Consider the following 288,358-nt stretch of genomic DNA (forward strand, 5'->3'; position numbering starts at 1 on the left):
CCCCTTTTTTCTTGTGCCACTCATAATAATGTCAATTATCATGATTTTTTTTTCATTTTTTGTTATTTATTAATGTTCCAGCTTGTATAATTGTACAGTGACTTTACAGCCTCCCAGAGGAACATCCAGCCGATGATTAACAAACTGTTTTATGCTGAAAAATATTGTATGAGAAAGGTTGTGTTCTTGAAAGAAAACAATACATAATAATCTACTCAACGTAAAAGGCATAACGAGCACTGCTGAACTATGACAATACTTAAGAGTGTAGAACTAGCCAAGTGACAAACTTCTACGTGTTTCCTAGTTGCCTTCCTTCTGTCTGTTTGCATTATCTGCCCAAGGCAAACATGGAATCCTGTTCCAGCCAACAGCTTAGTGACAGCTCACAAATCAAACCTTTTATCAGACAAGGGTAGGACAGTTAATGGTATGAATGACTCTGCCAGGTCTTAGAGTGTCAGAAATCTTACACTCTGTCAAGTGCACCTCTTGCTCTAGGTAAACACAAGCAAATGTTATTTATTGTTTTACATCACATACAATCTTTGGAGTGCAAATAGCTTATCCTTCTGTCCAAAGTGAACTTTAATCATACCATTTTACTGCCATGTTACAGTTTGTAATGACACAGGCATCTTACCATGTTATATCAAAGGGACAGAAAAGACTTTGGGGCACATTTATCAAACTCTGTATGGAGCTTGATGCCCAGTTTTTCTGGCGAGCCGTCAGGCTCGCCAGATACACAAGTTATGAGGCAACGATCTAAAGACAGCTGCTCCATAACCTGTCCGCCTGCTCTGAGGTGGCGGACAGACATCGCCGGAAATCAAGCCGATCCAATACGATCGGGTTGATTGACACCCCCTGCTAGCCTCTGCGAATCTGCAGGGGGCGATATTGCATCAGCTGTTCACAAGAACTGCTGGTGCAATGATAAATACCGACAGCGTATGCTGTCAACATTTATCGATGTGCAGCGGACATGATCCGCAATATCGGATCATGTCTGCTCGCACTTTCTTAACTACGCCTCTTTGAGAGTTTCATATGAAATGTTTAATCACGTGTACTAAAACAACTTTGCAATATACTTTTATTTTTTATTTTGCCCCCTTTTCCTGTGATTTATGTCTGAAGACTAAATGTTTCCAATTTTGAGAACTGGAAGAGCATATGTTTAGCTTCACAAATCTAACTCTGTCACATATATGTCCCTAATTGGTTACAGCAGAGATTATCTGATAAAAAGCTGCAAAGCAATGAAGATTTTATAAATGCAATGACCATGGTTAGCCTTGTCTACTCTTGTCTACTCCAGCAAAGTCATGATTGGTGCCACTAAATAAGGCAAGTAGTGGGGAAGTATGACTGTGAAAAACAGTAGTAGCAAACAAGGTTATAATGCAAGTCTGCAGAGAAATCCTTCAATCACAAGATAGTTACTGTCCCTTTAAAGGTGTATAATAACATATACCGCCCTATTCTGTTAAAGAAATGTAATTTATTTTACACATTTCTACTGGCCCTTTGTGTTAACTCTGTGTCACAAAAAACGTTCAAATGGCCATTCTAATGAAAATATTGCATGCTGAAATTTGTTAGAGCATGTAATTTTAACCCTAGCCACTCTGCTTCTCTATATGCATAGCCCCACAAATGGGTTTAACACCAAGTTTGTTTTGGGAGTTGCAGAGAACTGCAAGTACAGAGAGGACACTGCAAGTGAGCCAATCAGTAACCGACGTTGAACAGGTGTAGCAAGTGAATAACGCGGATGACTGGGTCACTGACAGTTTCTGTTCTGGACCACCTGTGCTCTGTGACTCACAAGTGGTACTTAAATTATATGTTTAATTCCTTTACAGGGGTTAAACACAGAGGGTTCGTTTCCACGGAGTTGGTCAAAATGGAGCCCTAAGCTACCAAAGTTGTTGACAGCTAAAAGTAGTTTATGGCTCCAAAATAGTACCAAGTGTCCATATAAATATTTGCAGTCAGTCTTTTCGTCTATGAGGGATATTTATCAAGCCGTCGACTGCAAATACGCTGGTATTCCGCAGCGTAATTGTGGCAAACTTGATTCGACCCATTTATCAACGCCTACAGACCGGCAAAAGTTGAAATTTGTAACATACGATCCGCCAGTCTCAATCCGACACAGATTAATGCTTACATCATTACAGATTTCCGATTACAAATTCGGCACTATCTGACAACTTTTGCTAGTTAACAAATTTCTAACAGGTACGCTTGCCGCTATTCAGGCCCAGCGTACCTGGTTTTCCGCAGCTTATGTTCGATGCTGCCAGATATCCCATTGATTTCTATGGTAGAAAACCAGTTACGTTTACACCTAACACCCTAACATAAGCCCCGAGTCTAAACACCCCTAATCTGCTGTCCCGACATCGCCGTCACCTAAATAAATGTATTAACCCCTATCCCTCTGCTCCTGCAGCCCACCGCAACTAAATTAATGTATTAACCCCTATCCCGCAGCCCACCGCAACTCTAATAAAGTTATTAACCTACCACACCTACCACCACTCCCGGACCCCGCCGCAACTAAATAAATGTATTTACCCCTAAATCCCTGGCCTCCCACATCACTACCACTAACTAAACCTATTAACCACTAAACCACAGCACTCCCAAATCACCATAAACTAAATTAAGCTATTAACCCCTAAACCTAACAACCCGCTAACTTTACATTAAATATTAACTTATCCCTATCTTATAATAAATTAAAACTTACCTTTAGAATTAAAATAAACTATATTAAACTATTAATTAACCTACCCTAACTATTATATTAAAATTACATTAAACTACATTAAACTATTAATTAACCTACCCAAACTATTATACCAAAATTGCATTAAACTATATTAAACTACTAATTAACCTACCCTAACTATTATCCTACAATTACACTAAACTAGCAATTAAATTAACTATATTACATATTTAAAAACTTAACCCTACTCAAGTTATTTAAATCTACTATAAATAATTACTAAGTTACAAAAAAATAACAACTAAGTTAGAAAAAATAAAAAACACTAAGTTACACAAAATAAAAAAAACAGTAAAACCCACCACCCACACAACCAAACGCCCCAAATAAAAACCTATCTAAAAAACCTAAGCTCCCCATTGCCCTGGAAAGGGCATTTGTATGGGCATTGCCCTTAAAAGTGCATTTAGCTCTTTTTCTGCCCAAAGTCCCTAATCTAAATTTAAAACCCATCCAATAAACTCTAAAAAAACTAACACTAACCCCCGAAGATCCACTTACAGTTTTCGAAGACCGGACATCCATCCTCATCCAAGTGGCAGAAGTCCTTAGCAAAGCCGGCAGAAGTCTTCATCCAGATGGCATCTTCTATCTTCATCCATCCGGCGCATCCTCTTCTTCCGACGTCTCTTGAAGAATGAAGTTTCCTTTAAATGACGTCATCCAAGATGGTGTCTCTTACATTCCGATTAGCTGATTGGAATAGCCAATAGATTGCAAGCTCAATCCTATTGGCTGATTGCAACAGCCAATAGGACTTTTTACCCTTTAATTCCAATTGGCTGATAGAATTCTATTAGCCAATCAGAATGTAAGGGACGCCATCTTGGATGAAGTAATTTAAAGGGAAACTTCATTCTGAAACAGACGTCGGAAGAAGAGGATGCTCTGCGCCGGATGTCTTGAAGATGGAGCCACTCCACACCAGATAGATGAAGATAGAAGATGCCGTCTGGATGAAGACTTCTGCCGGCTTCGAGGACGACTTTGGCCCGCTTGGATGAAGACTTCTGCCGGCTTCACTGAGGACTTCTGCCGCTTGGATGAGGATGGATGTCCGGTCTTCGAAAACTGTAAGTGGATCTTTGGGGGTTAGTGTTAGGTTTTTTAAGGGTTTAGTGGGTGGGTTTTAATTTAGGTTAGGGACTTTGGGCTGAAAAAGAGCACTTTTAAGGGCAATGTCCATACAAATGCCCTTTTCAGGACAATGGGGATCTTAGGTTTTTTTAGTTAGGTTTTTATTTGGGGGATTTGGTTGTGTGGGTGGTGGGTTTTACTGTTGGGGGGGGTGTTTGTATTTTATTTCACAGGTAAAAGGCCCTTTAAAGGGCCATTGGTAGTTTATTGTAGGCTAGGGTTTTTTTTTTATTTTGGGGGAGCTTTTTTTATTTTGATAGGGCTATTAGATTAGGTGTAATTAGTTTAAATATTTGATCATTTATATTTATTTTGTGTAACAGTGTTTTATATTTTGTGTAATTTAGTGGTTTTTATTTTTTGTAACTTAGTAATTTTTAATAGTAGATTTAAATATTTTGAGTTGGGTTAGGTTTTTAAATATGTAATATAGTTAATTTAAATGTTAGTTGAATGTAATTTTTGTATAATAGTTAGGGTAGGTTAATTAATAGTTTAATATAGTGTAATGTAATTTTAGTATAATAGAGTAGGTTAATTAGTAGTTTAATATAGTTTATTTTAATTCTAAAGGTACGTTTAAATTTATTATAAGATAGGGATGAGTTAATATTTAATGTAAAGATAGCGGGTTGTTAGGTTTAGGGGTTAATAGCTTAATTTAGTTTATGGTGATGTGGGGGGCTGGCGGTTTAAGGGTTAATAGGTTTAGTAAGTGGTAGTGATGTGGGAGGCCAGGGGTTTAGGGGTTAATACATTTATTTAGTTGCGGAGGGGTCCGGGAGGGGGGGGATAGGGGTTAATAACTTTTTTAGAGTTTAGGTGGGCTCCGGGAGCGGAGGGATATGGGGTTAATAACTTTATTTAGTTGAGGTGGGCTCCTGGAGCAGCGGGATTGGGGTTAATAAATTTATTTAGTTGTAGTGGGCTCCAGGAGCAGCGGGATGGGGGTTAATAACTATATTTAGTTGCGGTGGGGGCCGGGAGCGGCGGGGTAGGGGGTTAAACATTTTAGTATAGTGGCAGTGTTTAGTGACAGGGTATAAATAAAGTTGCTAGAAAGCCGAATAGCAGCGAGATTGATGACTGTTAGCTAACAACACTCCGCTGCTCATCGCCCCGTACTTGGTACGCAGCTTTTTGACAGCTTTTTTTTATAAATATGGAGAGCATATTCAGGTCCGCGGCCGCGATGTTAGGTGATGTTAGGCAAGCGTATCTGTACTGTTGAATGCAGCATAGTTGACGGCTTGATAATTCGACCTCTTTGTGTAAGTTAATGTTGTGCAGGCTCATATACCCACTGAGGTTTGATATGTTTCTCTTGTGGTTGTTATCTACAATCTCTGTCACACACCTCTGATGGTAATTGATAGGGTGTTTCATTGGGAGACCAAGGTTTATTTGTTTAGGATAGTGACGTGTGGCTTTAGGGGATGCTCCGTATTTGGGAGCAGATTGTGGGACGATGTTCATGTTTTTAGGATTTGATTATTTTGAGGATTTAGTGATTTGGGTTTTGTCTGACAGCTATCAGCTGTTATTAGACGAGTTGGCTTTTTGTTTGTGGGTGGTGACAGGTACAGACGGTGCCTCCACCCTTTTTAGATCTAGGGGCCACTTGATTGGTTTAGCAATAGGTGTGAGAGGTAGTTTTGGGTCATTTTTGCTGCAGGTGATATTGGGCTTCTTTAGTTATGGGCCCCAGTAAACGGAGGCTTGATTGTTGATCGCCACACCCAGACAGCACTGTGATTGGTCTGGAGCCATTATGGCCACTATTATTGTTTGTACGGTTTTATCTTTTGTCTCATACAGTTTTGATGGTGCCGATCACTCGATTAAATGTTTAGATATATGACATATCTTTATGGGAATTATGTTTAAACTGTGTATGGTTATGAATAATATATTTATTCAAATATTGAATCACTATATTAACACTTCTCTTGTTAAACATCCAATAAGGTGTCACCTGTGGGGGGGGGGGGGGGTGTTATATGGATGGTCAGGATTGGCTGTTTTCTAGGTTTGGTTCCTGGGGCATTTAAAAGGCTCATTTTGTACACTTTTTGTTTGTCAGAGGAAGGGACTGGGTATAGTCCCAAAACGTCACAAGAAATTAAAAAAAAATTGTTGTCACAGACATCTTCAGACCAGTGAGTGCTTATTACAATGAACTTTGCATTTATTTATAGCACCCTGGCAGGTATCCACAGATAGTGGGAGTGCATACACACCTTTGCTTTATATATATATATATATATATATATATATATATATATATATATATATATATATATATATATATATGTGTGTGTGTGTATATACTGTATATATAAATATATACAGTATATATATGTTTGTGTGTTTGTATATATGTATTTATATATGAGTATTTATGTGTATAGAATACGTAAAAAAGTACACATATAAACACACACACACACATATATATATATATATATATATATATATATATATATATATATATACATACATACATAAATAAATATATTCAACAAAAGATGTCCTGGCACACAGTATGCATAAAAAGTCCAAAATATAGGGGGCGGAGCCAACAGCCGAAGCAGCTGGACGTGTTTATACAGGGTTCCTGCTGCTTGACCGAATAACCCATCCTTATAAGCAAGTTAAGGGCACTTTACAATTGGATATCTCTTCATTGAGCTCTAGAGCACAGGGCAAATGTTATAGATCACTGAGACAAAGTATTAGATATAATAGCGGCACAAAGATTTTGTGGCCTGATCTAAAAGCTACATGGAGTAAGCCGCCATCTTAAGATAACGCGCCATAGCTATTGTCAGAGAATCTTTTATTGCACATCATCTCAACCCTAAGTTCTGTTATGGAAAGACAAATAATATATTTCCTGCAGAGCTTATTGCTCTCTTTAGATGCTCACCACTAATCTTCCGAAGCCCTCCATACTTGTGATCCTGGATAGGGGGGTTGACCTCCCGGCGGGCAATGATGGACTGGTCAGGGTTTTGTGGGCTGGAATTCAGTCACTAGCAACACTAAGAGTCAGCGGAAGACTCCAGCACAACATTGGTAGCTGCATAGCTCAGATTGATCCTACAAATATGTGACAACCTCAGTAAATTAACACCACCCATTTTGTGGCAGTATGTCCATAAACTTTCTCAACCTTCCCTGCCACCTACACTTGGGTCTGTACAGCTATTCAGAAGGGGTGTGGGTTAAGCCTAGGGAAGCTGATAACAATGTGACTCCTGTACATGGCCTGTACTGTCTCTTGGGTCTGCCTGCTTGTTTTACAGCTCCGTTTGTTGTGGTAGCTGTTCACTGAATCAAAGGACATTTACAGTTCACCCCTAGTTATGTGAACTTTCTGTCAGACTTTAAGATAGTTCTATGCTACTGCACACTTTATGCTTTTCAACCCGGAGATGGGAAGTTTGAGATACACATGTTCAGGAAATGTGCTAGTTTACTTAATATTAGCCTAGTTAAGAGCAGAGACATTGGTTGATTAGTCTGCAGTTATTATAGAATTGTCTATGTGAAAGTAACACTAACATAGAGTTCTAGATATTAATGCCAATTTCGCCTGTTTTGTATTCGTCCACAGAAATGCGTTATTGCTTGCTCACTATTGTCTATGCATATTGTATATTTTGTATAACATAGAGGCACCTGAGACACTTAGGCCACGTATAGCTGGCTCATTAGGGGATATCCCATTGCCTTCTCTGCGTCCGCCAGAAAAGATTAAATATCTTATGCTTCCATAACTGTTTATATGACCATGTTATGCCTCTGATGCTCGTATAATTCTTTTAGCACTGCGGGTATATGTAGGGTGTCTGTCTTTATTAAGCAGTCCTTAAGTGTTAGCTAGCCATAAGCCTCATATTTTTATTTGAAATACCCTTACATAGCTACCTATGTAGCTTTGCTGCTCGGGGGTCTCATCTCTCTCTAAATGGTAGGCATGAAACTTAATTTTATTTTATTATTTTATCAGGTCCTACATAAGTGAGGTCTCTTCTCTCTCTCCCTCAGCCGGCGGGGGAGTCGGGGAATTGCAAGCGACAGTATAGGGGCTCTCTTGCCACTTTTTCTGGTACATATACTGACATTCAACTCCATTAATGCCAGCTATAAAAATAACTAGACAATCAGATACTACTAGTTTATTGCTTACTCTGAGGACAATAAGGCTATAACCATTATTAACCTACACCCTCACAGCTACCTAATAAGTATTAGGATTAGACTTCATATTTTCTTTAACTTACCCTACATTAACAGATAGGCATTAGCTGATCAATATGGAGGCGGAGAATCTGGGTGACCCATAGATTATAATTTGTTACCTCATCCTTAAGTATTCTACTTTTTTATCTAGCAAGCTTTATTACTGTGTTATGAGCATCTGATACTGGAAATACCCCAGTCTATTCTCTAAATTGATATTCATGTTCAGATAGGTGCCCTCATATGTGTGACTACCAGGAGAAATTTAAGCTTACTTTGAGAGATACTTCACCTATTATTTATATTTAAAAAAAAAAAAAAGTACAAAATATTTTATTGAAGGTCCACAAATCCCACGATAAAATCACAAATGCATCAGAAGTTAAAACCACTGCTTCAGCGAATTACCACCCCATTTCCTTGCTAAATACTGATATTTAAATTTACGCGAAAGTACTAGCCCAAAGATTAAATAAAATTCTCCCCCATATTATACATTCGGACCAAGTAGGCTTTATCCAGGGACGAGAAGCTAAGGATAATACGGTGAGAGCTCTACATTTAATACATCATGTTAACAAGAACAATATACCCTCCCTGTTATTATTAACCGATGCCGAAAAGGTTTTTGATCGTATTGCTTGTGACTTCCTGAAAGCCACTCTATCACACATAGGCCTTGGCCCGCAGATCACATCTCGGATCTTCTCTCTCTATTCTCAACCCAGTGCATGCATTCTGATAAATGGCTCCCTCTCCAAACCCTTTACTATAACAAACGGAACGCGCCAGGGATGCCCCCTGTCGCCTCTTCTGTTTACTTGTATAATAGAAACATTAGCCACAAGCATTAGGAACAACCCACAGATTCACGGTATTGATATCGGTACTCAACATTATAAAGTCTCTCTTTTCGCGGACGGCATGCTTTTCCCTATCACAAAACCTGAGGAGTCAATTCCACAGTTAGCTAGGGAGTTTGAGATATTTCACACACTCTCTAACTTTTCCATCAATAAATCTAAATCAGAAATTTTAAATATAAATATGAGTAAAACTGAAATACAAATTATCAAAAAAATTACATCGTTCTCATGGTGTTCCTCTACACTTAAATACCTGGGTATCAAACTTGCCTCAACGTTTGACGATATTTACAATGAACTACAGTCCACTTAAACACACAATTATTAGTGACCTCTCTTCATGGAGATCTAAACAGATATCCTGGTTGGGACGCATAGAGGTTATTAAAATGAACATCTTCCCAAGAATACTATATTATCTTCAAACATTACCTATCCCACTTCCAAAAAACTACATACCCTCCATACAAAAAGCATTTAATGAATACATTTGGAACAAAAGACCACCGAGAATAAATCAACATATAATGCAATCCCCTAGGTCACAAGGAGGAATGGGAGTCCCAAATTTAGAATTATACAGGCAGGCTATATTTTTGCAAAGAGTTGTAGACTGGAACATTCATTTTCAACACAAACGCTGGGTCCCACTAGAACACTTAATACATCAAAAACCTCACCTTGGCAGATTATGTTGGTATAAATCTAGTGATCTTCAATCTAAAACAGATGGTAGCCCAGTAACGAGGGAGACCTTTCAGGTCTGGAGGAAGACGATTAATACATCATTATTTATCTCCTCTATCCCATCTCCATTGACCTCCCTTTTGGAAAATGGAGAATTCACATTACAGCCCTCCACAACCTCATTAGAAACAGAAAATCTCAATAGAGACTTTACAATACGTAACATGATTATAAATGAATCAATACGTACACAGACTGACCTGATTAAAGAGGGATATGAGTGTTTCTCAAACTGGTTCACATATAGGCGGGCTAGAAACTACATACTTAAACACAAAGAACATAACAACATGACAAGACCATTGACAAACTTTGAATCTTTATGTGTACAAGAGCCGCCACTCAGGCATACACTATCCACAATATATAAACTGTTAATTCAGAAACCTCCAGGATATATACCCCCTTACTTGGAAAAATGGGAAGCAAATCTTGGAGTTCTCATACCTTCTCAGACAAGCACTCTAATGCTCCAAGCCACTATGAGATCTTCTATCTCCTCTTCCATCCTGGAACTTAATTTCAAAGTGCTACATAGGTGGTATTTTACCCTCCGGAAATTACATAGACTATTTCGTTCCCAACCGAATAAATGCTGGAGATGTGGACACGTGAATAGTAATGATGCACACATGTGGTGGTGGTGTAATGATATCCAAAACTTTTGGAGGCAAGTAATTAATGAAATAGAATCTATATTGGAAACTATATTCCCTTTAGACCCCTTGATATGGCTTCTAAATAAACCCCCACACATTAAATATAAACCCTATCAACGTCTATTTACGATTATGACCAATGGAGCAAAACAATTAATAGCTAAAAACACAACAGAGCTCCTCCATTGGGTATGTGGGTAGGGAAAGTAACTGATTTGATAGAATTAGAAGAATATTATTATCTCAAAAATGGGAAAATGGAGATTTATGCAGAGATATCCCACACCTGGGATGCATACGTACAAACCAAAAAAGGAAAGCACTCAAAAATACAAATTCAGGAAAGATAGTTGTACTGTCTCAGGGACTGCGGACGGGGTGAGACACACCTTCACCTTCTCCTCTTTTCTTTTTCCCTTTTTCATTTTCTTTTCCTCTTTCCCTTTTCTCTCCTCTTCTCTCTCCCTTTTTAACCTAAACGCTTAGGTTTTGATTCATTCTTTTAATAAAACAAGTTTATTTCATGTGATGTACTGTTAGATTATAAAATTTAACAACTGTTGGAAATGTGATTTAGAGGAGCTGCATCTCCTAATTTATGTATCCTTTCGTTTAATTTTCAATAAAGTTGTTTGGAAAAAAAAAAACACTGCTTCAGACAGACACAGGTAGTGAAGACAGCTGGGCTATAGTGCAGCAGACATATTTTTTTGCCCTCAGGCACTTGCTCACAGGTGTCCCAGCTTTCTCTCCCTAAATAGGTGTATTCTTAAAGGTGTACACACACTCTTATTATGTCCTCATCATTACCAATATACATTATAGTATCCAATTCTACATGATCAATTAATAATAGTAGCAAATAGTATTTATATATAGATACCCAAAAGAATGACAATAATAAATATGGGCAAGTAGTAACTTAAACATTATATCTTACATAAGCATCTAAATATTTATATAAATTCAATTAATATAATTAGTATAATCTATAATGTACTATATTGCTATACTAGGGGCTAAACAAACAAATCAATGTCTCTTCTAAAGTTCAAGCCATGTGGAATAGTAGTGTTTAAGGTGAAGATCCAAAATGTTTCTCTTATACCTAGTTTGGCCTCTCTATCTCCACCTCTTTTCCACAACGCTACATGATCTATTGCTTGAACCATTAATAAATTGGAGTTATGGAGCTCCCAAAAATGTCTTGCTAGGGGGGTGTCAGACAATATCCTCTATAGACCTGATATGGGCTTATATTTTAGGGGTCTCTTAGTTTTTCCCACTTATTGCTTAGGGCACTCCCTGCAAGTCAATAGGTATATTACATGCGTGGTATTACAATTGATACAAAAATTAATTTTATGAGTTTTTTATGTATGTGAGGAAACACAACTATCTCCTCCTGTAACGTAATTACATGTCTTACAAATGTTCCTCCTACATTTGAAAAAACCTTTTCTTTTTTTCAACCAACAACTTTTTAATGTACATCCTGAGCAATCAGAAGGGGAAAAAAAGTTCCCTATTGTTTTGCCTTTTATGGATATGAATTCGCATCCATTCTGTACAATCTTTTTTAATACGGGGTCAGTATAGAGAATAGGAATACATTCTTTTACAATATTACATATCTCTCCGTATTCTAGGCTATATGTAGTTATAAATTTAGGATTCTGTTTATCACCTATTAAATCTGTTTATTCCTGTTTATTCCGATATTTTAATAAATCCTCTCTGGGTAGAGTATCTACTTCCTTACATGCTTTCTCCAAAATACTAGGGTCATAATCTCTTTCTTTGAAGCGGGTTGTGATTACATCTGCCTGTTTGTTGTATGTTTCTATAGTAGTACAGTTTCATTTTACCCTTATATATTGGCCCTTTGGGATGCCACGTATGGTGTGCCTAGGATGACATGATTTGTATTCAAGTATGGTATTACCCGATGTAGGTTTTCTGTACAAATCAGTTTCAATATTTCCATTTTCATTACCAGTTATCATTATATCCAAAAAACAAATTGTCTTTTTATTTTGTTCACCTATCAATTTGATACCACTATTATTGTGGTTTAAATAGTTACAAAACATGGCCACTTCTTGTTCTTCACTGTCAATGATGAAAATAAAGTCATCTATGAATCTTGCATAAAAGATTATTTTCCTTCGAAGGGGGTTCCCATCCCCAAGGACGTGGAACCGCTCCCACCATCCCATAAAGATATTGGTGTAACAGGGGGCAAACTTTGCCCCCATAGCAGTTCCACACCCCTGGAGATAGAAACTCCTCTCGAAAATGAAAAAATTGTGCGTGAGCAGGTATTCAATTGATGTGAGTATAACATTTTTTGTTGTAGCATCATAATTGCTATAATGTTCAAGAAAGTATTCAATGGCCTGTAATCCCTTTTTGTGACAAATAGCTGTATATAGTGATGCCACATCTACCACCAGGAATCGATAAGTCGATTTCCATTTGATTTGATGCAATTTTAGTAGTAGAGATGTAGTATCCTGGATAAAGCTAGGTAGTCCTTTAACTAAAGGTTGGAGAAAACTATCGATTAAGTCTGAGAGGGGCTCATTAAGAAAATGTATCCCTGCTATTATGGGGCACCCAGGTGGATTTTGTATATCTTTATGGATCTTGGGAAAATAGTGAAACACAGGTGTGACAGGGTTCTCTGGGATCAACATTTCCTCTATCGTCTGATTAATTACATTGTTATATCTGGCAGTCTTCACTATATCTATCAAGATCTTTTTATAGTATATAGTGGAATTTTCCTTTAATTTCATATACACATCTTTGTCCTCTAGCTGCCTAAAGGCTTCTGTAATGTAAGATTCTCTGTTCAGGACTATTACATTACCCGCTTTGTCTGATGCCCTCACTACAATTCTGTTGTCACTTGATATTTTATTCAGAGCCTCCTTTTCTTTAAGGGACAGGTTATATTTCTGTCTTTTACCTTTTTTATCCAAGTCCCTTAGTTTTTCTTCAATTACCTTTTGAAAGGTTTCTACTGAGTGTGTTCTTCAATGTATGGGGTAAAAATTGCTCTTTTACCTGAACGCAGTTAAATCAATATTCTTCTCTGTCACAGGTTCATATAGATCCCCTGTGTTTTCACTTAATAGACCTTCCAAATCAGTTATGGTACATTGTTCAGAGGAAAAGAGAAAAGAAGGTTGAGATAGAGAGGCCAAACTACTGTAGGTATAAGAGAAACATTTTGGATCTTCACCTTAAACACTACTATTCCACATGGCTTGAACTTTAGAAGAGCCATTGATTTGTGTGTTTAGCCCCTAGTATAGCAATATAGTACATTATAGATTATACTAATTATATTAATTGGGTTTATATAAATATTTAGATGCTTATGTAAGATATAATGTTTAAGTTACTACTTGCCCATATGTATTATTATCATTCTTCTGGGTATCTATATATAAATACTATTCGCTACTATTATTAATTGATCATGTAGAATTGGATACTATAATGTATATTGGTAATGATGAGGACATAATAAGAGTGTGTTTTTACTGTAAATATTTTACATTCCAATGTTGTTCACTTAGAATAAAATGTTCTTTGGATTTTTAAATATTTTTTTCTATATATTTGTGTATTTATACTGTATGTATGTATATATATATATATATATATATATATATATATATGTATACTGTGTATATATATATATATTCATATAGATATATTGGTATAGATATATATATATTTAAAAAAATAATATATATATATATATATATATATAAATAAATAATATAAAAAAATAAATAAAAATAAAAATTATTTTGTTGAGATCCATAGAATTTCTTCTCACTCATAATTTTCTTTTAATGTTTCAGAATGATTGCTATCTCCAGAGACGTGGGACAGCTATGGGGGCTAAATTTTCCCCCTCCTATGCCAACCTTTTTATGGATTGGTGGAAGCTGTCCTACGTCTATGGGGATGGCAACCCATTTAGAAAACAATATAGCTCAGTTTCATTGTTATATAGATGATTTGTTTTTCATTTCTGATGGAGATGAGGAAGAAATGAAGAATTTTTGTGAATACCTAAATCAAAATAAATGTGGTATTAAATTCACAAGTGAACACAATTCTGAAGAAGTGAACTTTTTGGATCTTACAATCTCAAGCAATGAAACTGAACACAGTATGGATAAGAGGATGTTTAGAAAACCTACTGCTGGCAACACCATTTTACAATATAACTCTTGCCATCCCAGACATGTTGTAAAGGATATACCTAAAGGAGAACTAATACGTATCAAAATAAATTGTACTACTGAGATTGAGTACCAGAGACAAGCTAAAGAAGCCATAGCAAGATTTATAGAGAGAGGGTACACTGAACAAGTCCTCAATACAGCCAAAAACATGTGGACAACATACGCAGGGAGGACCTTCTTACCTTTAAACGGACACTCAAGTTAAAATTAAACTTCATGATTCAGATAGACCATGCAATTTAAACAACTTTCCAATTTACTTCCATTAACAAAATGTGCACAGTCTTTTTATATTTACACTATTTGAGTCACCAGCTCCTACTGAGCATGTGCAAGAATTCACAGCATATACGTATATACATTTGTGATTGGCTGATGGCTGTCACATGATACAGGAGGAGTGGAAATAGACATAACTTTGCAAATTTATTTAAAAAAAACTACTCATTTGAAGTTCAGACTAAGTGCTATTGCATTGTCTTCTTATCATGCATTTGTTGATTATGTAAATCTACTGTATTGACTGGTCCTTTAAGAGTGACCGTAGAAAGAACAATACAAAACAAAAAAACAAACCTACGTTTATTACAGCGTTTATCTTAGAATTCAACAAAATTTGTGATATTGTTAAAGAATCTTTGCCCATTCTTTTTACTGACCCCATTCTCAAACGGATTATAGAAGAAGGTTGCAAATACATACCAAGGAAAGGGAAAACCTTAGGAAACTATCTGTTTCCCTCAGACCTTAAGCCACAGGTCAACAAATGTTGGTTGCAAAAAATGAAGGGTTTCTTTAAATGCAGAAGACCCTTCTGCAAAATGTGTGGTTTTGTTTCTGAGGGCAACAAATTCAAATCTTCTATCACACAAAATGAACATAACATTAATTTTTTAATCAACTGTGCTACTACTCATGTAGTATATTGTTAACATGTAAGTTATGCAATAAACAATATACCGGTAAAACTATAAGGCCTCTAAAAGCGAGGTTTCTTGAACATTTACATTCTATTAAAGATGAGGACTCTGACACCCCTGTAGCCAGGCACTTCAAAAAACTGCATAATTCTGACACCTCTGCTCTCTCCTTACAAGGCTTAGATGTTGTGCCCCATTGAAGAAGGGGAGGGAATAGAGAAATCATCCTAAGTAAAGGGGAAATTTTCTGGATGTTCACTCTACAATCCAGTTTTCCCTTAGGTCTCAATATAAGGCATGACCTTGACTTATTCACCTGATGAGACTGTGCAGGATACAACTGTAATAATCCTATAGATATCATGTTTAGAGTAGATATGTAAATATTATTACTTAACAGATAATCAATGAAAGACAAAGGGATCTTAATTTTTCTCTGTTTCTATGATTGATATTTAAGATGTATTTTTTTGCATTATAATCTTTTAGCATGTCCTTTTGGAATAGAGTGAAGCTTATTATCTAGCTATGGTGTGGTGATTTGTTTCTTTACCTTTAAATGGTACTATCTTATAAATCTCTGCCTCTATGAGATGGGTCTTCCCTTGTATAGTCTAATGAAATAGGATATTAAGGAAAAGTAAAATGTTAACTTATTCTTATACATGTGCTCTTCTAGATGGTTAAACCTCAGTATTGAAGTATCAGGTGTAGAAAGTTAAACTGATATGTGGTATACCGCTTTAAATTTTGGCTTTAAAAAGGTGTATGAACAGGTGCACAGGTAAGCAGTGACCAAGTGCGCAAGCGCACAAAACGCATCTGCATTGTGCGCCTGTTCATCTACCTGATACTTTTAATCTTTTCAGTACTGACCTTTTAATGTTTCTATCCTTTTTCGTATTAAAGATTGGACTTTTATCTTACTCCTATGCTGTTCAGTGCGCTTCTTTGTTTGGATTAGTATGTCTCTATTTGCGTGTGAAGCAGACATGTTTGCTATCTGCACTGGCATTGGATCTACAGGGAGGAAGCTCCTGCCCACTTTCCATTGTGCTCTATGCCGTACGCCTAAGAGACCGGAGGATACAAGGAAGAAGAGACCACTGGATATAGTATCCCACAAAAAGTGAGTACACCCCTCACATTTTTGTAAATATTTTATTATATCTTTTCATGTGACAACACTGAAGAAATGACACTTTGCTACAATGTAAAGTAATGAGTTTACAGCCTGTATAACAGTGTAAATTTGCTGTCCCCTCAAAACTCAACACACCGCCAATAATGTCTAAACTGTTGGCAACACAAGTGAGTACACCCCTAAGTGGAAATGTGCAAATTGGACCCAAAGTGTAAATATTTTGTGTGTCCACCATTATTTTACAGCACTGCCTTAACCCTCTTGGGCATGGAGTTCACCAGAGCTTCACAGGTTGCCACTGGAGTCCTCTTCCACTCCTCCATGACGACTAGGGATGGGCGAATGTTTCTAAAAATTTGAAATTTAAAACAAATTTCAAATGTTTATATAACATTCTAACATTCTATTTTCTAATTTTTGTTTTCGAATTTTTCCATAAAAATCAAAAATATTTGTTTGAATAATTGAATGTTTAGCTATGTATTCATTCAATTTTGAAATGTAATATTCAAATTTGAATGTGACATTCAAATTCGAAATAGTATTTCTAGTCTACAACTGTGTTTAAAAATTTAATATTCGAATTTGAATGCTGCATTCGAATTTGAAATAGTATTTCTAGTCTAATACTGTGTTTTTTAAATATTATATTCGAATGTCACATTCAAATTCGAAATAGTATTTCTAGTCTAATACTGTGTTTTTTAAATATTATATTCGAATGTGACATTCGAATTCGAAATAGTATTTCTAGTTTCCAACTGTGTTTAAAAATTTAATATTCGAATTTGAATGCTGCATTCGAATTTGAAATAGTATTTCTAGTCTAATACTGTGTTTTTTAAATATTATATTCGAATGTCACATTCAAATTCGAAATAGTATTTCTAGTCTAATACTGTGTTTTTTAAATATTATATTCGAATGTGACATTCGAATTCGAAATAGTATTTCTAGTTTCCAACTGTGTTTAATAAATGTGATATTCGAATCGAATGTGATATTCGATTTGAATGTGATATTCAATTTGAATGTGACATTCAAATTCGAAATAGTATTTCTAGTCTAATACTGTGTTTTATAAATGTAATATTCGAATTCGAAAGTGACATTCAAATTTGAATATGACATTCGAATTTGAATGTGACATTCGAATTCGAATGTGACATTCGAAAACTGTAAATAACATTTTAAAAATCGAATTTTTAACACTATTCGTTCTTATCAACATTCTATTATGTAAATCGAATTTCTACAAAAACATTCGTTCTAACATTCAAATTTGAATATAAACACATTTGCTCATCCCTAATGACGACATCACGGAGCTGGTGAATATTAGAGACCTTGCGCAATCCCACATTCACCAATGAACTGTAGCTCCCCAGTGCCGGCAGCACTATTGTAGGCCCAAACCATGACACTCCCACCACCATGCTTGACTGTAGGCAAGACACACTTGTCACCTGGTTGCCGCAACACACGCTTGACACCATCTGAACCAAATAAGTTTATCTTGGTCTCATCGGACCACAGGACATGGTTCCAGTAATCCATGTCCTTAGCCTGCTTGTCTTCAGCAAGCTGTTTGAAGGCTTTCTTGTGCATCATCTTTAGAAGAGGCTTCCTTCTGGGATGACAGCCATGCAGACCAATTTGATGCAGTGTGTGGCATATGGTCTGAGCACTGACAGGATGACCCCTCACCCCTTCAACCTCTGCAGCAATGCATATATTTCCCAAAGACAACCTCTGGATATGACGCTGAGCATGTGCACTCAACTTTTTTGGTTGACCATGGCGGGAACCTGTCCTTATGAGGGGAACCTGTCCTGTGAAACCGCTGTATGGTCTTGCCCACTGTGCTTCAGCTCAGTTTCAGGGTCTTGACAATCTTCTTATAGCCTAGGCCATCTTTATGTAGAGCAACAACTCTTTTTTTCAGATCCTCAGAGAGTTCTTTGCTATGAAGTGCCATGTTGAACTTCCAGTGACCAGTGTGAAAGAGTGTGAGAGTGATAACACCAAATTTAACACACCTGCTCCCCATTCACATCTGAAGTATTGTAACACTAACGAGTCATATGACACTGGGGAGGAAAAATAGCTAATTGGGCCAAATTTGGACATTTCCACTTAGGGGTGTACTCACTTTTGTTCCCAACAGTTTAGACATTAATGGCTGTGTTTTGATTTATTGTGAGGGGACAGCAAATTTACACTGTTATACTGGCTGTACACTCACTACTTTACTTTGTAGCAAAGTGTCATTTCTTCAGTGTTGTCACATGAAAAGATATAATAAAATATTTACAAAAATGTGAGGGGTGTACTCACTTTTGTGAGATACTATATATATAAATAAAAAGAAAATGGTCTTCTCTGTGAAGAGCATTGGAATGTAAAATATTTATAACTACCTTCTGGTTTAGCGATGTTGGTCTAATGCGGTGTCAGGATAGCATGAGATGAGTGTTGGTTTTTTTTCTTCAACGTGCTCCATTGAAGTCTAAGAGGAGAAGAAGTTAACACGGTTGCTATATCCAAAGTCCTGAAGTTAGTGCACATCGGGTTTCACTCACACGTGAGTGAAACCTTCAACTTGTAATACATAAGCTAATCCCCCCATATGAAAAGTTTACTTTGAGCGGTGTTTGTGGGCAAAAAATTTAGCGCACCACTTGCAATCTGGCCCATACTGTCCATCTTTTATACTATTACCAAAACATTTTTGAACATATTTAAAGTTGTTTAGCACCTTGCATTTCAAAGATAAATCATGAAGCTTAAAAATTAGACCAAATGCATATACACTTGTAAATCCCCTCTTTACAAGGCCCGATGCACTAGTTTTTGTCTCAAATCAAATACTGAGATCACTGAGAGAATTTTAAAATTATATGCAAAAGCAATTTCCAAAACAAATCCATTTAAGAAGTATCAATTAACCTTTCTTTTGAAACTTTAACAAGCTAAAGACCTTTTTTGAATGTGTGGGACCTTCCACATACAGTATCTGTATTTATAATTTGGAAGCACAGATAAATTAAGCTATATTGGCTTAGATACACAGTTGTATATATACCTCCTCTATTTGTGCACTAATTATGCAAAAAATAGGGTCAGATCTCATGTGAGCTATATACTTGCCAACCCTTTTCCTATCAATGGCAGCTCTCAAAGTCTTGTCAGCAAATAAGCTGTCAACAGCAAAACAGTGACAACCTGAAATTAAGAGCTATTCATTTCTATGAGATTCAAAAAAAACAATAAAGTGGCCGCATCTCTATCCTGCTGATATTATGTCTAGCTGTCAAAAAGCTGTCACTATCCAGAATTTAAATGCAGCTTCTGAAACTATGGGAACAGCCTCTACTCCCAGGTGTTAATCTTGAAATGATGAACATCAGTAAAGTCACTTTTTATTCTATACGTAAAGCTATAATGCCTTAAGTATTTATTAATGTTCTATTAATAAACTAAGAGCTAGATTACAAGTGGAGTGCCAAATTATCACGCTCCCAGAAAAGAACAAATTTATAAATAATTAATCAGCCATTACAAGTGGCTGGTTATTGCTACCACGAGCTAACGGTAGCAATTAGCGCTTATAAAATTAACCAGAAATCAGATTAGTGTAGTGTATTTTATTAAAAAAATAAAGGCGACAGCATCTTTATTTTTTTATTAAATAACTCCCATAGGTAGTATACTGGGACTTATTAACACATAAATATGTATATTAGCATATACATACAGTATATATATATATATATACGGACGGCTGGCTTCCATTCCGTGCGATGTATTCCTCTCCCTATACAGTGGGTACGCAAATAGTATATTATGTAACATTTTATTCTTTTGCTACAACTTCTTGTGGTATGCTGGTGCGCTATTAGTATTAGAAATGGATGTAATAAGTGATGCCTCTGCTTTTGAATAATACCCCGATCAAGCGCTGTGCCGATTAGAATTAGGACTGGTAGCGTGTTTTGATATTATGAGGGGTCTATGTATTAGGGCATGCACTTATTTATTCTTCTATCACTTGATGGCTATATGTATCATGGTAATCACATTATAAGGAGGGTGTTTATATTAATATTAATTTTATCCATGATCTGCTTGACTCTTGCAGGGGCCCATACAGGCTCCGGTTTTATCATTTGTTGTATGGTATTGTGGCTTACATACTATCATTCTAGAGGCTAGTTCAGTATATGTCTATGACATTAGGACATTATGTGTTTCAATCTGAACATGTTAAATTACTCATTGATGTTTAAACAAAATTGTAACTAATTAGTTATTATGTATGTTGACATTTGTTACAAGTTGGTTGCCTTGGCAACAGTGTTTGGCGTTTTTTTGCACTGGGGGAGGGGTTTATGTTTGTATAAATGTTTGGTTCACTTGTATGTTGTTGGTCTGATGAAGGGGAGCATTCCCCGAAACGTTACCGAATAAATTGATTATTTTCTGTTAAGACCAGAGAGTGCTGTTTTCTATTGTCATATACCTATCATACTCTAGCACCCTGGCACCTGGAGAACTGTTCGTTGGAGTGCACCTGCCTCATGCTGTTTATATATATATATATATATATATATATATATATATATATATATATATATATATATATATATATACAGGGAGTGCAGAATTATTAGGCAAGTTGTATTTTTGAGGATTAGTTTTATTATTGAACAACAACCATGTTCTCAATGAACCCCAAAAACTCATTAATATCAAAGCTGAATATTTTTGGAAGTAGTTTTTAGTTTGTTTTTAGTTTTAGCTATTTTAGGGGGATATCTGTGTGTGCAGGTGACTATTACTGTGCATAATTATTAGGCAACTTAACAAAAAACAAATATATACCCATTTCAATTATTTATTTTTACCAGTGAAACCAATATAACATCTCAACATTCACAAATATACATTTCTGACATTCAAAAACAAAACAAAAACAAATCAGTGACCAATATAGCCACCTTTCTTTGCAAGGACACTCAAAAGCCTGCCATCCATGGATTCTGTCAGTGTTTTGATCTGTTCACCATCAACATTGCGTGCAGCAGCAACCACAGCCTCCCAGACACTGTTCAGAGAGGTGTACTGGTTTCCCTCCTTGTAAATCTCACATTTGATGATGGACCACAGGTTCTCAATAGGGTTCAGATCAGGTGAACAAGGAGGCCATGTCATTAGATTTTCTTCTTTTATACCCTTTCTTGCTAGCCACGCTGTGGAGTACTTGGACGCATGTGATGGAGCATTGTCCTGCATGAAAATCATGTTTTTCTTGAAGGATGCAGACTTCTTCCTGTTCCACTACTTGAAGAAGGTGTCTTCCAGAAACTGGCAGTAGGACTGGGAGTTGAGCTTGACTCCATCCTCAACCCGAAAAGGCCCCACAAGTTCATCTTTGATGATACCAGCCCAAACCAGTACTCCACCTCCACCTTGCTGGCGTCTGAGTCGGACTGGAGCTCTCTGCCCTTTACCAATCCAGCCACGGGCCCATCCATCTGGCCCATCAAGACTCACTCTCATTTTATCAGTCCATAAAACCTTAGAAAAATCAGTCTTGAGATATTTCTTGGCCCAGTCTTGACGTTTCAGCTTGTGTGTCTTGTTCAGTGGTGGTCGTCTTTCAGCCTTTCTTACCTTGGCCATGTCTCTGAGTATTGCACACCTTGTGCTTTTGGGCACTCCAGTGATGTTGCAGCTCTGAAATATGGCCAAACTGGTGGCAAGTGGCATCTTGGCAGCTGCACGCTTGACTTTTCTCAGTTCATGGGCAGTTATTTTGCGCCTTGGTTTTTCCACACGCTTCTTGCGACCCTGTTGACTATTTTGAATGAAACGCTTGATTGTTCGATGATCATGCTTCAGAAGCTTTGCAATTTTAAGAGTGCTGCATCCCTCTGCAAGATATCTCACTATTTTTGACTTTTCTGAGCCTGTCAAGTCCTTCTTTTGACCCATTTTGCAAAAGGAAAGGAAGTTGCCTAATAATTATGCACACCTGATATAGGGTGTTGATGTCATTAGACCACACCCCTTCTCATTACAGAGATGCACATCACCTAATATTCTTAATTGGTAGTAGGCTTTCGAGCCTATACAGCTTGGAGTAAGACAACATGCATAAAGAGGATGATGTGGTCAAAATACTAATTTGCCTAATAATTCTGCACTCCCTGTATGCTGACATCACTTTGTTCCTTACTCCCTTCGCTGTGCTTTGGTTCTGATGCCGTCTCTAATCTATGTAAAGTTATGTAAAGTGTATCAATGCATTTGTATGGGTTTGTATATTTTAGTGACTCCCAGCCATACTCGATCTTAAAAATAGCATTTTTCCCCTGGTTAGTTTTGCATGTTATTGGAGGAACTTCTATAGATTAAAGGAAACCATACTACTCGTTCTTAACATTAACATACTTTTAAATTTTGTAATATATACTTGTTATATTTTTAATGTAGCCATATTGCTATTCATATCAGTAGCGCAGGACTCTGTGATTTTACTGCTCTAATATATTATTGAAAAGTGTAGAAATCAATGGAAAGTCACAATTATTAAATTATTTTTTTGCACTGTAATAGTTCACAAGTAAAGAAAGAGGGTATAACAATTTGGAAAGTCACTATAATGCAGCCACTACTAAAAATAATCTATAAACTTTATTAAACTCCCTAAATGGTATCAGCTAGTTAGCATTACATATACACAACAGTGGAGGAACATAGGCTTCAAACCATCATACTGTGTATAAATATTTTATAAAGTGCATATTAAAGTGTGAAACACATCATATGACTAATTGGATGTGATCTAAATGTTTGGCTATGTTTTTAACAGTGTATAAATAATTTTTTATGTTTTAACTCCCCCCCCCTCCCCTTTTAGACGATATTTCACTCTGTGACTATGAGCATGAGATTTGTAAATGGTATGATGGTTTGAAGCTCATATTCCTCAAATATTGTGTATATTGTGCATCCAGAAACAGTGGTTTCTAAAGTGGATTGTTAAAGGAAAGATCTGGAGGGAAGAGACAAACATTCTGTTACCTGTTTTCCAATATGGATGTGTGCATTACCTATGCATTTGGTTTGTTGGACATCCTTAGCACCACAGACCAGGGGCCTAATGATCAAAAATTCTTCATCTTGGAGAGAAATTATTGTGCTGGGTACATATGAGCTAAACTGAATGCTCTATGAAAAAAAAATCCTGAAAGTCCCTCAGAAATAAAGCTTCTTCCCAGAAAAAGTAACAAAGATTTGTGGGATAGAGATACACCCAGGGGAGAGATAAGTTAACAGGGGAGCAACTGGCACCGATATAAAGTCTCAATCTGCAGTAAATGTGGATTTAAAGGAAAGGTTTTCACTACAGTTTAACTTGCATTTGCTTCTAGTTTAGCACAGTTAAATAAGTGTATTGTGAAGTCTAAGCAAACTTCATACAGCTGGCAAGATAAAGCAGTGAGAACTGAATATGTTGAATGCATGGATAATATCATAAGAAATGTGAGAAACATTATGCCCAGGGAAGTCTCCAGTCCCTTCCACTTTCTGAAACTGTCATACTTACTTCGCATAAAACAAATACAAAATGCAAAACATACACAGAAATATATAGAGCATATTGTTAATTTGTTAAAGTTACACAGAAACTTTCAAAACTTAATTAGAATTTTTAAAATCACAAGCCAAAATACACTGTTGTATATAGAATCTAAATGCATTAAAATACAAAACAGACACTGTAAAGCTAAAATGTAATAATACTTAAAGGGACACTGAACCCAAATTTTTTCTTTCGTGATTCAGATAGAGCATGAAATTTTACTCATTGCGGCCTATTTATTAATGTGCGAGTGGGCATGATCCGATATTGCCGATCATGTCCGCCGCACATCGATAAATGTTAACAGCATACGCTGTTGGCATTTATCACTGCACCAGCAGTTCTTGTGAACTGCTGGTACAACGCCGCCCCCTGCAGATTAGCGACCAATCGGCTGCCAACAGGGGGTGTCAATTAACCCGATCGTATTGGAGCGGGTTGATTTTCGGCGTTGTCTGTCCGCCGCCTAAGAGCAGGTGGACAGGTTATAGAGTAGCAGTCTTTAGACCGCTGCTTCATAACTTGTGTTTCTGGCGAGCTTGAAGGCTCTCCAGAAACACGGGGCATCAAGATCCATACGGAGCTTGATAAATATGCCCACTATTATCAAATTTTCTTAATTCTCTTGGTATCTTTATTTGAAATGCAAGAATGTAAGTTTAGATGCCGGCCCATTTTTAGTGAGCAACCTGGGTTGTCCTTGCTGATTGGTGGATGAATTCATCCACCAATAAAAAAGTGCTGTCCAGGGTACTTAACCAAAAAGCTTTAGATGCCTTCTTTTTCAAATAAAGATAGCAAGAGAACCAAGAAAAATTGATAATAGGAGTACATTAGAAAGTTCCTTAAAATTGCATGCTCTATCAGAATCACTAAAGGAAATATTTGGGTTCATTGTCCCTTTAAAGGACAAAATTTGAAGTCTAAAGTACATTAAAATAGAAAACACTGTGGGGCCCCATCTATTAAACAGAAAACTTTAGTTTTCTTTTTTCTACCCAGGGAGACTGGAGTAAAGCTTGCAGACTTCAGAAGGTAGGCTTTGAATTATTCTAAATTGTGAGCGACTGCATGATGCAAAACAATTATAATTTTGCTAACAAAATGATAGTTTTAAATGTTCTATTTAAAAAAAGTAATTTACTTTTAGGTCTTAATGACGTTCAATATAATTATTTATTTCTCAAGGTAAAAACTGTATGTTCCCATTTAAACAGTTTAGATAATCTAAAAAAAAAACATGCTAAAAAATGTATTTTTAAAGTTTATGATAAAAGATTTGATTTTTTTTAATCACTTAGCATAGATTGTAAAAATAAAAAATCTTTGATAGTGTGTACTTCTATTTTAGTGGTATAAAGATACCATCATAATAAATCAGACTTTAAAGAAATCAACCGTTTACTAATTGTTTACATGTTAACGGATACATAAAAGCCCCTTGCAATGTTGATGTGATCACAGTCACTGATTCTATAAAAAACTATTCTATGCTTAAAATGTGCCAGCCCTGTTTTGCTAATCACAATGCAAATTCTCAGTACTTAAAGGGATATTAAACTGATTTTTTTTTCTTTCATGATTCAGATGGAGCAAGTAATTTCACTCCTATTAACAATTTTTCTTCATTCTCTTCATATCTTTAATGTGGGTTGATTTACCCCTGAGAGCACTTTTGAAATGATTAATGAGAGCCACAAAAAGTTTTAAAATAATTTTGCTCATGTATAAAACACATTACCTCACCATGTTGTATGACATTTAGAAGCAACTTGCCCAAACATATACAAACACTCCATGCTCAATCAATCAAAATTAAATACAATAATAATGAGCTTTTTTACACTAATAAACCAAATCTATAACCCAACAAACAATAATAATGAGCTTATTTACACTAATAAACCAAATCTATAACCCAACAAACACCTTTGCCCATCATACTGATAATGCTCCTGTTCAGATCCCTTAGAGAGACATACAGTACACAGATATTTCTATGGTTTTGGAGCTCAAGTTAATACCTATAAGCTTCACTGTACACTATTAAAATGTATCAATTAAGCAGGGCCTTCTGCCTGTGATTAGGGATGGGCGAATGTGTAAATTTCTGAATTTGAATTTTAGAACGAATGTTATTACGAAAATTTGAATTACAAATCCGAATGTTGATACAAACGAATATTCTTAAAAATTCTATATTTGAATGCTATTTACAGTTTTCGAATGTCACTTTCGAATTTGAATGTTTATAATTAGACTGAATGTCCACATTCGAAATTTCGAATTTAACATACTATTTAACAAATACTATTCAGAAGTTCAATAGTTCATGTGGTAGGGAATCTAGTACATTGATACATAATAGATACAAATATATAAATTTTAATGTTTCTATTTTGATCGAATATTGCATAATTCGAATATTACATTACATTAAAGAAAGCATTATAGAAATACTATTACAAATATATAAATTCAAATTTTTCGAATTCGAATATTGCATTATTTGAATATTACATTTAAAGAAAGCATTAGAAATACTATTACAAATATATAAATTCGAATTTTTCAAAAACAAATATTTTCGAATGTAATCGTAAAATTCAAAACCAAACATTCAAAATTTGAATGATAGAATGTTATGTAAACATTCAAAATTCGATTTGAATAAACGAATGTGTTAAAATTTGTTTCATTTTTCGAATGTTGCGAAACATTCGCCCATCCCTACCTGTGATGTAATTGCTAGACTCTCCAAATTTTAATTTTGGTTGCCCTTAATCCTACACAAAGACAATAGCAATGGAGCACCAAATAATAATTTATACAACATTTTGGAGGGTTTTTATTAGTTTTGTTTGGTTACATTTCATTCCAATCTACTGGGTTTAGTGTGCAACAACTTTTTAGTCAGCTGAGGATTTTTTTAACTTCCTTTTTCTTGGTGGCTTTTCAATCCATTAGAAGTATTACAGTTGGAATTAGACTGTTCAAACTGCTAAAATATGAAAACCCCAAGAAAGCCAATTGAAACCACTTCCTTAAAGCTCTTCAAATAGACTCCAGTGAGTAAAATGGATTATTAGGAACATATTAAAGGGATATGAAACCCCTGAAAATGTATCTTGTGATTCAGACAGAGCATACAATTTAAAAAAAAAGTTTCCGACTTACTTCCATTATCAAATTAGCTTTGTTCCCGTGTTATTCTTTATTGAAGATATACCTAGGTAGGTGTCTAGAACACTTAATGGCAGGAAACAGTGGTGTCATCTAGTTCTCTTGCAGATGGATAACATTCTTGCAAAACTGCTGCTATATAGTGCTCCAGACGTGCATGCTCCTGAGCTTATTCGATTGGTCATTTCAAATGAACATCTGATTGGCTTATTTTTGGTCTTCTAATATCTTATTGGTTGTTTTTATTTTTTTATATGTTTTACCTTTCAATTAGCGACGAAATGTATTCATACTATTTTATTGATAACATTTAGCACTTTTAGATCTGGATGTCAAGTCATCGCTAAATGAAATTAACACTTTTATGTAAAGCAATGTATTATTTTATGTGAAACAATAGAATTTTATGTAAAATTATTAAATCTTTTAGCGGGTGTAAATCTGTCACAGATGGTGTGAGATTGATTGTATTTGAACTGTTTCTAAACAGATGCAAGTATGATCTCTTTGTATCACCTATTTGATTTTAAAGCTCTTGAAAAAGACAGTTTAACCCGTTGAAACGCGTTAAGAAAGAATACATTTCTTTTTTACTCTGTACACCGAGTTGTATTCGAGTTTTAATAAAAGAAGCCGAACTTCAGATGCTAATTTGTGAGTATGTATTTTCAAAATACCTGGATGTACTACTCTATTGTGAAATCTTCCTATAGAAAGCTACAAACCATTCATTTGGTTCGATATCCTCTGTGAATCAGCGCCTCCTTTGTACACATATATCAACAACGGCTTTGGGAGAAACTGTTGGACGGCAGCGATTCTTTGAACTAGAGGGGAGTACTTTTGTACCAATTTTATCTTTTATATCATTCTAAATTTTGATCATGTATATTTGATTTTGTTATTTTGCCTTTTACTATTTGTATCTACCATATTGTACCACATAAACTCGTTAGAGTTTGTGTACTTTGTTTCTTGATATCATGAGCTTATGTCCCCGCTTTTCAACAAAATATAAAAAGAACAAAGAAAAAATGATAAAGGAAGTAAATTAGAAAGTTGTTTAAAATTGCATGCTCTATTTGAATCATGAAAGAAAATTTTGGGGTTTCATATCCCTTTAAACTGGGGGAAAATGTGCAGTGAAATGTGCCTTTAATCTTAAAACACCACAAGCCACAAAACCTTTCAGCTTAATTTTCCGTACAGTGTCCCTCTAATTCTACAAAAGATAACAAAAGGCAATATTTTAAGGCTACCCTTGCATGAACACAGGTGGTAAAACTGATTGCACATTGTGATTTAACCATTTATTTATGCATGCATAGATATTAGTAAAGGTTTGAGTCAGGGAAAGGACAAAACGTCAACATATCACTTTGTTTTATTGAGAAATTCATTGTTAGCCATTTTAAATCATACACTCTGTCTTGATGCTTTTTCCATATGTTCCATAAATCTGGCTCCATTTTTATTTTCCTAGAAATAGTTAAAGGTTCATGTTAAAAAAAATAGTTTACTTTATTTCTTTTTTCTTTTGCATATTCTGTTTAATTGAGGAAAATTATGATGAGCTTAGTAAGTTGCCAAAACAAATGCAATATTTATTTTTACTTCACTCACCCTAAGGTCATTTAATATTGTAATGCTTTAATTATTTAATATGCTACACTGTTTTTTGTAGGAACTCATATTGCTACTTACCTGGAAGAGACTCTTTTATCACTTGGTTATTTCTCTGCAAGAAATATGAAATAATGAACACATGGAAAATTTTATTTGTGTTTAGTCATTTACGCTAATTCTTGATCTGTACATTACTGTAAGTATGACATCACAGTTCAAAAGGTACAAGGATAATTGTTAGAGCTCCATACTTAGTAATCCGTAATGACTTATGTGACTAATTTAATTGAGCACCTATTTTATTAAGCTCTCTGACAAAAAGGTGACGATAATACTCTTGGAATTTCATCTTCTAATTTTTTGCTATGAAAACCTTTCTTTCTGAATTTATTTCACATACATTAAAGTTTAAAATAATTGGATGATATTAACAATGATCCCTATAATCTAACAAGATTTACGAACAATAAATGTCTATGTAAAGTTCATATTTTTAACACGAAGTGGCTGCACCTAAATGAGCATAATTCCTATACAGTGATATCAGTAAATGATAACTCTAAAAATACAGACTTTAAAGGGACTGTCTACACCTAAGCCATCCTTAAGTCTCACCTTAGATTAAAGGGACATTATACACTCATTTTTTCTTTGCATAAATGTTTTGTAGATGATCTATTTATATAGCCCATAAAGTTTTTTTTTTTAATGTAAAGTTTTGCTTATTTTCTGATGTTCAGACTCCTAACCAAGCCCCAAAGTTTTATGAGAATACCGTCAGCTACCTTCTCCAGCTTGCTCCTGTTTGTGTAAAGGGTCTTTTCATATGCAAAAGGAGGGGGAGAGAGGGAGTGTTTTATTTCCCACTTGCAGTGGGCTTTCCAGCTACCTTTTCAATAGAGCTAAACTGAGAGCTTCTAAGTAAGTTTTTAAACAGTTTTATACTGGATTTTTATATCAGTATCTGTGCATATTATTCTTTCTAGTAGTGTCTATTACATGCAGTTATATGAAAATTGGTGTATACTGTCCCTTTAAGCTGGAAATATCTCCCTGCACCCTTTCTAAATCATGCAGCAGGAATAGTAAAAAAGTTATTTTAAAATTAATATTGTTTCTGGCCAGAAATGGCTGCCAAGTTCCGCCCACTGATGACATCATGATCTGGGCTGTGTATGGCAAAAATGTTTATGACAATTATAGTTGGATACTTTTTTATTATACTATACACTACCGGTTAATATGTTTTAGAACACCTCAATTATTTCAACTTTTTGTAAAATTTATGTAGTTCATGATAAAATAAAGTGACTGAAGTTAAAGGAGCAAGCTTAGGCTACTAAATATGGAAAAATAATGTACACTTCATAGTTATAAGCAAAGGCCTTTTTCAGGAAAAAAAGCAATGGGTTAACAACTTATATTTTTAGAATGTAAGCTCATGAGTCCCCATGTCCTTTTGATCATCTTATATAAAGATGGTTTACAATTTACAGTAAGTCAGGTTCCTCTACCCTTTATAATTTAAGTAAATATCTTCTGATTATTGTACTCTGCATTTGTATACAGGGGAGGAACCACCATTGGTGCAGTAGGTGCACTTGTACCTGGGCCCGAGTGCAGGAGGGGCCGTAGCAGCCAGACTATACATGCACACGTGCAGAATGTGTACAATCTTAATGCAGGGGAGCCTTTAATTAATGCAGGTTGTCTATCCTCAAAATTATTATACAAAGAAGCATATACATATTGCTGTTGCTTACTACTGGGTACCTTTTGGGGACCACATAAAAAATTAGCACCAGGGCCCTCTGTTGAGTAGATCCGCTACTGATTGTATGATTTAATGTAATAGCCCTGTGTAATATGCTTTAAAGCTAAGCAATAATAATAATACTGCATCTTACTGCAAGATAATGATCCAAAACATACCACAAGGCTATGTCAGAACCACCTTAAAATAACAAAATGGTAGACTTCAAAACACAGAACAGCACAGTCAGTAGACTAAGGGGCCAATTCATCAAGCCCTAAAAATAGATTGAAGCAGCTGTTTCTGCGTGAGCTGATCGCATACAATCAGGTTGGTTGACACCCCCTGCTAGCTGCCGAATGGTCGTGAATCTGCAGGGGGCGGCATTGTACAAGCAGTTCACCAGAACTGTTTGTGCAATTATAAATGCTGACAGCGTATGCTGTCAATGTACAGCAGACATGATCGCTACAACGGATCATGTCCGGCCACACTTTCAGAAATCGCCCCCTTAAACTCCATTGAATTGGTTTGTGAGGAATTGGATAGAAAGGTGAAAGAAAAGCAACCTACAAGTGCAACACATTTATGGGAACTTGCAACAGTCTCAGAAAAAAAACTTTCAGAGCAATATTTTATTTCCTTATGGAAAGAATGCTGCAAGTGTGTTTGACTTTTTTATCTGCAAAAGGTGGATATTTTGATTAGTCAACAATTTTGAATAAATTAAAGTTACATGAAACCCAAAATTATTCTTTTGTGATTCCGACAGAATATAAATTCTCATAAAAGTTTTCATTTCACTTTTGCTATCAAATTTGATGCATTCTCATGGTATTCTTTGTTGAAGCAATACCTAGGTAGGTAGAATGCACATGTCCGAAGAATTAGATGACAGGAAAATGTGCAGCCATCTGGTGCTCTTGCAAATGTATAACATTCTTGCAAAACTGTTCCTGAGCTTACATCCCTGATTTTCAACAAAGGATACCAAGAGAATGAAGCTAATGTGATAATAGAAGTAAATTGGAAAGTTGTTTAAAATTGCATGCTCTATCTGATTCATAAAAGAAAAAACTGTGTTTTATTTCCCTTTAAGCATAGCAATTCCATGATTTGTTTTGCTTCTCAAGTTGATTATTTGCTCTTTGTTTTAATGTCAAAGAACACAGAGCCATTAACCTGCATACATGTCAATAAAACTGGGAAAATAGAGGTGTTCTAGAACTTTTGACTAGTAGTGTATTTTTCAAAAATAAGCAAAAAGTGTGTGCTCATGTGCAGTGTGAAACATATTTCTACCCCTCAGAGGGAACATAGGTTTAGAATAATTCTAGTAAAATGTAATTACTTAAAAGAACCTCATTCTTACCTCATTCCTCTCCATCTAAAAGACGTTTGTAGGTAGCAATCTCAGCTTCCAGTCTAGATTTCAGGTCAAAGAGAATTTCATATTCATAAACTTGATGACTTATGCCACTTCGCTCTTGCTGAAGGAAACCCTCTAGTGCACTTATACGTTCCTGAATTTCAGCCAGCTGTATACTATACTGTGTGCTTATGGTTTCAATAGTGGCGGAAACAGATTTCCCCTGGCAACAAAATGAAATATCTGTTAGGCAATTAGTGGTACAAACTTTGGAGAGATAAAATACTTTGGCCTAGATTACAAGTATTGCTCCAAAATATTAGTGCTATTGAGCGCTAACACTGCTCAAATTAAATTAAATTAATAGTGTTCCTATGTTTGATTTCACATATTGGGGCATATTTAACAATGTGTGAGCGGACATTATACGAAGTAGCGTATCATGTCCGCTGCACATCGCTGCCCATCGATAAATGCCGACAGCATACGCTGTCGGAATTTATCATTTCACCAGCAGTTCTTGTGAACCGCTGGTGCAATGCCGCCCCCCTGCAGATTTGCAGCCAATCGCTAGCAGGGGGTGTCAATCAACCTGATCGAATTCGATTGAGTTGATTTCTGTGCACCGTATCAGAGCAGGCGGACAAGTTATGGAGCAGCGGCCTTTAGAAGGCTCACCGGAAACAAAGGGCCTCAAGCTCCATACGGAGCTTGATAAATATGCCCCTAAAAGTTGAAAAATAAAAAATTGCCCTTGAGTAAAACTCACTTTTCTCTTGGGTGTGCTACAAAACTTTCTTCTGGCCTTCACTCACACGCTAACCCGAAGGTACATTATAACAAGTGTGCTAAATCCGAAGGTGCATTAAGAAATAGTTTGAATAGCATTGTTCATTACTTACAGTATATTTTAATATATATATAAAATAACATTTTCTTCTAAGTAATGAACAATAGTATTTGAAGTATTTACATTTTTAAAAATAGCATTCACACAAAGATGTGTATATATATATATATATATATATATATATATATATATATTTGTACGTGTTTGTATATATATGTGTATATATATGTATGTATGTATGTGTGCACAAAAATACATATATACATACAAATACACGTGTTTTGTATACATTTATTAGAGCCCTAACAATTTACTGAAGTTTTCAAGTTGTACTACCTTTTTTAGCACTTTTCTGTGTTGCACACAAACTCTAGAAGTACATTTATAACTTGAATAATGAGTGATGTTTAGAGTGTTAGTGATATCCTTTGAAAGTATAGGGCTCACAAAGGAATGTTGTTTGCACTAAACATTCTCTGCTAATTCTGTTTTACCATGGATTTATAATCTAATGATACTAGATTGCACTCTAATCTTAACGTGGTCCTGCAATATTGATAGAACAACTTGCACTCTCAGTAGCAATCCACTTATAATCTGGGCCTTTATCTTTAACCCCTTAAGCCAAATGAATGTAGGTTCTACGTCACACAGTACTTTGCTCAGCATTTCGAGTTGATGAAGTACCTACGTTCAACACTTTGGCACATGCTGCAGTCCCCGCTGTCAGCTTTGAGAGTGGAGGTGTCAGGAAGGTGGTAGGTGTCAGTGGGAAGGCAATCACTGCATGACAATACATTTTACCCTTAACAGCTGAGCTAACTGATAAACCCCTTCACTGCTGGGAATTTCCGAGGTGTGGAGCACAGCTGCAATTAGCAGCTTTCTAATTACCAAAAATCAATGGCAAAGCCATGCATGTCTGCCCTTTCTGAGCAAAATGGATCCTAGAGAAATTTTTACAACCATTTGTCGTATGACTGCAGTAGTTCTGTGTAAATAATTTTAGTTTGAAACCCAAAGTTTGTGAAAAAGTTAACTTTTTTTTTTTTATATGATGGCATTTGATTGTCCAATGGTGGTATGAAATATACCAAAATGGGCTCAGATTAATACATTCAGTTCTCTATTTTAAAAATATATTTGGTCTTAGCTGAATCAGAGGATATCAATGAAAGCATTTTGAGATATTTGTACAGCTTTTTTGGAATGTGATAATCTTTTTATATTTGTTTTCACTTTTTGTGGTAAATTTTTTTCATCCACTGAAAGCTCTTTTAATGACCTCCCCCCCATAAAAAATATAATTTTCATAGGTAAATAATATATATATGCAGTGATAGCAAAAAAGGTTTTCTCTGAAATTCATGGCAGCAAAAGGGTAAATGGAAAATCTACCCTTGTAGTTAGAAAAAACTATAGAAAAATAGAAACTGATTCTAATTTTTGCTTTCAATGTCAAAGTTTCCCTTGTATTTAAACATCATGATTTGATTTCCTGCTTAGATTAGATTATGTAGTAAAAAATGACTTCAGCAGATCACTTCATCATTTTGTGCCCAGTGATGTGTCACTAGCATCTCTGCTCAACAATTATTGCAATTGTTCTCAGTTACAATTCTTTTTATCCATGACCAAATCCCCAGACATTTCTTCTTGGGGGGCATTTTCAGGGGGCCCACCAATGATTGGTGCTGGGGTCTTGGAAGTAGGGTGAGACTGGTTGTGAAGTGGGTGGGCCAGGCATGCCATGAGCAGCAGTGAGCATGTTTCAGCAGGGGTCAGCTGGAGTTGCCTCAGTACCTGGGCAGAGTTGTGGTGAGAAGCAGTTGTTGGGTGGGCACTCAGAGGGCAGCCATTATGCTAGGGGGTCCTTATAATTTCTTTCATTGTTTAGAATTGTACTGTATATTATATATTGAATGTGTTTACCATACTAATCTCAGTCTGTAACTGTATCTCCAACTCTTGTGCTTTACGTTTCAAATCTTTTTCTTTTCTCTTGCATTGTTCTAGTTCAGTAGTATCTGTACTAATTTTTAAATTCCACTCTTCAACCTGAAATTTAAAGAAAAAGAAAAACATATCATTTGTAACATAAAAGGCACTGAAGACATGAAGGATGAGTAAACGCATGATGCAGATAGGTGTGTGCCTATTGTGCTTCAATTTACAACATAAGAAGCTTGAAATGTTCCACTACTAACTAAAATATGCAGCCACACAATAGCAAAGATCCATAGTTATGTTGTTTATGTTACATTTCTATCTCACATAATTAAAGAGGAATTCTAATGAAAAAATTACATTCTCTAAATCCTTAGAGCAGGTATTTTTTATATTACTGCTCCTACATAACTTTGGGCTAGATTACAAAGGTAGTGCAATCAATAGCACAGGGTGTGCTATTTCGTGTGTGACCTTGTGCAAAGAATAATGCATAATCTGGCACTACAAGTGGATGTTTAAATATTTTAACTAAAGCCTCTTAATGCAGCTGAAATTTATATAGTGCACCTTATACTGCTAATGGATAGCGCTATAAACATGCTGGTTATGCTTGTATTACAAGTGGTGAGTTATACAATAGCTCTGTAAAATGTAGCACTTTTTAAGGCTTGAAGTAAATCATTATTATTAGTAGGAAAGCACTGAACTACTTGAAGAACCCTACTACTTGTGCACCATTGGCTTAGCGTGCCTTCTGCTTAGCGCACAACCAGATAAGTGCAAGTGATATCCGATATGACATTTGTTGCGCACCCCATAGAAGTCTGTTGTGTGCGCATCTGTGCTATACGACTTGCAGATGTTATTGCACCCTAGACTATTGCTTGAGCGATAAAAAATAACGTAATAATGTATCTTGTGTATTACAATTAAATAACACCTATTTTATTCCTTTGCTAGGTTACTTGGCTCTCTGTAGAGCTTTAAAGTGAGCTGAGAATTTACAAATGCCAATCTGATTGTCAGAAACAAATCTATGTACAGTACCAATTGTGCTCAACATCACTTGAAAAAGAGGGATCCATTTTATAAATGTTATTTTACATGTTATGGTACATTTGCAAAATATAGCTTTCACAAACTAAAAATAATGGGGTCGATCCGATAAAAATTGTCGCCCGCAAAAGTCGGCAATGCCAATATTTGCGCGGGTTTGGTATCTTATATACGGCGTAACCTAGAAGTTACGCGCGTATATTTCTGCCATCGCCCGTAGTTTTTTGGGCCATAGGCAGGTATACCAAACCCGCGCAGTTTGGTATCCAATATACAGCGTAAGGACTTACGTGGCGAAAATGGAGAAATCTTACTCCATTTTCACCTCGCCACAAAAAGCAGCCGTAAGAAGCCTTACGCTGACTATTGGAGCCCCGTAACTCCCTAAACTGGCTGCTAAATAAACCTAACACCTAACGCATGCGCAATGTCTATCTCCCTGTCAACCGCAATCTGCTAAATAAAACCTAACACCTAACGCATGCGCAATGTCTATCTCCCTGTCATCTGCGATCCCCCACCGCAATCGCTAATAAAGTATTTAACCCCTAAACCGCCGCCATCTACATAAACTAACCCCCTACTGTGAGCCCCTAAAACCGCCACCATCTAACTGATCTATCCCCTAATGTGAACCCCTAAAACCGCCACCATCTAACTGATCTATCCCCTAATGTGAACCCCTTACACCGCCGCCATCTATATTAAAATTATTAACCCCTAATTTAATCTACCTACCCCGCCGCCAGCTATATTATCTATATTAACCCTAAGTATATTATAGTTAATATAGTTATTACATTATATATATTAACTATATTAACCCTAATTATATTAGGGTTAATATAGTTAATATAGTTACTATAGTATTTATATAAACTATATTAACTCTATCTAACCCTAACACCCCTAACTAAATCTAATTCATATAAACTAAAATATTCCTATTTAAATCTAAATACTTACCTATAAAATAAACTCTTAGATAGCTACAATGTAATTAATAATTACATTGTAGCTATGTTAGGGTTTATATTTATTTTACAGGTAAATTGTTAATTATTTTTACTAGGTATAATAGTTATTAAATAGTTATTAACTATTTAATAGCTACCTAGTTAAAATAATTACCCAATTACCTGTAAAATAAATCCTAACCTAAGTTACAAATACACCTACACTATCAATAAATTAAATAAACTACAAATATCTATCTAAAAATACAATTAAATAAACTAAACTAAATTACAAAAAAAAAAACACTAAATTACAAAAAATAAAAAAAAGATTACAAGATTTTTAAGCTAATTACACCTATTCTAAGCCCCCTAATAAAATAATAAAGCCCCCCAAAATAAAAAAATTCCCTACCCTATTCTAAATTAAAAAAAGTTCAAAGCTCTTTTACCTTACCAGCCCTTAAAAGGGCCTTTTGTGGGGGCATGCCCCAAAGAAAACTGCTCTTTAGCCTGAAAAAAAAAAACACAATACCACCCCCCAACATTACAACCCACCACCCACATACCCCTAATCTAACCCAAACCCCCCTTAAATAAACCTAACACTACCCCCCTGAAGATCTCCCTACCTTTTATTCACCCAGCCGGGCCGAACTCCTCATCCGATCCGGGCGATGTCTTCCAGCAAGCGGCAGTGAAGTCTTCTTCCATCCGCGGGATGTCTTCAAGCAAGCGGCAGAGAGTCTTCTTCCATCGGCGATGTCTTCAAGCAAATCGGCATCTTCAATCTTCATTCTTTGCTCCTCCACCGCGGAGCATCCATCCGGCACGACGACTTCCCGACGAATGAGGTTCCTTTAAATGACGTCATCCAAGATGGCGTCCGTCGAATTTCGATTGGCTGATAGGATTCTATCAGCCAATCGGAATTAAGGTAGAAAAATCTGATTGGCTGATTGAATCAGCCAATCAGATTCAAGTTCAATCCGATTGGCTGAGGAGGAGCGAAGATTGAAGGTGCCGATTTGCTTGAAGACATCCCGCGGATGGAAGAAGACTTCACTGCCGCTTGCTGGAAGACATCGCCCGGATCGGATGAGGAGTTCGGCCCGGCTGGGTGAATACAAGGTAGGGAGATCTTCAGGGGGGTAGTGTTAGGTTTATTTAAGGGGGGTTTGGGTTAGATTAGGGGTATGTGGGTGGTGGGTTGTAATGTTGGGGGGTGGTATTGTGTTTTTTTTTTCAGGCAAAAGAGCAGTTTTCTTTGGGGCATGCCCCCACAAAAGGCCCTTTTAAGGGCTGGTAAGGTAAAAGAGCTTTGAACTTTTTTTAATTTAGAATAGGGTAGGGAATTTTTTTATTTTGGGGGGCTTTATTATTTTATTAGGGGGCTTAGAATAGGTGTAATTAGCTTAAAAATCTTGTAATCTTTTTTTTATTTTTTGTAATTTAGTGTTTGTTTTTTTTGTAATTTAGTTTAGTTTATTTAATTGTATTTTTAGATAGATATTTGTAGTTTATTTAATTTATTGATAGTGTAGGTGTATTTGTAACTTAGGTTAGGATTTATTTTACAGGTAATTGGGTAATTATTTTAACTAGGTAGCTATTAAATAGTTAATAACTATTTAATAGCTATTATACCTAGTTAAAATAATTAACAATTTACCTGTAAAATAAATATAAACCCTAACATAGCTATAATGTAATTATTAATTATATTGTAGCTATCTTAGGGTTTATTTTATAGGTAAGTATTTAGATTTAAATAGGAATATTTTAATTAATAATATTAATATTAGATTTATTTTAATAAGAGTTTAGTTAGGGATGTTAGAGTTAGATAGGGTTGTTATACTTAACCCCTTAAGGACCAGAGCACTTTTCCATTTTCTGTCCATTTGGGACCAAGGCTATTTTTACATTTCTGCAGTGTTTGTGTTTAGCTGTAATTTTCCGCTTACTCATTTACTGTACCCACACATATTATATACCGTTTTTCTCGCCATTAAATGGACTTTCTAAAGATACCATTATTTTCATCATATCTTATAATTTACTATAAAAAAAATTATAAAATATGAGGAAAAAATGGAAAAAAACACACTTTTTCTAACTTTGAACCCCAAAATCTGTTACACATCTACAACCACCAAAAAACACCCATGCTAAATAGTTTCTAAATTTTGTCCTGAGTTTAGAAATACCCAATGTTTACATGTTCTTTGTTTTTTTTGCAAGTTATAGGGAAATAAATACAAGTAGCACTTTGCTATTTCCAAACCACTTTTTTTCAAAATTAGCGCTAGTTACATTGGGACACTGATATCTTTCAGGAATACCTGAATATCCCTTGACATGTATATATTTTTTTTTAGAAGACATCCCAAAGTATTGATCTAGGCCCATTTTAGTATATTTCATGCAACCATTTCACTACCAAATGCGATCAAATAAAAAAAATTGTTCACTTTTTCACAAATTGTTTCACAAACTTTAGGTTTCTCACTGAAATTATTTACAAACAACTTGTGCAATTATGGCATAAATGGTTGTAAATGCTTTTCTGGGATCCCCTTTGTTCAGAAATAGCAGACATTTATGGCTTTGGCATTGCTTAGAAGGCCGCTAAATTCCACTGCGCACCACACGTGTATTATGCCCAGCATTGAAGGGGTTAATTAGGGAGCTTGTAGGGAGCTTGTAGGGTTAATTTTAGCTTTAGTATAATGTAGTAGACAACCCAAAGTATTGATCTAGGTCCATTTTGGTATATTTCATGCCACCATTTCACCGCCAAATGCGAACAAATAAAAAAAAGCGTTACATTTTTCACAATTTTAGGTTTCTCACTGAAATTATTTACAAACAGCTTGTGCAATTATGGCATACATTGTTGTAAAAGCTTCTCTGGGATCCCCTTTGTTCAGAAATAGCAGACATATATGGCTTTGGCTTTGCTTTTTGGTAATTAGAAGGCAGCTAAATGCCATTGCGCACCACACGTGTATAATGCCCAGCATTGAAGGGGTTAATTAGGGAGCTTGTAGGGAGCTTGTAGGGTTAATTTTAGCTTTAGTGTAGGTATCAACCTCCCACATGACACATCACACCCCCTGATCCCTCCCAAACAGCTCTCTTCCCTCCCCCACCCCACAATTGTCCCCGCCATCTTAAGTACTGGCAGTAAGTCTGCCAGTACTAAAATAAGAGTTTTTTGGGGATTTAAAAAAAAAAAACCAATAATAATTCTGCTCTGTAGGATCCCCCCTTAGCCCCCAACCTCCCTGATCCCCCCCAAACAGCTCTCTAACCCCCCTCTCTGCCTTATTATGCGCCATATTGGGTACTGGCAGCTGTCTGCCAGTACCCAGTTTGAAATCAAATGTTTTTTTATCAATTTTTTTTATTTTATTATTTAGCTACCCCCCCTCAATTATGTAGCTGCCCCCCCTCAACCCCCAACCTCCCACCCTCCCAGATCGTTAAAATGTTTTATGATGCCACCCTCTCTCCCACCAAGTACCCCTGTTGTTCCATAGTGTAGGTTTCCCACCCCCCGCGCGCGCGCACCCGCTCCCGTGCACGCGCGCACACATGCTCACGTGCACGCGCGCGCACCCGCGCACGCGCGCGCACTCGATCCCGCCCCCCTTCCCACCAATGGCCGCCCACCCGCCTCCCTGGATCAGCTCCCACCCACCAACGAACATGGCCATTGATGGCCGATGCAGAGAGGGCCACAGGGTGGCTCTCTCTGCATCGGACGGCTAAAAAATGTTATAGCAGGATGCCTCAATATCGAGGCATCACTGCTATAACATGAAAGCAGTTGGAAGTGATCAGGATCGCTTCCACTGCTTTCAAAGACCAACAACGTACGGGGTACGTCCTTGGTCATTAACTGCATTTTTTTGCAGGACGTACCCCATACGTCGTTGGTCGTTAAGGGGTTAATATATATATATATATATATATATATCTATATATATATATATATATATATATATATATATATATATATATATATATATATATTATAATAACGATATTAACTATATTAACCCTAATATAATTAGGGTTAATATAGTTAATATATATAATATAATAATTATATTAACTATATTAACCCTAATATAATTAGGGTTAATATAGTTAATATAGCTGGCGGCGGTGTAGGGGGATTAGATTAGGGGTTAATAATTTTAAAATAGATAGCGGCGGGGTAGGGGCTCACTTTAGGGGGATATAGATTTAATATAGCTGGCGGGCGGTTTAGGGGTTAATAACTTTATTAGGTAGCGGCGGTTTATGGGGTTAATACATTGTTATTGTTAGGATAGTGAGGGGGTATAGCGGATAGAGGGTTAGACGTGTCAGGCTATGTTAGGGAGGCGTGTTAGACAGTGCGGGTGATTTAGACTTTAGTCAGGTTTTGTAGGCGCCGGCAGTTTCTAACGTGCCGCAAGTCACTGGCGACGCCAGAAATTTGTACTTGCGCAGATTTCTGGACATCGCTGGTTTATCCGATTTACAGCACGTTAGCATCTGACGGCGCCGTATATGGGATAGCTCGAGTTGCGAGCTGAAACTGCGGGCGACCCGGGTTCTCTCGCTTGCGCCGCAAACTACGATCTATATCGGATCGCGCCCAATACTTGCAACATACCAAAATGTTAGATTTTCAAAATTGCATTTAAAGGGACATACTACTCATATGCTAATCACTTGAAACTGATGCCGTATAACTGTAAAAAGCTGACAGGAAAATATCACCTGAGCATCTCTATGTTAAAAAGGAAGATATTTTACCTCACAATACCCTCAGCTCACCAGAGTAAGTTCTGTGTAAAAAGTTATACTTTAGCTGCTGTCCAGCTGCAGGTAAAAAATAAAAAATAAACAATGAAGAAATTAACTGCAGCTAATCAGCATCAGCAGTGCTGAGGTCATCAACTATTTTACTGTGATTTTAAAGGGACACTGTACCCAAATTTTTTCTTTTGTAATTCAGCAACTTGATAATTTACTCCTATTATCAATTTTCTTCGTTCTCTTGCTATCATTATTTGAAAAAGAAGGCATCTAGCTTTTTTTTGGTTTCAGTACTCTGGACAGCACTTTTTTATTGTTGGTTGAATTTATCCACCAATCAGCAAGGACAACCCAGGTTGTTCACCAAAAATGGGCCGGCATCTAAACTTACATTCTTGCATTTCAAATAAAGATACCAAGAGAATGAAGAAAATTTGATAATAGGAGTAAATTAGAAAGTTGCTTAAAATTTCATGCTCAATGTGAATCACGAAAGAAATTTTTTGGGTACAGTGTCCCTTTAAGAGATTTCACTTAAAGGGACACTCAATCAAAATTAAACTGTCACTATTCAGATAGAGCATGTAATTTAAAACAACTTTCCAATTTACTTCCGTTAACAAAATGTGCAGTCTTTTTATATTTAAACTTTTTGAGTCACCAGCTCCCATTGAGCATGTGCAAGAATGAATGTGTATGCATTTGTGAATGGCTGATGGCTGTCACATGGTACGTGTAGCATTTGTGACTGGCTGATCACTGTCACATGGTACAGGGGAAGTGGAAAAAGAAATAACTTTTAAAATTGTAAGAAAAAAAATCTACTATTCATTTTAAGTTCAGACTAAGTGATATTGCATTGTCTTGTTATATTGCATTTGTTGATTATGCAAATATACTGTGTTGACTGGTCCTTTAACTCTCATGAGATTTCATAGTAAACTTAATAGGGAAATAACATGAGTGTGCATGAAGCTCACTCCCTTGCTTGTCCCGGGACAGACATACTGATTTGCTGATTAAAGTCATTGGGTGCAATGGGATTTGAATACTTAGGACATTTTGAGGTAAAATATCTTTCTTTTTTACATAGAGATGTTCAGGTGATATTTTCTAGTCAGCTTTTTACAGCTATGCTGCATCACTTTCAAGTGTTTTAACATTTGGGTATCATGGCCCTTTAATGAAGAAATATCCAACATTTTTAGCAGTTTTTAAGCTCTGTATAAAACATTGATACAAATATTGAGCTAGATTAAATGCCTTCTAGTTGGAAGCCCTTATATAAACCCTTACCTTTTTGTCAAATATATATTTTGCCTCTAAGCGTTGTTTCTCCGCCAGCTGCTGATACTGCTGTCTCATGTCCTCCATTATTTTACCAAGATCCACCGATGGAGTGGCATTTACTTGCACATCAATTGCACCTGCTGTTTGTTTATGAAGCTCATCCATTTCCTAACAGAAAAAACATTAATTACATTTTTCACAAAGTTTCAAGTTTATCAAATGTTATCTCTTTTCAGAAAGTTAATTACATTGGGCCAGATTACAAGTGGAGCGCTAAAAATCACTTGCGAGAAAGATATATATTAGTGATACACTTTGTAATACCAGCGCACGATAATAGGCACTGTTATTACAAGTTAAATGCAATGTGAACACAAGCTCACATTCACATTGCTGGGAAGCATTGCGCTCACAAGGGCGCGCTTCTATAGGCTCCTATGGGAGCTTCGTTCTGATGCCGTCACAAACGGCATCAGAACTTCGCGCCACGAAGGAGGTAAGTAGCGCAGCAATGGGCAGCAGTTCCCATAGTCTGCAATGTAAAGGCACTTTTCAGTGCTGTTTTTTTTTCTAACACCCCACTCCCACTAACTTTAGACCCCAAAAGTTGCCTAGTGCAGTTGTTTTTAAATTTGAGGGCATTTGGGGAACTTTTAGAAAATGAACCAGAGAGTGATAATTGCTACCGTGAGCTTGCGGTAGCAATAACCAGCCACTTGTAATGGCTGGTTAATTATTGCGCTCCCACAGACAGGCAAATGTGCCCATTTTCAGAAGCGCAATAATTTAGCGCTCCACTTGTAATCTAGCCAATTGAGTTTTAGGTTTGTATGAGTTTTACATCTTTTAATCATCCTACATTTAATTGTACATACTTTGCTGAGATATGGACAGTGAAACACTAACAAAAGTAAAAAAAATAAAAATTAAATTTGTTTGGATATTCACATTAGATAGAAAAACTGTTATTTCTAATATGTAATTTGTTAACCATGTATAAAATCCTATTTTTTAAATGCTAAATTCTTTCATAGGATTTCATTTACTATCTGACAAATGGCCAAAGCTCTCATTCAGGGAACATGTCTGTCCGTCTTTGTAGTGAGTGGGCAACATACACTGTTTGTCTGCTTTTCACAGTTATTATTATAGGAGGATTTACTTTGCAGTACCGCCCCTAATTCTCATGCGACCTGCAATCATCCTGAACAAACAATTTTATCTCTGCCACCTTGTATGACTACTGCTGCACCACAATGGCTCCAAGGCAACCTCTACTTCTTAGTAAATGGAGTCATACTCAGCTTACATGATAGGTAGGAGCTGCTTTGAAGCCCTTGCAGGGCAGGCTCGCTTATGCAAGCCTGCTTAACACAAGTAAGGAAGCGGTGGAGTTAAAACATCCCAGGTTCGTCTGTTCAGTGATTGACAGACCTCTTCTCACGTTAGTTGAGCAAGAGCAGGAGCGGCCCTGCACATGTATTTTTCTTGTGCAATGTTCAATTAGCACAGCAGACTTAGAGACTTAAAGCTTCCACTGCCTGCTCACCACGATCAGATATATTCCCTAATTGGGAACCTTGTCAATCTGTGCTTTAGTAAATGGGTACATTATCTCTAAATTATAACAATAATTGGTTTATGTTAAGTAGTGGGTCATCACAACTATATAAAATAACCCAGATGGGCACAAATTAATGTGTTCATACATTAAGGACATTTTACAATATATGTTATTCTAATGAAATGGGAGCAGGACATGCAGTAGAAAAGGTCATATTACACAGGGGAAAAAAGTTCAACATTTTGTATTGCATTACAACGTGCTACATGTTGATAATGTTAATCTAAGGGGACTATTTATGAAAGGCCTGGCGGAAATGATCCGACATTGCGGATCATCTCCGACAGACCTCGCTGAATGCGGAGAGCAATACACTCTCCACATTCAGCATTGCATCAGCAGCTTTTGTTAACTGCTGGTGCAACACCGTCCCCTGCAGATTCGCGGCCAATCGGCTGCTAGCAGGGGGGTGTCAATAAACCCGATCTTATTCGATTGGGTTGAATTGCGGCAATATCTGTCCGCCTCCTCAGAGCAGGCAGACAGGTTATGGAGACCGCTGCTTCATAACTGGTGTTTCTGGCAAGTCTGAAGGCTCGCCAGAAACACGGGCCCTCAAGCTCCATACAGAGCTTAATAAATGGGTCTCTAAAAATTAGATCAATTGTAAATTTTCTTTCTTTATAAGTTGTTTTAGACTGTAAAGCTGCAGTATACCAATTCTATAATGTTCATGATCTGACAACCTCATGACAAATACTACTATTATTGGATATTAGTGATTTCTGACTGCAATTAAAAATCTGTGGTCCAGTTTGATTTAGTTTAATAAGGCCTAGATTTGGAGTTTGGCGGTAGCCGTGAAAACCAGCGTTAGAGGCTCCTAACGCTGGTTTTAGGCTACCGCCGGTATTTGGAGTCATTCAAAAAAGGGTCTAACGCTCACTTTTCAGCCGCGACTTTTCCATACCGCAGATCCCCTTACATCAATTGCTTATCCTATCTTTTCAATGGGATCTTTCTAACTCTGGTATTTAGAGTCGTGGCTGAAGTGAGCGTTAGAATTCTAACGACAAAACTCCAGCCGCAGAAAAAAGTCAGTAGTTAAGAGCTTTTTGGGCTAACGCCGGTTTATAAAGCTCTTAACTACTGTGCTCTAAAGTACACTAACACCCATGAACTACCTATGTACCCCTAAACCAAGGCCCCCCCACATCGCCGACACTCGATTAATTTTTTTTAACCCCTAATCTGCCGACCGCCACCTACGTTATCCTTATGTACCCCTAATCTGCTGCCCCTAACATCGCCGACCCCTATATTATATTTATTAACCCCTAACCTGCCCCCCACAACGTCGCCGCCACCTACCTACAATAATTAACCCCTAATCTGCCGACCGCAAAGAGCCGCCACCTACATTATATATGTACCCCTAATCTGCTGCCCCTAACACCGCCGACCCCTATATTATATTTATTAACCCCTAATCTGCCCTCCCTAACATCGCCGACACCTAACTTCAATTATTAACCCCTAATCTGCCGACCGAATCTCGCCGCTATTCTAATAAATGTATTAACCCCTAAAGCTAAGTCTAACCCTAATACTAACACCCCCCTAAGTTAAATATAATTTAAATCTAACAAAATAAATGAACTCTTATTAAATAAATTATTCCTATTTAAAACTAAATGCTTACCTGTAAAATAAACCCTAATATAGCTACAATATAAATCATAATTATATTATAGCTATTTTAGGTTTAATATTTATTTTACGGGTAACTTTGTATTTATTTTAACCAGGTACAATAGCTATTAAATAGTTAAGAACTATTTAATAGCTAAAATAGTTAAAATAATTTCAAAATTACCTGTAAAATAAATCCTAACCTAAGTTACAATTAAACCTAACACTACACTATCAATAAATTAATTAAATAAAATACCTACAATTACCTACAATTACACCTAACACTACACTATCAATAAATGAATTAAATACAATATCTACAAATAAATACAATGAAATAAACTAACTAAAGTACAAAAAATAAAAAAGAACTAAGTTACAAAAAATAAAAAAATATTTACAAACATAAGAAAAATATTACAACAATTTTAAACTAATTACACCTACTCTAAGCCCCCTAATAAAATAACAAAGCCCCCCAAAATAAAAAATGCCCTACCCTATTCTAAATTACAAAAGTTCAAAGCTCTTTTACCTTACCAGCCCTGAACAGGGCCCTTTGCGGGGCATGCCCCAAGAAATTCAGCTCTTTTTCCTGTAAAAAAACACATACAATACCCCCCCCCAACATTACAACCCACCACCCACATACCCCTAATCTAACCCAAACCCCCCTTAAATAAACCTAACACTAAGCCCCTGAAGATCTTCCTACCTTATCTTCACCATACCAGGTTCACCGATCGATCCAGAAGAGCTCCTCCGATGTCCTGATCCAAGCCCAAGCAGGGGGCTGAAGATGTCCATGATCCGGCTGAAGTCATCATCCAAGTGGGAGCTGAAGAGGTCCATGATCCGGCTGAAGTCATCATCCAAGCGGGAGCTGAAGAGGTCCATGATCCGGCTGAAGTCTTCTATCAACGGCATCTTCAATCTTCTTTCTTCCAGATCCATCTTGGAGACCTCCGACGCGGAACATCCTGCTGGCCCGACGGACTACCGACGAATGAAGGCTCCTTTAAGGGACATCATCCAAGATGGCGTCCTTCGAATTCCGATTGGCTGATAGGATTCTATCAGCCAATCGGAATTAAGGTAGGAAAATTCTGATTGGCTGATGGAATCAGCCAATCAGAATCAAGTTCAATCCGAATGGCTGATCGGATCGGCCAATCGGATTGAACTTGATTCTGATTGGCTGATTCCATCAGCCAATCAGAATTTTCCTACCTTAATTCCGATTGGCCGATAGAATCCTATCAGCCAATCGGAATTCGAGGGACGCCATCTTGGATGACGTCCCTTAAAGGAGCCTTCATTCGTCGGTAGTCCGTCGGGCCAGCAGGATGTTCCGCGTCGGAGGTCTCCAAGATGGATCCGGAAGAAAGAAGATTGAAGATGCCGTTGATAGAAGACTTCAGCCGGATCATGGACCTCTTCAGCTCCCGCTTGGATGATGACTTCAGCCGGGTCATGGACATCTTCAGCTCCCGCTTAGATGATGACTTCAGACGGATCATGGACATCTTCAGCCCCCTGCTTGGGCTTGGATCAGGACATCGGAGGAGCTCTTCTGGATCGATCGGTGAACCTGGTATGGTGAAGATAAGGTAGGAAGATCTTCAGGGGCTTAGTGTTAGGTTTATTTAAGGGGGGTTTGGGTTAGATTAGGGGTATGTGGGTGGTGGGTTGTAATGTTGGGGGGGAGTATTGTATGTGTTTTTTTACAGGAAAAAGAGCTGAATTTCTTGGGGCATGCCCCGCAAAGGGCCCTGTTCAGGGCTGGTAAGGTAAAAGAGCTTTGAACTTTTGTAATTTAGAATAGGGTAGGGCATTTTTTATTTTGGGGGGCTTTGTTATTTTATTAGGGGGCTTAGAGTAGGTGTAATTAGTTTAAAATTGTTGTAATATTTTTCTTATGTTTGTAAATATTTTTTTATTTTTTGTAACTTAGTTCTTTTTTTATTTTTTGTACTTTAGTTAGTTTATTTCATTGTATTTATTTGTAGATATTGTATTTAATTCATTTATTGATAGTGTAGTGTTAGGTGTAATTGTAGGTAATTGTAGGTATTTTATTTAATTAATTTATAGATAGTGTAGTGTTAGGTTTAATTGTAACTTAGTTTAGGATTTATTTTACAGGTAATTTTGAAATTATTTTAACTATTTTAGCTATTAAATAGTTCTTAACTATTTAATAGCTATTGTACCTGGTTAAAATAAATACAAAGTTACCTGTAAAATAAATATAAATCCTAAAATAGCTATAATATAATTATAATTTATATTGTAGCTATATTAGGATTTATTTTACAGGTAAGTATTTAGCTTTAAATAGGAATAATTTATTTAATACGAGTTAATTAATTTCGTTAGATTAAAATTATATTTAATTTAGGGGGGTGTTAGTGTTAGGGTTAGACTTAGCTTTAGGGGTTAATACATTTATTAGAATAGCGGTGAGCTCCAGTCGGCAGATTAGGGGTTAATAATTGAAGTTAGGTGTCGGCGATGTTAGGGAGGGCAGATTAGGGGTTAATACTATTTACTATAGGGTTATTGAGGCGGGAGTGAGGCGGATTAGGGGTTAATAACTTTATTATAATAGCGGTGCGGTCCGGTCGGCAGATTAGGGGTTAATAAGTGTAGGCAGGTGGAGGCGACGTTGTGGGGGGCAGATTAGGGGTTAATAAATATAATATAGGGGTCGGCGGTGTTAGGGACAGCAGATTAGGGGTACATAGGGATAATGTAAGTAGCGGCGGTTTACGGAGCGGCAGATTAGGGGTTAAAAATAATATGCAGGTGTCAGCGATAGCGGGGGCGGCAGAATAGGGGGTAATAAGTGTAAGGTTAGGGGTGTTTAGACTCGAGGTACATGTTAGAGTGTTAGGTGCAGACGTAGGAAGTGTTTCCCCATAGACAACAATGGGGCTGCGTTAGGAGCTGAACGCTGCTTTTTTTGCAGGTGTTAGGTTTTTTTTCAGCTCAAACAGCCCCATTGTTTTCTATGGGGGAATCGTGCACGAGCACGTTTTTGAGGCTGGCCGCATCCGTAAGCAACTCTGGTATCGAGAGTTGAAGTTGCGTTAAATATGCTGTACGCTCCTTTTTTGGAGCCTAACGCAGCCATTCTGTGGACTCTCAATACCAGAGTTATTTTAAAGGTGCGGCCAGAAAAAAGCCAGCGTTAACTACGCGGGTCGTTACCGACAAAACTCTAAATCTAGCAATAAGGAAATGGACTGGACTGGACTGCACTCTCAAACTGGCAAATTAAAAAAGCCTGTGTCACTCATGTTTGTATCTCACTTTGTTTGGTTGGAATTTATCACGTGTGACTGTAGGATAGGGACAAGAGACCTTAAAGGGACAGGAAACCAAACATTTTTCTTTCATGATTAAGATACAGCATACAATCTTAAGCAACTTTCCAACTTATGTTATCTAATTTGCTTCATTCTTTTGGTTTCCTTTGTTGAAACAAATACCTAGGATAGCACAGGAGCTGGGAGCTAGCTGCTGATTGGTCGCTGCACATAAATGACTCTTCTTATTGGCTTACCAAGGTGAACAGCTCATTTCCAGTAGTGCTTCAATACAGGATATCACAAAAATGAAGCAAATTTGATAACAGAAGTAAATTGGAAATTTGTTTAAAATCACATGTTCTATCTGAATCATAAAATAAATGTTTTAGGTTTCATGTCCCTTTAACGCAGTCCAGGGATTCTCACTTTTATGGCCAAATGCTGTAACTGATTCTTCTATTTATGCTTTTAATAAAAACATACAAACATAGATTGTGACAAACACTGTAGGACCACAAGAATTCCTGTGTTAGGCATAAAACTATCTAAAAACTAGCACTAGCAGGGGCTGTCAATCATCCCTATCGGATCGGAACAGGATGATTTTACTCCACCACCTAAAAGGTGGCAGACAGGTTAAGGAGCAGCGGTTTTTTGACCATTGCTTCTTAACTTCCATTTCAGGCAAACTGTAATGATGGGACTCTGAAGCAGCATCCTCTGCTTAAAGGGATACTCAAGTCAAAACAGACTTTTATTTTTCCAATAGAGCATGCAGTTTAAAGACACTTTCCAATTTACTTCCATTATCAAATTTTGCACAGTCTTTTTATATTCACACTTTCTGGGGAACAAGATCCTTCTGATCATGTGCACAAGCTCACAGGGTATATGTATATTAGTCTGTGATTGGCTGATGTCTGTCACATGATACAGGGGCCGGAAAATGGGAGAAAAAATAAATTTGTCAGAAAAAAAATCTACTGCTTATTTTAAATTCAGAGTAAGTTCTATTGCATTGTCATTTTATTACGTATTTGTTAATTATTTAATTCTACTGCAGTGGTCTAATGGAGCCCATTGTGTGAGCCAATGACAAGGGCAAATATGTGCAGCCACCAATTACCAACTAGCTCCCAATAAAGTATTGCTGCTCCTGAGCCTACATAGGCATGCTCTTCAGCGAAAGATACCAAGACAATAAAGCAAATTTGGTAATGGAAGTATATTGAGAATTTGTTTAAAAATTGCATACTCTATCTAAACAATGAAAGTTTAATTTGGACTTTACTGTTCTTTTAAGTCTAAACTTTATAGGAAATATGGGTAGACTGGTTGCACCTATGGTTCTTGTCTGCCATTAAAATATGTTTCTATTAAAAGCATAAATAGAAGTTTGTTACAGCATATATTTTTAAAATTTAGTAAGCAATGCAATATCTGTAAAATGGGGCCAACTCGCCCTGTTTCCACGCGAGCCTTCTGGCTTGCCGAAAACAGGAGTTAAGAAGCAGTTAAGACCGCTGCTCCTTAACTGGATCCACTGCCTCTGAGCTGTGTACAGCAATCAACCCGAATACGATCGGGTTGATTGACACCCCCTGTTAGCTGCTGATTGGCTGCAAATCTGCAGGGGGTGGCATTGCACAAGCAGTTTACTAGAACTGCTTGTGCAATGCTGAATGCCGACAGCGTATGCTGCAGCATATCATGTACACCAGACATTAATAAATCGGCCCCATTGAGTTTATGAGGTGTGCAATTATTCTGTTGGAATAGACAGCAGTCATTTGAATACATTTAGTGGAGTAAATATTTCCCAGCAGCAGATGTTGGATCTTACTTCAGAGTGGTTCTTCTTAAGGTAATGCTTCTGCTCAGACAAGGTCTCAATCTGGTTCTCTAAATCTGCCTTTGCGATGGTAAGCTGATCTATCATTTTACGCAACTCAACAATATCATTTTCAACAGTTGATCGAAGAATTTGTTCATTCTCAAATCTACAAAAAAATACGAGAAAAAAGAAGGTATTTCATCTATTAAATAGATTGTGAATAAAAGCTAAAAAGTAAACATAAATAACTCACTTCATCTTGAAGTCATCAGCTGCCAACCTGGCATTGTCCATCTCCAGAACTATTATTGCATTGTGATTGATGGCTTTGTAGACCTGAAAAAATATTACAGCATTTACATTTTTTTCTTGATACACAGGAAGGTCCCAGTGTTTTAGCCACAGTGTTGTCGTCAGCTTAGTCTGATCAAGTCACTTAAAGGGACATGAAACAAATAATTTTTTCATGAACAAGTGATTCAATGACAAGAGGCTGTGCATGCAGAAATCAGCAGCTGATCCATAGCCTACCTAGGTATTCTTTTAAACAAAAGAAAACTTGAGAATATAAATTAATTTACTATCCTATTAAGGGGTAAATTACAAGTGGATCGCTATTAATCGCTCCTCAACTAACTTTGTTCGACATCGGCTTTTTGTGCTCGTCAGATACCCTGTGTATTACATGTAAAAAGTAAAAGGTTTTTGCTCACGCACTAACCTGACATGCACAAAAAAACAAGTTACAAAATAGCAACCACGTTAACATATTCTTTCCTATACTGCAATGGAGAGTGAAAAGTGTGGGGGGGGACTTACTTGTATGCAAATTAGATCACGTTTACTCAAGTGCGTTAACCCGACATGAAATGTGAATATTTCACATTCCAATGTTCTCCTCATAGCAGATTATGTTCTATTTATATTCAAATAATAATCTCTATATATCTCTCTATAGGCGTACCTCAGAGCTATTGCAGGTTCGATTCCAGATCACTGCAATAAAGCGAAAACAGCAATAAAGTAAGTCAAACTAATTTTTTTGTTTCCAAATGCATATAAAAGTTATATTTACACTATACTGTAGTCTATTAAGTGTGCAATATCATTATTTCTAAAAAAAATAATGTACATACCTTTCCTTATTTAAAAAAAAAACTTTATTGATAAAAAAATGCATCTGAACATTCAGTGAGTCATAATCTTTTTGCTTTGTGTGTATATATGTGTATTCATGTGTTTATATGTTTAAATATGTTGGAAAATAGCGCTGATAGATTTGCTCAACACAGGGTTGCCACAAACCTTCAATTTGTAAAAAAAAGCAATACCTGTGAACCGCAAAAAAAAAAAACGAGGTATGCTTCTATCTCTCTAAAGCAGAATTGTTAAAGGGACACTCAAGTCAAAATTAAAGTTTCATGATTCAGGAAGAGCATATTATATATATATATATATATATGTAGAGATGAGTGCACTCTCACAAGCAGGATACACTTGCCAGGGTGCTGAGTGAAAAAGTTCAATATGTGTAGAAGGAAGCAGCACTCACTGGGCTCGACTTCAAAAAGTGCTCTTTATTCCAGTGACGTTTCGGGGTTTGCACCCCTTCATCAGACCAGACATGCAAGCCCTGAAACGTCACTGGAATAAACAACACTTTTTGAAGTCTAGCCCAGTGAGTGCTGTTTCCTTCTACATATATACAGTATATAGTATGTATTTATCTCTATGTTAAAGCCCTTTGCTTGACTTTATATTTCTATCACCTGAGACCTCATATCTTGGAGCCCTTATAACTTTTTTATGCTATTTTTTCCCCAATAATTTTTATTAGATTGTGATAGCTGTACTTTTATATGTAATTTTGATGTGGTTTGTGCAACCTTTTATTCCTGCGTAACAGTTAACCAGAGCTTTAAGAGTGCGCTATCCTGGTGTGCGTTAAATTCAGTTGCGCTTGAGCGAATGCATTTACCTTCAACTTGTGCTAGATTTTTCAATATGGGCTCCACTATAGTGATTGTTTTGCACTCTAACAGACTAGATCGTATATAGTAATAGGTCATTTTAATTGTAAAACATGTTCTTAAGTAAAGATTTAAAAATATGCACTTTTGAGGTTGCCAAATTTTAAAACAATTAATAGTTTGCCCTGTAATGTGCGAAAAATGGGTAAACATTGGATAATGAAACAATTACATCAATAATGTTGCAACTTTAGAAATACGTGTTTATGCTATTTTACTTAAAGGGACATAAAACAAGTTGAGATAATTACTTTACATGCAAATTTATACTGCAGTGACTCACCATTAACCCTTTCTTTTAGGTTTCTAAATTGCACAGCTCTAACAACCCCCACACAATTCAATTTATGGCTTGTTGTTTTGGTAAAATGCACAAATGAATAGGGATTATCTGCTGGAACATGCATAGAAGCTGTGAACTCAGCATGGATATTTTTAAGTATTGGATAAGTATTTTTGCTTTTTTTTGAAAATTATTTTAAAATACTTCCCAACAATTTTTAAACAATTATTTTATGCAAACTATTTTTACTTAATTAGCCCTTTAAGGATATGCACAGATCTCAACCTGTTTTATGGCACTTTAAAGGAACAGTGTACAGCAAAATTAGTTTCTCCTTGACAATAACTTGTTATACCAGCTGCAGAGTTTAAAATGCATGGGAAATTCTTCCTTCATGTATATTTTCTATATGAAATACCATTTTCTGCTAACTGAAACCACAACCCAATAAATGGGTTTGTTTTGTTTGGAGAGAATGCCTCATTATCTTGTCTGTCTAATTATTTACTCAAATGCCTCTCTCTTCTTTATTAGTTACCCCACTGCACTGTGAGCATTGTTTTCTCTAAGCCTTCCATTTTTTTTTTAACCAGTAATGTTCATTATGGGTAGGGATACAATAGACAAAATCAGCTATTTTAAACTAGAACATAAAGATGAAGGAGCTATTTGTAAACAATATAATACACTCTTATAAGTAAAACGTATAATTGGGAACACATTAAAGGGGAGAAAAGATCAGAGTACACTGTCCCTATAATTGATGTAAAAAAACTGTATATAAAAAACTGTGCATTAAACATATAATCCATTTAGCAACCCATTTAAAAGCATTCTCAGTATACAGTGTTTTGGGTGGTTTAAGTTTAAATAGAATTCCATGACAACAATGCTTCGGATCAGTTGTTTTTCTATTTGGTGTGGCTATTTTACAAGCACTTGTCTAACATACAGCAACATAGCAATATATACAGTTTCATTCTTTATAGTTTTATTCAGCCCAAAGTGAACATTTTCTTATGTACAGTTTTCAAAACTTTAGATACTCTCTCAAAATCTGCTTATCCAGAAAAGCCTACTACCTAACCATATAAAGTTTAATTTATTTTGACGTTTTTAGACACTTCCCCAAGATAGAAACTCAATATCCCTCCCCACATTTTCTCTCAAATAACTACCGCTTTGATTGTATGCACTTTAAGGAAAAAGACCACTAATTTTGTCTCAGCTCACTTACCCCTGGTTTGTGGAGCGCTAATTTATCTTGCGCCCATAAATGGGCAAATTGTGCCTGTTTACGGGCATGCAATAAACAACCAGCCATTACAAGTGGCTGGTTATTGCTACCATGAGCTCGCGGTAGCAACTAGCGCTTATAAAATTAATCAGAGATCAGATCTCTGGTTAATTTTATAAATGTGCTCCAAATGTGTATTTTATTAAAAAATAAAAATTGCAGTATTTACATTGCGGTCTATGGAAACTGTGTGTTCCCAGTAAATATATATGTATATGCTTACACACATACATATTTATGTGTTAATATATGTATATTCACAATTTGCTGCTATCGCTGTGTGACTTACCCCTTTCGATGTGCTACTTCTCATGCTGTGGCTCATGGAAGCGCGCTCTATTGAGAACATAGCCTCATAGCAATGCGAACGTGAGGTCGCGTTCATATTGCGGGCCACTTCAAATAGCAGTGCACAATTGCGTGCACTTTTATTACAAGTGGAGCGCAAATTTTGCGCTTGCGAAAGCTCAGTTTTGCACTCCACTCATAAGCTGGCCCTTAGTTTGAAAATTAAAAATGAAGATAATAAATAAAAATAATAATGAGCATCATCATAATATGTGCAGATCATCACAATGTATTAAAAACACACAGTAGTTTATTTTCAATGCTTTTTTTTGTTTCTCCTTAAATTAAATTTGAGTGTGAAAATTAATTTGGAAGGACTCTTATCTAGGTACAGGACATATAAATCCAATTAAAAAGGAGCACTCAACTATAATTTCTCTTTTATTTCTTTATTTTTTTAAGTAAAGTTAGATAAACATTTGACTTTATCATTATTTTCTGTAGAGGACATAATAGTAAATAGAAATCATTTATATATAACTGGAAATATCTAAAGCATCAGTACTGGACATTGCTCTTTAGCGAGTTTTGTTAATCTTTACAAATAGAAGTAAATAATTAATCAGTGATCCATAAAAAATCCCTAAAGACAAAAACTATAGCTATAATCATGACCTTTGATCATATAAGGTATTTTTTAAAGTGTGCAATATAATGTTTTATTTTACATTTTCTGCCCATTTAGGGTCAGAGTGTTAACTGCACTAGAAGTAAGTATTTTGTGTGCGTCGGGTTGCGCTCATATTATGAGGCCAAATTATCAAGCTCCGAACAGGACTTGATTCCCCTGTTTCTGGGCAAGCCTTCAGGCTCACCGGAAACAAAATTTATGAAGCAGCGGTCCATAACTTGTCCGTCTGCTCTAAAGCTGTGGACATCAATCCGCACGATCCTATACAATCTGGCTGATTGACACCCCCTGCTAGTGGCGGATTGGCCGTGAATCTGTAGGGGGCGGCATTGCACAAATATTTCACAAGCACTGCTTGTGCAATGATAAATGATGATCGCGTATGCTGTCGACATTTATCGATGTGCGGTGGACATTATACGCTACATCATATTATGTCCATCCGCACTTTAATGAATCGGCCCCTATGAGTTGAAAGTAAACTATTTCCGCTTGTGCACTAACTCAACAAGTGTAAAAAGCAGAACTTAGTATATTACACATGCAATAACCTATATCCTAATAGAGCAAAAAAAAACATATATATCTATATATACGTATATATATATATCTGATGGGTTTTTGCAGAAATATATATTTAGAACTAAATATTTAAAGCATATTCCCTTATGTGAAGAACATTGGAATGTGAAATATTTACAGTAAATATACAGTATAACACATTAACACTAAATATGAATATTGCATGCATACTGTATGTTTTTACATGTTTTAATCTACTTAACTGCAAAGTGCTTGAGATATATATATATAATATATATATATATATATATATATATATATATATATATATATATATATATATATATATATATAATATATATATATATATATATATATATATATATACATATATAGCAAAATAGAAGCCAGCACTCTCTGGTCTTAAATGCAGCAAACAGTTTTATTGTAGTGACGTTTCGGGGAATACTCCCCTTCCTCAGACCAATGCAGAGTACAGTGAGCCAAACATTTATACAAAAGCAAAGACCCCTCCCCCTGTGAGCAAAACCGCAAAAATGAGTTGCTAAGCAACACATAATAGGCTGGTAAACAAATAATTAATTGAAACAATCATACAGACAACTAGAGACACACTTGCAGTTAAAAGTAAAACTAAATAGATCAAAATATGCACAAATGCAGAATGTCTTTTCAATTAAACACCGGATTGCCTAGGATTGTGTACACAGTTATGTGCACACTAATGTACAAAAATTAAACTTTATATTAAACTACACATTTAAGCAACACATTTAAGCAGTAGAAACATGTTATTGGGGCCGTATGGAGAATGACAGTTAATTATCCTGGCCTGTATGGAACGTGACTGCATATACAAAATTGTCCATTGTCAATTTTTAAACAATAGCGCAATAGTAATGTTTAGAGATTAAACCCAAAACATCAACCTAGGTAATATATACAGAGAGAAAGATATGTCAAAAAACGTAAGGTGTGTAATCAGATATTAACAGGCTAACAGTAACTAAGTCTCAAACGCCTACGGGTCACTATGGACATAGAATATAAGTAAAAGTCTAATGGTACAATCATGCATAGTACGGCATGTATAATACTCAGATCCACATGTAACAATATTTAAACTAAAAGGGGCCAAAATGTATTCATTCTTGTGTCTATGACTGTTGCGGTCTATACTAAGTATACCCATGTACAGCGATCCTCACAGAATATATCAACCAACAGGGCAGCTAATGCCATATCGCTGTTAAGCCTGAAGTAACCCAGGTGGCCCGTTACGTAAAGATGGTGGTGTCATTCTGTGTCTAGGGGTCTTGGGCCTGTGTTTCTTCTGAGTGTTAAACCCGCCCCATACAGTCCCAGGAAATTACCTGATTGGATCCCACTGGCCGGCCCCTATATTGATCATAAACAGCATAAACAGTAACGCCAAGAAATATTGGAGACCCTACTAGAGAATGAAATAAATGCTTAACCTGTGTATGTGGGAAATGGTGTTAACTCAAACAAATTTGAGGTATTCCGTACTGCTAATAGATTAATCAGGAAGGATGGGGATTGTTGATATAGATGCAAACTTAGTATGGACCTCCAAGGAATAGGGATTGCCGATATACACACCAACCTGACTAGACAGCTGGATAATACTTGTACAGATTGCAAGTTTGTCAGTACATCCATTACACCGTATGGGTTATCTGGCTGTCAGATGATCAGGGACCTCACTATGTGTAGGAAGCATAGTGAGTGGCCAGATGTGGTCAAGGGAACATACTGATGTGAACAGTGTGAATCATAGAGGGGAAATATTCCCCTAATCAAAGTGGTCGGCACCTGATAGGCTGCCGTGGACCGGCCCCTATAGGGGCAGATACTAAATGGCCGATCAGAAGGAAAGCAGTGTGAACTCATAATATGATCATGTGGAAACTATGTAGAGTGTAGATCACAGTAAGGCCCAGAAACTCTCTCTGTTAAGTGCAAAAAGAAACTCAATATTGCTACCAGGCAAATATATTAAATATATTGAAGAGGGGGTGGACCCTACTGGCACCAAGAAACATTATACTATACTATAATATAATATAATAAAATTCAGTCTAGAGCTATAACCCAAGTGCATATAATGAGCTACTACCTGGGACAGAGAGCCACAGGGATAGTGAACAGATTAGGGTAAGTATAGATAATTTGAGCAATCTAATACATAGTTAACATCATGACAAAAAATAGAAACAAATAGAAACAAACAAAGAATGGTGTGTCATAAACTCATACAACAGTCCATAGTAGTAGCACATATGAAGGATGTTTTAATCATGGTATTATGGCCAATCATGGCCTGGTATCATATACCCAATTCAAAAAAAGCAATGCCAGTCTATACCCATGTTGAGGCCTCTTGGGTGGATAGTGCCCAATTTGTATATCCATTCTGCTTCTTTCCTCAGAAGCAACTTATCCCTATCACCTCCACGTGTGAGAAGAGGGACATGATCAATTAGGGTGAACCTCAAGTCTGCAACTCTGTGGCCTTGTTCCATGAAGTGTCTCGCCACTGGTTGGTCGCTGGAACCCTTATGTATGGCAGTGCGGATTGCGCATCTATGGTTCACCATCCGTTTCTTGATGTCATCTTTAGTTTTATCAATGTAGAATAGGCCACAGTTGCAGTTGAGCATGTACACCATGTATTCCGTAGATCAAGTGAGATAATGTTTAATGTTAAACCTTTCGTTAGTGTGTGGATGTCGGAACTGTGTGCCCTGGAACATTGCATTACAGGTCACACAACTCGGGCACTTAAAGTACCCCTTCTTAGTGCTGGTAATTACCTTATTGTAGCTTCCCACAGGATCAGTCTTCATTAGTATATCTTTCAGATTTCTTCCTCTCTTATAGGCAATCCTGGGTGGTCCATAGTTTTTATAGGGGAGCGCCTCAACTGACTCCACGATGTCCCACTTGGCTCTAAGTGTGGTCCCAAGTGTCCTAGTAGATGGAGTGAAAGAGATGACAAATTTGATCCTTTTCTGGGTGTTCTTCTTACTGGTGTGCACAACATTAAGATCAACTTTGGCATCATTAATCAATGCCTTGTTGTAACCCCTAGCTAAAAAGCGATTCTCCATTTCAGTCAGCTGTGCCTCTCTGCGTGGCTCAGACGTGTTATTCCTTAGTACCCTCAGCATCTCTGCTTGTGGGATAGCTTTAATTAAAGATTTCGGATGAAAGCTGGATGCATGTAATAGGGTGTTGCAGTCTGTCTTTTTCTTAAAGAGTGTGGTCCCAGACCAGTATCTTCCTTAAATATCCTGAGATCCAGGAAATCCACTTCTAAGTAACTAGCAACCGCCTTCAGTTGTACTTGTCCTCCAATGCTATTTTCATTCACCCATTCATGAAAAGATTCCAAGGTGCCACGCCAAATGACTATTATATTGTCTATATATCTTTTATAAAACGTCACTTAGCTGTGGTCAAAGACTTTGAATACCTCCATTTCAACATATTCCATGTAAAGGTTGGCAAAGGCCTGTGCCATATTGGGAGCCCATTGCTGTGCCCATAAGTTGTAGAAAAAAGTTATTTTCAAATTTGAAATAGTTCACTGTCAGGCATAAGGTAAGCAGCTCAATGATAAATCCAGTGGGCGGTCCCACATAGGGGTATTTATCCAGGCACCTTGCCACAACTTCCGTAACGGTATCATGGGGGATTAATCATGTACAGACTTGATACGTCCATACTGGCTAGGACGTCACCTGGCTGGACATCAGTGAGTTTTGCCAAGCAAGTGATCAATGCTTAATGAGTCCATTAAGTATAATTTCATATTTAGAACAAGGGGCTGTAAAAGTGCATCAATATATGTAGCAAGAGGTTGAAGCAGTGACCCATGGGCTGACACAATGGGGCACCCTGGAGGCGGGTTTACCTGCTTGTGTATTTTAGGGATGGTGTAAAGTATTGGTCTGATGGGATACTGTGTGATCAACCAATCCTGGAGTTTTGAATCAATCCAGTTGCTATTAGCCGCTTGTTCAATTACTGTGTCAATCTTGCATTTGTATAGTATCGTGGGGTCATCTGAAAGTGTTGGTTTCAGCCAATTGTTTCATAATCTCATCATGGTAATCCTTAAAGTCCTGTAGTACAATCACACCACCTATATCCACTGGGCGGATCACTATAGAAGCATCTTTAGTTAAATTCTGTATGGCTTTCCAATCGCTTGAAGTCATATTATTTCTTGTAAGCATTTTGTCATTCTCGCCCAATTTCTGTTGGACAATTCGTGTGTAAGTACGGATGCTGTGGTTAGTGGTAGGAGGATCAAAAGTACTGGGTTTCTTGAATTGGTGTTTAGTGTCTTCCAGTGTCTTTCCTTTAAAAAAGTCCCTTAATTTCAGCAGTCTTTGAAAGCTCATGGTGTCTATATAGGTGTTGAAATTGTTAGCCATGGTAGTGGGTACAACGGACAGACCTTTACTGGGTACCCATTGTCCCTGTGGGCTGAGAATGTGTTTACTCAAGTTGCGGGCCACCTGGGTTACTCCAGGCTTAACACCGATATGGCATTAGCTGCCCTGTTGGTTGATATATTCTGTGAGGATCGCCGTACATGGGGTATGTATACTTAGGATAGACTGCAACAGTCATAGACACAAGAATTAATACATTTTGGCCCCTTTTAGTTTAAATATTGTTACATGTGGATCTGAGTATTATACATGCCGTACTATGCATGATTGTACCATTAGACTCTTACTTATATTCTATGTCCATAGTGACCCGTAGGCGTTTGAGACTTAGTTACCACAAGCCTATTAATATCTGATTACACACCTTACGTTTTTTGACATATCTTTCTCTCTGTATGTATTACCTAGGTTGATGTTTTGGGTTTAATCTCTAAACATTACTATTGCGCTATTGTTTAAAAATTGACAATGGACAATTTTGTATATGCAGTCATGGTCCATACAGGCCAGGATAATTAACTGTCATTCTCCATACGGCCCCAATAACATGTTTCTACTGCTTACATTTTTTGCTTAAATGTGTAGTTTAATATAAAGTTTAATTTTTGTACATTAGTGTGCACATAACTGTGTACACAATCCTAGGCAATCCGGTGTTTAATTGAAAAGACATTCTGCATTTGTGCATATTTTTATCTATTTATTTTTACTTTTAACTGCAAGTGTGTCTCTAGTTATCTGTATGATTGTTTCACTTAATTATTTGTTTACCAGCCTATTATGTGTTGCTTAGTAACTAATTTTGGCGGTTTTGCTCACAGGGGGAGGGGTCTTTGCTTGTGTATAAATGTTTGGCTCACTGTACTCTGCATTGGTCTGAGGAAGGGGAGTATTCCCCGAAACGTCACTACAATAAAACTGTTTGCTGCATTTAAGACCAGAGAGTGCTGGCTTCTATTTTGCTGTATTATCACCCACATTCTAGCACCCTGGCATTTGTGATACCGTTTGTGAGAGTGCACCTGTCTCTGTATTATATATATATATGGGTTTTTGCAGAAATATATATTTAGAACTAAATATTTAAAGCATATTCCCTTATGTGAAGAACATTGGAATGTGAAATATTTACAGTAAATATACAGTATAACACATTAACACTAAATATGAATATTGCATGCATACTGTATGTTTTTACATGTTTTAATCTACTTAACTGCAAAGTGCTTGAGATATATAACATGTCTATATATGTGCACATATGTATTGAGGTATTTATATGTCTGTGAATACATATATACACATATAAATACATATGTACGCACATATATCTTTAGACATGCATTGTATGTATGTATGTATGTATGTATGTATGTAAGTATCTCAATGTTAAAGCCCTTTGCCTGCTTATAATATATTTGAGCCTTTTTAACTGTTGTGTGCAATTTTTTTTAAATAATTTTCTTAGATGCGGTTAGTATGAGTGTAACTGTACTTTGTAATATATTTTTGTTGTGTTTTGTTACACTTTTTAGTTTTACTAAACAGTTAACCAGAGCTCTGAAGAAGCAGTAATCATTCTAGCGTAAATTGTGATTGCACTCAAGCGATCACGTTTACTTTCAACTTGTAATACGAGCGAAAAACCTGATGTACACAAACAGCTGCAATATACCTCTTATCACTCATGCGGAACTGTTAACGCTCCGCTCATAATCTGGCCCTTAAAGCAGACTTTTTTGGGTTATAAGTTTATTGTTTGTGAAGTGCTAGTACTAAGTCAGGAGCTATATAAAATCATTGTTATAATTATGGTGCAGCATTTGCTTGTACACACTAATAGATCCCCTCTTACACCATGGTCTACTGTTTGAGTACAGCTGATAAAAGGCATAAAAAATTTGGTTAGGCTGGAATGAGAATTCAATATAGTAACTCTCCATAGCGCTGCCATTACGAGTTGCTGAAAAACTCCCTTGTGCGTGCGATATGGTGGTGTTAAGCTCCATACCGCACAAAAGCCAAGGGCTGCTTTGACGTGCTCATGCACGCTTTCCCCATAGACATCAATGGGGAGAGAGTGTTAGAAAAAAAACTAACACCTGAAGTGAGGAATGAAAAATCTCTGTAACGCAACCCCATTGATGACTAGGGAGAAAAAAAGTTAAGTTTAAACCTAACACCCTAACATTAACCGAGTCTAAATACCCCTAATCTGCCACCCTCGACATCACCAACACTAATAAAAGTTATTAAACCCTATTCCGCCACTCCTGACATCGCCAACACTTAAATAAAGTTATTAACCCATTTTCCGTCGCTCCCTGACATCGCCGACACTATAATAAAGCTATTAATCCCTATTCTGCCGCTCACTGATATCGCCGCCACTAAATAAACCTATTAACCCCTAAACCTCCAGCCCCCCACATCACCGCTACTAAATTAACGTATTAACCCCTAAACCACCAACCCCACCACATCGCAAAACACTAAATTAAACTATTAACCCCTAACCCTAACACCCACCAACTTAAAATTAAAATTACAATATAACTATCATAAAATAAATAAAAACTTACCAGTGAAATAAAAATAAACCTAACAAACTATAAATTAACCTAAAATTACTATTCTAATAAAATAAAAAAATGCTAGCATAAAAAAATGCTAGCAATAAAAAAAATCTAAATTACAAATTTAAAAAAACATAATACTACAAAAAGAATAATCTAAAATTACAAAAAATATTAAACACTTAGGCCTAGATTTAGAGGCCTAGATTTAGAGTTCGGCGGTAGCCGTCAAAACCAGCGTTAGAGGCTCCTAACGCTGGTTTTGGCCGCCCGCTGGTATTTGGAGTCAGTGATTAAAGGGTCTAACACTCACTTTGCAGCCGCGACTTTTCCATACCGCAGATCCCCCTACGCCATTTGCGTATCCTATCTTTTCAATGGGATCTTTCTAACGCCGGTATTTAGAGTCGTTTCTGCAGTGAGCGTTAGAGCTCTAACGACAAGATTCCAGCCGCCTGAAAAAAGCAGGAGTTAAGAGCTTTCTGGCTAACGCCGGTTTATAAAGCTCTTAACTACTGTACCCTAAAGTACACTAACACCCATAAACTACCTATGTACCCCTAAACCGAGCTCCCCCCACATCGCCGCCACTCGATTAAAAATTTTAACCCCTAATCTTCCGACCGCCACCTACGTTATACTTATGTACCCCTAATCTGCTGCCCCTAACCCCGCCGACCCCTATATTACATTTATTAACCCCTAATCTGCCCCCCACAACATCGCCGCCAGCTACTTACAATAATTAACCCCTAATCTTCCGACCGCAAAGCGCCGCCACCTACGTTATCCCTATGTACCCCTAATCTGCTGCCCCTAACACCGCCGACCCCTATATTATATTTATAAACCCCTAATCTGCCCCCCTCAACGTCGCCGACACCTACCTACACTTATTAACCCCTAATCTGCCGAGCGGACCTGAGCGCTACTATAATAAAGTTATTAACCCCGAATCCGCCTCACTAACCCTATCATAAATAGTATTAACCCCTAATCTGCCCTCCCTAACATCACCGACACCTACCTTCAATTATTAACCCCTAATCTGACGACCGGAGCTCACCGCTATTCTAATAAATGTATTAACCCCTAAAGCTAAGTCTAACCCTAACACTAACACCCCCCTAACTTAAATATAATTTTAATCTAACGAAATAAATTAACTCTTATTAAATAAATTAATCCTATTTAAAGCTAAATACTTACCTGTAAAATAAACCCTAATATAGCTACAATATAAATTATAATTATATTATAGCTATTTTAGGATTAATATTTATTTTACAGGTAACTTTGTAATTATTTTAACCAGGTACAATAGCTATTAAATAGTTAAGAACTATTTAATAGTTACCTAGTTAAAATAATAACAAATTTACCTGTAAAATAAATCCTAACCTAAGATATAATTAAACCTAACACTACCCTATCAATAAAATAATTAAATAAACTACCTACAATTACCTACAATTAACCTAACACTACACTATCAATAAATTAAATAAACACAATTGCTACAAATAAATACAATTAAATAAACTAGCTAAAGTACAAAAAATAAAAAAGAACTAAGTTACAGAAAATAAAAAAATATTTACAAACATAAGAAAAATATTACAACAATTTTAAACTAATTACACCTACTCTAAGGCCCCTAATAAAATAACAAAGCCCCCCAAAATAATAAATTCCCTACCCTATTCTAAATTAAAAAAGTTACAAGCTCTTTTACCTTACCAGCCCTGAACAGGGCCCTTTGCGGGGCATGCCCCAAGAAGTTCAGCTCTTTTGCCTGTAAAAAAAAACATACAATACCCCCCCCCAACATTACAACCCACCACCCACATACCCCTAATCTAACCCAAACCCCCCTTAAATAAACCTAACACTAATCCCCTGAAGATCTTCCTACCTTGTCTTCACCATCCAGGTATCACCGATCCGTCCTGGTTCCAAGATCTTCATCCAACCCAAGCGGGGGTTGGCGATCCATAATCCGGTGCTGAAGAGGTCCAGAAGAGGCTCCAAAGTCTTCATCCTATCCGGGAAGAAGAGGCGATCCGGACCGGCAACCATCTTGATCCAAGCGGCATCTTCTATCTTCATCCGATGACGACCGGCTCCATCCTGAAGACCTCCACCGCGGACCCATCTTCTTCCGGCGACGTCCAACTGCAGAATGACGGTTCCTTTAAGGGACGTCATCCAAGATGGCGTCCCTCGAATTCCGATTGGCTGATAGGATTCTATCAGCCAATCTGTGATATCCCTTTAAGACTTTCTGACTATCAGCACTTCCTCCTATTTAAGGAAGTGCTTCTCCATTACTCAGTGCCTGAAAAATAAAGTGGATTCTCTCATCCTTTGCTATTGCTCATTTCAAGCAATTTATTTTCCCTTTCAGGTCTAAAGCATTTAATAATTTTTGAAGGCTGTTTGTACTCAAAGTTTGCTGCACTTCTTTCCTGATTCCTTTTTTGGGACCGTTACTTCTAATCATATTCCTACGCTTCCGGAACTCTATCACTCACAGCTGAAGCCGCACTCACACATGCTGCTACCGGACGCCACTTTCTAATATTCTCCGGTTTAGTATATACTCTGCTGCTAATACCGCTCTCCACGCTTCACCATCGTTTCTGGGGAAATCTGGTCTTATCACCACGCTGGTATTGGTATCGTATTGTATACAAAGTTTAAGGTTTACAAATATAACGCTAAGTGTCATTACTTACCTGAGCTGTATTTTCACTGAATTAACCTCCTCCTTGCTGCTCAATATTGCGTGTGTGTTGGATCATTGTATATATATTTTAGAGTGTTTGTGTGAGTGCGTGAAACTAAAGGAAAGTTATTTGAACATTACTTTACTAAGATTTGAACTTTATCAACTTATTTCATATCCTGAATTTAAAGGAATTTTTTCTCATTTTTTCTTTGATCATAAACGAATCATTGTTTATATAGTAGAAGCTATATAAGCTTCTCACATAAGAATTATTATTAACATTCATAGAGGTATAGTCCATACTTTCATTTCAATTACTAAAGTAAATGCTCACCTTGTGCATGCGAGTATATTAAGTTATATATATTTGCTGTTTACAAGAATAGAGCTACATTCCCTTTATTTTATTTTTCTCTAAAGTTTGTGAGACAAATTTATTCACACATATCACAGAATTTTCAGGCCATAAAAAGAAAGTTTTTTTTATTTTTTGGAATATGGATCCTAATGAAATTAAAAATGAATTTTCTAATATTCATCAGAAATTAGAATATCTTGCTAGAGCATTAACAGAGGTACAAACTGAAAATAAAGCTCTCAAAACTATAATAAAAGATTGTATGTCAGGGAAAGAAGCAGGAATTGCTGAACCTCACATACAATACCCACAACCATTTTCTGGCAAACGCAGCGAATTCAGGGATTTTAAAAGTGCATGTAAACTTCTTTACTCACTTAGACCTAAAACATATCATAGTGAAAGGATAAAGGTCTGTACCACTATTTCCTTCCTACAGGGGGAGCCACGCTCCTGGGCCAATAGATTTTTTGAAAGTGAACATTCAATATTGGATTCGCTTGAAGAATTTTTTTTAGCTATGACTGCCTTGTATGAGGATTCCCACACTCAAATAACAGCTGAAAACAAATTAAGATCTATGAAACAAGGGAAAAGAAACATTGAAGAATATATTACTGAATTTCAAATGTGGATAGATGACTCTCAATGGAACGAGATCAGTTTAAAGAATCAATTCAGATTGGGTCTCTCTGAATCCCTTAAAGATGAATTGTTACGTCTAGAGATGCCTGACACACTGAATGGGTTGATGAAATTAAGCACCACCTTGGACCGAAGGTTACGTGAAAGAAAGGCTGAAAAAGCTTCCTATGAAGTGGTACCCAGACGTTCATATCCCTGTTTTACAACCATGGAAAAAGCTGTTTCAAACCAGGTTCCTATGGAAATTGGAACTATAAGGGGTCCTCTAACCCCAGAGGAAAAAATTAGACGTAGATTAGAAAATCTCTGTCTTTATTGTGGACAAAAAGACCACTCCGTCACAAATTGTCCATCTCTATTGAGACAGAAAAAGGGTAAGGGTAGTTTCAAAAACAATATTTTTCACATTTCTCAAAACCCCCATCTCACTCTCACTTTTTCTTTACAGTGGGATCAGAAAAACGTGCTCTCTAACGCTTTGATTGATTCTGGGGCGTCAGGAAACTATATAGACATAGCATATGTTAAGCTCAATAAAATTCCAACTGTTGTCAAGACACATCCTGTTTCTGTTAAACTTATTGATGGTTCTATTATACAACAGGGCCCCATTACTCATCAGACAATCCCTTTACTCATAACAACTGACCAAGGACATTCTGAATATATTACTTTTGACCTCATACCTATCTACATGCATATTATTATCTTAGGTTTCAACTGGTTACAAATACATAATCCTCATATTGACTGGTCATCACAACAAATAAAATTTGACTCTGATTATTGTATAAAGACTTGTTTTCCCTATCAGGTAATCTCTACTATAGAACATGAGCTACCACAAATTTATCAGGACCTGGCAGAGGTATTTGACCTCAAGGAGGCAGAAAACCTCCCACCACATAGGGAATTTGACTGTCCCATTGATTTAATACCGGGATCTCAGATACCACATGGTAAGATTTACCCTCTTTCGCAAGAAGAATTGGTATATCTAAGATCATATTTAGATGAAAACTTGCGAAAAGGGTTCATCTCACACTCAACATCCCCTGCTGCTGCAGGATTATTTTTAGTACGCAACAAAGATGGGACAATAAGACCCATTATAGACTACAGGGCATTGAATGAAATAACAATTAAAAATAGGTATCCTTTACCTCTCATACCAGAGTTACTCGAAAGATTAAATGAGGCCACGATCTACTCGAAATTAGATCTAAAGGGCGCTTATAATCTTATTCGCATAAAGGAAGGGCACGAATGGAAAACCGCGTTCAGAACCCGCTATGGTCTTTTCCAGTATAACGTAATGCCCTTTGGTTTGAGCAATGCTCCCGCAACCTTCCAACATTTTATCAACGAGATTTTTCATGATCTAATGGATATCTGTGTCATCATATATCTAGATGATATTCTGATTTATTCGAAATCTCCCATAGAACATGAAAAACATGTTAGGTGGGTTCTTACTCGACTCAAGGAGCATAAGTTATATGCTAAGCTAGAAAAATGTGTTTTTCATGTCTCAAAAATAAAATTTTTGGGTTATATAATTACCCCAAACAAAATAGAAATGGATCCTGAAAAAGTATCCGCTATTAAAGACTGGCCTAAACCCACTACAGTAAAAGCATTACAGCGATTTATTGGTTTCGCAAATTATTACCGTAAATTTATAAAAAACTTCTCCTCAGTGATAAAACCTTTAACACAATTAACTAGCATAAAACAGCGATTTAAGTGGTCTGAACAAGCCCAGAAGACTTTTGATAGTCTTAAGGAAATGTTCACAACAGCTCCAATACTTTTTTTTTTTTTTTTTTTTTTATATTTTATTGATTTTCAAGAAGGTGTACATATATACAAGTCAGTTACCTTATGCGCCACGCAGGGCCCCCAGTAGTCCAATATACTCTAATATAGACAATTTAAACTTCATTATCCGTATAATTCCTTCCTATTGTACGAAAGGTATGGTAAAATAAAATTTTTATCTTTCATAAAACAAACTCAAAAAGAGAAAAGAGAAGAGAAAGAGAAAAAAAAAAAAAAAAAAAAAAAAAAAAAAGGATGTTCTCTCTCCTCTCCTCTCCCCCCCCCTCCCCCATCCGCCCTGTCATTCACCCGGAACATAGATAAACTGCTAATCCCACAGGCTCCACTGGGTTGGTCTAATCTCTGTCCTCATTATCATTTATCCATATACCTGGAAACTGTCCTGCTAAAACTTGAAGTTGAACATAAGCCGAGTTTTTAAATGGCCTGACTAAGGCCTTCTGTGTTTCCTCTGGAAAGGAGATAATAAAATTTTTCCAGCATTTCAAAAAACTGGCTAACTGGGTATCTGTTGGGTTATGTAAACTATGCTGCTCAAATATATAGTGAGCGGTCAATGCATTTTTCAGCTCTTTTAAATTTGGTGCTGATTTAGCTTTCCATGTTCTTAAAATTAAATTACGTCCAAGTAATATAATTATATTAATCATTTTATGATTCCTAACCGCGGTTTGTGGCTTCATTAGAAAAAATATTTCTATGGGTTGTATCACGTGTTCTATTTTAAGGGTTATTTTCATCCAGTATATTACCTTGGCCCAAAATTGGGCTATTTTAGGACATGCCCAGAAACAATGTAACATATCGGCTTCAGCTGAGCTGCATCTAGGGCATCTAATCAATGTCTTATACCATTTGGTTAATTTTATCGGGGTTAAATATACCATTAAGGCCACTTTAATCTGTGATTCTTTCCATGTGGTTTGTACCCAACTTTTCTGAATCACCTTAAAGGCATTCTCTATCGTTTCCTTATCTATTTGTGGGAATACTTTTCCCCATATCGTCACAATATGTTCTATTTCAGCTACATCTGATTCATAAGTAAGAAGGGCATAAAACGGGGCAATAGAATAGATCCCCCCTTGAAAGATGTTAATTCTACTTTGAATCTCGGACAGTGACCATTCTATCCCGTAATTTTTTTTAAGTTCATATATAAGGTGCCTTGTCTGTAGGTAGGCATAAAACTCTTTGTTTGATAATCCAAATTGGTTGCTAATTTCCCCGAACGTTAAAGGTTCTAAATCTGTGTTCATCATTTGCGCTACATAGACTAACCCTTTGCTGAACCAAGATCTGAAAACCTCATCTGTAATTCCTGGCATAAAAATAGGGTTCCCGGTGATGGATAAGTATTTAGACACATGAGGCGATATATCCAGACTCACACAGAACTTTTGCCAGGCTATAATGATATTCTTAAGAGTTTCTAACATAAAGATCTGTGTTGGTAAAGCTGTAATTGGGCAGTGTAGGATAGCATCTAAGCGATAAGGAGCTATTAATGCAGTTTCCCATTCTATTGAAGATACTTGATCTTGTCTTGTCAACCAGTCCACTGCCACTTTAACCCGTGCTGCAAGACTGTAAAGAGATATATTAGGTAGTGCCAACCCAGCAGCTTCTAGATTGTTCATCAATCGTACTACCGAAATTCGTGCTCTAGAGCCCTGCCATAAAAATCTGGAGCATGCCTTATTAAATTTTACTATGTCTTTTTTGTGAATATGTAGTGGAATATTCTGAATGAGGTAAAATATTTTGGGGAACAAAATAGTTTTTATGAGCGTGACTCTAGCGGATAAAGAAATAGGGAGGTTTATCCAGTCTTCCATCTTTTTCTTGCATTCTGAAAAACATTTATTGTAATTCAGATTATACCATTCTTGTGGGTTCGGGTTTAATATAATCCCTAAATAAGTTATCTGTGCGGTTTCTCTAAAGGGATGTTTTATCGTTCGAACTTTTTTATTTAACCAGAGTAGTTCAGATTTGGATACATTAATTTTAAACCCTGAAATCTTACCAAAAATATTAACTGTATCCAAAAATATCGGAAGATTCTTATTAATATTGCTTAAACAGAGCAGTATATCGTCTGCGTACATCAGCAGAACCAATTTCCATGCCCCAATTCGAATCCCGTCTAGTTGTTGCCTCAGAAGAATTGCTAGTGGTTCCAATGAGATGTTAAATAGTAACGGGGATAGGGGGCATCCCTGACGTGTGCCCCTATGTAATTCCACTGGTTGTGATAACTCTCCGTTGATAAGCAATGAAGAGATTGGGTTAGAGTATATAATACTAATCACTTCTTGCACATGTCCTTTCAGTCCAAACTGCTCTAAGGAAAAAAATAAGTGCTTCCAGGAGACGCGATCAAACGCCTTCTCCGCGTCAATGGTTAAAAGTGCTAGATCTGTCATCCTGTTATGCCTAGTTGTGCTGAACTTATACCAGAAATAATCAATTAATGTCATAATCTTACGCGTGTTTCTGGAGGGGTTTCTCCCAGCCATGAATCCCGCTTGATTCTCATGAATTATTAAACCGAGATACGGTTTTAATCGTTTTGCGAGAATCGATGTTAACAATTTATAGTCGCCATTCAAAACTGATATAGGCCTGTATGAACCAGGCGACTCAAGATCTTTGTTTTTTTTGGGAATTAGAGAAATTACCGCTGCCGCAAAGTAGGGGGAACACTTATTATGTTCGATAAAGTAATAGTTAAATAACTTAACTAAAGATGGAGCGATATGTAGTTGCAAAATTTTGTAAAATTCAGAGGGCAGACAGTCCGGACCTGCTGCCTTATTATTCTTAGCGGCTGCGATTGCTTCCAAAATATCCTCTATAGTAATTGGAGCATTAATTTCTGCTAAGCTCTCAGGGGGGATTTTAGGAACCTTAAATTTGCCCCAAAATGTCTCAGTTATTATATCTTGCTCTTCTGCCTCATATAGTTCCGAAAAAAATTCATAAAAAACTCTAGAAATATCTTTACTACAAGTGAATCTCTCGGTTCCCTTTCTGATGGCATTTATCTTGTTTCTGTTGTTAGATTTGGTCAATCTCGCCACAAATTTAGCGGATCTACCCGCATAACCGCAGTAGAGGGCCTTTTGCCTTAGTATTTCTGCTCTAGTTTTCTGTTTGATAAAAACATCTCGAGTGGATTTAGCGGAAATATATTTCTGCCAGTGAAGGGTCGAGCGATCCGCAAGATATGTACTATATGTATTCTTAACATGATGGGACAGTTGAATTTCTTGTTGCCTAGATTTCCTTTTCATTTTACATAGATACGCCTTTACTTTGCCTCTTAACACAGCTTTAGCTGCTTCCCAAAACACTTCAGGTTTGCTTTCATAGTCTCGATTATAACTCACATATTCTCGCCATTGCTCGATCAACCAATTATTAAATTTAAGGTTGTTCATTAGATATTTTGGAAAAAATATAGATTGATTCATTGCTCTATCTGGCCGTGGAGAGTTACAAGTTAATGAGATTATGGCGTGATCTGATAACACTATATCCCCTATCTCCGCTTCCCAATCTAGGCCAATCAGGGGTTCAGCGATCAGAAAAAAATCAATTCTAGAGAGTGCCTGCTGGCCTTTTGACATGCACGTATAGGATCTCAGATCCGGATTCTGTAACCGCCAGATATCTATTAATCCCAATTGTGAACAAAATCTCTGCAAAATGCGGGTCTTTCTATCCGGGGTAGGACTACTTACCCCTTTAACCCTATCAAGAGAAGGATCTGCTATTAAATTAAAGTCCCCTGCTATAATAAGGTTCTGGCCTGTGAATTTGTGAAGATGTATAACTAATTTATCCCAGAACGCTTTATCAATGTTATTAGGTCCATATACGTTACATAATACATATTGGGTATTATTATGTGTTAATTCTAAAATTACAAACCGCCCTTCTGAATCTATGATGGAAGATTCTATCTTATAGTCAAGTCTTTTGTTCAATAAAATTGCCACTCCCCTCTTGCGAGCATTAAAAGGGGCGGCAATCACTTCCCCTACCCAGTTGGTCTGAAGTTTCGGAATTTCAGTAGCTTTTAAGTGTAACTCCTGTAAGAAAGCGATATCCGTTCTAGTTTTAGCCATCTGTTTGATTATTGCTTTTCTTTTAATTGGGGAGGTTATACCTCCAACATTCCAGGAGGTTAACTTAAATGGTACTGCCATAGTATATAATATTAAAAATAAAATAGATTATACTCCTGAAAATAACATAATAAACAAATTTGCAGTGGAGGTGGGTACGAGAGGGAGGGAGGCGGGAGAGAAGAGAGGACGAATGGGAGGAAGAGAGACAAACAGCTCCAATACTAACACTGCCTAAATTTGATCAACAGTTCCTGTTGGAAGTTGATGCATCTAATACAGGCATAGGGGCTGTTCTTTCCCAACAAAATAAGGAGACAGGTGAAGTTCATCCCATTGCGTTCTATTCAAGAACGTTAACTTGTGCTGAAGCTAACTATAGTGTTGGAGACAAAGAACTCCTTGCTATTAAGTGTTCTCTAGAACAATGGAGACACCTACTAGAAGGATCAGTAATTCCATTCCTTATATATACTGATCATAAAAATTTAGAATACTTAAAAAAGAATAAGACTTTAACAGCAAGGCAAGCAAGATGGTCACTCTTTCTAGATCGCTTTAAATTTCTAATAACTTATAAACCTGGGAGTCAAAACACAAAGGCAGATGCACTTTCACGTATTTATGAGTTACTTCCACATGAACAACCTAACTTCACTATTCCACCAGAAAAGATAATAGGTACTTTAACACCTTTAGAAGAAGAGATTTACAACGCTCTAAAACATGATTCAATACCATTACAAAATTGTTCCAAAGATCCTACTACAGGTCTTTTTTATCATGAAGAAAAGTTATACATACCTGAGAAAATAAGATCTTCCATTCTCACACATACCCATGATGACACCATATCTGGTCACCCAGGGATACAGAAAACCATTGAACTTACCCGTCGTAAGTTTTGGTGGCCAGGAATGAATAAATACATTTATGATTATGTCTCTAGGTGTGAGAATTGTGCTAGAAATAAAATTGAACATAAAAAACCCATAGGGTTACTTAGGCCTCTGCCCATTCCAGATAAACCATGGAGTACTATTGCCATGGATTTTATAGTTGAGTTACCTGCATCACAACAATATAACACTATCATGGTAGTAGTCGACCATTTAACAAGACTGGCTCATTTTATTCCACTTAAGGGATTACCAACTGCCATGACTACAGCTAAAGTATTTCTTGATCAGGTTGTAAGACTACATGGTTTACCCTCTAATATTATTACTGACAGGGGTACCCAATTCACCTCTTCGTTCTGGAGATCTTTGTGTAAATTACTGAAAATTGATCATCGCTACACTACTGCTTTTCATCCTCAGACAAATGGCTTGACAGAAAGACTCAACCAGACTATTGAACACTTTTTACGTTCTTATATTTCACATTTACAAGATGACTGGCTAATTTACCTTCCTATGGCTGAATTTACTCATAATAATTCATTCTGTTCCTCAACCAAAACATCCCCCTTCTTCGCAACTTATGGGTACCATCCTAATACTATAACCTTGTCCCACAAAACAGTAAATTCCCCTTCAGCTTTAGATTTTTCTTCCAAGCTTCAAGATCGATTAAGAGTATTGAAAAAACATCTAGCTGAAGCTAAGGAATACCAAAAGAAATACTATGATCGGAAACATTCAATTGGACCTGAATATAAAATAGGTGACCTAGTATTACTCTCTACTAAAAACCTCAAACTTCAGGTCCCTAGCAAGAAATTGGCTAACCAATTTCTGGGACCTTACCCTGTGGAGCAGGTAATAAATCCCAATGTGGTCAAACTCACGTTACCCAAGGACTACAAGTTTCATCCCACTTTTCATATTTCATTACTAAAACCTTTTGATTCAATGACACGTACGACAGTTGATCTTCCACCTCCTATCTCAGTGGATCTTCCAGAGGAATTTGAAGTTGAATCTATATTGGATTCTAGGATTCGACAACAAAGATTAGAATATCTTATCAGATGGAAGGGTTATGGTCCAGAGGATGATTCCTGGCATCTTCATTCGGAAGTTCATGCCCCTCGTCTGGTGAAGTCATTCCATCATCGTTACCCCCTTAAACCTGGTCTGGAATCCCCGGGGGTGATTCCCTGAGAAGGGGGGGATGTGATATCCCTTTAAGACTTTCTGACTATCAGCACTTCCTCCTATTTAAGGAAGTGCTTCTCCATTACTCAGTGCCTGAAAAATAAAGTGGATTCTCTCATCCTTTGCTATTGCTCATTTCAAGCAATTTATTTTCCCTTTCAGGTCTAAAGCATTTAATAATTTTTGAAGGCTGTTTGTACTCAAAGTTTGCTGCACTTCTTTCCTGATTCCTTTTTTGGGACCGTTACTTCTAATCATATTCCTACGCTTCCGGAACTCTATCACTCACAGCTGAAGCCGCACTCACACATGCTGCTACCGGACGCCACTTTCTAATATTCTCCGGTTTAGTATATACTCTGCTGCTAATACCGCTCTCCACGCTTCACCATCGTTTCTGGGGAAATCTGGTCTTATCACCACGCTGGTATTGGTATCGTATTGTATACAAAGTTTAAGGTTTACAAATATAACGCTAAGTGTCATTACTTACCTGAGCTGTATTTTCACTGAATTAACCTCCTCCTTGCTGCTCAATATTGCGTGTGTGTTGGATCATTGTATATATATTTTAGAGTGTTTGTGTGAGTGCGTGAAACTAAAGGAAAGTTATTTGAACATTACTTTACTAAGATTTGAACTTTATCAACTTATTTCATATCCTGAATTTAAAGGAATTTTTTCTCATTTTTTCTTTGATCATAAACGAATCATTGTTTATATAGTAGAAGCTATATAAGCTTCTCACATAAGAATTATTATTAACATTCATAGAGGTATAGTCCATACTTTCATTTCAATTACTAAAGTAAATGCTCACCTTGTGCATGCGAGTATATTAAGTTATATATATTTGCTGTTTACAAGAATAGAGCTACATTCCCTTTATTTTATTTTTCTCTAAAGTTTGTGAGACAAATTTATTCACACATATCACACAATCGGAATTAAGGTAGGAATATTCTGATTGGCTGATGGAATCAGCCAATCAGAATCAAGTTCAATCCGATTGGCTGATCCAATCAGCCAATCAGATTGAGCTCGCATTCTATTGGCTGATCGGAACAGCCAATAGAATGCGAGCTCAATCTGATTGGCTGATTGGATCAGCCAATCGGATTGAACTTGATTCTGATTGGCTGATTCCATCAGCCAATCAGAATATTCCTACCTTAATTCCGATTGGCTGATAGAATCCTATCAGCCAATCGGAATTCGAGGGACGCCATCTTGGATGACGTCCCTTAAAGGAACCGTCATTCTGCAGTTGGACGTCGCCGGAAGAAGATGGGTCCGCGGTGGAGGTCTTCAGGATGGAGCCGGTCGTCATCGGATGAAGATAGAAGATGCCGCTTGGATCAAGATGGTTGCCGGTCCGGATCGCCTCTTCTTCCCGGATAGGATGAAGACTTTGGAGCCTCTTCTGGACCTCTTCAGCACCGGATTATGGATCGCCAACCCCCGCTTGGGTTGGATGAAGATCTTGGAACCAGGACGGATCGGTGATACCTGGATGGTGAAGACAAGGTAGGAAGATCTTCAGGGGATTAGTGTTAGGTTTATTTAAGGGGGGTTTGGGTTAGATTAGGGGTATGTGGGTGGTGGGTTGTAATGTTGGGGGGGGGTATTGTATGTTTTTTTTTACAGGCAAAAGAGCTGAACTTCTTGGGGCATGCCCCGCAAAGGGCCCTGTTCAGGGCTGGTAAGGTAAAAGAGCTTGTAACTTTTTTAATTTAGAATAGGGTAGGGAATGTATTATTTTGGGGGTCTTTGTTATTTTATTAGGGGGCTTAGAGTAGGTGTAATTAGTTTAAAATTGTTGTAATATTTTTCTTATGTTTGAAAATATTTTTTTATTTTCTGTAACTTAGTTCTTTTTTATTTTTTGTACTTTAGCTAGTTTATTTAATTGTATTTATTTGTAGCAATTGTGTTTATTTAATTTATTGATGGTGTAGTGTTAGGTTAATTGTAGGTAATTGTAGGTAGTTTATTTAATTATTTTATTGATAGGGTAGTGTTAGGTTTAATTATATCCTAGGTTAGGATTTATTTTACAGGTAAATTTGTTATTATTTTAACTAGGTAACTATTAAATAGTTCTTAACTATTTAATAGCTATTGTACCTAGTTAAAATAAATACAAAGTTACCTGTAAAATAAATATTAATCCTAAAATAGCTATAATATAATTATAATTTATATTGTAGCTATATTAGGGTTTATTTTACAGGTAAGTATTTAGCTTTAAATAGGATTAATTTATTTAATAAGAGTTAATTTATTTCGTTAGATTAAAATTATATTTAATTTAGGGGGGTGTTAGTGTTAGGGTTAGACTTAGCTTTAGGGGTTAATACATTTATTAGAATAGCGGTGAGCTCCGGTCGTCAGATTAGGGGTTAATAATTGAAGGTAGGTGTCGGCGATGTTAGGGAGGGCAGATTAGGGGTTAATACTATTTATGATAGGGTTAGTGAGGCGGATTCGGGGTTAATAACTTTATTATAGTAGCGCTCAGGTCCGCTCGGCAGATTAGGGGTTAATAAGTGTAGGTAGGTGTCGGCGACGTTGTGGGGGGCAGATTAGGGGTTAATAAATATAACATAGGGGTCGGCGATGTTAGGGCAGCAGATTAGGGGTACATAGGGATAACGTAGGTTGCGGCGGTTTACGGAGCGGAAGATTAGGGGTTAATAATAATATGCAGGGGTCAGCGATAGCGGGAGTGGCAGATTAGGGGTTAATAAGTGTAAGGTTAGGGGTGCTTAGACTCGGGGTACATGTTAGAGTGTTAGGTGCAGACGTAGGAAGTGTTTCCCCATAGGAAACAATGGGGCTGCGTTAGGAGCTGAACGCTGCTTTTTTGCAGGTGTTAGGTTTTTTTTCAGCTCAAACAGTCCCATTGTTTCCTATGGGGGAATCGTGCACGAGCACGTTTTTTATGCCGGCCGCGTCCGTAAGCAACTCTGGTATCGAGAGTTGCATTTGCGGTAAAAATGCCCTACGCTCCTTTTTTGGAGCCTAACGCAGCATTTGTTTTAACTCTCGATACCAGAGTTAAATTTATGGTGCGGCCAGAAAAAAGCCCGCGGAGCGTTAACAGCCCTTTTACCGCCGAACTCTAAATCTAGGCCTTAATTAGGAAAAATAAAAAACACTAAACTTACAAAAAATAATAAATGAAATTATCAAATACAAAAACAATTAAACCTAATCTAATAGCCATATAAAAATAAAAAAGCCCCCTAAAATAAAAACACTACCTATGCTACAATATACTACCAATAGCCCTTAAAAGGGTAAACAGCTCATTTACCTGTACAAAAATACAAAGTCCTCCCAACAGTAAAACCCACCACCCAACCAATCCCCCAAAATAAAAAACCTAACTCTAAAAAAATCCTAAGATACCCATTGCCCTTAAAGGGACATTTGTATGGGAATTGCCCTTAAAAGGGCATTCATCTCTTTTTACTGCCCTTAAAAGGGCATTCAACTCTTTTCCAAATGCCCAACACCCTAATCTAAAAAAAAAAAAAAAACACCCAAAAAATGAAAAAAACAAAAACCTAATGCTAACCCCAGAATATCTACTCAAGGTTCCTGAAGTCTGGACATCCATTTCCATCCAGGCGATGAGAAGTCTTCATCTAGGAGGCGATATCTTCATCCATACCGGGACCATCTTCTATCTACCTTGCATTCCTATTGGCTGATTTATTATTCAAATTCAAATCAGCCAATAGAATGAGAGCTTCTGAAATCCTTTTGGCAGTTCAAAACAGCCAAAATGATTTCAGTAGATCTCTTCCTATTGGCTGTTTTGAACAGCCAATAGGATTTCAGAAGCTCTCATCCTATTGGCTGATTCGAATTTGAAGAATCAAATCATCCCTTAAGAATGCAAGGTACGCCATTTTGAAATGGCTACCTTGCATTCAACTTCAGTGTATGACGGTGACTGTATGAAGAGGATGTTCCACACAGGATGGGATAAGCTTCCCGGATAGCTCCGTTCCACGCCGCCGGGATAAAGATAGAAGATGCCCCCAAGATGGATGAAGATCACCGGCAGGATGAAGACTTCTTTCTGCCTGGATGGAGATGGATGTCAAAACTTCAGGAATCATGATTAGATATTCTGGGGTTAGTGTTATGGGGTTTTTTTTTTTGGGGGTGGGTTTTTTCTTAGATTAGGGCTTTGGGTTTTTGGAAAACAGCTGAATGCCTTTTTAAGGGCAGTGAAAAAAAGCTGAATGCTTTTTATTTTGGGGGGTTGGTTGGATAGTGGGTTTTACTGTTGGAGGGACTTTGTATTTTTTTACAGGTAAAAGAGCTGTTTAACCAGGGGCGCAACTACAAGGGGTGCAGAAGTCAGAATTGTGGGGTAGGGGCCCAGCTTCTAAAAACGTTGACCTGCTACTGCCTGCACTGATGTCATGTGAGTGTGTCATGATGCTTCACTAGTGTCTCTGACTACAGGGGTTAGTCTTTCTATTTTACCTATTGGTGTTTATCAGGGCTGGACTGGGAATAAAAAGCAGCCCTGGAAACTTGCAAGACCAGCCCTATTTTCTGAGTCAGTGGAATAAACATGAACCATTTTTTAAAAGGGGATTACTGGGATACTCCTTCCCTTAATATTTTTTTCAGACTCAAATTATATTAGTTTGTATTAAAATAAAAGTGCCAGATTATTGTTATATAGGCACCCTACAATCCAATTGCATCCATTAATCACCTCTTTAAATTGTAGCCTTCCAGCCCCAGCTGCTGCAGCCCACCGGGAAATCTCCTGGTATCCTGGTTGGCCAATCCGGCCTTAGTGTTTATGTGTGTGTGTGTGTATGTATGTATGTATGTGACTGTGTGTGTATTTATGCATGTATGTGTGTGTGTATGTTTGTGGAACCAGCAAATTACAGACCTTGATATTACAGCATGGGAGGAGGGGGTAAACAGTGTCACTATACAGTATCACTATATACAGTACGGGGGGGGGCTGGACTATGTCACAGACTACTGTGGTCACTTTATAAATTACTGGGGCGGGTAGGTCAGGCCAGCCATCTCACCAGCAGATTACAGACTGTGTCACTGACTCACTATATACAGTACTGGTGGGTAAAACAGTGTCACTATATACAGTAATAGGGGGTCAGACCATCTCACAGTCTGTGGACACAGGGTACCTCCTTTTGCAGACATGTAATCTGAATCACATTTTTTTCTGTGTTAAATGTAAAAAAAAAAAAAATGATATGTTCAAATTCACTTTTTTTTTTGGGGGGGGGGGCTTCTTAGATTCTTGCACCTGGGCCATATGGTTTCTAGTTACGCCTCTGTGTTTACCTTAGGGCAATGCCCTACAAAAGGTCATTTTAAGGGCTTTTGGTAGTTTATTGTAGGCTAGAGGGTGTTTTTATTTTGGGGGGGCTTTTTTATTTTTATAGGGCTATTAGATTAGGTGTAATTGTTTTTATTTTTGATCATTTTGTTTATTATTTTTTGTAAGCATAGTGTTTTTTATTTTTCGTAATTTAGTGTTATTTTTTTATTTTTTTCGTAGTGTTAGGTTTTTTAAATTTGTAATTTAGATTTTTTTATTGGTAGTATTTTTTTATTTTATTAGAATAGTAATGTTAGGTTAATTTATAGTTTAATGTTAGGTTTATTTTTATGTCACAGGTAAGTTTTTATTTATTTTAAGAGAGTTATATTGTACTTTTAATTTAAAGTTAGGGGGTTGTTCAGTTTAGGGGTAATAGTTTAATTTAGTGTTTTGCGATGTGGGGGGCTGGCGGTTAAGAGGTTAATCAGTTTATTTAGTAGCGGCGATGTGGGAGGCCGGAGGATTAGGGGTAAATAAGTTTATTATAGTGTCGTTGATATCGGGGAGAGGCGGATTAGCAGTTAATAGCTTTATTATAGTGTCAGCGATGTCGGGGAGTGGCGTTTTAGGGGTTAATAGTTTTATTATAGTGTCTGTGATGTCGGGGAGCGATGGATTAGGGGTTAATAGGTAGTTTATGGGTGTTAGTGTACTTTGTAGCAGTTTATTTAGGAGTTTTGTGAAACATTTTAGTTTCACAAAATCCATAACTACTGCTCTCAGATGGCGGTATGGATCGTGTCAGTATAGGCTGTAACACAAGCATTTTAGCCGGACCGCACAACCTGTAATACCAGTGCTATGAAAATCCCACACAAAAACATAATTTCTTTGAGTGCGGAATGGACGTTGCGTTACAGGCTAAAATGTTTGTGGTATAGTTATACCAACACGACTCGTAATATGTATTCCTAGCCATTACGCTGGAATTGCCATTTTTACAGCGTTAAAAGCCGTACTGCAACACTTGTAATCTAGCCGTTATTGAGGTATCTCACATTTTTGTGAATCAACTTAATTGGATCTAGTGGAAATTTTTTTTGTGTATTTAACCATCTATAACCATCATTCTAATTCATCATAATTCTCTTGTGTAAACTGTATTAAATGCAAAATGTACATCTTTATGAAATAAAAAAAACAAGCAAAAACTATAAGAAACAGGAGTGTCAGGATTTTTTAAGGTGATTTTTCAGAACTTCAGATGCAAAAAAAGATGGCTAAAGCTAAAATAACACATAGCGGCTTATTAATTCAACATTGTTGATGACTTCCTAAAGCATTTGAATGCACTGAAGGCTTTTTTTACTTAACCATTAATAGCAACTCATGATGTGTGCACATAATAATTTCATATAATTTAGAGTAATTTTATGATTAATATGTTTACACCTCCAAACACGTCATCACAGTCATAGATGAACATTTTGATGATGGTATTTAACTTTAAATAAAGTCACACCTACTTAGCAAAGCCTTTGTCAGATGACATCAGCAATGGAAATATTGTCCTGTTGGAGCTTTATTGGTCCTGTTTATGCTTGTGTCTAGGATGGTTATGTTTAGAGCACAATGCTTAAAGCTATGGCAGTTTTCAAGCGTGTGAGAACTATTGTGGTTATCATATTTCTCCATTCATGTTAAGCTGTGGTACATTATTTGTGCTAATGCAAGAGCAACTTTCAAAATCTGTAAAACTGGACTTCAATGGACAGTAAACACCTTGTAATTACAAGACATTTCTGTTGTGTTGCTGTAGAATAACATTTTAGCCAAGTCTAAACATTTTTAAAACTAATTAACATCTTGTTTTCTGCAATGTTTTTTTCAATTGCCAAGCTCCAGCCACCATTGGCCTTATTTGCCTGTAGGCAAGGCTTGCCACAGTCATAATGCTAATGTAAAATGCACTGTTTTGCAGTTATTAGTTAAAGCCTATGGGGCCCATTTATCAAACTCCGTATGGAGCTTGAAGGGCCGTGTTTCTGGCGAGCCTTCAGACTCACCAAAAACACCAGTTATGAAGCAGTGGTCTAAAGATCGCTACTCCATACCCGTCCGCCTGCTTTGAGGTGGCGGACAGAGATCGCGTGAAATTAACCCGATTGGCTGCGAATCTGCAGGGGGTGGCGCTGCACCAGCAGTTCACAAAAACTGCTGGTGCAATGCTGAATGCGAAGAGCATATTGCTCTCCCCATTCAGAGATGTCTGTCGGACATGATCCACTGATCGGATCATGTCGGACAGACATTTCATAATTAGCCAACACAAAGTTTCCACTACACTATTATCCCCTAACCCGCCGTATAGCCCACCAACAAGTCTCCACTACACTATTAACCCCTGAACTGCCAGATATTCAACCGCAAAGTCCCCACTATTAAACCATCATGGGACAATTTATAAAAGTGCGAGCGGGCATGATACGATAAATGCCGACAGCATACGACAGCATTTTTCTTGTGAACTGCTTGTGTAATGTTGCCCCCAGCAGATTGGCTGCTAGCAGGGGGTGTCAATCAGCCTGATCGTATAGGATAGGGCGGATTGATGTCCATAGCCTCAGAGCACATGGAGAAGTTATGGAGCAGTCTTTAGACTGCTGCTTCTTAACTGCTGTCATCAAGCTTTATTCAGAGCTTGATAATCGGCCCCTATATCACCACACCTCCACATCGCAAAATACCCCACTAATATAATAACCCCTAAACAGCCACAACTGCCACAACAAAATACACACTAACATCTAACCCCCCCCCCTAACCAGCTAACACTCCTAACCTAATACCCCCTTAGTTGCCCCCCCAAAATACTAACCTTACCTGAAAAAAGAAAAACCTAACCTTACCTGAAAAAAATAAAAAAAACTTATAGTACCTTTAAAAATAAAAATCCTAACCTTACGTTAAATATAAAAAATCTAAACTTACCTGAAAATTAAAATAACCTTACAGTACAGAAAATAAAAAAAATTACCATTACAGATTTTTTTTTACAAAAATTATGCCTGTTCTAAAACCCTACTTAAAAAAATAAAAAAAAAATAAACCCCCCAAAATAAAAAAAAATCCTTACACCTCAAAGAGGGTACTCACCAAAGTTGAATCCGGGCGGCGCGCCATCTTCATACTGGGTTTTTTTAATTGAAAAATAGCTGTCACTTTCGGGCAATGCCCTACAAAAAGCCATTTTAAAGCTATTGCTGTAGTTTAGTGTTAGCATATTGTTTTTTTTATATTGAGGTGGTTTATTTAAGAATAGGCAAAACTGTTTTTTTATTTTTGGTAATATTTTTCTTTCCTGTAATGGTAGGTTTTTTATTTTCTGTAATGGTAGTTTTATTTCTGTAATGTTTTATTATTATTTTTTTCAGTAAAGGTAGATTTTTATTTTTATTTTAACTTTCAAAGTGCTTTATTGGTGAAATAATATTCATACAATATTAGAATAAACAGCATAAATACTGAGGGATTTGTACATTAAAGCCACATATCCTATGTCCATTTATAACATATTAAGCGAAAGTGCTCAGTAAAGCTGAGTCCTGGATGTTTGGGTATGGTGTAGTCCTTTTGTATTTCTCATTCAGGCTTTTATGGAGTGTTCCAGTATAAAAGTCCAGTAAGATGCAGTCCTGAGATTTGAACAGGTAGTGCAAAAAATGAGCAATGATTACTCCTTTTCTGTATTCTGACTGTTCATAAAACAATACAATATCTATTTTAGTGTCATTACTGACATATTGCCGTATTATAAGATCCTGAGGATCAGAGAAACCAATTATCAAAGATAACTTGAGGTCATAGGGAGAGCAAGAGAAGGACAAAGAAGATAAATAAATGGGAAAAAGTAGGGTTAATGCCAGAACAAAGGAGGGGAAGGGGGAACAGGGAAAGAGAGAGGAAAACATGAACCCGGCTGGCCCTTTAGGGGGGGGGGGGGAGGGAAGCTCAGTGTTTTGATATTTTAAGGAAAGTTGCCAACATTTAAAAAAAAATTCCAGGGACACTTTGCAGCAGAGCAAGCAAGCGGGTTACTGGAGTATTGACGACCTACTGTTCAACTGCTCCGCCCACTCAGTTCTGCAATCAAAACACACCCATTTGAAAGTAATAGTATAATTTAGACTTATCCATAGTTTATTATACAGATTACAGCACCAAGCTCTTACACCTACCCAGTCTCTGGAACACATTCTGGGCATATGGTTATTTTTACAACACAGCATCAAAATTAGAAAGACAAATAATATGTGAACCCATTCAATAATAATAATAATATTACATTAGGAATGAATTTTATTTAAATAATACACTATATCTATCTGTTTATGTGTATGTGTGTGTGTGTATATATATATATATATATATATATATATATATATATATATATATATATATATATATATATATATATATATATATATATATATATATATATATATATAAACAAACAACAAATAATGTGCAAAGGAGATTTTCAGGGACATTTCCAGGGACAAAAAAATTCAGGGACATACAACAAAATCCAGGGACTCTCCCTGGAAATTAGGGACTGTTGGCAACTATGGTGGGTATGTGTGGGGTTTTCCATGTTCTGGCTATAAATGATCTTGCACTGTTGAGACCAATCTGTAATCATTTCCATCTAATCATGCAATGTGTTCCCACTTTGTGATTAAAAAGTGCAGTTGTTGGTTTTAATATAAAGGAGTCCCATAACAGTTCTTTATAGTGTGCTTCTATTTTTTCCCAGAATGGGGCAAGTTATTTGCATTGCCACCAAATGTGAGTCATGGTTCCAAGTTCACTGCAACCTCTCCAACATAAGGCATTAGCATTGAGGTATATTTGTTTAATCAGGGTAAGATATCAACGGAACATAATTTTGTGGTTCAGTTCGAGTATTTTGGGGAAGTGTGATGATTTGTGTGTATGATAAAATATTTTATTCCATTGTGCCTCCGTTAGTATAATTCCCAATTCCTTGTGCCATTGAGGTGCAAATGATGAAAGGGGAGGTGTGGAAGAGGCAAATAAAAGTTTCTTAGCTAGCAACAAGGATCCTCGGGGTAATGTGTCCATCAGACATAGACGTTCAAAGTTAGTGGGTTCCCTGAACAAGTCTTATTTATGTTCAGATGCTCCTATCAGGTGTTAGCCTATTTGAGCCATTGTATGAAAGAGCCGCCTACAATATCTGCTAAATGAGTGCGTTCCTTTAGTTTTCCCTTCTCTGTTAACCGCATGAGTGAGATGGTTTTACCTAGTCCCTTGTCTAATAATTTCTTAGGTATGAATTCCTCGGTAATAGGTATCAGGGTCATCGGTGAAAAAAAAGATACGGTCATTCATATTTTTGAGTAAGGTTGATCATGCCATTCTAACACTCTTTGAAGGACAATCACATTGTAATATTGTGAATAGATGGTGGACCCATACCGCCAGCACTTAAAGGTAGATAATGTAGTTTCCTGTTAATCCTAGGTTTAATGCCTCCCTATATAAAGGAGTTGATTAGTGATTGTAATTGGTTTAAATAAGTGCTGGGGAGATGGATAGGGGCTGCTTGGAGAATATAAAGAATTTGTGGGAGGGTGGTCAATTTGATAGCCTGTATATGACCCCACCAGGATAATGGCTTATCTTTCCAACTGTCAAAGTTTTTACGCAACTTGTGCATTAGGGGAAGATAATTATGTTTAAATATTTTGTTGCTAGATGGTGTTAGATAGGTTAATAAGTATTTGATCTTGTAAAATTTTAAATTATCTGGGCAAATCGAGCTAAGTTGTTTAAAGTTTTGATAGCAGCTAGAGTCTCCTGTATGGTTATGGGTTCCTCTAAGGAATCAGCTAATTCCTCAGCAAATACTGGCATGCTGGTGTCTGCTACATATTTTTCACTAGCTGCCTCTATTTTTGACATTGGTGGAGGGGAAGGTTATAAAGTTTACGGAAGAAAAATCTTAGTTGGGCTAATATTTGGTCACTTCCGACTAGGCTGTGTTCGTCATTGTGTCTTAAAGAATGTATATAAGTGTTGTACTTCCACTGTCTAAGTGTCTTGGCTAGGAAAGTCCTTATTTTATTTGAATCTAAGAAAAACATTTCTCTTAAGGTAATACGCTTTCTTTTGGGACTACTTATAGAGTAGTAATAAAGCTCATTCCTAGCCTTTCTTAAATGTGCCACAGTTAGTTCATCTAAGGGGTTTCTTTTATATTGGGTCTCTAGCTCACGGATTGAGTTAAGTATGGCTATATACGTCGTTCTATATGTTTTGTTGAGGAATGTTTTGTGTTTTATTAATTCGCCTCGGATTACCGGTTTGTGCGCTTCCCATAAGGTTAGAGGGGAGATGTCGGGTATTACATTGAGTGTAAAGTATTCTTCAATGTGTTCTGACAATTTCTTACTTAGTATGGGGATTTTAAGTATAGTTTTGTCTAGCCTCCATAGGAAAGGGGATAGTGGGGACTCCGACCATATCATGGTCACACTGACCATTGAGTGATCTGACTAACTAACTGAATCTATATCAGAATCATTGAGTAAGCTATAGCTGAGTTGCTCAACAAAGATGTAGTGAATTTGTGAATAATTTCTATGTGGGTTAGAGTAGATTGTGTAGTTTTTTTGCCCTGAATTTTTAGTACGCCATGCATATATGAAAGTGAGCAATTGTAAGTTTGTATTAACATTTAAATTGGACCTTGCAGAAATAAGGGATCCCTTTTGTTGTTGCAAGATTTTGCAAGTAATTTTTTTTAATTAACCTGTTTTGTTTAGTATTAGGTGTATAAATATTAACCAAGGTCACTGGTCTGTTTCGGAGAAGGCCTACCAATATTATTCATATGCCCCCTAAATCTAAATCAGCAGACAATAGTTGGAATGGTACAGCTCTATGTATTAGGATTCCTACCCCTCCTCTTTTCTTTGAGTTGGAAGCAAAATGTCCCACTGGGAAGTCCCTATGAGTAAATTTATGGGTGTGTTCTTTTGAAAAGTGAGTTTCCTGGAGGAAGACAATATCAACTTTCAACTTTTTAAAAAAGGATAGAGCTACTGAGCATTTGTTCAGTGAATTCAACCCCTTAACATTTAGAGGCCCATTTATCAAGCTCCGTATGGAGCTTGAGGGCCCGTGTTTCTGGTGAGTGGTCAGACTCGCCAGATACAGCAGTTATGAAGCAGCGGCCTAAAGACCGCTGCTCCGTAACCCTGTCCACCATCTCTGAGCAGGCGGGCAGGAATTGCCACAATTGAACCCGATCGAGTACGATCGGGTTGATTGATACCTCTCTGTTGGCGGCCCACTGGCCGCGAGTCTGCAGGGGGCGGCGTTGCACCAGCAGCTCTTGTGAGATGCTGGTGCAATGCTGAATACGGAGAACGTATTGCTCTCTGCATTCAGCGAGGTCTTGCGGACATAATCCGCACTGTCAGATCAGGTCCGCAAGACCGTTAAATTGGCCTCTTAGTGTGATCAATTTAAGTAATTGTAGTCCCATGGGTAAATGTTGTGGATGTGGCATATACAGGTGAAACTCGAAAAATTAGAATATCATGCAAAAGTTAATTTATTTCACTAATGCAACTTTAAAGGTGAAACTAATATATGAGATAGACTCATTACATGCAAAGCAAGATAGTTCAAGCTGGGATTTGTCATAATTGTGATGATTATGGCTTACAGCTCATGAAAACCCCAAATCCACAATTTCAGAAAATTAGAATATTACATGTAATCAATAAAACAAGGATTGTACATACCTGTAGAACAATATCGGACCTCTGAATCAAGCACAGTAATCCCACGGTCATTTAACCAGGTTTTGGTACTTTTGGCAGTGTGGGCAGGTGCCAAGTCCTGCTGGAAAATGAAGTCAGCATCCCCATAGAGCTCGTCTGCAGAAGGAAACATGAAGTGCTCCAAAATCTCCTGGTAGATGGCTGCGTTGACCCTGGACTTAATGAAGCACAGTGGACCAACACCAGCAGATGACATGGCACCCCAATTCAACAAAAACTGTGGAAACTTCACACTGAACTTCAAGCATCTTGCAGTGTGTGCCTCTCCATTCTTTCTCCATACTCTGGGTCCTTGGTTTCCAAATGAGATGCAAAATTTGCTCTCTTCAGAAAAGAGGACTTTGGACCACTGAGCAACAGACCAGGTCTGTTTTTCCTTAGCCCAGGTAAGACGCTTCTGACATTGTTTGTTGTTCAGGAGTGGCTTGACAAGAGGAAAACGACATTTGAAGCCCATGCCTAGGATCCATCTGTGTGTGGTGACTCTTGTGAAAGTCCCCAACACTTTTGAATGGCCTTTTCCTGACAATCCTCTCCAGGCTGCGGTCATCCCTGCTGCTTCTGCACCTTTTTCTTCCACACTTTTCCCTTCCACATAACTTTCTATTAATGTGCTTTGATACAGCACTTTGGGGACATCCAACTTCTTTTGCAATTACCTTTTGAGGCTTTCCCTCCTAATGGAGGGTGTCAATGATGGTTTTTTGCACAACTGTCAGGTCAGCAGTCTTTCCCATTATTGTGATTCCTACTGAACCAGACTGAGAGACCATTTGAAGGCTCAGAAACCCTTTGCAGGTGTAATGGCTTAATTAGCTGATTAGAGTGGGACACTTTGAGCCTAGAATATTGCACCTTTTCACAATATTCTAATTTTCTGAGATTGTGGATTTGGGGTTTTCATGAGCTGTAAGCCATAATCATCACAATTATGACAAATCACGGTTTGAACTATCTTGCTTTGCATGTAATGGGTCTATCTCATATATTAGTTTCACCTTTTAAGTTGCATTAGTGAAATAAATGAACTTTTGCACGATATTCTAATTTTTTGAGTTTCACCTGTATTATGTGGTATATGTCATCTATGGTGTATCTATTCATTAATGGGATTTAATATGATAGGGCCACATTTTTAATGTTTCTGTAGTGTGCAATGAGGAACTTTCTGTTTACCCATTTGTTAAGCAACGAGTAGAGGATCTGAGCCTAGCCGGGATGGGAGAAGGACAGTAAGAGAGGGAAAAGTGGTGGGAGAAGAAGAGTATCGGTTCTCTGTAATAACAAAAAAACAACATAAGTATATAAACATACAGTATATACTTAAACAAACAAGAAACATATTTGTAACAAACATAACCATTGGAATTTTCTATGGTAATAGAGGGGGAGAGGGGGTAGAAGTAGAAGCTACAACATTTGGTAGCAAATCATAATTATTCGGCAAATGTTTTCAAAAATGTTTATAAATTTTTCAAAAGGTTAGTCGGGAAGGGAGGGGGAGGGGATGGAGGTGAGGGAAGGGCGAGGGTAAGGGAAGGAAGGAAGGAGGGGGAAGTGAAGAGTAGGAGGGGGAGGGAGGGATGGAGGGAAAAAAAGGGGAAACAATAAATTGTAAATTAAAGATTACTTTTTTTTACATTTTTAAGGTCTATACTTGCGCTTTCAATGTAAGGTTTTACAGATATATTTAACTGTACATCTGTAACATCAGAGTTGGGTCATCTGTCCATAAAAGGCAAAGTGCCTTTACCATAGTGGTCAATGAGTTCATCTTGGTGTCAGGTTTTGCGGGCAAGAGTCTCTGCTCAGTACCATAGAGGTAGATGGTTCCATTGGTCTTTCTTCAGGTGACTGTTGACTGAATTGCTGATTTGGTAGTTGCTGCTGTTTACACAGCATTCTTGTTCTTTCGTCTGTAAGAGACTGGTGTCTATTCTTGTCGTCTTTGAGGGACGGAAGAGATGGTTTCTGGATTTGCAGTTGGGAGCAGAAAGTATCCAGATCTTCTGGGATTGTATATGAGATTGTCTTGTTATCTTTCAGGACTTTCAGGCAAAAGGGGAATCCTCATCTGTATGGGATACCTTGTTCTCTAAGGTTGATTGGGAGATATCTAGCCTCTCTCCTTTTCGCTAGAGTTAGCTGGCTGAGATACGCATAAATTTGCAGTTGATGCCCCTCAAAGTGGATAGGAAATTTATTTCTCGCTACTGCAAGGACATTTTCCTTGTCCCTGAAGCTCTCAAATTTAAAGGGACATAATACTCATATGCTAAATCACTTAAAACTGATGCAGTATAACTGTAAAAAGCTGACAGGAAAATATCACCTGAGCATCTCTATGTAAAAAAGGAAGATATTTTACCTCACAATTTCCTCAACTCAGTAGAGTAAGTTCCGTGTAAAAAATTATACTTCAGCCAATCAGCTTCAGCAGTGCTGAGGTCATGAACTGTTTTACTGTGATCTCATGAGATTTCACATAACTCTCATGAGATTTCATAGTAAACTTCCTGAAACTGAATAGGGAAATAAGATGAGTGTGCACGTAAGCTCACTCCCTTAGCTGTCCCGGGACAGACATACTGATTTGCTGCTTAGAAGTCTTTTACAATGGGATGTGGCTACTGAGGATTTTTTGCGGTAAAATATCTATCTTTTTTACATAGAGATGTTCAGATTATATTTTCTAGTCAGCTTTTTACAGCTATGCTGCATCACTTTCAAGTGTTTCAACATTTGGATATCATGGCCCTTTAAGTATTGTGTCTCTTGGAGGTGCTGTGTCCTTAGGAGGGGGCCTCAGGGCCCGGTCATATCTATCCAAAAGGAATTCGACATATTCTTCATTCTCTAACAGCTTTTCGAGATAGGGGAGCAATTCTGATGTTTTGATGGTTTCTGGAATGCCCCATATTCTAATGTTCTGCTGTCTCCCTCTGTTGTCAAGGTCTTTGACCTGGTCTTGTAATTGTTGTATCATGGTGGAATAATGGAAGGTTTGTTGGGTTTAAAGGTCTAGCATTCTGTCTGTTTACACTGCATCTTCTTCTAGTTGGACTATACAATATCCTATGTCACTGATTGCTTTTTTAACTTCTCAGAGTCTAGTTTTAATCATATTGCTGACTAGGCTAATAAAGTTATTGAATTCCTCTTTAGATGGTAAGGCTTTGCAAGTCAGCTTTAGCTATTGGTACATCAGATTCAAGTCCCCCTTCTTGATCAGACATGTCTGTTTGTGTTGTATCTGTCTTGTCAGTGGGTTCACTGTGTTGAGGTCTACAGCTTTTAAAAAGGTATGCACTATAGTAGCAGTTGTATTTGGGCCTTTACTCAGTCTGTCAGATTTAGATCCTTTTCTAACAGGCAAAATGTTGCCTCTGGCTAAGTTGTTTAGTCTGCCTTTTTTATTGAGAGTTTTAGATGTATGCTCTGTTTAGCAGCAGTGGAAGGTATCCTGCTTGCATAGTATCTTTATTATGGATTTGTTAGCATTTAAAGGGGTCTGAGATATAAGTTTATTTCCATAGCCTCTTGCAGGGCTATTCCAGGAATAGTGTGTTATTAGTCTGTGAGTCCCCTTTGTAAAAGATGCCTTAAGGATTCATATCACTAAGCCCCTCCTTGTTGTATTTTTACCTGGATCTTTGTGCCCGAGAGGGCCTTACGTTTTTCACATTTGTATATTGAGTGTCACTAATATCTGGTACTTGAGCTGTAATAGTGTGAAAGGCAGTGATAGGCCATAATAGAAGAAAGGTTTATGTACTTACAGTACCCCCTTGTCATTCTTATGGCAACCCACATGCAGGGATAGGCACAGACAAAGGCTGTGGCGCAAATTTTCCAAAGTAGAGACCTTAGTGAAGGACACCAAGGTATATTTGAAATTAAAAACATTATTTTATAGTGCTTGGTGTTATTATACTGATGCAGATACTGCTGATCCTATAACCAGCCCTCCTCTGGCTATACCCATGAGCTGGTGTCACTATTGTGTCATTATATAGTGCTGGGTGTTATTATACTGATGCAGATACCACTGATCCTTTAACCAGCCCTCCTCTGGCTATACCCATGTGCCAGTGTCACTACTGTGTCAATATATAGTGCTGGGTGTTATTATACTGATTCAGATACCACTGATTCTATAACCAGTCCTCCTCTGGCTATACCCATGTGCCAGTGTCATTACTGTGTCATTATATAGCACTGGGAGTTATTATACTGATGCAGATACCACTGACCCTATAACCAGCCCTTGTCTGGCTATACGCATGTGCCAGTGTCACTACTGTGTCTTTGTATAGTGCTGGGTGTTATTATACAGATGCAGATACCACTGATTCTATAACCAGACCTCCTCTGGCTATACCCATGTGTCAATGTCACTACTGTGTCATTATATAGCGCTGGGTGTTATACTGATCCAGATACCACTGATTCTATAACCAGTCCTCCTCTGGCTATACCCATGTGCCAGTGTCATTACTGTGTCATTATATAGCACTGGGAGTTATTATACTGATGCAGATACCACTGACCCTATAACCAGTCCTTGTCTGGCTATACGCATGTGCCAGTGTCACTACTGTGTCTTTGTATAGAGAAGGGTGTTATTATACAGATGTAGATATACATCCAGTATTTCATTCAGGCTTTATTTATTCCATAACTTATCACCCAATATCGCTAGCAGTCTCTTAACAAGCCACTAACTTTATTCACACTACATATTTTTTTTTATATTCCTATTATTTAATCAGAAAAAAAGATATACTAAGGTTGTGGCGGCCACTGCAAGGGCTAGTCACGGACACCAGTGTCCATGTACGGACACCTTGCCTATTCCTGCCCACATGCCTGTGTACGGTATTCACTTTCTGTGGAGGGTCTATTAAAAGTCCATTTCAATCCTTTCTGCCATAATAGGTGTTCTACCTTGTACACTTGTATGTTGCACAGCTCTTTGTTTACTATGTAGCGTGGTGGATCGGGCTCTTTGGTTGAGGCCCCTTACTGCTGCAGAGCTTCCTTGAGCTTATAGGCCCTATGGCGTTGCAGTGTTTTCTCTGACTTCTGCAAAGATGGCAGCAAGATCTTCAGCGGAGTTTCCGCAAGTGATCAGGGATCTGTGTCCCACATTAGGTGAGTGAAAGCTCTTATCCTTCGATCGTTATACCACTTTTGATCCGATCGAACTCCAGAGCTCTATCTACCTGCGTCCATCTTGACGCCGGCTAGATCTGCCACCGGTAGTTTTTTATTTTTAAGGTAAGGTTAGGTTTTTTATTTTTAAAGATACTGTTAGTTGTTTGTTTGTTTTTACTGGTAAGGCTAGTTTTTTTTGGGGGGGTTAACTTAGTGGTGTTAGCTTAGGAAAAATAGCTGGTTAGGGGGGTTCAGGTGTTAGTGGGTATTTAGTGGTGGGGGTTGTGGCTGTTTAGAGGTTAATAGAGTAGTGGGGTATTTTGCAATGTGGGGTTGTGGTGGTTTAGGGGTTAATAAAGTAGTTTAGTGCAACTGTTTCCTCTTGCCCAATTCTTGACCTGAATGAAGCTTGAACATTAAATATGATTGCATTTGAGTGTTTACATATGTGCGATCACATTTACTTTCAACTTGCAATACGAGTGGACATTATCCCTCAGCACTGCCTATAGAAATTATAGGAAGTGCAAATTGCCGCACCACTTGTAACATGGATTTAAATGTAAAGAACACTGCATTCTCACGATCGTGTTTACGCTCCTAGCTCTAACGATAGTGCTCCATTCATATTCAGGCCCTAATCCAACTCATGTTACTCTTGATGATTTATGGCATCAAGCTAGATATGCCTTGCTGTAGAGACCACAGTCCCCTTGTGGGGCTATGGCAGGAAGTAATGGACACTGCAAAAATGAAGTTGAACCCCCCCCAAAAAAAAACAGGTAAAATCCTTTTTAAATGAAGAGTACTTATATTAAGTATAACCCACTACTTAGTGTTTTGTTAAAACAATGACTGTTTTATGTCCCTTTTAAAGACCACCCAATACAGTAGAATTACATCATTAACATGTGTGTAATAAAAAGACAATTAAAAAACACTCTGAATTACAACTAAGCAGTAAATTGTTTTCTGACACATTTATTCCCCCATCCCCATTTGCCGGCCACCTGTATCATGTCACAGCCATCAGCCAATCACATGCTAGTACACATATACCCTATTAACTTGTGCACGTGCTTAGTAGGAGTTGGTGCCTCAAAAAGTGTGTACATAAAAAGAATGTGCAAAATTTGATAATAGAAGTAAATTGTAAAGTCTCTTAAAACTTAATGCTCTATCTAAATCATGAAACTTTAATTTTGACTTTATTGTCAAAGGATTGTGTATATATAATTAATTAAAAAAAATATTTAATTAAAGGGACACTGAACCCATATTTTTTCTTTTGTGATTCAGATAGAGCATAACATGTTAAGCAACTTTCTAATTTACTCCTATTATCAATTTGTCTTTGTTCTGTTACTTTCTTTATTAGAAAGAGAAGGCATCTAAGCTTTCTTTTGGTTCAGATACACTTTTTTATTGGTGGATGAATTTACCCACCAATCAGCAAGAACAACCCAGGTTGTTCACCAAAAATGGGCCGGCATCTAAACTTACTTTCTTGCATTTCAAATAAAGAAACAAAGAGAATGAAGAAAATTTGATAATAGGAGTAATTAGAACGTTGCTTAAAATTGCATGATCTATCTAAATCATGAAGAAAAAAAATTGGGTTCAGTGTCCCTTTAATTAGACAAGGGGAAAGTAAAAATTGACAGCTAAATTCTTCTAACAAAATGATGCTTTTAAAACTCTTTAGTAAGCCACCCCCTCAAATGATCTCATCTTAGTAAGGGTGCTTAGGTGATTAAATCATAATATACTGTGCCCCAGGCCTGTTGTACAAATCATGAATATCCTTTCTTTAAAAATCAATAACCTCTAAGTCTGTTTGAAAGGAGTATGATGATGTGCAGACTGGGCTCAAGAACATTTGACATATTGAATGTACATAAAGTTATTTAAATCTTAAAAAAGTGAAAGCAGAGCTATACCTACAAATAGCTATCTAGTCTAAACATTATATTATATCCACATGCAAAACATACAATCATATAACCCACATAGGGCTAGATTATGAGTGGAGGGCTACTTTCGCTAGACAGATGTTTTCTGCGTGTAAGACTTCCATAGAAAGTACGCAAAAAATGAAACACCTAACACCTATAGCTTTTTTGTAAAATGTATATCTATACCTATATATCTAAATGAATATATACAGGTATATATATATATATATATATAGATAGATAGATAGATAGATAGATAGATAGATAGATAGATAGATAGATACTGTATAAAGATATACACATATATATATATATATATATATATATATATATATATATATATATATATATATATAAATATTTAGAAATACAAAGGATATTTTCTTCTAATTAAAGAACATTAAAATTTAAAATATTTACAGTAAAAACACAGTAAAAAACGTAATTAATATTAAAATTCAATATAAATTATTACTCTTGTTTTCAGGTTTTTGTGTGGAAAGGGCTCCAAAGTATATATACATATGTATATATGTGTTATCATGTGCATATATGTTATGTATGTGTTTATATGTGTATGTGTAATTATGTATATACTTATATACACATATAAACTCATAAATACACATATATACACATGCATATATACATACAAACACATATTTAGACATATGCAATTACGTTGAATTGGACAAACGGGTGCAAGTGAAGAGGCCAACCAACCAACCGACTCACCAACGCTGTACACCCACAGAATAATAAAGTATTGAATATCCTGTCCGGTGGTGAATTAAGCATAGTGGATTACAGGTGAAGTTTGGCTTGAAGTCTTGCAACACCGTTAGAAAGTCTGGGATAAAGTTTGTTGATACGGGACTGTATCTAATTATCACAACACACTTAATGTTTCAAGACACTAAGTGGACACCCCTGAAGTTGTAACGAGTTGTTACCAGTGCTATGTTACACGTTAATGTGCGCAGCGCAATCAAGCCTTTTTGACTGTACCATATAAAGAGTTCTATATCCACATACCAGAGGGTGTTTTTCAACACTTGAGAGCCTGGTTCACAAGTTATATCAAGGACTCTGGAGAACATAAATATCATTTTTTTTAATTTCTTGGGCCCCACAGTTATCTCTGCTAATAATATATGCATCTTTGGACTTGATACACCTGTCATTTGCTTGATTAGACAGCCAGCTGGTTGTTGTATTATATAAGAAACAGTGTTTCGTTTTTTCCTAGCAGCATAATAGAGTATCAATGGTTAGACTTTTGTGATACATTTTCAACGTAATTGTTTTACTTTGCCTGTTAATGCATTGTATTTCAGCATATATGGTGATTATATGAAATATGGGTGGAGGATAGACATCCCACCTGCTTTAGCCAAGTCTAGTTGTAGTAATCAAGCTTTGTTAAAGTCTGTGCAGCCTTTTTGTCCTTCTTTGACTGAAATGATTTATGGTCTCGATCCTTCTCTATTCAATAATATTTTACATGTTACTTCTGGGACTGCTAGCACTGTTTAGAATGCATCAGAACTTTTGTGTAGCACCACAATTTTATTTTTATTTTTATCTTTTGACATGTATATGTATGTATGTATGTATGTATGTATGTATATATATATATATATATATATATATATATATATATATATATATATATATATATATATATATTATAATCCTTTCTAGTCAAATACCTTGTCCTATACTATATTCCTTTGAACCCTTATAACTTTTTTATTAATATTTATATGAATAATTTTATTAGTGTATATATGAGTTTTACACTTTATTTTCATTTATTTATGTTGTGTTTGTTACCCTAACCCTATTTAGCTTTAAACCTTACACAAGTTTTCAGTAGCGCTAACCAACAAGCGCAAATATTTTTTGCGCTTTTGCGGTCGTGTTTACTTTAAACTAGTAATATGAGTACAAGTTAACGAAAGCATGCCACTTATAATTGCTTAGTGGAATTGTCTAATTTAATGTTTAAATAATGATAATATATATATATATATATATATATATATATATATATATATATATATATATATATATATATATATATATATATGTATATGTATATATTCACTATGTGATTAAACATACAAGCAGAAGTTGGTACCTTTTGTTTCAGATCCTCTATAGTTTGGAATTGTTTGCTGTCATCACGTTTTCCAGGGGCATTCTTGCTGTACCACTCTCTAATTTGTACTTCTAGCTCACTATTAGCCTTCTCCAGCGAGTGAACCCTTTCCAAGTAGGATTCCAGACGAGAATTCAGATTCTGCATTGTCTCCTTCTCATTATTACCTCTGAGCAGGAATTCACTAGTATTATGCTTGAAATTAAAGCTTGCAAACCCTCCATGGCTACTTGAAATCTTAGTGCCCAAACCACCAGCACCAGCATAGACACTAGAAGCATATGACCCTATAGAACTATTGTTGTAATTTCCACCTCCTAGGCTTCCTTGTGGGGTGGTACCCTTCCTAACGTAGCCCACTCTCTTAATATATACCTGGTTATACATTGAGGCAGATTAGAAATAAATACTACTAGCTTCAGCCTTCCTTGAACAAGTGAAACATTCAGTGGGTATGTCTATATTTTGTCTAATGTCATGTTTAAATAATGATAAGCCTTGACTCTTGTATGTTAATGGGCATTGGCCTTTGATAGGTATGTCAAAGATACTAAAGTCTTGCAAAATCTGTTTCGTAATGTGATAGAAATGTTAGGAAAATTTTAAGCACAGGTACAGGTTATGTGTGAGACTTATAATTTGTTTTAGCAACACCATTATATTTATAGTGTCTAATTATTTCTATCTACAAACTGTTCAATCATTTCAAAAGTAATAAAGTGTATTCATCCCATGGCTTGTATATCATTGATTTATTTTCCTATATTATAGAATTCTATTTAATATTTCTAGCAGATCCTGGGGGTACTAATATTGTAGAAACATACATTCATGAATACTTGGCCTATGTCACTTTTAGTCATTTTTATAATACATAGATAAACTAAGTCAAAGAAAAGTAACTTTAAGTAAGTTTTAACACAAGTAATATTAAAGTGCAGCTGTAAGATAATCTGTATCATAAAATTTAACTTTTATTATACCTACTTAAAAAGCACCAACAGGTACTCTTAAATTAAATTTATTATTTCACATTCATATGTTCAACCAAAATTTAAAAACACATTGCATCTGCTAGAAATGCAATTATTAATTCCATGTGGTGGTTAAAGGGACACTGAATCCAAATTTTTCTTTCGTGATTCAGATAGAACATGCAATTTTAAGCAACTTTCTTATTTACTCCTATTATCATATTTTTCTTCGTTCTCTTGATATCTTTATTTGAAAAAGAATTAATCTAAGCTGTTTTTTGGTTCAGACCTCTGGACAGCACTTTTTTATTGGTGGATGAACTTATCCGCCAATCAGCAAGAACAACCCAGGCTGTTCACCAAAAATGGGCCGGCATCTAAACTTACATTCTTGCATTTCAAATAAAGAAAGCAAGAGAATGAAGAAAATTTGATAATAGGAGTAAATTAGAAAGTTGCTTAAAATGTCATGCTCTATCTGAATCACGAAAGAAAAAATTTGGGTTCAGTGTCCCTTTAAGTCTTTCAGTATTATAATATCTATAATGTTACCACTTGCAATGTGCACCGTCTCCCAATTCCAAACTTACACCTAGATTACTAGTTTTGCGCTATACCGGGCGCGTAAATAAAGCAATAAAATGAGTGGTGTTGCACTTTCCATAGCGCTGCCATTTCGAGTTACAGAAAAACCTCCTTGTGCTGTGCGTTATGGTGTGTTAAGCTCCATACCGCACAAAAGCCAAGGGCTCAGTTTACGTGCCTGTGTACGTTTTCCCCCTTAGACATCAATGGGCACCTGCGATCACAGAGTGGCAAAACGCTGTAACTCAATCCCCATTGATGTCTATGGGGGAAAGAAAGTTACATTTAAACCTTACACCCTAACATAAACCCCTAGTCTAAAATACCTAAAATCTGCCACTCTCCGACATTGCCGACACTAAATAAAGTTATTAACCCCTAAACATCTGCTCCCCGACATCGACAACAATAAAGTTATTAACCCCTAAACCGTCGATCACAGACACTGAATAAAATGATTAACCCCTAATCCGCCACTCCCCGACATCCCCGACAATAAATAAATTGATTCACACCTAATATGCCGCCCACCCACATCGCGACTATTAAATAAACCTATTAACCCCTAAAACGCCAGCCCCCCACAGCGTAAATAACAAACTAAACCTTGTAACCCCTAAACCGTCTGGCCCCCATATCGCAAAACACTAAATTAAACTATTAACACCTAAACCTAACACCCCCTTAACTTTAAATTAAAAGTTAAATTAAAAAGATCAAATCAGCATGTAGAGTATATCCAGGCATCTGATTTAGATGCCTTAAGAGTTCTACAGGATTTAGAGGAGGAAAGAGCTGTAGGAGAGACCAAAGAGGTTTCTAGCTCAGATTCACATGATAACAGAATTGGAAGCCTTATTTAATATATCTTTACATAAACCTAGATCTGAAATCAATACACTGGCTCCCCGTCAACAAGAGAATCACCTTCAAGCTCCAAACCCATGCATTCAAGGCTCTCCACAACATCGGTCCTGAATACATCAACCACCATGTCAATTTCTACACCCCCTCCAGACAACTCCGCTCTGCCGACCAAGGACTCGCAGTCATCCCCCGCATCAAGAAAAAAACAGCTGGAGGAAAATCCTTCTCCTATATGGCAGCAAGTTCATGGAACTCCCTCCCGCTGCACCTCAGACAATCCACCTCCCTTACAAACTTCAGGAAGGACCTCAAGACCTGGCTCTTTGAATGAATCATCTTCCCTTAGCCCCCATCTCCCCCACATAGCGCCTTGAGACCCTCACGGGTGATTAGTTTGCGCTTTACAAGTACCCGATAGATAGATAGATAGATAGATAGATAGATAGATAGATAGATAGATAGATCATTCTAACTTCAAGGGAAAGTCTACTTTTTTTTCGATAGAGTCACAAGGAGGACAAATCCCTATATTCACTAAAATGGTATTAAAAGATATAGAAATGGCTTTCAAAGATGAAAACAAATTAGTAAATAAAATTAATGATAATCTCACTATACTCGAAAGGAAGGCACTACAAAAATTGAGTAAAAATAGAGATATTGTGATTCGCTACGCCGACAAAGACGGTGGCATAGTTATACAGAAGAGAGATCAGTACATGGGGGAAGCATTAAAACTTTTAAATGACCCTTCAACTTATAAGGTTCTTAAAGAGGACCCGACTGTGAGGTTTAATAAAGACCTGGAGAAATTACTAGTGGAAGCCATAAATGATGGAATTTTAAATATTAATGAATACAGGTTTGTGTGAAACCCCCATCCCACCATTCCATTGTTCTATCAATTACCTAAAGTTCACAAAGATGTAGCTAACCCACTGGGAAGACAAATTGTGTCAGGGATTGGCTCTCTTTCTGACAACCTTTCCAAATATGTGGACTTTTATTTAAAGCCCTCAGTTAGTCAAACTCAGGCATTTTTTAAGGACACACAAGAGGTCATCAATAAGTTTGAAGGGATCGAGTGGGAGCAAGACATGTTTTGGATAACATGTGAAGTCTCTGCACTATATACCTGCATCCCTCATGATTCTGGTGTTAGTGCAGTGGAATTAGAACTTGTGAGTTCTAATTTACCAAAGGATCATGCCCAATTTTTGATTGATAGCATTACATTTATATTAACTCACAATTATTTTGCTTTTGAGGAGATGTTTTATTTACAAACGAGAGGGACTGCGATGGGGCCAACTTTTACACCCTCATACGCGAATCTATATATGAATCACTTTGAAAAACTATACATATGGAATAATAATGGTTTTGATAAAAATATAGTAAAATTCAGTTGTTTCATCGATGACATTATTATATTATGGAGGGGTAATGAAGTAGAGATCCAAGAGTTTTATAAATATATTAATAATAATGAATTTAATCTGAGATCATTATATAGTGATGATCATAATAAAATCACAGTAACCAATTATAGGAAACCTAAAGAAAGGAATAGTTTCATTGATTATTCCAGTGGACATAAGAAAAGTTGGAAACAAAATATTCCATATAGCCAATTTTTGAGAATGTGCATAAATTGCACACATGAAAAAAACTTTCTTAAGGAATCTGAACTTTTAGAAAAGAAATTAATTAGGAAGGACTATGATGAAAGACTGTTGGGAGAAGCAAAGGAAAGAGCTTTACAAAAAAATAGAAAAGATCTTATAGTTGCAAAAAAAAAAAAACATCTAATAAAGAACAAAAAGAAGCACCTATTAGATTTATCTCAACATATCATAAAGTTTCCAATAAAATCAGGAGCATCCTAAAAAAACATTGGCCCATTTTAAAAGCAGACCCCATCTTAGGGAGTAAAATAGGGGATCAACCGGAGTTAACTTTCAAAAAAGGGAAGAATTTAAATAATATTTTGGCTCCTAGTAAGCTGCAAAGTAAGATAGACAATGGGAAAAATAGTTTACAAAACTCAAGTTGGTTATCTGTAATTAAAGGTACTTTAAAATGTGGAAAGTCCCAATGTGTAATGTGCAAGCACATCAACATCAACAGTTCACAAAAATTGTTAATTCTGATCATTCCCAAGAATTTAATATTAACATTAGGAGTAACTGTCACTCTTCTTTTGTAGTGTACCTCCTGGAGTGTGGGTGTGGCCTATTTTATATAGGCCGTACTAAGAGAAAAATCAAAAGGAGGCTATATGAACACATGTACAATATTAAAGAAAAATATCTTAAACATAGTGTACCTAGACATTTTATGGAAGTACATAATTGTGACCCCAGTAGCTTAAGTATCCAGGTTATTGATTGGGTACCACCAAAAGAGAAAGATAGACTTCTTAAATTACACAAATTAGAAACCTTATGGATTTATAGAATGAAATGTTTAACACCATTAGGACTGAATATAGATATAGATGTTGCTGCACATTTGTAATATAGAACTACATTGGTTGGTCTTTCAATATAGCTTTGGTTTATATGTTTTTATTCCTGAGTGAGAAAGCAACAGAAAGGAATTTTTATAATTTCTAGTTAAAGAATTTATGATCTGCTCTGTCTACCAAAAAGGAAAAAACTTTTTTAAGAAAAAAAATTTTTTTATAGGATCTTTTGGAAAAGTTTTTTATTCTTCATTTTTTATCAATTTTGATGCAGCATTGAATATTATTAACTCGTATATGTATGTGGTTTTTTAACATAAGTGAGAAACTAAAAGAAAGTTCAGCCCGGTGACACATGGAAGAAAGGGCTATTTGACCCCCACTTTATGGGAGCGTTGGTAGGCTCCGCTGTGGGGGTGGAGGATGATAGGAGGAGATAAATTCTCCTCCCCTGCTGAGGATTGACAGTTGCAGAGTTGTGAGCAGCACGGAAGGGGGAAGTTTTTTTGTTCTACTCACCTGTGGTAACTTACCTGGAGTCGGATGGAAGCCCTGCTGTCAGAGTTGCTGGCGGTCGCCAGGCAGAACGGCGAAGACTGGATCCGGGAGCGGCTGAGCGGAGGTGCGGTGGCAGTTGGTGTTCCGGTTGAGGAGTCGGCGAGGAGCGGGACCAGAGGACGGCCAGCCAGGAGGTCGCGGCCACCAGAGCGCCTGAGTCCGGAGATCGACGCCGCCAGGTCCAGGAGAGGGAGCGCGGGGCCTGGACGGCCAGCGGATGCAGCGGTGAGGCCGGATGGCGGGAGAGGTCGTCGAGGAGGAGGTGGGGCCGAGTCGCGGCCTAGTGCGGCGCCGGTGCCTGACGTCATTTTCGGACGGCGTCAGGAGGAACCGGGCGCTGGAAGAGGCAGACGGAGATCCTTGAGGAGCGGGACCGGCGGCGTGGATGAAGGTAAGGACAGCTGTGCTATCGCAGATACGGGCTGCAAAGGGGCCTCAGGGGGAATGTGCCATAAACAGCTTGGGTTAATGGGGAATAGGGCAGCACGTGGGAGTGCATGGGATGTAAGATGGAGGCGGACAGGGTCAGGAGGGAAGATGGAGCCGGGATAAGGCTCGAAGGGGCTCCGGGTGTCTTGGAGGGGTTTTTTGGGGACCGGGAAGCATTTGTGCATTATAGGGCTTTTGATGGAGGTAGGGGCTAGGTGTAAGGTGGTTAGTGGGGGGCTGGGTGACGAGGGCGAGAGCGGGATTTTAGGGCCAGTGGCAGGGGAGCCTGGATAAGGTTGAGAGGGCTTAGGGGTAGTGGAGTGTATGGGTTCTTGGTGATTGAGTTCGGGTAGGAGGGTGCGTAGGGAACTAGGCCTGAAGGGATTCATTGGGGGGGGTGATGTTTGGGGAGGAGACCCGGGATATAGTTCTAGTTGAGGGGGACTCAGGGTTTTTTGAGGGTAAGTGGCCGGGCCAGAAGGGGGGGAAGTCTGGCTTCTTATGTGGCCGATGGTTGGCAGGTTAGCTTGATAAGTGAAAGGCATGGGTTTGAATCCACCCCCGAGTGCAGATCTTATGGGTGGGGTATGAGGTTTTTGGGCTGTAAGGGGAATTAGCGGGGGGGGGGGTGCGATCTATGGGAGTTTAAGGCAGGTGGTTAAGGGGCGGGGAGGGGCCTGGAGCGGGAATGAGGTCCAGTGGTGGGGGGCCTTAGGGGTAGATGAGGGGAAGGGTAACCGTATTTGAGGCGGGGCTGGGGGCGGGATATGGGGGATTAGGCTCCAGGTGTGGCAGCAGGGCAAGGTACTTGAAGGGGGGGGTTTCGGAGACCGGGTGATCGGTGGAGGGGTTTAAGGGGGGGGAGTGGGGGTAGTGGTTTCAAGTAGGGATGGGGAGGTTCCGGGTCACGGGCACAGGGGAGGGTCATAGGATTGGTTGTTTTTAGGTTAGGTTTATTAGAAGGGGTGGCCAATCGAGTAGGACAGAGGGTTGGAAGGAATTGGGCGGTGTAGTGGGCCTTAGGAGGTTCCTGAAGGGTGGGTTATTAAAAAAAAATAAAAAAAAATAAATATAAAGAGGGAGAGTGGCAGCGGTGGGTATTAATGTAAGGGTAGGAGTAGGGAAACAGGATCTGGGAGATATTTCTGCAGAAGGGGTTGCTGAAAGGGTGGGCATGGGGGTGCAGCTTAAGCGGGTTGGGAGGTATGCCTGCCGGGCAGCTTAGGGGGGGTAGATAAAGGGGGGGGTGGTGGAAGGATAAGGGATAGAAGGGGTTTTTGGTAGGGTCAAGGTAGGGGTAGGGTGATTAACTTTTCTTCTGGTTTCAGGGACTTCTGGGGCGAACAAAAGGGGTGTGGAGGCTACGGGAGCCGGGAGGAGTGGCAATAGTGAGCGACAGGAAGACATCACGGATCCACCACTGGAGTTGGAGGCCAGTGGGAATTTTGAAGAGGAGGACCCTTTGGAGGGGACGTCGTCGGGTTCAGCTACGGTTGGCCAGGTAGGGGGTATGTCTACCCTGGTGCAGCTTCTTCAGCTGTTGTCTCCGCAACGGAGTGCAGTAGAGGTGGGGCAAGGAGAGGTAGGCCGGAGGGCAGAAGGTGGGGAGAGGGGTGTATTGACTATGTCTTCTTCACAGTCTGTAGGTGCAGGTAGGAGGGAGAGGGGCTCATCGCCCGCTGTCAGGGCAGGTGGTTCCGGCGGTCGCCGGAGGTCGAGATCACCGATACGGCGGCCTCAGGGAGGAGGTAGACCTGGGTCGCCACCCCGAGTGCGGGGGGAAAGAGAGCGTGACAGGAGCAGGCACGGCAGGGGGCGCTCTCCTGCCAGACGAGACGCTCAGGAGGCCTTGTTTATGCTCAGTGGGTCCGTTGGGTATCCACTTAACGGCCGAATTGAGGGATAAGATAGGAAAGAGGGAGTTTGTGGAGATATTCTCCCTGTTGCCCTTGGAGCACGTGTTAGAGGTGAAGGAGGATGAGAAGGAAAAGGGAAAAAAGGAGGAGGAGGAAAGGAAGAAAAGGTGGAGGAAATTGCCCAAGACATTTGCGAATTGGTCTCGGGCCTTCCGGATTTTGGCTAGTGTTTTTTGTGACAAGTTCCCAGAGCAGGGGGCTTCCCTTTTTTGCTATTATGAAGAAATAGCTAGTGCCTTTGGGACATATGGGGGTATGGCCTGGTGGAGGTATGATGAGGGGTTCAGGCAGCGAATGGCGGTTCGTCCGGAAATGCGTTGGGACGATAGGCATATGGGGATATGGTTAGAAATGATGACCCCGCTATGGGAGGCTCGTTCCTTTCGGAGCCCCGGACAGACGGGGAGCAGCACTGGAGCGAGCACAGGAACTGGAGCAGCTATCCGTAAAGGGATGTGCTTCCAGTTTAACGAAGGGCAATGTAAGTTTGGAGCGTCATGTAAATACAAACACGAGTGTTCGGTGTGTGGAGGGATCCATTCCGGGGCAAAATGTTTCCGGAAGGGCAGAATGGGCGGCAGGCCAGGGGAAGTGGGTTTACCGGGCACGGACGCCGGTGATAGTAAAAAAGATGGTTCCCTGGCTCGAGGCGTACGCCAATGAGCGGGGACACGCGGGGGACGCGGAATTGCTCTTGACGGGGTTTAGTTCGGGATTTTTTATTCCTTTTAAGGAGCAAGAGGGGTCGTCCTTCACGGGGAACTTAAAATCGGCAAGGGAATTTCCGGAGGTGTTAAGGGAAAAGTTGGGGAAAGAACTCAAACTGGGAAGGATGGCGGGCCCATTCAGGCTACCTCCTATCCCGGGACTGAGGGTGTCTCCTTTGGGGGTGGTGCCTAAAAAGGCTCCGGGGCAATTCCGGATGATACATCATTTATCTTACCCGCGGGGTATATCGGTGAATGATGGCATCGACCTGGAATTGGTATCGGTGAAGTATGCCTCTTTTGACAAGGCAATCTCGGTGGTGAAGAAGGCGGGCCGTGGTGCCCTGTTGGCGAAGGCAGATGTTGAATCCGCGTTTAGGCTACTGCCCGTTCACCCGAGGTCTCATCACCTCTTGGGGTGTAAATTTGAGGATCAGTTTTACGTGGACCTCTGCCTCCCGATGGGCTGTTCAATTTCCTGTTCATATTTTGAAAGGTTCAGCTCGTTTGTGGAGTGGGTGGTGAAAAGGAGGTCGGGGAAGGTCTCAGTAGTGCATTACTTGGACGATTTCCTCTTTGTGGGCCCGGATGGGTCCGGTACATGTGAGCTCCTGGTAGCAATTTTTGGTGAGGTGGCCAAGGAGTTTGGTATTCCAGTTGCGGAGGACAAATCGGAGGGCCCGGCGACGGTCCTGAGTTTTCTTGGGATCGAGATTGATTCGGTCAGAATGGAATGCAGGCTCCCGGAGGACAAAGTCCGGGATCTGCAGGAGGTGATCGATGGGGTCCTGAGCAAGAAAAAAGTCTTACTTAAAGAATTGCAATCGCTGTTGGGTAAATTGAACTTTGCGGGGCGCATAATACCCATTGGCCGGGTGTTCTGCCGCAGATTGTCGCTTGCAACAGCTGGAATTTCCGATCCGAAATTTCACATCCGCATATCGTCGGATATGAAGGAGGATTTGAAGATTTGGAAAGTCTTTTTAGAAGACTTTAATGGAGCTTTGTTGATCCAGGAGGCCGGTTGGTCGGATGACCAATTGTGTTTATTTACAGATGCGTCGGGTGCCCATGGATTTGGGGCTTTCCTGAATGGTATGTGGTGCGCGGGAGCTTGGCCGGAGGCCTGGGTGGAATGGGGGTTGACAAGGAATCTGACATTCCTGGAATTGTTCCCATTCTTGGTGGCTTTGAGAATTTGGCCTGAACACCTCAGGGACAAAAAGGTTTGTTTTCACTCTGACAATTTGGGAGTGGTATGGGCAATTAATTGTTTGACAGCAAATTCTCCGGCCGTGATCCGTTTACTACGGGCATTTGTGTTGGAGGTGTAATGTATCATGGAGGGCGGTGCATGTCCCTGGACAGCTGAATGTAATTGCTGACTCTTTATCCCGGTTCCAGTGGGATCGATTTCAAGAGGCGGCTCCAGGGGCGGATGCGGAAGGCTGGGAGTGCCCGGAGGATCTGTGGCAGCTTGGCTGCCAGGAACATTGAGTCTGGTACAAGAGGCTTTGGCTCCTAACACATGGAGGGCTTACGTCCGAGTGTGGAAGTTGTGGAGGAATAGGGTTGAGCATGGTTATCAGGAGGGTACTAGGGAGGAGGAAATGAGAACTTTGGTGGAATGGATAAAATGCTGGGGGAGAGAAGGGCTGTCGCCCTCAGAGATACGGAGGAGGATGGCGGCATTGGCATTTCTGTTTAAACTGTTGGGACAGGTGGATTTGACTAAAATCTTTGTGGTACGGATGGCGATTAAGAGTCTGTGTAAGAGGAAGGCGTGGGCAGATGGTAGGCGTCCGATAACATTTGCCATATTAGAAGGGGTGGTTGGGAGGCTGGGGGGTATTTGTTCCTCAGGTTACGAGGAAAGGTTATTCAGGGTGGCATGCGTCCTGGCTTTTTTCGGAGCATTTAGGGTATCGGAGCTGATGGGGAGAAACCGGGGGGATTTAGGTGGCTTGGTGAGGCAGGATGTGGTGGTGAAGGAGGAGCTGGTGGAGCTTTGGGTGAGAAGGTCCAAGACGGATCAGGAAGGGAGAGGTGCTATGGTAGTGCTGCGAAAGATTGGGGGCCGTTGCTGTCCGGTTGGTTCGGTCCGGGAATTTTTGGAGGTATCAAGGAGTTCATCGGGTCCACTGTTGTCACACAGTGACGGTACACCATTATCTAGATATCAGTTTGTGGCTGTGGTGCGTAAGGCATTAGTGGTGATGGGGATGAGAGGGGAAGACTTTAGTTCACATTCGTTTCGAATTGGGGCAGCGACGGAGGCAGCATCATTAGGTTTGGATGGGGGGATGATCAGAAAGATTGGCAGATGGAGGTCTGAAAGATTTCATGGGTACGTGAGACAGGAGCTGGTGGTGCAACCAGGGGGGTATTGACAAGTGGATTATTTTGCTTCATTTGACAGGGCCGGTGTCTTGCTGGATTTTAGGGCACTCCTACATTTTTTGGGTGAGGAAAGCGGCAGCTGTCAAAGACAATGGGTTGCAGTTGGGATTCTCCAGGGAGCAGGTGGATATAAGGTGGTTGGGGGTCCGAGGTATGAAATGGGCCCAAGTGGTCGGGAAAGTATCTGAGTATGCCAGGGTGTTCACTCCCCCTCAGGTGTTGGTTATCCATGTGGGGAGGAATGACTTGGGGTACATGCCTCAGAAATATTTGTTGTGGGGAATGAGGAGTGGGATAGATAGGCTGTTATCTTTGTTCCCTGATATGATTTCAGTGTGGTCGGAAATTGAGAGCAGGGTGGTGTGGCGGTCAGCTTGGGACATCAGGAAATTGGAAGCATCCAGAAGGAAGGTAAATAGGACGGTCAGTGGGTATGTCAGGAAGAGGGGCGGAGTGAGCCTTAGGCATGTGGAATTTGAAGGGGAGTCAGGCAGGTGTTTCTATTTAAAGGATGGTCTTCATTTGAACGAAGTTGGACTGCACCTATTTAATTTCACTATTAAGGAGGGGATCGAAAAGGCCTTAGCCCTGTGTGGCGGTACTCGCTGAATGCGAGTGGTGGTGGGGTGCTTGCTGTGATCTATTGAGGCTTACGCCTGATAGATAGTGGCTGGTACTTCTGTTGGTAATGGAAAGTGGAAAGTGATGGTGGACGCCCCGCCCCTGAAAAGGGGTGGGGGCTTATAGAGAGTAAAAGCAAGCACTGGGTGAACTGTTAGATAAGAGGTTATAATGTTGATAAAGTTTAACTTGTGTTGTTGATTTAATAAACAGGCTGCGGCCTTTTCATCCCATAAAATTGGTTGTGTTTTATTGAGAATGGATGGAGTGAACTCAGAAATGGGGGGTCAAGTTTAGCCCGGTGACACATGGAAGAAAGGGCTATTTGACCCCCACTTTATGGGAGCGTTGGTAGGCTCCGCTGTGGGGGTGGAGGATGATAGGAGGAGATAAATTCTCCTCCCCTGCTGAGGATTGACAGTTGCAGAGTTGTGAGCAGCACGGAAGGGGGAAGTTTCCCGCCCTCTCTCCCCAGGAATAGGGAATAAATTGGTTGTTGCAGCTACGGCGGGCGGGGTGCTTGCTGTGATCTATTGAGGCTTACGCCTGATAGATAGTGGCTGGTACTTCTGTTGGTAATGGAAAGTGGAAAGTGATGGTGGACGCCCAGCCCCTGAAAAGGGGTGGGGGCTTATAGAGAGTAAAAGCAAGCACTGGGTGAACTGTTAGATAAGAGGTTATAATGTTGATAAAGTTTAACTTGTGTTGTTGATTTAATAAACAGGCTGCGGCCTTTTCATCCCATAAAATTGGTTGTGTTTTATTGAGAATGGATGGAGTGAACTCAGAAATGGGGGGTCAAGGAATTTTTACAAGTTTAGGTTAAAGAATGTATGATTTGCTTTGCTTACCAAAGGTAAAAAATTGTATTATTCTTTATTTTTTATTCTTTATCAACAATGATGTAGTAATGAATATTTTTAACTTATATATGTATTCATTGTATTCCATGAAGTTCCCTACATGAAATGAAGGGGTTAATAATTATGTCTCATCAAATGAATGTGCAAATCAATTACACTCCTGCCTATTTTTGGCCTATGGTAACTATAAATGAAACACTAACACAGGTTCATTATCTGTCCTCTTGATAAAGCCTGTTAGCAAAACGGGGGAAACGCGTTGAGGTATTGAATACACTATACTGTTGAATTCCAGTTAATCTATATTGCAGGCCATCTGTATTTGGGGTCCAGACATCACCCGGTGGGTTCACAGTGATTGTTTCGGGCGGAGGAGCTTGTACATCTTTAACTCTGCTGTTTTTAAATTTACATCTTGTAAGTGCATTTTTATATGTGCGTGTCTGCTGTCTACTTGTGAATAAAATCACTTGAATCCTGATTGCGCTCTTTGTTTCCTTCTTGTTTTACATGCTGACACTGGCTAAGTGTGAAAGAACTCAGCATCATAAGAGCTGCACCGAAAAGACTACACACATCGTGTTTGATACGTCATCACCTGGTGACTGGGATCCACACGCTGGAATTGCACGCCACACATCGCTGGGGATTTCCACTGTTGCGTGTAAGCCATAAGGAGCAACACTGTTGCTGAGGAGAATTGATTACACAATATACACAAACATCATAGTGGATTCATATCGTAGCAGAGGTATTGTACTTCTGTAACTCTGACTATGGCTGCTATTTTTCTTTTGTGAATTTCACTTGCCATATGCTTTAAGACAGCATGAGCGTTGCTCATTTATCATTAAATAAATTATTCCTATTTAAAACTAAATACTTACCTGTAAAATAAACCCTAAGCTAGCTGCAATATAACTAATAGTTACATTGTAGCTATCTTAGGGTTTATTTTTATTTTACAGACAAGTTTGTATTTATTTTAACTAGGTAGAATAGTTATTAAATAGTTATTAACTATTTAATAACTACCTAGCTAAAATAAATACAAATTTACCTGTAAAATAAAACCTAAACTAAGTTACACTAACACCTAACACTACACTATAATTAAATAAATTAACTAAATTAAAAACAATTAAATAAATTAAATTATATAAAGTACAAAAAAACTCCCACTAATTACAGAAATTAAACTAATTACACCTAATCTAATAGCCCTATTAAAATAAAAAGCCCCCCAAAATAAAAAAAACAGCCTAAACCAAACTACCAATAGCCCTTAAAAGGGCCTTTTGCGGGCAATGCCCCAAAGTAATCAGTTCTTTTACCTGAAAAAAAATACAAACAACCCCCAACAGTAAAACCCACCACCCACACAACCAACCCCCCAAATAAAATACTATCTAAAAAAACCTAAGCTCCCCATTGCCCTGAAAAGCGCATTTGGATGGGCATTGCCCTTAAAAGGGCAGTTAGCTCTTTTGCCGCCAAAACCCTAACCTAAAAATAAAACCCACCCAAAACAACCTTAAAAAAATCTAACACTAACCCCCTGAAGATCGACTTACCGGGAGACGTCTTCATCCAAGCCAGGTGAAGTGGTCCTCCAGATGGGCAGAAGTCTTCATCCAATCGGGCAGAAGTGGTCCTCCAGATGGGCAGAAGTCTTCATCCAAGCCGGGCAGAAGTGGTCCTCCAGACGGGCAGAATTCTTCATCCAGACTGCATCTTCTATCTTCCTCCATCCGGCACGGAGCGGGTCCATCTTCAAGACATCCGACGCGGAGCATCCTCTTCATCCGACAACTAAAACAGAATGAAGGTACCTTTAAGTGACGTCATCCAAGATGGCGTCCCTTAGATTTCAATTGGCTGATAGAATTCTATCAGCCAATCGGAATTAAGGTAGAAAAAATCCTATTGGCTGAATGAACTTCAATCCTATTGGCTGATTGCATCAACCAATAGAATTTTTTCTACTTTAATTCCGATTGGCTGATAGAATTCTATCAGCCAATCGGAATCTAAGGGATGCCATCTTGGATGATGTCACTTAGAGGTACCTTCATTCTGTGTTAGTCGTCGGATGAAGCGGATTCTCCTCTTCGGATGTTTTGAAGATGTACACGCTCCGCGCTGGATGGATGAAGATAGAAGATGCCGTCTGGATGAAGACTTCTGCCCGTCTGGAGGACCACTTCTGCCAGGCTTGGATGAAGACTTCTGCCCATCTGTAGGACCACTTCGCCCGGCTTGGATTAAGACGTCTCTCGGTAAGTCGATCTTCAGGGGATTAGTGTTAGGTTTTTTTAAGGGTGTATTGGGTGGGTTTTATTTTTAGGTTAGGGACTTTGGGAGGCAAAAGAGCTAACTGCCCTTTTAAGGGCAATGCCCATCCAAATGCCCTTTTCAGGGCAATGGGGAGCTTATTTTTTTATAGTAAGTATTTTATTTGGGGAGTTGGTTGTGTGGGTGGGGGGTTTTACTGTTGGGGGGGTTGTTCGTATTTTTTTTACAGGTAAAAGAGCCGATTACTTTGGGGCAATGCCCCGCAAAAGGCCATTTTAAGGGCTATTGGTAGTTTAGGCTAGGGTTTTTTTTTATTTTTGGGGGGGGCTTTTTTATTTTTATAGGGCTATTAGAATAGGTGTAATTAGTTTAAATATCTGTAATTTGTTTATTGTTTTCTGTAATTTAGTGGTTTTTTTTTTTGTACTTTAGCTAATTTAATTTAATTGATGTAATTGTTGTTAATTTAGTTAATTTATTTAATTATAGTGTAGTGTTAGGTGTTAGTGTAACTTAGGTTAGGTTTTATTTTACATGTACTTTTGTATTGATTTTAGCTAGGTAGTTATTAAATAGTTAATAACTATTTAATAACTATTCTACCTAGTTAAAATAAATACAAACTAGCCTGTAAAATAAAAATAAACCCTAAGCTAGCTACAATGTAACTATTAGTTATATTGTAGCTATCTTAGGGTTTATTTAAAGGTAAGTATTTAGTTTAAAATAGGAATAATTTAGTTAATGCTAGGAATTTTATTTAGATTTCTTTTAATTATATTTAATTTAGGGGGTGTTAGGGTTAGACTTAGATTTAGGGGTTAATAACTTTAATATAGTGGTGGCGACATTGGGGGCGGCAGATTAGGGGTTAATAAATGTAGGTAGGTGGAGGCAATGTTAGGGACGGTAGATTAGGGGTTATTAATATTTAACTAGTCTTTGCGAGGCGAGAGTGCGGCGGTTTAGGGGTTAATATATTTATTATAGTGGCGGCGATGTCCGGTTCAGCAGATTAGGGGTTAAAATTTTTCTTTTAGTGTTTGCGATGTGGGAGGGCCTCGGTTTAGGGATTAATACGTAGTTTATGGGTGTTAGTGTACTTTTTAGCACTTTAGTTAAGAGTTTTATGCTACGGCTTAGTAGTGTAAAAAACTCTTAACTACTGACTTTAAAATCCGCTACCAGTCTTGACAGGAGAGGGTCTACCGTTCACTTTTTGGCAGACTCGTAATACCGGCATTATGCAAGTCCCATTGAAAAAAGAGGATATGCAATTTACATAAGTGGATTTGCGGTATTGCTAAGTCTGGCCAAAAAAGTGAGCAGTACACCTGTACCTGCAAGACTCATAATACCAGCGGGCGTTAAAAAGCAGTGTTAGGACCGGCTAACGCTGCTTTTTAAGTTTACTGCAAAACTCGTAATCTAGGCGTTAGTTTTTATTTCACAAGTATTTAGTTTTAAATAGGTATTATTAGTAAATAATTGTAAATTTAATTTAGATCTATTTTAATTAAGTTCAAGTCAGTTGGTTTTAGGGTTAGGTTTAGGGGTAGGGTTAGGTTTAAGGGTTGGTGTAGGGGTTAATAGTTTAATTTAGGTTTTTGCAATGTGGGGGGCTGGCGGTTTAAGGGTTAATAGGTTTATTTAGTTAATAATTGTAACTTTGATTTAGCTCTATTTAAATTATGTTAGAGTTAGGGGGTGTTAGGGTTCCATTAAGGTTAGGGTTAGGCTTAGGGTTACGTGGTTACGTTAGGGTTAGGTTTAGGGGTTAATATAGTTTAATTTAGGTTTTGCGACGTGGGGGTCTGGCGGTTTAGGGGTTATTAGGTTTATTTAGTGGTAGTGATGTGGGAGGCCAGAGGTTTAGGGGCTAATAACTTTATTTAGTTGCGGTGATGTCGGGGAGCGGCATAATAGGGGTTAATAACTTTAATATAGTGGCAGCAATATAGGTAGTGGAAGATTAGGGGTTAATAGCTTTATTTAGGTGGCAGCGATATCGGGGGTGACAGATTAGGGGTTAATAACATTATGTAGGTGGCAGCGATTTTGGGGGCAGCAGATTAGGGGTGTTTAGACTCAGGGTTTATGTTAGGGTGTTTGGTTTAAACTTAACTTTTCTTTTCCCCATAGACTTCAATGGGGCTGCGTTACGGAGCTTTTCTTTCCACGATTGCAGGTGTTAGACTTTTTTCCGACTCCTTCTCCCCATTGATGTCTATGGGGAAAGCATGCTGATCGGAACAGCCAATAGAATGCGAGCTCAATCTGATTGGCTGATTAAATCAGCCAATCAGATTTTTCCTACCTTAATTCCGATTGGCTGATAGAATCCTATCAGCCAATCGGAATTCGAGGGACGCCATCTTGGATGACGTCACTTAAAGGAACTGTCATTCGTCGGGAAGTCGTCGGTGGAAGAAGATGGCTCCACGTCGGCTCATCTGAAGATGGCTCCGCTCCGGATGGATGAAGATTGAAGACGCCGCCTGGATGATGACTTCAATCGGATGGAAGACTTCTTCAGCGCCCCTTGGATAATGACTTCAATCGGATGGAAGACTTCTTCAGCGCCCCTTGGATGATGACTTCAATCGGATGGAAGAATTCTTCAGCGCCCCTTGGATGATGACTTCGGCCACTGCGGATGTCCTCTTCTGTTCCATCGGTGTTCGGCTGCCTGAAGACGGCTAAAGGTAGGATGATCTTCAGGGGGGTAGTGTTAGGTTTATTTAAGGGGGTTTTGGGTTAGAGTAGGGGTATGTGGGTGGTGGGTTTTAATGTTGGGGTGGTTGTATTTTTATTTTACAGGCAAAAGAGCTGATTTCTTTGGGGCATGCCCCGCAAAAGGCCCTTTTAAGGGCTGGTAAGGTAATAGAGCTGTTAACTTTTTAATGTCGAATAGGGTAGGGCATTTTTTTTATTTTGGAGGGCTTTGTTATTTTATTAGGGGGCTTAGATTAGGTGTAAGTAGCTTAAAATTGTTGTAATATTTTTGAAATGTTTGTAACTTATTTTTTTTTATTTTTTATAACTTATTTTTTTTATTTTTTTGTACTTTAGTTAGTTTATTTAATTGTATTTAATTGTATTTATTTGTAGGTAATTTATTTAATTAATTTAATGATAGTGTAGTGTTAGGTTTAATTGTAACTTAGGTTAGGATTTATTTTACAGGTAATTTTTTATTTCTATTAGCTAGGTAGTTATTAAATAGTTAATAACTATTTAATAACTATTCTAACTAGCTAAAATAAATACAAAGTTACCTGTAAAATAAATATAAATCCTAAAATAGCTACAATGTAATTATTAATTACATTGTAGCTATCTTAGGGTTTATTTTACAGGTAAGTATTTAGTTTTAAATAGGAATTATTTAGTTAATGATAGTGTAGTGATAGGTGTAATTGTATATAGTTAATAACTATTTAATAGCTATTGTACCTAGTTAAAATAAATTGAAATTTGCCTGTATAATAAAAATAAATCCTAAGATAGCTACAATATAATAATTATTTATATTGTAGCTATATTAGGGTTTATTTTACAGGTAAGTATTTAGTTTTAAATAGGAATAATTTAGTTAATAAGAGTTATAATATTTAGATGTATTTAATTAATATTTAAGTTAGGGGGGTGTTAGGGTTAGGGTTAGACTTAGGTTTAGGGGTTAATAATTTTATTATAGTGGCGGCGGTGTAGGGGGGGCAGGATAGGGGTTAATAAATGTATTATAGGTGGCGGCGGTGTGGGGGGGACAGGATAGGGGTTAATAAATGTATTATAGGTGGCAGCGGTGTAGGGGGGGCAGGATAGGGGTTACTAGGTATTATGTAGGTGGCGGCGGGGTCCAGGAGCGGCGGTTTAGGGGTTAACATATTTATTATAGTTGCGGCGGGGTCCGAGAGCAGCGGTTTAGGGGGGAATAACTTTATTTAGTTGCGGCAGTGTAGAGGGCGGCAGATTAGGGGTTAATATGTATAATGTAGGTGGCGGCGGGGTCCAGGAGCGGCGGTTTAGGGGTTAACATATTTATTATAGTTGCGGCGGGGTCCGGGAGCAGCGGTTTAGGGGAGAATAACTTTATTTAGTTGCGGCAGTGTAGGGGGCGGCAGATTAGGGGTTAATATGTATAATGTAGGTTGCGGCGGGGTCCGGGAGCGGTGGTTTAGGGGGGTAATAAATGTATTTAGTTGCGGTGGTGTAGGGGGTGACAGATTAGGGGTGTTTAGACTCTGGGTACATGTTAAGGTGTTAGGTGTAGACATCTCCCATAGGAATCAATGGGATGTCGGGCAGCAGCGAACATGAACTTTCACTATGGTCAGACTCCCATTGATTCCTATGGGATCCGCCACCTCCAGGGTGGCAGATTGAAAACCAGGTACGCTGGGCCAGAAAAGTGCCGAGCGTACCTGCTAGTTTTTTGATAACTAGCAAAAGTAGTCAGATTGTGCCGAACTTGTGTTTGGAACATCTGGAGTGACGTAAGAATCGATCTGTGTCGGACTGAGTCCGGCGGATCGAAGCTTACGTCACAAAATTCTACTTTTGCCGGGCAGCAGGGCTTGATAACTTAGGCGAATCAGCCTCGCCACAAATACGCTGCGGAATTCCAGCATATTTGAGGTTGATGGCTTGATAACTAGAGGCCATAGAAGTATGAGCTTTCCCTGGTTTACCATCTTCCCATGCTAGAATAAGGCTTGATTGAACAAGCCTATATGACTAAAATCCAACATTTAGTGCCTGACTGTCCCTAACATCAATCATTAGTAATACTATGACAGGTTGGCCAGGGGACGATGGACACATGAATCATCAGGCCCACTGTACTTTACAGACAAATAAGCTGATAAGCCAAGCAATATACCTCCTTCTTGCAACTTTTTTGGCGCCAAATGGTATGAATGACTTAATCAAGCAATCATTTGTTCTTTGCCATTTCATCCAATAATGTATCACTGAATCAGCAAAATTCAAACAAATTTACATTTGTCCTAAGCCTAAATGCCCCTCTCTTTGGTAGGGAGCTCTTATCTGCATATTTCCAGGCATAAGATATTTATGCTATTATATTCACATTCATAAATAGTAATAGCTGTTGTACTACTTGAACCATTGAAGTTTATATGGCTTTAGTGTGTTTTCTGGACAGCATCTTTTGATAGCTTCAGGAATTTCACTCTGAAGGGCAGGCCTGGTCCCAGACTGTAAAATTTATGGGACCAAAAAACTGAATATCAAATGTGCAATTAATAGGTACAAGAGGGGAACCTCATCTGCTTCTACCTACTCCTACAGCCATTTTTTATTTCCCCACTCCTCTTGTTCTGCATAAGGTTTTGTATATGTAAAATAGGTAATGTCTTGCACATTAAGGAAAGGCAGCACAGTAATAAATTGGGGTGAACTCAATTTGAATTGTCAAACATAGCATTTTGGTCTAGATTGAAAATCATATTTATTGTATATATACAGCATACTTTACTAGTCAAACATTTGGATAAACCTGACTCAGTGCCAAATTACAAGTGGTGCTCTAACAGTAACGTGTGACTGATATTGGGTTTATCGTGGCTGTTTGCATGCATCAGAAGGAGTGCTTAGATTACAAATTGAAAGTAAATGTAAATCCATGAGCGCATTCGCGATTTATGCTAGAATGAAAATTGCTACCTCAGAGCTCTGGTTAAGTGTTATGCAAAACACAAAAGTGTCATAAAACACATAAAAAATACATTACAAAGTACAGTTACACTCATAACACAATCTGATAAAAAAAAATCTTTATATATTATTGCCTAAAAATGATATAAGGGTCTCCAACAGCTATCAAATGTGTAGTGACTTCTGGTGACAGACTCAGCTTTGGCAGCAAATTGTTAGGCCTCTCAGCCTCAGCAGTACAGTTTGTGTGTATGTGTGCATTTGTTTAGGATACCATTTTGGGCCAGGTAACGAGTGGTGCACTAACTTATGCCTTGCGCGAATTACAAGTTGAAAGTAGACACGTTCATTCGAGCATAATTAAATGCACGTCAGGTATGTGCAACTTTAGAGTTCTGGTTACATTTTACACTAAAACAAAAAGTTGCACAAAAAACATTAAAAATAACTTTAAAACTACAGTTACACTCTTAATAACATAATCTAATAGAGATTATTTAAAATAAAAATTATTCAAATATTCTTAAATTAGTAGAGTTCCTTTTCTGTCTTCCTGGAACTAATGCTGCCACTGGAAGTGTATTATCTCTCATGAACAACATATGGACCAGTGAGAAAACACAGCTTAGTGTGGACACTCTGAAGGTGATGTTAGTTAGTTAGGTCAACTGTGATGAAACTTGTGTTGAGTTAAGATGCTTCAGTTAAAGAAAGAGCACCTTAAGCAGATACACAGCTCTGAAAAATACAGCAGCCCCTCTTCTTCCGAATTGTAAGAAAAGCAAGTTTTATCTTAGAATAAAGATTTTTACCTTTTTATGTAACAATTCAGCTACTCACCTACTCAACAGAGGGCCCTGGTGCAAAATATTTTTTGGGCCCCCCATAGGTAACGCATTAGCAATAGTAATAATTTACATGATGCTCTATATGGTGGAAACATGGACTCTGAATTACCTCCTCCTCCACCACTAGAAATCAAATTTGGCAATCATTTGTCCCTCTAACCCAAAATGAGGAGGGGAGATAGGGGCTCCATTAGAGCCCTATTAAAAGATTTACTGCAGGTTATCACCTTTTATACAGCAATGATCTGCATCTTAAAGTGACAAATGACCTCTCATTTGAAAAGAAAGTCTCCACACTTTCCAATGAGGGTTCTTATCCATTTAAGTAGCTTGGGAGCTGAGAAATTTTCTTTGAAATCCTTCCCTTCCAGTTACAAGCACACAACCTAAAATTTCCTCAGTCAGCAGGGAGTTCCTGGATGTCTGTGATGTCACCATAAAGGGACAGGGTACTGTTTCCAGTAGTTCAGGCAAGAGTCGCTGATGGAAAAGTAGACTGCAGCCTTCTTCCCCCTGATGCAGTATAGGTGTCCCCAGGATTTGGATGGGAAGTTGGACCATCTAGAAAGATGAAACTCAAGGTCACCAGTGTCACACAGCAGCTGATGTGCATGGTGACAACTGGTAGTCGTGCGCATCCAAAGTCTTAAATAATCTTATTAGGAAGAAGGCCATCATTTCTTGTTGTAGAAGTCCATATTATGGCAAAATATAGATCAGCTTAGCAAAGAGAAAAGATATAAACTTAGTAGAGATAATTTGGAATGAGTTAAACTGAAGAGTAAAAAACAGCCAACATGTAGGAAGAAAATATAAGAACTCCTTCAAGACTGTTTGAAAAATATCATGAGCAAAGCTTTTAGCAAGGCAAAGTTGGGCTACTTTGAAGAATCTACAATATCAAACAGTTTCATTTAACCTTTTTTTTGGTCATTGCACATGAATAGGTGTTCCCTACATGTAAAAATGCATCTTTAAGCTATATTTTTACACATGTTGTTAAAATGATTATTCTTGTATGTATATAAAGTGTCTGTATATATAAATACAATTATATATGTATAAATGCATAAATATTGCTGAGTGTATCTTTGTTATATATACTCACATTGTTAAAATGATTCTTTCTTGTACCAGCGAGCAATTGTTTGTGTTTAAAATGCTACCAATTGAGCTCTTGCTACTGCAAATAATGATAATAATCTCTAATAAAGCACATGTACGCATGCGTGAAATGCATCGGTTAAATAGGAGCACACTACTATATCAGATATATATCAGACATGACCCACGAAATGTCCTTGAAGTTGCACAATAATGGGTTAAATGCCCTAAAGGATTTCAGCTGTCACTTAAGTGCTAATTCATATTGTGAGTTTGTTTGCCTAATTTAAATGTTGTATATTATAAAACATTTTACATTATATCTATCATGTCTTACATGTCCATTAATTGGAGCAGATGTTTAAAAAAAATAAGTTAAACGCTTTCTATAAATGTATGCTATGCTCAGCATGTCCTTGTTTATATCTAAAGCAAATTATATATATATATATATATATATATATATATATATATATATATATAATAAACAATTTCCAGTTCAGCCCACCGATAGACAGCTCGCCTGGGTGCAATGATACAGCATCAAATACTATACTAAGGGCAGATAGTTGCCATCCCCCAGCCCTACTAAAAGGCATAGTAAAATCACAATGCATAAGAACAATGCGTAATAACTCTAATGCCGAAACTGGGGTCTTCCAATTGAAAGGAGTGGGTGAGAGGTTCCAGCAGAGGGGATATAAGATCCCGGTAATTCAAGACGCTATGGAATCCGCTTCAACATTAACACAGACGGATTTGATTCTACCTAAACCCAAAAGGGACACAAGTGATAAGCTCATTATGTCCACCACTTTCACTCCAGCGACAAATAATGTTGGCCAGATTCTTCGCCAACACTGGCCAATTATGTCTTCAGACCCTAAGCTCACATTCACTCACAATTTACAACCTATGGTTGGGTTCAAGAGGGGGACTAATCTTAAGGATCTATTGGTGAAAACGGACCCCAAGCAGTGTTACTTGACAGGGAACAAAAGGAATATCAAGGGATCTTATCGCTGTTTGGGCTGCACAACATGTAATGGCCTAGTGGGTACCAAAGTATTCCATCATCCACACACAAATCGAACATTTTCTATCAGGCACTCTATTATGTGCACTACTACTCACGTAATATATCTATTATTTTGCCCATGTTCCTGTTTCTATGTAGGGAAAACATCTGGCACACTCCGTGAGCGTATGGCAAATTATCGCCACGCCATAAGGACTGCACTCAAACAAGGAGATTCTGAGCAGCCAGTGGCGCGACATTGCGCCAAAATGGGACATTCAGTGTCTTCCATCCGTTATATTCTAGTTGTTCACATACCCCCATTGGATCGGGGGGGTGACCGGAACAAGCAACTTCTGAAACGCGAGGCCCAGTGGATGTTTAGACTGGGCACGATACAACCAGGCGGCTTGAATACCATGCCGGACTTTAAGAGCCTTTTGTGATCAATAATTGGGGTGCCACATACTTGGGGTATGTCAGGTGGACACTGTGGCTCCGTTTTTGTTACACATTTCATTTGCCCCTATTTTTAGGGGGAATTGATGTGTACCTAACGGCACGGTGCAGGGGTGACATCTGTCTCCATCTTCTCCGTGGAAGCCTGGTCTGCCCTGTGCAATTACCCACTGTTCAAACACGCACCACCAGTCTTATAGCAGATATGATCACTACTATACCCACTTGGAGAAATTTCTAATGTTGGGACTTTATATATGAGCTACATGTCCTTATTACCATTATCCTTTCTATCTTGCCATATTGGTGGCTTTGCTGCCATGTTTGAGGCTATAAATACAAAATAAGGTTACTAACCTTGTATATCTTCCCAGCCATTATATATATTCATCTGCATCTATATTTGGGCTGATGTATGTTATAACCGGCCGATGGCTACATTTACTATATATGAACAGGATGTGATGCCCCAGCTGTACAGTTTATAATTCATACAGCCCTACAATATCCCACATATTCCTTTCATCATATATTCCTCTCATTATATGCATCTATCTGTTCGCATATTGATTGAAGTAATATTCATGCCAACTGTCAGTTGGTCCAAGTTACCCTCATACCATATTGATGTCACACTCTAATTTTTTCCATCCATATTTGCAGCATTCCATTTGTTTCTTATTTAGAAAATGTCATTCCAACCACATGTACTGATACATAGTCCAATTGTTATTTTAATAGTAATGAGCATATTCAGCATGAATATATGTTGTTTTGCACATTAAGAAAATCTTCGTTCTATCAAGTTGGTATTTTGTTTTAAACTTAACACAGGTAATGACACCTGTGGGTAATCTACATTGTATACAATTACCTTGGTTACTGTCACCATGCCAACTGATGCACAAACACTATCAAATATTTATTTGACACATTTTTAGGTATTTGTGGCAATGTTCCACATGTTTGTCTATATGAAGTTCTCTACACTAGTATGTCACATAAGAATGTTCAAACATGTAGATTGAATAAGTTTATGAATAAGTTTATGATTGTATATTGGGACCGAAAACCGGAAGTGATGTAATGAAACTTCCGGTTTCGGACAGCACTGTGGAACGCAAAATGCGTTCCGAGCTCGAAATATTGGCGCACTTTTTTGGAGAGGCACTAAGGTTGGTGTGATTTAATTTGTATGAAACACTATAAATGAGTTGTATTTTGTCTATTATGTATGCTGATGAAGGGGTTGTGAACCCCGAAAACGTTCCATTAAATTGTTTTTTTGAAGAAGTCCTGAGAGTGCATTCTCTTGTTTCTTATATATATATATATATATATATATATATATATACACACATACATACAGTGGGGCATATTTATCAAGCTCTGTATGGAGCTTGATGCACCGTGTTTCTGGTGAGCCTGTAGGCTCGCCAGAAACAGCAGTTATGAAGCAGCGGTCACAAAGACCTCTGCTCCATAACCTGTCTGCCTGCCCTGAGCAGGCGGACAGACATCGCCGGAAATTGACACCCCCCTGCTGGCGGCCGCGAGTTTGCAGGGGGCAGCGTTGCACCAGCAGCTCTTGTGAGCTGCTGGTGCAATGCTGAATACGGCAAGCGTATTGCTCGCCGTATTTAGCGAGGTCTGGCGGACCTGATCCGCACTGTCGGATCAGGCTCCCCAGACCTTGATAAATAGGGGCCTGAATCTCACAAAAGTGAGTACACCCCTCACATGTTTGTAAATATTTTATTATATCTTTTCATGTGACAACACTGAATAAATGACACTTTGCTACAATGTAAAGTAGTGAGAGTACAGCCTGTGTAACAGTGTAATCCTGATGTGCACTAACTTCAAAACTTTGGATATAGCAACCATGTTAACTTCTCCTCTTAGACTTCAATGGAGCACGTTGAAGAAAAAAAAAACAACACTTATCGATCGCATGCTATCTTGACACCGCATTAGACCAACATCGCTAAACCAGAAGGTAGTTATAAATATTTTACATTCCAATGCTCTTCACAGAGAAGAACATTTTCTTTTTATTTATATACACAGTATCCCACAAAATTGAGTACACCCCTCAATATTTTATTATATCTTTTCATGTGACAACACTGAAGAAATGACCAATCATGAACAACTAAAAATGGCGCTTCACTGTTTATGTTTTTTTATATCAGGTGCAAAAGACAATGAACCTATATACAGGAAGAAAACTCTTTATTCAAACTGCTTGGGGACGGAAAAGGTTTGGGTTTCAGAATAGTTTGGATAATGTAATATTTGCAGCTGTAAAATGTGTTTGTAGAGGGGGGTGGAACCAAATGTCTTTATGTCATTTAGGCAATATTTACATATCATTATACACAGTCCCAGTTCAGTCCTGATTATACAGCTCATATTTGCAATCTAAAGGTAGTTTTATATCATTGTTATTACTTTTATATACATAATACCCTCTGAAAGATAGTACAGCATTGTTTTTAGAAATCTAATACTTGTTCTAAATAAATATAGACTATTATTTGCATTTAGGACACAAAAAACTAACAAAAAAGTCACAGGCAGAGAAAAATAGTAATTTATGATAATTTTATTTAAAAAAATATTAGTTAAAATTTTGGATATCAGAATAAGTTTGGATTTTCCGGATTTGGGGATTTGAACCAGAAGTTGAGATTGTATGGCAAGAAACTATACTATAATACCGAAAGAGAGAGGGGTCTAGGAACAGAAGAGAAACAATACTTTATTAAAAGCCCAGTACACTAATTTAGACTAAAAGTCTAACTTATCGTAGTTTCCTTTTAGGAACATTCATGTCAGTAATTAAGATAATGATCTTTTGTTGTACTATTATGCACAATGAAAACTGAGACAGCAGATGCAATTAAAGATTTTTATTCAGTGTTTATATTGTGTTTTCTGTATTTATATCCAGGCAACGCATGTGTCTTCCTACAGCTTTTCTTCTACTTCTTTAACTTGAGAAGACACTACTTTACCATCAACCATCTCTTCTACAATTGTCTTTATCTTACGGCTTCTGCTTTGTTCTGGAATGAGACAAACAATTAGATTAGTTTATACTGTGTGAATAAAAGTCTGAAGTCATCACTCACCATTAAAGGGACATGAAACCCAATTTTTCTTTGTAATTTACTTCTATTATCTAATCTGTTTCATTCTCTTGGTATCATTTGTTGAATGAGCAGCAATGCACTAATGGTTTCTAACTGAACTCATGGGTGAGCCAATCACAATTGAGATATATATGCAGCCACCAATCAAAAGCCAGGACCTAGGTTCTCTGCTGCTCACAAGCTTGCCTAGATAAACCTTTCAGCAAAGGATAACAAGGGAAGGAAGCAAATTAAATAATAGAAGTAAATTGGAATGATGTTTAAAATTGTATTCTCTATTTGAATCATTAAATAAAAATGCTGGGTTTCATGTCCCTTTAATAAACTCAGCAGCGAAACCACAGGTTCCTGAATGATTTGCTTTTTTAGCACATTTCTATCTATCTATCTATCTATCTATCTATCTATCTATCTATCTATCTATCTATCTTTGTTTCTAATAATAAACAACAATAATTGTATTGTTAATGTTGTATTCTGTATTTTGTGTGATTGCTATATATTGATTGCCACTATCCTTTTTGATACTGTTCTCCCCTATTTGAGCCCAGTTTTCTATAAATTATTACATCTAGGACTATTCAATTCATGTTCTCTAATTCCCATACACCACTAAAAAATACCTAAACACGCCTTACTCCTCAGAGTATCACCCTAACTCCATTTACCACCTCCCTGACCCAGCCCATGGAACTATCTGAGCAACCTGACTGCACCCCTAAACCACTTTAAACTCCATTAGTTTTAAAAAGATAAAACTTTTGTTATTGCGGTCCTTTGATTCATCTGAATATTAGTGTAATATTTTATTTTTAACAAATATTAGTTCAACCATTATTGCCTATTGGAGAAATAAAACAAACAAAACAAAAAACTTTAAGAAAGCAGTTTTTCATACAATCTTCTTCATTTAAATGCATTTGTAAGACTGTAATGTGGGAAACAGAACTCACATAGCGCATCACATACTGTAATATGGGAAACCGAACTCATGTAGACACTGGGCACAAGCAGGCTGAACTTGGCAATTAGAGAGCAGTAAACATTGGACACAGCTAGTCTAGGTTTTGGAGTCAGAGAGGCCTAGTAGTCACTGGGCACAGGCAGGTTGAAATTTTCAGTCAGAGAGAAATTGGCAGCAGTAGACACATGGAGGCCAATTTATCATAGGTCTTGCGGACCTGATCCGACAGTGCGGATCAGGTCCGCAAGACCTCGCTGAATGCAGAGAGCAATACGCTCTCCGTATTCAGCATTGCACCAGCAGCTCTTGTGAGCTGCTGGTGCAACGCCGCCCCCTGCAGACTCGCGGCCAATCTGGTGATTCCTGTCCGCCTCATCAGAGCAGGTGGACAGGGTTATGGAGCAGCTCGCCAGAAACACGGGGTGTCAAGCTCCATTCAGAGCTTGATAGATAGGCCCCTTAGAACAGGCAGGGTGAACTTGGCAGTCAGAGAGACATGGACAGCAGTAAGCACTGGGCAAAGCAAACGCTGGACTTTCCATTCAGTGAGTTATGGGCAGCAGTAGACAATGGGACCTGGCAGGCTAAATGTGACAGTCACAGAAACATTGGTGGCAGAAGACACTTGGCACAGGCAGGCTGAACTTGGCATTGAGAGAGATATTAGAAGTAGTAGGCAAAGGGCATAGGTATGGCAGAATGGCACTGGTAGAGTGGCAGAAGAGAGTAGGCCCAGTGGCACTAGTAAACTGCCTGTAATTTGGTGGCAGCACTAGGCATGATGGAATGGGCAGAGTGGCAATATGTTAATAGCAGCAATAGGCAGGATGGAACTTGCAGTATGACAGTCTGAGCAATAGGTCAAATGGAACTGGCTGTAAGAGAATGGCAGCAGTAGGTAGTTTTAGAATTTACCAGAAGTACAGACAGAGGTGTTACAAAAATACCAGTACAATCAGAAGGGTATACAAGCTTGGGAAAGTTACATTTTAAAAAGGTAATTTACTCCACTAGGTGTGGTGAGAGCTGTGACCTCTGTGGGTTTAGGATATCCCCTGTCACAGAGAAAACTATCTTGCTCTGGACACTGGTGGGTGGGCAGGAAAGCAGCTCTTGGGAAACTAAGATAAATCTAGGACATAAACAACTTTTTTGAGCTTAATAACTCAAAGGTACTTTAAAAGGTGGCAATGTAGCTCCTGAAAGATATACTTTGATTCTTTAAGAGGTGTTACTCTCACATGTTGGTGCTGTGCTGCTTCCTACCAGAGGAATAGGAGCTTCAACTCAAAAAATTGCTGTTTGATCTTGCCTGCTTGGGGCACCACCACTGTGGACAGCTGACACACATGTGGAAAACAGTTGTGTCCAGCTGCTTCTGCCACTTCCAAGCAATTTCTGCTACCTCCAACTTCTGTGTACTTTATTATACCCATTTGCCACTGGGTCTTGAGTACTCTTCCAACTAGCCTGCCCTGCCACAATTCCAAGGTTTTGTTATGGACTACCGGCTTGCCCTAAATTCTCGGGTCACATATGGCGGCTAACATATACTCTTGCGTGCTGTTCTGCATTACTCACATGTGACCTTGACGTTGTCTAGAAAGGCATCCATTTTGTGTATAAGGTGGGTGAATAGAGGGATTAAATGCCACAGGCTTGCAGTGGCCTGACTTAAATTTTCTGTCTCATCCCTGAATGGTTTTGGAACTGCCACTACCTGGCCTATTGCTGCCTATTCTTCCCTATAAAGTAGACATGTCACCTATATTCTGTTCAGAGAACAGGGAATGTAGTACCATTTGCTGCTCCAGGATACACTCCATCATCTCTAAGGTAGAGTTCCACCGACAACTACATCTTGTCAGAGATGGTGCTGAAGTAGGCCGTCCAGTATTTGCCTAGTTTAATCACTACAGTGGAAGTGCAAAGAAACACTATGACACCACTTTTTTATACTAGACATCCTGCCACTGCTTTGTGTGACACCACTGGGAAGAGCAGCTCTCACCACTAGATGTAAAATATGTGCAGTGCATGTCAATAAAATCCTGTCTCTTATTACTATCATACTGCCATATTTGTACCACTATCGCTCACCACAAACCCCATATTCTATTTATGTGCCTGCTTCTTCTCCAACTGAGTGTTCCATCATCTTTCTAAGAGCTGCCAAAATATTTGCTGAGGTGTGCTGCATATCCAAAATCTCAGCGTGGAGAAAAAAAGACTCTATGACCACCACTACTGCCACTCGTGTCATGTGATTGCTGCTGCATCATCACAGACATTTGGCTACCACCAGTATGCTGTTAAAGAAAGGAAGGCATGTTGTGCTCTAGGGACCGTCCATATATCTGTAGGGAAGTGCACAATCTGTCAAAATGACTTGGAAAGCTCCTCCTTTAACAGTGACACACATGAACAATAGAGATAATGGACAACTTGCCTGCTAATGTGGTTTTTGAAGACAAGTGGTTATTGGGATCCAAAGCTTGGATTAGCTGCCTGATGGTTTCCCCTTCTATCATGGGGAAGGAAGCTCCTGCAAGTGCAATAAGCTACTCCTACTCAATGTGCAGCCACTCTGCTCCAACTGCTACTGCGCTATGGTGTGTACGAAGGTGCTGGTTCATGCCTGAGCTAGTCAGGTGTCCCAAAACTTGCCCCTGCTGATCAACTTCCTACACAGCTTGCACTTGCATATTTAATATTATTATATAATATATCTTTATCTTATAATTAGGCCCCGTGATTAGTAATGCCATGGAAAACCGGGGCTTCTATCAACTAAAAAGGAATGGAGCGCAGATTGCAATATGACCTTGCGCAACATTTGTTTATTTGTTCATTATCCGTTTAGTTAATTCTTTTAAATAAATTTAATAAAAACTAAATATTAGTTTGTTTTCTAAATTGGTTTAACAACAAACGCACATATATAATTTTTATAGATATATTCTGTGATGAGCTTTTCAGTTGTAATAGAGTATAAAAAATGATGGTTCTCTAAAAGAAAACAATATATTATACTTGTATCTATTGAAACAATATGTGTGTATATAAAATAGTCATTTTATTTCATTCTAGTTCATGTTTATTTATTTGCAATTCAATTTTAGTCTTTTTTATGATAAAGGAAGTATAATACTTTTGCTTACCTCTCAGTTTTTCTTCTAGTTCAGCAAAGCTGTAAAGTAAACAGAATATTACACCATTAAAATTGAAACCTTCAAGATTAATTATCAGATTTTGCATAGCCTTTATTAAATGCACATGTTATGAGGCACAAGCTGCTACTGAGCATTTACAAGAATTCACAGTTTATATGTTTAGGTTAGTGATTGGCTGATGGCTTGATACAAGGGCACACAAATTAAAGGTCATTTTGGAAAATTGCTTGAAAAATCTAATGCTCATATAAAATTCAGAGTAAGAGTTATTGTATTCTATGTTTTACTATGCATTTTTTAATTATGCAATTTACTGTGTTTAGTGGCCCTAAATGGGACATAAGCCCAAAAAATGTATTTCATGATTCAGATAGAGAATTAAATTTTAAACAACTTTTCAATTTACTGCTATTATTTAACTTGTTTCCTTCTCTTGTTATCTTTTGCTGAAAGGTTTATCTAGGCAAGCTCAGGAGCAGCAAAGAACCTAGGTTCTAGCTGCTGATTGGTGGCTGCATATTTATGTTGATTGTCATTTGCTCACCCGTGTGCTGAGTTAGAAACCAGTAGTGCATTGCTGCTCCTTCAACAAACGATGCCAAGAGAATGAAACAAATTAGATAATAGAAGTAAATTTGAAAGTTGTTTAAAGTTGTATTCCCTATCTGAATCATGAAATAAACATTTTGTGTTTCATGTCCATTTAAGACAAGGGTTCCTCTTTTAAAAACTAATATAGTTCTGACTAAAAATTAAAAACAGATTATTTGCTAAAGAGAAATAAAAAATAAGCCTGTTTGATATTAGACTTGTGCAGTAGGAATGGGTGAATGAGCTGAAAGAATAATTTGTTTGGCAGAGCAAATAGTTCTGTGGACATTCGTTTTGGACAATAAAATGTTGATAAGAATGAAAATCCATTAAAATTCGGTAATCAAATGTTACTTTCGTTTTAAAATGTTCATAATTAAGTCAAATATCCACATTCGAAATCTCGAATGTAACATTTGATTTAACAAATACTATTCAGAAGTTCAATAGTTCATGGGAATTTAGTAAATTGATACATAATAGATACAAATATATCAAACTGAATGTTTCTATTTCGAATATTGCATAATTTGAATATTACATTTAAAGAAAGCATTAGAAATACTATTACTTTAAACGAATGTTAAAATGTTGTGCAAACATTCAAAATTTGAAACGAATGAAAATATGTTAAAATTCATTTCATTTTCCTAATGTTGCAAAACATTCGCCCCTCCTCATAGTAAAGTGGCAAAAGATTAGTTTTGGATGGAACGAATATTCAGAAAAAATTGTTTTCCGAATATTCATCTGCTGCACTATTCGTTATTTTTTTTAATTTAAAAAAAACAATGAATACTGAATATTCAGGGAACATTTATATTAATTTTCATTAAAACAAATGTAAATGTTCCTTTGTTACTAGTGAAAAAGTTCACCTGTAGCCTTATACTTACCTACAGCCTACTGGAGAGGTGCGCTAATCCCAATCCTTCTTCACAGGCTTAGCGAGGCAGATCCCAGAGCACTTAAAGTGTCAGTAAACTTTAAAAATAATGTTATATAATTCTGCACATAGTGCAGAATTATATAACATTATATTAGCCAAACATTTATAAAACATAATATACCCTATTAATTTTTTTTAAAAAACGCTGTTTTACAGACCCACTCTCTGTACTCTGCTGAGCGGGTCTGTTATATTTACTCAGCGCATCGGGCCAGTTGTATAGTCACAGCCCGGCCCGACCGCGCCATAGCACTAAGTGCAGCTCGCTCCTGCTCTGTCTGACAGCAGGAGCGAGTTGCACTTAGTGCTATGGCGCGGTCGGGCCGGGCTGTGACTATACAGCTGGCCCGATGCGCTGAGTAAATATAACAGACCCGCTCAGCAGAGTACAGAGAGCGGGTCTGTAAAACAGCGTTTTTTAAAAAAAAAATTATAGGGTATATTATGTTTTATAAATGTTTGGCTAATATAATGTTATATAATTCTGCACTATGTGCAGAATTATATAACATTATTTTTAAGGTTTAATGTCCCTTTAAGGACCTTCTACTTTAGAGCAGACTCTGGGATCCACCACTCTAAACCTCCAATTAGAAGTGTTGAGATTGAGTGAAGAAGTGTTGAGATTGAGACCGGTCTCCAGTGCACTACAGGTAAGTATTTAATCTTTTAAAGCTAATTTAAAGGAAACAAATGTATACTAATGCATTTTGTTAGTATTTGTTTGTTTCTTTATGTTAGTTAATGCATTAGTTTGGATATTCGTTTCATGAAAACAAAATGAATATCAGTGTTTTTGTCACAAATTTGCATTCATAATGAGAATAATACATATGCCTATTTGCTTTAAATCTTTATGACCACATTCATTTAAAATAGGCAAGAGTTTTAAGTAAATAAGACTTTGTGATTATAATATTCCTGCAAGTATTTAAACCCTCACTCACTTTATATCTTCTCCTTCCAGAAGACGACGGTAAGTGGCAATCTCTTCTTCCAGGCGGATTTTGATGTTCAAGAGTAGCTCATAATCCTGAGAGTGGCGTGACATGTCAGATCGTATTTCAACCAGCTGAGTTTCAAGGTTTGCAATCCTTGACTGTATCTGTGATAGCTGTGCAGCATACTGGGCATTGATGTTATCAAGGGTAGCACTCAATCCATTTTTCTGTAGATTAAAGAAGATACATAAGATGTGTGGGGCTTTCTATAGTTAATGTAGTTAACTATTTCATTAACTTTAACCTGATTTGTGATTTTGTTTAAATGTTATAATCAGTCTAACATACTAATAAACATGAAATATTTAATAAGTTGGCTGAGTATGTTTTGCTTTCTTATAGGTCTGAGAAAACCCCACAAAAAAGCATCTCTCCTACAGTTTTTTCCTCGTTTCTTTTTTTTTTTAATGTCATCTTTTTATTTAAGCATATAATTCAACAGGTACAATAGTTTAAAGTAAAACAGGCAACACAAATGTAGAAATGATAAAATAATAACAGTTGCAAGTTAACTCAACCATTGTACAGTGTACAGGTGTAATGGGTTAAGTATCTGCCTCAAATTAGTTTTCTATTGGTAAGATTTGAATAGTTTAGAGTGAGATAAAGGGTTCAGTCCCCTAGGAAGGGTTAGGGAGTGTTGTAGTATAAGATTGATCATTTCAGGTGTGTCGTGATGGGTATATATGTGTGTATGTATGTGTATGTATATGTATATATATATATATATATATATATATATATATATATATATATATATATATATATATATATATATATATATATATATGTGTATATGTGTATGTATGTGTATATATATATATATATATATATTATATATATATTATGTAATATGGGTAATTTGAATCTCACATATTAAGCATATTGAGGGTAACTTTAAATCTTGTATCAAATGTTTATAATGCAGCATTCCACAAGTTTCTTTTTGTATAAGTTGTAACATATGGTTCCAATATATGATCCTCTCTACAAATGGTTATATGGGCATATTCTGTTATGTGCTATAACAACATTCTTATTTCCTGTGGGCCCCTTATGCAGATGTGAAGTTAACTACGTTTTTTATATATTTCCTGTGACCTCATGTATGACGTATACATCACTATAAATTCTTTGTGTGTTCTTCAAATAAATGGGACTTTTGTGAAAACACTCAGTTGCATGTGTGTGTGATTTCAGTGGTCACCCCAGGGCCCTGAAGAAAACGTGTGCCGCACCCTTATCAGCCAGAGCAGAGCTAAGGAACAAAAGAAGTAACCCTACAAAACTGGTGTCAGAAGTGGGATGAAACAGGGAACTCTCGGAAGGTAAGCTGAACAAAGAGTCCTTTTTATTCTGACCTTTTTTCTCTTACCACGAGACCCCTTAAGTTTCATTTTACATAGGAATAGTTGGGGAATATATATGTGAATCTTTGGTAGATTCTAAAAGAGGAATAGTAGATTTTTTTGGTAGAAATCAGGTTAAATATATATATGAATCTTTGGTAGATTCTAATAAAATCTTTGATAAAAAAATAAAAAATAAAAAGGGAATAAGATTTCTTTGGTAGAAATCAGGTTATATTAAGTCTGGTTGAAGGGTTAAACCACACATTTTCTTGCTGCTTGCTTTTGAAATATTGCTGTATGGCTAACATTGCTTTAAAGTTATAAGATAAATACTGCATTGTTTATATGAATTCTTATGCTGCTTGCTTTTAAATATGCTGTATGGCAAAATACTGTTTATTTGTATAAAGTGTTAAGGAAGTAAAATACTGCTTATTGTTTAAAGTATTAAGAAAGTAAACTGTTGCTTATATGTATTGCTGTTTCTGAATGTTAGTTAAAATGCTACATTTTTTTCTGGTGAAGGGTGACCTTTGACCTAGAGATAATTAATGCCAGAAACTACTGAAAGGATCAGCAGTTAGCATTGTTGTAAACTTAAGCATTAAGCACAATAACTGTTAACGGAGTACAACCATTCTAGTTAATGTGTTTTTTTGCAAAAAGATTCAATAATTAATTGCTCTTAAAGGTAAAGGTATTGTATTTTTTATTTTTATTATTTTTTATTATTTTTTTTTTATTTATTTTTTTTGTGTTGTATTATATTTTGTTGTAAATGTTTTAAAAGATAAGTTAGGAGTTGAGAATGGGCAAATCCCAGTCTAAACAATTTCCATCACCTAGACCAGGTGAAAATTGTAAAGATTATGTGGGAAGGGTGTCGCCCGATGGGTTTATGTATATTATTCCTTGGGTTCAGAATATGGCAGATTGGACAGAAGCTATGAGAAGCTCTGATCCATTCCCCAGAGAGGGGGATAATGATACATTTCATATGAATATGGTAAAAGGGTTGTGTCTAGGTGATGAAGAGGCATTTCCATGGTATAATGGTGATCCAAGATGGAATATGGATTATATGAAAAAGGGTGGGGAAAATTGGCTGACTGTTGCTCCATACTGGCGATACATTGATATAGATGGGAATAAAAAGAAGGGTAAAAGTGAGAAGCAAAGACAGAAAGCATATTCACCCCCCCCCCCCTGCGCCATATAATGCCCCTCACCTACCTTTGCCATCATATAACAGACTATATCCTAGCCTCCCATCCCCTAGTGACATAGATTTAGAGACTATTGCTATTGCCTCTGCTCAGGTACCCCAGGAATGGACCTTGCCAGGACCTTCTGTAACTCCCCGATACCAGGTCACTAAACCCCCAATTATGCCCAAACCCCCAATTAAGGTTGAACCAGTAACACCTTCCTACCCCCTACAATAACCCCACAATATAAAAGAGGGAATGAAGAAGTAGAGGAGGAGGAGGCAGCTGTACCAGAAGCTAGTATGCCATTTCTTACTGTGGGAGACCAATTAATTATTAAATCTTTGTCCCCGGGTGAATTAAGGGAAATTACTAAGGGAGCCCCAAACCCCCATCAACATCCATCAGCTTGTATTATGTATTTAAAAAGAATGTTACAAGGACAAAACATGACACAGACAGATATAAGAATTATTATTGATGCACTTCTAGACTATGACCCTGAATCAGGTTGGGAGTGGGGTAATGTAAAGAGTATTAGTAAATTGAGTCGAGATCCAACAATTAACTATGCCCTAAACAAACGTGAGGGACTTGATGAAATGTGGACAGAATTAAGTATAGAAATGCATAGAATATGGAAGGATAAACAAAGTATGTCAATTGCACTAGCGTGCAAACAGAATACAAAGGAAATAGTAGTAGAATTTGTTAAGCGTTTTTATAAATGCTGGAAGGAAGAGGCTGGAATGGAATCAGGAGATGCAATGGGCTCTCTGAAGGTCCAGACTTGCATTAGTAATATGCAACCTCAGCTTTCTTTGTTGGTGAAACAACTTGTCTCTGATTGGCCAGAGTTGACTCCAGCAGAATTCTTGAAAAGAATTCATGAAAAAGAAGGGGCAGGTTGTTTTGAAATCAGGAAATTAGAAGGAAAAAAACGCTGCTTTTTATCAAAAGCAGAGTTTACAACATTGTGAACCATTCCAGGCCAGGGAAAGGGATAATACAGGGAGTAATAGAATGTATGTGAGAGGTAAAGGGAGAGCTAGAGGAAGAGCTAGAGGGAATTATACTTCAAACAGAACACATTGTTTTCACTTCTGGGATACAGGGACATTGGAAAAATGAATGCCCAAAACCCCCTAATAATTCTGGCCCCCCTTACAATCCCCGACAGTATAACAGACAGCCTTACATAGCCCCTTCACCCATGGAGGCACCCAAACACAACATACAATGGCCATAGGGCTGCCTAGAAGGTAGCACTCCAATTTTTCCAGTGGTGTCAACAAGTTATCATGAGCAACCGTACTTAGTCCTAGAAGTAGAGGGAGAACCCCTACCATTTCTAGTAGACACAGGAGCTACATGCTCTGCCTTATGCTCAGATATGTATGATGGCATTACTGGAAAATCTGAACCTTCTCTAGGGTTTAATGGAGTGCTGACTCAGACTCGCATCACACCGCCACTTAAAGTTAGGGTACCCTGTACTGGCCAACAACTTTTGCACCCATTTCGTATTATAACTGGGTGTCCCCTTAACCTTTTGGGTCGTGATCTTATGGGTCCCCTTGGTTTGAAAGTAGCTGTCACTAGACAGGGTGGGTTAGACGTGAGTCTAGGGTCCACTAACCTGTGTTTTTTTAATGACATATTGACAGATGTCCCATCCTCTGTATGGGCATCTTCAAAACTTGACGTTGGTTTAGTTCAGTGTACCCCATATAAAGCCAGATTAAAACCTAATACTACTCCAGTGTTTATTAAACAATATCCATTGTCTAGAGAAAAGAAAGAAGGGATAAGACCCATGATAGAGGAATTCCTTAAACAAGGAATCCTCCGTCCAGTAGTTTCTCCCTATAATACCCCAATAAATCCGATCCCAAAGAAAGACAATGAATATAGGTTAGTACAAGACCTAAGGGCAATTAATGAAATAGTAATCCCAATTTCCCCAATAGTCCCAGATGTTACAACCTTACTCACAGCCATTCCACATGATGCCTGTATATTTACAGTCATTGATTTAGCTAACGCATTTTTTTCAGTCCGATTGGACCCTGAGACACAGCTACTTATGGCTTTTTATTATGATGGGCGTCAGCTTACCTGGACACGCCTCCCTCAAGGCTATGTGGCCTCACCTGCGGTCTACTCGCTGGTGCTCCAACATATCTTGCGGTCATGGACTCCCAGCCAAGGTTCCATCCTCCTTCAGTACGTCGATGACCTACTGTTGTGTAGTCCTAACCAGGAGGCTAATACAGTAGATACAATAAGTCTGTTAAAACACCTTGCTGCTGAAGGTCATAAAATAGCAAAACATAAGCTACAAGTAGGAGTGACAAAAGTGGATTACCTTGGTTTTGTGCTTTCCCAAGGCCACCGGTCCATTAGTCCCAAACGAATCCAAGCAATTCAACAGATCCCAAAGCCAGTTACTAGAAAGGACATGCTCACCTTTCTAGGTATGATTAATTATTGCAGACAATGGATTCCTGAGTGCTCCCATCATGATTCCATTCTAAGGCAAGCCACAAAAGGGGATAGCCCTGAACATATACAATGGACCACAGACATGACTAAATCCTACATAGCTCTGAAGACTAGCATTATTAGTGCCCCTGCTTTAGGACTAACTGATTATTGTAAACCATTTCACTTGTATGCGAGGGACAATTGTAAAACCATGGCTGCTGTCTGTGCCCAAGAGCATGGTGGAGGCAATATGCGTCCCGTAGCTTTCTTTTCCAAAGTAGTTGCAATACCGGTACAAGGGATGCCGGCGTGTCTCCGAGCATTGGCGGCTTGCGCCATGGCTGTAGAGATGGTTGAAACAATCACATTAGGCCATCCAATAGTACTACACACTAGTCACCAAGTTTTACATCTTGTAAAAAATGTCACTACCCAACACATGACTTCTCAAAGACTTTCTGGTTATGAATGTATATTACTGAATAATACAAATCTGACTATTAAATATAGTAGTGTATCCTCAGAACCAACTCAAATACTTAGTGCCTTACTTACAGGATCACCAGACTTTCCAACAGATCATGATTGTATAGAGGTAATACACCACATTACCGCACCAAGACCCGACTTGATGGATAAACCTTTTGACCATGCTGATAATGTGTTTGTTGATGGTTCTTGTTCCCGACCTAGTCATGGTATTTATAAGACAGGCTATGCCGTTGTGCAACTACCAGACATTGTTCTAGATGCAGGCCCCATTCCTTATCCTTCTGCACAAGCTGCAGAATTAATAGCACTTACAAAAGCATGTAAATTGTTTGAAAATAAATCTGTTAACATTTACACTGACTCTCGCTATGCTTTTGGGGTTGTGCATGATTTTGGTATGATATGGAAACAACGTGGTTTTGTTTCAGCAGATGGCAAGACCATCTCTCATACAGACCTGATTAATGACCTTTTAGAGGCCATACAACTCCCAAAGGACATATCGATCATACATTGCCGTGCACATACATACAAGTCTGACCCTATTTCCTTGGGTAATGTACTTGCAGATAAAATTGCTAAAGAGGCTGCTTATGTTTCTCATACACCCGGATCCACTATCTGTATGTATGCTGTTTTAGCCCCACCTTCATGTCCTACAGACCATATGCTTCTTGAACTCTAGGGACATGCCACTCCTAGTGACATATCTGGACTACTAATGGGTTAGCTTTAGATGAGAATGGTTTGTTTTCTAAAGAGGGGAAGGTGGGCATACCTGAAAGCAGTGCACCACTCTTTATAGCACAAGCCCATGGTGTTGGACACCTAGGTATAAAACCAACAACTAACTTGTTGAAGCAATCTTTCTACATTAGAGGTATAGGTGATCATTGCAAGGCATATATTAATAGATGTGTATATTGTTTACAGACCAATGCAACCATCCCCAATAAAGCCCAGCATGACCACTTACCCCCACCTACAGCCCCAATTCACACATCTACAAATTGATTTTACACATATTCCAAAAACTGGCACTAAACAATTATATCTGCTTGTAATAGTTGACCAATTTTCTAAGTGGCCAGAAGCTTTTGTTACCCAGAGGGAAGATGCAAAAACAGTCGCTAAAATTTTAGCCACTGAAATAATTCCCAGATTTGGTTGTCCGCTTCAGATTAATTCTGATAACGGTCCAGCATTCATTAGTAAAATCACACATGAGTTAGAAGAATGGTTACAGATTAATTGGAACTTTCACATTCCCTACCATCCTCAAAGCTCAGGGATTGTAGAAAGAATGAATCGCAATATCAAGGAAAAACTTTTAAAGGCAACAGCAGGTACATGGGTTAAATGGCAAAACAATTTACCTGCGATTTTAGCAGAAATCAGAATGACCCCAAATAGGACAACCAGGTGTGTCTCCATTTGAGGTCCTAATGGGTAGAGCATTCCCGACTCCATGGGTAAAAGGCCCACTTATCATTAAAAATGGTGATTTAGATTGTATGAAGGAACAATATGTAAAACAATTGATTGATAAATTGAATGGCATCTATGGTGATGTGTCTTCCCGTTTACCTCTTCCCTCACAGGAACCAACCCATCCTTTCAAGCCTGGAGATCTGGTCTGCATTCGCCAGCTGAATAAAGCAAAGAAAGGAGGTTTCCCGTTCAGCAAGCCAGTCACTGTGATCGCTGTAACCAGGACTGCCGTACTGACTGACGACAAGGACATCTGGATACACGCTTCACGAGTGAAACTCTGTCCAAAGAGAGGAGAAGCGGGTGACAAGCTATCGGTCACCCCTCACAAAGGAGAAGTGGGTGATAAGGTATCGATCACTCCTCACAAAGACCAGGATGACGATCTCAATCATGGATCCAAGACATTCCTGCAAGATCTTCCTTTTCCTAATGGGGATATTGATATTTGTGTATATCCCAATAGTATTAATAATGGCATGTTATTACTCACCTGAAGATGCTGGACACTTTACACCTATTTTGTTTACTATTATTAACATTTTTTAACTGTTACATGTCTTGTACTTTACGAAAGAAAATACCAGGTATGATACAAGATGCAGAAAAAGTTCAACTGCAAAATTTAATTAGAGGTAGACCCAGATAGTTTATATTGTAGGAACATTACAGGTTATGTGATCACGATGTGATCAAAGAGGGGAATGATGGGTATATATGTGTGTATGTATGTGTATGTATATGTATATATATATATATATATATATATATATGTGTATATGTGTATGTATGTGTATATATATATATTATATATATTATGTTATATGGGTAATTTGAATCTCACATATTAAGCATATTGAGGGTAACTTTAAATCTTGTATCAAATGTTTATAATGCAGCATTCCACAAGTTTCTTTTTGTATAAGTTGTAACATATGATTCCAATATATGATCCTCTCTACAAATGGTTATATGGGCATATTCTGTTATGTGCTATAACAACATTCTTATTTCCTGTGGGCCCCTTATGCAGATGTGAAGTTAACTACGTTTTTTATATATTTCCTGTGACCTCATGTATGACGTATACATCACTATAAATTCTTTGTTTGTTCTTCAAATAAATGGGACTTTTGTGAAAACACTCAGTTGCATGTGTGTGTGATTTCAGTGGTCACCCCAGGGCCCTGAAGAAAACGTGTGCCGCACCCTTATCAGCCAGAGCAGAGCTAAGGAACAAAAGAAGTAACCCTACATGTCGGGGAAGGGAAAAAGAAAAATTCCTCATGTTTTTTTAAATAAAAAATAAATACATATTCTATCTTTAATCACAATAGAAACACAGATAGCTTAACTAATTCAAACACTCACACTTCTAATGGATTAGAATGGCATAACAATCTGCATAGTAATTTCTAACTGATTAGAACTTGGGGTCATTTTCTTAAAGAAATTGTCTAAAATCAAAAGACATTGTGAATGACAAAATCATGAATACAATTTTTAAGTTTCTCATAACTTATGTGCTTTATTTTCCCCCTGAATATCATGTCTAACATCTTCTCTGTAGCAATGCTTTTAGAACTGCTGTTGGCAAAGGGGGGGGGGGGGTGGAGAGAAAATGGAATATTGCTGAAAAGGTGAAGCAGGATAAACTAAACAGTAAAAAGAAAATATAAATATTTGCATACTTCCCAACATTTGTGGCTGAGTATGAGGGACACCGGATGTTGATAGGAGCCCGTCACCATTTTGTGGGTGTAGCCATGTTGGGAGGGGAGGTATCATGGGTGGTTAGTGGGTGGGATTGTGGGTGTTTTTGGGTGGTCTGTGAATGTGTTAGGGCAGTTTGTGGGTGTTCCATGGGTGGGGCTAAAGGAAAATCTGCAAAGAGTGACATATGGCTGTCTCAGAGGGACAGAGAATGGAGCTAAGAATCAGGGAGCCTCTCAAATAGGGACAGTTGAGAGCTCTGCATTTGTGAAAACGGATTGGGTAAAAAGACAAAAAGTAATGTAAAATATTTTGGATTTCAGAGAAAGAGAAAAAAAATAAAAAATTAAGAGTGAAGAAAAGTTGTTTCAGCCTTTACAATATTTCTCCTTAATGGTTTGCATTTTTTCTTTACCTTTTAATATCTCTAGTGTAGAATGCTGTGTTAACCTCTTGATTGTCAAATATGTCTGCAATACATGTACAAGTACTTACCTTGCTCAGCTCTGCTTGTAGCTCTATCTCCAGCCCTTGGATACTGCGTTGAAGTTCAACAATTGTGGTCCTGCCTGTCTCTATCTCCTTTGTATTTGTAGTAATAACCACATTTACATCTAGTATCTGGGCAAAACAAAAAATTACAATATTAGAAAATACATATTCAGTGATACACTGGCCTAGATTAAATAAAATTTGTTCTTCAAACTAATATCTCACAGTAAAGTTTTGTTCATTACAGTGTGATAGAATGAGTTATGTCACAGATTTATACCATATTTGTTATTTTATCTATTCCTGCCTATTCCTGCAAAACTGGCTTTCCTTAATTTCTCACAAGATGTATTGCAGTTACTGCCATTTGATTGGTCCCCAGAACAAGGACTGTGATTGGCCAGTAGGGTTTGCACTTAAGTTCCGCTTCTTAAAGGGATAGTAAACGTTCAGAATAATGTTATATAATTCTGCAGACAGTGCGGAATTATATAACATTATTTTAGCGGTAACTTAAAAAATTAAAAGTATTTGCAGATTTTGCAGTCTAAAGTTGGACTCCGCTCCAGGATCTACTGAGTGGTTCTTGGATATCCAAAGCGCTTTGCAGGCTTGCTGGCCAGTCACAGCACGCCTGGTCGCGCTATTGAACTAAATCTAGCTTGCTCCTGCTCTGGTCTAGTAGCGGGCACAAGCTACATTTAGTCCAATAGCGTGACCGGGCGTGCTGTGACTATCCAGCAAGCCCGCAAAGTGCTTAGGACAGGGGTGTCCAAACTTTGCTCTCCAGAGGTTTTGGAACTACATTTACCATGATGCTCAGCTAGATAAAATGCTGGCTGAGCATCATCGGAAATGTAGTTCCAAAACCTCTGGAGAGCAAAGTTTGGACACCCCTGTCTTAGGATATCCAAAACCTGCTCAGTAGATCCTGGAGCGGAGTCCAACTTTAGACTACAAAATCTGCAAATACTTTTTCATTTTTTTTTTTGGTGTTGCTAGGGGTTCTTGTTTGATGTGCAAGATATTAAGTATTGGGCCATTTAACACACCTATAGAAGTCAATGAATATCGGCTAGAAAAGATAGATCAATAGAACCTAAATTAATTGTTAACATTATCAAAAAATTAAACAAATCTTGTTTATGTTTTGAAATTCGAATGTTTGCACAACATTCTAACATTTGTTTAATATAGTATTTCTAATGCTATCTTTAATGCCTTAATGACAAAAATTGTCAGTTAATGACAATGGATGTACCTGGTACGTCCTCGTTGAAAATGAGTGCTGGAAGCAATTGCTATCGCTTCCAGCCACTCTCAGGGTATTGCAGCGATGCCTCGATATTGTGGCCCTGTCTGCATTGGCCAGCGATGGTGCTGGTTGTTGGTGGCGTGGGAGGGTTAGGAGGGAGGCAGGTGAGCGGCCCATCGCTGGATGAGGGCGGGAGCGGGTGAGGGAGAAGGAGGAGTAATGAGGGAGAGTGGGATCCTATTTGTGATTCATTGTGGGAAAGGGATCTGGGAGGGGGTAGGGTAATGAGGGGGGACAGCTACACTAAAGAAAAAAATTGTTTTTTTATTATTTTATAACAACAATTGCATAATTAGCAGCAAACTGGGTACTGGCAAACCGGAAATAACATTTGATTACAGAATTTTCATGGATTTTCATTCTTATGAACATTCTATTGTCCACAGGACTATTCATTCTACCAAACAAATTACACTTTCACCACATTCGCCCATCTCATCTCAGCAGCTATGAATTTATTATATCCTGTGAAAAAGCATTTAACTTGAATTTTGAATTCATTTTCAAATCAAATTGGTAAACTTTACCTTTACAAATACTATTAAATGCTAAAAGTATTTCATGGCTTAGATCATAGACTTTTTTCATACCTAAATGACCAAACATAAAATTTGGTTATTTTTAATATTTCCCTTCATTTTGCAGGCTTAGCATCTCCCTATACCCCTCAGTCAATACCACTGGTGACAAAATTAAATCAGGCAAAGGTATAACTCTCCACAGCTAGTTCCAGATTGAGTGCATCCAGTGATAGTCTGGACTTATTTAATGCTGTCTTAGATATGTGAAAAATCTAATGATACAAAAGTGTCACTGTTCCTACATGCAGAATGCTAGTTCCTAATATTAGTATTCATATCACAGGAATCAGATTTACTGATCATACTGTACCTCTTTTTCAAATTGTTGCTTAGTTTCCTCTCTGGCTTTCTCTACCATGGCTTCACATTGGACTCTCATGTCAGCTAAGACTTTGGCAAGGTCTACTGGAGGCGCAGCATCCACCTCCACGTTTACTGAGCCACCTACTTGCCTGCGAAGCACACCAACTTCCTTATAGGACAAGAAAAAAAAATGTAAAGGTGCTTTTAGTTGCACATTGAATTTTATTTCAACTACAGTTTGTACCACTGACATTTTTTTATAAAGTACTCTTTACTTCTTGTGTAGATACTAGGCCTGTGCATTCTAACGTTTCAGATGCATCTAAATGTGAAAGAAGGTGGTCACTAGCTGTGTTTGGCTCTTGTCAGAGCTGGATTTCTACTTATGAAAGTGCAACACACTACGATCTGTGCAAATAATCTGACTCCAAAAAGAATCAATCACTGCAAGCGGCCACCTCCGAGTGCACATTCCATTATTGGGGAGATAGATTGATCTATCCTTTTTAGGATGATCTGTGATTTTTCTGTTCACTGTTAAACCTAGGTTTATGGGTGAAACATTTTTTCTGCCATTTGATTTATTATTTATTAAATAGAACTGTTTTTTAAATAACTTCATTTGCACTGTATCAATTCCTCGGTCTGCTTTCAAAATGTTTTCAAGGCTGACATCCAATAAAAAAAAACTGTGAAATGACAAGGGTCTGTTTATATTCAGGCTAGATTGTAGATTGTATAAAATATATGTTATCTAAATTATTATGCTTTGGTTTTTTTCAGCAGCACACATAGCTGATTGCATGAATATCCAGAAATATTGACATTTTAGACGATCAAACATATATTGAAAACTACTTACTAACATATAAATTACTTCACTACTCATGTGTATGAGTTTTTGTAGAACACAATTTAGAACAACACAAGGCACTATTTAGTAGAGTCAATTGACTGTATGCAGTATATTTCCTGCATACAATTTCCTTGGAGAATGTGTTGGGGGAAAAAACAGGCTTTGGCAGAAAACACTAAGGGGCCCCCTTCAGGCTCGCCGGAAACTGCAGTTATGAAGCAGTGGTCTAAAGACCGCTGCTCCATAACTTGTCCGCCTGCTCTGAGGATGTGGACATCAACCCGCCCGATCCTATACAATCGGGCTGATTGACACCCCCTGCTAGCGGCTGATTGGCCGTGAATCTGCAGGGGGCAGCATTGCACAAGCTGTTCACAAGAACTGCTTGTGCATGATACTTTACATCATATCATGTCCGCTCGCACTTTCATAAATCAGCCCCTAAAGATTTAAGCTTCTTTTTGTAACGTTCATTAATGGTAATTGGTCAATTAATTGCCTGTATTTGTATTGTTGAGCTTTGTCCCCTCTGTAAAAATGGTCTGTTTGCTTAACATTTCTAAATACCATTCTTAGTGGGGAACACAAGCAAGTGAGATTTTCAGGATATTGGAACTAGAGCACAGGTCAAAATAATAAGCTGATCAGTAACCATGACTATTAACTTGGTCTCACTTAAGGTAATCCTAAAAATATAGTCTATTAGTGTGCCCTGAGGAATGGAATTCAGAGACACTTGCTTAGACAAAGGGGTAAATCATGGAACTCACCTCTTCATGATTCTTCTTGAGATAAGCAAGCTCTTCCTGCAAGGCTTCAATTTGAAGCTCAATATCTGTTCGTGTGAGGCTGAGGTCATCAATGACTTTACGCAGACCATAAATGTCTTTTTCAACGCTGACTCTGAGAGCCTGTTCATTTTCATACCTGTAAATAACACGGAAATACAAATTAGCAGGATAAACTAATTTGCAACACTATAAAAAGCAAAGCACACAACATGGTAATAAGTGAGCATAGATCATAAGCTGATAGGGATAAATATATGCCTTTTTCATCTTATTGTTGATATCCAAGTCTTATTGTGTATTATTGGTTCCTGTGACAAAACTGTATGAAGTTAGTATTTATTAGCTTATCAGCATAGCTTATGTATATGTTTTTATGTTTATTTCTTGGCAGGAATCATTAGCATTCATGTGATCTGAAAACAGTGGTGCTAGTTAGAAATCCATAAAAAGAGTATTCACTGGATATTGTTACAGATGATGAAATAGCATCTATAAATATTATTTTCATACATTCAAAAGGAATTTTAAGAGAATAAGAAATAATTATCTCATCTAGAAATCTGGGTGGAGCTGTTGCTTAAACACTTCTAGTTAATGTGGCAAAAACCATTTTTTTCTTTCATGTTTCAGATAGAGCATACAATTTTAAACAACTTTCCAAATTACATCTATTATGTAATTTACTTTGTTCTCTTGGTATACTTTGTTGAAAAGCATAGCTAGAAAGGCTCTTGAACAGCAATACACAACTTGGAGCTAGCTGCTGATTGGTGACTGCACATTAGTGGTGCCTTGTGTTAGCACCACTGGGGTGTTCAGCTAGCTCACAGTAGAGCATTTCTTCTCCTTCAACAAATGATAGCAAGAGAATGAAGAAAACAAGATAATAGACGTAAATGTGGAACGTTGTTGTACATGTCCTATTTAGATCATGAAAGAAAAAAAAAGTTTTGTGTCTCTTAAAGACCAAAGTTTTCCCCAGTTTTGTGCTTAAATGACACAAGCGATTTTGACATTTTAGCTCACTACTGGTTTCACCTTAATCTTCCGCTCTCTTGTTAAGTGCATACATCCATATTTTACACTCATTTTTTTAACAAACAGGCCTTTTTAGTGACACCCTATATGGGTATATAAAATAACAATACATAGGAATTTAATATTGAAAATGGGGTGGGGGATTTTTTTTTTCCAATTTTCTTTATAATAATTTCTACAAAACTAGTGTAACTAAAGAAAAATTCCACCAAATAGATTCATTATGTTGTCCTGATTTTAGGAATACCCCATATGTCAATGTTTATAATGTAATTTATAGCAAATATAGGCCAAATACTACAAAGATGGAATTATTGGTTTAACGCTAAAATTTGCTATGTTTGGACTGTAAGCTAAGTAGCGGTCACCCAATTCAAAACTGCTACACAAAAGTATATATTTGTAGAATTTAGACACCCCAAGGTAATAATCTAGAGGTATTTTTTTTTTTTTTTTTTTAAAGCAATTTTTTTATTGAAGTTATAAACAAATATAACAATAGTGACACTTCCAAAAACAATGACAAATGAAAAGAATATAGTGCTATTACAGAGATACTGCCCATCAAACAATACAGATTATGCCATCCTAATGAGCATTTATAAGTTTAAAGAATGGTATTTGATGAGGATTCTTAATGAGGTGAGGGAGCGAAAATTGGCTGGAGATATGTCAAAGCAAAGAGGTTGACTAGGCAACAGAGGTAAACAGAAGGAGCAGATGAAGCCAGTTCATCGAGGGCATTAGCAAAGATTTGGACTATATAGATTGAGACTTCAGTTTTATATTTTAAGCTTAAAAGGGGAGTAGCTACAGCGTTGGTCACATGCGGACCGTATGTTATCATGAACGTTATATCTAATGTAGCTACTCAGAGTCAGTTGTTTGGCCACTTTTGGACCAAATTAGCGAGGAGGGGGGATAAAGGAGTGCAGCGGACAAGAGCCGCTCGAAGTGGAGCGGGGAAGGGAGAGGAGGGCGGAGTCAGGCAGGATAGTAGATTAATTAGCAAAGGTCATATTATATAATTACAATATATTGGGCTTAATAGGAGGGACATGTTTTTTATAAAAAGTGAGGGGTGGTAGTTAAGTAGGAAGCAGCTGAATCTTAATCCAACACTTAATGCAAGTAAATTAGCTTTCTATGAAATGAACAAAAGTTGCACTCTACAATATTGTATTGTGTGGAGGTGGGACATTAGATTATTTGGAGCCTAGGGGACCTCAGGGTGAGCCCCTCTCCTATGGGAGTGCCACCTATAGGCAATGCGGGAAAAAGGAGGAGGGATATGACCCCCAGGCAGTAAGTACCAGCAGGAAAGGGAGGAGAGAGGCTCAACCGGAGCAAATAATGTGTACTAATAATGTGGGCTAGACCATAGAGAAACTAGGGATGAGACTCATACAGTGGCAAATAGTGATAGCATATAACATGTAGAATAAAAATAACACAACATTTAGGTAACAAAAAGAGATACCTATACAGCTGAATATATGGGAATGTAAGGTAGATGGGAAATAACTTTACCCTAAGGCATTCCTAAAAACTACATATCTAGGTAAATAGATAAATTTTGGTGTAAGGATAATAGATGAAATTTTATAGCTAACTCAAAATACCTTCCACTATAGTCTTGATCCAGTGCAAAGGGAATATAATTCTGTTCAGAACAATATGGAATTTAAACTCCTGATTTGGAACAGTTAGTATTAAGCTGGGTAAGTAAATCGTGGGTATCAAGCTCATGTATATAGTGCAGGACTAGGGGCTAGGGTGGTTAGGATAGAGTAGCCATATATTAAAATAGATGTAAGCGGGTTTAGCTTAACCTTAGTACTCAGATAGAAGGGGCAATGAAGCATATTAAAACATGCAAATACAGTAAGTAGCAATAAACTATTGTAAGATAAAACCAAAAAGACATAATAGTATTAGCTAGAGTTATGGGATTAAATACATTTCCCTAATGCATAGGTTTGTTGCTCATCTTAGGATAATAGTAGAAGTGTAAAAGAAGCTATTCTGCAAGGACTCAGTTTAAATGAGATACTAAATGCTATATAAATTATTAGATGGCGTCTAGTATGTGGGCACTATAAGGTCAACACGCAATACAGCATTGTGCTACAAGCCCTATGTAGTAGTAAGATATATGTAAACATTGCATTGATCCTGTAGTAGGAATTTTTTATAGAGTAAAATAAGCAGGAGCTGACCTATATCAAAGTAAACACTAGTAAGGTACATCAGTCAGCATCTAATGCGATTACCAGCTTACATCAGCGTCTGAAATGTATACTCTGGCTATATAAGGCTGGACCTTGAGAAATGAAAAGGAGTTAGGATAAAAGTGAAACAGCCCCACTACTTGGCGTACAGACGCATATAGTACATTCCATACAGACATAATGCTCTATGTTTATAATTATAGCATATGCCTCAGAATTCCAACCCCATTCAGCTTCAGATATAGTGGGATAGAGCAAAAGAAAAGCGCAAAAGAAAAACAAATACAAGTGGCTCCCAAAGTTTGCTTAATAAGGGAGATGGATATTAAACATAAGAGAAAGGGATGAAGCAGTCTAGAGCTTCTGTATAGAATGAGAAAAAAAATAACTTAGTTTTGGACTATTAAACCATATTTAAAGGACCAGTCAACACAGTAGATTTGCATAATCAACAAATGCAAGATAACGAGACAATGCAATAGCACTTAGTCTGAACTTCAAATGAGTAGTAGATTTTGTTTCTGACAATTTTAAATTATGTATTTTTCCACTCCCCCTGTACCATGTGACAGCCATCAGCCAATCACAAATGCATACACGTACCATGTGACAGCCATCAGCCATTCACAAATGCATACACACTTAGTCTTGCACATGCTCAGTAGGAGCTGGTGACTCAAAAAGTTTAAATATAAAAAGACTGTGCACTTTTAGTTAATGGAAGTAAATTGGAAAGCTGTTTAAAATGGCATGCTCTATCTGAATAATGAAAGTTTAATTTTGATTGAGTGTTCCTTTAACTGTGGGGAGAATGTGAGAGAACATACTAATATCAGAGATAGAACGGATTTAAGAATGTGTATCATTACTCTAATAAGAGGTAACCCTTGTAAGGTATACACATGTTAGCTATAAGGTTCTACAAGGAATAGACATGTAGATGATCCCCAGTGTATATGTATTAACCAGGAGTGTAGGGGGCAAACTGCAACTAGATAGCTACATCCTTGAATAAAACAGAATTGACGTGTATATAAAATAAATGAAAATGTACACAGCTGCTAACCTCTGAGAAACTCATATCTTCATAGCTGTACAGGTTTGAAATAGTGCAATACTCCTAAGAGAGCCGTAACACATCAAAAGCAGAAATCAATCTAGAGGTATTTTGACACATATGTTTAACCTTTTTATCACCAAGGGCAGAAAAAAAGTAGGTGTAAAAAACACACACAAAAAAAGTCTGCTAGCAACTTTAGGAGTTGTCCTTAACATCCAATAAGCAGTCTGTTTTTAGAAATTAAATGTATACAATATTTAAAAATATTAGGAGGTGATAGATAATAATAGGAGGTGATATATATTCAAATGATGTGTTAAGGATCATTAAATAATTAAAATTAAACAATGATAGTGACAGTTTTTAACACCCACATTTATTACAGAGGTAATAACCATGTTCATTAAATAATAGCTGGTTTATCTTAAAATAACTGGTAATTGATTCACTTTTAAAGAAAAAAAATGTTTACCTAGTACTCTTTCATATGCAATTTATTTTATTTTATTGTAATGTACCTGAAAGTTATTTAAAGTAAATATAAAGTTTCACGAATGAGTGCCCGGTTTTAAAAAATTCTATTAAAAACAGGGACACTTTCATTCATGAAACTTTGCTGAAGAAAAAATGTATTTTTAAAAATATGCTGCGATGTAAAGTGTCATGAATGAAAGTGTCCCTGTTTGTAATATTATTTTTTTTAAAACCGGGCTCTCATTCATGACACTTTACATTCAATTTAAGTGCTCCAGAAACATGCACGCTCCTAAATTTACCTTCCTACTTTTCAACAAAGGATGACAAGAAAATGAAGAGAATTTGATAAAGTAAATTGGAAAGTTGTTTACATTTGTATGCTCTATCAGAAACACAAAATATTTTTTTTGTATTTATGTCCCTTTAAAGGCCAGGTTCATTTCTGACAAATAACTGTGTATGATCTCCAACAAATGACTTCTTTTTTTTAAGCTAAAACAAATCTTAATGAACCTGGTTTGCTAATAGTTATGTTTAATAAACTTTAATTTTATGTCTATTTTGCATGTTATTAGATGTGTTAGAAACAACATAAGCCGTCTCTGAGTACTTTGTGGGTGTTTCATTTGTAACAGATAAGTCTGTATGATATTCTGGGCAGGATCTCACTGTATCTCTTATCAAATCTATTACTCACTGGGTGAGCTGTAAGTGGACTTGTTGACAGTTACTGTAACCTGATTTTTATTGTTCCATCAGTCACCATGGAGTCATTTACAAAGATCAGAATTCATGAAATATTAACCATATGCTTTATGTAGGGATTTTTTGGCCTTTCATGTTTTACTTGCTTATCATTTTTTATTTATAAAGTATGCAGAGCTGAAGGGTGAAAATCCATAATGGCCAAAATATATATTATTTCATTACAGAAGCTGCATGAATTATGGAGACAGATATAAAATATAAGAGGATAAAAAGGGATCTAAAGGGAATAGTTAAAGGGACAGTCTACACCAGAATTTTTATTGTTTAAAAAGATAGATAATCCCTTACCCATTCCCCAGTTTTGCACAACCAACACACAGTTATATAAGTACACTTTTTACCTCTGTGATTATTTTGTATCTAAGCATCTTCTGACAGCCCCCTGATCACATGACAATTTATGTATTATCTATTGAGTTGCATTTTAGCCAATTAGTGCAGTGTCTGCCACAAGCTATGGGCGAGATCACAATGATATCTATAAGGCTCACATGAACAAGCACCCCCTGTTGTGAAAAGCAAATAAAAAAGCATGTGATAAGAGGTAATTTGAAATGATTATATGATCCTACCAAGGGTTATCATTCAACTAATAATACCAAGAGAACAAAGCACATTTGATGATAAAAGTAAATTGGAACGTTGTTTAAAATTACTTGCCCTATCTGAATCATGAAAGTTTATTTTTAGACTAGACTGTCCCTTTAAGAGATAAAAGTTAAGAAAGTGTAGAGAGTGGGACAAACTGTGCTGTAGGCAGATAAATAATGAGTATTTTAAAATGTATTGCTGTCTTTTCATCCTATAATTCCTATACTTCTTGCTGTACTCCTTAGACAAGCATGACTTAGCCAAGTGCTGATAAAACTTAAAGGGACAGTATACACTAATTTCCATATAACTGCATGCAATATACACTACTATAAAGAATAATATCCTCAGACACTGATCTAAAAATCCAGAATAAAAACCTTTAAAAACTTGCTTAGAAGGTCCCAGTCTAGCACTGTTGAAAAGATTAGGTTGGGACATACACTGAAATGAGCTGGAAAACAAAAAGAGCAGACCCCCCTCCCGTGCATTTGAAAAGACCCTTTACACAAACCGAAGCAGGCTAGAGTAGGTAGACAACAGTCTACTACTAAAATGTGTGGGCTTGGTTAGGAGTCTTAAAATCAGCACAATGTTATTTAAAAATAAGCAAAACTATAAATTTTTACAAAAACACTACCAGATGGGCTATATAAATGGATTGTTATTATTATTATTATTATCGGTTATTTGTAGAGCGCCAACAGATTCTGCAGCGCTACATCTACAAAATATTTATGCAAAGCAAAATCTAGTGTACAATGTCCCTAATATTTACCATTCATTTTATTAAGGGAAAATGTTGCGGCTGGAGTCTTGATTATCATTTTTTTTCCAAACATTTGTATATTTAATTTACTCAGTTGGTTCCATTAGAATTTAATAGTGGCAAGGATTGAAATACTATTACTATTTATTTTATCTTCCAAAAAACTGACTTATGCAGTCAGGGTGGGTGGCTTATTGTCAGGGAAAGAGTAGTCTATTCTTAGGTGTGGTTGTCCTCAAAACAGTGGGTCGTCTGTTAAAGTGAATGTAAACTTTCACGAATTAGTGCCTGATTTTAAAAATGCTATTTACAACAGGGGCACTTTCATTCATGAAGGTTTACATTGTAGTGTATTTTTACAAATTCATGAAAGTTTACATTCACTTTAAGGGGGGAGGATTTGGTTGGGTGTGTGGTAAGTTTGGGTGGTTCAAAATGAAGCATGGGTATTTATGGTAATGCCTCCCATCTGAGTATGTAATTAAATAAAAAAATATGTGTAATGTATTTTAGCTGTAATATACAAGTTGTTATGCTAAAGAAATACCACCGCTTCAGTGTTTATACAAATTATTTCTTTATAAAGGGCTACTATTGTATAGTATTTAATTCAAATAAAATAATTTGACTGAGTCTTATATTATGTTCTTATTTATCATTGCTTGATGTGACCTCTTCTGCCCTTAGATCTTACATCCTTTTCTGGTCTCTATATTGCTAATAGAGTTTAATGACAATAATTACATTGTAAGCTTCCATTTGAAAATCATTCTAGTTGATGTTATCTACGGTTTATGATTATACAGTGGATTGCTGGTTACTAACATATATATATATATATATATATATATATATATATATATATATATATATATATATATATATATATATATATATATATATATATATATATATACATTATTAGTATACATTATTATTAGCTCAGATTGATTATTGTCCCCGGTTTTCTTGTAGACAGTATAGCTTACTTTAGTCTGAAGTCGTCTGCTGCCAGTCTGGCATTGTCTATCTGGAGCAGTACTCTAGCATTGTCCAATGTAGCAGCAAGGATCTGTAAACAAATTTTAAAATAACAAATTAATTTCTCTTCTGGATTTTCTAAATTTATAAATATTCTCTGATGATTAAACAGCCCAAAATGAAAAAGTTCAACTAAGAGATAATTTACCATATATAATTGTAAGGTATATACTAATAAAAAAATACATCTTTATTTTCTATAAGCAGTATCCCATAAAGGGAAGATACAGTCCCCATATGTTATGGTACAATTTAAAAAGAGTTTTGGGGTCCCATTTAGGAACAGAAGACAAATGTCTGCAATATATATATACACAGTATATATATATATATATATATATATATATATATATATATATATATATATATATATATATATATATATATATCACTACTATATCCTTTCTTGTCTCCCAAGCTACTGTAAGTCTCCCCATGCAATCCATCATAAACGCCTCTGCCAGACTCATCTTCCTTGCACATCATCCCACATCTGCTGAACATTTTGTCATGCGCCTCTATTGACTTCCATTAGCCTCAAAAATAACACTCAAACTTGTGATCCCAATATACAAAACTCTCACTAATACTGCACCCTCCTGTATTTCTGCTTTTGTCCAAAAAATCTTAAAAGTGGCTTCCACTCTATCCCCAATTTTCTTCTCTACTCATGTCTCATTATTTCCTCAAATTCCCAACTGCAATACTTTTCCAGTACTGCAACTATTAACTTGCCTTGGACTGAATGACTTGCCTAGAAGTTTCAAAGTTTAACATATCTGTGCAGGGAATATTAAGATATTTCTCTGTCCTCTTCTCACTCTCCTCTCAGCTCTCTCATGTTCTTCTCTTAGATTATAAATTCACATGTCTACCTGTCCTGCCAATCATCTCATCTAGACATGGTCTACAGCTAACAGTGACTCAAAGCACTGGTCCTATATTATATCATTTAATTTATTATATAATTTATGCAAATGTATTTTGATTATTGTACGCTGCAATTTTGTAGCTAATATCATAGCTTTGCATAATATATTAGTGATTTATAAATAATATTTTGTTTATGTATAGAGTACCATAAGTTGGTATAATTTATAATTCAAATGGGTTCTCATGCACTTTAATGAATGTTTCCATAATTTTTTTTTCCCAACAAATGAGTATTGATTATCTCTATGATACAATGAATTGTGTCTTTATTTTTCAGGTTTCTGATAGGCTATTAAAGGGACATAATACTCAAATGCTAAATCACTTGAAACATATGTAGTATAAATGTTAAAAGCTGACAGGAAAATATCATCTGAGCATCTCTATGTAAAAAAGGAAGATATTTTACCTCACAATGTCCTCAGCTCAGCAGAGTAAGTTCTGTGTAAAAAGTTATACTCAGCTGCTCCCAGCTGCAGGTAAAAATAAAAAAAAATGAAGAAATGAACAGCAGCCAATCAGCATCAGCAGTGCTGAGGTCATGAACTCTTACTGTGATCTCATGAGATTTGACTTAACTCTCATGAGATTTCATAGTAAGCTTCCTTTACCTGATTGGTGAAATAATATGAGACTTCACGAGGCTCATCCTTTCAGCTGTCCTAGGACAGACATACTAAAATGCTGCTTAGAAATCCTTTACAATGGGAGGTGGCTGCTGAGGAACTTTTGAGGTAAAATATCTTTCTTTTTTACATAGAGATGTTCAGGAGATATTTTCTAGTCAGCATTTTACAGCTATGCTGCAGCACTTTAAAGTGTTTAAACATTTGGGTATTATGGCCCTTTAATTGAGAGATTATTTTTTAAAAATTTCTCATTGACTATATATATATATATATATATATATATATGTGTGTGTGTGTGTGTGTGTGATAATAAAATAATCTTATGAAAAAACCTACACAATTAAGCATTGTGCTACAGAGCTAGACAAAAAGAGCAATTAAAAGTTAGGAATTTCTCCCTACTATTAATTGTTAAAAATAACATTTAATAGTAGGGACAAATTCCTCATTTGCATACAGGTAATCATGGTGACAGACATGACATGCAAAAATAAACGTTGGTTGTCTTGTTTTTCAAAGCAATATAAATATATGAAATTATAACCAGATAATCAGTTCTAACAATAAAGTCTTTGTTACTTTCTCTACGAGCTACTTATGTCAGAGTTGAATGATCTACAGAAGGGTGCATTGATACTAAGATGATTTTCCTCATCCCTATGTTTCCTCATACAATGATCTTGTACAGTAATTGTCCCTCCCTTAAATATTTAATTCTCTGGTTCTATTGCTTTGTTATTTCAGTGTTAGCTTTTTGCTTTTGATCATATATCAAAGTGAAGCACCTGTATCTCACACATCTAGGCTTGTTAGTCACTTGGAACCATTCTTTCTTCATGAAAAGATTATTGCAAAGCCAGTAATTCCACACAAGTCAATATTCTGCCTGTTATCCTGAAAGGGATCGCTTTAATATATCATTAGAGAAAATGGTTATCAATTTCCTTGATCACAAACAGAATAATATGTGCTTTGAAAGCACAATATATCTTCCTATGCATGTGCATTTTTGGCTATGCAGTTATGCTGTTTTATTTGTGTATACCATAGGGAGACTTGCAAGTTGCCACAAGTTCGGCTTTATGAATGAAGTTTGCTCAGCAGTGTTTACTAATGGACAAGTTGTTTCAAACATGCTCTTCAGGGTATGGCCTTCTCTAATATTTCATTAACAATTAGTTGCATTGAACATTAAAACAGTAAGATCACAAATATCAACAAATGATCTCAGTATTTTGAAGCTAGATATATATTCTGCATATGTTTGCTATATGGAAAAGAGTTTTCAACAATGATGGGATCTGCCATGTTTAACAAATGGAACGGCAATCTTGACCTCACTTGAGTTAATGGGCTCCATTTATCAAGCAGTGGATGCTGCTTCGAGGCCCATTGTTTTAGGCTCGTCTGAAACTAAAGTTAAGAAGCAGCGGTCATGAGCAGGGAGTGATGTCCAGCGCACATGAATCATATCCACTCAATATTTGATAAATGGAGACCGTAGTGCATTAGTAAATTTGGAGCATTATGCAAATTTAACTGTGTATTTATTGTAAATATTTCACATTCCAATGTTCTGCACATACAGTATCTATCTATCTATCTATCTATCTATCTATCTATCTATCTATCTATCTATCTATCTATATATATATAATCATCTAAATATATATATATATATATATAAATATATATATAGGTATAAATATATATTTGTTTAAAAATCATATATATGTAAAAATATTGAATTAGGAATAAATAGAATATATACCGTTATGTTAAAAATATCGGAATATGAAATATTCATACTTTCAAGATAGGTTAGTGCAATTGCGAAAATGCAATTGTGTTTGCGCGATAGTCGGGTGTTAGTTTTTTCCCACTTTTTTCGCTGTTGACTTCTATGGGGGAATAGGTAAATACGCACGTGATATTCAATGTTCCGATTTTTGAGCTAGATGAGTTACCGCCTACGCAAAATAAGTTCTTTTTTAAACTTGATAAACTATGAGTGCAAAGCAACTAGTGCAAAAAGTGTAACTCTAGCGGAGTTTTCGCAATCACAAAAAATGCAATATACCGCGCCACTTGTAATCTAGCCCTCAGAATCTAACTATTTCACCCTTTTCAGCTTAGATATTATATCCTAAAAAAACAAAAAAAGAAACAAACAAAGCAAAACAAAAAACAAAATTAGTATCCCTTTTTTGTTGTTTGAGTTATGGTGCATATGTAAAATTATGATCATATTTATTTATTTATTTATTTTTCTGATTTTAGATCTGGGATTCAATTATTTAAAGAATGATCAGTGAACAAGGAATTCAATATCGTGGTGCCCTGATCTTAAAGTGAATGTCAATTTAGATGAATCGGTGTCTGTTTTTTAATAATCCTATTAAAAACAAGGGCACTTTAATTCATCAAAATTTACATTTCTCCAACATTGGTGTGTCCGGTCCACGGCGTCATCCTTACTTGTGGGATATTCTCTTCCCCAACAGGAAATGGCAAAGAGTCCCAGCAAAGCTGGTCACATGATCCCTCCTAGGCTCCGCCCACCCCAGTCATTCTCTTTGCCGTTGCACAGGCAACATCTCCACGGAGATGGTTAAGAGTTTTTTTGGTGTTTAAATGTAGTTTTTATTCTTCTATCAAGTGTTTGTTATTTTAAAATAGTGCTGGTATGTACTATTTACTCTGAAACAGAAAAAGGATGAAGATTTCTGTTTGTAAGAGGAAGATGATTTTAGCAGACAGTTACTAAAATCGATTGCTGTTTCCACACAGGACTGTTGAGATGAAGTAACTTCAGTTGGGGGAAACAGTTAGCAGACCTTTCTGCTTAAGGTATGACTAGCCATATTTCTAACAAGACCATGTAATGCTGGAAGGCTGTCATTTCCCCTCATGGGGACCGGTAAGCCATTTTCTTAGTTAAACATAAAAGAATAAAGGGCTTCAAAAAGGGCTTAAAAAACTGGTAGACATTTTTCTGGGCTAAAACGATGGCTTTACTAGGCATATTATGCAGATTCCAACTAATAATGGTTATTATAATCTTGGGGATTGTTTAGAAAAACGGCAGGCACTGTGTTGGACACCTTTTTCAGATGGGGGCCTTTTCTAGTTATAGACAGAGCCTCATTTTCGCGCCACTAATGCGCAGTTGTTTTTGGAGAGCAAGGCATGCAGATGCATGTGTGAGGAGCTAAGAATCACTGAAAAAGCTTATAGAAGGCATCATTTGGTATCGTATTCCCCTCTGGGCTTGGTTGGGTCTCAGCAAAGCATATAGCTGGGACTGTATAGGGGTTAAATGTAAAAACGGCTCCGGTTCCGTTATTTTAAGGGTTAACAATTCCTTCATACTTTTTCACATATTCAGTAATAAAGTGTTTTCAGTTTGAAATTTAAAGTGACAGTAACGGTTTTATTTTAAAACGTTTTTTGTGCTTTGTTGACAAGTTTAAGCCTGTTTAACATGTCTGTACCATCAAATAAGCTATGTTCTATATGTATGAAAGCCAATGTGTCTCCCCATTTAAATTTATGTGATAATTGTGCCATAGTGTCCAAACAAAGTAAGGACAGTAATGCCACAGATAATGATATTGCCCAAGATGATCCCTCAAATGAGGGGAGTAAACATGATACTACATCATCCCCTACTGTGTCTACACCAGTTTTGCCCACACAGGAGGCCCCTAGTACATCTAGTGCGCCAATACTTATTACCATGCAACAATTAACGGCTGTAATGGATAACTCTATAGCAAATCTTTTATCCAAAATGCCTACTTATCAGAGAAAGCGCGATTGCTCTGTTTTAAACACTGAAGAGCAAGAGGACGCTGATGATAATTGTTCTGTCATACCCTCACACCAATCTGAAGGGGCCATGAGGGAGGTTTTGTCTGAGGGAGAAATTTCAGATTCAGGAAAGATTTCTCATCAAGCTGAACCGGATGTTGTGACATTTAAATTTAAATTAGAACATCTCCGCGCACTGCTTAAGGAGGTATTATCTACTCTGGATGATTGTGACAATTTGGTCATTCCAGAGAAGTTATGTAAGATGGACAAGTTCCTAGAGGTTCCGGTGCCCCCTGACGCTTTTCCTATACCCAAGCGGGTGGCGGACATAGTAAATAAAGAGTGGGAAAGGCCCGGCATACCTTTTGTCCCCCCCCCTATATTTAAGAAATTATTTCCTATAGTCGACCCCAGAAAGGACTTATGGCAGACAGTCCCCAAGGTCGAGGGGGCGGTTTCTACTCTAAACAAACGCACTACTATTCCTATCGAAGATAGTTGTGCTTTCAAAGATCCTATGGATAAAAAATTAGAGGGTTTGCTTAAAAAGATTTTTGTTCAGCAAGGTTACCTTCTACAACCAATTTCATGCATTGTTCCTGTCACTACGGCAGCGTGTTTCTGGTTCGAGGAACTAGGAAAGTCGCTCAATAAAGAATCTTCGTATGAGGAGGTTATGGACAGAGTTCAAGCAGTTAAATTGGCTAACTCTTTTATTTTAGATGCCGCTTTGCAATTAGCTAGATTAGCGGCGAAAAATTCAGGGTTTGCTATCGTGGCGCGCAGAGCGCTTTGGCTAAAGTCTTGGTCAGCGGATGTGTCTTCCAAAACAAAATTGCTTAACATTCCTTTCAAGGGTAAAACATTATTTGGACCTGATTTGAAAGAGATTATTTCAGACATCACTGGGGGAAAGGGCCACGCCCTCCCACAGGATAGGTCTTTTAAGGCTAAAAATAAGCCTAATTTTCGTCCCTTTCGCAGAAACGGACCAGCCTCTAATTCTACATCCTCTAAGCAAGAGGGTAATACTTCACAACCCAAACCAGCCTGGAGACCAATGCAAGGCTGGAACAAGGGTAAGCAGGCCAAGAAGCCTACCACTGCTACCAAAACAGCATGAAGGGGTGGCCCCCGATCCGGGACCGGATCTGGTGGGGGGCAGACTTTCTCTCTTTGCTCAGGCTTGGGCAAGAGATGTTCAGGATCCTTGGGTGCTAGAAATAGTTTCTCAAGGTTATCTCCTGGAATTCAAGGAACTACCCCCAAGGGGAAGGTTCCACAGGTCTCAATTATCTTCAAACCAAATAAAAAGACAGGCATTCTTACATTGTGTAGAAGACCTGTTAAAGATGGGAGTGATTCATCCAGTTCCAATAAGAGAACAAGGGATGGGTTTTTATTCCAACCTGTTCATAGTTCCCAAAAAAGAGGGAACATTCAGACCAATTTTGGATCTCAAGATCCTAAACAAATTTCTCAGGGTACCATCGTTCAAAATGGAAACTATTCAAACGATCCTACCTACTATCCAGGAAAATCAATTTATGACTACCGTGGATTTAAAGGATGCGTACCTACATATTCCTATCCACAAGGAACATCATCAGTTCCTAAGGTTCGCTTTTCTGGACAAGCATTACCAGTTTGTGGCACTTCCATTCGGATTAGCCACTGCTCCAAGGATTTTCACAAAGGTACTAGGGTCCCTTCTAGCGGTTCTAAGACCAAGGGGCATTGCAGTAGTACCTTACTTGGACGACATCCTGATTCAAGCGTCGTCTCTGTCAAAAGCAAAGGCTCATATGGACATCGTCCTAGCCTTTCTCAGATCTCACGGATGGAAGGTGAACAAAGAAAAACGTTCTCTGTCCCCGTCAACAAGAGTTCCCTTCTTGGGAACAATAATAGATTCCTTAGAAATGAGGATTTTTCTGACAGAGGTCAGAAAATCAAAAATTCTAAGCTCTTGTCAAGTACTTCATTCTGTTCTTCGTCCTTCCATAGCGCAGTGCATGGAAGTAATAGGATTGATGGTTGCAACAATGGACATAGTTCCTTTTGCACGAATTCATCTAAGACCATTACAACTGTGCATGCTCAGACAGTGGAATGGGGATTATACAGACTTGTCTCCGACGATTCAAGTAGATCAAAAGACCAGAGATTCACTCCGTTGGTGGCTGACCCTGGACAATCTGTCACAGGGAATGAGCTTCCGCAGACCAGAGTGGGTCATTGTCACGACCGACGCCGACGCCAGCCTGGTGGGCTGGGGCGCGGTCTGGGAACCCCTGAAAGCTCAGGGTCTATGGTCTCAGGAAGAATCTCTTCTCCCGATAAACATTCTGGAACTGAGAGCGATATTCAATGCTCTCAAAGCTTGGCCTCAACTAGCAAAGGCCAAATTCATAAGGTTTCAATCAGACAACATGACGACTGTTGCATATATCAATCATCAGGGGGGAACAAGGAGTTCCCTGGCGATGGAAGAAGTGACCAAAATAATTCAATGGGCGGAGGATCACTCCTGCCACTTGTCTGCGATCCACATCCCAGGAGTGGAAAATTGGGAAGCAGATTTTCTGAGTCGTCAGACATTCCATCCGGGGGAGTGGGAACTCCATCCGGAAATCTTTGCCCAAATAACTCATTTATGGGGCATTCCAGACATGGATCTGATGGCGTCTCATCAGAACTTCAAGGTTCCTTGCTACGGGTCCAGATCCAGGGATCCCAAGGCGACTCTAGTAGATGCACTAGTTGCACCTTGGACCTTCAACCTAGCTTATGTATTCCCACCGTTTCCTCTCATTCCCAGGCTGGTAGCCAGGATCAATCAGGAGAGGGCTTCGGTGATCTTGATAGCTCCTGCGTGGCCACGCAGGACTTGGTATGCAGACCTGGTGAATATGTCATCGGCTCCACCATGGAAGCTACCTTTGAGACAGGACCTTCTTGTTCAAGGTCCATTCGAACATCCGAATCTGGTTTCCCTCCAGCTGATGGCTTGGAGATTGAACGCTTGATTTTATCAAAGCGTGGGTTTTCAGATTCTGTAATAGATACTCTGATTCAGGCTAGAAAGCCTGTAACTAGAAAAATTTACCATAAAATATGGAAAAAATATATCTGTTGGTGTGAATCCAAAGGATTGCCATGGAACAAGATAAAGATTCCTAAGATTCTATCCTTTCTACAAGAAGGTTTGGAGAAAGGATTATCTGCAAGTTCTCTAAAGGGACAGATTTCTGCTTTATCTGTCTTACTACACAAACGACTGGCAGCTATGCCAGATGTTCAAGCATTTGTTCAGGCTCTGGTTAGGATCAAGCCTGTTTACAGACCTTTGACTCCTCCCTGGAGTTTAAATCTAGTTCTTTCAGTTCTTCAAGGGGTTCCGTTTGAACCCTTACATTCCGTAGATATTAAGTTACTATCTTGGAAAGTTTTGTTTTTGGTTGCAATCTCTTCTGCTAGAAGAGTTTCAGAGTTATCTGCTCTGCAGTGTTCTCCTCCTTATCTGGTGTTCCATGCAGATAAGGTGGTTTTGCGTACTAAGCCTGGTTTTCTTCCTAAAGTTGTTTCTAACAAAAATATTAACCAGGAGATAGTTGTACCTTCTTTGTGTCCGAATCCAGTTTCAAAGAAGGAGCGTTTGTTACACAATTTGGACGTAGTCCGTGCTCTAAAATTCTATTTAGAGGCTACAAAAGATTTCAGACAAACATCTTCTTTGTTTGTTGTTTATTCTTGTAAAAGGAGAGGTCAAAAAGCGACTTCTACCTCTCTTTCTTTTTGGCTTAAAAGCATCATCCAATTGGCTTATGAGACTGCCGGACGGCAGCCTCCTGAAAGAATCACAGCTCACTCCACTAGGGCTGTGGCTTCCACATGGGCCTTCAAGAACGAGGCTTCTGTTGACCAGATATGTAAGGCAGCGACTTGGTCTTCACTGCACACTTTTGCCAAATTTTACAAATTTGATACTTTTGCTTCTTCGGAGGCTATTTTTGGGAGAAAGGTTTTGCAAGCTGTGGTGCCTTCCATTTAGGTGACCTGATTTGCTCCCTCCCTTCATCCGTGTCCTAAAGCTTTGGTATTGGTTCCCACAAGTAAGGATGACGCCGTGGACCGGACACACCAATGTTGGAGAAAACAGAATTTATGCTTACCTGATAAATTACTTTCTCCAACGGTGTGTCCGGTCCACGGCCCGCCCTGGTTTTTTTAATCAGGTCTGATGAATTATTTTCTCTAACTACAGTCACCACGGTATCATATGATTTCTCCTATATATATTTCCTCCTGTACGTCGGTCGAATGACTGGGGTGGGCGGAGCCTAGGAGGGATCATGTGACCAGCTTTGCTGGGACTCTTTGCCATTTCCTGTTGGGGAAGAGAATATCCCACAAGTAAGGATGACGCCGTGGACCGGACACACCGTTGGAGAAAGTAATTTATCAGGTAAGCATAAATTCTGTTTTCACTCGTTTTCTCCAAATACCATTTAATCCTGACAGCCGCTGCAGCGCTTCCTCCACCCGTCGCAAACCCTCTTCGTGGATCCAAAATGATGAATCCGACTTTCTCCAATCACGGCTTTGCCACAGGCCAAGGAGGGAGCAAGCTGGATTCATCATATCTGATGTATGAAGAGGCTTTCCGACGGCCGGGGAAAGCGCTGGAGCCGCTGTGAAGATTAACAGGAAGTATTTGAAGAAAACGAGTGAAATGTAGATTTTGATGAATTAAAGTGCCCTTGTTTTTAATAGGATTATTAAAAAACGGGCACCGATTCATCTAAATTGACATTCCCTTTAAGATAATGATATGCATAACAATATTTTGATAGTGTACCATTTGTTTTTTCTCTAACTGAAGGCCCTCCAAGTTAGTTTCATTCCAGTTAGATATAATTTTTGAGTGTGACCTATTTTGTCATGAGTTTACATTTCATCAGCATACATAGAAAAAAAAATCATTTAATATATAATTGATTAGGTAGAAAAAAGTTCTACGCAAACTCAAAGCAAAATACTCTACAGCGAATATGTGACAGGCAACTTGTCTAGATAATTTAATTGTATTAAGTTAAAAAATCAGACAACATCTAGCTGGTCTGTAATCTTGATATTGGTGGCAAGCTGGAAACAGCAACTTATTAATGAGAAAAAGGGAGGCATAATGGCATTTAACACGTTAATTGTATCATCATTTCCAACATCAGTGAATCTAGTTCAGGGCTGGCTCAAGATATTATGCTGCCTGGGTCTGAGAATGCAATGACGCCCCCCAGTAGTAGCATATCAACCTACTAGCCTGGCCCTTGACCTTACTAAGCCTGCTTACCTGCATAAAACCAATGCTTATGCACAACTGCAAAATAAGTGTGAAGAAATTTAGGAAAGAGATTCACTTGTCCCACCTTTGATGTCACCCCTAACCAGTGTTCTGTGTCTTTGTGCATGATGAGGTTATGCTTCTTGGACTACCCCACAGAGACAGAGGACAGGAGTTATCTGAGTCTAATAGTGACTGACTCAGTCACTGAAGTGCTGCACCTTGTCAAGTGCTGCCTGGGTCCACCCACTTGGTCCTATGGTTGAGCCCTTGGTTGAGCCGAAACTGATCTAGTTCAATATAATTCTATTTAGATATTACAGGAAGGAGTCCTAGTCTTTTACAACAAATGCTAGAATATACAAACACACTTAAAGGGACAGTCCCATATTATACACTCTAACTCATTAGAGCATATCATTTTTTTTACTTCAAATAGTTTACTGTGTGTTTATCCAATGCACTAAGGTGAAACATTTTGGTAAAGTCTTGCTCTGGAGCCAAAAGCATTGCTTCTCCCAGGTAGGAAAGTACCAATGATTAGCACTGACATGTCACTTCTGCTTCTGATTGGATCTAAGTTCTGGTCAAGAGCTGCATTGCTTGTAGCATTTAGCTATAGGTATGTGTTTAACCATTTTTTTGGGGGGGGGTTAAAGCATAGTTATCTAAAGTCAGTAATGAAAATGTTATATGCTTTATTGGTTTAGAGCAGTGTTGCTCAATTCCAGTCCTCAAAAACCCTTAACAGGCCAGATATAAAGGCCATCCCTACCCGAGCAGAGGTGACACAGATGTAATGAGCTAATGAACAGCCTAAGAAGGGAAATGCTTGAGAATGTCCCTTCAAATATTAGAGGAAAAATGGCTTTGACGGTGGATGCTACATGGCATTGGCTCTTAATAAACTGAATGTGCCTCACAGCATTTTTTTCTCTGTACAAAGCTAACATTGTCCTTTTTTTCTAACACTATGCTATTTATAAAAAACAAATTATATATGTAATGTATCTCTGTTAGTACATTCCTAACACTGCCTATTTCTACAGAACTATACTTCTTACAAAAGGCAAATTATATATGTGCTACAGTATTATTTGGATAGATAATACAAAAGGTGTAATTACATCAGTATATCAGTTCTCTGTTCCAACAGATCTATTCATATAGTGTTACTAGTAGTTGCTTTGTCACTATGTTGTGAGAACTAGGATTCCAATTGCATTGTATCCAAGTGAATATCTGAATTCACCTTGGTTCATACTGCAATGCTCACGCAAGATATTGCTTCACAGTTATGGATAATACTAATTTCAAAGAAGTATAATTTTTGTGCTGGAGACTAGAAGACTTTCACTGAGATTACGAGTTTTGCGTTAGCCTTAAAAAGCAGTGTTGAGAGGTCCCAACGCTGCTTTTTACCTAACGCTGGTATTATGAGTCTGACAGGTAGAGGCTCACCGCTCTCTTTTCTTCCGTGACTCGAGGCTACCGCAAATCCCCTATCTTTTTAATGGGATTTGCCTAACGCTGGTATTACAAGTCTTGGAAGAAGTGAGCGGTAGACCCTCTCCTGTCAAGACTTCTACCGCATTTAAAAGTCAGTAGTTAAGAGTTTTATGGGCTAATGTCAGAACATAAAACTCTTAACTAAAGTGCTAAAAAGTACACTAACACCCATAAACTACCTATTAACCCTTAAACCGAGGCCCCCCCACATCGCAAACACTATAATAAATTTTTTTACCCCCAATCTGCCGACCGGACATCGCCGCCACCTACATTATACCTATGAACCCCTAATCTGCTGCCCCTAACATCGCCGACACCTACATTATATTTATTAACCCCTAATCTGCCGCCCCCAACGTCGCTGCCACCTACCTACAATTATTAACCCCTAATCTGCCGACCGGACATCGCTGCCACTTTAATAAATGTATTAACCACTAAACCGCCGTACTCCCACCTCGCAAACACTAGTTAAATTTTATTAGCCCCTAATCTGCCGTCCCTAACATCGCCGACACCTACTTACATTTATTAACCCCTAATCTGCCACCCCCAACTTTGCCGCTACTATATTAAATTTATTAACCCCTAAACTTAAGTCTAAACCTAACCCTAACCCCCCTAACTTAAATATAATTTAAATGAAACAAAATTAATTTAACATAATTAAATAAATTATTTCTATTTAAAACGAAATACTTACCTATAAAATAAACCATAAGATAGCTACAATATAACTAATAGTTACATTGTAGCTAGCTTAGGATTTATATTTATTTTGCAGGCAACTTTGTATTTATTTTAACTAGGTACAATAGTTATTAAATAGTTATTAATTATTTAATAACTACCTAGCTAAAATAAGTACAAAATTACCTGTAAAATAAAACCTAACCTAAGTTACAATTACACCTAACACTACACTATCATTAAACTAATTACCTAAACTACCTACAATTAATTACAATTAAATTCAATAAACTAAAGTACAAAAAAAACACACTAAATTACAGAAAATAAAAAAAGAAATACAATAATTTTAAACTAATTACACCTAATCTAATCCCCCTAATAAAATAAAAAAGCCCCCCAAAATAATAAAATTTCCCTACCCTATACTAAATTACAAATAGCCCTTAAAAGGGCCTTTTGCGGGGCATTGCCCCAAAGTAATCAGCTCTTTTACCTGAAAAAAAAAAATACAATACCCCCCCAACATTAAAACCCACCACCCACACACCCCTACTCTAAAACCCACCCAATCCCCCCTTAAAAAACCCTAACTCTAACCCCCTGAAGATCTCCCTACCTTGAGCCGTCTTCACCCAGCCGGGCACAAGTGGTCCTCCATACGGCAAAAGTCTTCATCCGATCGGTGCAATCAGCCAATAGGATGCAAGCTCAATCCTATTGGCTGATCCAATCAGCCAATAGGATTTTTCCTACCTTAATTCCGATTAGCTGATAGAATCCTATCAGCCAATCGGAATTCAAGGGACGTCATCTTGGATGACGTAATTTAAAGGAACCTTCATTCTTCATTAGGACGTCGTTTGAAGAGGATGGCTCTGCATTGGCTGTATAGAAGATGACTCCGCTCTGGAAGGATGAAGATAGAAGATGCAGCCTGGATGAAGCCTTCTACCATCTGGAGGACCACTTCTGCCCCGATCGGATGAAGACTTCTGCCGTATGGAGGACCACTTGTGACCGGCTGGGTGAAGACGGCTCAAGGTAGGGAGGGGGTTAGAGTTAGGTTTTTTTAAGGGGGGATTGGGTGGGTTTTAGAGTAGGGGTGTGTGGGTGGTGGGTTTTAATGTTGGGGGGTATTGTATTTTTCTTTTTCAGGTAAAAGAGCTGATTACTTTGGGGCAATGCCCTGCAAAAGGCCCTTTTAAGGGCTATTTGTAAATTAGTATAGGGTAGGGAAATTTTATTATTTTGGGGGGCTTTTTTATTTTATTAGGGGGATTAGATTAGGTGTAATTAGTTTAAAATTATTGTATTTCTTTTTTTATTTTCTGTAATTTTGTGGGGGGGTTTTGAACTTTAGTTTATTGAATTTAATTGTAATTAATTGTAGGTAGTTTAGGTAATTAATTGTAGGTAGTTTAGGTAATTTATTTAATGATAGTGTAGTGTTAGGTGTAATTGTAACTTAGGTTAGGTTTTATTTTACAGGTAATGTTGTACTTATTTTATCTAGGTAGTTATTAAATAGTTAATAACTATTTAATAACTATTGTACCTAGTTGCCTGTAAAATAAAAATAAACCCTAAGCTAGCTACAATGTAACTATTAGTTATATTGTAGCTATCTTATGGTTTATTTTATAGGTAAGTATTTAGTTTTAAATAGTAATAATTTATTTAATTATGTTAAATTAATTTCGTTTATTTTAAATTATATTTAAGTTAGGGGGGGTTAGGGTTAGGTTTAGACTTAGGTTTAGGGGGTTAATACATTTAATATAGTAGCAGTGACGTTGGGGGTGGCAGATTAGGGGTTAATAAATGTAAGTAGGTGTCAGCGATGTTAGGGACGGCAGATTAGGGGTTAATAAAATTTAACTAGTGTTTGCAAGGCGGGAGTGCAGCGGTTTTGGGGTTAATACATTTATTAAAATGGCGGCGATGTCCGGTCTGCAGATTAGGGGTTAATAATATTAGGTAGGTGGCGGCGACGTTGGGGGCGGCAGATTAGGGGTTTATAACTATAATATAGGTGTCGGCGATGTTGGGGCAGTAGATTAGGGGTTCATAGGGATAATGTAGGTGGTGGCGGTATCCGGAATGGCAGATTAGGGGTTAATAATATAATGTAGGTGTCAGCGATAGTGGGGGCGGCAGCTTAGGGGTTAATAAGTGTAAGATTAGGGGTGTTTAGACTCGGGGTTCATGTTAGGGTGTTAGGTGCAGACATATTTTTTATTTTCCCATAGGAAACAATGGGGCTGCGTTAGAAGCTGGACGCTGCTTTTTTGCAGGTGGCTCAGCCCCATTGTTTCCTAGCCAGCTTACCGCTACTGTAAGCAACGCTGGTATTGAGATGAGATGTGGAGCTAAATTCTGCTCTACGATCACCTTTTTGCGGCTAACGCCAGGTTTAAAAAAAGAAATGTAATACCAGAGTAGGCTTAAGGTAGCATTAGAAAAAATATTCTCGTTAGACCCACACCCCTGTTAACGCCAATCTCGTAATCTCGCCGTTTGTATATTGTGATACCTTTTAGTGTATACTAGAAAAAGCAAAATGTTATTGAGATCATTTCTTAAACTTGAGTACCTTTTACATGTGGTAACCCTTTAATAAACCTTTTTTATATTTGCTATCAAAATCTGATTTTTATTTCACTAGATGAATAATTAAATGCCACATAAAATATATAACATATAAAGAATAAGAAACAGAATAAGAAACATTAATGTATTTCATAATTATGGAATTTTAAAAGGTTAACATTTATTTCATTACTCAAACAGCTTTCAGTTTGATGTTTGTTCTTCTAGATCTTTGCCCTGATTAATGATTTAGCACAGTTATTATCTTTCTGGACTATTGCTAGAGCACTGTTCCAAGATTTGAATACTATTTGTGTAAACTAATCCTTAAAGGGACATTAAAGAGGTATTTTACATTTTTTTTTTAATTATTTGTATTTATTTAGTTTTGAGTAAAAAAAAAACTGTTTCTGAGTACTGAGACAAATTATAAATAAATAAAAGGTTTTATATTTATGCTCATATGGCGAGTCAGTTTCCAATAGAGGGCTAGATTACAGTTGAGGCGCTATCTTAATGTGTGCCTGTAAAGGGGCAAACTATAGCCAGCCATTACAAGTGGCTGGTTAATGGAACCGCAAGCTTGCGGTTTAACTTTGTGCAAAGTGCAGTTAACGAGAGGTCAGACCTCTGGTTAAAGAAAAAAAGTTGCCCCAATTACCACCAAAATAAAGAGGACAGTAGTTTAAAATAAAAATATAAATATGAGCGTTTTATTTTCTTTAATTAAAAAAAACTGCACAAAGCAGCTATAAGGGGTTAAAGTGAGGGGATGTGGGGTGTTTGAAAAAAGTGCCTCTACATGGAGGTACATAGGGGGACTGTGTTTCACTATAAATATATATATATATATATGCTTATATACATATATATATAAATATATATATATATATATATATATATATATATATTTATTTATGTGTTAATATGTGTATATACATATATAAACACATAAATATATATATTCATATACATATATATTTATGTATTGCTGCCCAACGCTTCGGGATTATCTCCCTGCGCTAGGTGGTTTGCTGGTGGCTACTGGGATGAAAATGAGACTCCCATTGGAGCCTATGGAAGTGCGCTTTCATGAGCATTTGGCTTCCAGGCAATGCGAACATGAGGTCGTGTTCACATTGTGCTGTACTTGTAATACCAGCGCACATTTACTTGCGCATGTATTACTGAGTGAAGAGCAAATTTATAAGCACAACATTGCGCTACACTCATAATCAAGCCCAGAACAAGTAAGCTTTTATATCATAACAAAATTAAACAAATAATATACATTTCTGTTTCAAATTTAGAATACAAAAAGGTTTAGCCTCATTTCATGTCACTTTTGCTAAGTCAATTTGTGAAATTTCTGCCATACTAGGTTTGTCCTAAGTGCTATTGTTGTGAAGTAAAAAGCATCTAAGAGCAACAACCGGCCACGTAAGCTCACAGAGTGGGGCTACTGAGTGCTGAAGCGTGTAGAGCATAAAAATCGGCTATGTCTGTTGCATCACTCACTACAGAGTTCTAAACTGCTTCTGGAAGCAACAGTAGCACAATAACTGTGCATTAGGACCTTCATGAAATGAGTTTTCATGACTGCAGCTGTACATACAAATCAGCATGCTCGATGTGAAGCGTCAGTTTTAGGGGTGAAATACACGCTATCACTGGACTTTGGAGCAGTAGTAACATTCTCTGGAGTGTGAATCATGCTTCCCTATCTTGCAGTCTGATTGAAGAATCTGGGTGTGGCGGATGGAAGGAGAACTCTACCTAATGAAATGTACCAAAGTGCGTACTATAAAATTGGTGGAGGAGGGATAATTGTCTCGGACTGTTTTTCAAGGTTTGGGCTGAACCCCTTAGTTTCAGCGACTGGTAAGCTTAAAGGACCAGTAAACACATTAGATTTGCATAATCAACACATGCAAGATAACAAGACAATGCAATAGCACTTAGTCTGAACTTCAAATGAGTAGTAGATTTTTTTATAACAAATTTCAAAGTTATGTATATTTCCACTCCTCTTGTACCATATGATAGCAATCAGCCAATCACAAATGCATATACGTATAGTCTGTGAATTCTTGCACATGCTCAGTAGGATTTGGTGACTCAAAAAGTGTAAATATAAAAGGCTGTGAACATTTTTTTTAATGGAAGTAAATTGGAAAGTTGTTTAAAATTACATGCTGTATCTGAATCATGAAAATTTAATTTAACCTGAGTGTCCCTTTAAAGTGAAATTGTAAACTTGAAAAAATATATATTTTAAATCGCTTTATGTATCATTTAAAAGTTTTTGAACAGTGTTAAAACTCTTATAGCAGCTCGTATAAATGTATTTGTAAAGTAATTTTAACGTTTTAAAGGCACTTATTGAGCCCTGTATGTATATGTCATTTGCATTCCTATTTCCAGAGCCTTGCTCACTCCCTTGGTGACTAGTGCCTGATGAGACAGCCCTTATAGCTGAGAAACGCGTTGCAGTTTTGTTATATCCCAGACCGTAACTTTGTTGTTCCCTTAATGTGTTTTTAATTTTTAATAAAAGTTTTTAATTGGATGCACAACTGATTCCAGTGTATTCTTTGTACCTTGAACTGGTAGCCGCTGTGGGTGATTATCCTTACCTGGAGCCTGTGTTTCCTGAACCTACAGCTGCTGTGGGTTATTTCCCCTACCTGGAGTTAGTGAGCTGGGACACTAAAAGTTCCCAGACTGTGTGAATCAGCACAACTCAGTGCTGCCGGCTTTGTGTGTATGTATCTTTATGCACTGAAATTGTTTGGAGCTGAATATTACAGTATTGCGCAGGGAAGCACCTTCTGTTTGTTTCTGTATTTAAGATTGGTCCTGCAATTAGTAGTTGAATCACTACACAGGGGGCTTCGCCTACTGTTTTGCATGTCTCCCCCCTTGTAAAAGCAGGATTGTAGGTTAAGAAAATTGTAATGATTTGCCTTTACAATATGGTTGCAGAGTTTCCAAGATGGCCATATCTCAGAGTTATTGTATAGGAAGGGTTCACAGTAGCATATTCTCTGGTGCTAACTAAGCAAAGGCGTAGGATGATTCACAGTCACAAAGTGGCATATATATATATATATATACGCACACATAATCTAAGCTGCCTGTTATGTTCTGTATACGGGCCATCATAGCAATGTTTTAGCATTAGTTTAACTATAGATGTTTAACAGAAGCTGAAACAAAGAATGGTCTAACATGCAACTGAATGAAGAACATTATTTGTTCACTGCACAAAGTCAACATGTTTCTCTTGTGTAAACAATCCAAGCTTTGTCTTTTATTTTGCTGACTGATTGCTGCCCTAATGGTCAGGGTTTCTTACTGTGCAAAGTCCTTGAAAATAACTCGGAAACCTATTAAAAATGAAAGAGAAAATCATGTAGTCTCCTGACCACAGTGGAGAGGTTTAATATAGCTCAAACTATTAAAGAGACATCATTCTGCAATAAGAAAAAATGATTGTATATATTATTATTGCACTATAGTTTGCCTATAACTATATGACTAACCTCTATAGAGCAACAATACAGTACATCTGCTAAGCTGACAACTAGTCAGTGATTAGCGGCTACTCACATGTTCAGGTCAGGATCAACAGTGTGCTGCCAGTCCAGAGCTGACTTTAAAGGGATATTACGCAGTGCTCCTTTATTATAAATAAATATGTTAAATCTATGTAAACATAAAAATAAACTGGTTGTGTAAAAAACAGCAAACAACTTGTTTTCTTGCCAAATAAGCACTTAGAAATTCTCAGTTTAGCCACTGGACACAACTAGATAGGAGAGCTACCTCCCATTACAAGTTGAAAGTGAATTGTTTGCATGCAAGCAAAACCCGATGCACGCTAACTTAAGGACTTCGGATAACATAACCGCATTAACTTCTGCTCCCCACAGACTTTAATGGAGCACTCTGAAGAAAAAACCTAATACTTATTGCACGTGTTTTAACCCAATACCGCGTTAGACCTACAGTGCTAACCCGAAGGTAGTTATGAATATTTCACATTCTAATGATCTTCACATTTTTTTGTAAAAGTTATATATATATTCTTATATGTCTATATGAATATATGCAGGCATAGATATATACAGATATAAATAGAAATAAATATTTTAAAATACTAAGAATATTTTCTTCTAAGTCAAGAACATTGTAGTTTAAAATATTTACAGTAAAACACATTAAAACACATAATCAAATATTAAAATGAATTAAAATTGATTTTTTAACTTTTAAGGTAATTGAATGGAATGGACTCAAAAGTGTTTATATGTGTGTGTATATGTGCTTATATGTGTATATATCTATAAACACATAAATACATTAACTTGTAATAAGCGCACAAATTAGCACGGTCGCAATATTGGTTATCGCTACCTGCACTAACAATTTGTAATCTTGCCAATAATCAATATAAAATGTGGATATGTTAAGGTTTTTTAATATTAAATTAATGAACAAATAAAGACCAGCTACGTAATGACCTTTCTAGTGGTGTTAAAATGAAAATTTACAGAATTGCATTTAATTAACCGTAGAAGCTGCCGGAGCAGAACAACTATTTTAATGTATAACCTAGTCGTTTTGTATTATTACACAGAAGAAGAAATGCCCTTGATTGTAAAGCAGCTTTGTAGAGAACTGAAAACGAATGTCATGTGACACGTAACTAGAGTACGTCATGTGACACGTAACTACTAGAGTAGACTTTTGTGTTTTAGTGAGAACTTCATAGGAATCAGGACATAAATAGTAATATACACAAACATTTTATTTTAGCACCCAACATTTTTCAAATATACCATCTTAGAAACGTGCAACAAGAACAAGAAGAACGTTAAATGGGTCAAAATTGGGGTTTAAATAAGATTATTGGGGTTTAAATAAGAATATTCAGAGAATTCAGTAGAAAAGTGTGACCCTTCCCATCAGTACAGCCCTACAGCTTTAAAACCTTTATTAGGACCACCAAGCATTGAGGTTAGATGTTAGAACAACTCCACTGAAATAACAAGAACTCAAGCAAATCAGCTTTAGAACTCATGATCATTTTAAATTGATGGCATCAGTTAGCTTCAGGGGGACGTTAAATAAATAATTATACAAAAAAAATAAAGTGGTTGTATTGTTTCCAATAGTAATGGCAACAGTGTTTTTATGCACAAACTAGAGAAATGCAAACATTGGCTGATGTATGCAAATATCTATTTAATGATATATGTAAAATATTTTATGCAATGGTGTCACAGAAATAATTGGTAATACAGTTTGCAAAATAATTGAAAAAAAACATAACCTAGGCATGACGTATTGTATATATCCTTAAAGGGACATCTGAAACCTCTTGATTATATGTAAAATGTGTACTTTGTTCCATATTTGCTAGAGGGGCCAGAAAGTACAACCTGTAATTTAGGTTTTTAAAATGCTGCAAATTGCATAAACTAGCTTTTTGATTTTCAGCATTTGCAGATTACATAATTTGCTTTTTGGCCTCTTAGGAAGCATGGGAAAAGCACAAGTTTTACACAAAATAAAGAGGTGTTTAGTGTCCTTGTAATATAAATATTAATGTCACCACAGTTAAGGGAACGTGTAGTGCTGCTGATCAAAATTGTCACAGTATTTTTTGATTGTAAAAAGAATGTTTTTTTTAATCACTTTTTTTGCAGACATATTTATTTATAATTCATTAACTTTGGACATAACTTTGGACATAAAATTCATATCTAAAAAACATTTTTAAAAAGAAGGCTTAATTAAAAAATAAATAAAAAGGAAATTCCTATTTGCTATTTTCAAAAGCCCCCCTAGTCAAAAAACAAATAATAAAGTTACAAAATGAAGGTGTCTCACCTTATTTCTCAAATCTTCAATTATTTGGTAGTAGTTGTTGTAGTCTCGTTCCACAGTTCCAGAGTTCTTGGTGTACCACTCCCTGATCTGTACCTCTAAGACAGAATTTGCATTTTCCAGCGAGCGAACCTTCTCCAAGTATGTTGCCAGGCGGTCATTCAAGTTCTGCATAGTCTCCCTCTCATTACCATTGAGCAGAACATCACTATTGGTAGAAATCTGCAGGTTATAGCCCCCAGACCCACCATAGCTACTGCCACCAAAGCTATTGCCACCAAAGCTACTGCTTGAAATCTTGGTACCAAAACCACCAGCCCCACCATAGACACTGCCAGCATATCTAGATACAGCTACTTTGCCATAGTTTCCACCTGAAAAGGATGGAGATACTCTGTCAACAGAGCCCAGTCTTTTGTATGTGACTTGGCTGTAACTGGACATGGTTGATTCAGGCTGGATGGCAAATGACACAGACTCTGGTATGATAAGTAAAGATGGTCACTGCTACATGTGTGGCTTAATATAGTGAGCAATACGCAGCTCCTCCCTTCAACAATAAATGTAAAATCTTAAGTACCTGATAGCAAAGGAATGTGCAAATAAAACCTTTGAGTTCCCTGTAGATCTATCATAAATACATGTAGATCTTGTAAAGGCCTTTACAAACTTACATGTGTACTGTACAACTGTACAACTCTACAATTCTAATATACTTTATTTGTTATACATTACTTAAGTATACTTTTATATAAACTTGTGTACTGTACAACTCTATAATTCTAATATACTTTATGTGTTCTATGTTACTTAAAGGGACAATCTACACCAGAATTGTTATTGTTTAAAAAGACAGATAATCCCTTTATTACCCATTCCCTAGTATTGCACAACCAACACAGCATGAGTACAGTTTTATCTATATGACACACATGAACTAAAACCCTCTAGTGGTGAAAAACTGTAAAAAATGCCCTAAGAGAAGAGGCGGCCTTCAAGGGCTTAGAAATTAGCATATGAACCTCCTAGGTTTAGCTTTCAACTAAGAATACCAAGAGAACAAAAGCAAAATTGGTGATAAAAGTAAATTGGAAAATTGTTTAAAATTACATTCTGAATCATGAACGTTTATTTTGGACTAGACTGTCCCTTTAAGTATACTTTTATATAAACATGTGTACTGTAGAACTGTATAATTTTAATATACTTTATTTGTTATACGTTACTTAAGTATACTTTTATATAAACGTGTACTGTACAACTGTATTATTCTAATATACATTATTTGTTCTACGATGCTTAAGTATACTTTTATATAAACATATGTACTGTAAAACTGTATAATTCTAATATACATTATTTGTTATACTTTACTTTAAGTATACTTTTATATAAACGTGTTCTGTACAACTGTATGATTCTAATATACTTTATTTGTTATACATAGAAACATACGGCTAGATTACGAGTTTTGCTTTAGAGGCTATGCGGTGCTAACGAGCAGATTTCTTTCACCGCTCACTTACATGCAACGCTGGTATTACGAGTTTTTACAAACCCGGCGTTAAAAGACAAAAAGTGAGCGTAGAGAAAATTTTGGTCCAAATCTCACTTCAATACCAGCGCTGCTTAAGTCAGCAGTGAGCTGGTGTAACGTGCTCGTGCACGATTTCCCCATAGGAATCAACGAGGAGAGCCGGCTGAAAAAAAGTCTAACACCTGCAAAAAAGCAGCGTATTACTCAGTAACGCAGCCCCATTGATTCCTATGGGGAAACATATTTTATGTTTACACCTAACACCCTAACATGAACCTGAGTCTAAATACCCCTAATCTTACACTTATTAACCCCTAATCTGCCGCCCCCGACATTGCCGACACCTACATTATACTTATGAACCCCTAATCTGCTGCCCCCAACATCGCTGCCACCTACATTATATTTATTAACCCATAATCTGCCGCCCCCAATGTCGCCACAACCTACCTACACTTATTAACCCCTAATCTACCGCTCCGGACATCGCCGCTACTATAATAAACATATTAACCCCTAAACCGCTGCACTCCCGCCTAGCAAACATTAGTTTATTATATCTAACATCACCGCCACCTACCTACATTTATTAACCCCTAATCTGCCGCCCAACGTCACCGCCACTATATTAAATGTATTAACCCCTAAACCTAAGTCTAACCCTAACACCCTCTAACTTAAATATAATTAAAAGTAATCTAAATAAATATTCCTATCATTAACTAAATTATTCCTATTTAAAACTAAATACTTACCTATAATATAAACCCTAAGCTAGCTACAATATAACTAATAGTTAACATTGTAGCTAGCTTAGGATTTATTTTTATTTTACAGGCAAGTTTGTATTTATTTTAACTAGGTAGAATAGTTACTAAATAGTTATTAACTATTTAATAACTACCTAGCTAAAATAAATACAAAAGTACCTGTAAAATAAAAACTAACCCAAGTTACAATAACACCTAACACTACATTACAATTAAATCAATTTTCTACATTAAATACAATTAAATCAATTAAATTAAATTAGCTTAAGTACAAACCCCCCCCACTAAATTACAGAAAATAAAAAACAAATTACAGATATTTAAACTAATTACACCTAATCTAATAGCCCTATCAAAATAAAAAAATTCCCCCCCAAGCCGGGCCAAAGTCCTCAACGAAGCCGGGAGAAGTCTTCATCCAAGCCGGGCGAAGTGGTCCTCCAGATGGCATCTTCTATCTTCATCCATCCGGCGCGGAGCGGGTCCATCTTCAAGACATCCGACGCGGAGCATCCTCTTCTTCCGACGACTAAAGATAAATGAAGGTACATTTAAGTGACGTCATCCAAGATGGCGTCCCTTAGATTCCGATTGGCTGATAGAATTCTATCAGCCAATCGGAATTAATGTAGAAAAAATCCTATTGGCTGATCCAATCAGCCAGTAGAATTGAGCTCACATTCTATTGGCTGATTGGAACATTTACTCACCCTTCCACAAATAAACCTAATCTTACACTGTTTATACTAGAGCAGGGACTTTTGATAAATATATGGAAGGGTGTACAGATGGGCTGTACTGTGATCTGCTGAATATCACTAGTACTAGCTGTAGAAGACTTCTTTCCTTCTCTCTTTCCTCACCATAAATTATTTTGAGACACGCATGCACAGATGCACACACAAGCACAAACACATGCACACTCATACACACATGCATGCACAGATGCACACACAAGCTCATTCATGTACAAATACACAAACACATGCACACTCATACACACATGCACGCACAAGCTCATGCACATGCACACATGAATGTACAGATGTCCACACAAACATATGCACAGATGCACACACAAACAAATGCACACACATGCATGTACAGATGAACACACAAGCACACATGCACACACATACATGCACAGATGCACACAGAAGCACATGCACACACATGCATGCATAGATGTACACGCAAGCACATGCACACACATACACAAAGGCATGCACAGATACACACACAAGTACATGCACACACATGCTTGCATAGATACACACACAAATGCAAACATATGCGCACACATACACACATGCATGCATGGACTAATGTGCTGAAAGTGTAATTAATTTTGGTAGAACAAAGTCGTGTGGACATTCATTTTGGACAATCGAATGAAAATCGATTAAAATTCGGTAATCAAATTTTACTTTAGTTTTCAAATGTTCATAATGAAATCGGATATCCACATTCGAAATTTTGAATGTAACATTCAATTTAACAAATGCTATTCAGAAGTTCAATAGTTCATGTGGTAGGGAATTTAGTAAATTGATACATAATAGATACAAATGTATCAATTAGAATGTATTTATTTTGAAGATTGCCTAATTTGAATATTACATTTAATCCCTTCACTACTGGGACATTCATAGAAAAACTTGCCCAAAATACCGGAGAATTTTTAGCATTTTTGCTATCACTCCATTTAAAAAGAAATAGAGCCTTGTTTTATTTTTATTTACCAGTCAAACTATATATATATATATATATATATATATATATATATATATATATATATATATATATATATATATATATAAAACACACAGAGAAAACCCAGCACTCACAAAGTTTGGATTTGAAAGCTTGCATTGTGTTGCTGTTATAGGGTCTCAGGTATTGGAAAGGACCTTGACGTGGTACCTGAGCTTGTCCCATTTGGCCAGATGCGGTGACTAACCTTTCCAGTTTTGCTTTTAAATGTTAGCTGAGAGCTTGTAAGTGAGTGCTGGGTTTTCTGTGTGTGTTGTATTAATTTGTTTTGTAATTTTCCCTATGGTTCTTGCACCCAGACCTGTCTGGGGTTAACTGCTTGTGGCTCTGGGGACAGCACAGCTTCCTGTGAGTGCCAGTGGCACCCAGGGCTGAGCATGTTGCAGGGTCATAGGATGTGTACCCGGTCCGGTATGAGAGTGCAGTTCCCTTCTGTGTTTTGTATATGTCTAGGGTGATTACATATTCCTGTGCACCCTTTTTTTGTTTTCAGTTTGTTTGGATTTGAAAGCTTGCATTGTGTGGCTGTTATAGGGTCTCAGGTATTGGAAAGGACCTTGACGTGGTACCTGAGCTTGTCCCATTTGGCCAGATGCGGTGACTAACCTTTCCAGTTTTGCTTTTAAATGTTAGCTGAGAGCTTGTAAGTGAGTGCTGAGTTTTCTCTGTGTGTTATATTAATTTGTTTTGTAATTTTCCCTATGGTTCTTGCACCCAGACCTGTCTGGGGTTAACTGCTTGTGGCTCTGGGGACAGCACAGCTTCCTGTGAGTGCCAGTGGCACCCAGGGCTGAGCATGTTGCAGGGTCATTGGATGTGTACCCGGTCCGGTATGAGAGTGCAGTTCCCTTCTGTGTTTTGTATATGTCTAGGGTGATTACATATTCCTGTGCATCCTTTTTTTGTTTTCAGTTTGTTTGGATTTGAAAGCTTGCATTGTGTGGCTGTTATAGGGTCTCAGGTATTGGAAAGGACCTTGACGTGGTACCTGAGCTTGTCCCATTTGGCCAGATACAGTGAATAACCTTTCCAGTTTTGCTTTTAAATGTTAGCTGAGAGCTTGTAAGTGAGTGCTGGGTTTTCTCTGTGTGTTGTATTAATTTGTTTTGTAATTTTCCCTATGGTTCTTGCACCCAGACCTGTCTGGGGTTAACTGCTTGTGGCTCTGGGGACAGCACAGCTTCCTGTGAGTGCCAGTGGCACCCAGGGCTGAGCATGTTGCAGGGTCATTGGATGTGTACCCGGTCCGGTATGAGAGTGCAGTTCCCTTCTGTGTTTTGTATATGTCTAGGGTGATTACATATTCCTGTGCACCCTTTTTTTTTGTTTTCAGTTTGTTTGGATTTGAAAGCTTGCATTGTGTGGCTGTTATAGGGTCTCAGGTATTGGAAAGGACCTTGACGTGGTACCTGAGCTTGTCCCATTTGGCCAGATGCGGTGACTAACCTTTCCAGTTTTGCTTTTAAATGTTAGCTGAGAGCTTGTAAGTGAGTGCTGGGTTTTCTCTGTGTGTTGTATTAATTTGTTTTGTAATTTTCCCTATGGTTCTTGCACCCAGACCTGTCTGGGGTTAACTGCTTGTGGCTCTGGGGACAGCACAGCTTCCTGTGAGTGCCAGTGGCACCCAGGGTTGAGCATGTTGCAGGGTCATAGGATGTGTACCCGGTCCGGTATGAGAGTGCAGTTCCCTTCTGTGTTTTGTATATGTCTAGGGTGATTACATATTCCTGTGCACCCTTTTTTTGTTTTCAGTTTGTTTGGATTTGAAAGCTTGCATTGTGTTGCTGTTATAGGGTCTCAGGTATTGGAAAGGACCTTGACGTGGTACCTGAGCTTGTCCCATTTGGCCAGATGCGGTGACTAACCTTTCCAGTTTTGCTTTTAAATGTTAGCTGAGAGCTTGTAAGTGAGTGCTGGGTTTTCTCTGTGTGTTGTATTAATTTGTTTTGTAATTTTCCCTATGGTTCTTGCACCCAGACCTGTCTGGGGTTAACTGCTTGTGGCTCTGGGGACAGCACAGCTTCCTGTGAGTGCCAGTGGCACCCAGGGCTGAGCATGTTGCAGGGTCATAGGATGTGTACCCGGTCCGGTATGAGAGTGCAGTTTCCTTCTGTGTTTTGTATGTATATATATATATATATATATATATATATATATATATATATATATATATATATATATATATATATATATATACTGTATATATACACATATATACACACACACATATATATATATATATATATATATATATATATTAAGTAGACAACCCTAGGCCCATTTTGGTATATTTCATGCCACCGTTTCACCGCCAAATACGATCAAATAAAAAAGAAAATTGGTTAGGGGGCGGAGCTAGCCAGCAGTGAAAGCAGACGTGCAGGTCTGTAGCTCTCTGCACAAATTGACCAAAAACCCTACTTTAAGACTGTGATATTCTCTAAATTTGCACTAAAAAGGGAGATTTATGCCTATAGACTCGCTGTCCTTGGATATGAACTTGATAAAGTTAAGGCAGAATTTTAGGGAGTACATTAATGGAAAGAAGTTGCTGTGATACTCAGATGGACCAGCGCCATTTTACATGAATACTTGGCAAAAACCTTTAGACTGCTGTAGCGATCTCCCGCCATACAGGCTCCGTAGCACAGAGGGACAAATACTCACACTGAAATTAGACTTCGGTTGTCTATCGGCTTGAACTGATTGCATTTTAGCCCTATTACTGTGCGAGATGCTATCTGCTCATGAAGGCAACATGGCGGCTATTGCTAGATGGAAGATCAAAACTATCCAGTCCTTAGAGAGGGCTCTTCAACAAGTTGAATCACAACTGCTTAGAGCCATTTCAGAAGCGGTACACGGCGCGTGTGCTAAAACTCAGAGAAACCCTAGCTGCGCAAGAAGCTGCGGGAACGCACTATATTGTGATGAATGGGAGATTATGGAGATCACGGAAGATGCAGTGGGACAGTATGTAGCTGAGAAGACGATACTCACTAAAGCTGAATCTGTGTCGGCAGACATTCTGGATGAAGAGAGATCGGTGGCATGGAGCCAACGGAACCCACGGTCATTTCTACTAACCTCCCGGGCTGCTTCTAAAGCGGAGGCGCAGCTGACCATGAAGGAGTGCGAGATGCAAGGTACTACTGTAGCCCCGCAGACATCGCCAGCGATCATGTGCCCCGGGAATAGTTGGCGGCTGAAGTTTGTTGAGGTCTGTTGCCTGGATGGTGGTAAGATGCTGCAGGAGATCGATACCTATTGTTTGAGAGTTGGCAGACCCCTAGACAAATCTCCCATGATGGAGACTGATATGGCTTGGGGGAATCTACCGGACATGGCGTTTAGACACCATATGCAACTAGACTATCCTGATAAACACCGACTACTTGGTGAGGGGACACCTCTGCAGAAAGCTGGGGTTGGATAAACTCTTGGGGCATGAAAAGAGACAGACACGGACTGAGCAAGTTGCCCTTGCCCCGACATTTGCTGCTTAGACATATCTAAACTTTTTTATGGACGATGGTCTGTTGCTCTCTAATAATATTAAGTTGTAAGTTTATGGCTGCAAGAGCAATTGCTTTATCTCTGTTCATTGATGTTCTTGCTTTGCTTCCATAGTTATATTGGATGTTATATAGATTCCTTCACTATTGAATATATAAGTTCAGACATGCTCCTATTTTCATCTATATCTATTTTGCTAAGTGTATGAAGTGTGTAAGGTCATGCCTAATATATTCACTATTACAGATTTTGTAACCCAGCGATTGCATGCTATATAATATGTCACACGACAATGATTGCAGATACACAGATGGCGATCTCTGAGCAGATTGTAACTGCCGCCTTATAATAATCCTGTAGGGTTTTATAAAGTTCTAAGTAGCCATATGTTTAAAAAATATAACTATATAGGTTTTACAGTTTTCCTCAATGTTACTTATAGAATATGGGTTGATGCAGATTAAGATTTGTGCATTTTACTCTGCCTACTGACAGGTAGGTAGTCCTACATTAACCTAAATGACGCATGTTAAGCACTGGAAAGTTCTACCCCTTTTATGTACTATCTTTACTATTGCTACACTATTAATGCCTACCCTAGTGTGGGTATATTTGTATATATATATATATACGCATGCTTGTTCAGTTTTCTCATTTTAGCTAAAATACACAGAGACTTACCTGATATATGTTAATGTACTTTTAGTGTCAGTTTATAGCCTTGGAATGTCCTAACATTTCTAGTATAGTCCTATACAGTTTGGTCCCTCACACAATGACACAGCATGGACTGCTGATAATTTCCTATACTCTCTCCACAGTGTTCTGTGCTGTTTATCCTTTATCAGTTGCTGACTTTATTATTCCACTTAGTTCTCTATATAACAACTGCCTATAGTGTTTACGCTACTGTTAGATTTGAGACAGTTCCATATTTGATTATCTGTTTTGCTGGGTGACCTGCGGCCGGGGTGCCCTAGTGAAGGCAACTCTCTTATATTGACGTAGTTGTATTTCAGGGCAAACTGTATACATAATTTTACTGAAGTATAGCCGTGTGCATGCATGTTACCACATATCATAGTTTTTATAGCATTATTGAACCGATGTTTCTTGCTCAGTGTATATTTGCAAATTTATCTACACATTTATAAATTAAGCTTCCTATGTATATATATATTTTCCCAAGAGTAAAACTGATAGCCCATAATTGTCCATGCCTGGGCTCCCATCAACTTAGTTAATTAGGTTAGATGTTAATATTCTCTCTTTTAGAATGTTTCTATAATACTAGGCTCCGCCCCCCCATTTGGAGCTTATTTATTAAGCTAAGGGACACAGATCCCATCGATGAACCCCTAAAAATTACATAAGAGTACTTCATTATAGTTATGCTTGATAAACTTTTTTTATCATATATCTATATGTTTATAGCCTGGAGGACCCAAAAAGGGCCCTATATGTTGTAGGTTCCACCGTACCCTTTTATATTTATGTCAATATAGCGGCCATTATTAACCCCTTCCCTATTTTGTCTGCTACTCCCTCTATTATGATACATTTGAGTGGCTAGGCCCATAGTGGTCCATATTCGGCCTAAGGGGATTGGGTAGCAGATAATATAAATAAAAATGAGGTCTCATTTCTATAATTCAATTTACGAGGCAGACTGGTAGTGCAAGTCTTGTTACTGATTTTTTTTTTTTAAGAATCTCTGCTATGATCGTCCCAATAGCTAGAGATATGATAATTACGAGCACTAACGATATTTGTTTTTGGACTAACTGGTTTCATAGTCTATATGTAGACTACTGTTTTAATATTATTTTGTTTTTGCTCCTTATGGTCCTATATTTTATTGTAACATGTTTCCTGAGAATACTGCAAATTGAATTTTCAATGTATGACTTGTGTTTTGAAAACCTCAATAAAAATTGTTTAAAAAAAAAAAAAAAAAAAAAAGAAAATTGGTTAATTTTTTCACAAACTTTAGGTTTCTCATTGAAATTATTTGCATACTGCTTGTGCAATCATGGCGGAAATGGTTGTAAAAGTTTCTCTGTGATCCCCTTTGTTCAGAAATAGAAGACATATATGGTTTTGTCATTGATTTTTGGTAATTAGAAGGCCGCTAATTGCAGCTGTGCACCACACTTCTATTATTCCCGGTAGTGAAGGAGTTTGTTCGGTAGCTTTAAAGGTTAATTTTATCTTTAGTGTACAGATTACCTTCTCACCTGACAATTCCCACCCCCTGATCCCTTCCTGATTTCTCCCAAACAGCTCTCTTCCCTCCCCCACCCCCCACTGGTCACCCCCATCTTAGGTACTGGCAGACAGTCTGCCAGTATGAAAATTTAAGGCATTATTTTTTAAAATAATATATAATAATATATAATATATATATATACTGTATACAATATATATATATATATATATATATATATATATATATATATATATATATTATTTATTTATGTTTTCTGCATAAATATATATTTACCATTATCCCAAACTCCCTGATCCCCCCCAAACATATCTCTATACTTCCCCCCTCTAACTATAAGCAGCCATCTTAGGTACTGGCAGCTGCCTGCAAGTACTTTTAAAACATTTTTTTTCCAATATATTGTTTTTTATTTATTTTTAAGTTTTCTTTTATTTTCAGTAGCGTAGTGTCCCCGCCACTAGGGATTGGCGAATTTTTCGCAACATTCGAAAAACGGCACAAATTTTAACACATTCGTTCGTTCGAATCGAATTTCGAATGTTTACATAACATTCTAACATTCGATTTTCGAATATTCGGTTTCGAATTTTACGATTACATTCGAAAATATTCGAATTCGAAAAATTTGAATTTAGATTGTAATAGTATTTCTAATGCATTTTCTTTAAATGTAATATTCGAATTATGCAATATTCGAATTAGAAAAATTCGAATTTAGATTGTAATAGTATTTCTAATGCTTTTTCTTTAAATGTAATATTCGAATTATGCAATATTCGAATTCGAAAAATTCGAATTTAGATTGTAATAGTATTTCTATTGCTTTTTCTTTAAATGTAATATTCGAATTATGCAATAAGTGTATTCGAATTCGAAAAATTTGAATTTAGATTGTAATAGTATTTCTAATGCTTTTTCTTTAAATGTAATATTCGAATTATGCAATACGTGTATTCGAATTCGAAAAATTTGAATTTAGATTGTAATAGTATTTCTAATGCTTTTTCTTTAAATGTAATATTCGAATTATGCAATATTTGAATTCGAAAAATTTGAATTTAGATTGTAATAGTATTTCTAATGCTTTTTCTTTAAATGTAATATTCGAATTATGCAATATTCGAATTCAAAGAATTCGAATTTAGATTGTAATAGTATTTCTAATGCTTTTTCTTTAAATGTAATATTCGAATTATGCAATAATCGAATTCGAAAAATTCGAATTTAGATTGTAATAGTATTTCTAATGCTTTTTCTTTAAATGTAATATTCAAATTATGCAATACGTGTATTCGAATTCGAAAAATTCGAATTTAGATTGTAATAGTATTTCTAATGCTTTTTCTTTAAATGTAATATTCGAATTATGCAATATTCGAATTCGAAAAATTCGAATTTAGATTGTAATAGTATTTCTAATGCTTTTTCTTTAAATGTAATATTCAAATTATGCAATACGTGTATTCGAATTCGAAAAATTCGAATTTAGATTGTAATAGTATTTCTAATACTTTTAAATGTAATATTCGAATTATGCAATATTCAAATTCGAAAAATTTGAATTTATATTTGAATTCGAAAAATTTGAATTTATATTCGAATTCGAAAAATTCAAATTTTGAATGTAGACATTCAATATAATTATAAACATTCGAATTCGAAAGTGACCTTCGAAAACTGTAAATAACATTTGATTTTCAAATTTTTAAGAATATTCGTTCTTATCAACATTCGAATTTAGAATTCGAATTTCGGTAATAACATTCGTTCTACATTCGAAATTCGAAAATTTGCACATTCGCCCATCCCTACCCGCCACCTCCCCCCTTCCGCGGTCCTTAGTTAGGGGGATCCCCACGCCCCCACATCCCCTTTTCCATAGTATAGCTACCCCATCTCTTCCTGTCCCTTTATTTATTTTTTTAGGGCTGTCCCACTCCCTCCCCTTTCCTCCCCCCCACCACTTCTGAGCCGCCCACCCACCACCCGCTTTCCGCCCACACATCCCACCGGCACCAGCAGGAGATTTTTACAGACGGTGACACACAAAGTGTCACCTCACCGTCTGTAACAATGAGACTTCTGCCCTCATATGGAGCTGAAGCACCATTCACGCTCCAGCTCCATATGCGACAGATGCCTGGAGCTTCAGGAACTCCCGCTTTCAGCTGTAATTTAACAGCCAAGAGTGCTGGAGCTTCCTGAAGCTCAGAATTATATATGTCTTGCAGTACGATAGGCAAAGTATTGCAAGACATATATATATATATGTCTATTTGGGTGAAGGGGTTAAAGGAACATTAAACACTTTGAGATTATAATATAAAATAATAAATTGTATATAAAAATAGCTCTGCAATATACGTTCATTATTTATTTTGCTCCCTTTTCCTTTAATTCCATTCTGAAATTGTAAGATTTTTAGTTCCTGTTAGAAATGGAAGTGCAGAACACTGTTATATTTCATACAGCCATTGGCTGCACTCTCTAGTGACCTGTTTATAACTGTCTCTAATTGGCCACAGCAGAGAAGAAAACCTAAGTTAGAACATGGCAGCTTCCATTATTTCATAGACACTAAAATGTTACATTTTATCGACATTTATGCAACTAATTAAACTTTAAAAAAATACATCTACATGTTATTCTCAGACTAATCTTTTCTTTTTGAATGCATCATTCTATCGAGCATTTATTTCGTTTTTAATGTCCCTTTAAAGAGAACATTTGAAATACTATTACAAATAGATTCAAATTTTTCGAATTTAAAAATTACAATTAAAGAAAGCATTATAAATACTATCACATATATATAGATTCAAATTTTTCAAATTCGAATATTGCATAATTTGAATATTACATTTAAAGAGAGTATTAAAATTTATAATACAAATATATAGTTTTATATTTTTTTAATTCAAATATTGCATAATTTAAATTGAATTATTAGAAAAATCAAAATCAAATATTACCTTTAAAGAAGGCATTAGAAATACTATTACATAAAATGAATGTTAGAATGTTGTGCAAACATTCAAAATTCGAAATGAACGAACGAATGTGTTAAAATTAATTTCAATTTTCAAATGTTGCAAAACATTTGCCCATCCCTAAATGGCATCTAGAAGGGTTTTGTAGCTATGAGCCCATGTAAGTTAATGAATAATTATCCGAGACCCAATTATTTATTAGAAAATCCCTCACTTGAGATAAGTCTCTAACAAAATTACTCAAGGAAATATTATAGTTTGAGTGCTTTTAACCTAAATAATTTGACAGCTACCTACAGATCTTTCTTTGTGGCTTACTCTACTCAAATCAACCAGGAACATCATATTTTAAGATATGGTAATGAATGTTGACTAATTCTCCTTTATAGTTTGTCATTACCTAATGAAAGTTGGTTTCCTGTATCTTTCCCAGAAAAATGACTAACAATCAAGTACAAACTTTAAATAAAATGTTGACAGACAAATGAATTTATATGACAAATGGGAGTTTAATAATCAGATTACTATAAATTTGTTAAAACACTATAATCACACCTGTGGAGAAAATGCAAACCTATATAAAATGGGCAAAAGGTCCAAAACATGTTGTTTAGCCAGTTATAATACCGTTTTTTATTAAAGTACTTAAATTCATACATTGGCCTCTAGTTATCAAGCTGTCTACTTACCTGCATTTGCCGGCCCAATACGCTCACCTAAGCTAGCCTAACATCGCCGCCGCGGACCTGAATACATTTGCCAAAGTTATCAAGAAAGCTGTCAAGAAGCCGCGCACCAAGTACGGAACGATGAGCAGCGGACTGTTGTTAACTGACAGTCATCAATCTCGCTGCTCATTGGCTTATTCACAGCTTTCTTGCTAGCCTGTCACTAAGCACCCACACTATACTATACTGTTTTACCCCCTATACCGCCGCTCCCGGAGCCCCCCGCAACTATAATAAATATATTAACCCCTAAACCGCCGCTCACGGACCCCTCCACAACTATAATAAATATATTAACCCCTAAACCACCGCTCACGGACCCCGCCGCCACTATAATAAATATATTAACCCCTAAACCGCCGCTCCTGGACCCCGCCGCCACTATAATAAATATATTAACCCCTAAACCGATGCTCCTGGACCCCGCCGCCACTATAATAAATATATTAACCCCTAAACCGCCGCTCACGGACCCCACCGCCACTATAATAAATATATGAACCCCCTAAACCGCCGCTTATTACATAAATTAACCCCTATCCTGCCCCCCCTACACCACCGCCACCTACATTACATATGAATTAACCCCTAAACCTAAGTCTAACCCTAACCCTAACACCCCCTAACTTAAATATTGTTTAAATTAATCTAAATAAATATTCCTCTAATTAAATAAATAATTCCTATTTAAAACTAAATACTTACCTATAAACCTATCAAACGGAGCGGAGCCATCTTGAATCCAGCCGACGCGGAGCCATCCTCTTCCATCGACGTCCTAACACCGAATGAAGGTTCCTTTAAATGACGTCATCCAAGATGGCGTCCCTTGAATTCCGATTGGCTGATAGGATTCTATCAGCCAATCGGAATTAAGGTAGGAAAAATCCGATTGGCTGATGCAATCAGCCAATCGGATTGAAGTTTAATCCGATTGGCTGATCCAGTCAGCCAATAGGATTGAGCTCGCATTCTATTGACTGATTGGAACAGCCAATAGAATGCGAGCTCAATCCGTTTGGCTGATTGCCTCAGCCAATCGGATTTTTCCTACCTTAATTCCGATTGGCTGATAGGATTCTATCAGCCAATCGGAATTCAAGGGACGCCATCTTGGATGACGTCATTTAAAGGAACCTTCATTCGGTGTTAGGACGTCGATGGAAGAGGATGGCTCTGCGTCGGCTGGATTCAAGATGGACCCGCTCCGCTCCGGTTGATTAAAGATAGAAGATGCCGCTTGGATGAACACTTCTGCCGTTTGGAGGACCTCTTCTGCCCGGATTCGATGAAGACTTCTGGACGGATCAGATGACCGCTTGTGCCCGGCTGGCTGAAGATGGCTCAAGGTAGGGTGATCTTCAGGGGGTAGTGTTAGGTTTTTTTAAGGGGGGAATCGGGTGGGTTTTAGAGTAGGGGTGTGTGGGTGGTGGGTTGTAATGTTGGGGCGGTATTGTATTTCTTTTTTTTACAGATAAAAGAGCTGATTACTTTGGGGCAATGCCCCACAAAAAACCCTTTTAAGGGCTGGTAAAAGAGCTGATTACTTTGGGGCAATGCCCCGCAAAAGGCCCTTTTAAGGGCTATTTGTAATTTAGTTTAGGGTAGGGAATTTTATTATTTTGGGGGGCTTTTTTATTTTATTAGGGGAATTAGATTAGGTGTAATTAGTTTAAAATTCTTGTAATTTGTTTTATTTTCTGTCATTTAGATTTTTTTTTTGTACTTTAATTATTTTTAGTTAATTTTATTTAATGTTAGGTAATTGTAGTTAATTAATTTAATGATAGTGTAGTGTTAGGTGTAATTGTAACTTAGGTTAGGATTTATTTTACAGATACTTTTGTAGTTATTTTAGCTAGGTAGTTATTAAATATTTAATAACTATTTAATAACTATTGTACCTAGTTAAAATAAATACAAACTTGCCTGTAAAATAAAAATAAACCCTAAAATAGCTACAATGTAATTATTAATTATATTGTAGCTATTTTAGGGTTTATTTTATAGGTAAGTATTTAGTTTTAAATAGGAATTATTTATTTAATTAGAGGAATATTTATTTAGATTAATTTAAATAATATTTAAGTTAGGGGGGTGTTAGGGTTAGGGTTAGACATAGGTTTAGGGGTTAATTCATTTAATATAGTGGTGGCGGTGTAGGGGGGGTAGATTAGGGGTTAATCAATGTAATGTAGGTGGCAGCGGTGTAGGGGGGGCAGGATAGGGGTTAATAAATGTAATGTAGGTGGCGGAGGGCTCCGGGTGTGGCGGTTTAGGGGTTAAACAATTAATTTATTTGCGGCGGGGTCCGGGATCGGCAGGATAGGGGTTAATAACTTTATTTAGGTGGCAGCGGTATAGGGGGTGGCAGATTAGGGGTTAATAGGTATAATGTAGGTGGCGGAGGGCTCCGGGAGCGGCTGTTTAGGGGTTCATATATTTATTATAGTTGCGGCGGGGTCCGGGAGCAGCGTTTTAGGGGTTAATAAGTATAATGTAGGCGGGCAGATTAGGGGTGTTTAGACTCGGGGTACATGTTAGGGTGTTAGGTGCAGACACTTCCCATAGGAATCAATGGGATATATGGCAGCAGCGAACATGAGCTCTCGCTGTTGTCAGACTCCCATTGATTCCTATGGGATCCGCCGCCTCAAGGGCGGCGGATTTAAAACCAGGTACGCTCCTTGATAACTAGCAAAAGTAGTCAGATTGTGCCGAACTTGCGTTTGGAACATCTGGAGTGACGTAAGCATCGATCTGTGTCGGACTGAGTCCGGCAGATCGCATGTTACGTCACTATATTCTACTTTTGCCGGGCTGTAGGGCTTGATAACTACAGCGAATCAGCCTCACCACAAATACGCTGCGGAATTCCAGCGTATTTGCGGTTGATGGCTTGATAACTAGAGGCCATTGTGTTTAATTTTATTACAATTAAATATGATAAAAGCTTTAACCCTTTGAGTGCTTAGCACTTTCCCACCTGGGTGCTAAGCTTTTTTAAATTTTAATTTTTTTTGTTTTTTTAAAAAAATTAACTTTTTTTTTTCAGATCCTCAAGACTTACTGACTGATTAAGTATACATAAAGTTGCGCGGTGATGTCATCACGTCATTGCACGTGACATCACCGCACATAACGTGAAGCCCCGATGATGCCTGTCACTATAGGAGCGGGTGGGAGACCCCAGATATCCCTCAAGGTGAGATAGTGCTAGCACCAGAGTGGGAACCTCTGCGATGGCTCAGAGCCATCATTAGCACTCAAGGGGTTAAAGGTACATAAAACCCAACATTTTTCTTTCATGATTGAGAACATACGACTTTAAACAACTTTCCATATTACTTCTATCATCAAATTTTCTTTGGCTGGTAAAGATTTAAACTTAGGAGCGTGCATGTGTCTGCAGTACTATATCACAGCAGTTTAGTGAACATGTTATACATTAGCAAGAGCACTAGATGGCAGCACTTTTTCTTGCCATATAGTGCTCCAGACGTGCACACAACCTACCTAGATATCTCTTCAACAAAGAATAACATGAAAATGATGCAAATTTGATAATAGAAGTAAATTGAAAAACTTTTTAAAGGGACACTCAAGTTAAATTAAATTTTCATGATTCAGATACAGCATGTGATTTTAAACAACTTTCCAATTTACTTCCATTAAAAAAAATGTGCACAGTCTTTTATATTTACACTTTTTGAGTCACCAGATCCTACTGAGCATGTGCAAGAATTCACAGACTATACGTATATGCATTTGTGATTGGCTGATTGCTATCACATGGTACAAGGGGAGTGGAAATATACATAACTTTGAAAATTGTTATAAAAAAATCTACTGCTCATTTGAAGTTCAGACTAAGTGCTATTGCATTGTCTTGTTATCTTGCATTTGTTGATTATGCAAATCTAATGTGTTGACTGGTCCTTTAAAAATTGTATGCTCTGTCTGGGGGCGGAGCCGGCTGATAACGATCATGGCCGCATGTTAAAGAAGCTCCTGATCTCAGAGGCTGGTTAACAGGGGGCCAGCACTATGGTAATGCAATCATAGGTTGCCATTTGACCCTAAAAACACGGGGGCACATATCGATAAGTGGATTCTGCTAAAATAAAGGCTTTACTACCGGATCACAGAAGAGGGGAGTTGAGGCCTAGTGGAAAAAGCACAATGCAAATCTGGCGCACTTAGAAAAGGCAGCAATCTCAACAGACCGATAAGCAAAGACACTGCAGAAGCAATCACTGAAGCTGAAAGACCTCAGACCCACCAACCGCAAGTATAAACGGCATGTCAAATATAATACACAGAGCATTGCAGCTCAGAGGGTTGTCACTGAACACGCATATTAATAACAGCAAAGGGCCTCTATAAAAATAAAATTATTATTGCCCTCCAACCAAATCCGGTGCCTATACGGATGACCCTTTTAGACACTTCATGCCAACAACTAGTGTAAAGTCACCTCCTCACTGAAGGAGCTTATATAAAACAAGATCTGATCATCTTTCATTATAACTGTTACCAGTGCAGGGGCCAGGCATGTGACAAAATAAATGGACAGACCCTCATAACACTGTGACTGGTTTTTAGTGCTTAACAGAAAAGACTCTCACTTTAACACTACAGAAGGGAATGAAAATTCTCCATCACTACCTTTGATTTAACATGGCTTAAAGAAACAAGCAAAAAGCAGAAAATCTTGCTAAGACATCTACTGCAAATGTAAACAAACTAAAATACATTCTTTAAACACTTTGAATGTACAAGCAGTAAACTCATGGACACTACCTCATCTGATAGCTCAGACAGAGCAGACAGTTCACCTCTCAATAGAGAAGAAGAAGCCATACCACTTACAAAAGCTGACCTACGCTCACTACCTACAAAAGAGGACCTCTATTACTTTATGACACAAGTGAACCAGACTATTAAAGATGGCTTGGCAGAGGTGAAGCGTGACATGAATGCCCTAGGACATAGAAGAGCAAGTTGAGGAGACATCAAAAAATTCAGACAACATGGCATGTGCCATAGAACAACAAAATACAGCTATATTGCAATTGCAGGCACAAGTAGAAGACCTTGATAATAGAGGCCGGCGCCAGAATTTGCTCATAAGAGGGGTTTCTGAAGAAATCCACCCGGCACAGATATCTTCATATTTACAGAATTTGTTCAAATATCTACTGGACTTGAAAGCAGATGAAAGCATGCCAATAGATAGGGCTCATAGAGCTCTGACAGCTAGGCCCTCGAACACAGCTCCCCCGAGAGACATTGTACTATGTTGCCACAAGTTTGTAGACAAGGAGAAGATAATGCAAGCAGCACGGAAAAAGTCACCAATCACATTTGGAGAAGATTCAATCCAAATATATGCTGATCTCAGCAATCTAACATTGGCAAACAAACGCAAAGAAGCCTGCTTTCTAACCCAGCATTTATAAGAGTTGGACATTCCATAAAGATGGGGGTTCCCGTTTGCCATAAAGGTTACCAAAGCAGATAAAATCTATACCTATAGAGACTCAGAAGACCTGGAAACATTCTGTAAGCAACTGGGAATCCCTCAACCTTCCCTCCCAAGATTGAACATTAACACCAAGGAAGAAAAGACCCCTAACAATCTCCCACCAAGGCCGCAAAGACCTGAATGGACTACAGTCCCTAAGAAAAAGAGAAATGCATCAAACAGCATCCAACATCAAACTGGAGATGAGGCTGGTCTAACCTGAGACTATTACTTTCACGGACCAAGACTTTCCACTTGTCTATGGCCCAGAGCCACTGGTGAAACACCGGACTCTGAGGTTTGGACCCGGCTTTAGACCGAGGTCACTAGATATCAGAGAGATTATTGCAATGTCAATTTATTGTAATTATAGTGATGTTTATTAACAGGGTTGAACACTATAGATGTTAAGTTAAACTTTTCTTAAATAAGCAGTAGTTAAGCAATTTTGTTGAAGATTAGGCCAATTGGCCACTTAATGCCCCCTCCCCACCCCCCCCCCCCTAGGTGACCCGCCTCAGAGATGGGACCAGCTGTCATTTTTGTTGGCTGCTCATTCCCTCCTTACCCCCCCCCCTTTTTTGGATAATTATGCTCTTAATTATTCAGATTTTTTTTGATAAGAGCAACACTTCTCCTCTTATTTTACTTCGTATTTCTACATTCCTCCCTGACTTACTTTTCAGGGATATACCTTGCTTCCTCATGACCGTCAACAACTGGTAAGACCTACTCTATATACATTAAAGACGCACCCCTACACCCACTCATGACTAACAAGGTACTTAATATAATATCACAAAACGTTAAAGGGCTTAATTCACCCACAAAATGCTCGGTAGCACTTAGATGTTTTTCCAAACACACAAACTCCATTGTTTCAAAGAAGGCTGAGCCTAGATTTTTATCAAAATGTCACCCAGTGAATTTCTTTAAGGGAGGCAGAAGAGATTGACAGAATGGCATTTTACTACCCCTTTACTACATATGGGAAATTAAAGAGTAGAGAAAACTTAGTGGAAATTGCAGGGAGTAGATACTCTAGCTGGCTGAAATACTCCCAATTAGCTCACTTTATTCATACCTCCCCACACAGACAAGACTATTTAAGAGAGCTTACACCATTTGAGAACATTTGTGCAAATCAAGGAGAAGCAAGACATTGTCCATAGTGAGACAACTAATACAAACGGAACATATGACACAGCCCCCCTCCTACACCTCCAATTAGCAGATAGATCTAGAGACTGAAATACCAATAGATGACTGGCACAAAATATTTTTGCAGACAAAAAGAGCATCAACCTCACCTCAATCATTAGAACTCAACTTTAAAGTTTTGATGCACTGGTACCTCACTCCCACTAGGTTGCAATCTATATACCCCGACACATCGGGAAGATGTTGGCGGGGGTGTGGAGGGAGGGGAAGTTACCTGCATATGTGTTTGACCTGCCCTAAGGTGTTGCCCCTGTGGAAGACAGTGGAAACTTACTTCCAAAGGCTTTTAAACAATGACTTCTCCTTAACCCCTAGAATAGCTCTACTAAACGACTTACCAAACCTTAATTGCAGATTGAGGCTTACTCTACTACAGGTGGGACTGACTGGAGCAAAAGCACTGATAGCGCTTCACTGGAAAACACAATACATCCCGACAACGATAAATTGGACAAACAAGGCTGACGACTTACTAACATTAGAGGAATATGGATACACCAAACGGAAAAGAATGGGTCTCTTAGCAGATGTGAGATTTCTTTGGGAGGAGGGCCTTTCACAGGAGGAAGGGATTCTACAACAGGACCAAGACGGTTGACCGACTATTTGAATCCAGTCAACACACACTCTTTTTCTTTTGTTTTGTCCCAACACAAGGGATTTGACATATAAGGTGGATTGTCTTGGTTACCTTAGTTATTTTTTAAATATATATTCCCGAGTTACTTAGATAGACAGAGTCAAAGAATAGTAGCACTATGGTCGAGATTAATAAGAACTGTCAATCCCAGAAGGAGGCGGATTTGCGAAATACAACATAATATTGTAAACAGAAATTACATACAGGAAGTTTACTAACAAACGGCTGACATTCAAATTTAAATTTTATTTTATTTTTTTAATTTAATTTACTTTAATTTGATTTAATTTTATTCAGTATGATTTCATTGGCACTGTTTGTCTTATTCCCTTGTTTTTTTCCCCTTTTTGTTATCCCAAGAAAGGCATTTACATCGCTGTCAGGCCATTACATATATGATGCACAACTTTACTAACTGTCTGTACACATGATAGTGACATGGAATTTATTGTTATATGACTTGGAAAACAATAAAATTGTTTAAAAAAATTTTTTCTGTCTGAATCAAGAAGGACTTTTTGGGTGTCATGTTCCTTTAAAGGGACATTAACCAGTAAATAAATTTTATTCAACTCCCTCTTATTATGACTGCCACCATTTTGGAACCTTGGTTGCACTGCAGCTATTTAAAAGGTAGTTGCTGCACATGTGCAAACACATCAAAACCAGAAAGCAGTAAAGGCTATATTTAAATATGGTAGCACCCGTGACTATTGAAAGATGGGAAATAACCTCTATACTATACTTATAAATGTGTTTAGGAATAGATTACAAGAGGAGCGCTAATTTAACGTGCACCGTAAACGGACAAATTTGCCCTTTTACGAGTGCACGTTAAATTACCAGCCATTACAAGTGGCTGGTTAATGCTACAACAAGCTCACAGTAGCACTTTGCGCTTAAATTCATTAACAAGAGATCAGATCTCTGGTTAATTAAAAAAATGTCCCCCATATTCCCCCAAAATAAAGTGTACAGTTCCTTTTTAAAAATAAAAAATAGTAGCATCTTATTTTTTTTTGTGTTAAAATAACTGCACAAAGAATTTATGAGGGGTTAAAGTGAGGGGATGTGAGGTTTTAGAAAAAAAACGGCCCTGAAAAGTGCCTTTACATTGCGGTCTATGGGGACTGTGTTTTCTCTATAAATATAGATGTATATGCTTAAATACATATATATTTATGTGTTAATATGTGTATATACACGTATAAACACATACATACAGTATATATGTATTTCAAATATGCTGCCCAATGCTGTGCGACTTACCCCATTCTATGCGCTAGTTTCTGTGTCATGTCTATTGGCATCCGAACAAGGCTCACATTGGAGCCTATAAAAGTGCGCTCTCGTGAGAGCAAAGCTTCCATGCAATGCAAATGCGATGTCGCGTTCGCATTGAACTTTACTTGTAATACTAGTGCACATTTGCATGTGCTGGTATTACTGAGTGGATTGAAAATATAGCGATTGTTTAATGTCCCTTTAGAGAGACCCCAAAACCACTCTTCCTATATACATTTAATGTAATAGCATTAATATTATATAGTTATTAAAAAACTTTTGGTTTTGTGTAAAAATTGTGCTTTGTCCTTAAAGAGGCATTAACGCAAAATCTGTGACTTTGGTTTTCAAAATGACACAAATGACCTAAGCCAGCTATTTGCTTTGCAACATTTGAAGATTACTGAATTTGCGTGTTGGCCTTTCTAAGGAGTGTAGGATAAGCACAATTTTACACAATAGCAAGTGGTGTTTAATGTCATATTAATAGAATATTGCAATTCAATCCTCACTAGAAGTTGTTTTTAATGTTTAAAGTTTTTTAAAATAAGATCAAAATCTTATGAGAACTTTTCTATAAAAATAAAATTCAGGATAAACCCTTCATTCTTTTGGTGCCTAATCATTTTTCCAAATTTGTAACACTTTTAATGTGCTTTTGAAATTAATGGGACACCCTTACTTTACTTTTATGTACCAGTTACACCCAATGGGGCCCATTTATCAAGCGCCGAATGGAGCTTGAAGGGCCGTGTTTCTGGCGAGTCTTCAGACTCGTCAGAAACAGCAGTTAAGAAGCAGCGGTCTAAAGACCGCTGCTCCATAACCCTGTCCATGGCCGTGATTGGATGCGAGTCTGCAGGGGGTGGCATTGCACCAGCAGCTCTTGTGAGCTGCTGGTGCAATGCTAAATACGGAGAACATATTTTTTCGCGTGCCCGTAAACGGGAATATTCACTTGTTTACGGGCACATGATAAATAACCAACCATTACAAGTGGCTGGTTATTGCTACCACAACCTTGTGGTAGCAATTAGCACTCAGTGAATTAACCAGAGATCAGATTTCATGTTAATTTTCTTAATGTCCCCCAATTAACCCCAAATTTCAGTGTAGTATTCTTTATTAAAATATAAAAATAGTAGCATCTTTATTTTTTTAAAGTAACTGCACAAAGCAGTTATAAGGGGTTAAAGTTGGTGGGAGTGGTTTTTTTGGGGGGGTAAAAGTGCTTTTACATTGTGGTCTATTAGGAACTGTGTGTTCCCATCAAAAATATATGTATATGCTTATAAACATATATATTTATGTGTTAATATGTGTATATACACATAAACAAAAATAGGAATAAGCCGGTATTTTTTAAAAAAGAAAAATATATTTTTATTGAAACATTTTTAAAAGATAGCTCAGTTATGATAAAACCAAAGCATATAGCGATTAGGGCTGACGCGTTTCGGCATCTATGTTTTCCGTAATCATAGACCAGGTTTTATCATAACTGAGCTATCTTTTAAAAAATGTTTCAATAAAGATATATTTTTCTATTTTGACAAATACCACCTTATTCCTATTCTTGTATTTTGACTACTATGGGTTTGAGGTACCCGTTTACCTGGCGGTTATCTGTGATGTCAGAAAAGACCTGAAGTTCCTACGGAAGCGTTTGCACGCTGATGTGGATAACAATGTGAGCAGTCCGTTTTTATCAGCATACAGTGTCTGTCTGGTGGTGGAGCGTATAGTGATATATTTGAGAGTGTGGATTTATACCTGGATGTCCAGAGGACTACCCCATTGTTTCACGAGGCCCACGTATATGACACAATATAGATGCAGCAGAAAACCGAAGGTAAGCAGTCTATTCCTGGAATGGACGTGTTTGTTTAACACAGTGTTGTATTTCCTGTGGCGGATCTCAGAGAAGCTCTTGTAAGCTAATACACTGGTAGGATATTTTGCAGTGGTCTCCCGGTCTGGTTATAAGGGTCTATATTTGCAAGAGGTATTTTTCTTATATATACACATATAAACACAAAAATGTATATGTATATAATCATATACATATACAGTATATTTAAAATCTGCTGCCCATCGCTGCGTGACTTACCCCCTTCTGTCTTAACCCCTTCCGTGTCTGACGTCATGAGAACGAGGCCTCCTTTTGGAGCCTATGGAAGAGTGCTTTTGTGAGCTCAGTGCTTCAGTGCAATGTGAACGTGAGGTAGCATTCGCATTGCACCTAACATGTAATACCAGCGCACATCTGCGCATGCTGGTATTACTAAGTGGAGTGCAAATATCACCCTTGCAAAGCAATATTTTGTGCTCCACTTGTAATCTGGCCCTTAATAGGCATGTGCATTTGTCTGTTTTGGTGGCAAATGAATGCCGAATATGGCATATAATATTTTTGGAAACCAGATTTTTTTTAAAGTGCAACACTTTCTTTTTCAGAAATGTATTTCTTCTTGTAAAAGTGCACAAATCTTCGTGTGTTGCACTTTTGCTACTGAAATTAATAAATGCACATGCCTACATTACAGATCAGAAATACACTTGATCTGAACACAACCAATGATTGGTGGCTATACATGTACACCACCCCTGATTGGCTCAGTTGTCATGTTCAGTTCCAGACCAGTAACAAGCAAGAAGTATATTTTATGTACGTGAATAGGCTAAAAAAGTAAACAAGTTGTCTGCATAAAGTTCAGCAAAGAATAATTTAGATTGTTTAATAAATGGTATTAAATAATCAAAAGCGCTAGTTTTCTTTGCTAAACATTCCTACCCTACATTAATGAAATTTTATGTCAGAGCAGAATATATACTTACATGATGATGATGATGAAAATAAACCTAAAGGCTACTGTTATACAAAGGGGTCAGGAGTTGCAAAATGCTTTTAATATATAACCTAGTCTTTCTTTGTTATCACAAGTAAGAGGAAATGACCTTGATTGCATTGGTACTTTGTAAAAGACTGAAAATGAAAGGAATGTGAAACATTACTAGAGTAGATTGTTGCAGCATTTTTGGTGTGAAATGCAGATTAGAGCTGTGCATTAGTTTTGTAACGAATGTAAAAAACACAGAATTTTATTGTTATTTGTGATATTCGTTAATATACGATTAACAAATGTCACAGGCAACAAATATAAGAATATTGATGAATGAATATACTCTCAACAAATTAGTTTATTCCATAAAAAATATGATGCAAGTAGGTTGTTATCCAATAAAACAAAACCAGGAAGTGCAGGCAAATATATATATATATATTAAAAAAAAAATCTATGTGAAGAACATTGGAATATAAAATATGAATAACTTGCGTCGCGTTGAGTGTACTTGTTCTTAGCTGGTGTCGGGTTAGCGTGCGAGCAATTAGTGTTAATTTTGCTTTGTTTTTTTTAATAATAAAACGGTTAGATGGCGCTAATAGCTTTGGGTTAAATATGGTTCCACAATGATCACTAAATGTCCCTTTAAATATCTGTATTCAATGGGGTTTAAAACTTTCGAGGTAGCCTTAAGGTATATCGTTCCAAAATAAAATATGTTATAGCAATGTATATTCTGTGCACCTTCCACTTATTTACTGTGACCAATGAGATAGACTAGACTTGATTCTTATATTAAATAAACATGTACTTTATTCTCCACCAATAAAATCAAACAGTTAATTGTCAGATGATTAAAATCTATTATAACTGAAAATCATTCATACATACAAGCAATCTCAGATCCCTATCAAACTAATTGTGTTGTGACTATAGCTGGAAATAACAGCGAATCAGAAACCTTCTCCTGTGGTATATAGAAACAGAATATATTAAGTGTTGTATGTTATCTAATTGTAATAGCAGAGAATCAAAACCTTCTCCTGCGATATATAGAAATAAGAGATATACAATCTAGTGCAAAATACATATATTAGTGACAAAAATAGTGTGCAAAAATAAAATAAAAGAGGGATGAACCAAACGATATTGTTATGATTTTAGCCACTTTCGGAACCGGTTCCTATTATGTCCAAATATTCCTTCTTAGTGTTTATGTAAACAATGTAAATGTTAAAGTTCTCTCTGTAGAAATCTTCAATATGTTAAACAGTCTTTCTTATAGGCACCTTTCAAAAAAACAAATGCAGATCGAATCTTAATCAATAGCTGGGTTAAAATTTGTTCAATTAATAGCTGGGTTAAAATTTCAAATTCCACCTCATACAGGTTTGTTTGTTTGAGTTCTACTTGATAATATTTCTTAAAAGGCAATGATTATTCAGCAGGTCAGCTATTTGTAAGCTGGCTCTTACCTGCTTCCTCCTCCGGCGGTGTTGTTTGTGTTAATGTCAGGCCGGGAGTCCTCGCGCTCTTCCACTTCAAATGCGCCTCTGACGTCACCGGCTTCTGACAGCTGTTCACAGAAATAGGAGAAAATACTTGCGCAAGTATATCTTTGTGTCCGTTCACCGTTGGTATCTCTGCACTTGAGTACTTAACGTACGCAGAGGTCTTTGGTTTCTCAGCTTGACAGCTTGACAGCTCTTTGCTCCCTCCGGATCGTAACTGTATAATCTTTTGCAGGTATCGCTCACAGCACTTTCTACGCGTTTCACCCCTGTTATCCGGGGCTTTCTCAAGATCTGTCAGAAGCCGGTGACGTCAGAGGCGCATTTGAAGTGGAAGAGCGCAAGGACTCCCGGCCTGACATTAACACAAACAACACCGCCGGAGGAGGAAGCAGGTAAGAGCCAGCTTACAAATAGCTGACCTGCTGAATAATCATTGCCTTTTAAGAAATATTATCAAGTAGAACTCAAACAAACAAACCTGTATGAGGTGGAATTTGAAATTTTAACCCAGCTATTAATTGAACAAATTTTAACCCAGCTATTGATTAAGATTCGATCTGCATTTGTTTTTTTGAAAGGTGCCTATAAGAAAGACTGTTTAACATATTGAAGATTTCTACAGAGAGAACTTTAACATTTACATTGTTTACATAAACACTAAGAAGGAATATTTGGACATAATAGGAACCGGTTCCGAAAGTGGCTAAAATCATAACAATATCGTTTGGTTCATCCCTCTTTTATTTTATTTTTGCACACTATTTTTGTCACTAATATATGTATTTTGCACTAGATTGTATATCTCTTATTTCTATATATCGCAGGAGAAGGTTTTGATTCTCTGCTATTACAATTAGATAACATACAACACTTAATATATTCTGTTTCTATATACCACAGGAGAAGGTTTCTGATTCGCTGTTATTTCCAGCTATAGTCACAACACAATTAGTTTGATAGGGATCTGAGATTGCTTGTATGTATGAATGATTTTCAGTTTTAATAGATTTTAATCATCTGACAATTAACTGTTTGATTTTATTGGTGGAGAATAAAGTACATGTTTATTTAATATAAGAATCAAGTCTAGTCTATCTCATTGGTCACAGTAAATAAGTGGAAGGTGCACAGAATATACATTGCTATAACATATTTTATTTTGGAACGATATACCTTAAGGCTACCTCGAAAGTTTTAAACCCCATTGAATACAGATATTTAAAGGGACATTTAGTGATCATTGTGGAACCATATTTAACCCAAAGCTATTAGCGCCATCTAACCGTTTTATTATTTATGTTTGAATTAACTGTCTAGGAAGGAGACAGTATCACAAGATAGGCTTATTTGGGTTTTCTGTCTAGCTCTACACACATCATCTTTATATATTTTGTTTTTTTTAATAACCTGCACCATTGAATTTTATGGAGAGAAGAAGATGCAATATCCGAAGTCCTGAAGTTAAAATGCATTGGGTTACGCACATGCACAAACATTTTACTTTCAACTTATAATAAATATGCGCTAACCCGCCCGTGTTAAAAGTTTATTTCCAGCAGTGTTTGCTTGCGAGCGAAAGCGCTAAATAGCGCACTACTTGTAATCTAGCCCTGAGTATTTGTTAGTTGTTCACTGAGTTTTTTTAAGCAAAAGACAACTTTAAAACTTTAGCTAGCACTGCAGTGTAATTATTATTAACCACTTGCAGATCATGTCACTTAACAGTTTTGTTTGTAAATTTATAGTAGACTAGTAAATAGATTAAGATACAATTTTAGATTTATATTAAACACAAAATAATATATTGCATATACTAGTTTTATAGATTTCAAAAGTAAACTTTTAGGGGCCTTTAGGCTCGACGGAAACATAAGTAAAAGGGATATGAAACCCAAAATTTTTCTTTCATGATTCAGACAGAGCAGGAAATTTTAAGCAACTTTCTAATTTACCCTTATTAACATTTTTTCTCCGTTCTCTTGGTATGCTTTGTTGAATGAGCAGCAATGCACTTCTGGTTGCTGACTGAACACATGCGTGAGCCAATGACAATCGGTATATATATGCATCCACCAATCAGCAACTAGAACCTATGTTCTTTGCTGCTCCTGATCTTTCATAGATAAACCTTTCAGCAAAGGATAGCAAGAGAAGAAAGCAAATTAAATAATAGAAGTAAATTGGAAAGTTGTTTAAAATTGTATTCTCTATCAGAATCATGAAAGAAAAATTTTGGGTTTCATGTCCCTTTAAGAAGCATCAGTCCAGGGAGATGAGCTACAGTGCCATGGGCTGTAAACCTCTTTACAATGTTGCGCACAGTGGACACAGAAACATCTCTGGAGGTCTCTGGAGATGGACTTGTAACCTTAAGATTGTCCATGCATTGCACAATTTTTGTTCTCAAATCCTCAGACAATTCTTTGCTGCTCTTTTTGTCTCCATGCTCAGTGTGGCACACAGAGACACACAACACAAAGGTTGAGTCAATTTTTAACCATTTTAACTGGTTGCCAGAGTGATTTCTATATTGTCAGCATCTATTAATTGATACAGGTGAGTTTAATTACAAATTACAGGAGCATCACAAACTTGGAATGCAATTATTTCTTACAATTTTAAGAAGGTGCCAATAATTTTGTCCAGTCCATTTTTGGAGTTTTGCATGGAATGTGTAAGATTTAGATTTTTTTTCTCCACTTTTTTGTGTCATACCAATACAAACAAAATAAATAAACATGAGAATGCCTAAAAATTTGTAAATGCAAAAATGTTCTGGGCGAAGTGGTGCATTATCTGACAGAAATGCAGGGGTGCTGATATTTTTGGCCATGACTGTTAGGGTTGCCAACTCAGCCATGTTTTCCTGGACACTTATGAGTTACACATGCTGCAGGGTGTGCAGGGAGGAACATGTATTGTGTTTCTGGACAGCTCTATTTGTATTCCTCCCTGCACACCCTGCAGCATGTGTAACTTATAAGTGTTCTTACAGGTGGCAACCCTAACTGTATACATTGTAATATCAAGTGGCACCCTAATGATATTGTGGTCAAGAGATACTGCTTATTTGTATCTGGCTTTAGTCTATTTTTTACTCTCTGTCTGTGGAAGTAACACTTTCCACACACAAAATCTGAATTTCAAAAAAGATTACATTTTAATTCATATAAAAGTACAAGTATTGTCATAAGAGAGAAAAAATATAATACAGTAAGTAAAACAATACTTTTAGAATAGTTTAGGAAGGGCTAGTATGTTTGTGTTTTTTTGTGTGACTGGTAGTGTACCATTACAACTATCCCGGCCTTTACTTTCTTATACTTAACCCTTTCATACCCTAACAAAAACCTCTAACTCTAATGAAAAAATAAACTTTATTCTTTTTTTTCTCAATAAAGTTCAAAAAGTAAAACACCAAGCAGTTCACTTTACTACATACCATGACATACAGTATCCACAAAAGTGACTACACCCCTCACATTTTTGTAAATATTTTATTATATCTTTTCATTTGACAACACTTAAGAAATGACACTTTGCTACAATGTAAAGCAGTGAGTGTAAAGCCTGTATAACAGTGTAATTTTGCTGTCCCCTCAAAATAACTCAATACACAGCCATTAATATCTAAACAGTTGGCAACAAAAGTGAGTACACCCCTAAGTGGAAATGTCCAAATTGGGCCCAGTGTAAATATTTTGTGTGGCCACCATTATTTTCCAGCACTACCTTAACCCTCTTGGACATGGAGTTCACCAGAGCTTCACAGGTTGCCACTGGAGTCCTCTTCCACTCCTCCATGACGATGTCACGCCGCACCGCTCTAGCCGTTGCTAGGGGCGCTGCGTCTCCTTTCCTGCTCATTGCCAGGGGCTGTGTTGGGTCCAGATGCGTGCAGTGCTGACGTCATTGCCGCACGCTCCTCTCTCCTGATGCCGGTCCGGACGTCTGTGGCATGAATCCTGCGCCTATGTAAGCCTAGTCCAACGATCTATCACTGCCCAAGTATAGGTGTTACTTTGTGTGCTCCTGAGTGTGATAGATCGTTACTACTCTGTATTGCCTTAATGTGTTTGAACCCTGCCTTTCTGACTACACTGCCTGTTATACCCCTGAATTGCTGGATTGATATACTGCTGCTGAACTCTGCCTGTCTGACTACTCTGCCTGTTTAACCCCTAAATTGCTGGATTGATATACTGCTGCTGAACCCTGCCTGTCTGGCTACTCTGCCTGTTTAACCCCTAAATTGCTGGATTGATATACTGCTGCTGAACCCTGCCTTTCTGACTACTCTGCCTGTTTAACCCCTAAATTGCTAGACTGATATACTGCTGCTGAACTCCCTGTTGTTCTGGATTGCCTCTTTGTTGCCGAACCCTGCCTTCCTGACCATTCTAGTGGTGTGCTCTTGGACTGCTTTACCGTTGCCAAACCCTGCCTGCCTGCCTGACTATTCTAGTAGTTTGCCCTTGGACTGCTTTACTGTTGCCAAATCCTGCCTGTCTGACCATTCTAGTGATTTGCCTTGGACTGCTCTGCCGTTGCCGCTGGGGACTGTCCTGCCTGTAGTGAGTGCCGCCCTCCTCATCTTACTAACTTTTTCTGCTCTGGGATATTCCCTATCATTCCAGCTTGACGCCGGGATAACAAGACTACTGGCCGAGTTCGGTCTCATAGAGGAGTATCCCACGAGCATTACAGATGACATCTCTGAGCTGGTGGATGTTAGAGACCTTGCGCTCCCCCACCTTCCATTTGAGAATGCCCCACAGATGCTCAATATAATTTAGGTCTGGAGACATGCTTGGCCAGTCCATCACCTTTACCCTCAGCTTCTTTAGCAAGGTAGTGGTCATCTTGGAAGTGTGTTTGGGGTCGTTATCATGTTGGAATACTGCCCTGTGGCCCAGTCTCTAAAGGGAGGGGGTCATGCTCTGCTTCAGTATGTCACAGTACATGTTGGCATTCATGGAACTGTAGCTCCCCAGTGCCGGCAGCACTCATGCAGGCCCAGACCATGACACTCCCACCACCATGCTTGACTGTAGGCAAGACACACTTGTCTTTGTACTCCTCACCTGGTTGCTGCCACACACTATACTTTTATCTTGGTCTCATCGGACCACAGGACATGATTCCAGTAATCCATGTCCTTAGTCTGCTTGTCTTCAGCAAACTGTTTGCAGGCTTTCTTGTGCTTTCTTGTGCATCACCTTTAGAAGAGGGACAAAAGCCATGCAGACCAATTTGATGCAGTGTGCGGTGTATGATTCAGGGTCTTGGCAATCTTCTTATAGCCTAGGCCATCATTATGTAGAGAAACAATTCTTTTTTTCCAGAGAGTTCTTTGCCATGAGGTACCATGTTGAACTTCCAGTGACCAGTATGAGAGAGTGTGAGAGCGATAACACCAAATTTAACACATCTGCTCCCCATTCACACCTGAGACCTTGTAACACTAATGAGTCACATGACACCGGGGAGGGAAAATGGCTAATTGGGTCCAAATTGGACATTACCACTTAGGGATGTACTCACTTTTGTTTCCAACGGTTTAGATATTAATGGTTCTGTGTTGAGTTATTTTGAGGGGACAGCAAATTTACAATGTTAAACAGGCTGTACACTCATTACTTTACATGGTAGCAAAGTGTCATTTCTTCAGTCTTTTCACATGAAAATATAGAATAAAATATTTACAAAAATGTGAGGGGTGTACTCACTTTTGTGGGAAACTGTATATATCACATAGCAACCTTTTCTTTTTTGTTTTCCATAAAAATAAAAATTCACAGGAAAAAGCCCATCAACAAGGGGCCTGCCCCCTCAATGCTCAGAACTGCTTTTTTCACATGTACCACAGTAGACCACAGCCACAACAACATCTATGGCAGCCCCCACTACAGCCACAGCCACAGTAATAATAGGGCGACTCTCTGCGATTGTCAGTACTAGTGGAACCTGTCCTGTGAAACCGCTGTATGGTCTTGCCCACCGTGCTGCAGCTCAGTTTCAGGGTCTTGGCAATCTTCTTATAGCCTAGGCCATCATTATGTAGAGAAACAATTCTTTTTTTCCAGAGAGTTCTTTGCCATGAGGTACCATGTTGAACTTCCAGTGACCAGTATGAGAGAGTGTGAGAGCGATAACACCAAATTTAACACATCTGCTCCCCATTCACACCTGAGACCTTGTAACACTAATGAGTCACATAACACCGGGGAGGGAAAATGGCTAATTGGGTCCAAATTGGACATTACCACTTAGGGATGTACTCACTTTTGTTTCCAACGGTTTAGACATTAATGGTTCTGTGTTGAGTTATTTTGAGGGGACAGCAAATTTACAATGTTAAACAGGCTGTACACTCATTACTTTACATGGTAGCAAAGTGTCATTTCTTCAGTCTTTTCACATGAAAATATAGAATAAAATATTTACAAAAATGTGAGGGGTGTACTCACTTTTGTGGGAAACTGTATATATCACATAGCAACCTTTTCTTTTTTGTTTTCCATAAAAATAAAAATTCACAGGAAAAAGCCCATCAACAAGGGGCCTGCCCCCTCAATGCTCAGAACTGCTTTTTTCACATGTACCACAGTAGACCACAGCCACAACAACATCTATGGCAGCCCCCACTACAGCCACAGCCACAGTAATAATAGGGCGACCCTCTGCGATTGTCAGTACTAGTAGAGGGTATGTTGCTCCACTTGCTAGGACTATGAGTGGTCATGGTGGCATCAATCCACCACCCAAAAAGCTGTCTTTTTCTATGCAGACACAGCCACCAGCAGAGAGTAGTGGAACAACTGGGCATCAGTTGAAATAGTTTGGGTAATGACCCAGTGTTTCACATAAATTATTTGTGACTGACCCACTTAAAAGAAGCAGCACAAGTACCAACAACATTGTTACTGTGACAAAAATACTAGAGGGCAAGATTACATATGTGGCATAGGCTCCAGCGCAACTGCTGAAACCCCCGTCGCCCGTAAATTCACCTTGCACATCGAGTGAATCACATATATGGCGCCGTCAGATCATAAATTGCTTTAAGTCGCAAATACACATTTCTGGAGTCGTCAGTGACTTACGGCAGTTTATGATCTGCCGGCGGATAAGTTTAAAACATAAAAATGTATCATCACCGGTAAAAGTCTAACCCGCCTCCCAAAATTAAACCGACAGGTCAAAACCCCTAATACGCCAACCCTCCCACATCACAACTAATAATAAAATCGATTAACCCCCTAAACTGCTAAACTGCTATATTCGTTTGTAATGGATGGAATGAAAGGCTAAATAATAGCACAATTAAAAAGCTAATAGCTGATTACAGTATCAGATAAAGGAAAAATATAAAGAATCTGCAGTAAAAGTGTATAATGACCAAAAATGTTTAAGATATTTCAGAAAAAATCTAAATTACACTGCACAATGTCTTTTTATAAGTGCAATTGATTTGGAGTTGGAGACTATAAAAAAACAAAACATGGTTGAGCATGTAACTGAAATATTTGCTTCCTTTTTAATCTGTATACTGTAATAAAGTAACAGGGTTAAGCCCATAGCACTCCTGGGTAACCACATTTAAATGCTAGTCCTGAGTGGAATCTGCCGCAGAATAAATCAGAAGCATTTGTTACACAGCTGAATTGTGCGAATAGTGCTTCTGATTGGATCATCAACACTTTCAGCAAGGGACCTGTAGTTATTTAGATTATGTATTGCCAGACATACATCAAACTTCCTTTAAAAAATAAATAAATAAATATATATATATATATATATATATATATATATATATATATATATATATACACAGTATATTTTTAATTAGCTAGTACATGTTTCCATCTATGGGGTAGATTTAACAAGCAGCGAATGCTGCAATCTACCCCCGAAGTTTCCAGCTCGCCGAAAACGTAAGTTAAGAAGCAGTGGACTGCAATCATCTAAATCCGTTCTGATCGAGATGATTGACACCCCCTGCTAGCGGCTGATTGGCCGTGAATGTGCAGGGGACGGCATTACACAAGCATTTTACCAGATGCCATTTTACCATTTTAGCGATGCCGGGCGGACAGGATTCGCTGCATTTGCTAAATCTACCCCTACAGAAGAGCAGAAGTAGTGTCCTTTTTGCTTGCAATATGTAATGTTGACGATTGGTACCTTTTGATTCCTTATATGATACAATTATTAGGTACGAACTTTAAAAGAGCATAACATTATTACTAACAAAATTTGAATTAATAGAATTTGTAAACTTTTTTAAGTTATATTCTACATAAACATCATGAAAAATCAATTGATAAACTTTACATTTCTATTATATGCCTTTTTTAATGTCTATATATGTAATCACCTTTCTTTAATTTCCCTGATATAAAATATTTAAATACAAAAAACCTTTATGTTAATTTTTTTAAAATGTAATAATAATAAGTTACAAATACTAAAGACACTTTATACTTACATATATGTATATATGCACACATATATGCATACACCCATTTTTATATACAGTCATGGCCAAAAATATTGGCACCCCTTTATTTCTGTCAGATAATGCACCACTTCGCCCAGAAAATGTTTGCAATTACAAATGTTTAGGCATTCTCATGTTTATTTATTTTCGCCTAGATTACGAGTTTTGTGCTATAGAGGGTGCGAAACGAATGCAACAAAAGTTTCACCCCCCCCATAGCGCTGCCTTTACAAGTTTCTGAAAAGCTTCCTTGTGAGTGCGATATGGTGGCGATAAGCCGCTGCCAATCCCGACATTGCCCCCACTGATAAATAAATAAAAGTTATTAACCCCTATTCCGCCGCTCCCCAAAATCGTCGCCACTGATAAAAGTTATAAACCCCTATTCCGCCGCTCCCTGACAACGCTGCCACTATAATAAATGTATAAACCCCTAAACCTCTGGCCTCCCACATCACCGCCACTAAATAAACCTATTAACTCCTAAACCGCAAGCCCCGGCCCCCACATTGCAAAAAACTAAATTAAACTATTAACCCCTAAACCTAACAACCCCCTAACTTTATATTAAAATGACAATATCCCTATCTTAAAATAAATAAAAACGTTCCTGTGAAAATAAAAAAACTAAGTTTAAACTAACAATTAACCTAACATAACTATTATACTAATCTATTATACTAAAATTAAAATAACTACCAATTAAAAAAACTAAATTACACATTAAAAAAACCTAACACTACTAAAAAAAATAACAAAAAAATAAAAAATACTAAATTACGAAAAATAACAAACATAAAATTACGAAAAATAATAAACAAAATTATTAAAAATAAAAACAATTACAATTACATAATGCTATGCACACAGTCAAGACATCCCATGCCTGAAGCAGTAAAGAAGCCCCAAAACGTTAGTGAACCTCCACCATGTTTGACTGTAGGGACTGTATTCTTTTCTTTAAAAGCCTAATTTCAGTTTTTGTGAAAACAGTAAAGTGATGGGCTTTACAAAAAGATATAATTTTGTTTAATCTGTCCACAGCACATTCTCCCAAAAGGGTTTTGGCTTCCTTAGGCAAGTTTTGGCAAAACTCTTATCTGGCTTTTTTATGTTTCTGTGTCAGCAGTGGGATCCTCCTTGGTCTTCTACCATAGTGCCCCTTTTCATTCAGATGGTGACGTATAGTGCAAGCTGACACACCTGTACCCTGTGCCTGAAGGCCAACTTGAATTTGTCTAGAAGTTAATCAAGGTTCTTTATCCACCATTCGTACAATCCTTCATTGCAATCTTTGACCAATTTTTCTCTTTCGTCCACGTCCAGGGAGATGAGCTACAGTGCCATGGGCTGTAAACTTCTTGACAATGTTGCGCACAGTGGACACAGGAACATTAAGATCTCTGGAGATGGGGTGAAGGGGAGGTGCGCTGTGATGACAGCACGTAGCGCAACACAGCGGGAGCCCAAGCAGAAGCACGGACACGCTAGCGGTGGAGAGGAAACCGCGTCCAGTGCCGAGTTTGGGGTTTGAAGCGCCCTTGGGAAGTTTCTCTGCCAGGAGTGCTAGGAGGGGAGGCGGCTCGAATTGCGGGCTACACCTGGCCTGACACTTCCACAGCAGGATACGGCAAGGGCAAGGCTGGGATAAGCTACTACCCACAGCGACACAAGAAGGGTCTAGGGGCCCAGGATCTATTGGGCTACCGACTAACCCTGAGGTTTTCTCCGGGTGCAGAAGGTGTGAGGGGGTGCACTTGGGAAGCCACAGAGTTGCCTTCCTAGAGGAGGCCTTCGTCCCCCTGAAAGAAAGGAGTAAGGAGAGAGGCCCTGAAAAATTGTGGGCGAACAGAGCGGAGTAAATGGAGGAGAAAGGAAGGAACAAGGGAAGGTAGGAACGTATTTTACTGACTGTTGCTGTTTTTGTTCCCTGTTTGTCCCTCATATGTAAGAGGGGTGTTGAACCAGAGAGTATAGGAGCTCAGCTTACTTTTTCCTTGGCTCTTGGTTTACTTTTTTTTCCCCTCCTCCTCTCCCTACCTTCCCTAAAAATTTCTTGCTCAAAAAGTTGAATTTGATAAAGATTGGAGTTGCTTAGAGACTGGTACAAGTTTCTCCTTTATCTCTTTATTATTTTTTCAAAACCCTCCTCTTTTAAAGTGATTTGGTTGTAAACTGCACTCATTGTGAAAAAGACCTGTGAGATGACACCCTGCTGAGTGTTGATTACAACTGGGAGCTAGCAGGTCAGAGCCTGAATTAAGTCAGCAGATATATGGAGAAGTATCTCAACCAGGGGAAAATGTCACCAAAAATGAAACAAACAGAAAAAAAAGGCAATAATACTGCCAATTCAATTAACTCCCCAAATAAATCACTTAGGGAAGAAAAGATCCCTGACACTTCTTATGCAGGGGAAATTGCAACACTGGTCTCGGCCCTGATAGGGCCCAAATTGGAAGAGATTCATACCAGATTAAATACAATACTGGAGGAGTTAAAAAATCAGGCAGAGAGAATAAAAGAGATGGAACAACGGATTTCAAATTGCGAAGATACTCAGATTAAAGCACAACTTCAGATGGAGGCCTTAATGAAACAAAATCTATCACTATCTAACAAAATTGATGAGATGAAGAACAGAGCCAGGCGGAACAATCTACGCCTGATCGGCATCCCCGAATCAATAAAAACCCAGGACTTAAAAAAGTTTGTGGAATGGACTATTCCTGAGCTATTGGGCTTAAATCCAGAGCAGAACATATTCATAATTGAAAGAGTGCATAGATTGGGAAGAGAAAGAGACCAATCAACGACAACTGATAGGAGACCAAGACCAGTCATGGCGAAATTCTTGAACTTCCAAGGAAAAAGCGAGATCTTGAGAGCCTATAGGAAACAACAGAACCTACACCATCAAGGAGCAAAGATCCTGCTCTTCCAGGACTTTTCCTCTGAAGTCTCACTGAAAAGGAAACAATTTTCGCCTATCTGCTCTCGCCTAGTGGCAGAAAAAAGGTTTTTCTCCATGCTGTATCCAGCCAGACTCAGGATAAAATCAGGCCTGGATTTTTTCTTTTTTGACTCCCCAGAAGCAGCCCTTTCATTCTTGGATAATGAATCGAAGAAGGGGATGGCTTAATGAGAGTCTTCTTTACATTATATGGTTTTTGTAATTGTTTTTGTGTGTCTAAAGATGCCATTTAACAAAGATTTTTTTTTATTTTTTTTTCTATCTACCTATATTTTTTTTTTTTTTTTTTTTTCTTCCCCGGACAGAAAATATATTTTTTTTTTTTTTTCTCGGGATCTCTTTATGTTTGCTCAAGAGATCAAAATTTTTCTTCTTTTTTTTTTTTTTTTTTTTTTTTTTCTCTTCCCCGGACAGAAAATATTTTTTTTTTTTCTCTTCCCCAGACAGAAAATATATATATATTTTTTTTCCTCTGGATCTCTTTATGTTTTTTTTTTTTTCACAATGATGTGTATCACTGTAATATTAGGACAAATAAGGAACAAGGCTACTCTTTTAAGTAGAGAAAAGATTGTGTATAGGCCTAAAGCTATGTATCAAGTAATATATGATGTTGAACACAGGTGGTTTATATATTTTTGGTTTGATGTGTGAATTGTTGCTTATCACTGTAATATTAGGACGAATGAGAAATAAGCCTATTCCTCTAAGTAGAGAAAGATTGTGTATATGTTCAAGAGTTTTATTAGTACTCGTATAGATAGAAAGACATCATAGCTATGGGTAAAATAAGGTATGATTCTGATCACAAGAGGTTAAAACACAATTTACTTATTTTTTTCTCACAAAGGGCAATATACCTTTTTTTTTTTGCCCTCTTTTTCTATATATACTCACAAAGAATGTATAACTATGTATCAAGTAATATATGATGCTGAACACAGATGGTTTATAAATTTCTGGTTTGATGTTTGTGAAATGTTGTTTATTACTGTAACATTAGGACGCATGAGAAACATGTCTACTTCTCTAATTAGAAAAGGATTGTGTATATGCCTAAAAAGTTTTATCAGTATCTGTATAGATAGAAAGACATTATAGTTATGGGTAAAATAAGGTATGATTCTGTTCACAAGGTGTTAAAAACACAATTTATTTATTTACTTACATCTTTTTTTTTTTTCTCTTCTTCCCTCTTCTCCCCTCTTTTTCTTCTTCTTCCTCTCCTTTCCCTCCCCCCTCCCATATCCTTCTCCCCGAGGATTCCCTCTTATAAGTTAGATGGTTAAAATACTGACTTGGAACATAGGGGGGATACACTCCCCTATAAAGAGGAAAGCAATCTTGAACCTAACAGGGAAAAAAGATTTCGATATAGCATGTCTACAGGAAACTCACCTATCAGATAAAGAGCATAGAAAGATCAAAGCTCGCTGGTTGGGAGAATCTTTCTTTTCATCATATACGAAAGCATCTAGAGGAGTGATGGTTCTTTTCCACACAAGGTTGGAATATAAAATTCTTAATATCTCTCAAGATAGTGAGGGAAGATATTTGATCATTAGTTTTCCTACTGAGGGGGAAGAATACCTGTTGGTTAATATTTATGGTCCTAATGTCTCTAATGAGAAATTTTGGAATTTATTAGTGAAGAAGATTTTCAGATTCCCTAAAGCTAAGATTATACTGGTAGGGGACTTTAATGTCACACCAAACTCATACTTGGATAGAAGGAAAGTGGGGGCTCGAAGTGGGGAGATTAAATTCAAATCTGCTCAATTGAACTACGAGAAGAAAATATTTAATCTACTCCATAACTCACTAAATTTAGTTGATATATGGAGACTATTGAATCCAAATAGTCTTGAATACACGTGTTGTTCTAAAACTCACAATACGTTATCAAGGTTAGATCTTTTTTTGATCTCAGATGCATTAATCTCTAAAGTTGAGAAATGCAGCATTGGAGATTTTAGTCTATCAGACCATGCTCCGGTTACTTTATCTATCGCGGGAAAAAAGAAGTTCTCATTCAATTCTTTCTTCTTTCCAGCTTATCTGTGAGATTCCACCAGCTTTAAAGACTTTTTAATTAAAGCCTGGGAAGACTATAGCTCGTTTAACAGCCACTGCAGAGGGGATGTCCAGCTTTTCTGGGAAGCTGCTAAAGCCTATCTAAAAGCGGAAATCTCTAACTATGTGGCAAAGGTAAAGAAAGAGAACATGAGGAAAGATTTAGACCTCTCAGATAAAGTGAGGGAGGCATATATCTTGTTTAGGGAAAGACCCTGTAAATTGAATACAGATAAATACTTCCAGGCAAAGAAAGAAAGAGAGACGTTCCTTCTGGGAGAGGCACAGATACTCTCATATAAGAGTAGTGCTAGATTTGCTAAATATGGAAATAAATTTGGCAAATATATGGCCTCTCTTTTTAAAAGACAGTCTAGGAGGAAATCAATAGCAGCAATTAGAGAGAAGGATCAAGTATATACAGATCAAGGCCGAATACTGCAATTATTTCAGAGGTTTTACACTAACTTATATACTTCACAATGTCCTGACGCAGAGGACATTAAAAATTTTTTGGAAGATATCAATTTCCCAAAAATTACAGAAGAGGATAGTGAGGGTCTGAATCGACCAATAACAGAGAGGGAAATACAAAAAACCATCAATTCAATGGCTAGAGGAAAAGCTCCTGGCCCAGACTGTTTACCGGTCGAATTTTACCAAATCCTGCGAACAGAGATAGGCCCGGTACTGACCGATCTATATAATACATATTATGGAACAGATAAACAAATTTCGGAGAACTTTAAGAGGGCCAATATAATCTTAATTCCAAAGATCAATAAAGATCCTTCGGATATGACTTCATATAGGCCCATTTCACTTCTCGGCCTTGATTACAAGATACTGATGAAACTTCTGGCGGAAAGACTGAAATCTTTGTTACCAGCGATAGTGCATCAGGACCAGGCAGGCTTCGTTATGGGGAGAGTGTCTGAATTTAATGTAAGGAAAATTCTTCAGGTTATCAACCGGTTTGGGGGAGACTGTACTGCCCTGCCGGAGGCCTTCCTGCTATCCTTGGATGCAGAGAAGGCCTTCGACAGGGTGGAATGGCTCTTCTTGATCCAGGTCCTAGAAAGATTTGGATTTAGGGGCCTCTTTAGGGATTTTATTGTTAAAGTATATTCAGATATTAAGGCCTCTTTGTTGATTAACAACTCTATGTCTAACTCATTTATGCTAACTAGAGGCACCCGTCAGGGATGCCCGATGTCTCCGTTATTGTTTGATCTTATAATAGAACCTCTGGCTATCAAATTAAGGAATATGTTGATCGGAATAAATATAGACCAGGTAAAATTTAAAACTGCTCTATTCGCAGATGACCTTCTGCTATTTGTTGCTGAGCCAAGAAAACAGATTAGTGCTATTATTAATCTGCTTGAACAATATGGTAGAGCCTCAGGGTATAAAACAAACCTTTTGAAGTCCAAAATCTTGTGGCTGAAGCACGATTCAGGGGAAGCACAACCCTTTCAGTTTATAGAAACGAACTCGCTGGAATATCTGGGGTTGAAGATCTCTGCTAATACAGCAGATTGGTATAAAGATAATTTTGTATCAATACTGAGGGATAGCAGAGAAAAATAAAAATCATGGGCCTCACTCCCGGTTTCACTTACAGGTAAGATAGCTCTCTATAAGATGTTTATTGTCCCTAAGATTCTGTATACTTTGAGGATGTTTCCTCTCTTAATTAATAAGACTGATCTACGTCTCTTTAATCAAGCTCTGAGAGCATTTCTTTGGAGCGGGAGAAAGCCAAGATTGAAACTAGCCAAGTTATATCAACCCTATTTTAAAGGCGGGCTCGCTTTACCCGATCTAGAGAGATATAATCAGGCTGCCATCTTAAGATTCCCTATAGATTGGCTAACAAGATCCTTTGTATACTCGGATGAGATTCTCGAGAATCAAGTTTGTACCCCGCTCTCCTTAAATTATATCCTATTTGCTTCAAATAAAGAACTAGGAAAGAGATTAATGGAACACCCTTTGTATAGAGATATAATAATAGTCTGGAGAAGGTTAACTAAATCGATTGGAATGAGGCAGAACATCTCAAAATGGTTGCCGATAACTGGCAATACACACTTTCCTTTAGGCAATATGGTGGACATTTTTGAAAAATGGTCACCAGGGAGACCACTTATAGTGAAAGACTTCTATGACTTTGAGTCAAATAAAGTTTTCACATTTGATAGATTTCAAGAGATTTTTCCGGAAGTTCAGAAAAAACATATATTCTATTTTATTCAAGTAAAAGGCTATATCCTTAAACTAGTGAATTTGGATCCCCAGTTGATCTGGTAAAGGTTAGGAAGGGATTATTATCCTTTATCTATAAATTTTTGGTATCCCTGGAAGAAACATCGGTTCTAGCAGATTTGACTTCCCAGTGGTTAACACTGGTTGACTCTCCGGATCTTGAAACAATACTCTTAAAGAGTGTAAAAACTGCACAGAGGCTGTTTTCTTCGTCTTATTATAGGGAAATTCAATTTAGGGTGATACACAGAGATTATTTAATTCCTCGGAGAGTGGCCAAGTGGAACAAAACTGTGTTTAATATCTGCTCTAAATGCCACTTTCATGACCCTGACTTGATTCATCTAGTCTGGGGATGCCCTAAGGTGAATCAATTTTTTAATGAAGGTAGAATATTTTCTCTCTAATATAGTAAAAAAAAAGATCCAGCTAACACAAGACTTTATCCTTTTTTTAAGATCCCACACCGCTTGGGATAAAGATGTTGATTTTATTCTAATAGCATTAACAATTATTAGAACACTTCTCTTTAAATATTGGATTTCTTGTAAGACACCCACTATCCCAGAAGTGAGGAAAGCACTATTAGACTCATCAATCAAAGCAGCATATGAATCAAAATTGGAGAGGCCCTCAGGAGAGAAATTCTGTAGAAGGTGGAGAGTTTTCGTGGGCTTTCAGGGAAACGACTTCGTACAATATATAGAACAAATTATTAACATTAAATTAGATTAGGGGGGGGGATACGGGGGGGGCGAGAGGAGAGAGGGAATATTCTTCATTACTACTACCCCTTTTTTTTTTTTTTTCCTTTCATTGAGATGTCCGGGAAAGGGTCATGGCTACCTGGCTTTTGTCCCTTTCTATATATTGTTTCTTTTATGCTGTAATCTCCATGCATGGAGAATTGTGTGTTATGTGTGTGTTGTTTGTATTTGTCTTTTTTCTTTTTTGTATAATAAAAATTTATAAAAAAAAAAAAAAAAAAAAAAAGATCTCTGGAGATGGACTTGTAACCTTGAGATTGTCCATGCTTTTCCACAATTTTTGTTCTCAAATCCTCAGACAATTCTTTGCTGCTTTTTCTCTTCTTCATGCTCAGTGTGGCACAGAGACACACAACAGAAAGGTTGAGTCAATTTTTCACCATTTTAACTGGTTGCCTGTGTGATTTCTATATTATCAGCACCTGTTAATTGATACAGGTGAGTTTAATTACAAATTACAGCAGTATCACAAACTTGGAATGCAATTATTTTTTACAATTTTGAGAAGGTGCCAATAATTTTGTCCAGTCCACTTTTGGAGTTTTGCATAGAATGTGTCAGATTTTGCTTTTTTTCTGCACTTTTTTTGTGTCATACCAATGCAAACAAAAGAAATAAACTTGAGAATGCCCTAAACATTTATCATTGCAACAATTTTCTGGGCGAAGTGGTGCATTATCTGACAGAAATGCAGGGTGCCAATATGCAGGGTAGTGCGGTTTAGCAAAGGTGCCAAAGCATTAGTAAGCAAGATTACCAAGCAATCTTCATAAATTCCACAGTCAATAATAATAGCACGGTAAAGCAATACTTTTATTGTGCCAGAGCTATCATTTGCACTCCACTCATAATCTGGCCCTTATTAGGTACACTCTAAATATATACTGTAAAGAACCTATAGGGGAGTGGGGTTTGGTTGGGTGGGGGGTTTTACTGTTAGGGATACTTTGTAATATTTTTTATGAAAAAGAGCTGTTTAACTTAGGGCAATTCCCAACAAAAGGCCCTTTTAAAGGCTGTTGGTAGTTTATTGTTAGTTTAGGGGGTGTTTTTATTTTGAGGTGACTTTTTTTGTTTTTATAGGTGTATTAGATTAGGTTTAATTTTTATTATTTTGGATAATTTCATTTTTTTTTTGTAATCTTAGATTTTTTTATTTTTCGTAATTTTAGTTTTTTTTGTTGTAATCTTCCAGCTAGATTACGAGTTTTGCGGTAAGAGCTGCTCGGTGCTAACTTGCATGTTATTGTCACCATTCCCTTCCCTACAGCGCTGGTATTACAGGTTTTCATAAACCCAGCGGTAACAGGCAAGAAGTGAGCGTAGAGCAAAATTGTGCTCCATACCGCACTCCAATACCAGCGCTGCTTAAGTCAGCGGTGAGCTGGTTGTATGTGCTCGTGCACGATTTCTCTATAGACATCAATGGAGAGAGCCGGAGAAAAAAAGTCTAACACCTGCAATAAAGCAGCGTAAAGCTCAGTAACGCAGCCCCATTGATTCCTATGGGGAAACAAAATTTATGTTTACACCAAACACCCTAACATAAACCCTGAGTCTAAACACCCCTAATCTTACACTTATTAACTCCTAATCTGCCGCCCCCGACATCGCCGACACATACATTGTACCTATTAACCCCTAATCTGCTGTTCCGGATATCGCCGCCACTAGAATAAACATATTAACCCCTAAACTGCTGCACTTCCGCATCGCAAACACTGGTTAAATATTATTAACCCCTAATCTGACGCCCCTAACATCACCGCCACCTACCTACATTTATTAACCCCTAATCTGCGCCCCCAACGTTGCCGCCACTATAATATATATATTAACCCTTAAACCTAAGTCTAACCCTAACACCCCCTAACTTAAATATAATTAAGCTATTATTATAGCTAGTTTAGGGTTTATTTTTATTTTACAGGCAAGTTTGTATTTATTTTAACTAGGTAGAATAGTTACTAAATAGTTATTAACTATTTACTAACTACCTAGCTAAAATAAATACAAATGTACCTGTAAAATAAAACTTAACCTGCCTTACAATAAAACCTAACATTACACTACAATTAAATAAATTACCTAAATTAAATACAATTACCTAAATTACAAAAAAAACCCCGCTAAATTACACAAAATAAAAAAAGAAATTATCAGATATTTAAACTAATTACACCTAATCTAATAGCCCTATCAAAATAAAAAAGCCCCCCCCCAAAAAAAAATAAAAAAATACCCTAGCCTAAACTAAACTACTACTAAACTAAACTAAACTAAACTACCCTTTTGCGGGGCATTGCCCCAAAGAAATCAGCTCTTTTACCTGTAAAAAACAATACAAACACCCCCCCAACAGTAAAACCCACCACCCACACAACCAACCCCCCAAATAAAAACCTAATTAAAAAAACCTTAGCTCCCCATTTCCCTGAAAAGGGCATTTGTATTAGCATTGCCCTTAAAAGGGCATTTAGCTCTTTTTCAATTGCCAAAAAGCCCTAATCTAAAATTAAAACCCACCCAATAAACCCTTAAAAAAACCTAACACTAACCCCCGAAGATCCACTTACAGTTTTGAAGAACCGACATCCATCCTCAACGAAGCAGCAGAAGTCCTCATCGAAGCCCGCAGAAGTCTTCATCCAAGCGGCCGAAGTCTTCATCCAAGCCCGCAGAAGTCTTCATCCAGACGGCATCTTCTATCTTCATCCATCCAGCGTGGAGCGGCTCCAGACAAACTTGCCTGTAAAATAAAAATAAACCCTAAGCTAGATACAATGTAACTATTAGTTATATTGTAGCTAGCTTAGGGTTTATTTTATAGGTAAGTATTTAGTTTTAAATAGGATTTATTTAGTTATTAATAGTAGGTTTTATTTAGATTTATTTTAATTATATTTAAGTTAGGGGTCTTAGTTTAGGCCTCGGTTTAGGGGTTAATATGTAGTTTATGGGTGTTAGTGTACTTTTTAGTACTTTAGTTATGAGTTTTATGTTACTGACTTTCAGTTTACGGTATTGATCTTGGTGGTATAGGGTGTACCGCTCACTTTTTGGCCTCCCAGGTGGACTCGCAATACCGGCGCTGTGGAAGTCCCATTGAAAAAAGACTTCACGCAAATTGCGTAAGTTAATTTGCGTTAAGGCCAAAAAAGTGTGCGGTGCCCCTAAACCTGCAAGACTCGTAATACCAGCGGTAGTGAAAAAGCAGCGTTATGAGGCTTAACGCTGCTTTTTCACTTATATCGCAAAACTATATACCGGCGGTTTAGAGGTTAATAGGTTTAGTTTAGTAGTTGCAATGTTGGGGAAAAGTGGTTTAGGGGTTAATAGGTAGTTTATGGGTGTTAGTGTACTTTTTAGTACTTTAGTTATGAGTTTTATGTTACGGCGTTGTAGCATAAAACTCATAACTACTGACTTTCTGTTTACGGTATTGATCTTGGTGGTATAGGGTGTACCGCTCACTTTTTGACCTCCCAGGCAGACTCGTAATACTGGTGCTGTGGAAGTCCCATTGAAAAAAGACTTCATGCAAATTGCGTAAGTTAATTTGCGTTAAGGCCAAAAAAGTGTGCGGTGCCCCTAAACCTGCAAGACTCGTAATACCAGCGGTAGTGAAAAAGCAGCGTTATGAGGCTTAACGCTGCTTTTTCACTTATATCGCAAAGAGGTTAATAGGTTTAGTTTAGTAGTTGCAATGTTGGGGAAAAGTGGTTTAGGGGTAAATAGGTTTATTATAGTAGTTGTGATGTGGGTAGCCGGCGGTTTAGGGGTTAATAACTTTATTTAGGTGTTAGCGATGCAGGGGTAGCGGTTTAGGGGATAAAGGCTTTCAAAACCCTTCCCCCAGACTCACTTTCTATGACTCCCTGCACCTGTAGTGACATCACCATGTTTTCAAGCAAGAGCCAGTGATAGAGAAGGAGATTGCAGGTACAGCAATTTTGGGGTAAAACAGGCTATTAACTGGGCAAACATCTTATGAAAACATTTGAATAAAAACTTGATCACATAATTTTTCTTATAGACGGCAAATAAGCTGGAGCAGTTAGATAACAAAGGAAGAGTATTTCATGTTTCTTGTTATTTAAGAGAGAGTGTTTTTGTTTTGCAGGGGTATAGGGTGAAGGGTTAAAAGAAGTGAAGTGAAATAAAAGGGCAGAAATGACAGTAGTTGGATTGATTTATTTCTTCTGTATGATGCAAGAAAACAAAGAAAGAAGAATTATATATTATTATTGAGATGAAATGTTTTGTTATATGATTTATAGGGATGGGTGAATGAGGGATATTTATCAAGCCATCAACCGCAAATACGCTGGAATTCTGCAGCGTTATTGTGGCGAGCTTGATTCGACCCATTTATCAAAGCCTACAGACTGGCAAAAGTTGAAATTTGTGAGGTAACATACGATCCGCTAGTCTCAATCCGACACAGATCGATGCTTACGTCATTACAAATGTTCCGAATACAAATTCGGTACTATCTGACAACTTTTGCCATTTATCAAACTTCTAAATGGTACGCTCGCCACTATTCCCCCCAGCGTACCTGGAGGCCGCGGATGCCATAGGAATCAATGGGAGTCTGAAAGCAGCGAAAGCTCATGTTCGATGCTGCCAGATATCCCATTGATTTATATGGTAGAATAAAAGTAACGTTTACACCTAACACCCTAACATAAGCCCCCAGTCTAAACACCCCTAATCTGCCACCCCCAACATCGCTGCCACCTACATAATGTTATTAACCCCTATCCTGCCTCTCCCCGACACCGCCGCAACTAAATAAATGTATTAACCCCTATCCCACCACTCCAGGACCCCGCCGCAACTAAATAAATGTATTAACCCCTATTCCGCCTCTCCCAGACCCCTCCGCAACTAAATAAAAGTATTAACCCATATTCCGCCACTCCCGAACCCCTCCGCAACTAAATAAATGTATTAACCCCTAAACCCATGGCCTCACACATCACTACCACTTACTAAACCTATTAACCCCTAAACTGCCAGCCCCCCACATCGCCATAAACTAAATTAAGCTATTAACCCCTAAACCTAACAACCCGCTAACTTTACATTAAATATTAACTCATCCCTATCTTATAATAAATTTAAACTTATCTTTAGAGTTAAAATAAACTATATTAAACTACTAATTAACCTACCCTAACTATTATACTAAAATTACATTAAACTATATTAAAATATTAAAATAATTAGGGGTTAATACATTTATTTAGTTGTGGAGGGGTCCGGGAGCTGTGGGATAGGGGTTAATGACTTTATTAGAGTTGCAGTGGGCTCTTGGAGCAGCGGGATGGGGGTTAATAACTTTATTAGAGTTGCGGTGAGCTCCGGGAGCAGCGGGATAGGGGTTAAACATTTTAGTATAGTGGCAGTGTTTAGTGACAGGGTATAAATAAAGTTGGGAAAAAGCCAAATAGCAGCGAGATCGATGACTGTTAGTTAACAACAGTCTGCTGCTCGTCGCCCCGTACTTGGTGCACGGCTTTTTGACAGTTTTCTTTATAAATATTGAGAGCGTATTCAGGTCCGCGGCTGCGATGTTAGGCGAGCGTATTGGTGCCGGCGAATGCAGCATAGTTGATGGCTTGATAATTCGGCCTCAAAGTGTTTATATTCTAATTCGAATGTTAGAAGAATGTTATTGTAGAAATTCGATTTACATAATCGAATGTTGACAAGAACAAATATTCTAAAAAATTCCATAATTGAATGCTTTTTACAGTTTTCGAATGTCACTTTTGATCGAATGTCCACATTCGAAATTTCGAATGTAAAATTTGATTCAACAAATACTATTCAGAAGTTCAATAGTTCATGTGGTAGGGAATTTAGTAAATTGATACATAATAGATACAAATATATAAATTTGATTGTTTATATTTCGAATATTTCATAATTTGAATATTACATTCAAAGAAAGCATTATAAATACTATTAACAAATATATATAAATTTGAATTTTTCAAATTCAAATATTGCATAATTTGAATACATGAAACAAATGTTAGAATGTTACACAATCATTCAAAATTTGCAACGAACAAACAAATGTGTTACAATTCATTCAATTCTTGGAATGTTGCAAAACATTTGCCCATCCCTAATGGTTTAACATGCATTTGCTTTTGCCTCTCTAGAGATTGTGGGATATGCCCACGTTTTACACAAAAGCAAGAGGTGTTTAATGCCTGATTACGTTTAAATGAGTTATCTGGCACCTCCTATTAAAACATGGACAGGAGTACATGTGAAATATTTTAACCCTCTGATTGGAAGCAGGTCTGATTAGAGAGCGAATGTCACTGTTGATTATGTTTTATTGAGTTAAGATATAGAGATTTTAATAAACAAATCTGTAGCCTAAAACAAAGTCTGTGTCTAATCTTTTATAAAGGGAAGTTTATAAATAAATTCCACTAAAAACTCCACTTCCTAAACTCACTTTGTCCATCCATGTATTTGTTAGTGTGGCTTATGTATGATGCTTTTCTTTTTATGGGGCATATTTATCAAAGTGCGAGTGGACATGATACGATGTAGCGCATCGTGTCCACTGCACATCAATAAATGCTGACAGCATACGCTGTCAGCATTTATCATTGCACAAGCAGTTCACCAGAACTGCTTGTGCAATACCGCCCCCTGCATATTCGTGGCCAATCAGCCGCTAGCAGGGAGTGTCAATCAACCAGATCATATTTGATCAAGTTGATTTCTGTCGCCGCCTCAAAGCAGAGCAGGCGGACAAGTTATGGAGCATTCGGGGTTTGATAATTCGGCCCCCATAACTTTTCTGGTTTATAGTATATAAAATAACCTGGCGCAAGAAGGAGATCAGTAAAGTCATTTCAGTAAAACTGTATTAGCAGTAATCATGATTAATCATTTCTCTGAAAGGTGGTGAGATAACATGCAATTAGTGGACGGATGATGAAAACAGGAACACAAAACCCCTCCTAATGCCACAAGAACAGGTGTGTAAAGTCTCACTAAAGGAACATTTGTGCACCTGGCAGTGTTTTCTACAGATGTAACAGTTTAATGTACCTTGTTCTATTAATCAGCACCTAAGAATATTATTTTGCCAGTAGTAATATCTGAGGTTAGATTTTCCACATTTCGATAATGTATAATTATTTCAAAAATAGATTTTTTTCTCTAGTCTTTTTAACAATTTGAATGTATGTATCTTTCCAGCTCTTCATGAATGTGCATCTCTGCCATTAATATCTACAGTAGCAAAAGGTGTCTAACACAGAATATTCTGTACAATTTGCCCGTTTGTGGGAGCGTGATAATTAACAAGCCATTACAAGTGGCTGATTATTGCTACCGCAAGCTCGCGTAGCAATTAGCGCTCAGAAAATTAACCAGAGATCTGATCTCTGGTTAATTTTCAAAAAATTGCCCCAAATGCTCTTAAAATAGAGGGCATTATAGTCTTGTATTAAAAAAAAATCTAGCTTTTTTTAAAAATAAAAATGCTGCACTAGGCAGTTTTCTGCTTTAAAGTTGGTGGGAGTGGGGTGATAGAAATAAAATGGCACTAAAAAGTGCCTTTACATATCGGCCTATGGGAGCTGTGTGTTCCCAGTAAATATTAGACATGTGCAATTCGGTTCAGCCCGAATCGAAATTCGGACGAATTTGTTCGAATTTGGAGATTCGGATCGATTCGAATTTCCAAATTGCGGTAGTTCCGAATCTACCGAATAAATCCGAATCGATTCGAATTTATTCGGTAGATTCGGATGGATTCGGATGGCTGTGTATTACACTAGTATACTAGTGTAATACACAGCACATCCCACTTTACAGTGACCGAATTTCCGAAAATTCAAATCGATTCAAACTGAATCGAACCGAAACGAATGCAAACCGAATTTTTTTGAATCTGAAAGAATCCGAATGAATCCGAAATGAATTCATTCGATTTCTTCCGAAATCGAATCGATCCGAACCGAAATTCGAATCGGTCCGAATCGATCAGAACCGAACCGAATTTTTCCCGGCTGCACATGTCTAGTAAATATATATGTATATGCTTATATACATATATATTTATGTGTTTAATATATGTATATACACATATTAACACATAAATATATATGTATATAATCATATACATATATATTTATAAATGCTACCCATCGCTGCACAACTTACCCTTTCGCTGCACGAGGTACTGATGCCGTCTTTGCTGGCATTGGAACGAGGCTCCCATTGGAGCCTATGGAAGCGTACTCTCGTGAGCGCAATGCTTCCGTGCAATGCAAACAAAAGGCCACATTTGTATTGCACCAAACTTGTAATACCAGCGCACATTTGCATGTGCTGGTATTACAAAGTGGAGCACAAATATTGCTTTCTAGAAAGCGATATTTATTGCTCCACTTTTAATCTGGCCCCAAATTTGTACAAAAATAAACATTAAAAAACGAATAAATGCAAAATTAAACACGTTTACAAAAAGGTTTATGCAAATGTTATAAAATATTTGAATGTTTGTTTTGTTACAGTAAAGTGGTCTGGCTGCCCTGAGTACATTGCTGTAGGTGTTGTGAGGCATTCCAGAGGTGCATTCAGGTTTCGCCTACAAACTAAAGCGTCTCATCTCCCCTTCTCATCTCCTCTTAGTCTCGCTATTTCAAAGCTGACAAGGTTGTATCACTTTATATTTTTATTATTTTCTCTTTAACTGTTTTTAAGTTTGTTTTTCACAGTGGAATTTGTTCTATGCTCTGCTCTGAGAGGTGAACAGATACCAGGTGGATGGTGCTCACTTGTAATGAAGAGTAACTCACAGGTTGAGGCTGGGATGAAGTGAAGGTCAAATCTTTGTGAATTGAGGAAATTATGAGTTGCATTTTTTTTTCAAAGAGATATTAGTTTCATAAACTAGTGTTATTGAATCTAAGTCACTGATAGGAGGATTTAGTTTTTCTGAATGAGACACATACCATACATTACATAATAGATTTTATATTTTGCTTCTTCAGGAATACATTTTCAGATGAGCCCTTGTTATAAGACGGAAATGTTTTGAAAGATAAAAACTCCAGCCTAGACCATGCCCCAAGCTGCCACTTTTCGGCACTTATATACACATCAGACTGAGAACAAACCGAGGCTTCGTATGGCTTAAAGCGACATGAAACCTAATTTTTCTTTCTTTCATGATTTGGATAGAGCATGCAATTTTAAATAACTTTCTAATTTACTTCTATTATCTAATTTGCATCATTCTCTTGATATCCTTTGCTGAAAAGCATATCTAGATAGGCTTAGTAGCTGCTGATTGGTGGCTGAACATAGATGCCTTGTTTGATTAACTCACTCATGTGTATTGCTATATCTTCAACAAAGGATATCTAAATAATAAAGCAAATTAGATAATAGAAGTAAATTGTAATGTTGTTTAAAATTGCATTCTCTATATGGAACCATGAAAGAAAAATGTGGGTTTTAATGTCCCTTTAAATGCAGACATGAGATATAAAACTGTATGTCACATAATTTTCCATAATTTTTAATCCATATATGATTATCTTGACAAAGGCTCCCTGGAGAGCTGAAACGCGTAGAACCTGTTACCCGACACGAAGGAGGACACTCAGCTGATTCTTTTGGCGTCTTGCTCCAGCTCCCAGAACCGCTACACCACTTGTGATTAAAATCATCTATACAAGCAGGAAAAACGGTAGGAGCATATTGAAGGAGCTGAGGAAAACATCGTAAGTGTGCACACTTAAATAGAGACTTTGTTTACAACTTAACAAATCGTAATTGGATTGGTATAACTTTCAAATACAAGCGGCAGAAATAGAGACTCCACCCCCACAGCTGAACCATTGGGCTGGTGAGAGACACCGCTTGAGGCTTTTCTTGTTTCTGACATGTTATAAAGTTTTAATCTACACTGAGGATAACTTACAATCTTGGATCACTTACAATTTTGAAGTGCAAAACAAGGACATTTTCATTGTGGCTTAATATTAAGCAAAACCGACTTACACTTATAGACTCTGCTCTATCTTACAGTGATCGATGTATTGATGAAATAATCACCAACAATTTGTGCATCTAAAATTGTACATAATTCTATCGTTATATCAGAGTGATCCAGAGAGGTCTATTGCATTATGTTATCTTTTTAAAGTTTTTTATTGATTGGAGCTAGTAATGTTTTAAGCTTTTTTATAACACCGGTGATACATTTAGAGATCATTTTTTTCTTTTTATTTTTTACCATTCAGTATGTTACAAATAACCGCTTTTATATGTAAATATTAATAAATTGAAACCACTTTATTCATTATAGCAATTTGCATGTGCATTCATTCCATTTATAAAATTATAAAATTATACACACATTATTCTCACCACTGCATTTAGATTGACTTATAATCTACACTTAATCAAGGTATTTAATAGATCAACTATACAGTTAGACAGCCGTAGGCGCCACCTCCATACGTTGTTGTTTTTTTCCCTAATCCCAATCAACTGCACAAGTTGTGAGAAGTGCAGTTAGTGAGGTTGGCTAGTCTAACTTTAGCTTAAGTCTCAGTTCTCACAAATCTTGGTTACTTTTAATCCATATATGAGCCCACATCAGGCAACGATACAGACAAATGTTTTTTGCACCCTTTTTGTCGCAAAATAATTTTTTCATGACCCCAAAATCACATCATATCCAAGAACACGCCACATTAACAGGGTCAGTTTTAATGTGCATGGAAATCTGATCATAATTGATATTAATTTATTTAATTCTTACAAAGACGGCAAGATTACAAGTGGCGCGCTAATAATTGCATGGGGGGGGCAGCGATAAGCAATATTGCTGGACCGCGCTAACAATAGCTCACAACTTGGTGTTACAATTCCACATTAAATCCCATTTACCAGAGAAGGGTTAGAATGGCCGAAATCATTCTCACGCAATCTATGCTTTTTTTTTTTTTTTTTTTTAAACTTTATTTATAAACAAGAATCCAAGACATACATGGCGAGCATGGTCACAATGACATGAAAATAACAAAGTGATCATTTATGGAATAAAACAATTTTACAGAGCATATTGTAATATTGTAATAGGTAGAGAAGAAATGATATCTCCATGCACGTCCCAAGATTCAGCTTTTTCCAATAACATTTTGCAAACAAACAAATAAGAAAAAGAAAGACAGTAACATATAAGGGGAGAAAGAAAGGAGGAAAAGATAAAAGAAAGACATACGACATTTATACTTACCCAGAGCACCTCCAGGTCCCCCCCCTCCGACAGGCAGATCATTCATGGGCACGATCTGAGGACTGACACCACTTGCCCCTAAGATTTTCACTGAGGACATACTGACTATTTTTAAAGGGAAAGAGAACCCTATCTCTTACTGAATCCGGCAAATGCAACAAATAAACTTCCCACTTAAGGAGAAATCTCTTTACCATTTTCTCAGGATCACCTCTAGTATCTGCCTGCTCAATCAACATCTGATTATGTATGGTCTTAAGTAGTTGCTGGAAAGGCAGGGTTTGACTCCCCACCCATTCTGTCAGGATGATCTGCTTAGCTAGCATAAGAATTGTGGTTAAGAAGATGTCATGTTTATATGTCTGGTCTCTGGGTAACAGAAAGATCACATGCTGCGCCGAGAGGGTCACGGTTTGTTTAGTTAATTTAGTTAGCCAATACGAGATTTTCTGCCAGAATTTTTGTATTTTGGGGCAACCCCAAAGTAAGTGGATCCAATCAGGAGATTCAAGGCAACATTTGGTACATGAATTAGAAGCCCCCTGAACCCATTTAGCCCGTAAGCCAGGAGTGATATAGGCTTGATGTAGAAATTTCAGATGAGATTCCCGTAATTTCGCGGATATAGTACTTTGATGTGCCCTCTCGAAGCTCATAGCGATCACTGATGAGTCTACCTCTAACTCCCTAAATTGAGACCACTTTGATGCTAGTCCCTGAAGCATGGAGTCTTCAAAGTGACGAATCAGTAAAGTGTATGTGTGTGATAACCTAAAAGAACCCAATTTCGCTAGAGCACAGAGCTTATCCAGGTTAGAAGACTCTGTGGGTAACAATCCCTTAGAGATTAAGGTGGATATGTAGTGCCTGCATTGGAAGTATGCGAACCTATGCGTGTGTGGTATGTTGTAGCATGATTGTAGGTCCTGGAAAGGCAATATCTCTAAAGTCAGGGGGCGAAAAAATTGGTGAAGTTGTGTAAGTCGCAGTTGCTGCCATGTCTGGAATGCCTGCGTGGTATACCCCGGGAGAAAGTCCAGGTTGCCTTGTATTGGGAGATATTTACTAGTCAATCGGTGTAGACCCCAGAGTCTACAAATCTTGGCCCAGGCTCTCAATGGATCCCTGAACAGTATATGGTTTTGTATAAATGGGGATAAGGATTTCAGGTTGGCATGGGGCAGGAAGGCTAAATGGAGAGGTTTAATAATGTTGGATTCTAGGTCAGGGACAGTGTAGCAGCTCTTCTCCACCAGCCAGTCCAATATAAATCTAGAGAGGGCCGCCCAGTTGTACCACGTTATATTGGGAAGACGGAGCCCACCCCCCCCCCACCGTCATTGACAAGGGAGTCCTACCTATTCTATGTTTTTTGCCCTGCCAAACGAAGGTTCCAATAGCGGATTGTAGGGATGCCTCATCCTTCTGCGTAAGGAGAAGGGGCAACATCTGTAACGGATAAAGAAGCTTAGGCAAGGCAATCTATGCTTTTAATGGATATCGTAGTCGTGCTAAATAGCATTCATATTATAAGTTGAAAGTTTTAGGTTGTGCTTGAGCTAGAATATTTAGCGTGATTTAAAATTTAAAGGGCAAGATTACAAGTTGCGTGTTATTATTTTTCCATGCACAGTGTGGTCTATTCGCAATCAATTTCCATTGCGCAGCTATTACAAGTTTTGAAAAAATCCGATTGTGTGCGCATTTGCATTTTACGCGACAATCCTTTCCATGCTCGAAGAGCTGTAGTTAACAGTTTTGCGCAAGATAAAAGTTTCATGAAACACTTCAAAAATAAATTACAAAGTACAGTTACACTCATATTTACATTGTCTAATAAAAAATATTAAAAAATAATATTGCACACAAAAGTTATAAGGGCTGAAAGATATAAGATCTCCGGTGTTAGAAAAAAAAGCAGGTAAAGGGATTTTATTTTGACATACATACAGATACACAGAGAAACATGGATTTATATGTATAGACATATGTTTAACCATGAAGATAATGAAAATATTTTACATTACAATCTTATGAACATTAAACAATATATCAGAGGTATTTTCAAAACAATATTCACATATAGATCTTGAGATATCAAGACATATATATATATATATATATATATATATATATATATATATATATATATATATATATATTCATATACATATATCCCCTATAAATAGATATATATGCCCAAAAATAATCACATATATAGAGAAATATTTATTTATAAATAAATCAAACATATTCCGTTACAATTTTTTTTTCGCAATATGAAAAATTTGCAACGGAATATGTTTGATTTGCAAATTTGTCCCAACATAGGGTTTTTGTGTGGTTTTTTTTTCTATTTATCTTCTCCATTGACTTCTATGAGTAATACGTGAATGTGCATGCGATTTGGCTGTGTAGATTACGTGGCTTAACCCGTGCGCAAAATAAGTTATTTTGTAAATTATAATAGCTGCACTATCCCAAATGTGAAAAAGCCAGTGATTTCGCAACTGATTTGCAGTGCGATTTAATCGTGCCCAAAAGTTAAGTGTAAGGGTTAAAAACATCCAAATCATTTTAAAATAAAGTATTAAACTCATATATACACTTTATAATAAAAAAATAATAATTTTAATATGGTTAAAACATTTTTTAAAAAGGTTAAAAAGGGATATGGTATATGGCAAAGTGTTTACTGGGAAGGGCTCCAATGTATATATAGAGGAGTAAGCTTGGTCGCGATATCCTAAGTCCAAAAGTTAGGGAACTTTAGACTTTCGCTTGCAAGCTAACTTTTTACTTTCAACTTATGTTACAATCACTAATCCAGCCACGCTAATGTTTTACTTTGAGTCATAGGGCTCCATGTATAAAGCAGCCTAAGCTGCTCCGGAGCCCTTGTGGGGCAGGTTTGCACATGCGAGCCTGCTTCCCGCAATTTAAGAAGCAGCGGTCAATAGACAGCGGCTTCTTACACTCATCACCACCTCTGAGGTGGCAAAGAGAAATCACAGAGAGCTCGCTCTCTTAAGCTGAGAATCTGTCCACACAACTTTAATACATGGGGCCGATAGAATAGATAAAAAACAACTGAAGTGCTTTAAATGGTAGAATGAATCCAATTTACATATGCTTTAAGATAAAAAATGACACTATTCAGTGGCAATAGTTATGTCCTTGTCAGTTGATTGATTCCTGGATCAGCCAATACATTTGAAATCTTCAATTTTAATTGCTAAAATGTCTGCATTAAAACAAATGTTGGAAAAGTATTTACAGCTGTCATGGTTTAGACTAATGTGAAGAGCTTTACAAATCAGAAATGCACCTTTTGTAAATGATGGTAAGAATTGCTAAAATGCAGAATAAGCTTCTTAAAGTGAATGATACAATATATAAAACACATTAATAACATATATACTCAAATACATCATTCATGTATGGATAAAGATAGAATAAATCCAAGCAAATTTGTCCTTGTATTCTTTTTCCAAAAACAATCATGCAGGTGTGCCCCTGAAACAGAACAAACACCCAATATGGTGATGTACGCCCTGACAAACATCACTCAATTTAAACTACTCACAGAAAAGAACTCCAAATCCACCTGACAGACAATCAACTGGATGTGTTCCCTGAATGTGTTCTTGAAGAATATTTATAGGCCTCCTAGTGTATAAAATTGCATATAGTGCCTCTGACAGATTGTTTTTAAGTAGAAGCAGTTTCAATTAAGCATTTTGTATATCGGGGATATCCAATTGGCTGCCCATGGGCCACATATGGCCCTCTGCATTCATTTTTCTGGCCCACAGGGAAAAGTGGAACTAAAGATATGTGTTTTGGGGATTTATGGAAAAGGGTCAAACAAGATGGCCACAACACAAAAAAAGCTTGTTGGAGGTGATAACAGCATAAAGAGTGTATCCTGCAACCATACCTAATCTGAATCTGTGCCTCTAGATGTTTAGGCAATATATTATCTGTGTGTTTAATATCCATACATTTATATGTGGTCCTTAAGGCTTCTAAATTATTTATCTGTAGCCCCCATGTGTTATGAAGTCGACAATCACTGATGTATATAAATGTCACTAAACTGTATAATTATTTTATATTAAACATTTCCATATAAACATTTATAGAGGGAGCAATGCATTTTAGCACTTTCGACATTTATAAACAGATTGGAATTTCTCACTATGATTTATTATGTATGAGTACTTTTTATATCACATTTATTATCTGAATTCCTGTGGCTTCTAAAGTAAATCTATTTGCACAAATACAATGCTTATCTACAATAATATTAAATGTTAATGGTTATGAACAAAGTGTCTTTACAAGTTTTGGCAACCTATAATACTTATCAATAGTTTGATCAGATTTTGGAACATAGTTCAAAGATTTTACAAGAAATCAATATGATCACCACAACAAATTGCTTCTTGTATGTGAACTAAACACTCTTTAAAATGAAATTGAAATTAATTCAGCAGCATCACTTGTATACTTCCTACTTACACTTATTGACCAGTTAAATGAGCATTTGTACCTATGCTTATTTATTTTGTAATAGACCTTTTGCAATGCAGAACTTAATCACTGATATATGATATGCATAAATAGAAAATACTATTTTTTTATTATGGCATAATGTCCAGCAGCATGTGGTGCTGACGTTAAACATAAAGAAAGATAGAGACAGAGCTTTCCAGTGTCCTACATCTTGCGGGATGGTGATACTTTGTTCCCACCAGAGGTTCTTATGCACCTTATTATGGCGAGGACTGATGACCCATGCTGTAATCTGCTTATGCCCATTCCATTTCCTAAAAATTAGTACTTCTATAGGTGCCCAAGGCCTAGTGTTTAGAGCTCAGTAAAACGTTAAATACGGATGAATTATTATATCTCAAGGATGATCTCCTTAAATTATAGTTGCAGGAAGCTAAAATAAATTACTTTAAAAATATTTTAATGACTGCCCAAAATTTCTTGTACATAGGGTTGCTACATGTCCCATAAAATATGGAATTGTCCCGTATTTGAGACAAAAATCAAAATGGGACGGGGTTTGTCCATATTTTCTACTGTTTGGCAGCCTCAAAGCAGAACATGCTGCGATCTGCGATGTCATCTCAGAAACTGCAGCATGTCTGCAGAAAGAACGGGCAGGTCCGTTGCACAGAGAATTTTCCTAAAAGTCTGTCCTAAAGTTTATTCTGCCTATTATTTCATTTACTGGATGGCCATTATATTTAAACTGTGATCAGTAATTCCAAATCCTTAGCGACAACCGGCACGTTACAACAAACAGTTTGGTGCAGTGCAATAAATGGCTGCTACTGGATTTGAACAATTGACACACTATTTGTGTGAATTTGACCCGCCAGAACGGGAGGAGTTGCTTTAACAGCTCTGGGATCCCAAGTAGTGATGTGCAGTTCATGAACGAATCGTTCATTTGAACTGGTTCTTTTCACTGAACTGAGTGAATCAGTTCACCAGACTGAACTGATTCGTTTCAAACAGTTCACTTCCTGAGTCTGCACACAGCACTGGTAATACGATTCTAGAGTGTGTACTGCTTCTGCTAACTCCTCCTTTGCAATGAATCAGACAGCCTCACTCTAGGATCATATTACCAGTACTGCATTTCTAAGGGACAGTACACATGTCAACTTGTACCCCCTGTTAGATGCACTTTGTGTGCTGAGACTTGTACCCCCTGTTAGCTGCACTTTGTGTTCTGAGACTTGTACCCCCTGTTAGCTGCACTTTGTGTGCTGAGACTTGTACCCCCTGTTAGCTGCACTTTGTGTGCTGAGACTTGTACCCCCTGTTAGCTGCACTTTGTGTGCTGAGACTTGTACCCCCTGTTAGCTGCACTTTGTGTGCTGAGACTTGTACCCCCTGTTAGCTGCACTTTGTGTGCTGAGACTTGTACCCCCTGTTAGCTGCACTTTGTGTGCTGAGACTTGTACCCCCTGTTAGCTGCACTTTGTGTGCTGAGACTTGTACCCCCTGTTAGCTGCACTTTGTGTGCTGAGACTTGTACCCCCTGTTAGCTGCACTTTGTGTGCTGAGCTTTGACTGTGGGACTGTCACTGAATTAACCTCTATGTCAAATATTAGGCAAAATACAACATATTACATAAAACAGAGTATGCTGAAGGTTGTGAGACCCACACAACATGCAGCATACTCTGTTCTATGTACTGTGCTGTTTGTATTGCCGGACAGTGACTCACGAGTCACGAATCGGATCCCCAGAGTATCTGTAATAGAAGAATTTGCAGCTCTGCCCCTTAGGGATCACGTGCCAAAAAGTGAACTGATGAATCGGTTCATGAACCGGTTCAGTTAAGCGAACTGTCCGAAATGAACCGATTCATCAAAAGGAATCGAACTTCCCATCTCTAATCCCAAGTGAGTAAGTGTTAGGGTGTTTGATGACATCACACTGTGTGCCGCAAGCTTATTATGTTTGAAAGTCAATGAGTCCATTTCCTGGATCACTTCCCTGCCCCTTATCATGCAGGAGGAGGTGGTGAGCACTAAATATTACTTTCAAGTGTGTGCGCTTTAAGAATATAAAGGCTACAAAGTAAAAGAAGCAAGCAGCTGAGGGAGATTTATAGTAAGTGGGGGAATAAAAGAGTGTATTTGTGTGTGTGCAGTTAGAGAGAACGTCAATTTTATGTTTAGGGAGAGGAGAGCAGTGATAGAGAGGGGAAGGGAAACCCAAAGCAAATAAAGAGAGGGCGAGAGGAAGAGATACATACAGATATGTGCTCTGCTAGTAAGTGCAGGCAGGGAGTGGTGTGATGTGACCTGTGACCCACACTAATCTGCCCCAGGAACAAAAGGCATTCAGCTGCAGCAGGCTGAGAGCACAATGCGGGGTTGGGGATCCCGGGGAACTCAAAACGGGAAATGAAGCCTGAAGGATTTTTACTGCTGTATGAGAGCTGCTTGAGAGCCGGGCACGGGCCCCGCCTAGAGGTGAAAACATGGGCCAGACCTCAGTGTCCACTTTGTCTGAGCAGGCGAGCAGCTGTGAGTGTTAAACATGAAGGGCTACATATAAGGTGCCTTGTGTATATTATACAAGCAGCACATTGGCCTGTGCTTATACAGAGAGAACGTATTTGTGGGTACACAGAAAACCCTACCCTGTTGTTATATGGAGATAACATGCTGGCCCTCGCTGCTGGCCCTCGCTGCTGGTCCTCACTGCGGCAGGTGTCCCTTATTTTTCTGTATTGAAGGTGGCAACCCTACTTGTACAAGAAACATAGGATAGCACCATGAGGACACATTACTTTATAAGATATTTTAGATAGATTTTCTAGTCTTCTTACTTATTTATTTACTTACTTATTCATAAAGGGCTGTGTTATTCATAAAATAGTCGCAACATGTTGCCAAAATTAATTTCTCCACTTATGAAATAAGCTAAATATTGACTAGATTACAAGTGGCGCACTAACATTAGAGCACGCGATATAAGAATATCACAAGCACGTTCATTTGCGCTTTTATTACTGAGAGCGCAGTAGCATTTTAAGCTTGTCAGGTTAGAGTAACTGAAAACCTAACGTAAAGGAGAGTTATTATTTTTTTTTTTTGTGTGCTGTTGATGCTACGGATTTATAGCATAAGAACTGGCTACTCCTTTATGGCTTGATATAGGATGAAACCAAAGTTTTTTTTGTGACAAATGATTCATCCAAAACTGTTTTTGTCTGCACACATGTCTTTAACTATACTTCAACAATTAAGTATTTTAAGAACATAAATTTTTTTTTTTTTTTTAAACAATTTTTATTGAGGTTTTCAAAACACAAGTCATACATTGAAAATTCAATTTGCAGTATTCTCAGGAAACATGTTACAATAAAATATAGGACCATAAGGAGCAAAAACAAAATAATATTAAAACAGTAGTCTACATATAGACTATGAAACCAGTTAGTCCAAAAACAAATATCGTTAGTGCTCGTAATTATCATATCTCTAGCTATTGGGACGATCATAGCAGAGATTCTTAAAAAAAAAAAAAAAATCAGTAACAAGACTTGCACTACCAGTCTGCCTCGTAAATTGAATTATAGAAATGAGACCTCATTTTTATTTATATTATCTGCTACCCAATCCCCTTAGGCCGAATATGGACCACTATGGGCCTAGCCACTCAAATGTATCATAATAGAGGGAGTAGCAGACAAAATAGGGAAGGGGTTAATAATGGCCGCTATATTGACATAAATATAAAAGGGTACGGTGGAACCTACAACATATAGGGCCCTTTTTGGGTCCTCCAGGCTATAAACATATAGATATATGATAAAAAAAAGTTTATCAAGCATAACTATAATGAAGTACTCTTATGTAATTTTTAGGGGTTCATCGATGGGATCTGTGTCCCTTAGCTTAATAAATAAGCTCCAAATGGGGGGGCGGAGCCTAGTATTATAGAAACATTCTAAAAGAGAGAATATTAACATCTAACCTAATTAACTAAGTTGATGGGAGCCCAGGCATGGACAATTATGGGCTATCAGTTTTACTCTTGGGAAAATATATATATACATAGGAAGCTTAATTTATAAATGTGTAGATAAATTTGCAAATATACACTGAGCAAGAAACATCGGTTCAATAATGCTATAAAAACTATGATATGTGGTAACATGCATGCACACGGTTATACTTCAGTAAAATTATGTATACAGTTTGCCCTGAAATACAACTACGTCAATATAAGAGAGTTGCCTTCACTAGGGCACCCCGGCCGCAGGTCACCCAGCAAAACAGATAATCAAATATGGAACTGTCTCAAATCTAACAGTAGCGTAAACACTATAGGCAGTTGTTATATAGAGAACTAAGTGGAATAATAAAGTCAGCAACTGATAAAGGATAAACAGCACAGAACACTGTGGAGAGAGTATAGGAAATTATCAGCAGTCCATGCTGCGTCATTGTGTGAGCAATAATAAAGATAGTACATAAAAGGGGTAGAACTTTCCAGTGCTTAACATGCGTCATTTAGGTTAATGTAGGACTACCTACCTGTCAGTAGGCAGAGTAAAATGCACAAATCTTAATCTGCATCAACCCATATTCTATAAGTAACATTGAGGAAAACTGTAAAACCTATATAGTTATATTTTTTAAACATATGGCTACTTAGAACTTTATAAAACCCTACAGGATTATTATAAGGCGGCAGTTACAATCTTTGAAACAAAAAAAGAAAGGGCGCCTCCTAGTGTAGCCAATTTTTGTAAGTAGATAATATATATTAGCAGATTTTGTACTCACATGTAGTGAAGGCAACGATAATGCCTAGGTAGATGGTCTGGAAACTTATCAGTGTCCCAGTTGACTGTGCACCATGAGAAGGGCTGCTCCTCTTGAATGGAAAAGATCTGGAAAACTGGAAAAATATACAGAGGGCGACTCCTAGTGCAAATCAGTTGATACAGTTGTAAGCCCCAAATGATCCCTTTAGAGAGATACTCACATATTATGGAGCACACTATAGTGCTAATGAGGCAAGCTGGGTATATTATGGTGGCCCAGCGCACATAACACTCTGGCAAGCAGTGGATCAATGTAGCAAATAAAAGATAGGAGACTCCAGAAGTATATCAAAAATGAGTTTTATAAAAATAAATAAATGAACATAAAAACAATCAGTAAAACATGCTACGCGTTTCTCAGAGCTCACCACTCTGTTTCCTCAGGCAAGTTCTACTGAAATATGACTGAAGTCTCCTATTTAAACCCAAAAGAACTAATTGGGATGTCGGTTACACCCATTACACACCCTTTTAATTAGCTCTTGCTACTATTACCATAGCAACTCTGCTGACTCCACCTAACATTCCTTAAATGGCATATACAACATGTTTTATATATTTACTACAGAGATCTGATAAAGATAACTTCGTATGTTATTCAACATTGGTTAAATTCTTAGTGCAATGTAACAGATCATCCTATAAAACTAAGGAACACTTACATTTGTATAGATAAATCTATCAACCAAAAACCTATATTTATCACAATATAGAGTGACTGTATTTATTTGTAGTTTATATACTTTCCAAATAAAAATAAGTATATGGTACTTAGCTTTATCTTCTTGTTTTTTGTTTGCAGTGCTAGAACCATCTTGTGTTGCAGTATGTGTGAGATATAGCTAATCGATGTATGTAGTTTTTCGCTCGACTTTTGTTTCCTTGTGTTGTCTTATGCAATTGACGGGATTTTCTTATGTTTACTCTTAAAATTCGCTGCGCTCTCTGCCGGAAGTGGTCATGAGCAGTTGCGATCTAGACCAATGTTATTGTATAATTACAGTGTTGTGCACTAAATGTCCAATGAAATATAGAGGTGTGTGCCAGTCATCCAATCAGTGATTTTCTAGAATGGGCCAATCAGTGTAAGTCTGTCGTTCTCTATGTTTGAAATTAGTGCTGATCTTTACCTGTATAGCCTTTAGCTTATATAGCTGTCACCGAACAGACTGAATATCCGGCTATATTGTTACTAGTTTTGATCCTTAAGTTCCTTACTATATATAGAAAAATACCCTTATCTATTAAGTCAAATTAATTTTTGATTGCAAATCATGAACTGAATAAAGGACAATTGTGCCGTAATCTCAATGTTGATGCTGAACTAAAAAAATGTTTTTCTTCACCCCCCATATAGAGGTGTGTCCGTATGAACCAATGATCTTTTATGGATGTTAATAACACTTGTATATATAGATTTAATGTGCTCACGGGCTGATCTTATGACATTAGCTAAACTTTACTTTTATGGATGTTAATAACACTTATATATATAGATTAAATGTGCTCACGAGCTGATATTATGACGTTAACTAAACTTTACTACCAATGGAGTGTCCGTTAGATTTCTATAAGGCTGCATTAAAAGTGTGATGTGAACTATTAACTTTTATGAAATTAATATATAAATTACTTTTAAGATGGAGCTAACCAAGTAATAGAATATTAGCTGTTCTAGTTCATAACTACTCACAGTGGGCACCAACATTTGATGTTGATGTCTATAAGCTATAATGTGTATTTATGAATATATGTGTGTATACAGTTTATTGATATATGACAAACTATTATAGTGACCCCATGTATAATAATTACCCTATTATAATGTGCTTGTGTATTATAAGTTGTTAACTAACTGTGAATTATTAATAAAGAATGAATATATGTGTGTATACAGTTTATTGATATATGACAAACTATTATAGTGACCCCATGTATAATAATTACCCTATTATAATGTGCTTGTGTATTATAAGTTGTTGCCTAACTGTGAATTATTAATAAAGAGATCATATAATATATATACTAATTATATGTGTGATGGTAGAAGGATATTCCACCTCTGTTTAAATAAACCTATAACGTGTATATCTGTGATATAATAATGTGATTAATAAAATATTAATAAAAAAAAAAAAAAAATTAATAATAAAAAAAAAAAAAAAACATTGTTCTACCTATATAAACTAATTAAAATTACATGTGATGAATGAAATATTAATAAAATAAGTGTTCTACCTATATGAACAAATTGAAATTTAAGGACAAATTCCTCTAATGTGTATGTATATAAACATGGTATTTATTATATAAGATAATACTTGAATGTCACTAACAGTGTTGATATATGTATTAAAATGCTGCTGTGTCTATAACTTCATTTAGACCTTCTGGATATAGAGTCGAAAATTTATAAATCCAGAAGGTCTCTCTTTGACGGAGTTTTGTCATCCTATTTTGTGAATTGCTGGCAGTTACTATCTCCAATGGAGTAATCTTCATAAGACATTTCATAGTACCATGTGTAGTTGTATGGTGTCTAGAAGTGCTATATTTATCTAGTCCTTTCCTAATGCATCTGAGATGTTCTGACCATCTTTGTCTTATCATCCTGCAGGTGCGGCCTATATATTGTAGGCCACAAATGCAGGCGATACAGTAGACCACATATGTAGAGCTGCATGTTATTTTTTGTGTTAGTGTGAAAATCTCCCCTGTGTTGTTAGCTTCAATGGTACTCTGTCCATTGATTGTGTACTTACACATACTGCATCTACTCTTATTACATCTAAAGAAACCCATCTTAGCATTGTGTGTGGTTCCTAATGATGATGGATTTCTATTATAAGAGGGGTCTGTTTCTCTGTTACACATCACTATTTTGCTCGGTGCCAGTTTTTCTTTTATTGTTGGTGCTCGCCTAAACGTGCAAAGAGGTTTTTCCCCTAGGATGGATTTCAATACGGGATCTTTCCTTAGTAGTGTCCAGTGCTTAGTTAGGATCTTTTTGATCTCCCTATGGTTATCATTATATCTCGTAATGAATGTGGATTCATATCCTGAGTCAAATGTTGGTTCTATTTTCTTTTTATTGATTAATAAATCATTCCTATTCTGGGCACGTGCTCTATAATAACTATGTTCAATAAGTTGTTCAGGATAATGTTTCTCTTTAAACCTATCTATGAGAATCTGACTTTGAATGTCATATGTACTAATGTCTGTACAATTCCTTCGAATTCTTCTAAACTGGCTATACGGAATGTTATGTTTCCAACTGGAGTAATGGTTACTATGATAATCAAGTAAATTATTACTATCAACTGTTTTAAAAAAGGTGCATGATTCCACCTTATCATCTATGCCCCACATTAGGGAGACATCCAAAAAATCAATTTTATCTACTTGTATATTCCATGTCAATTTTATACCCATATTGTTCCTATTTAATTCATTCTGAAAGGTTGTCAGAGAGTCTAGTGGACCTCTCCACAGAAAAAGAAGATCATCTATATAACGGCCATAGAAGACCAGATTTTGCTCCCAGTTTGAATCATAGATGTATATTGACTCAAACAAACCCATGAATAGGTTAGCAAAACTGGGAGCAAATCTGGTCCCCATGGCCGTCCCCTTGATCTGAATATAAAAGTTATCCAGAAATTGAAAGTAATTGTGAGTTAAGATGAAACTTATCAGTTCTAATATGAATTTTTTTTTGAAGATCTGACATATATATGTCCTCACTTAAGAAATAATCTATAGAGTTTAGACCTATGTCGTGTGCAATATTAGAATAAAGTGAGGTGACATCACACGACACCCAATATAAATTGCTCTCTCTCTTTATGTTTGAAAGTTTCATCAATAAGTCCGTAGTGTCTCTGATGTGAGACCTTAATTGCACTACATATTTTTGGAGATAAAAGTCTATATATGAAGACAAATTGTCAGTTATACTATTCATTCCCGCAATGATAGGCCTACCAGGTGGATTATTAAGTTGCTTATGTATTTTGGGAAGGTGATAGTAATATGGCATATTTGGACTTTTGGGAATCAGAAAATTTCTTTCCTTTTTGTTCAAAATGCCATTGGTGTGTCCAAAATTGATCAGTGTTATTAGTTCTTTTGTGAATATATTAGTGGGGTCTTTTTCTAATTTCTTATAATATTCTTTATCGAGTATTATTCTATATGCTTCATTAATATACTCAGAATAATCTTGGATCACTATCCCTCCGCCTTTGTCTGCCTGGCGAATAACTATGTTCTTATCTCTTGTGAGTTCTAGAAGAGCCTTCTTTTCATTAGGCCAGATGTTACCATGGTTTTTACCACATTTGGGAAGTTTTTCGAGGTCTTCTAACACTAGACTCTGGAATATGTCTAAATATGCTGTATCTTCTCCTTTAGGATTGAATGAAGATTGTGGTGCAAAGTGTGTATGAATCACCCCCTCAAAGAGTTGTTCTGATAGGTCTTCAGGATCGACATATATCACTGGTGTGTTCATGCGTGTGGGCATATTATCTGTCAATATGGGGATACCTGTGTTTCTATTCGTTTGTAGTTGTTTTTTAGCAAAATAACGTTGTAGTGATAACTTCCTAGTGAATTTGTTCAAATCAACATATAATTCAAATATCCTGTGAGGGTTCGAAGGACAAAAACTTAAACCCTTCCCCAAAATTCTTATTTGGTCACTGGTAAGAGTTTTAGCAGATAGATTAAAAATACCTTTGCTTAGTTGTTGTAACTTTTTTTCCTGGGAGGCAATTCCCCTTCCCCTGCGTCCCCGTTTGTGTGTGTTCTTTTGTTTTTTCCTGGTTGTTGATAAGGTGTATTCTGTCCTTCCCTCCTCCATAAGGGTGCTAGGGGTATGCGGTCTTCTAAAAAAGGAGCAGTAGAATTGTGTGGTGTTGATGGATTATGTGTCTGTACACTATCTCTATTGTTAGTGGAATGCTCTTCATATGTTCTACTGTTATTGTTAGCCGCATGGGCTCCATGAGTCCTCGGGGTTTCAGCTATATATTCTCTCTGTTGTTGTACTCTATTTTGATGTTGGTTATCTCTATAATCAGAAGGATAATTGTCTCTATGATGATTATTAGTAGATCTATGTGGATAGGAATAATGGTGCTGTTCCCTTGTGTGTGAATTGGTGTTCTGTCTTGTTTGGTCTCTTTGATCTCTTGGACCTCTTTGATCGAAGTGTTGTCTATTATATTGAAAATGTTGTTGTTCATTCAAAGGTGTGAATCTGTTAGAAGTGGGAATATAATGGGATTGTTGTTCCCCATATTCTCTGGGATTATTATAGACTACATTTGTTGTATTATTCTTATGCTGATGTTGTCTGTTTCCTATATACTGAAATCTTTGATGATTATTTTGATTTTTGAATCTATTTCTATTTTGATATGTGACCTTAGTCCAGGTTGTTTCATCTGAATCTTTATTCTCTTTTTTGTTGTAGGTATAAACTATTCCCTTTGTGTAATCCTCATCATCCCTTTCTTTTTTCTTATTTTTTTTAAAAATAATTTCATCTTGGTATTCATCAGTGGCCTTAATAGTTCTTTCATTAAGCGCTGTGTATTCAGAATGATCTTTATATTGTTCAAGCAGTTTCTGAGTGTTCTCAATTTTTGTGGCTACTTCCTCTGCTAATTTTTCTCTATGAGAAATGAGTATATCTATTAAGTTAAAAGCACAACTGTCTAGAGCTGAATACCATTTGTTAAGTAGTATTTCATCTTCCTTAAATGAGCAATTTTTCAATATTCTTAAACCTCTTGGTATTTGTTTTTTGTCTCTATAGTATTTTAATGAGTCTAGATCCCACCAGTGCCTATGTTCAATTTTAATATATTCCTCTAATTGTGAGAATAGTTGTTTGATAGATAAGGAGCTGGTGTGATCTGTGCTCATAGGATTCACATTTGGTTGATAAATAGATCTTTTGTTTGACCTTTCTGTTAGAGATAGCATATTTATCAGATAAATTAAATTAAATTGTGTGTTCAAACAACTCAAACCCCTTATAAATTCAGATAAATATATATATATATAAAATATTTAAAAAGTGATAATTTAAAAAATTATTGTACAATAAAATAAAACAATAAATGAATACTGAAATAGTACTGGAATCCTAGAGATTCTAAAACATAATACCTGATGGTGATAATAAAAATAAAATGTCCACAAATGTAGATAATAAGTCCAAAGGAATAATGAGTCTGTGGTATACTGATATTTTCACATCCACTGAATGGTAATAGAATCCAAAGGCTGCTCCTTCCAAATGAAATCTTCAACAGAATCCACTAAATGATTGAAACAAAAAAAGAAAGGGCGCCTCCTAGTGTAGCCAATTTTTGTAAGTAGATAATATATATTAGCAGATTTTGTACTCACATGTAGTGAAGGCAACGATAATGCCTAGGTAGATGGTCTGGAAACTTATCAGTGTCCCAGTTGACTGTGCACCATGAGAAGGGCTGCTCCTCTTGAATGGAAAAGATCTGGAAAACTGGAAAAATATACAGAGGGCGACTCCTAGTGCAAATCAGTTGATACAGTTGTAAGCCCCAAATGATCCCTTTAGAGAGATACTCACATATTATGGAGCACACTATAGTGCTAATGAGGCAAGCTGGGTATATTATGGTGGCCCAGCGCACATAACACTCTGGCAAGCAGTGGATCAATGTAGCAAATAAAAGATAGGAGACTCCAGAAGTATATCAAAAATGAGTTTTATAAAAATAAATAAATGAACATAAAAACAATCAGTAAAACATGCTACGCGTTTCTCAGAGCTCACCACTCTGTTTCCTCAGGCAAGTTCTACTGAAATATGACTGAAGTCTCCTATTTAAACCCAAAAGAACTAATTGGGATGTCGGTTACACCCATTACACACCCTTTTAATTAGCTCTTGCTACTATTACCATAGCAACTCTGCTGACTCCACCTAACATTCCTTAAATGGCATATACAACATGTTTTATATATTTACTACAGAGATCTGATAAAGATAACTTCGTATGTTATTCAACATTGGTTAAATTCTTAGTGCAATGTAACAGATCATCCTATAAAACTAAGGAACACTTACATTTGTATAGATAAATCTATCAACCAAAAACCTATATTTATCACAATATAGAGTGACTGTATTTATTTGTAGTTTATATACTTTCCAAATAAAAATAAGTATATGGTACTTAGCTTTATCTTCTTGTTTTTTGTTTGCAGTGCTAGAACCATCTTGTGTTGCAGTATGTGTGAGATATAGCTAATCGATGTATGTAGTTTTTCGCTCGACTTTTGTTTCCTTGTGTTGTCTTATGCAATTGACGGGATTTTCTTATGTTTACTCTTAAAATTCGCTGCGCTCTCTGCCGGAAGTGGTCATGAGCAGTTGCGATCTAGACCAATGTTATTGTATAATTACAGTGTTGTGCACTAAATGTCCAATGAAATATAGAGGTGTGTGCCAGTCATCCAATCAGTGATTTTCTAGAATGGGCCAATCAGTGTAAGTCTGTCGTTCTCTATGTTTGAAATTAGTGCTGATCTTTACCTGTATAGCCTTTAGCTTATATAGCTGTCACCGAACAGACTGAATATCCGGCTATATTGTTACTAGTTTTGATCCTTAAGTTCCTTACTATATATAGAAAAATACCCTTATCTATTAAGTCAAATTAATTTTTGATTGCAAATCATGAACTGAATAAAGGACAATTGTGCCGTAATCTCAATGTTGATGCTGAACTAAAAAAATGTTTTTCTTCACCCCCCATATAGAGGTGTGTCCGTATGAACCAATGATCTTTTATGGATGTTAATAACACTTGTATATATAGATTTAATGTGCTCACGGGCTGATCTTATGACATTAGCTAAACTTTACTTTTATGGATGTTAATAACACTTATATATATAGATTAAATGTGCTCACGAGCTGATATTATGACGTTAACTAAACTTTACTACCAATGGAGTGTCCGTTAGATTTCTATAAGGCTGCATTAAAAGTGTGATGTGAACTATTAACTTTTATGAAATTAATATATAAATTACTTTTAAGATGGAGCTAACCAAGTAATAGAATATTAGCTGTTCTAGTTCATAACTACTCACAGTGGGCACCAACATTTGATGTTGATGTCTATAAGCTATAATGTGTATTTATGAATATATGTGTGTATACAGTTTATTGATATATGACAATCTGCTCAGAGATCGCCATCTGTGTATCTGCAATCATTGCCGTGTGACATATTATATAGCATGCAATCGCTGGGTTACAAAATCTGTAATAGTGAATATATTAGGCATGACCTTACACACTTCATACACTTAGCAAAATAGATATAGATGAAAATAGGAGCATGTCTGAACTTATATATTCAATAGTGAAGGAATCTATATAACATCCAATATAACTATGGAAGCAAAGCAAGAACATCAATGAACAGAGATAAAGCAATTGCTCTTGCAGCCATAAACTTACAACTTAATATTATTAGAGAGCAACAGACCATCGTCCATAAAAAAGTTTAGATATGTCTAAGCAGCAAATGTCGGGGCAAGGGCAACTTGCTCAGTCCGTGTCTGTCTCTTTTCATGCCCCAAGAGTTTATCCAACCCCAGCTTTCTGCAGAGGTGTCCCCTCACCAAGTAGTCGGTGTTTATCAGGATAGTCTAGTTGCATATGGTGTCTAAACGCCATGTCCGGTAGATTCCCCCGAGCCATATCAGTCTCCATCATGGGAGATTTGTCTAGGGGTCTGCCAACTCTCAAACAATAGGTATCGATCTCCTGCAGCATCTTACCACCATCCAGGCAACAGACCTCAACAAACTTCAGCCGCCAACTATTCCCGGGGCACATGATCGCTGGCGATGTCTGCGGGGCTACAGTAGTACCTTGCATCTCGCACTCCTTCATGGTCAGCTGCGCCTCCGCTTTAGAAGCAGCCCGGGAGGTTAGTAGAAATGACCGTGGGTTCCGTTGGCTCCATGCCACCGATCTCTCTTCATCCAGAATGTCTGCCGACACAGATTCAGCTTTAGTGAGTATCGTCTTCTCAGCTACATACTGTCCCACTGCATCTTCCGTGATCTCCATAATCTCCCATTCATCACAATATAGTGCGTTCCCGCAGCTTCTTGCGCAGCTAGGGTTTCTCTGAGTTTTAGCACACGCGCCGTGTACCGCTTCTGAAATGGCTCTAAGCAGTTGTGATTCAACTTGTTGAAGAGCCCTCTCTAAGGACTGGATAGTTTTGATCTTCCATCTAGCAATAGCCGCCATGTTGCCTTCATGAGCAGATAGCATCTCGCACAGTAATAGGGCTAAAATGCAATCAGTTCAAGCCGATAGACAACCGAAGTCTAATTTCAGTGTGAGTATTTGTCCCTCTGTGCTACGGAGCCTGTATGGCGGGAGATCGCTACAGCAGTCTAAAGGTTTTTGCCAAGTATTCATGTAAAATGGCGCCGGTCCATCTGAGTATCACAGCAACTTCTTTCCATTAATGTACTCCCTAAAATTCTGCCTTAACTTTATCAAGTTCATATCCAAGGACAGCGAGTCTATAGGCATAAATCTCCCTTTTTAGTGCAAATTTAGAGAATATCACAGTCTTAAAGTAGGGTTTTTGGTCAATTTGTGCAGAGAGCTACAGACCTGCACGTCTGCTTTCACTGCTGGCTAGCTCCGCCCCCCTCAACAATTAAGTATTTTAATTGCTAAAATGTCTGCATTAAAACAAATGTTGGAAAAGTATTTACAGCTGTCATGGTTTAGACTAATGTGAAGAGCTTTACAAATCAGAAATGCACCTTTTGTAAATGATGGTAAGAATTGCTAAAATGCAGAATAAGCTTCTTAAAGTGAATGATACAATATATAAAACACATTAATAACATATATACTCAAATACATCATTCATGTATGGATAAATATAGAATAAATCCAAGCAAATTTGTCCTTGTATTCTTTTTCCAAAAACAATCATGCAGGTGTGCCCCTGAAACAGAACAAACACCCAATATGGTGAAGTACGCCCTAACAAACATCACTCAATTTAAACTACTCACAGAAAAGAACTCCAAATCCACCTGACAGACAATCAACTGGATGTGTTCCCTGAATGTGTTCTTGAAGAATATTTATAGGCCTCCTAGTGTATAAAATTGCATATAGTGCCTCTGACAGATTGTTTTTAAGTAGAAGCAGTTTCAATGAAGCATTTTGTATATCAGGGATATCCAATTGGCTGCCCATGGGCCACATATGGCCCTCTGCATTCATTTTTCTGGCCCACAGGGAAAAGTGGAACTAAAGATATGTGTTTTGGGGATTTATGGAAAAGGGTCAAACAAGATGGCCACAGCACAAAAAAAAGCTTGTTGGAGGTGATAACAGCATAAAGAGTTTATCCTGCAATCATACCTAATCTGAATCTGTGCCTCTAGATGTTTAGGCAATATATTATCTGTGTGTTTAATATCCATACATTTATATGTGGTCCTTAAGGCTTCTAAATTATTTATCTGTAGCCTCCATGTGTTAAGAAGTCGACAATCACTGATGTATATAAATGTCACTAAACTGTATAATTATTTTATATTAAACATTTCCATATAAACATATAAGGTGCCTTGTGTATATTATATAAGCAGCACATTGGCCTGTGCTTATACGGAGAGAACGTATTTCTGGGTACACAGAAAACCCTACCCTGTTGTTATATGGAGATAACATGCTGGCCCTCACTGCTAGCCCTCGCTGCTGGTCCTCACTGCGGCAGGTGTCCCTTATTTTTCTGTATTGAAGGTGGCAACCCTACTTGTACAGGAAACATAGGATAGCACCATGAGGACACATTACTTTATAAGATATTTTAGATAGATTTTCTAGTCTGCTTACTTATTTATTTACTTACTTATTCATAAAGGGCTGTGTTATTCATAAAATAGTCGCAACATGTTGCCAAAATTAATTTCTCCACTTATGAAATAAGCTAAATATTGACTAGATTACAAGTGGCGCACTAACATTAGAGCACGCGATATAAGAATATCACAAGCACGTTCATTTGCGCTTTTATTACTGAGAGCGCAGTAGCATTTTAAGCTTGTCAGGTTAGAGTAACTGAAAACCTAACGTAAAGGAGAGTTATTTTATAAGTTGCACCAAACACAACATAAATACATTCAAATTTACTGTTACACTCATATAAACACTATCGCCTACAAAATATTTACATAAATATAAAGAAGTTATATATATATATATATATATATATATATATAAAAGGGTTAAAGGTAAATGGTATTTACCCATGTATTTAACTGCAAAGGACTATCATATATATATATATATATATATATATATATATATATATATATTTGCTATGGACCTTTGTCTCATCTGTAGCTAAAATTCTACTTTTATGAAATGAATCCTTCAACAATAGTGGGATGTAACCTATATTAAACAATTAGTCAATCAACAAATGAGATCTGAAATTGTCTATATCACTCGGTGCAAGAGGGTGCAGAATACAAGATCAATCAAAAGAAATAAAGATAAAGTGAACCTTAGCCAGAAACTGCTCATAACACTTAAAAATCAAACACAAATTCAAGCTATAGAAATACACCATCTAAAAAAAAAAGTCTTAAAGGGATAGGAAAGACAAAATAAAACTTGCATGATTCAGATATAGCATGTAATTTCAAGATATTTTTAAATTAACTTCTATGTTTAAATGTGCTTCGTTCTCTTGGTATCCCCTGTTGAAAATGGATACGCACATATTATACACTAGTGGGAGCTTGCTGCTGATTGGTGCCTGCACACATGTGTCTCTTGTGATTGGCTAACTAGATGTGTTCAGCTAGCTGCCAGTAGTGCAATGCTGTTCCTTCTGCAAAGGATGACAAGATAATGAAACATATTTGATAATAAATGTAAATTGGAAAGTTATTTAAAATTGTATGTTCTGTCCAAATCATGAAAGAAAATGTCATGGATGTGTCAACAATTTGCATCAATTTATTAAAAAATGTAATAGCTGAAACAAACTACTATATATGGAGAGGGTATTTTAAGTGACATATTTCCTTCTGTGCCATTCACCCATCCCTAATTCCAGTTTTTGATAAATGTCTGTGAAGGTTACTTGGAGAAATGACTCCTATGAAACTGGTATGTGGTGAAGTGGTCTAGTTGGTCCAATGTTGGTGAACATAACAGAAATTAAAATAGCTATTCTAGCTAGTAGGCAGCATACCTAATGGACAAAGCTGACTTGATGGTCATCAATAGCATGTCCCCAGGGCTGCTAATTGGCGGCTGGTGCAGGGTGGGGCCAAGGGGTACACAGGGCAAGTAGGAAGGATGGGTTGCGGCCTCTATCAGAAAACTGATATTACCCACATGCAAAATGGCTAACCTGGGCACTTTGGCTAAATAAGAGCAATGGTTGGGAGCAAGGTTTCCCAAAAGTACAGCACAATTTCAATTACTGGGGCACAGTCAGGACACTCATTGCCTAATACAAATTCTTAGAATTAGTTGTTTTAAAAAAATAAAGTGAACTTAAACTTTTACTTTTAGTAATGCCTCATGTCTTTTAATGTTCAAATGGAAGGTTTAAGGGAAGGCACATATATGGATAAAGGTTGTTTTTGTAGCTTACACATCAGGCTAAAGGGTATGTAATACTTAGTATATTTATTAGGTTATTAAATTTATTTTGTTATGAGATTCATGAATTTCACAACAAAAGGTTAAAGGGACAGTTTACTAAAAAATGTTCTCCCCTTTAATTTGTTTCCAATGATCCACTTTACCTGCTGGAGTGTATTAAATTGTTTACAAGTATTTCCATTACCCTTATATTGGCATTTGAAATAATTTATTTAGCCTGTGGTATCCTATTCTAAAAGTTTTTGGCCTCAAGGCCAAGCTGTGTTAACACAGCCAGTAGAAGAAATTACACTCCTAGTGGGTTATAGAAGAGATAGGTTAAAGGGACAGTTTACTAAAAAATGTTCTCCCCTTTAATTTGTTTCCAATGATCCACTTTACCTGCTGGAGTGTATTAAATTGTTTACAAGTATTTCCATTACCCTTATATTGGCATTTGAAATAATTTATTTAGCCTGTGGTATCCCCACCTATTCTAAAAGTTTTTGGCCTCAAGGCCAAGCTGTGTTAACACAGCCAGTAGAAGAAATTACACTCCTAGTGGGTTATAGAAGAGATAAGGTAATAAAATGTTAATTTTCCATTTTTCTCTCCAAGTATTGGTGATTGGTTTATGGACAGATATATAAGATAAAGAAGCAGGTATATGTACACAATGTGATAAAGTAATGAGATCTGATTATACCTACAAGCTCAACCCATTTTATTAGGTTGTGGCTTTAAAACACAAAATCAGCTAATTCATATACACAAATTAACCTTAGAAAACAAATCTCATACATTTTATACTATGCAGCTGGTAAAAAAGTAACTGAAAACACATTAAGGGAAAAACAAATTTATAGTATACTGTCCCTTTAAGTTCTTCTATGAATGCTTTCGATTGCATCTCTATTTGCCTTAATAAACCTAGCACACCTTTATGGGTAGCGTTTGTTTTAAATAGTTTTGCTATCTCTTCTTATCTGCTGATGATATCGCTATTGTCAGAGCAGTAAAAATTTTCTCTAGAACCAATAGATTATTATGTGCCAAAGTTCATAAACATGAAAGGAAACGCTAATACAGGAAGATAAATGCTGTCTTTACCCTGTGCTTTTATTTTCAGATTTGCTGGGTGTGTAGTGGTACTGGAAAAGATGGTTAATATGGAATCAGTATTTGTTAAACATTTTTTTTTTTTTTTTTTTAAAGGGTCATGTCATTCAAAATTAACTTTTATAACTAATGCAGTGCAATTACAAATGACATTTTTATCCTGAAAGTTGAAACTTAGTTTATTTTCATGGTAACATGCTTAGGGATACTTAGGGAGTGTGTACAGAAGAAATTTTTATAAAAAATTAAAATTTGGTAACAAATATTCAAGGACATTTGTTTCCCCGAATATTTATTCCCTGCATGGCCAGGAACTGTCAAGAAGAGGATTGGGTTAGTGCGCTCTCCAGAGTATTTTACCCTTTAAAAGCGATTTAAAGGAAACAAATAAATACTGACTAATTTTGTCAGTATTTTTTTTTTATTTTTTTTTTTATTTGTTGGTGCATTTATTCAGATATTTATTTTCATTAATGAAAACGAATATGCGATTTTGGGTTCAAATGTACATTAGTCTGAAAAAGAATGCACATCCCTATTAATTCAATTTTTTTTCCTATTATTTTCAATATTGAATACAATGCAAAAAAGATATATATAGGGTGACCATATTGCCTCTTTAAAAAGGGACACATATGAAAAATACATATGTCAGGGCTGTTTTTAGGGCTGTTTAAAGAAATGTTTTGTATAAGAACCCTGACATATGTATTTTTCATATGTGTCCCTTCTTAAAGCGGCAATATGGTCAGCCTAGATATATATGATAATAAAAGTAAATACATAAATAAATAAAATTGTATGAATTACACGGGTCAACAAAAACAAAACCTTTTTTTGCTTGCCAAGGATGTTTGAAAGAATTTAGTATGTTTTTGGGGTGATGAATGCAAAAATGACATCAGTTTTGCTGAATTGGCTCTAGTTTTTGAGATACTGGATACCCCTCAAATTATGAATTTACCCCAATACAACCTGTGGTTCTGATTTATGCAGCAGGGTTTGGGCTGTCTTTTTACTTTGTAACATGGTTTTTATCTAATGTAATCTTTATTCTAATCCTATCTTTGACATTCTCTTGCAAGTTTATCCACTGCAAATAATTTAATATTCCACCAGAAGCTTGAAATTAGATTTACTGCAGAATGGTAACCGCTATGAGACCAGTGGTGCTCATGATTGCAGAACTTCTGCAAGAACATTTAGATATTCTCATATTATTCTTTAAAGGGACAGAAACCCACATTTTGTCTTTCTTGATTCAGATAGAGCATACAATTTAAAAAAAAGTTTACAATTTACTGCTATTATCAAATTTAAGTCTATGTGATGTTATTCTTTGTTGAAGAGATATCTAGATAGGTAGCGTGCACATGCCTGAAGCACTACATGATAGGACATAGTACTGCCATCTAGAGCTCTTGCTAATGGATAACATTTTTGCAAAGCTTCTGCCATATAGTGCTGCAAACACGTGCACGCCTCTGAACTTACCGTACTGATTTTCAATAAAGGATAACAATAAAAAGAAGAAAATGTGATAATAGAAATACATTGGAAATGTTTTTAAAATTGTATGTTCTATCTGAATCAAGAAAGAAAAAACGTGGGTATATGTCCCTTTAAAGAATAATATGAAAATATCTAAATGGTCTTGCAGAAGCTCTGCTATCATGATCACCACTGGTCTATTTGTATTGATCTAAAGATGGTGGCCAGCAAAGTGAATATACAAAGTACCCTTGTTTCATCTGCCTGTGGGATAGTAGGGCAAAGCAAAATCATTAGAAAAAGTCACATGGCCTTGATGGGAAGACATGAATGTAGGGGCTGCAAACATCATTAATGAGCCATTGGTTGCCATAGAAAAACTCATTCTCCCATCCAGTGCCAGCACAACCGCTAGGCAAGCTAGGCAGTCACCTAATGTGCACTGCCGCCTAGGGCGCAGCTGGCCCTGACCCGGGTTCCCCAGACTCCGCCGGTTTATTGCATGGATGTTGGGTGGTGAAGAGTCTCAAACTGCCTCAGTGACTTCGGAGAGAGTGACCTGGGATCACGCACTGCGTGCAGATTAAAGGAACAAGAGGTTCTGCTGGGGGTGCGTGGCTTCCAGGCCTGGGTCCCAACTGCCTCAATGAGGGAACAGAACAGAGGCGGAAGAGCAAAGAGTCTGCTGAGCTGGTTAATGAACTAACAAGCGGCATTACCTCACTCAGAAATGGTGAGTAGGGTTGGAGGCAGTGGGGGTGAGGGGCGCTTGGTTACCAGGTCTGGCAGTGACTGCCTCAGTGGGGAAGCAATGAGTCTGCTGAAGAGGGTGGGGATATCAGGCAGGCCCCAACAGCACACTGCATTTTGCACTACCTTTGTCAAAGAGGGTGAGGATATACCCACACCTGGCTAAACTGTATCAGATATACCAAAAAAGCAGGCAACACAGGATCCAGTGAAAATAGCCTTTATCCGCTTAAAGCAACAAAATAAACAAGCAGGGTCTTAACCCATATGGGTTAAGGCACTGCTTGTTTATTTTGTTGCTTTAAAGTGTCATGGAACCCACAATTTTTCATTCATGATTCAGATAGATGATGCAATTTTAAACAACTTTCCAATTTACTTCTATTATTTATTTTGCTTCATTCTCTTGATATCCTTTGCTGAAAGATTTATCTAGGCAAGCTCAGAAGCAGCAAAGCTGCTGATTGGTGGCTGCATATATATACAGATTGTTATTGGCTCACCCATGTGTTCAGTTAGAAACCAGTAGTGCATTACTGCTCCTTCAACAAATGATACAAAGAGAATGAAACAAATTAGATTATAGAAGTAAATTAGAAAATTGTTGAAAATTGTATTCTCTATATGAGTTTTTGGGTTTCATGTCCCTTTAAGCTGATAAAGGATCCTGTGTTGCCTGATTTTTTGGTATACCTGATACCCTTTATCCAGGTGTGGGTTTACTACTACTGTGAATATTCATTCTACTAGCAGCGCATCAGGCGGCTGCCACGGATGGTGAGTGCCACTTCTACACTACAATATATATATATATAGCTGGCTGAGATAGGGGAGAATTGGGTATAGGAAGAAATAAGACCACAGCAGCCTGTGAAGTAGCTGCAGTGCAACCAGCAGTGGCATTGTTAGGTGGGGCTGATTGTGGCCGGAGCCTGAATTTTAGATGAAAAGCCCCAAATCTCACCTCTGAGTTATTTTTAATTTTTTAAAGCCAGTAATTTTTTATGTCTTCCCAAGTTCCCAAGTTATATACAGAAAGCGTGAACTCGGCAAGTGGAATATAGCGAGCGCACATCATATTTTTTTTTTTATTATAACTTTTATTTTATTTGGCATCAAGTACAAAAAAAAAGTAAAATCCAATTTACATAGTCACATTGGATCAGTTACATAGTTGCATAATTACAAAAAGCAGGTTTATTTGGTTAAGAGTTCCAAAAAACATTCCCCACTTGTGGGGCAGGTATTTGTAGTAGTACCTGATGCACCATTTTTAATTTTATTATACAAAACTTTGGAGATATAAAGTACCCTAGGCCTAACATGAATCCTAGGGTAGTATGCTTTCTATTATCTGCAAGATGACAGAATTAAACAAACATCAAAACAAACTTTGCCATGTGTCACATTAAATAACAATTCAAGCTTTGGGACCATTAAATAAGCCCGAAAAAGAGGTAAAAGCAACTCTCCCGTCTCTCCTCACCCCCCCTTCCACCATCCTTTCTACCAGACATTCCACTCACCCCTAAGGTTCATTTCAAGCATATATATAGTGTTCCTGAAAGGGTATAGAATCTGTCTTAGGGTCGGGAGATCCAAGGACTCTAGGAAGGACCTCCATTTCGTAAAGAAGCTAGCTACCCTCACTCCCACATCATACAAGGTGTCATACTGTTCAAACAGCAACGTTTTCAGTATGAGTTGTGTCAAAGAGCCAACGGATGGTGCTCTACTGTGAAGCCATTTTCTAAAAATACATTTTCTTGCCAGCAGTATGACATTTATGTTGAAACATTTTTTATTCAAAGATTTTACAGATACAATAAATCAATGATCAAACATTCCAATTGTCAAAGGTCATTCTAATAATAAAGATATTACTCCAAAAATACACATTATGTCATACCAGTTCAGGGATGTTACAGCACATTCGAAGAAATCAATGTAGGTACCACAAACAACATTTCGTCTGGCCTAGTCCGTGCCTGCCCCCCCCCTTCTCCTTGAAGCCTCATGAAAGTGTATAAAAGGTTCCCATTGTAGTAGGAATGCTTTTTTATCAAGCAGTATGACATTTATAAGGAGTTTCCTGTCAAGCTTTGGGCCAGGCAGCTGATATAGAAATAGCACCTGCAGGGGCGTGAGTGTAACGGGGGTTTTAACAATCTTGGAAAGCCAAAATGAGACTTGATTCCATAATTGACGAACCCTGGGGAAGTACCATATGTAATGCAGAAAGTCAGGATTTGGGTAGGAGCATTTACCACATACATTTGAAAAGTGCATCCTCCATTTACTCAGTCTCCTAGGTGTAATGTAGTCTTGGTATATAACCCGTATTTGTGATTCTCTAAGGTCGGCCGCCAGAGTCGCAGTCCAGGTGAGAGTAAAACTGTCAAGTATCGTCTTCCCTGAGGGTAAGCTAGGTAGTTTCCTATGCCAGGTATTGAAGAGGGGTGTCAACATAGTAGAGGCCTTGATATGGAGTAGCTCTTGATAAATGGGTGAGATTGCAAAGTCATGTGCCTGAAAATGTGCAATGGTGAGAGCCAGAGGCGAAGACAACCAGAACGACTTGCAATTATGTAGAATATGGTTAATGTAGTGCCGTGCTTGAAAATAGGCAAATCTGTGAGTGTAGGGCGTAAGAAATTTCCTACAGATAACATCAAAAGGTAGGACAGATTTAGTAGCATAGTCTAATAATTTATTGATATTATCTATGCCCCGTTCACTCCAGGTGCGAAACATGGGGTACAGTATGCCGGGCTGGAATCTTAAATTTCCCACAATAGGAAGATACTTTGTGTGGGTAGGGTCCCATGTCATTGCCTTAGCCATAGCCCTCCAGCCCAAGAGCACATCCCTAAACATAGGGTGATGCTGTATGCTCACTGGTAATTCAGATAGGGCAGCATGTGGGAGAAATGCAGGAGATACCTGAATCAACGAGGCTTGTTCTAGATGAGCACTAGAAAACTGCTGTGTATTTAGTTTCCAGTCCTGTGCCAACTTTGCCAAGGAGGCCCAGTTATAATTCAAGAAGTTCGGTAAGCCTAGCCCTCCTCGTGAATAGGGGAGATACAATTTGTGTATTCCTATGCGCGGTTTACCACCTTTCCAAAGAAAGTTTCGGACTATGGCATTTAGATAGGCCAGGTCTTTCCGTCTGAGTAGTAAGGGGAGCATCTGTAAAGGATACAAAAGTTTGGGGAGAATCATCATTTTAATGACATGAACCCTACCCATTAAAGACAGTGGCAAGTTTTGCCAAGTGGTCAGGTCCTGCTTAATTTGTCTAATCAGTGGGGAAAAGTTGTGAGAGTACCACTGCTGCAGGTTTGCTGAAATGCGGATACGTAGGTAGGTTAAATATGAGTCTACCACTCGAAAGGGATATAAATCTGTGTGGGGGTTAGATTTGCAGTGTAGCCATAGAATTTCTGACTTCGAGATATTAATTTTGTATCCCGAGAATTTTCCAAACAGTTCTATCACGTCTAAGATACTTGGGATATGGAGTTGGGGATTTGAAACAAAAAGTAGCATATCATCCACATATAGGGACACTTGGAGTTTATGGGAGTTAACGCTTATACCCGGGAAGGTACTCCTAAGACGAGCTTTCAGCGGCTCCAGTGCCAAGTTAAAAAGGAGGGGAGACAGAGGGCAACCTTTGCGGGTCCCTCTGTGCAGAGGGATCGGGGGGGAGTAGAGACCATTGATCATGAGATATGCCACAGGATTGGAGTAGATGTCTTTAAGGAGAGCGGTGAAGCGGCCTGAAATACCAAAGGTTTCATAGCACAGAAAAGATGAGTCCACTCCACTCTATCGAAGGCCTTCCCTGCATCCAGGGATAGCAGGAAGGCCTCCGGAAGAGACGAAAGGGTTCCCTCCTGTTTGGCCAGCCAGTGGTGTGATACGGCATGGAGGACTTTCCGAATGTTCGCCACGGAGGAGCGTCGGGGGGTAAAGCCTGTCTGGTCTGGGTGCAGGACATGAGGGAGTATATTTTTTAAGTGGTTAGCCAGGAGCTTAGTTAATAGTTTGTAATCAACATTCAGAAGGGAGATCGGTCTATATATGACGCAGGATTAGTGGGGTCTCTACCTTCCTTATGTATTACTGTGATATTGGCTGCCGAAAAACTAGCCAACGGGGCATGTTGGCCTGTAAAGTAGTGGGTAAATAAATCGGTTTGGTCCGAGAGCATCCTGTAATATTCAGTCGGGAGCCCATCGGGGCCCGGTGTTTTCCCAAGAGCAAGGGATTGAATAGTGTACACCACTTCCTGTGGAGTGATCGAGGCATTTAGGGTCTCTAGTTGCTCCTCTGTAATTTTAGGAAGGACAAGTCCCTCCCAAAATTTATGCTGTGCATCAATCTGAGGGGGTTGTGACTGGTATAGGTTGATGTAATATCTTGTGAACTCTGAGACTATAGCGGTCTTATCCCTGGTTAGATGGCCTTGGGTTGTAATCACCGGCACTCCCCTATTTGCCTGCTTAATTTTAACTAGTGAGGCCAGAAATCTACCAGATCTATTGCCATGTCTTAGAAAAAAGCCTTGGTTTCTGAAATCTCTGCGTATGGTATTCTGCAATAAAAAGGTATCCCTCTCCTTCCTTGCTGCAAAGTAGGAAGACCTATTCTGAGTGGTAGGGGCCTGGCAATATTTAGTAAGTGATATAAATGTGATAGTGAAAAAAAATAATAAAGCAAAGTTCATATATAAGGATATATCCGAGTTTTCTTGATAGAATATTCTGCTTTTTAGCAAATCTGCAACCAATCTCTCAGTGGAATCTCATGGAGAAAGAAACAGAAAATAGCAACATAGTGTGACACTGTATCAACTCGTGGATAGATAATTATTTTGTAACAAATGGTTACTCACATTCGTTGGAGCTTTCGACTAAGCTCAAGGATATGCGCACTCCCTCTTTATACTGGAGGGAAAACAGTATACTTGGCAAATCTCAGATATAAAATTTTATTAAAATATACATAAAAGCGTCACAATAGCCTTTTAACCACCAATATTATAGGGTCCAATAGCAAAGATGATATGACCAATGCTTGGAAGGGCTGCTCCAGATTAGGGGTGAATGGTTCAGCAGATGTATGGCCGCCGAAACCACTACCACTCAAACACAAGATGCCAGCGCTATTACCCCAGGTGTCCCGGCTGCTGTAGAGACGCAGTAAAAGTTAAAATCGCAGCCGGGACACTTGGGGTAATAGCGCTGGCATCTTGTGTTTGAGTGGTAGTGGTTTCGGCGGCCATACATCTGCTGAACCATTCACCCCTACACTGGAGCAGCCCTTCCAAGCATTGGTCATATCATCTTTGCTATTGGACCCTATAATATTGGTGGTTAAAAGGCTATTGTGATGCTTTTATGTATATTTTAATAAAATTTTATATCTGAGATTTGCCAAGTATACTGTTTTCCCTCCATTATAAAGAGGGAGTGCGCATATCCTTGAGCTTAGTCGAAAGCTCCAACGAATGTGAGTAACCATTTGTTACAAAAGAATTATCTATCCACGAGTTGATACAGTGTCACACTATGTTGCTATTTTCTGTTTCTTTCTCCATGAGATTCCACTGAGAGATTGGTTGCAGATTTGCTAAAAAGCAGAATATTCTATCAAGAAAACTCGGATATATCCTTATATATGAACTTTGCTTTATTATTTTTTGCACTATCACATTTATATCACATTTATTTTGGTTTGTGATTTATGGTATATTTATTTCAATATTTAGTATGTGCATTGGTCAGTTGGTTATTGTAGTGTTCGTCTTTACTAGTTTGGAGTCTTTTCTGTTTGGTTAAGTAGGCAATAATATTGCCTCTAAGAACAGCTTTGGCCCCAGAAAAGAATTGGGGTTGACAGGTGTGCTCTATTGTTAGATAGAAAGTCGTCCCATTGTCTCGTTAGGTACATTATAAAGTCTGGAGATTTTATGAGATGAGTTGGGAATCTGAATCGTCTCTTATTCATCGGATGTGGGGTTGGTGTAAAGGATAGATAAATAGGTGCATGGTCCGAGATGGTAATGTTGGTAATTTTAGTTTCTGTGATCAAGAGTTCTAATGAGGCGGAGGTGAGGAAAAGGTCTATTCGGGAGAGGGAGTTGTGTGCACGAAAGGCACAGGTATAATCCCTGCCTGCAGGGTTATGTCTCCTCCATATGTCTTGGACCCCTAATGAGTTGTGTAAAGTGTTGAATATTCTGGTGGGGTAAGCCGTCATTTCTCTCCTTTTCTGGGGCGGTCGGGAGCTGGTCGGGTCACAAAATCTGTCTAATACTGGGTTTGGCGTAAGGTTAAAGTTGCCCGCTATGACGAGCTTAGAGTCTAGATGTTGAGCCAACAAGGAGGTTAAAGAGCTCCAAAATGTGGGCGCTCTGTGGTTAGGGCCATATATGTTGCATAGGGTACACCAGTCTCCCTGCCATTGAATTCTAGCAATAAGAAACCTGCCTTCCGGGTCTATTTTCACACTTCCCAGCTCATATTCTAGGCCTTTCCTTATTAAGAGGGCTACACCTCTACTAGAACTATTAAAAAGGGCACTAAGGACCTCAGAGATCCATTTAACTTTAAGCTTATCATGTTCTACAGCTGTCAGGTGGGTTTCTTGCAGAAGCATAATATGAGCCTGTAACTTTTTGAGATGTGTTAATATAGTTTTTCTTTTGATAGGGGAATTAATTCCCCCCACATTCCACAAAATTATTTTTATAGACATTTAAACCTCAGCGGGAGTAGATATAGAGCAGGTATATCAACATCTTAGAAATCACCCCTATATGCATTGGTATAATGGCTTATCTTTGGACCCAATGAAGCAAACACGCACCAGCATCCTATCTGTCATCTCTATCCAAGCCATTATAACAGAGAAGGGGGGGAGATACATCTGACGGAGTTCTATGCTCTTGTTAAATATGAAGCACAAGACGTATAACCTCAGCGTATTGATCAAATATAGCGGAAACATGGCATAATTGCAGATATCAATCAGAACTGTTATATTCCTAAACACAGCAGTATGATATCTAGCCATCTAGACATCTTTTTGAGGTATAAAGCATAGGGCACATGACATCAATATATTCATCAAACATAACATAAACAGAAACATAACATATTTACACATAACAATCAGAACAACAACATTTCTGAGCATTACCATATGATACCTATCCATCATGATATCTATCTATATCTATATATATGCAGAGTTACTAGTTAAGTCCCCCAGGTCAACCAGGAGAGTCTCTTCGCCTTGGGGAAGGACAAGCAGGTGTGTCTCTTTCCTGGTCCAAGAAATCCTGAGCCTCACTAGGTGAGTCAAAAGATTTGAAGCCTTGTGGGGTGTGAAGTTTCAGGTGTGCTGGGAAAAGAAGGATGGCTTGCCGCTTTTCTTTATGTAGGGAACTGCATAGTGGAGCAAAGTCTTTCCTCTTCTTTGCAACCTCTGAGGAGTAGTCTTGAAAGATGTAGATTGTCTTTTCATCGTATAATAACATTTCAACTTTCCTATATGCTTTAAGGAGTTGAATCTTGGACTGGAAATTGAGATATTTGATCATCACTCCTCGAGGAGGTGATTTTTTCCCTTCTATAGATGGTCTGTCACCTCCAATGCGGTGAGCTCTTTCTACCTTCATCTGTATATATTCAGCAGGGATACCCAATAGATTGGGGAGAGAATGCTCAGCAAAGTACAGTAGCTCTGATGGCCGGACAGACTCTGGCAATCCCACCAGACGGACATTGTTCCTGCGTGAGCTATTCTCCAGGTCATCCAACTTTTGGTGTAGATATTTATTTTGTTGTAGCAGTGCTTTAACCTGAATGGAGGAAGTGTGGTGGCCATCCTCAAGATCCGAGATTCTCTGCTCTGCTCCCACCAATCTGGAGTTGAATTGTTTGACTTCTGACGTCAGATTGTCCATACCCTTTTGTAAGATGTCCAGCTTGGACAGCTGCAGAGAGCTTAACTGCTGCTCCCCTGTATTGAGGCTTTCTGTCTCCTGGTCCGGAGCTGACTTTGTAGGAGAGGTCTGTTGCTGGGTATCCGGGGACTGTCTGTGCTTTTTCTCCTGCTGAGACTTACTTCTGCTCGACATTTTGGGAGCAGACAGAAATCTGTCCATAGAGATGTATAAGATATTCTGTTTGCAGGTAGTGAAGTATCTCTCCTCGGGGAGAGTGCCACCACTGGGCGCTGACAGTAAAATGAGAAAGGTTATGACCCGCTCCAGGCCATGGAGCGGGAAAGGAAGAGGAGAGATACCGTCTTTTAGCTGTAAAAGTTTCTTTTTTTTTTTGTTTTTTTTTTGTTTTTTGTGTCGCAAATCTTAAAATACTTTAGGCTCTCCAGCCAGTGTCCAGCCACTGTAGGCTATAGTTCAGATACCGTATAGCAGTTAGGCTGGTTACCCAGAGATATATCCCTCTTGCACTGCAGGGGTAGAGAATGGAGATGTAGCCTGTAAACTCTGTAAGGGGTTAAACTGTGTGAGGCTGTGCCAAGGGGTGCTAAGTCACAGCAGGCAGATGTATAAATGAAGCTACGTGGTCTCAGTAACAACCTATCAGTGCCTGCCTATCAGAGTAGAATATACTTCTGCATTGTGATGTGGTCTTAAGAAATGTGTATTCTGACAAGTTAGAATTGTGCGGCAGAGCACAGCAATCTTTTGTGGTTACAGTTTAGTTAGTATAGCTTGGCTTCCCTGCTATTGATTGAGTATGCCAGGTACAACAGGATCAAAAGCATCCAACAGTAGGAAGGTTGAGGCTTTCAGGACATATAATAAAGTTTCTTACAGCAGCTCAGACCCCTCTGCTCATCTTTACACAAAAAGTTCTTATATATTCAGGGCCATCTTAAGTGCAACTGAAGGCTATATGTGCGGCATTAGCAGTCTATAGATCTGTGGGCAGTTGTGAGCAAGTTGTTTGAGATATTAGCGTATTGCGCAGTTTGTATGCTGCCGCCTTTTACCTTTATCTTGTATACGTGCAGGGAGTCATCTGTCGTCGTGATATAACTATATCCTCAGCACACAAGTTCCCAAGATGCAGCCTGGATCTTGTGAGTGGTAATCTCAGCTGCACTGTGTAAAAGTCTGTAAAGGCCGACTCCGGAGCGGAGCCCCGACCCTCCAGAGTCCTCTCAGAGCCTCGGCAGTCTCTGTTTTTTTTTGTTGGGACAGTAAGTCCTCCAGAGCTCACACCGGCCCCAGCAGTTAGCGTGTTTTACTATAATCGCTAGAGGTGTGCGACTCAGTAAGAGCAGGGGTAATCCGGACTTCAGGCAGAGAAAGTTACACGCTCCACGTGGGTGCGCAACATGGCGACCGGTGTTCGCTATGTTTCCAGTGGTGAGGTTCTAAGTTGTTCCTCCTCTCAACCTGCAGCATCCACAATAATCGATGCTTCCAGGCTAGACTAAAGTTCAATATAGCCAAGGAAGAGTTTGGGAGCCAGTGTGGGGTACAAATTATGAGTTTTAAGCAGACTTGAGCACGGAGCTTGTTGCTAACACGTCCACACTGTAGCTCCTCCCATCGGAAGTCATCGAACATCATATTTTTAGCGTACACAACTTCAAAGTCTCTCCAGCTTCACTACAGTTTTACTGGCCAGCTTTGTAACTCTCTTCTGGCTCCCTGGGGCGCGATCACATATACGGCGCAGGTTTCGGCGCAAGCGTGGGAACCCGCACCGCCCGTAATTTCACCTCGTACATCGGGGTATTACATATACTGCGCCGTTAGATGCTAAACTGGCGTAAGTAGGACAAACTGGCGATCCTCTGAAATGTGCGCAAATACACATTTTTGTCGTCGCAAGTAAATTACTCCAGTAGTTTATCCATGGAAAGTGTCAATAAAGAGTAGTTTTATGCAAATTAGGCTAACACTAGTAAAAATGAACCGCAATGTCATATAAAAATGTGACACGTAATTATGCTATTCAAAATTCATATATAAACCCATATATAAAGAGATGAAGGTAATACAATTATGATTTCCCATTGTTCTCTCCTCTAAGTATTGTTGATTATTTTGAGAAGAAATTTAAAGTAAATAAGCAAGTATATGTCCACAATGTGATAAAGTACCTACAAGCTCAATCCATTTGATTATGTGGTGGCTTCAAACTATTTCAAATACATAAATAAACCTTAAAAAAACAATATCATAGTATACTGTCCCTTTAACCTTGAGATATTGCTTAAATGTATGTGTTTGTTAAGGCTTCCAGGGAGTTCCGTTGCTTTTTTAGTCAGTGCAAGGGTTCCTGCGCCTGCAATTTGTGGTAAGAATGGAGTAGATTCTCTGAATTCTGCGTGCGTAAGTCCTTACGCTGTATATTGGATACCAAATTGTGCGTCTGTTCTATGTTAGTCTATGGTTAAAAAAAGTGAAATATATACGCGCTACGCCGTATATGTAATACCAAAATCATGTAAAAACTGGCGTCGCCGGCTTTTGCGGGCAACGCTGCATATGTACTGGAGGCCCTGGTGTTATGGTCAGTAAATTATCTCACATGTTGTTGGGTAAAGTAGTCTGTAGGGATTGGAAATTGCTTTGTTGCTGCTTATAATGGAGATAAAAAAATAAATAAACATTACCTAAGGTAATAATGCTTTTTTCCAATTAAGATTCATCATATGAAAGCATTTTTTAATACTTAATACCTCCAATATGAATTAATTAAAATCATACTACAATATTGCATATGTTTGCTTACTTACAATTATATTACTCCTCTGTCAAATTTAATAGCGGTAGCTAGATGAGAAATTATTTATTATGAGTAAGGATTTTAAATAAAATAAACTTTACATTTGGATATGATAAAATGGCAGTGTATAAACATTTATGTGTACTATGTTTAGGGAGGCATAGCTCCTATGCTAAAGCTGCTTGTCACAGGTGGGGGAAATTGATCAGCTAGCGTTTTCACAATGGATCCACTTAAAATCACAGTTGTGATACTCAAGTATTACTCTATAAGGGATGTGTTATGGCTAGTGTCGAACAATAATACATCATCCCATAATTGAAACTCATATATGCTAGTGAGGCTTGAAGTAGTTAAATAATGTGACAGTGTATTTGTGTGTGTAAGAGTGTGTTTAGGTATGTGTGTGTAAGTGTGTGAGTAGGTATGTGTATGTAGGTATGTGTGTGTAAGTGTGTGTGTGTGAGTATAAGTGTGTGTATGTAGCTATGTGTGTCTACGTGTAAAAGTGCATGTAAGTGTGTGTGTAGGTATGTGTGTAGGTATGTGTATGTAGTTACATGTGTGTATGTGTAAAAGTGTATGTAAGTATGTGTGTAGGTATGTGTATGTAGTTAAGGGTGTGTATATGTAAAAGTGCATATATGTATGCGTGTAGGTATGTGTATGTAGTTACCTCTGTGTATGTGTAAAAGTGTATGTAAGTATGTGTGTAGGTATGTGTATGTAGTTACATGTGTGTATGTGTAAAAGTGCATGTACGTGTGTGTGTAGGTATGTGTATGTAGTTACGTGTGTGTGTATGTGTAAAAGTGCATGTAAGTATGTGTGTAGGTATGTGTATGTAGTTACATGTGTGTCTGTGTATAAGTGCATGTAAGTGTGTGTGTGTAGGTATGTGTATGTAGTTACTTGTGTGTATGTGTAAAAGTGCATGTAAGTGTGTGTGTAGGTATGTGTATGTAGTTACATGTGTGTATGTGTAAAAGTGCATGTAAGTGTGTGTGTAGGTATGTGTATGTATTTACATGTGTGTATGTGTAAAAGTGCATGTAAGTATGTGTGTAGGTATGTGTATGTAGTTACATGTGTGTCTGTGTATAAGTGCATGTAAGTGTGTGTGTAGGTATGTGTATGTAGTTACATGTGTGTATTACAATTATATTACTCCTCTGTCAAATTTAATAGCGGTAGCTAGATGAGAAATTATTTATTATGAGTAAGGATTTTAAATAAAATAAACTTTACATTTGGATATGATAAAATGGCAGTGTATAAACATTTATGTGTACTATGTTTAGGGAGGCATAGCTCCTATGCTAAAGCTGCTTGTCACAGGTGGGGGAAATTGATCAGCTAGCGTTTTCACAATGGATCCACTTAAAATCACAGTTGTGATACTCAAGTATTACTCTATAAGGGATGTGTTATGGCTAGTGTCGAACAATAATACATCATCCCATAATTGAAACTCATATATGCTAGTGAGGCTTGAAGTAGTTAAATAATGTGACAGTGTATTTGTGTGTGTAAGAGTGTGTTTAGGTATGTGTGTGTAAGTGTGTGAGTAGGTATGTGTATGTAGGTATGTGTGTGTAAGTGTGTGTGTGTGAGTATAAGTGTGTGTATGTAGCTATGTGTGTCTACGTGTAAAAGTGCATGTAAGTGTGTGTGTAGGTATGTGTATGTAGTTATGTGTGTCTACGTGTAAAAGTGCATGTAAGTGTGTGAGTAGGTATGTGTATGTAGTTATGTGTGTCTACGTGTAAAAGTGCATGTAAGTGTGTGTGTAGGTATGTGTATGTAGTTACGTGTGTGTATGTGTAAATTGCATGTAAGTATGCATGTAGGTATGTGTATGTAGTAACGTGTGTGTATGTGTAAAAGTGCATGTAAGTATGCGTGTAGGTATGTGTATGTAGTTACGTGTGTGTATGTGTAAAAGTGCATGCAAGTGTGTGTGTAGGTATGTGTATGTAGCTACATGTGTGTATGTGTAAAATGTATGTAAGTATGTGTGTAGGTATGTGTATGTAGTTACTTGTGTGTCTGTGTAAAAGTGCATGTAAGTGTGTGTGTAGGTATGTGTATGTAGTTACGTGTGTGTATGTGTAAAAGTGCATGTAAGTATGTGTGTAGGTATGTGTATGTAGTTACGTGTGTGTCTGCGTAAAAGTGCATGTAAGTATGTGTGTATGTATGTGTATGTAGTTACGTGTGTGTATGTCTAAAAGTGCATGTAAGTATGCGTGTAGGTGTGTGTATGTAGTTACATGTGTATATGTGTAAAAGTGCATGTAAGTGTGTGTGTAGGTATGTGTATGTAGTTACATGTGTGTATGTGTAAATCTGCATGTAAGTATGTGTGTAGGTATGTGTATGTAGTTCCGTGTGTGTATGTGTAAAAGTGCATGTAAGTATGCGTGTAGGTATGTGTATGTAGTTACGTGTGTGTCTGTGTAAAAGTGCATGTAAGTGTGTGTGTAGGTATGTGTATGTAGTTACATGTGTGTATGTGTAAATGTGCATGTAAGTATGTGTGTAGGTATGTGTATGTAGTTACATGTGTGTCTGTGTATAAGTGCATGTAAGTGTGTGTGTAGGTATGTGAATGTAGTTACGTATGTGTATGTGTAAAAGTGCATGTAAGTGCGTGTGTAGGTATATGTATGTAGTTACATGTGTGTATGTGTAAAAGTGCATGTAAGTATGTGTGTAGGTATGTGTATGTAGTTACATGTGTGTATGTGTAAAAGTGCATGTAAGTATGTGTGTAGGTATGTGTATGTAGTTACATGTGTGTATGTGTAAAAGTGTATGTAAGTATGTGTGTAGGTATGTGTATGTAGTTAAGTGTGTGTATGTGTAAAAGTGCATGCAAGTATGCGTGTAGGTATGTGTATGTAGCTACCTCTGTGTATGTGTAAAAGTGTATGTAAGTATGCGTGTAGGTATGTGTATGTAGTTACATGTGTGTATGTGTAACAGTGCATGTACGTGTGTGTGTAGGTATGTGTATGTAGTTACATGTGTGTATGTGTAAATGTGCATGTACGTGTGTGTAGGTATGTGTATGTAGTTACTTGTGTGTCTGTGTAAAAGGGCATGTAAGTATGTGTGTAGGTATGTGTATGTAGTTATGTGTATGTGTAAAAGTGCATGTAAGTGTGTGTGTAGGTATGTGTATGTAGTTACGTGTGTGTATGTGTAAATTGCATGTAAGTATGCATGTAGGTATGTGTATGTAGTAACGTGTGTGTATGTGTAAAAGTGCATGTAAGTAAGCGTGTAGGTATGTGTATGTAGTTACGTGTGTGTATGTGTAAAATTGCATGCAAGTGTGTGTGTAGGTATGTGTATGTAGCTACATGTGTGTATGTGTAAAATGTATGTAAGTATGTGTGTAGGTATGTGTATGTAGTTACTTGTGTGTCTGTGTAAAAGTGCATGTAAGTGTGTGTGTAGGTATGTGTATGTAGTTACGTGTGTGTATGTGCAAAAGTGCATGTAAGTATGTGTGTAGGTATGTGTATGTAGTTACGTGTGTGTCTGTGTAAAAGTGCATGTAAGTATGTGTGTATGTATGTGTATGTAGTTACGTGTGTGTATGTCTAAAAGTGCATGTAAGTATGCGTGTAGGTATGTGTATGTAGTTACATGTGTATATGTGTAAAAGTGCATGTAAGTGTGTGTGTAGGTATGTGTATGTAGTTACATGTGTGTATGTGTAAATCTGCATGTAAGTATGTGTGTAGGTATGTGTATGTAGTTCCGTGTGTGTATGTGTAAAAGTGCATGTAAGTATGCGTGTAGGTATGTGTATGTAGTTACCTCTGTGTATGTGTAAAAGTGTATGAAAGTATGCGTGTAGGTATGTGTATGTAGTTACGTGTGTGTCTGTGTAAAAGTGCATGTAAGTGTGTGTGTAGGTATGTGTATGTAGTTACATGTGTGTATGTGTAAATGTGCATGTAAGTATTTGTGTAGGTATGTGTATGTAGTTACATGTGTGTCTGTGTATAAGTGCATGTAAGTGTGTGTGTAGGTATGTGAATGTAGTTACGTGTGTGTATGTGTAAAAGTGCATGTAAATGTGTGTGTAGGTATATGTATGTAGTTACATGTGTGTATGTGTAAAAGTGCATGTAAGTATGTGTGTAGGTATGTGTATGTAGTTACATGTGTGTATGTGTAAAAGTGCATGTAAGTATGTGTGTAGGTATGTGTATGTAGTTACATGTGTGTATGTGTAAAAGTGTATGTAAGTATGTGTGTAGGTATGTGTATGTAGTTAAGTGTGTGTATGTGTAAAAGTGCATGTAAGTATGCGTGTAGGTATGTGTATGTAGCTACCTCTGTGTATGTGTAAAAGTGTATGTAAGTATGCGTGTAGGTATGTGTATGTAGTTACATGTGTGTATGTGTAACAGTGCATGTACGTGTGTGTGTAGGTATGTGTATGTAGTTACATGTGTATATGTGTAAAGGTGCATGTACGTGTGTGTGTATGTATGTGTATGTAGTTACTTGTGTGTCTGTGTAAAACGGCATGTAAGTATGTGTGTAGGTATGTGTATGTAGTTATGTGTATGTGTAAAAGTGCATGTAAGTGTGTATGTAGGTATGTGTATGTAGTTACGTGTGTGTATGTGTAAAAGTGCATGTAAGTGTGTGTGTAGGTATGTGTATGTAGTTACGTGTGTGTATGTGTAAAAGTGCATGTAAGTATGCGTGTAGGTATGTGTATGTAGTTACATGTGTGTATGTGTAAACGTGTATGTAAGTATGTGTTTAGGTATGTGTATGAAGTTACATGTGTGTATGTGTAAAAGTGTATGTAAGTATGTGTGTAGGTATGTGTATGTTGTTACATGTGTGTATGTGTAAAAGTGCATGTACGTGTGTGTGTAGGTATGTGTATGTAGTTACGTGTGTGTATGTGTAAAAGTGCATGTAAGTGTGTGTGTAGGTATATGTATGTAGTTACATGTGTGTATGTGTAAAAGTGCATGTAAGTATGTGTGTAGGTATGTGTATGTAGTTACATGTGTGTATGTGTAAAAGTGCATGTAAGTATGTGTGTAGGTATGTGTATGTAGTTACATGTGTGTATGTGTAAAAGTGTATGTAAGTATGTGTGTAGGTATGTGTATGTAGTTAAGTGTGTGTATGTGTAAAAGTGCATGTAAGTATGCGTGTAGGTATGTGTATGTAGCTACCTCTGTGTATGTGTAAAAGTGTATGTAAGTATGCGTGTAGGTATGTGTATGTAGTTACATGTGTGTATGTGTAACAGTGCATGTACGTGTGTGTGTAGGTATGTGTATGTAGTTACATGTGTATATGTGTAAAGGTGCATGTACGTGTGTGTGTAGGTATGTGTATGTAGTTACTTGTGTGTCTGTGTAAAAGGGCATGTAAGTATGTGTGTAGGTATGTGTATGTAGTTATGTGTATGTGTAAAAGTGCATGTAAGTGTGTATGTAGGTATGTGTATGTAGTTACGTGTCTGTATGTGTAAAAGTGCATGTAAGTGTGTGTGTAGGTATGTGTATGTAGTTACGTGTGTGTATGTGTAAAAGTGCATGTAAGTATGCGTGTAGGTATGTGTATGTAGTTACATGTGTGTATGTGTAAACGTGTATGTAAGTATGTGTGTAGGTATGTGTATGTAGTTACATGTGTGTATGTGTAAAAGTGTATGTAAGTATGTGTGTAGGTATGTGTATGTTGTTACATGTGTGTATGTGTAAAAGTGCATGTACGTGTGTGTGTAGGTATGTGTATGTAGTTACGTGTGTGTATGTGTAAAAGTGCATGTAAGTATGTGTGTAGGTATGTGTATGTAGTTACATGTGTGTCTGTGTATAAGTGCATGTAAGTGTGTGTGTGTAGGTATGTGTATGTAGTTACGTGTGTGTATGTGTAAAAGTGCATGTAAGTGTGTGTGTAGGTATGTGTATGTAGTTACATGTGTGTATGTGTAAAAGTGCATGTAAGTGTGTGTGTAGGTATGTGTATGTATTTACATGTGTGTATGTGTAAAAGTGCATGTAAGTATGTGTGTAGGTATGTGTATGTAGTTACATGTGTGTCTGTGTATAAGTGCATGTAAGTGTGTGTGTAGGTATGTGTATGTAGTTACATGTGTGTATGTGTAAAAGTGCATGTAAGTGTGTGTGTAGGTATGTGTATGTAGTTACATGTGTGTATGTGTAAAAGTGCATGTACGTGTGTGTGTAGGTATGTGTATGTAGTTATTTGTGTGTCTGTACAAAGTGCATGTAAGTATGGGTGTAGGTATGTGTATGTAGTTATGTGTGTGTATGTGTAAAAGTGCATGTAAGTGTGTGTGTAGGTATGTGTATGTAGTTACGTGTGTGTATGTGTAAAAGTGCATGTAAGTGTGTGTGTAGGTATGTGTATGTAGTTACGTGTGTGTATGTGTAAAAGTGCATGTAAGTGTGTGTGTAGGTATGTGTATGTAGTTACGTGTGTGTATGTGTAAAAGTGCATGTAAGTATGCGTGTACGTATGTGTATGTAGTTACATGTGTGTATGTGTAAAAGTGTATGTAAGCATGTGTGTAGGTATGTGTATGTAGTTACATGTGTGTATGTGTAAAAGTGCATGTACGTGTGTGTGTAGGTATGTGTATGTAGTTACGTCTGTGTATGTGTAAAAGTGCATGTACATTTGTGTGTAGGTATGTGTATGTAGTTACATTTGTGTATGTGTAAAAGTGCATGTACGTGTGTGTGTAGGTATGTGTATGTAGTTACGTGTGTGTATGTGTAAAAGTGCATGTAAGTGTGTGTGTAGGTATGTGTATGTAGTTACATGTGTATATGTGTAAAAGTGCATGTAAGTGTGTGTGTAGGTATGTGTATGTAGTTACATGTGTGTATGTGTAAAATTGCATGTAAGTATGTGTGTAGGTATGTGTATGTAGTTACATTTGTGTATGTGTAAAAGTGCATGTACGTGTGTGTGTAGGTATGTGTATGTAGTTACGTGTGTGTATGTGTAAAAGTGCATGTAAGTGTGTGTGTAGGTATGTGTATGTAGTTACATGTGTATATGTGTAAAAGTGCATGTAAGTGTGTGTGTAGGTATGTGTATGTAGTTACATGTGTGTATGTGTAAAATTGCATGTAAGTATGTGTGTAGGTATGTGTATGTAGTTACATGTGTGTATGTGTAAAAGTGTATGTAAGTATGTGTGTAGGTATGTGTATGTAGTTAAGGGTGTGTATATGTAAAAGTGCATATATGTATGCGTGTAGGTATGTGTATGTAGTTACCTCTGTGTATGTGTAAAAGTGTATGTAAGTATGTGTGTAGGTATGTGTATGTAGTTACATGTGTGTATGTGTAAAAGTGCATGTACGTGTGTGTGTAGGTATGTGTATGTAGTTACGTGTGTGTGTATGTGTAAAAGTGCATGTAAGTATGTGTGTAGGTATGTGTATGTAGTTACATGTGTGTCTGTGTATAAGTGCATGTAAGTGTGTGTGTGTAGGTATGTGTATGTAGTTACTTGTGTGTATGTGTAAAAGTGCATGTAAGTGTGTGTGTAGGTATGTGTATGTAGTTACATGTGTGTATGTGTAAAAGTGCATGTAAGTGTGTGTGTAGGTATGTGTATGTATTTACATGTGTGTATGTGTAAAAGTGCATGTAAGTATGTGTGTAGGTATGTGTATGTAGTTACATGTGTGTCTGTGTATAAGTGCATGTAAGTGTGTGTGTAGGTATGTGTATGTAGTTACATGTGTGTATGTGTAAAAGTGCATGTACATGTGTGTGTAGGTATGTATATGTAGTTACATGTGTGTATGTGTAAAAGTGCATGTACGTGTGTGTGTAGGTATGTGTATGTAGTTATTTGTGTGTCTGTACAAAGTGCATGTAAGTATGGGTGTAGGTATGTGTGTGTATGTGTAAAAGTGCATGTAAGTATGTGTGTAGGTATGTGTATGTAGTTACGTGTGTGTATGTGTAAAAGTGCATGTAAGTGTGTGTGTAGGTATGTGTATGTAGTTACGTGTGTGTATGTGTAAAAGTGCATGTAAGTGTGTGTGTAGGTATGTGTATGTAGTTACGTGTGTGTATGTGTAAAAGTGCATGTAAGTATGCGTGTACGTATGTGTATGTAGTTACATGTGTGTATGTGTAAAAGTGTATGTAAGCATGTGTGTAGGTATGTGTATGTAGTTACATGTGTGTATGTGTAAAAGTGCATGTACGTGTGTGTGTAGGTATGTGTATGTAGTTACGTCTGTGTATGTGTAAAAGTGCATGTACATTTGTGTGTAGGTATGTGTATGTAGTTACATTTGTGTATGTGTAAAAGTGCATGTACGTGTGTGTGTAGGTATGTGTATGTAGTTACGTGTGTGTATGTGTAAAAGTGCATGTAAGTGTGTGTGTAGGTATGTGTATGTAGTTACATGTGTATATGTGTAAAATTGCATGTAAGTATGTGTGTAGGTATGTGTATGTAGTTACATGTGTGTATGTGTAAAAGTGTATGTAAGTATGTGTGTAGGTATGTGTATGTAGTTAAGGGTGTGTATATGTAAAAGTGCATATATGTATGCGTGTAGGTATGTGTATGTAGTTACCTCTGTGTATGTGTAAAAGTGTATGTAAGTATGTGTGTAGGTATGTGTATGTAGTTACATGTGTGTATGTGTAAAAGTGCATGTACGTGTGTGTGTAGGTATGTGTATGTAGTTACGTGTGTGTATGTGTAAAAGTGCATGTAAGTATGTGTGTAGGTATGTGTATGTAGTTACATGTGTGTCTGTGTATAAGTGCATGTAAGTGTGTGTGTGTAGGTATGTGTATGTAGTTACGTGTGTGTATGTGTAAAAGTGCATGTAAGTGTGTGTGTAGGTATGTGTATGTAGTTACATGTGTGTATGTGTAAAAGTGCATGTAAGTGTGTGTGTAGGTATGTGTATGTAGTTACATGTGTGTATGTGTAAAAGTGCATGTAAGTATGTGTGTAGGTATGTGTATGTAGTTACATGTGTGTCTGTGTATAAGTGCATGTAAGTGTGTGTGTAGGTATGTGTATGTAGTTACATGTGTGTATGTGTAAAAGTGCATGTACATGTGTGTGTAGGTATGTGTATGTAGTTACATGTGTGTATGTGTAAAAGTGCATGTACGTGTGTGTGTAGGTATGTGTATGTAGTTATTTGTGTGTCTGTACAAAGTGCATGTAAGTATGGGTGTAGGTATGTGTGTGTATGTGTAAAAGTGCATGTAAGTGTGTGTGTAGGTATGTGTATGTAGTTACGTGTGTGTATGTGTAAAAGTGCATGTAAGTGTGTGTGTAGGTATGTGTATGTAGTTACGTGTGTGTATGTGTAAAAGTGCATGTAAGTGTGTGTGTAGGTATGTGTATGTAGTTACGTGTGTGTATGTGTAAAAGTGCATGTAAGTATGCGTGTACGTATGTGTATGTAGTTACATGTGTGTATGTGTAAAAGTGTATGTAAGCATGTGTGTAGGTATGTGTATGTAGTTACATGTGTGTATGTGTAAAAGTGCATGTACGTGTGTGTGTAGGTATGTGTATGTAGTTACGTCTGTGTATGTGTAAAAGTGCATGTACATTTGTGTGTAGGTATGTGTATGTAGTTACATTTGTGTATGTGTAAAAGTGCATGTACGTGTGTGTGTAGGTATGTGTATGTAGTTACATGTGTGTATGTGTAAAAGTGCATGTAAGTGTGTGTGTAGGTATGTGTATGTAGTTACATGTGTATATGTGTAAAAGTGCATGTAAGTGTGTGTGTAGGTATGTGTATGTAGTTACATGTGTGTATGTGTAAAATTGCATGTAAGTATGTGTGTAGGTATGTGTATGTAGTTACATGTGTGTATGTGTAAAAGTGTATGTAAGTATGTGTGTAGGTATGTGTATGTAGTTAAGGGTGTGTATATGTAAAAGTGCATATATGTATGCGTGTAGGTATGTGTATGTAGTTACCTCTGTGTATGTGTAAAAGTGTATGTAAGTATGTGTGTAGGTATGTGTATGTAGTTACATGTGTGTATGTGTAAAAGTGCATGTACGTGTGTGTGTAGGTATGTGTATGTAGTTACGTGTGTGTATGTGTAAAAGTGCATGTAAGTATGTGTGTAGGTATGTGTATGTAGTTACATGTGTGTCTGTGTATAAGTGCATGTAAGTGTGTGTGTGTAGGTATGTGTATGTAGTTACGTGTGTGTATGTGTAAAAGTGCATGTAAGTGTGTGTGTAGGTATGTGTATGTAGTTACATGTGTGTATGTGTAAAAGTGCATGTAAGTGTGTGTGTAGGTATGTGTATGTAGTTACATGTGTGTATGTGTAAAAGTGCATGTAAGTATGTGTGTAGGTATGTGTATGTAGTTACATGTGTGTCTGTGTATAAGTGCATGTAAGTGTGTGTGTAGGTATGTGTATGTAGTTACATGTGTGTATGTGTAAAAGTGCATGTACATGTGTGTGTAGGTATGTGTATGTAGTTACATGTGTGTATGTGTAAAAGTGCATGTACGTGTGTGTGTAGGTATGTGTATGTAGTTATTTGTGTGTCTGTACAAAGTGCATGTAAGTATGGGTGTAGGTATGTGTGTGTATGTGTAAAAGTGCATGTAAGTGTGTGTGTAGGTATGTGTATGTAGTTACGTGTGTGTATGTGTAAAAGTGCATGTAAGTGTGTGTGTAGGTATGTGTATGTAGTTACGTGTGTGTATGTGTAAAAGTGCATGTAAGTGTGTGTGTAGGTATGTGTATGTAGTTACGTGTGTGTATGTGTAAAAGTGCATGTAAGTATGCGTGTACGTATGTGTATGTAGTTACATGTGTGTATGTGTAAAAGTGTATGTAAGCATGTGTGTAGGTATGTGTATGTAGTTACATGTGTGTATGTGTAAAAGTGCATGTACGTGTGTGTGTAGGTATGTGTATGTAGTTACGTCTGTGTATGTGTAAAAGTGCATGTACATTTGTGTGTAGGTATGTGTATGTAGTTACATTTGTGTATGTGTAAAAGTGCATGTACGTGTGTGTGTAGGTATGTGTATGTAGTTACATGTGTGTATGTGTAAAAGTGCATGTAAGTGTGTGTGTAGGTATGTGTATGTAGTTACATGTGTATATGTGTAAAAGTGCATGTAAGTGTGTGTGTAGGTATGTGTATGTAGTTACATGTGTGTATGTGTAAAATTGCATGTAAGTATGTGTGTAGGTATGTGTATGTAGTTACATGTGTGTATGTGTAAAAGTGTATGTAAGTATGTGTGTAGGTATGTGTATGTAGTTAAGGGTGTGTATATGTAAAAGTGCATATATGTATGCGTGTAGGTATGTGTATGTAGTTACCTCTGTGTATGTGTAAAAGTGTATGTAAGTATGTGTGTAGGTATGTGTATGTAGTTACATGTGTGTATGTGTAAAAGTGCATGTACGTGTTTGTGTAGGTATATGTATGTAGTTACGTGTGTATGTGTAAAAGTGCATGTAAGTATGTGTGTAGGAATGTGTATGTAGTTACATGTGTGTCTGTGTATAAGTGCATGTAAGTGTGTGTGTAGGTATGTGTATGTAGTTACGTGTGTGTATGTGTAAAAGTGCATGTAAGTGTGTGTGTAGGTATGTGTATGTAGTTACGTTTGTTTATGTGTAAAAGTGCTTGTAAGTGTGTGTGTAGGTATGTGTATATAGTTACATGTGTGTATGTGTAAAAGTGCATGTAAGTGTGTGTGTAGGTATGTGTATGTAGTTACGTGTGTGTATGTGTAAAAGTGCATGTAAGTATGCGTGTAGGTATGTGTATGTAGTTACATGTGTGTATGTGTATAAGTGTATGTAAGTATGTGTGTAGGTATGTGTATGTAGTTACATGTGTGTATGTGTAAAAGTGTATGTAAGTATGTGTGTAGGTATGAGTATGTAGTTACATGTGTGTATGTGTAAAAGTGCATGTATGTGTGTGTGTAGGTATGTGTATGTAGTTACGTGTGTGTATGTGTAAAAGTGCATGTACGTGTGTGTGTAGGTATGTGTATGTAGTTACATGTGTGTGTATGTGTAAAAGTGCATGTACGTGTGTGTTTAGGTATGTGTATGTAGTTACATGTGTGTATGTGTAAAAGTGTATGTAAGTATGTGTGTAGGTATGTGTATGTAGTTACATGTGTGTATGTGTAAAAGTGCATGCACCTAGTTAAAATAATTACAAAATTACCTGTAAAATAAATCCTAACCTAAGTTACAATTAAACCGAACACTACACTATCATTACATTAATTAAATAAAATACCTACAATTACCTACAATTAAACCTAACACTACTCTATCAATAAATTAATTAAATACAATACCTACAAATAAATACAATTAAATAAACTAACTAAAGTACAAAAAATAAAAAAGAACTAAGTTACAAAAAATAAAAAATATTTACAAACATTAGAAAAATATTTCAACAATTTTAAACTAATTACACCTACTCTAAGCCCCCTAATAAAATAACAAAGCCCCCCAAAATAAAAAAAATGCCCTAGCCTATTCTAAAAATAAAATAGAAAAGCTCTTTTACCTTACCAGCCCTTAAACGGGCCCTTTGCGGGGCATGCCCCAAAGAATTCAGCTCTTTTGCCTGTAAAAAAAAACATACAATACCCCCCCCCAACATTACAACTCACCACCCACATACCCCTAATCTAACCCAAACCCCCCTTAAATAAACCTAACACTAAGCCCCTGAAGATCTCCCTACCTTGTCTTCACCACACCGGGTCCCGTTCGGTCCAGAAGAGCCTCCGAAGTCTTGATCCAAGCCCAAGCGGGGGCTGAAGAGTGACGTCCATCCTCCGGCTGAAGTCTTGATCCAAGCGGCGGCTGAAGAATTTCATCTTCGAGCAGAAGAGTAGATCCGGACCGGCAAACATCTTCATCCAAGCCGCATCTTCTATGTTTTTCCATCCGATGACGAGCGGCTTCATCTTGAAGACCTCCAGCACAGATCCATCCTCTTCTTCCGACGACTAGACGACGAATGAAGGTTCCTTTAAGGGATGTCATCCAAGATGGCGTCCCTCGAATTCCGATTGGCTGATAGGATTCTATCAGCCAATCGGAATTAAGGTAGGAAAATTCTGATTGGCTGATGTAATCAGCCAATCAGATTCAAGTTCAATCCGATTGGCTGATTCAATCAGCCAATCAGATTGAGCTCGCATTCTATTGGCTGTTCCGATCATAGAGACATAGAGACATGTCTTGCCGCTTTGAGAGCAGGCTCCGCCCCCCAGTTTGTATTTATTTTATTTAGGTACAATAGTTATTAAATAGTTGTTAAAATAAATACAAATTTACCTGTAAAATAAAACCTAACCTAAATTACAATTACACCTAACACTACACTATAATTAAATTAAACCCCTAAATTAACTACAATTAAAAAATATTATCTAAAGTACAAAAAAAAAAAAACTAAATTACAGAAAAAAATAAAATAATGACAAGATGACAAGATTTTTAAAATAATTACACCTAATCTAATCCCCCTAACAAAATAAAAAAGCCCCCCCCCCAAATAAAAAAGACCTACCCTACACTAAATTACAAATAGCCATTAAAAGGTTCTTTTGCGGGGCATTGCCCCAAAGTAATCAGCTCTTTAACCTGTAAAAAAAGTACAAATCCCCCCCAAAATTAAAACCCACCCAACATTAAAACCCACCACCCACACAACCAACCCTACTCTAAAACCCACCCAATCCCCCCTTAAAAAACCTAACACTAACCGCTTGAAGATCACCCTACCTTGAGAAGTCTTCACCCAACCGGCCAAAGTCCTCAACGAAGCCAGGCGAAGTGGTCCTCCAGACGGGCAGAAGTCTTCATCCCAGGATTGGCTCCAAGGGGGGGGCATTTGGGGGCAATGCCCACCCAAATGTAACGTTGTGCCCCCTCAAAATATATTGATATGATCATATGCTTTAAAAATAATAAATAAAATAATGAATTGTTATGTAATGCTGCATGCTGGTGGTGGAGTTAGCTGCCGAACTGTGAGGTCGCATCACGCATCTGCAAGGAGCTCCGTGTCTTAACCTCTTATTTGGAATTGGAAGTTAGAGACTTTTTGGACTTTTTTTTAACCCTATTAATTTTACCTAACTATCGTGAGTTACTCATTTTCTTAAACAATAGACTATGATAAGAATTTTATTGTATCATATAAATATGATTGTATCATATAAATATGTCTTTAAATTGCTACTGGCTTCTATTGACGCCTCAAAAGGTATGTATATGTAGATACGTGTGTGTATGTGTAAAAGTGCATGTACGTGTGTGTGTAGGTATGTGTATGTAGTTACATGTGTGTATGTGTAAAAGTGCATGTACGTGTGTGTGTAGGTATGTGTATGTAGTTACAGGTGTGTATGTGTAAAAGTGTATGTAAGTATGCGTGTAGGTATGTGTATGTAGTTACAAGTGTGTATGTGTAAAAGTGTATGTAAGTATGTGTGTAGGTATGTGTATGTAGTTACATGTGTGTATGTGCAAAAGTGCATGTAAGTGTGTGTGTAGGTATGTGTATGTAGTTACATGTGTGTATGTGTAAAAGTGCATGTACGTGTGTGTGTAGGTATGTGTATGTAGTTACATGTGTGTATGTGTAAAAGTGCATGTACGTGTGTGTAGGTATGTGTATGTAGTAACATGTGTGTATGTGTAAAAGGGGACATCCTAAAACATTTAATGTGAAAATGGCTTAATGTAGCTTAATGAGTAAAAAAGTGACCAAATGTTAATCAATTGCTGCATAATTTTGCACAACCCAAGATTTACACTATCCAAGCCTATCCTAGAAGTTTCATGGATTTTGGAATTCCACAAGTCAAATGAGTGACATTAAGCTTGTTTTTGGGGAGCTTAATGTGGCTTAACGTACAAAATTGAACTTAGATGTTAACCAATTTCCACCAAACTTACCACAATACATTAATCTATCGATTCAAACATATTCTGAAAATGTCAAAACATTCGATAAAACATACCAAAAGTTATTCACATTTAACTATTTTTTTACAATCCTAAAACATTTAATGTGAGCAGCTTAATGTAAAAAGAGCTTAACCCCTTAATGACCGCAGCACTTTTCCATTTTCTGTCCGTTTGGGACCAAGGCTATTTTTACATTTTTGCGGTGTTTGTGTTTAGCTGTAATTTTCCTCTTACTCATTTACTGTACCCACACATATTATATACGGTTTTTCTCGCCATTAAATGGACTTTCTAAAGATACCATTATTTTCATCATATCTTATAACTTACTATAAAAAAAATTATAAAATATGAGGAAAAATTGAAAAAAAATACACTTTTTCTAACTTTGACCCCCAAAATCTGTTACACATCTACAACCACCAAAAAACACCCATGCTAAATAGTTTCTAAATTTTGTCCTGAGTTTAGAAATACCCAATGTTTACATGTTCTTTGCTTTTTTTGCAAGTTATAGGGCCATAAATACAAGTAGCACTTTGCTATTTCCAAACCATTTTTTTTTCAAAATTAGCGCTAGTTACATTAGAACACTAATATCTTTCAGGAATCTCTGAATATCCATTGACATGTATATATTTTTTTTTAGTAGACATCCCAAAGTATTGATCTAGGCCAATTTTGGTATATTTCATGCCACCATTTCACCGCCAAATGCGATCAAATAAAAAAAATTGTTCACTTTTTCACAAATTTTTTCACAAACTTTAGGATTCTCACTGAAATTATTTACAAACAGCTTATGCAATTATGGCACAAATGGTTGTAAATTCTTCTCTGGGATCCCCTTTGTTCAGAAATAGCAGACTTATATGGCTTTGGTGTTGCTTTTTGGTAATTAGAATGCCACTAAATGCCACTGCGCACCACACGTGTATTATGCCCAGCAGTGAAGGGGTTAATTAGGGAGCATGTAGGGAGCTTTTTGGGGTAATTTTAGCTTTAGTGTAGTGTAGTAGACAACCCCAAGTATTGATCTAGGCCCATTTTGGTATATTTCATGCCACCATTTCACCGCCAAATGCGATCAAATTAAAAAAAACGTTAAATTTTTCACAATTTTAGGTTTCTCACTGAAATCATTTACAAACAGCTTGTGCAATTATGGCACAAATGGTTGTAAATGCTTCTCTGGGATCCCCTTTGTTCAGAAATAGCAGACATATATGGCTTTTGCGTTGCTTTTTGGTATTTAGAAGGCCGCTAAATGCCGCTGCGCATCACACGTGTATTATGGCGAGCAGTGAAGGGGTTAATTAGGTAGCTTGTAGGGAGCTTGCAGGGTTAATATCACATTTAGTGTAGAGCTCAGCCTCCCACCTGAAACATCAGACCCCCTGATCCCTCCCAAACAGCTCTCTTCCCTCCCCCACCCCACAATTGTCCCCGCCATCTTAAGTACTGGCAGAAAGTCTGCCAGTACTAAAATAAAAGCTATATTTGTTGTTTTTTTGTGTTTTTAAAAAGCATATTTACATATGCTGCTGTGTACTATCCCCCCCTTAGCCCCCAACCTCACTGATCCCCCCCCAAACAGCTCTATAACCCTCCCAATCTAACTTAATATGCGCCATCTTGGGTACTGGCAGCTGTCTGCCAGTACCCAGTTTAGAAGAAAATATGGTTTTTTTTTATTTTTATTACAATTTTCTGTAGTGTAGCTTCCCCCCACACAAAACCAAGCCCCCACCCCTCCACGATCTATTTTTGTGCTTTTGCACAAACAAGATTGGGCCCTTTTTCCTAGCAATATTTTCCGTAGTGTAGCGGTTCCCACCCGCTCCCGCCCCGTGCACGCGCCCACCCGCCAACCTCCGTGCACGTGCGCGCTCCCGCGCGCCCCCGCGCGCGCCCCCCTAATGGCCCCGCCTCCGATCCCGCCCCCCTTGATGGCAGAAGATACACCGATGGCCGCCCACCCGCCTCCCAAGTCGGCTCCCACCCACCAACGATACCGGCCATCGATGTCCGGTGCAGGGAGGGCCACAGAGTGGCTCTCTCTGCATCGGATGGCCATGTAAAGTTATTGCAGGATGCCTCCATATCGAGGCATCACTGCAATAACCGGAAAGCAGCTGGAAGCGAGCAGGATCGCTTCCAGCTGCTTTCCACACCGAGGACGTGCAGGGTACGTCCTCAGGCATTAACTGCCTTTTTTTTGAGGACGTACCCTGCACGTCCTCGGTCATTAAGGGGTTAATGTACCAAAATTCACCTAAACATCGATCAATTGCCTTGAAACTTGGCACAAACTCAGTTTGTCACTTTCCAAACCTCTCCTAGAAGTTTCATGGTATTTGGTTTCCCACAAGGCAAATGAGTGACATTAAGCTTGTTTTTTGGGGAGCTTAATGTGGCTTAACGTACAAAATTGAACTTAGATCTTAACCAATTTCCCCCAAACTTCTCACAATATATTAATCTATCTATTCAAACATATTCTGAAAATTTCAGGAAATTTGATAAAACATACCAAAAGTTATTCGCATTTAACAATTTTTTTACAATCCTAAAATATTTACAGGCCCATTTATCAAGCTCCGTACAGAGCTTGAAGGGCCGTGTTTCTGGCGAGTCTTCAGACTCGCCAGAAAACCCAACTTATGAAGCAGCGGTCTAAAGACCGCTGCTTCATAACCCTGTCGCCTGCTCTGAGCAGGCGGACAGGAATCGCCGGAAATCAACCCGATCGAATACGATCGGGTTGATTGACACCTCCCTGCTGGCGGCCAATTGGCCGCGAGTCAGCAGGGGGCGGCGTTGCACCAGCAGCTCTTGTGAGCTGCTGGTGCAATGTTAAATGCGGAGAGCGTATTGCTCTCCGCATTTAGCGAGGTCTTGCGGACCTGATCCGCAGTATCGGATCAGGTCCGCAAGCCCTTTTATAAATGGGCCCCATAATGTGAACAGCTTAATGTAAAAAGAGCTTAATGTACCAAAATTCACCAAAACTTCAATCAATTGCCTTGAAACTTGGCACAAACTCAGTTTTTCACTTTCCAAACCTATCCTAGAAGTTTCATGGATTTTGATGTCCCACAATGCAAATGAGTGACATTATGCTTGTTTTTTGGGGAGCTTAATGTGGCGTAATGAGTATAAAAGTGGCCAAATGTTAATCAATTGCTGCATAATTTTGCACAACCCAAGTTTCATGGATTTTGGAATTCCACAAGGGAAATTAGTTACATTAAGCTTGTTTTTTGGGGAGCTTAATGTGGCTTAACGTACAAAATTGAACTTAGATGTTAACCAATTTCCACCAAACTTACCACAATACATTAATCTATCGATTCAAACATATTCTGAAAATTTCAGGAAATTTGATAAAACATACCAAAAGTTATTCACATTTAACTATTTTGCATATTCACTATTCTGCAGTGTCGGATCAGGTCCGCAAGCCCTTTGATAAATGGGCCTGCTAATGTGAGCAGCTTAATGTAAAAAGAGCTTAATGTACCAAAATTCACCTAAACATCGATCAATTGCCTTGAAACGTGGCACAAACTCAGTTTTTCACTTTCCAAACCTGTCCTAGAAGTTTCATGGTATTTGGTTTCCCACAAGGCAAATGAGTGACATTAAGCTTGTTTTTGGGGAGCTTAATGTGGCTTAACGTACAAAATTGAACTTAGATCTTAACCAATTTCCCCCAAACTTCTCACAATATATTAATCTATCTATTCAAACATATTCTGAAAATTTCAGGAAATTTGATAAAACATACCAAAAGTTATTTGCTTTTAACAATTTTTTTACAATCCTAAAACATTTCATGTGAACAGCTTAATGCAAAAAGAGCTTAATGTACCAAAATTCACCAAAACGTCAATCAATTGCCTTGAAACTTGGCACAAACTCAGTTTTTCACTTTCTAAACCTATCCTAGAAGTTTCATGGATTTTGGTGTCCCCCAATGCAAATGAGTGACATTAAGCTTGTTTTTTGGGGAGCTTAATGTGGCGTAATGAGTAAAAAAGTGGCCAAATGTTAATCAATTGCTGCATAATTTTGCACAACCCAAGATTTCCACTATCCAAGCCTATCCTAGAAGTTTCATGGATTTTGGAATTCAACAAGGCAAATGAGTGACATTAAGCTTGTTTTTTGAGGAGCTTAATGTGGCTTAACGTACAAAATTGAACTTAGATGTTAACCAATTTCCCCCAAACTTACCACAACACATTAATCTATCCATTCAAACATATTCTGAAAATTTCAGGACATTTGATAAAATATACCAAATGTTATTCACATTTAACTATTTTTTTACAATCCTAAAACATTTAATGTGAGCAGCTTAATGTAAAAAGAGCTTAATGTACCAAAATTCAACTAAACATTGATCAATTGCCTTGAAACGTGGCACAAACTCAGTTTTTCACTTTCCAAGCCTATCCTAGAAGTTTCATGGTATTTGGTTTCCCACAAGGCAAATGAGTGACATTAAGCTTGTTTTTTGGGGAGCTTAATGTGGCTTAACGTACAAAATTGAACTTAGATCTTAACCAATTTCCCCCAAACTTCTCACAATATATTAATCTATCTATTCAAACATATTCTGAAAATTTCAGGAAATTTGATAAAACAAACCAAAATTTATTTGCATTTAACAATTTTTTTTACAATCCTAAAACATTTAATGTGAGCAGCTTAATGCAAAAAGAGCTTAATGTACCAAAATTCACCAAAACTTCAATCAATTGCCTTGAAACTTGGCACAACCTCAGTTTTTCACTTTCCAAACCTATCCTAGAAGTTTCATGGATTTTGGTGTCCCACAATGCAAATGAGTGACATTAAGCTTGTTTTTTGGGGAGCTTAATGTGGCGTAATGAGTAAAAAAGTGGCCAAATGTTAATCAATTGCTGCATAATTTTGCACAACCCAAGATTTCTACTATCCAAGCCTATCCTAGAAGTTTCATGGATTTTGGAATTCAACAAGGCAAATGAGTGACATTAAGCTTGTTTTTTGGGGAGCTTAATGTGGCTTAACGTACAAAATTGAACTTAGATGTTAACCAATTTCCCCCAAACTTACCACAATACATTAATCTATCCATTCAAACATATTCTGAAAATTTCAGGACATTTGATAAAATATACCAAATGTTATTCACATTTAACTATTTTTTTACAATCCTAAAACATTTAATGTGAGCAGCTTAATGTAAAAAGAGCTTAATGTACCAAAATTCACCTAAACATCGATCAATTGCCTTGAAACTTGGCACAAACTCAGGTTGTCACTTTCCAAACCTATCCTAGATGTTTCATGGTATTTGGTTTCCCACAAGACAAATGAGTGACATTAAGCTTGTTCTTTGGGGAGCTTAATGTGGCTTAATGAGTAAAAAAGTGGCCAAATGTTAATCAATTGCTGCATAATTTTGCACAACCCAAGATTTCCACTATCCAAGCCTATCCTAGAAGTTTCATGGTATTTGGTGTCCCACAAGGCAAAGGAGTGACATTAAGCTTGTTTTTTTGGGGAGCTTTGTGTGGCTTAACGTACAAAATTTAACTCAGATCTTAACCAATTTCCCCCAAACTTCCCACAATACATTAATCTATCTATTCAAACATATTCTGAAAATTTCAGGAAATTTGATAAAACATACCAAAGGTTATTCACATTTAATAATTTTTTTTACAATCCTAAAACATTTAATGTGAGCAGTTTAATGTAAAAAGAGCTTAATGTACCAAAATTCACCTAAACATCGATCAATTGCCTTGAAACTTGGCACAAACTCAGTTTGTCATTTTCCAAACCTATCCTAGAAGTTTCATGGTATTTGGTTTCCCACAAGGCAAATGAGTGACATTAAAGGGACATTATACACTCATTTTTTCTTTGCATAAATGTTTTGTAGATAATCTATTTATATAGCCCATAAAGTTTTTTTTTTAAATTAATGTATAGTTTTGCTTATTTTTAAATAACATTGCTCTGATTTTCAGACTCCTAACCAAGCCCCAAAGTTTTATGTGAATACGCTCGACTACCTACTCCAGCTTGCTCCTGTTTGTGTTAAGGGTCTTTTCATATGCAAAAGAAGGGGGAGGGGGGGGAGTGTCTTATTTGCCACTTGCAGTGGGCTTTCCAGCTACCTTTTCAACAGAGCCAAACTGACAGCTTCTAAGTAAGTTTTTAAACAGTTTTATACTGGATTTTTATATCAGTATCTGTGCATATTATTCTTTATAGTAGTGTCTATTACATGCAGTTATATGAAAATGAGTGTATACTGTCCCTTTAAGCTTGCTTTTTGGGGAGCTTAATGTGGCTTAATGTACACAATTGAACTTAGATGTTAACCACTTTCCCTCAAACTTCCCATAATACATTAATCTATCTGTTTAAACATATTCTGAAAATGTAAGGATATTTGATAAAGCATAACAAAAGTTATTCACATTTAAATATGTTTTTAACAATCCTAAAACATTTCGGGGCCCATTTATTAAGCTCCGTATGGAGCTTGAGGGCCCATGTTTCTGTCGAGCCTTCAGGCTTGCCAGAAACACCAGTTATGAAGCAGCGGTCTAAAGACCCCTGCTTCATAACCTGTCCGCCTGCTCTGAGAAAGTGGACAGACATTGCCGCATTTCAACCCAATCGAATACGATCAGGTTGATTGACAGCCACCTGCTAGCGGCCGATTGGCCGCAAATCTGCAGGGGGCAGCATTGCACCAGCAGTTCATAAGAGCTGCTGGTGCAATGCTGAATGTGGAGAGCGTATTGCTCTCCGCATTCAGCGATGTCTGTCGGACATGATCCGCTGATCGGATCATGTCAGACAGACACATAATAAATAGGCCCCTTCATGTGAATGGCTTAACGCAAAAAAGAGCTTAATGTACCAAAATTTGCCTAAACATCAATCAATTGCCTTGAAACTTGGCACAAACTCAGTTTTTCACTTTCAAAACCTATCCAAGAAGTTTCATGGTATTTGGTTTCCCACAAGGCAAATAAGTGATATTAAGTTTGTTTTTTTGGGGAGCTTAATGTGGCTTAACATACAAAATTGAACTTAGATGTTATTTACATTAAACCATTTTTTTACAATCCTAAAACATTTAGGGTCCAATTTATCAAACCTTCAACTGATAATACGATGGAATCCGCTAGAATCTCACGTCATATCTGATGCAAATGGAATCTGCCGTGATTATCAAAGTGTCAAGATCGTCAAATGTTGAAATGTGTGACATAATATACCCTCCCGCGATCTCAATCTGACGCAGATCGATGCTTGCGTCATCCCAGATGTTTCAAATACACATTCGACTCTATATGACCCTTTTTCCAATTTACCAAACATTTAACAGGTACACTTGCGTCTATTCCAGCGCAGCATACCGATCGTTCAAACCGCTACCCTTGAGGCCGCGGATGCCATAGAAATCAATTGGAGTCTGAAAAGACAGGAAGGTTATGTTCGATTTCTGCAAGACAATAAAGCATATTAGATAATAAAAGTAAATTATAAACTTTATTAAAATTCTATACTCTTTCTAAATCAAACAATATTATTGCTCCAAATTTGGTGCAAAGTAATGCTTCAATTTTAATTCACTAGTAGATATAGGGATAAAAATTAAATACATTACTACTTATGGATTATGTTACATCTTTGTCTATTATTACAAAGCAAGAGGACAATATCATTGCTCCAAACTTGGTGCACTAGTAGATATAGAGATACAAATTAAATAAATACATAACATAATATAGCTAACCTCCATTTTAATTTTTTTTGGTTTTTTTGATAAATCTATATGCACCATGTTTAAGGCATGTAATACAAGTCCCACTCACCACTTCGCACCAAATTTGATGCAACACTTTTCGCACCAAATATGACGCAATACTCCTAGACAACCCACACATTTTTTTCCCACCACTTTTGATATGGATATGCATAATCACATGATTTATGACATCAGCTTATCAAATTTAAATATACATTGTATATTATCACTAACGAATAAAATTGCTCGATACTTGGGTCATTGATCACCCATCAGAACTTGTAAGTCCTATCTGTTACATTGTGTATTATACTTTGAAAGTATGTATATGTGTAATTAGTATTATAGATAAACATTGATTCTGACATTAGGACACACAATGTAATATTTTAGACAATGATTTTAAAATTTGAATGATGTTTGATTCAATATAATCTTAAACTGATAGCTCAAAGGGATAGCCCACCTAACATTAAACTGTCATGATTCAGATACAGC

The 288,358-nt window shown here is 37.5% G+C and overlaps 2 protein-coding genes across 3 annotated transcripts; both read right to left on the minus strand.

The window, feature by feature from the left end:
- Positions 1 to 28,998: 28,998 nt before the first annotated feature.
- Positions 28,999 to 98,661, minus strand: LOC128645561 (keratin, type I cytoskeletal 19). Its single transcript, XM_053698623.1, has 8 exons — positions 98,184 to 98,661; positions 51,961 to 52,043; positions 51,717 to 51,873; positions 43,307 to 43,468; positions 35,163 to 35,288; positions 32,384 to 32,603; positions 29,337 to 29,370; positions 28,999 to 29,111 (listed from the first exon to the last, which is right to left on the minus strand). The coding sequence occupies exons 1-6, from the start codon at positions 98,589 to 98,591 to the stop codon at positions 32,385 to 32,387; spliced, it is 1,155 nt and encodes a 384-aa protein (XP_053554598.1). The 5' UTR covers positions 98,592 to 98,661; the 3' UTR covers positions 28,999 to 29,111; positions 29,337 to 29,370; position 32,384.
- A 26,236-nt stretch (positions 98,662 to 124,897) lies between these two features.
- Positions 124,898 to 238,382, minus strand: LOC128645566 (keratin, type I cytoskeletal 42). 2 transcript variants are annotated; one of them, XM_053698642.1, is made up of 9 exons: positions 238,097 to 238,382; positions 174,304 to 174,508; positions 152,838 to 152,920; positions 144,894 to 145,050; positions 143,275 to 143,436; positions 141,072 to 141,197; positions 131,780 to 132,000; positions 129,281 to 129,309; positions 124,898 to 125,068 (listed from the first exon to the last, which is right to left on the minus strand). In XM_053698642.1, exons 2-9 carry the CDS (start codon positions 174,472 to 174,474, stop codon positions 124,971 to 124,973), a joined length of 1,047 nt encoding a protein of 348 aa, XP_053554617.1. In that variant the 5' UTR covers positions 174,475 to 174,508; positions 238,097 to 238,382; the 3' UTR covers positions 124,898 to 124,970. The 2 variants fall into 2 exon arrangements, with proteins under 2 accessions (XP_053554617.1, XP_053554607.1); XM_053698632.1 differs by lacking the exon at positions 238,097 to 238,382 and having other exon boundaries at positions 174,304 to 174,945.
- Between the last annotated feature and the right edge of the window lie 49,976 nt (positions 238,383 to 288,358).

The sequence above is a fragment of the Bombina bombina genome, chromosome 1, assembly GCF_027579735.1.
Source record: "Bombina bombina isolate aBomBom1 chromosome 1, aBomBom1.pri, whole genome shotgun sequence".
In the NCBI taxonomy this organism is placed as follows: Eukaryota; Metazoa; Chordata; class Amphibia; order Anura; family Bombinatoridae; genus Bombina; species Bombina bombina.

Excerpts from the sequence above, each read along its gene's own strand:
- LOC128645566 (XM_053698632.1), bottom strand. The coding sequence starts at position 174,744 with ATGTCCAGTTACAGCCAAGTCACATACAAAAGACTGGGCTCTGTTGAC. Across the intron at positions 145,051-152,837 it reads GCAGACGACTTCAGACTAAA|GTATGAAAATGAACAGGCTC; the intron begins GTAAGCTATACT and ends TGTTATTTACAG. Across the intron at positions 129,310-131,779 it reads CTGGAAGGAGAAGATATAAA|CTTTGCTGAACTAGAAGAAA; the intron begins GTGAGTGAGGGT and ends TTTACTTTACAG.
- LOC128645561 (XM_053698623.1), bottom strand. The coding sequence starts at position 98,591 with ATGTATAACCAGGTATATATTAAGAGAGTGGGCTACGTTAGGAAGGGT. Across the intron at positions 52,044-98,183 it reads TAGAGGATCTGAAACAAAAG|GTCTACAAAGCCATCAATCA; the intron begins GTACCAACTTCT and ends ATATTTTTTCAG. Across the intron at positions 32,604-35,162 it reads TACAGACTGAGATTAGTATG|GGGAAATCTGTTTCCGCCAC; the intron begins GTAAACACATTC and ends TTTTGTTGCCAG.